Below are 282,563 nucleotides of genomic sequence, written 5' to 3' on the forward strand. Positions count from 1 at the left end.
AAAGCTAAGCCTAGTATTTGCATTTCCAGCATGGCTACGATGGGCAATTCAGCAAGACATTCTGCATATAGTTTCCTACCGGGGTGTCTAAGTTGTGTACGCGTGCACTCCTGAAATGACGGTTTGCACTAACGTTCAACAGCAGGCTGGGATGATGGGCCAGAGCTTGCACCCATGGAGGCAGAGCAATTTTTTTGTTGATCTCAATGCAGCGGCACCGGATCTTTATTTCCTTGACAAGGCTGGAAAATGTTCATTCTGTCTCTTTCCCCTTCACGCACATATTTTCTTTTCTTTATAGAATAAGTCGTTTGTCTTTATCTCACCATTCACCTCTCTCTTTGATTGCAGTTAATGGAATTGTCACCTTTATGTACTCATGTTCCATTTCTCAACCTGTCTGGACTTTGGCCTCCAAAGGTTACCACTGCTAGTGAAGTAATATGATTAAGTGAGTCTTTTCAGACAGATTTATGCAAGATTTCTTCTCCAGCAAGTGTCACATCTAGTCTAGTTCTGCAAAAGAGAATATTTCAAAGATGCCAACTGTCATCTAAAACCACTAAATTGTTCTGCAGTGGTGGTGGGGAGGACTGCAGGCCATCTCAGAGCAACGCTGATTTACACTACCTGAAGCTGTATCCCTACAGCTTGAAATACGAACTTTTGTTAATAATGAAAAAAAAAGAATGTTCCTATCTCACAGAAAGCACATTAAAAATGGAATTTTCATTAGTTACTTTTTAATGAAAAGGCAAAAGGATGTATTTTAAGGGTATCTGTCCAGAATCCTGGAAAAAGAGGGAGATTATTTGAAGCAGTAATATCTGAATCAAAACTACAACAGCCACACTCTGAACAGAAAAAAGTGTTCTTGTGTTCCATTTAAGGTCCATATGTCTACAAGATATTTTCAAGTTCGTAGAAAGATTTTGAAATTATAGAGGATTCACTGCACAATTACCTACTCTTCCTGTATTTGATACAAAGCACAAATTAATCATCATTATTCTGCACTAATATAACACCTCTTAACCCTCAGCTTTCAGAATATTTCAAAGGAGCAATGAATTAAACCTCATGTGGTCTTGGGAATATGTGATAATCTAAACTTTGATTCTTTCATTTAAAAAGAAAGCATTTTCAGGACTTTGATTTTGGAGGCTGGAAATCTTGTAACTGTTCTTGAAAATATCTTCATTTGTCACCCCCTTGGAAAGAAACCATGTGAGAGCTAGAGAAGTCTAATGAAATGGAAAAATATATTAAGGAAAAGTTAATGCATTTGTCTGTACTTACAGACAGCTAACTTTTTTTTTTTTTTTGCTATGTATTGGAGAAAAAAGGCTGGATAAATTAAGGTACTAATGTGATATAGGTGTAAAAAAGGCAAAATTGATCCCTGTCTGTAACAAAAAGGGTGCACAGGGAATTACTATTGCCACTGTACAAGTCACTAGCAAGACACGGGTTTGACCATTACCCATTATATTGGGCTACAATCACTCATGTTCAGAAAAGATAAATTCTGAAACAAGTGCAGAGAAAGCTCATTAGATAACCCAAAACTTGCTGTTAGGAAAGACAATGGAAATGGTTAATGTTTAACTTTTCAAAACAAAAGAAGGGATTTAAATGGCATCTACAAATACACAGTGGTAGGAGAACAAGTATTATTTATATTAAAAGAAAGTGTCGGCAATCTATGAATATACAGAGGACAGAAGTAATGAAATTTGGTTTTAATGAAGAGAGGAAAAGGACTCTGGAACAAAACAGCAAAGAAGGGAGATAGTTGGGAGGGTGAAAAGCAAGAACTCTAAACTGGAGCTCAGCATGTGTGGAAGGGTTTATAGGATTTGATTGTCAGAGGTAGTAGAAGCACACTCGGGTCCATTTCTCTGGGCTTCATTTTACTGCTTTTCAGTTGAACAAAATATTTTGGTATAACCACAGTCACAGTGCTTTGTTTTGGGTCACCGATCTAACATGAAACAGCTTGTTTGTGTCTCTGAACTCTATACTTTCTCTTTGTGGCGCACTTCCTTGGTCAGACTGGTAGTCTTGTGCTACAATTTGTTCCCACGGCCCAGGTACCCGCATGCCCAGACCGGTCTGACTCAGATTGGGATGTACACCTCTCAGAAGAGAGCAATTTGCATCCCACTACAGGAGCTGCAGACCTCCCGGGGAGCAAAGTGGAGCATGAGAGCACACACTCCCACCTTGCAATGAGCTGACCTGGAATCACAGTCAAGAGGGCGGCATTTAAAAAAAAACTCTATCAAAGCAAAACATTTGGACTAACGCAAGAAAATTCCAAATAGTTGTTTGTGTCTAACGTCCTTTCCTACCCCATGTAGGCGCAAAGTATTCCCAACGGCAAATTGCTTTTCACCCAGAAGATTTCAGTTTTGTAGAAGTAGTGTTTTCCATCAGAAAATCACTCCAACGGAAAATTACTAACTGGTTCTAATACAGAGTGACTAGCGAAGCTCTCAGAATGATTCAGTGGCAAAGCTGGAATGAGAACCCACAGCTCTTGACCACAAACCCTGTGCTCTAACCATGAGACAACACTCATCTTTCCCTGAGCAAGGTTGTTCCTGCAGTATTTCTGCCTGGGCCAAAGTGGGAAAACTCTGGAGATGTTGCAAGACGGCTTTTTGCGACAAGATTTCCTGCTGTAGAATATTTGGGGGATAATGGAAAAAATCCCGGCTGGCTCCCTGGGGCCTCTTGAGAAGCGTTGGGACATGGTGGGAGCGTGAGGGTTTCCATCAGTTCCTCCCTCCGTAGGACGTGGAGGGACGTGGTGGGGTCTGGTCCTGCGTGCCGCTGGAGCGTGCAGCTACTGCTGGCCCATCTCTCTGGTTTCAAGGGATGCTTTATAACGATGAGCGGATCCTACTGCCCCTCTCCTCCACTTTAAGCAAACCTTAAATCAACTCAGCGTTTATTCCCCCCGTCAGGAATTTTACAGCTTTGCAGGTAAACCACTGAAATGGAGTAACCCTGTGCAGAAAATCTAACTCATGGCTTGCAGTCCTGTTTTATTTAAGAAGTGATTACGTATTTATGGGTCAAGATGGGGGATGTTTCAGACTGCCCTCGCTCCGGACATACCCTTCTGCTTGTGTCCTTGTATTTAGTCTTCCCCTGGCTCTTGGTGTGGCTTCTTGCACCGCTTAAAAGCTAAATGCTTCTGCAACCCCCCAGTGTTTCTGCAGGCTTGTGGGGCAACAGGCCCGCGGCTGAGAAATACGGCTTAGCAACAACCCCTTTCACAAAAAGAGCCAAACCTCCTCCTTGTTTCTGTTCGATTTGCTTTTAAATAAAGCAGAAATACGATTCCCTTTCCGAGGCAAAAATACTGGTATCAGTTGAATTCCTGACAGGGCACACAGCGCACGCTGGGCTCTCCGGGGCAGTGCAGTTTGACAGCTATGCCTAACACACAGCAGATCCCTCCAACGGCGCTCGGGGCCAGCTCCACACGCGGGCCCCCAAATGCAAACCAGATGCCGGCACCGGCCGGCGAAGCCTTCAAAGGCGAGCGGGGGAGGCTCGGCCTCTCCCGCCTCCCCCTTCCCCGCCCCGACCGGGGGACGGCAGCGCAAGCGCGGCCGGGCCGGGCCGCGGAGGAGGAGGAGGCGGGGTGGGGGGGACGGGGACACGGCGGGCTTCCCGGCAGCGGCCGGCGGTCAGGAAATTGCCCTGTCAGGAAAAGCGCGGTTTTCTGTAGCCCGTTCCCTGCGCAGCTAATATAGTGTTTCAGTTTGTACAAGTAAGTGAACTGGCGCTGGCCAAGCCCCGCTGGCCACTGAGCCGCGGCCGGGCGGGCTCCCCCCTCAGCCAGGCGAGCGCGGGCGCCGCCCCTGAGGCGAGGCCGCTCCCTCAGCCTCCCCCCCGCCCTGCGCGCGCGCGCCGGCGCCGGCCGTTACGGCCGTTACCGGTGGCGGGCCCGGCCCGTCCTGCTCGGCCCGGCCCGGCCCTGCCAGGCCCCTCTCCGGAGCTCCGCGCTGACATGCAGAAAACTCCTTCCCCCGTGCGTGAGGTTGAGAAACCGTATCGGCGTTTGCGGTGGTGGCGTTTAATTAGAAAAGCCTGTGATGCCCGTGTGTAACACCCTTCCTCCCCCCCCGCCGGCTTTGTCCCCAGGGAGCCCCTCTCGCTGCACCACCCCCCACCCCCCCGCCAGGCCTCAGGCAGCTCGTCCAGGCCGTGCGTTGGCTGTGCGATTAAAATTGCTCCGAATCCGTTTCGGAGCCTGGTTTTCGCGTAGCTGCTGGGGCATTATAGGATTTACATTCTCGTCTCCTTGCCTGGCTTCCCCAAGTTTGCTTTTACTGATGTTTCTCAACAGAACAGCCTATATATAACGCTTAAATTTAATGAGAATGGGTCTGCCCTATTTCACGGGCCCTTTGCGTTGACAGGCTCCAGGCAGCACTGGGGGTGCGCAGCAGCGCCTGGGGAGGCCCTGAAGGTTTTGCAAGGCTGGGGTAGGCACATCGCCTCCTCCTGCAGGTGGGGGGGGGGGGGGGGGGGTAGGAGTCACCATTTTCCCTGCAGCCTTTGCCTGAGCTTTAAATGGCAGCGCTCAGGTGACCTGACGTATGCAGATGGGACATGTACATCACTCACATACTTGCTTAATCCTCCAGATCCCTGGGAGATTTCCTTAAGTGTATTTCTTGCTCTTACACAAGTTGGTCGTTTCCAGTCTTGTGTTGCTGGCACTGGAGTCCTCTTGCTGCTTGCTTCCACCTATGCCTCCTTCCTCCTCATGCAGCTCTGCTTTCTCACACCTTTGCAGCACTGTCTCCCTCACATGGCAGTCACTCCTGCATTCTTATAAAGCTTGTAGGCTGGCATGGAGCCCACACCAGTAACCTGGTGGAGTTTACTTGCACTTGGCTCCAGACCTCCCTGTCATGGCCGTGTTCCTCGCTAGTGACGTGCTCTGCACCCGTTAGGAACTGGTGACCTTGCAGATTCTTTCACTGCTGAGGTGCCTGGGACTTGTTAGCTAGTTTAATAAATTTAGCATCAGTGCCTCTTCTCTGGAGAACACTTAAGAAATGTTAGGGAAAGAGAGGAGAGGGCTCTCTCATCTCTGAGGTTCTTAGAAAGTAATAAGCAGATACATTACTGTGAAGGTGGTCTTCTCATTTTTCATGCTTATGTATTCCCTCATCCTGGAAGACTATTTGCTTAATTTATTGAAATTAACTTTTTTCTAAATGTACTTAAATGTAGTACAAAAACATACTGAAATTTTAAAGTGTCTTTAAATGTTAATGGCCCCCATTCCTTCAGGAATATGTACTGGCATACGTTAAAAAAAAAAAAGTAGCTTTTTTTTTTTTTTCTTGGGATAGGAGGGTGAAAGAGGAAAATAGGGGGAATTGGGTTCTTATAGGTACAGCTGTTCCCAGCTGTAAGAATCAGGGCAGAAAGAAATTTATAGTGTCAGGAGAAACTAAATAAGCTAGTACTATGCTGGAAAGTTTTTATGTGTATTCTTAGCCACTTTTGTTACCCTATCCTGTGTTTCTAACAGTCCTACAGCTAAGTTATCATTTGAAACTGTTGGTTCTTTTGAAAAAGTCATCCTCTTTCCAAGTAAGGGCTCTTACACATTTTGTTTCTTGTACTCTGTCAAGAAGTCTGCCTTCTCTCTTTCCATAAGCTGTTCTTTCTTTAACCATTCTTTTGATTCTGTTAGAGGTTGATCTGTTTCCTGAGAACTAGTAGATTTACAGGAGAGGATCAGAATAGCTCTCCTGTGTGTTCCTGTTTTGTATCTCTGGCTTTTCTAATGACTCACATTGAAATTTTTCCCTGGTGCTTGCCACTGGAATATCAAAGAGCCTGGTATGCAAAATGAACAGTAGTGGCATGGCCTTGGCTCATGTGTCTTGGCTCAAGACACCTTCTGGTTGGTGTCTTGAGCTGCCTTCAGTTTCCCCTCTGCATTTCCACACATGAAAGGGAAAGTACTCGGACCAATCATAAAATAAAGTTTGAAAATTTGTGACCTTCAGCTGTCTAAGGCAAGCACGCTTACAAGCTCTTGAATTCTGAGATGTTTTGAGAAAGTCATTGAAGGGAACTTACAGGGAGGTGTTCGCCTGATACCCTTTCAGGCTTGTCTTTGTGGGAGTTTGAAATTACGAGACATAGGATTATTAAGAAGGCAGATTTTGTGTTGATAAAAAGAAAACAAACAAACAAAAACCCCCAGCTGTGTATGTAAGGAGAAGGAAGAGAACTCACTGGGTTCAGATGAGCAGACGTGATTCTTCTTTCACTGAAAAATAAGAAAGGGATGTAGACATGCATGGTCTATCTAGATACCTGATTTTTGTGCAGAATTTGTGTTTCTTTTGACCTAAGCTAATGTGCAACCTCACTTCCTCTTAAGTAGTTGTGACAGGAACTTCAGGGCTAGTGTTTTTGGAATTGCAGCCCAAATAAATGTTTAATTTTAAAATGACAGATTACTTAGGGCTGTCGTTCTTCTCGTGCTCTTACTATGCAAGAGTGAACAAATACTGTATGGTAAACTGTGGATTCGGCTTATAGACATGTTTGCTTCTGGGCTGAGCATCTTGAAAGAAGTGGTTTACAGCATGTCTTTAAAAATTGATTTCACTGTTGCATCTACTACTGGTCTAAGTGTTCCAGTGTCTGCCAGGAGTAATTATAGACAGTTGGTTCAGATGTTGCTTAAATGTGTAAGCCTTGATGGGAAATGCAGTGGATTTCAGCCAGAATGCTAATTTTGATGTTTTGTCATTTCATAAAACTGTGAACTCAGAACAAATTATTTTTATACTGATCTACTGATCCGTAATCACACAGCTAGGGCCAAATTCAACCTTGTAGCACTGGAATCTGCAGATGTGATTAAAGTTAGACTATCAGCACTAACCTAAAGTTGGCTAGTTTGGTATCCGCAGTAGCAAAATGACTTTATTTACCCAGGATTCTGGATAAGCGTATGTACCCTGCACTGAAGCTCATGGTGCTGAGTCTGGTTTGCTCTAGGAATGCAGTTTAAAGGTAGTGCGCGTGTGGTTCCATGAACTGTAATTACGCCTTTTGAATTGCATTCTACTCCAAGTTATATTTTATGATTTAAACAGATATTTTGTAAATTAACATTATTGTGCTGGGGATGTGTTTACTGTATGCTTCTTTGCATGTGTGTGGTTTTTTTTATTATTTGTTTCTCCATTTCTGTTATAACATAGAAGAGAATGAAAAAATACAAAGGTCACACTACGGGAATCTGCCTCTCTTTTACAGGCAGTGAACGGAGATTGCTCTTTCTGTCCAGTATGGGGTAGGCTAAAGTGATAGAGATATAGGAATGAGAAAGATCTTAGCATTAGATTAATAAACTGATGGATCCAACCACTTGGATCCATCAGTCATTTTGGAGCCTGTTGCCTCCTTTCAACTAGTCATGAAGCTGTTACAGCTAGAATTTATGTAATAATCAGATGGCGTTTTTTCCTCTCACAGTCAATGTAAACAAGATAGTGTCTTCTTTCAGAGCTTCAAGCATTCTGCAGTGTCACTTGGGACATGTCTGTCTGCCAGATCATTAGCACAGCCTTTAAGGATGCATGCAGCTGCAGTGTCAGAGGAGGGAATGGATCTAAATAGGTTGGTGTGCATGAATTGTATTGATTGCTGTTTTCAGGGTGTGGAGAAGACAGGTCCTGCTCTACATCCTCTTAATTCCTTGGGTTTTCCTGTGTGAGAATTGTGTCTTGGCATAAAGTGATCAGCATTTCCTCTGTTTGACAAATTGTAGGTTATGGCAAGCATTCAAAATCTTGCAGACATGTGAGTGCACCTGTAATGTTCACAAGCGTCAAGAGTTTAATCCTGAACTACTAACATGGCTGGGAGTTTTGCCACTGATGGATGCAGGATCAGACCCTGCTTTTGAAGTGATGATCCAGTCCAAGCAGGGCCAGGAGAGCCCCAGAGGGATTTGGAGCTGTTGGGTTTCCCCAGTAGCGTGTGCCTTCGCTCCTCATCTCATTTTGTGTGTTCATATGGCTCAGCCTTCCTTTTGCCTGAGAGCTCTGCTCTGCAGCTGTTTCCTGCTGTTCCTGGTGTTAGACGAGCAGTGAAGCAGAGAGAGAGCCAAACTTGGCTTTTTGAGCAGCATAGTTACAGGCTGGGGAACAAAAGGGGCAGCCCGGTTCACCACTGTCGTGTTGATGATCTTACAGTGATATTCCTGGTCTGTCTGTGGTCTCACAGTCTCCGACCGGGCAGCCTGGCTGCTTTGTGAGGCATGCTGCGGCATTGGTCTTCTGCCTGTTGCAATGCAGAGCCTATCAGGACATGCAACAACCACGTGGGTGCCTTGATCTTCCTTCCAAAGAAAACCAGGGTGAGCAGTACCCTTAAGTCTTCTCCAAGCATATAGATGGGAGGAGCTCCTGGATTCCTCTGTTTAGACACACTTTGAGGGCCAATGTAGTGTGAATCGCCTGAAGTTTGAAATCCCTGGCCTTCCGTAGCCACTGCTGTGCTCCAAAGCAGTACCTCTCAGTTGACACCAACATGTTATTTTTCTGCTGTGAGCATCTCTGCAGTCTTTTGGGGGGGGGTGCGGGGGGGAAGCAGTCTTGGAATAGTTACTTGCTGCTTATTAGTACTTACTACTGCACTGTATTATGGTACTTATTATTGCCACATCCATGAACAGTCAGAGAGCAGAAAAATGCCTTTTGATTTACCTGACCATGTTAAGATTGTGAGTTCAGCTCATCACTCAAGGTCTTGTAAATAGCTGAAGCAAGCTTTCTGAGGACAATTCAGAAGGCGATGGAATCATGACTGCAGGAAGAAGGCAAATACGGAGCAATTGCTTAATGTCTCCTCTAGCTCAGGAACTCGGGTGCATCAAAACTAGCAGGTGGCATGCTCAGAACAAATGAAAGGACTTTTTCTTGCATTGTTTACACAGAACTTTATAACTCATTGCCACAGTAGTTTGCAGTTGCAGAAGTTTCCCTGGATTCAAAAAGAACACAAGCAAATTTGGATAGGAAAAAGCCTTCAAGGTCTGCTAATCCTTAAGATAAAATTTCTGGCTCAGGAAGTGCCTCTACTATAGATAGCAGGAGGAAGAAGGTGTCTTGGGGAAGTATCGCTGGATGAAAAGGGCAGACGTATGCTTTTCTCATGGCTTTTGCTGTTTGTGGCAGAATACTGTATTAATTGGACCTTTCATCTGACCCAGTGCAGCCATGCTCTTTAAGCAGGGACCAGGATGCCATTGGTCTTATTTGATCAATTGTACTGTTGGCTGTATCTGCCAGTGTGAGTTCAAGAAAGGAACTTGAAGGCAAGCATCATTTTTCTGTTTTAGTGCAGTCTCTTCTAGAGCAGATTATAAAGAAAAACAACTGTGTTGTACATTTTAGAGCTTGATATTTGTTGACACCGGTCATGCTGACATCTTTCTGCTGCTCATGAGTGAGATATCTCTGTAGGCAGTAGAAGCTGAAAATAAATAAATTTTGGATCTCATTTCTTAGAATAATTTGCTTAGTCACTTTCATTTCTCCTCTTATTAGTTATACCAGGATAAACTGGGATATGTCTTGCTTTATATCAAAGCAGGTAGAAGTAGTTTGGCCTGTAAGTATTTAAAATACAAAAGATAGAATTAAAGGGCAGAAGGCAGTGATGAAGTAATGGTTCTGTCTTGGACACTGAGAGAGGGGGAAAAAATGGTAAGGAGAGACATTACAGAAGACTAGTACATAGTGAATTATTTATAGAGAGAAAAGGACGTGCTAGATAGTAGTAGAATATTTTCAGTCCTCTGGTGGGATTTATGGTGACTACGTTACAATGTTCAGGGGGCAAGTAGGAAGGTTTTGGTGGAACAACGTAGGTATTATGTGGCTGGAAGTTGGGGTCTGATTCTACCGCTAAAATGAGGTCTCTTCCACTATTTGAAGCTGGTTTTCCTTTTCTGAGGGGTGAGAAAGCTCTACAGAATTTACCAGAGAATGGATGAAATAATCTAGAAGTGCTTGGATTTTAGTGAAGAAGCATACTTTCTCCAGTTTGGTTTTTATTTATTCCATTTTTGTTATTGTTAACACAGTCCTCACATTCCTAAGACAGAGATCTCCTGCATGTACGTGTTTTTGTTTTGGGAAGGGAAAAGGGGAGATGAGGTATGCTTTTGTTCCTTACTTTTGTTTTGTTTGCTGTTGGGTAGCTGAAAAATAAATGCTTGTTGATAGTTATAGCATAGTCCCTTGGGCATTTAAGGGTATTATTCTCTATTAGTACTGCCCTTCAACACAACGTTAGAATTCTCCATCTGCTCCCACTCTCCCACACAGACACGTGCCTTCTTTTTCACTTCACATCCTGGAAGAGGAAAGGGAGTTCACTGTCTTCAAGAAGAGATTGCAGCTCTACCACCACCGCTTTTGTTAGTTTTCTGTAACCCTAGAAAGCCAACAAAGTGCAATACAATGTCAAAAATGCTTCTTTTGTTTTATCTCCTTTCTACAATTGAAAAGCAGCTTTTATTTAACATATTTAGATCTTTTCACAGTAAGATTACGAAGCCTAATTTGAGCCTGTTAATCTTTTTCTCCATAATCCACAGAAAAGCACAGCTGCACTACTAAAAACATACTGTTTATCTGTGATCGCTGGGTCTGGGCAACCTGCAGCGTTCCAAAGATCAAAGTTTAAAACAGACGTGCCAGTCCTTCATAATTTCTTCTGTTTCAGCACACGATACATACATACACAATAAATACTTCTGCTGAGCTTTGGCCTGCGTGCATGCGAGTGTGCAGCCTTCCTGTGCTGTAGCTTTATCGGAAAGGTATGTTCTGGCATTTTGATAACCGTGAATTAAGGTAGGACAGGCTGAGTTTAGTAGTTAGTTGTAAATGAAACAATCATCTGGTTACTTAGTTATTCCTTAAATTAAAGTAAACAATGTTAAGGATTTTCTTTTTTTACAGAAATATTTTTGAAAATAACAATTTCACCCCTCCTTTTTTTCATTGCCTATGTGGGAAAACTAGCACATTTGTTTAAGCATAAACTGGGAAGTCTGTGGTTTCCAGCACGCACATTTTGAATAATATTTATACAGACTATTATTTAATGGGCCATATAAATATTTATCATATGCTGTAGCCCTTTGATCATAAATGCTTGTTTGAAAAGCCATTCTGTCCCTGCTGTGATTTGCAAAGAAAGAGGCCATTGCTGTTTTAGTGCTTGGAGGGAATTTTGGCTTCTTGTCCTGTCTTAGCAGTTATAGTCATGGACTAACATGGTCAAGGTGGACATGTCTTTTAATTTTTTTTTTTTCTCTCTCCCTCTCTGTCTGGTTGCAAATTCAAATAATAAGTTGTAAAGATAGGACGCTAATTCTGCAATGGACAGGCAAAGCTGTGCTGAAGTTTTGAAGGCCTTTTTTCTTGGCTGCAAGAAGCCAGGCTTCCTGAGCTAGATACTTCAGTAGTATAGAATGTAGTGGTATTACCACCACTGCTTTCCACCTCTTGGGAAGTCCATAAACATGCATCATCCATGTATCAATTATTTTGTTGTCTTGTTAGGAATATCGGGCTCGAGGAATTGAGCTGCCTGACTGGACCTTTAGGACTTTTTATTTAATTCATTTTTTTGATTCGCTGTTTTCCCCATGATTATATTGACTGCAGAAGCTGTATGCTAAGAATACAGTAGATAGATACAGAATCCAACCTAAAATTTTATTTGCACAACCAACTTTTCCTTGCACAGGGCAATGAATGTTCGTGTCCAGATTCCAAAGCAAGAAGTTTGTGCTGGGACCTTCTTCTACCTCGGAACTTGATTAAAGAGTTTCTTCATTTTTGCTTTGCAGCTTCCTCTTGTACTAAAGGAATCTCTGTAAATAAAACTGAATGGCAACATTCCTCTTTAAATTCTTATTAAAGTACTTTGGCTAAATATTTTCCACCAACCACGGCTGAGTTCTTAGGTTCTCAAGAAATACCTTTAGACAGTCCCTAATTGGTGATACTTATGACCTAGACATGACACTGCTTTTTGTGGATCCAGTTGACAAGTAGGTGGCATACCAAGTGATTGGTATTCCAGAAAACCCCTTGGCACCAAATGATGTTTTTGCAAGCAGATCAGATCCTATTGCAGAGATGCTATACTTTGAACAGCCTCAGTAACTTAGTGCTTGCTGTGCTTGAAAAAAGGATTAATATTTACTTTTAGCCTTTTTTCGTAAGATACTGAAGTATTGCTTTGTAAATCTAGTTGAGCTTTACTCAGAGAAAGACCAGTTAAAATAGATTTGTGGTTCTTGTTTTTGGACTCTGTCACTTAACTCTTTCTTATGTCCACTGATTTACAGACATAAAGTAGTGGATATGCGTAGACTGATACGTACTGCTTGAGCATATAAACAAACTCTGCTTCCTGCACAGTCACTCACACATGCACATTCTGGTCGCTTAGTAAGGAAAAAAGGAAAGTAAACATGCCATGGGCTGATTGGGTTCCAGGTTTCAAATGTTTGTGGGAAGAATCCAATGCAAAGCTGTAATTTTAAGTGCTGAGTAGGAGGTACTGTGAGCTTAATTCTTTAACATCTGTTAAGCTTGTTCTCTAAGTAGCAAAAACACATTAATGAGCTAAAATCAAGGCTGCCATACGTGGAAGAGAAATAAAAAATTAGAGTAATATTGTGTGTGTGTGAGAAGGAGGCAGGATGTAAAATATTCCTTTTGCTATTTGTATTTGGAGAAAAGCAAGTGAGAAAGATTTGCCTATGTTTAAAAAAAAAATCTGCTTTGCAGCTTGTGGCTTATTCTTGTCTTTATGAGTCAGTAGCTAAAGGCAGTGCCGAAATAGGGAAAACCAGGGAAATTTGTGAGATACTATCAGGAACAGTCTTAGGTCATTTCTTTATAGTAAAATTTCTTGCAAGTACTTAGCAGCATCTGCAGCCAGCCTTTTAAGCTTTGAGGAGATGGACTGCAAAATTAAAAAGTGAACATCATCTGTTGAAAAGAACGTCTTAAAACTGCTTTTACAGCCAAGGGCTAAGAGGAAGATGCAGAGTGCTGTAAGTATCCCCAGCTGACAGATGCAGTGTTAATCACTGATATCAGGAGAATTGTCCTCTCTGTGACAGAGGCATTAGCTTTTGTTAATCTGACCAGGTCATACAGCCAGGGCCAAGAAAATAAAGCGAACTTTCTTGCCAATATTCCGAGGTGTTAGACTCATGGCACACCATTATTTTTAGCTGATTGCTCATCGCTTGAACAGATGACCTTGCTTAACAAGATTAGTGTGTATTGCACCTAATCTACTGGGCAGAATCAGTATGCTGAAAGAGAGTAGCTAGTATTTCCATCAGTACTGCAAGATGCTCCATAGCTTTGAGTTTTTTCTACTTTCTGATATTGTTAGAAGCTAATGATCTGTACAGCTTCCTCTAGTGACCTGTCATGGTGCGTATAGAATGCGGTGTGATAACTACTTTTGTATGAGGCTGCTTAGGGGCTGTAGTAGTGGACAGAACTCTCTCATGCTAATGCTGTCCAAGTGAAGAACAAAAAAATGGTCCCTGGCCGCCAGCAGTGGTAGTCTGAGCATGAAGTGACAGATTCAGGCAGTACAAAATGATCATGTGGGACAAGTTGTGATAACAGATCTCCACAGACTAACTGCATTTCCATGAACCATTTAATGGGGTAGGATGAGGGGAAGCTGGGTAGTTTTCTGTAGCCAAGGTGTTGGCTTATGCTGTTTTAAGTGCAAATGAAAATTTGCCTTAATTCAGCTGTTACACTGCTTAATTGTTATCTGGGGTGATGCTTGAATTATGAGTTTTCTGAGATAGCTGACTGTCTTCCCCCTCCTCCCCCCCTCCTTTTTTATCATTATTTCACCTGCTACCTCTAACCCTCAGTGATAATAGATCTGTAATAGCCATCCACAGCAGTGGTTGCAAGCCAACCATAGATGCGAACAGCCGCTTACGTTGGGCCAACACTATGTTTGGACTGAAACCCAAGGATATATCTTGACCTATACTTGAGATGTTTCACGGGGAAAAAAAAAGGCTTGGTTTTCTGTCTTGTAGAAATAGCCCAATTAAAAACCATCATTTCCAAATTGAGTACAATTTACCTGGCTGTAAGATCAGCTGTTATGGTCTGAAGGTAGAAAGAGGACTTTCACCATTTTCTGTTTCACTGCTTTTTCTGTCAGGCTTTTGGTATACTTTGCCACTGAACTCTAGTTATTTCAAAAAAACCCCTAAGGATTAATTTGAAATGTGAATAATCCCATTGTTCTATTCAGCAGTACTTTCCAAATCTTTCCCCCTTTACCCATGTTGCTGCCTCTGAACAACTCATCTTCCATACACAGAAGTAATCCAGGTGACTTCTTTGGGAGAGATGGGCTGTTTTTTAGTAGAATAATTTTGGTGCTCAGTAAATACTGTATATTCATCACATTATAACTGATCCATTCATTTTCTGGAAATCAGAAACTACGCATCAGCTGAGTTTTGTGTGTTTAAGAGGCTTATCAGGAGATTTACACAAGCACTAAACTTGGTACTCGTTTGACATTTCAAATACTTTGTATCAGCTTTTACTTAGCATTCTCCCAGCTTGATTAAAGTGTAAATGTTAACTATCAATTAAGGACAAACTGTGAGAAATTAAGTACAGTGCATTTGTCACTGTATTAAATGTCAAATAGTTAAACGTTATAGTGAAGTAAGCAACTCATTGTGAATAATTAAATTGATTAACTTAACCTCACTTTGTTCTTGTAGGTTATGAGAGAGTAGGGAGAGATTTCCTGGGATGCTTTCATAACTCAACACATTTTCAGCAAATTATTTTCTGAATCTTTAAAATTGTCTGGATGGTGGGTAGCTCTTAAAAACCTAACCCTTTTTTTTAAATTTTTTTTTTTCTTTTTCTTTGGAGGGCTCAAAGATTGGGTAATATGTGCCAGATCGTCACTTAGTTGTTGTAATTATCAGCATCACACCACTTTTTTGGGGAGGGGAAACTGTTTTCAGATTCTGCAGAAATTCAGCCTGACTCACCGTCTCATTCACTCATCAGCTGGTTGGCTCTGTGGCAGGCTGCAGCTCTTGGCTCCTCATTCCTCTTCAGGTCAGGGGTCAGTAGAGCCAGGCACACCACCTCTTTCACTAATTCAGGAGTATAATTTGTTTGAATTGAGGCAATGATGTATCTGTGGTGGTTCTTCTGCCTTGTCCAGAGGTGAATCCAATTAACAGGCATCAGCAGCTTTCCCATCTGCCAGAATTCAAGAAAACCCAGAATTCTCTGGATTGAAACTTCCCTTTTGTGTAAAGCACTAACTCCTGATCGCTGCTGAACTTGGAACCGTACCCTTTCCTTCCCTTCCTATCTCCTTCCCCCTTTTTCCCTTTATGTGGGCATGATACTGTATGGCCACAGCTCAGTTCCGCAATTGTTTGAGTGCATGAACTTGATCTTAGCATGCGTATTCTTCCATGCACATTTACAGTTTGCTTTTCAGGAGCTTCTGTGCTATGAAACTTACACGTTTGAAGAAAAAAAGTACAACTAGTGCAAGAGTTGAAAACTCAAATTAATTAAGAAATGCTAAGTGAAGACTTGCTGCAAAAAAGGCTTATCAAGCAAAGTGCCTGCGCAGCATCTCTCTTGTCCTGTTCAGCACAGCTTTGCATCATCAGTCATTTTATCTGTTTTTAACCCTTTTTTTTTTCCCCCAACAGGTTTTATTAAAAATGCACAGTAAGAAGCAGGCTCCAGTAAAATACTATGTTGGAATTGATGTTGGATCGGCAAGTGTTCGTGCGGCTTTGGTAGACGAGTTTGGGACAGTAGTGGCACATGCAGATCAGCCAATCCAGATTTGGGAACCCCAGCCAGACCACTACGAGCAGTCCTCTGCAGACATATGGGCTGCCTGTTGCTCAGTCACAAAGGTATGCCAAGAAAAGGAAAATGAAGGAGATCTGTCTTGCAGGTAGCTCTTCAAGTTTTGAAAGTTTAAGGTCTTCCAGTCAGTGGCCTTTAACATCCAGTTCTGTGCATGATGTATTTACTGTGTAACTATAACCATCGTTGTGCATTAAAGCACCTTGAGGATATGGCAGATGTAGCCTCACAATGTCTGTTATACCGCTGAGGAGCTGAAGGCCAGAGTGAAAGAAGCTTGTGATACAACTGAAAATAGGATGAAAGCTCTTCCTTTGCGCTATTAGCTCAGAGGGGGGACTTACCCACTGCCTTCAGGATTCACATCTGTGGGTTTTGTTTCGCTGGTGTGTGTTCTAGTGACGAGACAGCTCTTTGAAGAGTCAAGGTTGCTCAGAACGTGCTAATGCATATGTTTAAAGATTCGCATTGTCCTGCACTAGAGTCACAAAGGAGCATTTATTGTAGAGAAGCTGTAATCTGTTTTGTGGCTGTTGTCTAACATAATGTCTGACACCTGTGGTCATCATTAAGATGCCTGTCCATTATTGTAAGACCAAAATAAATTATATATTTTTGTGGATAGTATCAAGCATAAAACCAGATTGAAATAAACCTTACTATAAGGGAAAATTTGTACCCTCTGATCCAACGATCTGCCTGTACATGCTGGTGGTGAAAGTAAATTAGTGACCTTGCTTGGCAGCGCACATGTAGGCCATTTCATCCTTCTTAATAAAGCCCCAGCCTGCTCCATGTTCTAAGGTTGGCTTTTTAAATATTCATGATATGCTTGGTAATTTGCAGATGGACAGTTCACCCATTCTCTTTTTATTGATCAGCCTTTTCAAACATTAATGAGCTTGGCTCTGCAGAAATACCCTGAGATGAAGGAGACAGAGGTGAAGGAGGAAAAGAAGGGAGTGACAGGAGTGATAGGGAAGAACAGCTTGATGTTAGAGCAAGTCTTCTGTTCTGCTTATTTGATTTTTCTTTTTGTGAATTGCTTTGTTCTTGCTCTGGACCTCTTTAAATACAATCTCTGATATGTAAGCAATAAAATATGGTCTCTGAAACTATAGCTTTACAGAGCCAGTAAGAGACTGGCACTGTGGCAAGTCTAGTGAAAGTCTTTTCTTATAGTCCTAATTAAAATAATGATATTTTTATTGTTGCTGAGAAGTGGCAATTTATTACTGTGTTACGTTTTAGGTGTCTTGCAACCTCACTTGGCACTTAATCCATGTGGGTGTTGTGTTTTTTTTTCCAGTGCTGCTGGAAGCCATGAAGTTCAGACCTTTTGGGGTGGTGATTTTTTTTGGAAAATCTTCCAAAAAGTATGCTATGCAAACGCTTGGTAGCAGAGCTTTTGAAAAGATGTGCATTGCAGAGGTATTATCACTGCTACAGGTTTTGGTCAACTTTATTTTTGGGACCCCTCACTATTGCAAGACAAAAAGTGGCACAATATTACCAAAGCAATTCTAGAAGATCGTTGCTTCCACAGGTAGGAACCGAGTGAAGTAACTGATGGAAACACTTAGCCTTAATCCTGTGCCTATTTTTCACACGCAGCTCACGTCCAAGCTTTCAGAAAAGAGAGAAAATTAACATCGCTAGTTTTCTGCTACCTTTATTTTCTGATATTTTTGTGCTTCCTGCTTTCATCCAGAGCTGTGACTAGGAGGATTAAAAAGTTATTAAAGAACTTTTCATGGGCCTTTGAATTCAGTTTTGAAAACCAAAGAATCTTTGGTAATTTGGTGTATTTTTGATTAGAGGTTTTAAAGAATACTGACTCTCAAAAATTTCAGAGGTTGAGCTTGCATTTCTAACTTGTAACTCATTTTCTGTACTCATTAGTTCACATGATACATGTATATATATGGGTATATTTGTATTCATGCGTGTTTCGTATATTTGCAGAAAGTTGTCTGTGGAATAGATGCCAGCCAGATTCGAGGGATTGGTTTTGATGCAACGTGTTCCCTTGTTGTTGTGGATAAACAGTTCCAACCTTTGGCAGTCAACTGTGAAGGTAGGACTCCAGCACAAAAATTGGTGTTACTGTACGTTTTGTCACTGACGTGAGAGAACAAACAGTTTCATCCAAAAGCCAAGTTATGGGGTTTTCTCTTGGAGATATAGATGATAGAAAATCTTTTTTACAAGAGGATTGTTTTCTGGTTTTACTATTTTAATTCAACTGCAAAGTTAAATTTGTGATGAGAATTACTTACTGTTTGGCTAAAAGTTTGGCATCCTAAGATCAAATTCTTTCATCTTGGCTCAGAGAGACTTCTTCTTAGAGAAATCTATGCTCATTTTTCTTTTGTGCATGCTTTCTCCTCCTTCAGACTTTACTAATCCTGACTTTCATAGTGTTTACGAATGCCCATCTACACTGGCTAAAGGAATGCTAAAAATGTAGTGTTAGTATAGTCTTAACTGCTTACTCTGTCGTGAAGCTGCAGGCAAGAGGTTCAGCTTGTGCATTTTATTGCACTGGTCTTCTGTCTTTGCCTAGGACAGTGCTAAACTTCAGAAAAAGTCTGTGACCTTTTTCTAAAAATTCTGATTTTTTTTATTAGCTTTTGAGTAGATGATTCAGAAGACTCAAGAAGTCTGTGATGCACTTTTTTTTCAGTCAGTCCCATTTAAGATTAGGTGTGTGCTAAATCAGTAGTTACAGAGCCATAATCACAATTCTGTTGATGTTCCCTTTCTATTCTCAGATGTATTTGTCATCTCCTCCTAGCCTTCTCAAAAAAACCAGCTTTGCCCCCAAAATGTCCTTTGCTAAATTTAGATGAGATTATTTATTTTTCAGTTTGAGAGTCACTTACAGTCTGTTCAATGCCTAATGATGTCTGGGGCTATTTTGGCCTATTGAGTCAAATCAGTTCTCATTTTTTATTCTCTGTTATCCCCAAGAACTTTGAGTTTACACAGTGTTGTAGTTAAATAAAAAGACAAGAATGCACTGAATACTGTCACATTGGTATGGGCATGCAATAGTGTGGTTTCAGGCAGTCTCACAGATGTAAGTTGTATTTAAATCCATGTTAGAAATATTGGTGTGCCTCATACTTCTGCCTGGTCTTGGAGTATGGTTTCAAGATTATGCATGAGTGGCTGTGCCATGAAGTTGAGTGTGCAGTGTACTTAGCAAGAGCGGAATCTGTGTGTCACCTGGATTACTGTTCTACCGGTCTAGCAGGTCTTCTGTAGGTTAATTTTGATAAAATGTTCTTTGCTTCTTGTTCTCATGTGCTATGCAGACTTGCCAAATGCTTTTTCCTTCCATATCCAAAATAAAAGCATTTCCACAAATTATCCTCCTGAAACTATTTCTGAAAGGAATTAGGTTAGTTCTCCACCTAACAGTAGAAGAGGAGAGAGAATCCCTGTAACTATCTATCTAGTTGACTAGCTGAGTTAATTTCAGTTTGTAACATAATTGCTTGGATTTTATCCCGTTTTTAGTTCTTAGTCACCAAAATGCTGCTTCATATTTTTAAATAAATATGGATACTTTATCAAGAAGTTTAGGTTCTTTGAATGAAATGTAGCTTACAAGAGCATGGTTTATCAAAGTTCTTGGGTGCTTACAAGCCTGATTGGTTTCAGTCAGCATTCTCAGTGCTCAGCATGTCGTAAAGTTGCCTCCACAGGGCTAGAATTTTATCTTTAGATATCTACTGTGGATTATTAAAGCAAATAAAATTTGAATCTTCTATGTAGAAGTGAAAGTGTGAAGCTCAGTAACTTATGGTACTGAGGTGGGGTTAAACCAGACCTAAAATAAACTTTTTTTTTTTTTTTTTTTCCCCAAGGACAAAACTATAGGAATGTTATTATGTGGATGGACCATCGTGCAGTCAGTCAAGTTGAGCACATCAATGCAACACAACACAGGGTTTTGAGCTATGTAGGGGGAGTGATGTCTGTGGAAATGCAGCCACCTAAATTGCTGTGGATAAAGGAAGTGAGTACATCTAAGACTACAAAGCATTTTTATTAATGATTTATACCCTTTGTTTATTCTGGAGACTGAAATTTCTGAAACAAAGGTCTTCAGCTTTAGTGTTGAAACCAAAGGTGTGCAAAATAAGGCCAGCTTTACATTGTGATGAAAATGTTTTGAGATTCTTTTTTTCCTCTCAATTATTAGAAATATCTTTGATTTTATTGAAATTTAGTGTTTCCTGGTTGAAACATTTCATATGCCTTTCGTATCTAATTTTAAGGTTAGATATACATACAAATTTAGTTACAGGTAACGAATGAGTCCTTGAAGTATCCTAGGATTTAGTTATGGAGGTGTATTTCCTGCTGCAACTACTGTAGCTGGACATGCTTACAGGGGTCTGGGGTGGATTTATAGCAATTTAAACAGCACCATCACAACTTTGGTTACCGGGACAGAGGTACTGCCTTTGCAGCATTGCATTCAACAGTGAGGGGATGTCTTTGGCTGCTTGTAGAGAAAACGTTCATTTAGACCTTCAGTTTAGTTCTCCCCCATCTGTAGGAAGTAGACTGTCTGTAGAGGGAAGGTGCTCTGTTTGTAATGTGGAACTCTGCCTCTGTCTCTTTTGTTTAAATTTTGTGTACGAGAGAATGACGTGTGGCCTTCCAATAATAAATGTCAGATAAAAGGAGAAATGCTTGCCACTTGAATTTTTTATAGCCTCCTCCAATCTGGCTTTTACATTTGGTCTCAATGATGCTTGCTGTCATTTTAACAAAGCCCAAATGTAAATTGCTTGCTGCCAGCTTCAAACACAGTCTCCTGTCCTTACAAACATGAAACATCATACAGTAACAGGGTGCAGATTGGGGAAAGTCAAAGGAATTAACTGGTAGAAGCAGGTATTGACAGATTAATGATAATAGAGGATAATGAATGTTGTTTGTAGATGCTATACTGAAATACGAATATCCATCTACTAGTTTTTTTCTTTCTTGAGCTATAAGTATCATATGACAGTCATTTTATAAATAATAAAAAAGTAAGCTGTCAAAACCTTAAATGAATCCATTGTGTTTAAAACATTTTTATATTGCAAGGTCTGGAATATCAGTACCTGATTGATCAGGAAAGACCAAATTATGGGGTCTCCAAATGCGGTCACCCAGAGATGCTACAGCATCAAAGCCCTCTGACATAATTGCTGTAGTATAAAGGGGAGGGCAAGTATTGCAGGGCTTGTTCCCTCTATGAGCAAATGGGTAGGAAATAGAATTCACCTTACCCTCCGTGCCAGCCAGTAGCAGAAATTGCCTGGCAGAAGGGCATTACGGAACAGGGCTTGCTCATATTTCCCCTTTCAGCTCCTGACGTACCAGCTAAAGAGATTATTTTCCTTAAGAGAGGGGTTTTTTACCTCATTATCTGTTTGCTGAGCTGCTCAGTTCCTGCATCCTGAGTGGACTAGAAAAAGACATACTGTTAAACTGCTTAAGCTTACCCTGCTTAACTCCAGCACCTTAAGCGACATCTCCAGTAGCACCTCAGCTAGCTCATGAGAAGGAACGATATCATTTATTACAGTCTTGGTTGTGGCCATGTAGTGTTAAACTTTTTACCTTCAGAGAGGTATACGATCAAGTCTTTGCTTACTGCTTCTATATTTGTTGCAAAGTAGGAGAGTGAAAGGAATCGCACGAAGAGTGTTGCTCATTTTCAGTGCCCATCACAGTAATGCACCTACACATTACGTGGCTTTTAGGGCTAGCAGCAAAGGTTCATGTTAGCCTCTGACAGTTGAAATGCAGCCTCATGTAATGCAAGTGTTCTCACTTTTTGCCAAGGAATGCAAATTTTATAATAACTTGGAATGTCAGGATCTCCAAATGAGAGCTGAAACACCAGTTTAGTTTGCACATATGTTGTTATTCAGTGGAGTGTCTTCAAGTGGTCTACAAATAATAAATTACTTAAGTCTCTTCAGATTCTTTGTTATTAATATTTTATAGATGAATATACTATGACAGGTATTAAAGGCATGGTCAGAAGGCTACTTATAAAATGGTACTTAATGTTTCCTTCATGTTTTTTTGAGTTGTATCATCTTTCTTTTCTGTTTAGTGTATTTCCCCTGCTAATGCAGCACAGTTCCCAGAGGCGTGGCAGAGTGAGATTTTGATCTAGCTCATACACCACAAAGAAAAAATATTCTATTCTGATTACAGGATTATATCTTAAGCTAGTGCTAATGCACAAGCTGGCAAAAAGGAAGTTTGGTTTTCACATGCCTTGGGACAGTCACAAGATTAGCAGGTAGAAAGAAACATTTTATTTTCATTTTATGCTTTTTAACTGAGAATATCTGAAGGCTTTGCAAAGTTGAAACTGGAATTCTCACTGTGCTTCTATTTAATTGGGACAACTGGTATTCAGAAAATAACTGCACTGTACCCAGTTTGCGCAGGCCACACGTTAGGTCAGTTGGCTAGATGGGAACTTCATGGGCATAAAATTAGACTCTTTTTAAAATCACGACCATTGGTGTTGCTGAGGATAGGGCAAAAATGGGATCGTTATGAGCACTGAATGTTAGGGCTGAGATGTGTTGGCAGAACTGCCTGGGGAAGTTTTACACAGTGTCTGCCCCCACTGTGTGCCTGGCTGTGATCATGGCCTTCGGTCTCTCCAGCTTTTCTGACTGCTAAATGTCACCAAATATGCTACCAGCAAGATTTCTGTAAAGTATCGTAGATAGTATCGTAGATCTGAGTAGTTTATTTGTCTTACTTAAGTCCTGCTTATGTTTTCTATATCATATGTGAAATGACTTTTCCTACCAAGGTACTGCTTGCTCCAGTGAGTGCAGTTTCAGGGACTGCTTTAAAATAAGATCCCTCTCAAAGCATCCCAAAAGTCTGTTGCTCTATTGTAAAACACTCTCCCAGAATTTTCTGCCAACCTCTGCAAATGTGTACAGTTGGTTCAGGTTTTATCTGAAAACACTCCCAGTATTTCTACAACTATTTCCCGCCTTCTGACTGCAAGTGGTGCAGCCTGCTGCTTGATGCAAGAACTGTATTGGGTCAGACCAGAAATCCGTTTGACTCATTATTTGTCTGATTAGTAGTGATTAGCTCTATGAATTCAGCTAATCTTTTCTGAACCCACATGCACTTTTTGCACCTACTATGCCCTGTGGTAATGAGTTCCAACTGTACTTTGTGTGAACAGGAATCTTTTTTTTTCTGAAATAAGCTCCTAAAATTTCATTTGCCTTTTAGTTCTGGAAACGTGTGAGTCAGTGAACTATATTCTCCAGTCAACATCTTCATGCCATGGAACATAGGGATTTTTTTTTTTTCCTTTCCCTCCTTATTTCTTTCTTTATACTCCTCCCTAATGTTGTCATATACTTGACAGTATCCCAGGAACTTAAGGCAAACAATGGATTGGGTGCATTCTTCTATGACTGGCCATAATCAAAACTGGCAAAACTGAGGTGTATCTGGAAGCTACTCTGGGCCTTTGTCCCTTTGGTAGGCATCAAGTTTCTTGAAAGTTTTTGATCAGAAAGCTTGATGTGGCTACAAGATATACAACAAATGGATGTTTATAAACAAAACAAAATGAAACAAAACCCACAGCCATACACTTTGTACAGTAATGCTCCAGGCCAGAGGATACACCCTAATATATGAAGATTCACTGTAGACTTTTGCGTTGAATTCACTGGAACTTTTTTTGAACTCCCCAGGAATTTAAAGTTTCTGCTGTTAAATCTTTTTGCTGTTTTCGCACTGTACATCTTTGCCTGGGATTGGTGTTGTGCACATTCCATATCTGCGTGCATTGATTTAGGTTTTGCAGACTGGGTGCAGTGGGGAAAATAACTGCTTTATATCTGAAGTTATGATAAAATAACCTGATACTACTAATAAAGAACAATTTATAAATCTACTGAAGTAACCAGCAGAGTTAACTTTTGTGTCATTAGGAAAATGTTTCATATTTTTCTTTTAATCAAACCTCATGGATTTGTAACAATAAAAAGCATGTAATTAGAAGAACCTTAAAATTAATCCTAATGAAATATGTTCCTTTCAGTGGATCCTCAGTTCTTTGGAACTCTTAATATTGTTCTCTTGAGCTTCAAAGTTTATTTAGGCTGGCATAAAGATAAATGTTTCTTTTTGAGTTTATTGCCTAACTGATAAATATTCAAGATTTCCCTTGACTTTTCCATGTTCCGTATTCCATGGTTTCAGTCATATGAAACTGCAGTCTTGCTAACACAAGATAAGTTGCATAAATGTGACTGTAAACTAAATTAGTTTGTTAAGAGTCATTTAGGAGAGTAATGATTTAGGAGACTAACTAGATGCATTTTTGGAAGTAAGGTGCTTAAGATATTGATATTAAATGACCCTTTGGACTGTTGTTATACCTGTATGTTAATTGTGTGTACGTTGTCATCAAAGCCTCCCTCTCCCTTTCCACAATGCTAACCTGACTGGGAAGGCCACATTAGGAGATCCTGTCTTCTCACTTTTTGCCCTGGGTTCTCCTAACTGTAGTATCTGAAAATGTGACCTCTGTGAGGAGGGGTCTAACATAGGCCAATTCAGCAGTATTGCCAAGTTTCGAGTGATTAGGCTGTCTCTCAAAGAAAGGAATTGAATTTCTATTTTCCTTGAAGAATTTTCATGTAAGCAATTAAATGTATTACAAAAGAATATGACTTCGCAAATTTACTCCGAACTGGTTGGAAGTAATGAAGAGGGAGGAGAAGGGGGAGCGGGCTAAGGTGACCTAACTGTGCTTTTCCATTTCCGTCATCATGTTACTAGAATTGAAGTTGAAGATGACCTCACTCACTGTGAGGAATGAGCTAACATCATTGTGTGAGAAGTGGATACTGGTCCTTATCTCTTGTGCTTTTTTGTTACATTTGACTTGTATTTATTTGCAGAGGGACGTTGCAGTTTTTCTTTGAAATCACAAGTTACTCTCATCTGCTTTTTTTTGACTTTCTTTTCTATATAATGCTTTCTCTTTAACATTTCTTCGCCTTACATTCCCACTGCACACAGAATAGAGATTTGACTAGAGGCTTCAGGGTGTAATCTGTTCTTCCAGCTCTTTATCTCTATTCCATTTTGGTATTGATTTAAGAAACTAAACTATGGAGGCCATAATAGGCCTTTGGAGATCTTTTGTTTGAATTGTATTGGCTTACATTCAGTTTAGTTTGATCGCTGCTGAATCGTTTTACCTTCTGGTGCCTAGTAGTTAGTCTCCATGAAATTAATTGGGTGGTCTTGGTGTTTGTGATCACAGATAGGTGTTCATTTGAGAAAGCCATCACTGCAAGTGGCGTTTGCATGTTGGGGACAGCTGTTTGCAGTAAATGATCAACTGAATGCAGCTACTGTATAGCCTATGGGGCAGTCTTGTTAAAGTGTGCACATCTGTGCTCCGCTTACGAGGAGCATTGTATTTCTCTGCCTGTGTGGACCATGTGTAGTGATAAAGAGAGTCCAGTGTTAAATTTGAAATGTAGAATAAAATGAATATATGATTTTTTAAAAAAGCTAATTTCTGTGGATAGAGTCACATTTGACTTTCGAATGTGGTCAGCTGAATGCAGAATGTCAAATGTAGATGAAGTTGAAATAAAGACTCATTATCCTTTTACAAATATTTAGAAACTAGCCAAAAGATAATTCTGACAAAGTCTTCCTGAAATCAGTAAGATAAGTTTGAGTGTAAACTTCACTGGAAATGAAAGTAGTCCCTGGTCACTGGATCTTTCAAATTAACCAGTTAAATTCACTCCTCCTGCTGTTATTTCCTCAGATTTCTTCATTGTTTAGAATTATCTTGCAACACATTATTGCAATAGTTCTTTACTTCTGTAGTTGCAGGTACATTTTTTTGCAGCTTTGTTAAGCAGGTTGTGCTGTTTTGTTGACTTTGCCTAAACAAATTGGATGTTCACTGCCTGAATGAGTGTGTAGATAGTTCTGGTAGGTAGATGCGTGCATATAAACTGAAAATGTACGTACTCCTTCACTTGGAAATTACTTTGCTGCAAATTTTTGTCAGTACGTGAGTGTACAGATGTCTATGCTCTGGCAAATCAACACCACAGCAGAGCGAGCATAGCTTAAACAGGGCAATGTAACAACTGCAGTGAAGGTTTGTCCAGCTCTAGAATTAGCCTGTTAGTATTTTTTTTCCCAGAGGTAGCAGAAGAAAAACTCTTGTTTACTGATTTCTGGCTGGAAATTTTATTGTCGCTTGTGCCAAAATGAAAAGATGCTTGCTATGTTTTCCTCATAGTAATGACATTACAAATCAGCTATTTCTAAAAAATACTAGTCCCATTAAATCAGAGATGCTGTAGCTTATTCTAAATGGGTGTGGGATGCTGGACTGGGAGTAGGTATTTGCTTGGTAACTGTATCCAAATGAAACACAGGCTTCCCTTACTGTGTTTTCACAACTCTGTTCTGAATATGGTGCAAAGACGAGCATCCCGTTAGCAAAAAATCACTTGAAAGAGTGACTGGCTAGTATATCATTCCTTTGCAGTTAATAACTAAAATCAATAGGTTTTGAATAATTTTCTCTCTTTTTTTTTTTCCTGGCACAGTGGTCAGTGATCTTTCTGTATGTTACAGTTCACATCTTCAGTTACAGCTGCTGTTTTATGCATCATTGTTCTTCTTTCTGTACACCTGTGACTTGCAGCTACTAACAGGGTGATTTGCAGAAACAATGAAAACATCTCATTCCCTGGCTAGGGAGGGAAGAAGAATAGTGGATGTATTGGCATTAGCTTGGCAGAAGCTTCTTCGTTGATGTGTGTCTTCTCCATTGCTTGCTGCCTTTGCAGCTGGCTTTTTGTTCTGTTGAATGTGACTGAATATTTTTCCATTAAAATAAAAAATAAATTCCATGTTAAGTGAGAATGAGTCCAAGCTACTGAGTTTGGAACTGAACTCTTGATTAGAATTGTTTATAAATGCTCTAACAGCTCTGTGTTATCAAAATCCATACATAGTGCAGACATGTATGCATAAGTTGTACTTTGGACTGTTGAATTTGGCTTTTAGTTGCAGTTGTTAATCAAGCAGAAATACCATTAAAAAAAAAAAGAATTAACAGCTGGAAAGTTTGAAGCACCTACACCTCTAAGTATGTCCTACTTAAGTAACCTCTACTAAGAGGTTACTTTCCAAGCCGCCCTTCTCCCCCTCCCCCAGTTCCAGCCTCGGGATGAATCTGATAATCCAGTTAGTTAATTTTTTACCAGTTAGAGTGCAACTGGTAGTTGCAAAATTGATCAGTTGGCAGCCTCGGCACTGGCGAGGATAGAATTTCTTCTCAGAGCTTATTGGGGGTATCTCAGAATAGCTATATCACGTGGCTTGGCATCCAATCTGAAGTGTGGGAGATCCAAGTTGTAAGACCTTGCTTTGTCTGAATTAGGGCATGGGACATCAGTTTTTTATATCCCCATGAGCGTGTGCATTAAGTCTTCAGTTGTTCTCTTTCTTCCTTTCACACAATGTATATTTGTTTTCTGTAATTTAGAAAACGAGAGACTGATACACTACATAGACTACTATTACAGATTGCCTGGGAGATTGAGATTCAAATTTGGGGTTGAATTGGGACAAACAGACGGTTCTTCAGCGAATTAGTATCTTTTCTGATTTTCAGATGACTTAGATTTTGACCTGATGTGGAACTTGAATGCTCACGCCAGCTTTCTTTTTTACGCTAAATGGTAAAACATTTTTTCTGATTCCATCTGCCCCTCCTGGTTTTAATCTAGATTTCTAACACACCAGTTTGGAACGATTTTTGGATTTGTGGTTTTTGGCTCATAAGTAGCCATGAAATTCAGACTGATACCCTGTGCTAAATCAGACATCTTGCTTCTAGCCCATCTTTAGTTAATCCCATGGCCAACAGGGATCTGATACAAAGGCTGTCTATAAAGGCATTTAAGATAATTTTATTCATCTTTAGTCTGTGTTAGCAATAACAAAAGTCAGGACATCTTTCGTGTTTATATACACATTTTACTTCGGGTGGAAAAAAAAATGCCTTTTCATAAACAGTAGATGTCTGAAGATCACTTCATCTTACAAGAAAATTACATAAGTAATCAGTAAGAGTAGATTTCCTGTATAGAAACAGACTACCTCAGCAAACCAGTAAAATACGAATGTGAAAGCTGTGCTGGTTTTGGCTGGGGGTAGAGTTAATTTTCTTCATAGTAGCTAGTATGGGGCTGTGTTTTGGATTTGTGCTGGGAACGGTGTTGATAATTCAGGGATGCTGTAGTTACTGCTGGGCAGTGCTAACACAGAGTCAAGGCCTTTTCTGCTCCTCATCCCACCCCACCAGTGAGTAGGCTGGGGGGGCACGAGGAGCTGGGAGGAGACACGGCTGGGACAGCTGACCCCAACGGACCAAAGGGCTATTCCATACCATGTGATGTGACGCTCAGTATATGGGGGAAGAAGAAGGAAGGGGGGGGATGTTCAGAGTGGTGGCGTTTGTCTTCCCAAGTAACTGTTGTGCGTCATGGAGCGCTGCTTTCCTGGGGATGGCTGAACACCTGCCTGCCCATGGGAAGCAGTGAATGAGTTCTTTGTCTTACTTTGCTTGCGTGTGTAGCTTTTGCTTTACTTATTAAATAGTCTTTATCTCAACCCGTGAGTTCTCTCACTTTTACCCTTCCGATTCTCTCCTCCATCCCACTGGGGTGGAATGAGCGAGTGGCTCTGTGGTGCTTAGTTGCTGGTTGGGGTTAAACCACAACGAAAGCACTTTCAGCTTTCCCAAGGAGAATGTGCCTCCAGGTGTCTCCAAAAAATTGTATCAGATGCTGGAGCTCATGTGAAATTCACCCTGTGTGTGTATTTTCAGTCCAATTAAGAAGTTAAAAACTACATTTAACACAATACAAAATTGTGCAGTTTGGCTTCATGATAATCTTTTGACTTGTCAAGGAGAAAAGGCAATGGAGGCCTTTCATATGCTCTATATCGGTTCCCTGATCCCTTACTCTCCTAAACCCTTCTTGTCTAGGAAGATTAAAAGACATTGTACTTCATAATTTTTAAACTCTTTGCCCCCAAGTATTTGGGATTATCTGTAAGGATCTAAAAAAATAATTGTTTTTGTAATCAATTGTAATTGATAAAAAAACCCAAAATGATCAGAGATAGAGATGAAGAAAGGGGACTCCATAAGTACCCCTGGAAAACAGAGAGATTGAATTAGTTTCTTTACAAGTGAGTTTGGAGTTTGGAGGGTGAGTCGCAGGATATGAATATAGCATTGGGAACGTTCCCGGATCTTTTCCACAATCTTTTTAATGTGGTCACAAATTCCTGACTGTGAGTGAAAATAAATTAGAATTAACTTCAGTGAGTGTCGAAAACATGGAGACTTTTAAATTTGTTTGGAAAAAGCATCAGGGCATGCTATGATTTTTTTGGTCTGTACTAATTAGTGATGACAAAGCATCAAGATGGCAAAGAATGAATCATTTGGATGTTCATGAAACAACATATTTTAGTGTCACTAACATGTGGCTTTTCGGAATTCTTGAAGTAATAGAATAAGGATACAGGGAGTATCTTTGATGAAAATGATTTGTTTGAAGAGGACAGTTATTCTTAATCCAGTTTCTTTTCTGATTAACACTAATAGCCAAACTACTCCTGTTGCTTCTTGAAGACTGTCAGGTATGTTAACAATAAACACATAATAGCTTTTAGTATCAAAATAGTCAGGCTGAATGACCTTTGTACTAAAGGAACATCTTTGCATTCACATATAAAGTTAAATTTGATGTGAGTAGCAGCCCCATAGGTCTAGGAGGTAAGCTAAACCCAAGTGACATCCACAGGTTGTGCATTTTATGTTAAAAAGTTGTAATTGGAGCATTTATTTTTTGAACTCAATAGAAACCCAGTAAGTTTTAGAAGCCTTTGAAGAACTAAAATCAAAGAAGACAGATTCTTTGCATGATCGAAAACTTTTGCTTTTTTTGTACTTACCCCGTTGCACCTTAGCTTCTGGAATTCGTAGATTCCATTTCAGTAACTTAGTGGATTTGTAAGATTTTGTTTGATATCACATAGTCTCTGAACTAAGCTGAATTATCTTTTATTATAATTCAGCATGTACATTCTTGATACTGCATGTAATTAATTTTTGCTCCAGAAAACTGATGGCAGCTTTTAAAATGCAGAAAATTTAAATTGTCGTATTGGCTATTGACAATTTACTGAGTAATTTGGAATAAAACACTTTGAAAAGAAAAGCATAATAACAAAGCTGCTAGAACCTTTGCTAAAATACTTTGGTTGCCTGCTCAACTGGGTGCCACAGGTTCTTACAGGGTTTTTTTTGAGGGAGGAGGGGAGGACTTGGTGTTGCTGTTGCCCAAGCTTATGCTATTGAGAGTCTCCTAGTGTTTAATACTTCTGTAAAAAATCCTCTGCTTCTGGAATCTTGTACAAGAGTCTTGGCCTGAACTTATGGGGAGTAGATGAAAAAGGTGGGACCTGAAAGCTAGAAGACAAGAAGGCAAATAAATCGTCTCTCAGATTTCTTGTGTAGAGATGAAGACCCACGTAGTTTCCCATCTCATGCACTTCTGAAGTATCTTGCCAGCTCTGCCTTAGCCTGCTAGATGCAACTGTAGACCTAACTTGTGTTCTTGCTGAAGCTGTGCCATCTAGCAGGGCTCCATGCCCGAAAGACCCTAGTTAGGATTTGCATTTCTAGTACAATAGCTGCTCTTAAGTGAGAAAACTCTTCAGTGTTTCAATTATTTAAAAAACTGGTGGAGGTTTTTAAAGCAGTCTTATCTTCCTGTGGAAGTCTGATTTGTGAACCTGGTGGTCGGCAGCACTGACTTTTGTTTGGTTTTGATATTCTTTAGTTATTTTAGTGTACCGAGGCCAGAGGTGGCCATGAAATGGTATTGTTGTATTGCAGGACAGCGATGCTCACTCTTTATGTCACGCTGGAATAAAATGTTACTCTTGGGGAAACTTTCTTCCCATTCATCATCATCTGATACCTGTGGCAAGTGTGGAGATTGTTTTCATGGAAAAGTAATTTTAAGAATATGCATTGCTATCATAAGCAGAAATCAGACTGAGCTTTGAAGATAGAAAAAAAGAATAGAGCCTGGCCCAGGTGATTTGATGAGTCTCTTCCAATGGACTTGCTTTCTGGCCCACTAGCTCTCTGCAGAGTGTAGCGTTGGAAGCTCTCTGTAAATGATCTTTCTTGGCAGAAGAGGTTTTTATGAATTTGAAAATGTCGCATGGCTATCAGGAGCTTGCAGGTATTATACTCATAATTGGAGGGTTTCCCTGTAGCTGTCTTCAGTTATTCCCTCAGCTGAAGAAATAACGTCGAACCTCTTTTCAAATGGAAACTTAGGCGTTCATACTGCTTTGTGTGGTGTTATGCATTTCAAGGAAATTTTGCAGAGGGGCAGAGTTTGCAAAGATAAACTTCAGTTAATTGTTCATGTGAATTCATGTGCATGCTGTGATGGCATGTGTAGGGTTGCAGTGTGGATTTAAAGCTGATTGTTACTGGTTGATCCAGGCAGTTGGGAGCTCCTGAATGTCCCAGCTGTGGCAAAAAGCTTCACTGAAAGCCTACACGTTCTTATATGCTTCGATTGTATTTCAGTCATTTTGAAATAGATTTGAAAGCTTTGTTCTTGTGCTCACAGAGCCGTTTGTTTTCTTCCTGTACTTATAATTCAAAAATATTAAATTTTAAAAGGTTAATTAGGCATTCTTCAAGCAAGTATTTTTGAGAAAGTTGTCTATTGACTTTGAGACTGCTCTGCCATTGAGCAGCTGACGGGGAACTAGAGAGCCCACATTATTGATCTGAAACATGTGCCTCCATGAACTCTTCATGGGAAACTCCTTTCTTATGATCAGTCTGTGGTGAGGGAAAGGCTCAGTTCTTCAGGCAGTAAATCACTGTAAAGTGAGTAGGGCAGACTGGATGATCGGAATGTTTAGTTTGGAAAAATTGTAGTTTTTACATAAATGTCAGGTTTTTAAATTGCATTAAAATAAGGACACGATCATGCCTGGTGTCTAATATCTGCATTTCTAAAATTTTTTTTTTTAGAACTTGCGAGAATTGTGCTGGGAGAGGGCAGGCTATTTCTTTGATCTTCCGGATTTCTTATCTTGGAAAGCCACAGGTGTCACTGCAAGGTACGTTAATTATAACAATATGATTTGGTCTTCTTTGTCTATTTTCTTACCTGTATTTCTGCTTTAATTAATTTTGACTGGACATGCTGTTATGTACATCTGTCTGCAATTCAGCCTGCTCCAAAACATCTTGAACCTATCTCCTGCTTCCATTGTGCATTCCTGAACACAGTTGTTCCTGTGAGCAGTGTAATTCACAGATACAGTGTGTTGCTACAACTGTCAGTTAATTTGTCTCGTACTCCATTTTGGAACATAAATGTGATTGCTCTAGTTACTGTGAAATATGCTTCTAATAATTCTTTGAAATCTGTTTTTGTTGACAAATTTATTGATTTTTTTTTTTTTTTTTTGACAATTGGAAGAAAACACTTCTTTGCCATGTGGGAGAGATCTGGTAAAATCTTGTCTAAAATGGTCATTTCACTGTAAAACACAGCAGTTGTATCGCTCCCCAAAAGCACCCTAGAATACTTGCTGAGCAGTTTAACAAAACCCTTTGAGAGAATCCCTTTAAAATCTTGATTAAAATGGCCACTACAAGTGAAGCACGTTTGCAGATAAACAAGTCTTTGTGAAAGGTAAGGTACAGTATTACTAATGTAAAATAAAGTCTTACGGACCATTTCCAAGCCCAGCTCAGTGCTGTTCACAGTTATTTCCATTGTAGTTTGTGGAGCCAAATCTGTGCAAAAATTAGTCTAAAATGAAAACTGGTAACAGGACAGTTTCAGTCTCTCTGGAAATAGAAGATACCTTTGCATCAGTCATGGTTCTTTTTATTTAAGTGCTGTCTTTCTCCCTAGTTAGTCTCTGTGATTGACAGCTATTGTTAAATATCTTGTATTATAGAGCAGGAAAGTGCTAGATGATAATTGAAAGATAGTATCTTCAATCTTCCTTCCTTTGGACTTTTAGCCAGACTCTGCTGTATGCTGTATAGCTATGAACTATGTAACAGGAGAACAACTCACCCCGAAGATCTTGCAGTCTAAGCAGTCCTGTCACCTCACCCAACTCTAACTTCAAGAGGATAAATCCCAGGCTCCCAGAAGATGTGCCATGCAGGTCTCCGTCTTGTGAAGTTACTGAAGACTTTGATTTAGAACTAGGGCCTTTTGGTCAGGGGCCTAGGTGGAGAAGAAAGGTGACCGCATTGTTCCCATAAACTGTATAAGGATGCGACAGATCAAGGGCTCCTCAAGTTTAGGCACAGTCATGTGTGAGAAAAGTAGCCACCTTTCCTGAAGAGAACCTTTTTGAGGTAGTTGGGGAATATGATGACCCAGAACATAAATGTCACAATTGGGTTACAGATCCTTGCAATTTGTTTACTAATGGAATATTTTCATCCGCTTTTAAATGTGGTAGGGGTGTCTTCATTCTATCCATCTCAGTTTGCTAGGGACCTTTTGAGAACTCAGTTCCAAACACAGTTTTGATTTGGCTTTGTGGCCAGATGATGACTAATAGATGGGATACAATGCGTGAGCAAATCATTAAATGGTCACCTTGTGCTAATGGTCACCTTGTGCTAATGGCTGAAGAAGCTGAAATAGAATAAAGCCCAGGTGAGCTTGGAGTCAAATATTATCTGGAGTTTATTTTTAAAGGAAGGGAAGTGGTTTCAGAGAGAGTGGTGATATACGTGGAGGAAAATTCTTACCTTGCTTGAGCAGAGGGATCTTCAGCATTGATAAACAGAGTTCCTGCTCTTCCCAGAGCCCTCCCTGATCCCTAGCATGTTCTGTCTGTCTTGTTCTGTCTGTCTTGTTTTCAATAGTGGCAGCCCTAGTGTATAAAAGAAATCCCTCTCTCTGCCCTTCCCTCTCTCTGTCTCTCTTAACCTCCAACCTAGTGTAGCTTGTGAGAGCAGATGGAAAAGAACAACAGTGCTTTCCTGATTGAAATGTAACTGTTATACGACTAATTCTTTAGCTGTTGGGAAATGAATGATTGTATTGAAGTACAGGAGTTACACGAGCTATGCAGCTATCCAAGTTGCAGATTTAATGGATAGTGGCTAACAACTGATGCTGCAGTAGTGGGGAATCTGGATGGAAATGAAGATAACAGCATGCTTAGTACAGTAAAGCTTTTTATCATCTTCCTTTTATTTGTTCCTGAAAATTCCCATTTTGTTTTTTTCACAGAACTCTTGCTAGAGTTATGCTGTGCCTGATAGTTGCTGTTCCAACATAGTAGTTGTCCATCTGCTTGCTGCTTGTACCTGTCAGTGGTTATAATTTCTGTGAGGTCGTTGGCGAAGGGCACGTGTTTTCTTGGGTGTGTTGTTAGTGCCCAGCACTACAGGGCCATAATTCCTCCTGGGAACTTCTGTTGCAATAATTATCACTAATAACAGTGAAAGAACAAACAGATCTTACGAACTAATGATTGTATTCTCTAAGGCTCCTCTAACCTGTATAGGAGTTCAGTCTGAATTCCTGAGGTAAAAATTTTCAGCCTCCTCTGCAGCCTTTGTATGCAACCAAAATGTATGGCAGGAGGTTTAAAAGGAAGTTAGGAGGGGGTGTACAGGAGCTCAGAGTACGATAACAGAGTTTCTGTCCACTGTCCCTCACGGATGCCTTAATTTAGGGGGCAGTGTTATTTGTGGGTGTGGGGAAGGGAAGAGAAGGATGGGGTAAGAGTAATGCTGTAGACTTAGTGTTGGGGTGTTGTCAGCTGGTGTCCGGCAGTCGTGGCTTGCAGTGGGCTTCAGGACTGTCTAAACTCAGTGAAGCTCAGGTTTTGCTTTGGAAGGAGGTCTGAAAAGGGAAGGTACGGTGGTAATGACAGCTCCTTGTTCCTGCCTGGCTTTGTTCTTAGATGTAACTTTCTGGAGGTGAGGCAGAGAATCTCCTCTTAAAAAATTTAAAAAAAAAAAAAAAAGCTGGAGAAGATTATACTCAAAAGTAGAGCTGACTGAATTTTTACTGGCAAGTTCATTTCCTTAGAAATGACATTTTGATTATTCAAAAACTTTTTGATTATATTGATGGATGTTGTATGGGAGAAAGGAATGTTGGGAAAAGAGTTTCTGGACAAAGTCTTCCCCCAGCCTTTGGTTGAAAATCTTCTGTTTTGGGTAAGATAGTTCCTTGTACAGCCTCCTTTGCTGCCTTAATGTGCTCCCCCAAATTAAGCCCATTGTTTTGGCTCTAGTGGAATGTCTTAGAGAGTAACAAAGGAGGAAGGAAAAGACAGGAAAATAAGGACGAGAAATGTTTTGTTGGAATCAAACCTAATTTTTTTCTTCCTCTGCTCTCTCCCGTGCACACCTGTTTCTTGAAAATTTCCTTCTAGTTTGGTGAAATAAAGTAATTTGTCCTGCATATGCTCATAATACTAGGGAAGCGTGAATTTATCAAGTATAAGATTCTTACCACCTTTCCTCCCTTTGAGCACAAAGGAGCCTATTCACAGGGCAAGGCACAGGGTTAGTCATTGCGAATCATACATAACTTGGCCCTGATAAAAGAAAGATTTAATTTTTAAAATTTGTTTTGGTGATGGGGATTTTACCAAAATAAATTGCAATTCCAATCGCACTTTTGTAGGAAAGACTTCTGCATGCATTGAAACTATTACTTGCTTCTTTAAATTTTTAAGGGGCTCTTTAAAACATTTTGTATGTATTTAACATTTAGGAACTATGTATAGTCTTTTTGGCTTCAGTGAGATTACTCTGCACAAAGTTAAGTAGTGTGTGAGATCAGGATTTGAAGTATTTGAAAAACAGTTCTTGATGTCTGTTTGTGAGTATGAAATTGTTTCACCTTTGATTCTGCTGGCTTGACCTGCCTTGTAGCCAAGTTCTTTCCACTGGATGTATAATAAAACAGTAAATACTTCTTACCTGAAAGGTGGAAGCTCAAACATATTCTGAGTCTGTCTTTAAAATTGCAATATATCTCACCAAGCAGCATCCAGCCATCAATTGCAAAGGCTGACTTCCAAATCATTGATTCCCATTGTTCTTGGAAGATTGTTGCCTTTAATATTATGTATTTAAAATAGTTATTTTTTTATTATTTCTCCTTTGGGTTGATGAAAGACCATTGAATTGTTCTGAATGATTCAGACAGATGACTACTCTGCATTAAAAATGTTACTGACAGCTCTTTCGTTAAGAAATTTAAAGCTTTGGAACTTCCCTTTTCCTGCCCCCTATGGTTGCAACAATGAGTATTGGTTTTGCCACTTGAATACCCAGTTGTCTTATTTCAGAAATGCTGTTGTGGAGAAGAAGAGAGAGCTGTTTTTTTTCACAGACACGTTAGCAATGCTTCTCAGAGGCTCAGCACTTTTACTCATGGTGAGCGTGACTCACTGTTCTCTTCCACCCACCATCTATAACCTCTGATAACTTCTCCTTTATATGGTATTTTGGATAAAGCTATCTTAATAAAATCTAAATGCCTGTCTGGTTTAGTTACAGGTTACTGTATTATGGATGGATAATTCTTATCAGAGGTGCACATCTGCAATTTTACTGTGTTTCTGAAGTCTCGTGAAGGATTACATTGCAGATAAGAATATGGCTGAGCTTTTAAATTGGTAGAATTCACACACAGATTTCTCAAAGTTTGTATGCATTTAGATCCAGGGTTCTGTTTCAGGGCCACTTTCAATTATAAGCTACTCACTGGAAAATTAGCAATTCTCTGCTGGATTTACATGGTTTAAGATGAGCTGTGACCAAAGATTAAACCTGTGGAGGAGGATTTGAAAACATAGGGAAGAATGTCAGGCTGACATTATTGAGATAGAGAGTGTCCAACATCGTGCTGTAAGCCACCTCCCAAAATTACCAAAAAAGAGTTGGAACAAACTGAATATCTGTGCAGAGTATTTTTTTTATATTATTACACTCTAGATATTTTAATAGTTGGGGAAAGCAATGTGTTATCTAGTAGTGACTTCATCTCATATACAAAAGTTGACCCGAATAATTTTCCTGTGGAAATACTTGTCCAATCAGGCTTCAACTGCTAGCCATCATGACGGTGAAAATGGTGTAACGGAGATGTTTCATACACTTTTGGGGGATCTTTTGTAAATGATCTCCTTCCAACGGATCTTGGAATCATGAGTTTCTTCACATAAAATCAGTTTGATAAGAAAGTAAGTCATATTGTTATGGTAATTACAGATAGAAAAGTGAAAGACAAATGTTTGTAGTTCATAAAAAACATTTTGGGGAACCACATAACTAATATTAGTGATATCTTTTTAATATACAGTATATTTTCAACAGGAAAATACCTTGAGATTTTTTTTTTCTTTCATTTATGAGAGCTAGTTCCTTGGCTTGTGCATGTTTAAATAGCTGACTCTTTATATTAAGCAGTGATTAAGTCCTGAAGGTTTATTTGTAACCTGTTTCCCGTTGCTTATCATTAGGGCTAGAGATGGCTCTGTTACACTGATTTAAATCCAGAGAATTCCTCTGAAGTTAGCAGGGTTGATGCAGAGTGCATTGGGAGAAATAGAAGTAGAGTCTGGTCCGTTGCTGAATTGCAGTGGTGGAAGTTTGTAATAAAACATTAATGCTAGGAAGGTGCTTTTGAATCCAAGAATCTGGATTCAAGTCTCTGCTCTGTTATGTCCCCTGTGTGATTTGAAGAAGTGGATTAAATCTACATCTTCAGAGGTGTTTAGACAGCTGAATACCTTTGAGGATTTGATTCTTGTTCATCCCTGTATTTGTTCTTCATCTGTTGAACTGATACATACATACGCTCTTAGGAGGTTGCTTACTTTTACCGCTGTGAGGTATTTCATCACTGTGGTTAGTGGAGTCCTCACCAAATATTTTATCCAGATAGGCTGGAAACTTTGAAAAGAGAGAGAGTTTGGAAGAGGAGCTTATGTTTAGAGTCGCTGTTGAAAAAACAAACTGGTGTGAGTTAAATGATTATCTGAAGGATGCCTGTGTCCTTTTAAAGGATTGGGCAATCCTGGTTAGTGAGATGTGGTAACTGGAGCAGTACAGACACCAGATTCTTGGGGCCAGCTGCCCTTCCCTTCCTTCCTAGCCTTGCCATGACTAATGTATACCTTTTGGCTGGGATTCTGGCGTTTGGCTTCTTCTTGTTTATATTTTGTGCCTACTTCAAAAGGTGCCTGGCCTAAAAATTAGGCCTCTCTCTGTAAAGAAAGGGGCTAGGGAATATTTCAGAAAGCTTTCCTGATTAGCACGGCAGCCCATGTGGCGGTGACAGTATCCTGAATTGCACTCGGGTTTTGTGTCCTGTTTATGAAATGAAACCCAAAACTTCAGACTTGCAGACTTGTTTGGAGAAGTCTCTGGAGAAGGGAGAATTATCTTGAAGGGCTGGTTGGGAAGGGAGGGATGGTGTTTTTGTGGGTTGGACAAACAAAGTACCACGAATTTCTTGTTCCGGAGCCAAAAGCAAGTGTCCCTGTGACAGTATCTTTGCCAAATGAGAGAATTCCACTTCTATCAGGCTTTTAATAAATTCAAAACACGTTCTTTGGAGACTGGTGACACACAGACCGATCCGGTGTGAGGAAATAGGAAATGTATAGCTGTAAAAGTTATCAGGACTCTGAAGGGCAGGTGCAATGTGGGCCATTACCGTTAGATTTTATTTTTTTATCTAAAACTGACATGTCCTTGAGTCAACAGAGTAATCTGAAAGAGTTCTGTGTGCTAAATAAGAAAATTGTTAGCAGGTCTCGTTAACGTTAGCCAGGAAGCACACAGGCAAACAGGAAGCTTTAGCTATTGTTATTGTACAAATGCCCTTTACAAAATATTAGCAAAAGGAGCTTAATGTGTTTTCCACAAGAACAGGAGCCCTTCATAGTGTCTTAACTGTATCTGCACAGGGAAGAAAAACTGCATTGTCCCTTTCCAACTGCTTTGACGTACATCAAGACATTGCATTTCAGAGACTTGCATTCAGATCTTCAAATATTTACTACTTTGATTATTTTTTTTTAAGATGTTAGGATTGGTAATTAGCTGTGACAGTATCTAACCCTTAGTTTTCTATTGTGTTCATTTGCTGCTAAAAAAAAAAAAGTCAGCTAGGTCAGTATAGAAAAGGATTGGGGGCAGGCGCGCGGTAGTAGATGTATTACTGGCACCTTGCCACAGAGACAGTGAACTCTGAGCCAACCATGAAGTCATTTTGAACTCAGGGAGTCTCACTAATCCAAGGCAATGTGTCTTAATTTGACAAAGCAAAGGCTGCTTGATAAGCAACCCCCGCTAGAAATGCTGTTAAACGGGGGTGTTCATAAGTTTAGATTGTGGACGAGAAATGTGGTGATATGAAAGGAATCGTCTTGTTTTCAGGTTCTTACTCCCCCAAGCCCAAAGGCAGGCTTGGCTCTGTTCTCCCCTGCAGTTCGGGCTGTGCAGTGGCTTGATGTGAAATTTGAGAAACATATGTAGTTTTCTATTTCAGGAAAATGATCTCAGGGATTGAATGTGTGTTTTGTTGGCTGTTAAGCTCTGATCTTGCCTAGTGTGGTAGTTTGAGAGTGTGTATATGCAAGTGTGTGTGTGTGTGTCTGTGTGATGGTTAAGACATTCTCCAGTGCTTTAAAAAAATTTAAAAAAATATCAGGGTTCGTATATTCCCTGCTGTAAAAGTTATTATTTCTTCAGTCTCAAAATGCAACATCCTACATCATAAGAAGCCTCTTAAGTAAATATACTATGTACATCAGAAAATGTTTGTGTCTTTTATTTTTCCATAATAGTCATTAACATTCACTTGGGCTGATGAGTGGTACACACACAAAGTTTTCCATCCAAGCAAAGGAACTGTGTTTAAACAACCCTTTCATTGTTGATCCTGTGCAGAAGCAATATATATATGAACACTGCAATTATTAGCTTCTCTGAGGGTCAGATAATAATCTCCCGTAATAAAGTTTGTAAAGAGATGGCTCAGAGTCTTTGAGATCTGGCTTGCTGATGTGTTAACTAATGGTGGGACTGGATAGCTGTGCTGGGGTGGGGGAGGAGGAGTATCGAAGGAGGTTGTGGTGGTGTGGCCTTAAATTCTGAGGAAAGACAAGGCAGAAACCACAGAGGAGCTTGTTGTCTTTCAGTTCTCTTAATCTCATTTTTTTATGGTCGTCTTAGTTCTCTTCAGATATAGGCTGGGTGTTCAGGAGGTGTGTGTTTGTTTTGCATTTGCTTCTGTGAACGCCATCAGGGATCAGACCCTCATGGTACAAGGCATGTTATAAACAATCTGTCTTCTTCTTTGAACTCTTCCTTATGTGAAAAACCATGGAAAGCCCCATGCAAAGCCCTTGTCCCTTGTGAGACTGGGTCTCTCTTCTGCAAGAGCTGTGTAACAATTGCTTTCTTGCATAAATTTGAACCAGATAAGAAAATAGCCAAGTTTATGAACTCCTGGGTCATTTACAGCCCCAGCAGTGTTTCAGTGTGCACTTAATATAATGCATGTATTCACAGTAAATTCTTAAAAACCACCCCCTGAAAACAATAACATTCCAGGAGTGTTCTCATCCAGTGAAGGAAAAGAAAGCTACGTAGCATGAAGTCTGTGCGTTGCATGTGTACATATAGTGCTTAAAAGTATTAAAACTCACTTAAATTTGTTATTGCATAAGGGGCTTGCTCTTTTTTTTTTTTTTTTTTAAACTTTACTCTTCTGTAATCATAGAATGGTTTAGGTTGGAAAGGACCTTGAAGATCATCGAGTTCCAAGCCCCCTGCCCTGGGCAGGGACACCTCCCACTAGACCAGATTGCCCAAGGCCACGTCCAGCCTGGCCTTGAACCCCTCCAGGGATGGGGCCTCAACAACCTCTCTGGGCAACCTGTGCCAGTGCCTCGCCACCCTCACAGTGAAAAACTTCTTCCTAATGTTCAATCTGAACCTGCCCTCTTCCAGTTTGAAGCCATTCCTCCTCATCCTACTGCTACCTGCCCCAGTAAAAAGTCCTTCCCCAGCTCTCCTGTAGGCCCCCTTTAGGTACTGGAAGGCTGCAATAAGATCTCCCCGGAGCCTTCTCTTCTCCAGGCTGAACAGCCCCGACTCTTTCAGCCTCTCCTCATGGGAGAGGTGTGATATCTTGTATATGAACGTCTTAATAAATTCAGCCTTAAAATGCTCTTCTTAAATAAGAAGGTGGCATTGTTATTTTATAGGTGGGAAAATAGCCGTATAATTTGAAGGGTCATATTTTTCTAAGTGTGTAGCTGGGTGTCGAGCTTTCTGTCTAACTTGCAGTGAGAATTAGGTGTCCTATTCCTTAGGCGTTTTCACAGATCACACTATAAATTATTTATTTTGGACTAATTCTTCCTCCAGACTTCCCAAACAAATGCTTTTCACCACTAGAATGTTCCTCCTGTCCTTTTCACTGTGATACATGGTTGTAACAACAGTCCTGGCCTGGAAGGCAGTTTACTTACACATTTGCTTTATTTTTGTTGGCTGGCTATCTAAATCTGTTTAATGTTAGTAACTTTCACTGGAAATTCTCATCGTGCTTTAGGATGACACTGATGGTGTCAGGGTTGATTTACATTATCTCTTTAAAGTAGCATTAGCTTACATAGGACTTTTTCTCTTATTTGTTTTAGCATTTGTATTATCCAGAGAGGAGCCTTTTAACTGTGAAATGTAAATAACCTGCCAACGCAGACTTCAAAAGAAGATGATTCTTTGTCCATGGCAGTGATATCAATTTTGCCAACTCTGTAACCTTTAAGATAGCGTACTTTTATGCTTGACCTGTCATCTGCCTATAAAAATAATCTTAGATCAATGATAGAGTGCTTTCAAGAATGTGTCGAAAGAAAGCAGACACTTCTACATACATGTTCTGTTATTTCTTCATTGTGGTATACCATCTGCTGCTTTAACTATAAGCAAGATTTGGTTATTGATTTGGTGTAAGTGCCTGGCTATGCCTTCTACTTACATTGAGACAGTGAACACTTTTACTGTAGCTTGCAAATTGATGTTGCCAGATAGTGAGCCTGATATATAAATAGATAATATGTTATATGAAATCACCAAGGATTTGTTTTTTTCCTTCCCCTGTTCTTTATTCCAGTGCCATTCCATTAAGCTGCTCATTAGATGAAAGGTTGTAATTCAGTCTTCAGTGGATGAAATGTATATGTACTTACAGAATCAAAGACATTCCAAGAGAGGTTGTTTATTTTCTTACTACCTTCTTTAATTAAATTTTGATGGTAGGATTCTGACTGTCTGACTTGAGAGAAACAGATGAAGCAATAATGAACGCAGTGTGATGCAGCAAAGGTGACTGAAGTTATGCTTATCGGTTGTCAGACCCTACATGCATAGGAAGCTTAATTCTCCTGTGGATAGGATAGTTGAAATTTCAAATTCCACCGTGGCTGTTAGTTTGATTGTAAAGTGAAGAGGAAGTGCTGTATTTTATATTTTACTATTAGCTGGCTTCAGATAATATTTGGATTTTATATATATTTCATTCAGATTGCTCACACTCAGCTTTAAACAGCCCCTGAAGTGGCTAATCTAAGTTAAAACCTGTGCTTGTCCACTTTATTTTAGTTCAAGCGCTGTACCTCACATTTGTCAGCCTGACTAATGAGCTTGCTGGTGTTCTGCAGTATAGATGTATCCTTGGACTCTCCTGAGTGGGGATTTGGAAACAACAAGCATTCCTCAGAGAGCCTGTCCCCATGTTACCCGACGTGCTGCTCTCAGCTCAGAGCCCCAGAGCTGTGGCTCTTCTGCCATCGCTCCCAGGCTGCATGTGCCAGTGTCCGTTAGAGTTGAAGGGAGTCCGTGGAAGGTGGCCTTGCAATTGCCTCTAGTACGCACACACAAGGAATTTTTCTTGAAGTGGGAAAGAAAGTAGGAAAACCCTTCATACTGTAGAAGTTGATGGGGAAAATCTTAGCTGAGCATGTGCAAAGAGCAGTATGCCTGATATATTAAAACCCCTCCCTACCCCCAAAAACCAATTGTGTTCATGCATACGTAGTACACGTTATTAAGGGTGAAGGAAGTAACTCCAACTTTCATTCACTGTAGTTTGAAACTTAGGACTTTGAAAAATACTCTCCTTCCAACGTTATTTTCCAAGGTGAGTTTTTTTTTCTGAAGGATAAGGCTGGATCGGCACAATAAGGTGGTTTTATTTTTAATTAAAAGTTATGAGAGGGTGAGAACATGCCACAAAATACACAATTTTTTTTTTTCCTGTAGTTTCCATCTTCTGAGATTCCCTCCATGAAACTGTACTTGGGAGTTTCTAATGTTGGGTTGTCATTGTATACAAAATACCTAATACGGGCTCTTTTGAGAAAAAGCAACGTTATGTTATAATTTTACTTTCAAGAAAAAAATTGAGTGGGCCTCCTGTCTTAATGGAAAAAGTAGGTGTGATATTGTCCGTAGTTCCCTGAACACAGCATCTGTATGCAAGGTTAGTGCTGCATAGTGCCTTTCATCTCCCTATAAAGATGGGAAAACGGGCAATGTGTAAGAGCATGATACTGTTGACACCTCTTCTTCATGTTTGTCCCATCCCTTGCTGTTCTTGCCCTCCCTGTTTCCATCCCCCAAGCTCCGTGGGCATACATGTGCAGTCTGTGTTTGGAAAGAGCAGTTGATGTAGTCTCCTTCATGAACAGTAACTTTCACATGTTATATTGGGTAATGCGTGCCCATGGTATATATAGTTTGAATGTATAGCTCAAAGCGTTCTTTAGTGTTCACCATACCTCATGCTGATGCCCCAGTAGCACCAGGTATGAATATAACAGAATAGCTCTCTGGAGGGATTCCAGTTTGTTTCGGACTTCCTGTTTTTGTCCTGTAGCAACTCTTCCTTTTTCTGTATAAGGACAGATCATAAACAGATGTTGAATCTCAACACGGTGCCTGAAATTTCCTGCTATTTCTGACCTGCCTGTAGCAACACAGTCAACCCTTATTTACAGGGGTTAGCTCCACTGGTAATCCATCTACAAAAATTTCCGATTAACTCTTTCTTTTTCAGGTTATGTCTCTTTAAATGTGGATCAAAGGAAAGTTATACCTACTAAAAATGTTAAGAGTCAAGAGATTTCTAATTGCGTAACGTATCAAGAGACATATTAAGTAATTACTTAAAGTAGATGCTCATTTGCTTTGGCACAAACAGAATAATAGGGAGAGAAAGAAGGAGGGGGAGTAAAAAGAATGGTGTCCAAAATGACATAGCAGAAATTACCTTGTCACTATGATACCTGCTGCGCTGATGGAAATGACTTCAGACTGATCTCTAAGGCTTCCTCTGCTATCTCGTTTACTTGTTGGTTTATCTGAAAGGTCCTCTGTTTGTGTGTGTGTGTGTGTATGCACACATGTGTGCATAAAATAGGGAATACATTTTTACTTTATTAAATTTAAAACTCTGCTTGGAGGATTATTGCTTAAGAAAACCACATCAGGCCAAGCTTTTGAAAAAGCAGACTGGTTTAGAGAAAGCATTTTAATATATTGAAGCCTCAAGCCATCTACCTTTCTGCTCCTGAGAGCTCTACCTGAAAACTTCCAGGGCTGAATAATTTAAGGTTTGGGGTTTTTTAATCTTTCTGCAAGAAATACTAGTCTGATGTTTTATTTTCTTAAAGTCTGAACTCCACATAACTTTTTTTCAGAACTGTTTATCCTCACTCCAGACATGAACCTTGGAAAGGTGGCAGAAAAAACAAACAGCTGCTGTGTTTTTGGGCAGTCTGCATTCCTTTAGACTCTCTGAGATCAGACTTGTGCTGAGATTTTCAAATTATTTGTCCTAGGGCTTAACCACTTTCACTCCTGCTTAAAAGTCAGTGAGTTTGCCATACCGGTGCTTGTGAGAGCTGTCATGCAGAGCCTTAATGATTCAAGAACTATGAATATATGATGTGTTCTTAGGGCTTTTTATTATTGTTTCATTCCAACTTCACCTACCTCCCTAATCATCTTTCCATTTTTGGACTCCAACCTTTTTTTAACTTCAGCATTTCGCTTAAGATATTCTAGGGAATTTTGTTTTATTTTGCTTTTGGGGTAAATTTGATGCATATAAAAATGTTATTAATGGACCAAGGTGGAGGCAATAAAAAAGACTGTCACATTCCCAAGGCCCAGAGTCGGAAATTATCTTCTCCAAGCTTGGGTTTCTTTCCTTCACAAGTGGGAAGGAAAGCAGGGAAAAAGAGCCATTGGTCCTGTGGCAGTGTTTCGTGGCCTCTTTATAGGGTCTCCGAAATACGTTTTGTGGAGCTTGATGTAAGAGGTGGAAGAGTCAGGACATTGCAGCCTTGTGTGGTGAATTATATTAGCTAATAGTATTTAATAGTTGGGGCCTTCATGTGGGTTTGCCTATCAGGGAGATGTGAAGGTGCTGCTTCTACTCATGCCTCATAAGTAGCCTAAATCCCAAGCACGTCTTGCAGTTCCCTCGCTTTCCTATTTGTGGAACTTCCCTGAGTAAAGAGGTTGGTTGTACCGCTATTTTTGTGATATGGGTTAAATATATTGAGCAAGATGCTGAGAGCAAACATGTGTTTACTAGCAACTAGAGTTAATGGAAAAACAAAGCAGTCAATCCAATTCTGAAGGGCTTTTCAGTTAACCGTGTTCATTCTTTTCTTTGGGCCTTTTTCCAGCAAAGCACTTAGGCACGTGCTTAAAGTTAAAGCATGTGCTTAAGTGCTTTGCTGGTCTGAGTCCTTTATTTGCTCTCCAGGCATGTTGGTATGAACAGGCTGTTGGTTGTATGAATGTTTGGGGAAGTGCTCTTCTTGCACTGTTTGTTTTTCTCCTCTGAACTTTTTGTCCGCTTACGGCCCAGAAAATATACTTTATGATTTCAGTATCGCACAGATAACAATTTGCAAACAGTTTGGTTATTGATTGAGATTAATTGGCACTGATTAGGCAGAAATTGTGTATGTGGAAAAATCGAGGTCAGTCCATGCAGAGTTTTCATCTGATGTCTTGCTCCAGCCGAGTAGTCTGACTGGTAGCACTTGTCATATGACAAGAGCATCTTCAGACAGTTAAGGTACTGTGGATTTAGCCCATGGTATGACATGTTATTCCTTCTTTAGGAATATTCTTTTTAAGTAACTACTGCCTTTTAGGTGGCACTTGCTGTTATTTTTTCATCTGGATGTTGATTTGTTGTTTATTTATTTATTTCTGTTTTTCATTACTGCAGTCTGGAGTTGCGTATTTCTGATTACTGCAGGACAGCAGGTCTTGCGCTGTTCCTCCTCCTCATTCTCATACCATCCATGGCAAGTCCAGACAGAACAACTCAGTTGAATTGAGACCTTAGGATTTCTTTCTGCAGCAGTGAAAGTTGGCCTTTCACCTGTAGACCCATCTTAGAACATCAGTGACTTAATTTTCTCTGTGCTTTTCTTTGTCGAGTTGCTAAACCACTTTATGCTAAGGAAAATGGCTTAATTGTGCAGAATGTACAGCCTGATATTGCTGACTTAATTGCCGGAGTTAGTAAGGACTATCTGTATAGAGTAAGTCAAGCACAATGCTGCAGTTGCATATGCAAACAAGTGACTTACATAAGTGCTTCAGTTGACGTCAAAGACGCTATTTGCTTAGGTCAGGTTACTGACATCTAACTCTTTGTAGGACCAAGCTCATTGATAAATAGTAGTTTGCAAAATTGCATTTTAAAAAAGTTGTTCTTATTTTCTCTTACATAAAAAGGTACAAGGTTTCTATGAAGAGTGATCTTTTTAATTCCATCGCTAAATTTGGTAAAACTCACAAATGTGGAAATTCTTGCTTTTTTTTTCCTTAAAAAAATATAAGGCATTAAAAATATAAAACATTATTTTTTCAGGCAGCAAACATGGGGATTTTAAATTGACTTTCAGTCCATTCTTCTCTGTGCTTGCAGCATTTGCAAGTGGATTTTCTGCAAGTATTGCAGTATAATTCAAGTATCAAGAAAGGGAAAGACAAATAACTGCATGAAAGGGTTCATTAGAGTTTAGAATAGTGGTAAACTCCACCCTTCTGGTTCAACCGTCACCTTTCACAGTGTTTAGTGAAAGGCAAGCTTGGGCATTACCCTGCTTACCTGGGAGGGTTAGCTCTGTCTCTGAGAGAGCTGTGGATGTTCATTCCCAGATGAAGTTGTTTTTAAGATTTAAATTAATGTAAAAACCATTGATGTCCACCTTCCTTCTGTAACAGGCTAAAGCATCTGAAATTAGAAGAGTAACATCTTTCATTTAGCCGCTCTTCCAAGATTCTGTGGGTTGATTTGTTTGATTGTTAAAACAAGTCAAAGTGGGGCTTCATTTTGTCCAGTCCCTTCTTTTTTACAGTGGCAGCAGTACTTCTTTCAGAGGAAAAAAAGGAGGGAGGAATCCTAGAATTGACACCATGTTAACTTCCTTCTGGGGTTAGTTCTTTGAAATCATGCTCAGTTTATGAGAGTTTATGTTCCCTTATATTACTTCTCTCTCTTATTATGAGTGGAAGCAGTCTAGATATCCATGTAATGTAGTAATTTTGGGGTTTTTTTTCTGTTAAGGTTTTGGTCCCAGCAATACCCATACCCTTTTTCAATTGCATAATAATTGTTTGTTTTGTTTGAATAAATGTATTGCCGTATTCTGAGGAATAATGACACCTGATTTATCTGTTCTGTAGCCTTCCTTATTTTCTGTATTGATCTCCCTTTCCTCTTCCTACTGATGTAAATAAGCTGTTTTTTTAATTCTTACTTTATAGAAATTTATGTATGCTTTTACTCGCTTCTGTTATCCATTTCAGAACTCCTTGTGGTTCTACTTGTTGGGGTTTTCTTTGTTTGGTTTGCAGAATCACACACCTATCCAAATAATACCGTTGATCTTTGTGCTTTTTTTGAGATTTGCTCAAAAATTTACCCTCTTTTTGTCATTAATATGATTCCAAAGGACTGTAAACTCAGATTATTATTATTATTATGAAATCTACTCTAGAAATAGGCGCATTGATACTGTAATTTAAAAGCTTGCAATACAGCATATGATGTATGTGGACTGAGCCATCTTGCTTTTCCTTTGATTTAAATGCCTTATCTTAAAATCTAACCATCAAAAATGTTTTTAAAAATTCATACTAATGACTGTAAATTTTGACCAAATATATCTGGTATTTAGGAATGACTTAAGATTTTAAGAGAATACATTGGCTGAACTGATTCTTGTGATGGGAAGTAAAAACACATGTCATTGCCTGTGCAGAAGTCTCGAACGTGCGTCTTTGATTCAGGTGCACGTGGTGGCTGAATCTGCTCATCCAAACTTGGGCAAGACTTGAAGGAGGTTTGCCTGAGTAAAGGAGGGCTCAGTATTGGAGTATAGCATGTGAAATCGGATCAGTCTGCATCAAAATGTAGTTATTAAAACTTTCTTTTATTGCAGTACTCTTGGCAATTTCCCTGCTTCTGTTCTGGTTTCACTTAGGCTTTGTCTGGCCACAAGTGCACGACAGCCTAGGTTCCAGTTCAGCATAGCCTGACTAAGCTGGTAAAAACTCCCATTAAGTCTACTGACATTTCTTCGGGACTTTATACTCGCACATATGCTCCAGTACCATGCTAAATTAGCCTCTCAACAGTTTTGACGTTAGGAATAGATACATTATTTACTCACAAATTAGTAAAATATGTCTTTATAGTGAACTTGAGAAGAGATTTCTGGACTAACAGTTCTCTCTCTCAAAATATCAATGTTAGGGTTGCAAGGGTGTTTTTTTTTCCTCACCACTCTAATTCTACTCAATTCTGTGAAAACAGCATAAACCACATCATGGAGTGTATCATTGCTCATGTGGAGATTTGCTTTACTAGTCAGCGTACAGTGTCAGTGTCCCCATGGCTGCTGGCCAGGCACTGCCCTCAGCGTCAGGCCACGCTTCCCAAACCACTGGAAAAGTCCACAATACTTCCTAAGTTTTTGTGCTGCCTAAACATGGATGTTGGTGGTGTGTGTCCCGTGTTTACTTTTCACACAGTAGAAGGATAAAGTATCACGGAGCTAATAACAGCAATCTTTCTATAGCCTGCTGATGCCAGTCCTGTGGAATAATAAAGTCTATTATAATACAGCTAAGAGATGTGAGGATACGTGTGGCCGTGTGACGGCCAGCGGCTGAAGCACCGACTGGCACTGACAGATGTGTTAGGTGATGCACACGTGGATGTGAGTAGTGGTGTGCTGCCATTATTGCACTGGGAGAAATTTATATTGCTGAAGGAAGCAATCTCACTCTATGAAAAGCCAGATGGTGGTGAGAGAGCTTGCCTGAAACCTGACTTCCTTTTGCTCAGTTACTCGTAGCCTTTGCTTCATCTTTTGACTAACTTCATTGGGTGTTTGGTGTAGCCTTGACCTGTGATGAATTTGCTGAAGCTTAGCCTTCCCGAGCAAAGCTGTCTACTGGCTCTGTGTACCGATACTTTCAGTTTTAATTGTGTAATAGTTGTAACCGCCTGAAGAAGGTAACAGGAGAAGATATGTTCTTTAAATACAAGCTCTTAATTGAAATAGATATTTGACTTCCTATTGCAGAGTGGTTTGCTTGAAATACTGAGCTTGAAAGAGTGTATTTTTCTGAATAAATTGAACTGAAACACTGCTGATGTTGCATAATGGCAGGAGGTCTGTCCAGAGGGCAGGCTGCCGCACTGGAGCGGCTAGATACGTGGGCTTTATTTCCAGTTTTGCTTTTCGTTTGCCTTGCCATTTTTGGATGATTTTTATAATCTCTCCTCTGCTTATTAAGCTTTTAAACCTCTCCTCTGCTTATTAAGCTTTTAAAACTTACAGTGGCAAAGAGCTTCAATCTTATATATATGCACGCTTCTTGTTACACTCATATTTAAAGATTTAGACTGTAGCTGTGCATAGGAGGATATTTCATGTGTTCAGCATCGTAGTATCTGAATGGTGTCTTTCTGCCTGGGTCTCTAAACCGAGTCTCTGGAGTTCAAGATTCAGTTCAGGGGTCTGAATGAGGTTTACTCTTTGACCCTTGGCCAAGTCACTCAATTTCTTTTGCCTCTGTTGGCCATCTTTTAAGGGAATGGATTAATATTTCCAATCCCACATGCTATGTCTGATTTGTCTAGACAATACATTTTTGCGTCTAGGACTGTGTCTCATTATGTGTTTTTCAACAATGCTGAAGACAATGGGCTTGAATCTTGGTTGGGTGTCTGTAATATAACGCAGAATGAAATTAATAAAAAAGCAAGCAGTCTGCTGACTGTTTGCTTCCCCTTGCCTCATGACATGGTGAGGCGTACGTGGGTGGATAAAATATTCTTATTTTGTACTTTATGGTCCAACCCAACATGTTTAGCTAAATGTATCCCTGGTATGAATCCACTGAAATTATTGGATGTACACAAGGGATTAATCTGGCTTGGTATGTTGCACTTGAGATGGGTGTTTCCCTTCAGGTCTGATGACATAACTTCTTCTAGGAATACTGAATTTAAGAGTCTGTCTTTAAATCTTTTGATAGTGTGTTCCTAATGAGAAACACACTTTTTTTTTTTTTTTAAATTGGAGTCTGTTATAAATAGTAAAAGAAACATAATCTCTTTTAGTTAATGTGATTCACCTTTTATTGTATGACTTTTTTGACACTTGCAGTGTTTTTTTGATGCCTTTATTTATATTTTTTAAAGGACAGGCTTAAATATGTTATAGCAAACAGTTACAGATAGTTACATTCTCCCAACCCAAAGTAAATATCTGTATGTGTATAAATATGTGCGTGTGTGTGTATTTATGAAAAAGTAAACCATGCCAGTTTTCTTATAGTACTTATATCTCAAATGCATACTTTCACATCTCTGGCAAGATATGCAAAAGTTACATTTTTAAGGGCCTTATCCAACACAGGATTTTATTTATGTAGGTTAATCCTTAGAGTCTGAGTGTCACAGAAGTGGTTTTCCCAAGAGTCTGTCATTAAGTTTGAGGTATATCTGCATAATACAACATCAGTCTCATACCTCTTCTGGAGTACAGGAAACATCTACGCTTTATATTTCTCAAGAGACTTCTGTGCTTATTGTGGTGGTAACTGGAGGTCACTCTTAACTCTGGTTGGGGTGGGCAGTAGGTTGATACCAGAGTTTAAAGCACTTTGCTGCTTTGAAACCTTGTGCTGCTATGTAGTTTTTGAAAATGATCCTATTGTTCTTTTTTTCTTTCCAAGTGGCACCCGGGGTTTAAATATAACATGGAATCTTGTCAGGGAGTGGCTGTAATCAGAGGAGATTAATTATAGATGTGGGTGTAGAAAATTGCAAATGTAAATTGTATTTTTTTCATACAGTATAATCTATCCCTTTAAGTAAGCAACATATTTGCTTAGAAAATTCTGTAATTTAAAAAGCCAGCGAAAAACCTCCTGAGTGTTAGAGCATGAATACCGAATGCTAGAGAGAGGTTTGAGTTAATTGGGCCTTTTTTCCCTTTACAGAAATGATTTTAACTTTTTGATTTACTATTTGAAAGACTTTACTGCTCAGTGATTGTTGCTGAGGTCACACGTGGTGATATGTGTTCAGAAGAGTCAAGAGTCCTGCTTCTACATGCTGTGTCCTGACAAAAGGCCAAAAAGCCCATGGTAATAAGTCTGCTTTGAAATGCCTCCTTTCATTGAGGTCCTGGAAAAAATCTACAAGGAAACTATGTTATGGTTGTACAAGAAATTGTTTTCTTGTATGTTCTTCCCACATATTGTTGGGAACTTATGTAATACTGAAATGGTGCTGGGCAGCAAGTAGGCATGGAGACAGTATCTGTGAAATGTGCTCAGCCAATGCTTTTCTTCATGTGGTGCAACCTTGGCCAGAGTTGGAGCTCCTGCTTACTGCATGAGAAAACCAGTTGTGGCCATATCTGGCTGTTTTGTCCGCCTCGGGACAGCTGCCCTTTGAGGCAGAGAGACCATTTTTGTGCTTGGTTCTGTAGCATAGGTTTCCCTGAGCTTGGATCTGTAGGCTCAGGTTTCCCTGAGCTTGGATCTGTAGCATAGGTTTTCCAGTGGAAACTGGACAAACCCCATTACCCCTCCCAGCCCCATGCATTTCCTTGTCTGATAAATAAGTTTTGAAGTACTGGTGCAATGCCTGCGTTTGTTGGCCAGAGATTTGGTTGATACCAGTCCCTCAGGGGCCGTGATGCAGCGGCAGTTCCCTAAAAGCCTTCCTCCTACCAGAAGGTAGGAGGTAGCTGCTCTCTCATGGACTGCGCTTTGGCAGAGAGATTTACAGTAGAGGAAAGGAGACCTGTGTTACATTTTAAAATAAAAGCTGTGTCACCAGTCCAGCGAGACTACTGACTTTCCAGATTTGAGGGCAACAGAGCTGCTGAATGCAAGTTCACAGATTTTTAAACCAAAATTTAATCTTGTTGATTGTGAAGGAGTCTTTTAGGACCATACAAGTTCACCGAGTCAGCAACGTTCAGAAAAAAACGGAGAGAACAGTGTATCTTGAAATGCAAACAAATACTTACTTCAAAGACAGATTTTAAAGAAAAACTGTGAAATCTTTAGGCCAAATGTAGTACTTCAATGTAATTTTTTTTGCAACAAAAAAAAATTTGGCTTGAAAGTGTTTGGAAAGGTATTATATAGTCAAATATCAGTATCATTAGATTCAATATATCCAGTTTACAGGGCATCAGCTGTTCACTGTCCTTTGGATTGGTGACTTTGTGGATTGGTATTTTCTACCAAATTCCACACCTGTAGAAAAAAGAAATCTTTTCTACTACATATTTTGAAATTGAAGAGCTCTTTTCTGAGATTCAGTTTTCATCGTGGTGAATTCAATACTGAAGATGTTTAAAACAAAATAATGAAGATTTCCAAACAAAATAAAAAAAAAAAAAAAGAAGAGCCAAATAATTTTTGGAACATTAACTCTTGAATGCTGAGATCTGGACTTTAAACCTATTTCACCTGTGAAAGATGACAAAATTGCCATTGACCTTAATGTTAGCAAATACTGGGTTTTCATTGCATCATGCAGAAGGAAGGAAATTCAGCCTAGAGTTTTATATCTATAATTATATATATTATAGAACTTTCTTCTTCTGTTCAGTTTTAATGAAGCTTTCAAAGCTTTGATTTTGCTGTGATATTTAATTTCTTTTAAAAATCTAAATGGCAGTCAGAGGGGTTTTTATTATTTATGACAAATATAAGTGCTATCCAGAGCATAGGAAGGATGAAGCCAGTAGAATTGCTAACGCCGATTACCATAATTTCCTTGCTACCTTTATTGGCTTGGTTTAAGTCCTCAGACATGCAAAGACTGAAAGTCAAGGCCTCCAACTGCAACTGGTATGTGTCTGCTAGTTGTCCCAAACAGGCTTCCCCACCTGTCTTCTCTGTTTGGCATGTTTAATGTTTTGTTAGAAGAAGAAAACCCTTTTCAGGCAAGAGTCATGTTGCACTGCTGTGCTAAGACAGTGGGTTTGGGCAGGCAAGAATTTCATAGGCTTTGGGTCAAAGGCAATAATAATAAAAAGTGGTGTGCTGTAAATATTAGGAACTTGGGATTTGCACATTGGGTGGATGGAACAGACCCTGACATGTTTTGGTTTGTGTACATGCAATTAAAGAGCTGTTGAATAGGTGAAATGAGTAAAATGCAGACAGCGTATGTGAAATAGAGCACACCCAGACTTACTTGGCCCTGTGGTTTAAAACTAATCTGCCTGAGAGATCTACTGTAGTAACTGAGTGACAACAGGTGCAGCTCTTCTTACACCGCTGTGAACTCAACCCACCGCTCTTTGATTCTTTTTAGCAAACACTCAACATGGGCAGCATCTCATGCATTTTATACATTTCAAAACTAAATGACTAGGTGTCACTTTCTTTTTTTTTTTTTTCTGTTACCTGAGAAGTATTCCCTTAGGACAAATTGCCCTCTTCTTTTCCTGTTTCACCCAAAGCAACTAAATACACCAGGCAGGCGGAGACATTGGCGTGACAGGTATAAATAACATTGGTGTGTGGGGATCTAATAATCTGGTTCTATTTCAAAGGTCATGTATTAATGTATATGGCATTAGCCATAATGGAACAGAGAATAATTACGTGTTTCCTATTGCTCTGTGATAACCTCTGCTGTTTTTCAGGTTTTTGCAGTACCAATGCCCAGTTCTGTTTAATATAAAGTTTGGATGCTGAGAGTGTGTGTGCTGTGTCTTAATTTTTTGTCTGGAACATTTTTGCAAAAACCACAGTCAGATCTGTGACTGTGTTAGAGCGGTGAATTGCTCCTTTTTGTAAAAAGCCTCGAGACTGTAGGGTGCATAATTTGGGAGGACATTGACAGCTTGGTCCAGATGTCGGTATGTGGAGAAGTTCACTTGAGCAAAACCTAAGCCCTGGTTTTCAATTTGAATTCAAAATCTGTTTTAAATTTGAAGTTCGCAGAACAAAAAGAAAAACATGTTTGATGTTGTGACAGTCACACTCCATTGTTTCAGGTCTCCTTCTTGCCTTCAGAACGTCATACAGCTTTCTTAGTTCTTGTTTCTTTGTAGCTTTAAATAAATCTGGGCAACAGACCACAGAAAGTTAATTTATCCTACTTCGTGCTGTTTCTTTTGGGACCTGACTATACCCTATCCTAGCTTCTGTAGGGCTTTGCTTTGGTACAGTCTTCAGCAAGGTGCACTTGGGTTTAGTTCATCACCAGCAAATCACACTCAGTATGACAGCCAGGTTGCAAGGCCATTTTTCATGGAAGCGATCCATTGAACGTGTTTTGTGATTAAACTGTTACGCTGTTAGTGATGCCTGCAAAATTAATTATGTTAATGAGTTTTAATTCATTTCTGAACGGTGAGGATGAATTAAGCAGATCCTTTTCCTTTGGAATCAAGAGCAAAGCTTCCATTCGCTTCAGGATGGTCAAGACAGCATATTCTGCCTTTAAAGCTGGTAGCTGACTCATTTTCCAGGATGACTAGTATTGTACTAACCCCCTTGAATGGAAAGTCATGTATAAATGTCTTATGGAGTTACTTTTTAGGGAAAACCCATTTTTCTTAGTAACCATCCTTGTTAAGAGGACTTTTACATTAAACTATACTCAAAATCAGGCTGACTTCCAGAAGACTACTGCAGTTATAGAATATGCTGCAAACCGTGTTTTGTTGTCAAAGATAGCAAGTATTCTCCCAGACAAGGCAGAATCTCTGCAGAGTTGAGAGTCACGTCCTTGCTTGCTTTATCCCTTTTGGACCCGTTTCTGTGACGTTTCCTTCTGTGACGTTTATCTTTTAGATACATTTTTATGCAGGTAACCAAGACCATACAGTATTTCCCTTTTTTTTTTAGTGAGCGTATATGATTTCCTTCTCTCCAAGAAGTACAACAGAATGAGAGATAATACTCACAATGTGTAGACAAATGTAGACAAGAAGAGCCACATATCAAGCCACTTTAAGCACCAGAGTTGCTTTGGCCATGAGCCTAGTTGCCCTGGATCCTTTTGAAGGTTAGTGGGGGCAAATAGATGCTTCCAGACAACATTTTGGGAATTAATCAAGTATGTGTTCAATGACTACAGACTCCCTGAACCTCATGGTTTTCTTATGAGGACATACTGCTGGGTGGGCTTTTCAGAATGCTGAGATTCTGATCGTGCAGGACTTCAGCACATCCGTAGTCAGTGCTCAGCAAGAGATGTGCAAAAACTCAAGAGCTAAACAGTAATGGAAAGGATTGTGCAATATGCTGTGCCCGGCCAAATCTACTTTGTAATGAATGTGGCAGGGATTTTTTTTCTTGAGGCTGTTGGATGCAAGTAGCATCCTATAGTTCTTTGTAGCCTAAAATTTGTAAGAAACTCTAAACATAATCATGTTCCTGTTGAAAATCTGGTTTAAATAAAATAAAATTTTTCCATGCAAAAGGGTTGTTTGTTTCAGTAGAAGTATTCTGAGTGAAATGTTTTGTTCTGAACAGAGAAAGGAAATCTTTCATTTCATTGTATTGGGAATATGCTTGAGGAAAACAGTCTCCAAATTCATGGTATTTCACCGTAGCTAAATATGGCCTGTGCTACTCAGGGGTTCCGCACCATGCCTTCTCCAGTCCTGCATTAGATTAGGCAGTTGGGAGAGGACTGTTGCCTAGATGATTGCCTATTAACTCAGCACCTTTTGAACCCAGTTGGTCCTGGTAGTGAAGTAAGGGGAACGTTTGCTTCTATCCATCTGGTTCATCCAGCTTCAGCCAGTGCAAGTCTGGTGTTATGGCCAAATAATTGAGGCAATACTGCTAAATAGTTTGGAAAAAGGAATATACCACAGTGAATATCAGTAATGTTTTTGTTTAATGTCTATGCCCTTCATCTCATAAAATTTAGGAGTTGCTGTGAAATACAAAATTTTCTAATAGTTGAGGCTTTCTTTGTAGGTGTAATGATTTGGTTCCTCGGCTTCCTCTTCACCATAATGTCTTTCTGGATACAGTTTTTCCAAGTTATGAGTTGTGCTATCACTTTCTCAGGGTGATGCTCTAGAGGAGAATTTCTGAGAAATTACCCATAAAGCTAATATATGTCTATGCCATGGGTATTCAAAGGTGAAAAACCATGAACAAACTCCTCTCTCTACACATACGTACAACTCTCTAGGATACATAAATTGAGCAGCTGTGTGTAATTATTAGAGTACCTCATCAGGTAAGTCACGGGGATTTGAGTTCAACACATCCAGGTTCTTCTGAAGCATGTAGTGAAGTTAGTTAATCTGTTATGAGCATCTCAAAGAAATCCTTTTTTCTTCAACTATTATCTAAGAGACCAGAATGCCTTTCTGTGGTACAATACTTTCTCTTAGATATTAAGAATTTGTATAAGGCTATGTTGTTCAATTAAACATGTATTTTCTATGTGGCAATTGAGTGGTGGCAAGGATGGAATAAGGAGCTTAAATCCCAGAGAAGTGCATGTGCTCAGGCTGCATTTATAACAAGTGTTTTGATGTTCTTGTGGCCATGAAAATAAAAACTTATCAACATCTCTGAAGAATAGTCATGAGCAGGTTGAAAACCTATGGGTAAGAATAAGAGACCGAGGCAACAAAGGGAATCTTGTGGCTGGTATCTACTACAGGCTGCTTCGTCAAGGGGACCCTATTGACGAAGCCTTCTTACTCCAGCTACAGGAGGCATTGCGCTCGCAGGCTCTTGTCCTGCTGGGAGACTTCAACCACTCCAACATCTGCTGGAAAAGCATCACAGCAAGCTGTAGGCAATCCAGGAGACTCCTGGAGTGTGTCAAAGATAACTTAAGAAAGGTAATAGACAGCCCCACCAGCAGGGATGTGATACTGGACCTGATGGTCACCAATGCAAGTGAGCTAACTGGTGATGCCAAGATTGGAGGCAGCCTGAGCTGCAGGGATCATGCACTGGTGGAGTTTGCAGTCCTGAGGGACACAGGTCAGGGGAAGAGTAAAGTCAGGACCCTGAATTTTAGGAAAGCAAACTTCCAGCTCTTCAAGGAGTTGGTACATAGGACCCCCTGGGAAACTGTCCTCAGGCACAAGGGAGCAGACTTTCCATAGAGCGCAAGAGCTCTCAATCCCCAGGTGCAAGAAATCAGGAAAGGAGGGCAAGAGACTGGCATGGCAAAAGACTGGCATGGCCGAGTCAAGACCTGCTGGTCAAACTAAAAGGCAAGAAAGAGATGCACAGGCATTGGAAGCAAGGACAGGTATCCTGGGAAGACTATAGGGATGCTGCCTGGTTGTGTACGGAAGGCGTCAGGAAGACCAAGGTGCAGCTGGACCTGAACTTAGCAAGGGACACAAAGAATAATAAGGGCTTCTACAGGTATGTCAGCCAGAAAGCCAGAAAAGGGAGGTCCAAGGAAGTGTACTCCTCGGATGAGCAAGACTGGCAAACTGGTAACAACAGACAAAGAGAAGGCTGAGGTGCTCAATAACTTTTTCATCTCAGTCTTCGCTGGCAGCCTCTCTCCCCGCACCTCTCAAGTGGATGGACTGCAAGGCAGGGATTCAGGGAGAAAAGTCCCTCACAGTGTAAGAGAAGATCAGGTTCGTGACCACCTGACGAACCTGAACATAGAGAAATCTATGGGACCTGACAAGATGCATCCCAGAGTCCTGCGGGAACTGGCTGATGTAGTTACCAAGTCACTCTCCGTGACATTTGAAAAGTCATGGCAGTCAGGTGAAGACCCTGCTTACTGGGAAAAGAGAAACATTACACCCATTTTTAAAAACGATAGAAAGGAGGACCCTGGGAACTACTGACCTGTCAGTCTCACCTCTGGGCCTGGGAAGATCACAGAACAGATCCTCCTAGAAGCTATGCTAAGGTACACGGACGACAGGGAGGTGATTTAAAACAGCCAGCATGGCTTCATAAAGGGCAAGTTCTGCTCGACCAACCTAGTGGCCTTCTATGGTGCAGTGACTATATCAGTGGACCAGGGAAGAGCTAAGGATTTCATCTAGCTGGACTTCTGTAAGGCCTTTGACATGGTCCCCCACAACATCCTGCTCTCTCAGTTTGAGAGATATGGATTTGATGGGTGGACTGTTCAGTGGACGTGGAAATGGTTAGATGGTCACATCCAGAGGGTAGTGGTCAATGGCTCAATATTCAGATGGAGATTGGTGACAAGCGGTGTCCCGCAGGGGTCTGTGTTAGGACCAGTACTATTCATGATCTCATCGATGACATAGACAGTGGGATTGAGTGCACCCTCAGCAAGTTTGCAGACGACACCAAGCTGAGTGGTGCAGTTAACACACCTGAGGGACAGGATGCCATCCAGAGGGACCTGGACAGGCTTGAGAAGTGGGCTTGTGTGTACCTCATGAGGTTCAGCAAGGCCAAGTGCAGGGTCCTGTGCCTGGGTCGGGGCACCCCCTGTTATCAATATAGGTGGGGGATGAAGGGATTGAGAGTAGCCCTGCCAAGAAGGACTTGGGGATACTGGTGGATGAAAAGCTGGACATGAGCCAACGATGTGCACTCGCAGCCGAGAAAGCCATCATTATACTGGGCTGCATCAAAAGAAGTGTGGCCAGCAGGTTGAGAAAGGTGATTCTGCCCCTCTACTCTGCTCTGGTGAGACCCCACTTGGAGCACTGCGTCCAGCTCAGGAGTTCTCAGCACAGGAAAGACATGGACCTGTTTGAGCAGGCCCAGAGGAGAGCCACAAAAATGATCAGAGGGACAGAGCACCTCTCGTGTGAGGACAGGCTGTGGGAGCTGGGGCTGTTCAGCCTGGAGAAGAGAAGGCTCTGGGGAGACCTTATTGTGGCATTTCAGCACTTAAAGGGGGCCTACAGGAAAGATGGGGACAAACTTTTTAGTAGGGCCTGTTGCAATAGAACAAGGGCTAATGGCTTTAAACTAAAAGAGGGAAGATTTAGACTAAATGTAAGGAAGAAATTTTTTACAATGAGTGTGGTGAAACACTGGAATAGGTTGTCCAGAGAGGTGGTAGGTGCCCAGTCTCTGGAAACATTCAAATTCAGGTTGGATGGGGCTCTGAGCAACCTGATCTAGTTGAAGGTGTCCCTGCTTATTGCAGGAGAGGCTGGATTAGATGACCTTTAAAGGTCCATTCCAACCCCAACTATTCTATGATTGTGATTCTATGTAAACAGGTTAGTGCTTTAGCTCGGATTTGAGGTTGGTCTTCATATCAGAACCTTCCACTTACAGATGTGCCAGTTAATTAATTTGGGAAGAGGTGTCCTTCCCAGTTCACATTTTCTATATTGTATTAAAAATTCAACCAGGAATCATCTATTTATCCTTCTTCTGTAAACTCTTTGCGTTTTTAAATTTACACAAGTAGGATGAAAATGCTCCCAGCTCCGTTGCTGTTTCATGCTAGGTATGTTTAGTCCAGCCATATCCAGTAAGAGAGCTCCGATGTGCTGGAATTCAGTGGATTGGCAAGGGCCGGTCTGTCCCCGTTCACACTGTTTCAGTGGGCCTGGATATGTAATGTGGTGTTGCTCAGTGAGCTGTATGGAAGAGTTGGCCCCTGTTTAAAACACACTCTTTGGAGCCCAGCAAGGCTGCTCCGCTGTTTGGATAAGCATGGAGACATGGAGACTCAGAGGGTGTTGCTTTGTGATCTTTAAAAGTGAGGAGCCATGACATTTAGATCTCATCCTTAGAGCATTTTTCAGGGTGTGGCAATAGTTCATAGCATTAATCTAGTTAGAAAAATACATGTTCAGTTCTGATGATAATTTGTTATGATTTGGTATTTATCATATTTGGGAAAACCTGATGCATTATTGTTTCCCTCTTTATGTCTAATTTTTTCCTAAAGTGATGAAATGATCTTTATTTCAAATATCCTGTCTTTATTTTTTCTTTTAATGAGAGGTTTGAACTGATTTGGGGAAAATGTTTATTTTTTCTCAGTGTTTTCTTTAGCCTAGAATTTATTTATTCACCCAGTTTTTGTCAAAGGTCCTAATTAGATTTCTGTGTCTGGCTTTTAAATCCTTGGAAATTGGAATTTCTTACATCAACATTGTCATTGCTGTAGTTACAGGTCATGTGCTTTTCTGTTTTCAAACCAGACACTGAATTGTAATTGTCTGATTTATTCTTAAACTGTTAAGAAAAAAAGGGGGGTGTATGTCAAAACTGTTTGAAGACTAACCCTGAAATAGTCTCTACAGTATTTATAAGGATATAAATAGTTATCTCTATTTCTTTTTTCACCCAAATGTGTAATGTTAATCAATTCTCTCATTGCAAAAAGCAAACAATGCACCTTTATAAACAGCGGGATTGGAATGAACATCACCAGTCCTCTGGTTGTAAGAACCTGGTCATTCCAAAAGAACAGAATGAAGTGAAATGTGATGCATTTAAAATACACATTTCTGTCCTGGATGAGAAAATGGGAGTACAGGGAGTCCACATAATCATCTCATCTTCTGCTCGGTGTCCCATAAGAGGATGCACACTGAGAACAGTGCCTTTAGCTGTCCCACCCTGTGAGAATCCTGACCTCAATTGTACATCCTTGGTTCTCGTTGTAAACCCCCAAAACATGGTGAATCTGCGTTCCAGTTAGTTTTCCAGCTGCGTGGAAAGGCTCTTCCTGTTCTTATTTGGCTTTATTATGTGTACAGTATCAGTGTCTAGAAGCCTTTGCTTTGATTTGTAGATAGTAAATAAAAATAGCTTCTCTTGTTCTGTTTGCTGCTTCCTTTGCTAGTTTCTGGTACTGCATTTTAACGGAGGAGAGCCACTCACTGTTGCTTTCTTTGTGGGGTATTTCTATATAAATGAATGGGAAGCTGTGACAAGGATGTTCGTCAAGCTTGAAAGTAGCAGAATCCATTCCCGTAGTAGCCTGTCTTTCAAAAAGACCAGAGCCTTTATTATGTACTGCGTGCCTTTTGCTGCAACTGTACTTTACAGTTGTAAATAGAAGCTCCGCTTTGCCTAGGTAGGAAACGCGCAATGGGCTCTGTACTGGCAGCAAGTATTTTATGTGAAGTTTTGTCTCTCCCTTTGCCCGAATACTTAGAACTTTGAGTATCTAGTTGGGTTTGATTGTGTTTTATAGGTATGGGTTGTAGGTGCTGATACGCGTGACATTCTTTGGGACACCTCACTGTCAGCTGGTTTGCTGCCTTATTTTTAAGTTTCCTGAAGGAAGCAGTCTTCCTTCTTCAGTATTGTAGATGGTGGGGTCGTTGTGCAAAGCTAGTTTTCCTAGGCATTATGGTAATGTAAGTAATATGTAATACAATAATAAGACTTTTAGTTTAATTCTCCTTATTTAGGTCCCTAGGTAGTTCACTTGGATGAAAGGGAGGGTTTACTTTAACTCAAAAAATATTATTTTGTAGACAGTAATTTTGTTTGTATTTTACTTAGGCGAAACTGCAAGAAAAAGTCAAACGCTTCAGTCAAATTCAGTTTGCTTTGAAGATACATGTTCAAATTGTAACATCCTAATCAAAAGAAAATATCTTTGAAAGCACATCTTAGCTAAAAATCAGTCACAAATAAGCTGTCTTGTAAGACATCAAAGAAAATCCATCTTTTAAAGGGGTTTCTCTTTGAGGACAGTTATGATGTGTTTCCCTGAGATGCACCTGAGACGTCTTGCGCTCGATGGTACAGTAGTATTCCCAAGCCTGCAGGCAGCTGAAATTTTCAGTAGTATTTAGCATTTTTTATACCTTCTAGTTTATTGACTTTTCAAGAACAATTAAATACTGATCTTTTGATCTTCTGAGTGTTCAGACAGAAAGCAGTCTGTGTGCTACTAAATGTTCAGTAACGTTGTTTGTATTTTGGGTGGGAATTAGGGGTTGGGGATATGGATTATTTTAGGAGAAAAACATTCTGTGATAGTCTATGATAGACATTGCTGCAAGTTCTCTTGTCTTTTGCCCATATTCTGCTCCTGCACTCTGCCCTTGTGATGCTGTACTGTCACAGTGAAGTTCAGCGTCAGCTAATCAGGAATGAGACTTGAAACAAGAACTTAATATTGCACTCAGCTGCGTTACGGCTAATGCTGTTTCAGCATGTCACTGAATTGTCATCGGCTTCTGCTGAAATACAGACCTAATGATAGTGGTACTTGAACACATGCTGTGCAGAAGCTCTGTTAGTTGGATGCTATTTTGCTTGTACACATTCGCCTGATAAAGACATTTTGTACCTGCAGGTATTAAAGCAGTGCCATTTAACCTCATTACCAGTGCATCCGTAATCTCTTGTAAATTGTAATTCAGCTCGAACATAAGTAATAGAAAGTTTTTCTAAGGATATACTGTGTGCAAAACATTGCTGTTTAGGTAGAGCCTGGAAAAGCAGGAATCTCTCTCTGAGCAGCTCACTAAAGAGCAGTTGTGCTCATGCTATGCTGTCTTCTAGGCATATGCATGGCCTGTTATTTGAGTGATTTATGCAAAGAAGTGGCCAGACCAGGAGTTGTTTCAGCAAAGAATCTTAAACATAAGGTCCTTTTAAGGTATCTCAAGATGTGTGCTCTAAAGAGTAACCATTTTTTTTTCATGTTAGCATTATGCTTGGAATTTTTGACCAGTGAATGAAGAGATCATTTTGCCCCAATTTTTTGTAGTCACAAGTTTAAAACCAAATGTGTTCATTTGCCTGATACCGTGCCTATATTGTCTCTTTTCTAGGTCCCTCTGTACAGTAGTGTGCAAGTGGACGTACACTTCAGATGGAGGTTGGGATGACAGTTTCTGGAAAATGATTGGTTTGGAAGATTTGGTGAAGGATAAGTATGAAAAAATAGGTATATCTGGGGGTTGTTTTGTTTTATACCTATACATTAAAAAGTTATATACATGTATATATAAAAGATTTATACATATATATATAAAAGATCTATACATATAAAAAGATGTTTTGCTGTATTGTTGTGAATGTCAGCAGAATTGTAGCAGGACTTGAAGCTTCAGATAGGTTGATAACAAGGCTGGATGCCTTTCCTAAGTACACTTTTTACTTGGCGTTGTCATCAAAAACTGTTTAAATTTTATGCTTTCTATCTCTGAAACGCGTAGCTAGCCTTTCCGTACGGCTCAGCCTCAGCGATAGAGCGGTGACTGGGAGCCTCAGCTGTTGATTACCTGAAGGAAGCAGCTGATACAAGTGTATTGGATGGCTGGTCACAATGTAATAATTTATACCTGTTACTGATAGCGTGTTTTGCGACCTGTACCAATCTCCCTTAATTTTTTAAAAAAAGTGCTACTTCTGCTTGTTATTATCTTCATACTGTTTTTTTCACTCTCTTAGAGCCTAAGTTTAATTAGAATGGTAGCCTTGCTAATAGCAATTCCTACAGCAGATATTCATTAAAAGTCCATAATGTTAATATACCAGAAAATTTCCAGGATAACTTTATTAGACTTTCCCTGTTAAGTTAATGGACTTTTAATGGATGTCCTAAGCAGACATGTCATTAACAAGAATATTACCAGACATGAATTAAAATATGCTCATTCATCAAAGTTAATTATCTGAAATTTCCTTTGATTTTTTTTTTTTTAATGTCTAGCACTTTGAACAAGTTTGTGCAGCAGTTTAAATGCAGCAGCATGAAATGGAAATGGCATAGGGAGGACTGTAGTGAAATGAAATGTAGTGAAATCTATAAACTTCTCTCATCATCGCAAAATATACTATAAGTCATTTTCATGTTATCAGAAAATTGTACTTGAAAGCTTCGTTGAATAGATTTCAGCTTTTCCCGCTGCAAGTGAAACTGCTTATGCAAAGGTATAAAACCTACTAGGAGTATTAGGCTTTTAGCTTCCTGAGGGTTTAGTTTGAGTACAGTTCTTACAACATCTATCACATGTGGCTTTTAGCAAATCTTCAACAAGTTAAAATAAGACTTGCAATAAATACATGTTTTTACCAGAAAATTGAACATCTCGGCAGCTGGTGGTTTCATGGAAGAGTATTTTAAAAATAAATTATTTATGAAGTGTAAGCTAAGGCTTTAATACAATATTTATGCAATGCACTTCAAGGACAGTGCAAAGCAATTTGCCATTTTAAGTAACTAAACATACATGTTTTAGATGATAAAGTAGCCATTAATAAAAAGAGCCTTTTGTTGTGATGGAAGCCTCATAAAACTAATCTATATATGGCTCAACATTTAGCAAGACAAAAATCATGGATTTCCAATATCAGGCTTGCATTTTTGTTAAAAGACAATGTTTACAAAATAAATCAGCATATTAGCTTCTGTTGATAGGCGTTTCTTGCAAGACAAAAATGTTTTCCTGAGTTACGGGGATAAGTGTCTACTTCCCTGGGCAATTGCGTTGATTTTCAAGAAACGAACCATAGAATACCTGTGTGAGTCTGGGCTGGAATTGGAGAAGCAGAATCTGACCTTCAGAATTGCACCAAGCTGTAAGCTAGAACTTGAATCTTCTGAAGAGCACATACTTATACTCACCTTGAGAAATCCTTTGATTTTCAGATTCTTGGGCTGATTACCTGAGGTGTATCCAAAATATAAGACACTTTTTGTTTTGCATACTAATGCTGAAACCTGGCCTTAGGGAGAATATATGCTTATTTCCATGACCATTTGTCTGACCTTGCTTTTTTAAAAAAGGAAGGTGTTACATGCATTATAATTAGCTGTCTGATAAAATCACAAAAAAAGCAGGACAGTGACCTTCATTCGTGTGCCTATGAAGAGGGAGTAAGGAGCTCTCTATACAAATGTGGAAACAGGTAGCAACTACTCCTTCATTCCTTTGAGTTTATCTCTAAACTACGCCTGTTGGAGTCTCTTGGAAGGGTTTAGCTTCAGAAGGAGACAAAAAGACACCAAAACAAAGCAACTCAGTCCCAGTCCAGAAGCTGCTCAACAATGCTGAGGTCTTTGTTGTGAGCTGTGGATGTGCTTTGCTTTCTGCCACCCCTAATCTTATCAGTGTCCTTTACATGGGAAAATGGGAAACGTTGTTCCAATGAAAGTTTGGGGGGTTTGCTTGTTTTAATGAGTGTTTGGTGTTGTTGAACTTGGGGAGAGCGCTCTGAATAAGCTCAGCTTTACTTTACTGTCCTAAACCATGACATTTACTTAATTTAAATTAATCAGGACAGTGTAGATCCACCTACCGGGAAAATGCCATTCAGTCACTTGAGCATCACTGGTCAAACTGCCGCTGGAGTGGTCTTGTATAGTGGAAGACTCGTTCCTACCAACTCCCAAGGTGTCGGCATTGGTGGTGAGGCACCGTCACTGCGTAGACTTCCTCCCAGGAACCCACAAATGCTACACTGAGCACAGCGAACACAGGATCACACCTTGCACAAACTCAGCTCAGGCTATATTTATAACGTTGCTTCAGGGTGCTGTCCCGTAAGTGAACAGTCTCAGCTGCCGTTAACTTTAGCGCATTATACAAAAGGAAGGCAATTTGTTTAAGTAACTCGTATGGACAAACAGTCAGAGTGTGTGCTTCCAGGAGGCACATCATAGTGTGCTACGGCTGACAGAAAAGAATTTGAAGCAGTAGATTCAGCTGGCTTGCAGATTAAGAAACTCCAAATTGCCAGATAACCTAGGTAGGAGTAGGTTACGGGGAGGTTGTACATGGTCAAAAACTTCTCCTAAAATGAAAACAAAACCAAAACCCTAACAAGTCTGAAGTAATTCTAGTGGAATTTCCTTTTCTTTTCTCAAGCTTGTCCGAGTCCCTGTATGTCTGCTCAAGGTTTGTTTAGCTCAAATACAAGGATGTATTTTAATGCCTGCACTTTCCCCTTATAAAGAGAGATAGCAGTAATTTTCTCACGTATTTCTCCTAAAAGATTAGCAGGCTCTGATTCATCATTTCTTTCTAAAAAAGCAAAATGTCACAAGATAAAATTAGCAACACTTTCTTACTGTAATAAAAGTAAATACATAGTTTACCAGTTTAAAATAGGCAGAAAAGCTCTGTGGGTTTTTTTAATCTCTAGTGAAATCATAATTGTTTCCAATCAGAGGGAACTGTAGATGAATAGTTATGACTAGACTTTTTTTTTGAAATAGCTTTAACTTTCGTGACACTGGAAATATTTATGGAAATTACCTGAGGACAACTTCTTTAATGTATATATTTCTTTATTCTGATAAATACACTTTTAAACATAACTTTTAAAATGTCTTGCCCTTTAAAAATATATTTACTGTCACCAGAGTGGTGCTTGTGGTTCCAGGTAGTACGCTTCTCTTAGTTTCGGTTTAACTTAACATATGACCTTGTTGATAAGGGAGACCCTCACGTCTGACCTTTAGGATCTTCCACAAACCTTTCCCACATCAGGGTGTGGGTTCACTTATGAAAATTCCCAGGCCTTTGACATTTTACATTTCTCAGAGCAGACTAATCTTTCAGGGAATCCACATGATAAGTTGTTTGTGGTCCCTTCTGTACATCATGAATTTACTGATCACGTTTGTGAAGGTAAAAAGTGTTATCTGGAGATACTACAAAATTTATTGATCCCATTAATTTGCCCACCAAGAGAGTAGAAGATGGCTTGTATTCAAAACCACTATGAAAGTGTTGTGTACTACAGGCATTAGCATTTTTCTGCTGTGGTGAAAGCATATGATGAGTATCTCTTTGTGGTATTATAAAACCTAGAAAGACATTAACAATTTCGTTAAAATTTCATGTACTATAGACCTCTTAGGGTACTGAAGCGTATATTCCATTTGGAGGAAAATGCCTGATAAATTTTCACCACAGCTCTCTACTTCAGGGGCTACTTAAGGGACCAAATAATGATTTTTTATTGAATGGTAATATTTTACGCCAGGTCTTTTTTTGGTCGAAGATGGCGCCTTTATCTGAGAGAGCATTGCAGATATTGCAGAATAGGTTTTCTTTTTCTTGTAGATCGTGTGTTGAAGGCTAAAATGTTAGCTTTTGTAAAGGGACATTTTCATCTGTGATAGAGCAGCACATTGATTTTAATGAAGTATTTTTTTGAAAAGCAAGCTTCGTACTTGGAAATACAGCCCTTCGATATGATGAGGATTTCATAAAACCGCTTCCCAGCTTTTCCTGACTAGGAATTTACAGCCACGTCCTCAAAAGAGAATAAATACATAGCTCATGCGTATGGGATCTTTATGAACATCTGAGGCAAAACTGAGAAAAGTATTTGGATTGTTTAAATCTCACAAGTTTTACGGAAATTCAGTGCTTGCCTTAAACTTTGAGTGCTTGAAATTAATATGCTAATGAAAATAACTCTTGCATGGTCAGATTGTGATATCAGCAGATAGGGTTTTGTAGACAACCATCTTCAACAATCCCGTTCAGAAAATGATAAACTCTTTCTTAAAATTGTTTGGATTTTTTTTCCCTTAAACTTTCATATGAGTGGATAATATGGAGATCCGAGTTTTATGCCTGTCTTCAAGCAGCACTTCTCTCTCTGTTTCATAACTCTAAAACTGTAGATTTGCTTAATTTGCTTTAGCATAAGGCTAGTAGAATTCTTTCATGTTTGGTTTTGACTTTGCAGGTGATGGTAGTGTAAGGAAGGAGACCCTCTGGTCCTTAGACATCTCTTTACTTAAATCCCACTCTGGATCTTTTACCCACCTTAAAGAAGAATGCTTCCCATTTTCCACAGATTGCCTCAATCCATCTCCAGTAGGATTTCTTCTGTTTTGTTTTTTTATTAATTTCGTTCTTACATTTTGGCACTGTGTTTTCAGTTATGAAGGATTTGAGTTGACTCTAAAGTGCGTTTATGGTTAGTGGCCTTTACTCCCATATATCAGTACAATAGTGTCACCGTCCTTGTTCCAGCACTCTGTACCCAGTGTACAACCCTAGCACTTTGCAATCTCTTGTTTGTAACTCTTCCCTTCGTTCCAGGACTTTGGAGACTGGAAGCTTGATGTTTTTCTGTACCTTGGCACTTGTGTATGCCATTTTTGACTGCCCTGAAAAGAAGGATCTGTAGAATTTTAAGACTGCATGTTCTTTTCTAATGCTCTTTTATTTGTAGTACTTATTCATAAATTGGTAATAAAGAAAAGTGTATATGATTTGGGACTTTGACAAGATAGCTGTGGCTCTCTTGATGGTACCTGCTGGGTCTCTGGTGTTCCTTTAGGCATCCAAACAAGTGACAAAACAGCAGGCTGTTTGTTCATGAAGATGTTATTATATGAATGGGTATGTTCTTGCATCTGCCGGTGTCTACTTCCACATACAAAACTAATGAAGATAATGGTATTGTGTATCTCCCTTGTTGCACTTAAATAGAGTCTGCTTAGGTTCTGTATTTTGTCAGAAGTAGTCAGTTTTAAGACTTGGAAGTTCTACACATTTATTTACATTTAGGCTGAAAATGGAAGATTCGGTCCAGGGTGGGCGAATACAGTCAATATTAACTTATGCTACAGCAGCTGTGAAGGGAGTGGTCAGTCCATTAGTTCTGCCAGTTTTCTCTCTCTTCCAAGGCCTTTGATGCCAGATGCTCCAGAGTATATGAGGGATTTCCTTGAAGGCTGAGAGAAAGGGATGATTAATTTTTTTTTCAGTTCAGCTTGTCTGCCAGTACTTCATAAAGCTTGATTGTAACAATGAGCTTTAAACACCATACATTGCAAATGGTAGAGAAATATAAATAAAAGGATTCTCTTAAGTATGGGGTCCCTCTATCTGTCTTTTTGGTCTTTTGCTATCCCCAGTAAATTACAAGATATTACAATTTCAAACAAAATTAAAAGGATGAATCAGGGGATATTTACACTTACATGCTGTCAAAATCCATGGAACTTACAATTTGGAGAGTGTTCCAAATATGCTTACATTTTTCTGGCTTCCTGTCATTTCAGTCTGTCCAAAAGCTGTAGCAACTGTAAAGGAGCTGAAACTGGCACAGTGCGAAGAGGTTTTAGGGTGTCTCCTTCCTCAAAGCTTGAGGCATTATTTCATAATAAATGATTCAGCAGTAAGAAGTTAGAAAGAATTTTTCTCAGAAAAGCTACACGTTCCTGTGATTTCTATTTTATTTTATGTTTTTTCCATCTTGCGATCACTGAATCACACGAATGGTTGAGGTTAGGAGGGACCTCTGGAAATTATCTAGTCCAGCTCCCCCCGCTCAAAGCAGGGTCGCCTACAGCAGGTTGCTCAGGGCTGTGTCCAGTTGAGTTTTGAGAATTTCCAAGGATGGAGACTCCAAAATCTGCCTGGGCGACCTGCTGCAGTGTCTTGACCAACTTTCACCTCAATAAAAACATTTTTTCTTTTGTTTAGATGTAATTTCCTGTATTTCAGTTTGTGTGTGTTGCCACATGTACTCTCACTGGGTGCTACCGAGAAAAGTCTTGCTCCGTCATCTTTACTTCCACCCATCAGATATTTATGTGCAAGTTGATAAATGCCCCCTGTTGTCCCCCTAGGCCGTCTCTTTGCTGCTCTTAAAGTCTCGGGTCTCTCAGTCTCTTCTGGTACGACATGCCTCAGTCATCTTTTGTGTTCTTCTCTCAACTTGCTCCAGTATGTCCTGTCCTTCTATACTGGGGAGCCCAGTATAAAATACAACACTCCAGATGTGTTCTCCTGAGCGGGGAGCAAGGCTCACTTCCCTTGGCCTGCTGGTGGCACTCTGCCTAACGCAGCCCAGGAGGCTGTTGGCCATCTGCGCTGCAAGGGCACATCACTGGCTCATGTTCAATGTGGTGTCCACCGGATCTCACGGTCCTTTCCTGCCAAGCTGCTTTCCAGACAGTCGTCCCCCAGCTTGTCCTGGTGCCTGGGGGCCTTCCACCTCATGTGCTTGTCCTGGTGCCTGGGGACCTTCCACCTCATGTGCTTGTCCTGGTGCCTGGGGGCCTTCCACCTCATGTGCAGAACTTTGCTTTTCCCTTTCTTGAATTTCAGGAGTGTCCTGGCGGCCAATTTCTCCAGCCTGAGATATTCCTCCTCTTTCCAGTAACTGTTCTTTAATAGGCTGAGCTAAACTTGGGTAGCTCAGGTTTCTTCACAGTGTTTCCTGGGTGACATTTTCCATTCCTCTTCCACTGTAAGGAAAGGAACCATCATTCACACTGCTTATCATCAGGTTGAATCCTTTTGGCAGATGGTACCTTTCCACTTCTCCCTCCTCTCTGCTGCAAGAAGTGAAGAGTACTGCGTGGCGCTCTTTCATCCTCAGGCTCCATCATAGCTTAGACAACTCATAGCAAGAGCATAGAGCTTTCAAAAAATAATAATAAAAAAATTCCCCACTGTCAACTTCTAGAGTTCTGGTTTCAGGCTCTGTCTGGCTGGGGAATCATATTTTCTTCTACTCTGGCAACGTTGTGGACTTGTGAACTTTCTCTTCCTTTCTAGTATGAAAACTAAGAGCTTTTTCTTTGAATTTATGTTTTTAAAAGTCATAGGAGAAGTTTCAAGCAGACTTTGAGCCAGTTGTGATTGTTTAATATTTAAACTTCTCAAATATTATACTCCTTTCTTATTTTTTATACAGCTCTAAAAAAAGAAAGAAAAGGGAAAAAAAGCATTTCTCAGAATAGTTCTGGTTCATTTCTTCTTTTTACCTGACTCTTCCTCACGCTGAGATAGCTTTCAAAACAGTTATGTCTGCTTTATGAGTCAGGATTCACGAAAACAGAAGGACTATTTCAAACGATTTGCCGACTTCCTCCAAGTCAGAGGCTGTTGGACTCCCTAAAATTAATGTTTAAGTAGTTTAAAGTGTGTCTTAGAACCAATCTGGATTTTATAATTTCCTGTGATGGAGAGCCCACTTCAGACTTAAAGGTTGTTGATTGTTAGTTGCTGTCATTTCTCAAAATTAATGAATTAATTAAAGAACACACTTTATTTTTCATCTGAACTTTAACTTCCTACTCCTGTCGGGCAGACTGTTGCGACGTGCCTGACCTGCACAGACTGAAATTTTCTACATTAAAGGAAAACACTGAGCTGCTTGAGGTTTTCCACCAAAGCTCTTATGTGAACTGTCATACTTCTCGATCCTTGTAATTGCTCTCCTGACTCATTTCTGAACCCTTTATAATGCATCAGTGTCTTCTCAGTACAGGTATTAGAACTGGATACTGTGTGAACGTGGTGGGGAATAAGACTGTGCAGGTATCAGAAGCTTAGCTGAAAGATTCAAAAGCGTCCTTTCAGTAACTGATCAGGTTATTTTTGGTCTGTCATTTCTTTCAGTTTTGAAAACGGGGTAATTATTTCTTCAAAGAGGAGTTGCTATCATGTGAGTTATTAAACAATATCCGGCAATAAAAAACGTTCTGTTAAGTAAGAATCCATAGTTAATACAAACTAAACTGCCTGTACAACCATAGCGATGTCCTGTGCCAACCCAAAGTCTGATTACCTGCAACTCTGAAAGTGCAACAGTAGTCACATCATCTACGTTGATGATCTTTGTATTTAGAGAGACTGTTAGGAATGTTGTACTGTATAGTGCCAGAAATCTAAATTACCAGCCTATTGAAATTATAATTTACAAGCAAAAATGTGAGATCAGGTAGCTGAGTTTGGATGCAAATGCACTGCATCTAGTTCATTAGTGAGACGTCCAAATGTATGTATTGTATACCCCCATGCGTGCCAGCGTAGCGAGTAGTGACCCATGCGTTACAAGAGATTTTCCTTCTGCACTGTTTCACTGAAATCTAGTAATGAAAACTCAGTCACGTCCGACAATGTACATGCCTAATGATCCAATGATGCAGAATGCTTTTTTTCTTTCTCTTTTGACCTTTACCCAGGAAAGCTTATTATTTATACATGAAGTAGCTCTCTCTCATTTGGACAGGAAGGCAGTAGGCTTTGTTGAAGTAGGAACCTATGGGCTGCAGACCAATTCCCTTCTCAGCTTAATGAATCAGGATCTGCCTGCGCATAGGTTGCTTGCTTTTGCCAGTATTTAGCAACCTAATATGTCTGCCTTAAGTAATTACATGTTAGGTAGTTGAGATGTAGTTCAGCCAAAGGCGTAAGCGGTATGGGAGAGTGGGATGGAAAGGACCCAAATTAGATTTGCCTCAAGCTACTGTGGCAGCTCGCATAGACAGAGATGGATTTTGAACTGAAGAAAGCCAAAGTGATTTTGTTTAACCAACTGCTTTTCTCACTTTTAAATAAGCTGGCCTATAATATCACAATTTGTTTTGGTTTTCCTGAATGAAAATCCTGAAGTTTTTAACTGCCAGCTAGGAAATTTTATGGAGGGTATTTCCCTGTTTAGAGAGCCCCGAATCTGACTGTTTCTAACACCCTTCAACCACCATGCATCCAGTCTTAAGAAAAAGTTAATAAGTCCGCATCATTATCCTGCTTCCTTCTGATCTTAGCACTATCTATTTTTGCTAGTGAGCTGGATTAAAAATTGTAGACCAATCAGCCATAAATATCTCAGTTAAATGTGAGTATTGTATGTAATCGAGAGGGATATTTGGTCATGTATTATATGTGTTATAGGGTTGGGACTATGTATGAGAAGAATTATAATATTATTTATTCAGATTACTTGCATATCCTAGATTTTTGCTATTGTGGAGATTATTATAAAACACAGAAACTGGAGATTGCCTACAAGCTTTGTAATGAACAAAGCGTCAGGGGGGAAAATCCCTTCCGTTGCTTATTACGCAATCCATTTGCATGGAAGATGCTTCTTTTTACTCGGGTCCTATTTGTTTGATGGTTATTTAGCACCACTTAGTTTAACTGGATAACTTCTTCAGTTCATGTTATATATCGCTTATTTAACAGGCTCTCTGTTTTGTGTATTGTGTTTCAAATTAAAAAGCATTTAGATTGTCCGGTTTGGGGGAGGCTGTACAACGGAGACGGGTTTGGTCGGGTTTCTTTCTGAGGTTGCTGAGATTGCAACAAGGGATTGATATATCCAAGCTCAAGTTTGCTTGTGTTAAGATAGTGAAGAAAAGGGACATCTCCTTTTGATTTTTTTTTTTTTCCTTTTGTATTTACAGCCTGATATAAGTGCTTATGAAACGCAGCCACGTTCTGCATGATAGATGAAAAGCTGCTCTCAGGGAGTATGTCATAGTTGAGTCAGCTGGGCCCCCTGCTGCGCTCTGCTTTTCTTGTTTTTTACCAAGGTCTACATCCTAAAGTACCTAGTTCTGTTAAATATTAGTAAGCCAGCACAGGGAATTTTGATTACTAAAGTTGACTGAAGATGTATTGTCTGCCTTGTGTGTTGCGTCTGGTAAATAGCTGGTTGCTGTGGTAACCGCTAAAAAGGTAGAGGGTCCTTGGTACCGCGTAAATTCTTTAAACAAAACCTGATCATAGCAGATTCTAACAGTCTTCGAAGAAGGATAAAAGAGGAGGAAGAGATTCAGACAGCTTTTTCCTTTTGTAAACTCGCTGCTTTATAGGGGAAAAAATAGCTAGAAATAGTCTGTCTCGTACAAAATGAAAAGGTTGTGGATGAAGGCATTGCATTAGTGAAACAGCTGTATGAATGTGAAACAGAAAGTTCTCCAGCTTCAGCCATTATGGGTTTGTTTGGTTAGGTCTAATTTTGGAAGTCATTATAGCAAAGGTAAATGACTTGCACAGGAGACTACTGTAAACAAAAGACTCGATACATTTACTTTGGCAGGAGCCTTGAGAAGACTCGCTCCTTTCACTGCCTCTTTTCTGCAGCCTCCTGTGCTACTCTCACTGCCCGCCGCCTCTCTTTCCCTTCCTCCCTCCCTCACACCTTCTTGCCCCTGACAGGTAGGATTTAAGGGGGGGCAGCACCTGCCGCTGAATCGCTGCTGTGGAGCTGTGGAATACCTTTCTTTTTATAGCAGCTGTCCCTTGACTTCTAAGCCACCGTGTTTTGCTCCAGTAAGAATCTCTTCACTCTCTCCTGGTCTAGTACTGGAGTACAGTCTGTTTCAAACGCTTACTTCTTAATCGTGGCCCCTCTTTGGTGGCTTTTTGTGTTTTTTATTTTATCATTTAATAGCTTTATACCTACAGCTTCTAAGCATACTGATGCTTAGCTGAGTTTTCTAGTTTTTCAGTGAAGAGTAAACCATGAGAAGCACAATTCCCTTTCCAGGTCTCTACCCGTGCAGTTCAGTCAAGGCTCTGCCCATTCCACACCTACTTACTCACACTTGTGTGGGTGGGGAGGCAACTTCCATGATGACAGAAGGAGTGCCCATGCAGAGCCTGCTTCTTCCCTTTCACAGAGTTCCTCATGAACATATCCTACGGGCGTAGCAGAGCTTTCATGCATTTCTGAAGGTGGGATGATGAAGTAAAGGGGCAGAGTCAGTATCTTCTCCTTGCTGCCCTCGCTCGCTGGCACCTCTTTTCTGTGCTATCTGACTGTTGGGTGACCTCGGAGACTCCCCTTCACAATCCCTGTCATGGGTGACTTCTGACTGCCGTCACTTCCCAGATTGTGGAATAATTGTCCAGGTTTACCTTGACTCCTAAAACAGATGGAGCATACTCTATTGTTAATTCATGTTTTTAAAATACAAGGTTATTATGCTGCATCTTCAAATCACAGAAAACCCATCCCTGCACGTTCTCACATGCTTTGTGCCCACGGGGGATAGCAATGCTGCTGGTCGTTCTGATACGTAACTAGTACCAAAGGAACCTGTAGGGTCATTTTCTACTCCTGCCATAGAAGAGACGATTATCTTTGTCTCTGAAATTGCTCCCTTAGTACTCATTAACGAGAAATACAGTAATTGAGAAGCTGGTAGGAAAAGATTTTGTCTCATAGTAGCCCTGATCTCTAAAATGGAGTTTAACCACATAATAACTACACACTGAAATGTTTGACCATTATGATTGGCATAAACAAGCCAACCATGGAATTGAGTGCCTGGTAAGAGGTTTTATTTCAGATTAATTTCATCTCATGCTGTATATACAAGATATTTGTATGCTTTCGGGTCAGGCATCTGATTCTGAAGAAAAAGATGCGGTTTTAGCTGCATGAACTCTTTTGAACTTCCTTCCACCTGCAGGGTCTTTGAATGTCAGGAGAAGCAGACAACTTGGTTTTACTGGTATTATTCTCCAATGTCTTAAAAAAAACAGAAAGGTAATACAAAGGGTCTCTTAAAGAAAAACATCCTGTTCTCCAACTTCTCGGGGAAAAAATGCAAAAATGACACCTCTTGAAAAAGCTAGCACAATAGTTTGACTTTACATGAAAAATTAATAAAATACTGACATTTTTTCCTGTGAGAAGATGGTATAATGTCATCGCCTCCTTTGTGTAAGGTAAATGGGGAGGTTTGGTTATTGGCCCCAATATTTGAATGTAAACCCAAAGTCAAGTGCAGAAGTTTTGGCTATACGTACTTGTTTTAAATTTCCAGCGTGAGATTCAGCCTAGCATATCAGAGGCAGCCGTGGGGCTGTCAGTAGAATAGAAACTCTTGGAGCAACAAACACCGAGAAGTTGAGTGTGCTGTCTGATCCCAACGGGCTCCGTTCACTGCGACCGTCAGGAAGCGGGCACCTTCCTTAAAGAGAAGAACCAACATCATTTATGTCAAAGACAAAGATCTAAGTTATATGTATATAAATTGAAGACCCATTTTCCACCTGTGAATTTAATGTCATAACGTTCTTTTCATCTAACAGTAAGGTCGTGTAACTGTATTTCTAAAAGATTATGCTCGTGGGCATTAGTGTATTCCTGATATTGCATGATATGCTACTCCTCTTAATTAATCTCTGTTGTGGAGGATGTTTTACTTCCTTTCTACACATCAGAATGGAGACAAATGCAGACGGGACCTGCCATCGGGCTCCCTGGTGGCAGGACTGAGAAGGAAGGGTTGCATTGCTTGTGGTCGGGGTGACCATAATGTTCATTATACTTCATAAGGCCAATGAAAACCGTATTGTTTAAGCCTGTGAGGAAATACAGCTGCAACAGGAGGAATTTGCTGCTTAAGCCAGTTTCTTTTTCAGAGTTTCTGTTACTATAGCCACCTTATTCCTAGTCGAAACTGCTGGAAAGGATGGAAAAGGAAAAAAAGTGGTCCCTGCGTTGTGCAACAGGTGCAGTTTTCAGTTGCGAGCACGGGCTGAGCTGAATCTGGTTCACGGGCACAGAGTGGGTGCCGGCAGCCTAGTCAGTAACTACCGCGAGAACCTGGGATTTCATATCTCTTGGAAAGATGCCACGCAGAATTTAATTGCTTGTGGTGAAATCTTTCTCTGTGGCTAGATAGGACACGGAATACTTTTGAACTTTTAAATTGCTGTGGGACAGCCTGGTCTGGCATGGTGGTATTTAATATGCAGGCAGATAATGAAAGATACTTCTTAATCAGATAGAGTTCTTTGATGCACTTTTTTGTTTTATATATACACACCACACTAACTTGAGGGAGAGGAAGGGAGTTCTTGTAATAACATAGAGATTTGTTTTTCTGTTTAGTAAATTGACAGGTGTTTGGGTTTTCTTGTGTCTGCCCAGGAAACCACGTCTTGTCTCCTGGAGAGCCCGTTGGAAAAGGTCTAACGCCAGAAGCTGCAAAAGATCTCGGTCTCCCTGAAGGGATTGCAGTAGCAGCATCTCTCATCGATGCACATGCTGGAGGACTAGGTACTCAGTCATATATTTACTATTCTTGAAAACAGAAATGTATTGAATTCATTTTAGAAAGCCATTTTTCTCACAGCCTGTTTTGTATCCAGCAGTTTGCTCTGATGCTATTCTTGTGAAATAGCATAACCCCATCACAGTAACTGCTAATATTGCATTCCTGTTTAGAGAAAGGGTCTATCACCGTTTATTTCTTTTCAGCTGGATTTCCAAATTATGTGTTAACTTCTGCTACTTCCACTTTGAATTCCTGAACTGAAACACCGCTGTGGTGGCGTGCCAGTGTGCTGAGAGTCAGCATCTTCTGTTGCTCAAAACTTCGGGAATGGGCAAGAAAAAAATTATTAATATTCTAAGGGAGAAGACTCATGTTTGAGGCTTGTTTGTAGTTAGCCTTCCTTTGTAGTTTTAGAAGCAATTTATGCTTTAAGTAGTGCAAAAGAGACTTTTTTGCATGCATTTATGCTAGCACAATGTGGGATGTATACCAAACCCCCTCCTTTTGGTCAGGGGGCTTAGAATATGTAAATACTTTGTGTCTAAACTAGCAAACAAGAGTAGAGGAGAAGCTGTCCATTGCACAGTGTTCCCCTTCTGCGACTTTGAACTTTTTATCCGTAACTGGAGTGGGAGGCGTGATGCTTAGGTTTTTTTCTCTTCCAGCACAATATTCTGATGTGCCCACTTTCAACTGTGTTGAAATATATTTGGTGAGGTTCAATGGCTTCGTTTTCTTACTATGCTGTTTGGCCTTATCTAAATACAGTCAATAACAAAGTGATTCAATGTAACATTTTCAGCAGGAAATTGAGGTTTTTTAGTTGGATAGTTTAGAAAAAAAGCCTTGCCTCAGAAAGTTTCAGTGTTACTGAAACAGTACCGTTCAATGGAAATCTATTGCTCATCAGAGTATTTTTCTCTAGATCTAAGTGAAATATGATTAGCTGCTAAAGTACCAGTTTTGTTTCAAATATTTGGTGGTGGTTTATATCTCATTTGTTCTTCTAGAAGTTATGGCAGGGAACTTTTTAAATGTTTAAATCCATTTACTTTGCTTCTAATATCTGTTTCTGATAAGCTTAAGTAATCATGTAGATTGCTTTTCTTATTACCTCAGAAGGATTAGATATAGCTCCAGCTGCAAAAAGGGAGAGTGAGTTTTAGTGTCATAGTTGTAAATGTGCTGTGTCCCTACTATTGTGACTTACTTAAAAATTTGTTTGTGTCAATTAGTGTCCTAATTGCATAAAAATGTCTGTAAAATATGTGGCCTGGCAGTTCTGTGTTCTTGAAAATGATGTAATAATAAGCTGACCTGAAATAATGAACTTGCTGAAAACTGGATTGTCACAGAGCACATGAAAATGGCAACGGAGGGTCCTCGTTTAATTAGTATCATTATGCAAGTACTGGATTCAGAGCACTAAAAGTTTGCCCGGTAAATTTCATGTGCTGAAATCAATGAACTGGATTTAAAGAAGAATAGAAAGCAACTGTCTCATCATTTGCTATAGGCTTCTGTAAAGAAATTCTAACATGAGAAATGTATAGCTACTGGCACCCAGCAGAGTAAAACTTCAGTGGATAGAGACAGTCTGCTTATGCTAGTCCTGTTTGTCAGAATATGTTTTCCCAGATGGCACCACAAACACTAGCAGACTCCTGAAATGACTGCCAGGAGAAAAAAAATGTATAGGTGGTTGTTAGAGAGGGAGAGACGCGTTACAGAGGGAAGAGTCAGTAATGCAATGGGAGAACCTGCATGCTAATCACATGATAACTGAATAGACTCTGGGAGAAGAGGAAGATTTAAGATGGAACTCATCCTTCTTGAATCTGGGAAGGGTAATAAATAGGTGGGGAAAGTAGTAGAAAAATCACAAAAAAGGAAAATATTTGGATAGCAAAAGGGACAGCAGGAGCAAAAGGAGAGCTGGAGAGTGCAAATGTATGTAAAGAGAATTAGTAGTGTGGCTACATCTCAAATACTAAATAGCCCTCCTTCATCCATAGCAGTTCATAACAAGAACCTAAATCTTTTTTGAGTCTAGTTTAGCCTACAGCGTGTAGAATACAGAGCTGAAAATTCTGAAGGAAAAACAGAAAAGCAAAAGGAAAACACAGATAATAGAACTAGGAAGTGAAATTGTGTTCTAATTAAAAGATATTAAGGATGGCAATGCACTAAAAAGCATATTAATCTTTTAATAGAGATAAAAGAGGAACAGGAGAAAAGAAAAAAGGGAAGAGATTTGAAATTGAATTAAAATGTGAAAGTATTGGAAATAATTCTTGTAGTTGATGTAAAACTTTTGTGAAGGTACTGATGTGTGTTTTAGTGCTTACTGTGCTGTGATCTGTATTGAAATATTGAGGTTTACAATTTGTTTGAAGGGTATGACGTGTATATTAGTAAGCATTAGATTAGTTTGTGGGACAAGAACATCCATTGGGTGTCGTTATTCTTATTCTTGAACACATTCTGCTGGTTGTTTTAAAAATAATCTGTAACAGCAGAGTAATGAAAAAGGCTCTTTTGTATCCTGCAGGCTAAACCAAAATGACATGATGGACATCTTGTTTTCAGTGTTAATAACTTTTGACACACTGTTCAGATCTGCTTTTGGCTGGGTATAAAGTGTGTTTTTGCTGGACAGGTTCCTGAAGTTTATGAAGGCTTCAAAGTTTTGAGTAAAATAAGGTAAAGATAATGAATTATGTAATACGTATGTCTGTGGAGGTCATCTATGACTCCTGAATCGGTCCATCTGATACCTATTATGGAAAAAATAAAAATCGAAAAGCCAAGTAATTATGTCTTACGTTTGACCTACTGTACCAATTTTAAAGAGCCTACAGATAAAAATGCGAGTATGGGAGGCCAGTCTTTTGGGACTGGCTTCATAAAAATAATGTTGATGTTGCACCTTTTAAAAAGACATCGGCATTGTTTCAGCAAAAGTAGATAATTTACTATATGGTTTCTGAAATACTTTGTCACTGTGGAAGAGGTCCAAAAGTCTGCATGCTAAGTAAGCCTTGCCTGCTCTTCTGACATCTCTCCTACGGTTTGCGTGGTATACAGAGTTCTTGTTCTCAGTCTCTCTTGAGAATCTTGAAAAGATTTTGGGTCTGCCTCAGAGTATAAAAAATTCCAACTAAGTTAAAGGTGAAAGTGACTTAGTAATTAAATAATTTTTAGTGAATAAAAGATCTAATCTTTCATTGTTATGAGAATGTTCCAGACATTATTTGCTGTCTGACTTCAATTAATCACAAATAGGAAGACTCTAACAACTCTATAAACACTAGGAAAGCCACTGACAAAGTCCCACTGATTTCAAAAAGGCTCAGAATGCGTATTTTGCAGAACGCATGTTTTCTTAGTGATTAAAAAATACCTAAACATAAGGCTCTTCAATTTTGTATTGTTTATGAAAATACATTTGCAACATATGCTGACAGTTCAGTTTAATAGATTTGTTCCCTCTGAAGTGTGAATAGTATTTTTAACTCCTTTAAGAAATTCTAACACAATGTTGCCTGGTACTGGAAATTGCCTTTTAGACAGTCCTATCCAAAATTCTTAATATGAACTCATGCATGTCTGTGTTGGAGCTCTGAAAAATAAGGCATAAGAGGTAGAAGCCGTACTTTCAGCTTTCTGTTGTTCATTACAAATAAACTCTGTGTAAGACAGCTATGCTATTACATAGTGACAAGCCAGCTAGGATAAAAGGACATAAGGACAGATTTTTGAGGACTGTAAAATTTTAGCCCTTAATTTTCTGATTATTTAGGTGACTTCCAACCATGGTAATACCATGGCAATCCCGATAATAGAAACCCCGATAGACCAACTTGGTAACAGAATCTTGCAGTGGTGACCTAAACAAGAAGGTGTTAATGAAACGTAGCATACTAACCAGCAGTAACACTTGGCGTCTTTTACAATGTTCAGCAAATGCTTTCCTGATCCTTCTACAGTGAGGAGAAAGATATTTTTTTTTAGCAGGATTAGCAAACTGGTCACCGGACTCCGCATTGCAGATGCATCTACAATCTGCAGTTTGCCAGTTGAAAAGTAATGCTCAAGAAAAAAAAAAAGACAAACAAAAGGCTATTACTTGTTGGGCTGCTGCATTTTGCTGGGTGCAGCACAACATGATGCAAGAATGCAGCCTAGGAGAGGAGGGGAGAGGGCAGGGTTTCCACTTTCGCCTCCCCTTAAGCGAATTAAGCATGATGTGATGCATGCTGAAGCTTGGCTGTAGGTCTGCCACATTCTCTAAGCCAGCTCCTGGCTCCTCTCTGGCATCTCCTGGGCATATGTTTCTGCTGCAGGCTGAGTGCTTGCTGAGGTTGTCCTCCGTCCTGTCCTGTCCTGCATGCAGAAGCTCCTCCGAGCCAAGCACAGTTCCTCTAAGGGAAGGAGTAATCTTCCTTTAGATGGCTCTGGCTGACATGGACAGAACAGCAGCAGCAGTCAAGACAACAAAACTGGCAGCCTTCCAGTCTTCTGCCAAGTTACCCCTCACTCCAACTCATCCCCTGACAAAACACATCATACAGTGTATGCCTGATAAACTGTGAACAAACAAACATATCTGCAGTCTACCGTACCGCTTTTCACAACAGGGCAGTCTTTTATTCTGTGTGTTAGTGTACTACCTAAGAGAATAAAGGTCAGGTTGTAGTCAACATAACATTTAAACATTATGACCATAAACATGAGCATAGAATAAATCATCTTGTGTCCTCATGTATCAGGGATAAAAGTACATTTTTATCTGACTTGATAAAATAACTTTGTTTATTGACTAAGTAGACTTTTTTAATTTGTGTCAATGGTGTGATATACTCAGCAATTATTTGTGCGTAGAAAAGCTCTGTTTTGTGAGAGTTGGCTTACTCTTCTTTAAAATAGAATTTTAATTTTGTTTTAATAGGAGTAATTGGAGCAGATGTGAAAGGACATAACCTGCCATGTGAGAACCAGCCAATTACATCCCGAGTTGCTATGATCTGTGGAACATCTTCATGCCACATGGGGGTAGGTTGTATGCGTAGTCCTAATTTGTATAGAATATACTAACTGAAGTTTCTGAAGGGAAAAATGACCTTTGTCCTTCTCACCCTTTTCCTTTCCCTTGAATTTTTTCTGGTAACTCTATCTTTACCTTTGGATATTAATTATATATTACCATGCATTTGCTATTAAGCAAGAACTTTAATAGTAGTAGAAATCAATACTGAAAAATGACATGGAAAGTAAAAACCACGATGCTAGAGTGGCTTAAAGAGCAGCCTGAAATCTGAGCCAAAGACTCTGAGCTTGAGTTATCCGTGACGAGCCTGTCACTAATGCGTTACAGAATAGTGTCTTTGGAGAAGGAGAGCATGTCTTCAGTCACAGCCCTTCTCCCCCACCTCGTCACTTAATCATTATAAATCCTTCTACCTCTGAAAGTTGCCATGATGTATAGAATTATGATATGTATCGTGACTAAAAAGAAAGAAAAACCCCAATAAGCAATTTTCACTTTGCTAATTTTTCTTAGTGAATTAATACAAAAGCTTTTTCTGAGATTGCAATTAAAATTTAGTGTCTGCTTTTGAAATTTATACCTTTTTAAAATGTATGAGCCTGAAAGCATTCCATTTAGATAAGTACCCTTTTCTGCCACATTTTTTATTTAAAACTAATTTTGGTCTTAAATTTCGACTGATTATAATTTGGATTTTTCCTGAACAAGCAAATGGCAATGGGAGTGCTAGAGGTTTTTAGAGCAGACTAACATGCTTCATGAAGAGTGATCTCCAGTAGAGTAAAAGAAAGGAAACTGATAATAAAACATCAGGCTTAACAGTAAGTTAAGTTGTCTTCGTAGTAACACCATGAATACATGGTGATCTTGAGCATGAATAAATGGTGATCTTGTCACATGGATTGTAGTTCAGCAAAGCATTTAAGCACATGATTGGATTTAAAGAAGTGAATAATTCCACTATTGTGAAGCAGAGCATTTAACAAAAGCTTAAGTCCTGTAGACCAATTGGAATATTTGTGGATTCCTTCCTAAACAAGAGTTTCAAACCTCAAACTCCACCATTCTTTGCGTACTCTGTCTCTGAAAAATTACATTGGTATCTCTTTGTCTATCACGGTGCAGGTAGGGGGCACCCTGCAAATACCAGCTGTGGGGGAAGAGCCTGCCACTACTTTTATTATTTCCAGTTTTTTGAGGGCGATATCTGCCCTTTCAGAAGAAGCTGTTTGTGTGAACTCTTCCTAACCTGTTTCATTTAGCTGAGTTATTTTAAATCATTAAAATGAGTTGGGTTAATAGAGACATAATACTGGACCGAAATGAGCTGAGGAGCTCTCAGACAGTTTCCCCAAAAGGTCTAAGGGCAACGTCGAACAGCTGGAAACGGGCCAGCTGGCTCTAACTTACTCCTTCAGTAGAACCAGCCCTGTAGGAGGATGTGTGTGTGGTTATTTATTAAGTTTTAATATATGTATATTGGTAAGTTCTAACGTAGACCCAGTTCACAACTCTAGTTTGTTTTGCTTCCCGAACTAGAGCATGGCATATCAGTATAAACACTTTAATGGCACTTTTTGTGTGCATACTCCACGACTGTGAGAGATGTGGCTCCATTAAATATGCTAATGTAACAAAAGTGACATGATAAAGTCCATGTTGACGTTAATCGATGTTCTGTCATTAAAGCAATCCCAAAGCCATACACAGACTGCGCACCGTAGACAAGGTAGAACCTTTTAAGGCTCTTAATCACTTGAGAGCAAACTCAGGAATAGATGCTTGCGCAGTTTTTGGCTAGATTTAAGTAGACTTTTATTTAATGTAACTACTCAGCATTTTATAATCATTTCCTTAACTGCCTTCCTTCACTCATCTGCTCAGAGATACAAAAATCTCTAGCCAGCAGACAATAAGCAAATTCTAAACTTCTCTGGATTTAATCTGTGAAAGGACTTTGTTTTACCGTTCTTTTATCTATTACCTGCATAGAGTGCACGAAGTGAACGTAGGGCACACAGAGCAGTTGTATTTGTGTTTTAATGAGACCTATATGCAGCTGCATTTGGCTGAAATTAGCTGTTCCTTTTTTTAATTAGGGCTATAAAATGAAAGTATATTATACTTGTGTTTTGATAGAAATATATATTTTCTCTCTCCCTGTGCACCAAGGGACCCTCAGGGCTACAGAGATTAATCATCGAGTTTAATTTAATGCAGTGGGAGAGAGACCTGTGTGGTCAGGCGGGCATTAAAAAGTGCCTTTGATCTGCCTCAGGTGCACTGAGCCCCAGTGAGCCAGGAACAATAATACCTTTGTGAGATGATCAGAGAAGAGAGAGGGAGAAAATGGCCTGTGTGGAAACTCAAGGCCGTCCTTTGTTGTGGTTCTGGCAAACGAAAGAGCCAACTGTCAGGAGAAATTCAGAAAACAGAAAGCAGGGTGAAAGTACAGTTGGATTTCTTTCAAGGGATCGTAACAGGAAACTGTTCGAAATCATCTGCTATACCTTTCTTTCTTCCCCCCTTTCCTCCTTTTTTTGGTGGGGGCAGGGGTACTACTGTTGGTGTATGTGCGCTGGTACAGTATTTCCATTCTCTAGACCTAGTCCTCCATGAGTCACAGAAGCAGGTATTGCTTGAACACAGCGTTTACTTCAAGAGAAACTACTGCATGACCCAGTTTTCATTACCTCAAGGACTCTAGAGATCTTGAACAAAAGACTTTGCTAATCATGCCTTTGATATTTTGGAAAGTACAAATGTAGAACCTAATTTTACTCATGGCTATAATAGTTTAATTTGTAGTAGAACTACCATTTTTAAGTGAGGATACGCTTTTGGAATTAACCACTGACAGTTTGGGGTAATCAGACACACACAAAGCATTTTGTGTTTCTGTTGAGACACTTGAGTAGCTCGTGAAAGAAGCAAAAAGCACGTTGTAATTAGCTTACTGATCCAAGTCCAGGTCTGAGTTGGTAGTTGCCGAAAGTCACCGCTACCTCAGGGCTCATCCATTATCCATGAGGAAAAAGAAGAGAAAAGATGGTTTTCTGGATATTTTTGGACAGTTATTCATTTTACATGATTCTCTGCTGCCTCCTTTGCCCTGGCAAAAGTCATTGGCAGAATTTGCATTTGGAGTGGCAAATAAGCTGTCCTTTGACTTGTGAAGGATTGTCCCTTGGTTTAGGGTTGAGATTCATTTGCTGCAGCTTTGATCTGTCTGTGTGGTGCAGGTATTCCTTTCAAGTGACGGATACTCAGTGGCTGACTTTTCCGAGTGGGCTGCTGCATGTCATCGTGCTTTGCAGAAAGGCTCTCTAAGCTCCAGCACCCACGTTTAGTTTTGGAACTTTTAGGAGACTTTCCTTGTGTAGCCATGGCGACTACACAAAATGTGTGAGTAGTTTTTCACAGTAAAATAGCAGCAGGTTTTGAGGCATTGAAATAGGAGCTTACATGTTCCTCCTAACTAGTAGTTTGCATGGGTCTAACAGACATGCCCTAACTTCTGGGAATAAGGTAGTTGGTCCCCCTAAAAGCCTGTCTTCCTGCCAGTGTCTTACGGGTTTTATGGGAGATTTTAAAGGTTTCAAAAATCGTTTGTTTCCTTCTGAAACCTTTGTGTGATCGGGGGAATTTCAGGTACAGGTATCTGTATTATCTGGTCCCAGTCCTGAACACGAGCACATGTGCCCTTTTGCAGATGTTTTGTAAAACCACCAAGAATTGATATAACTCCCGGGGGCCAGTTAGCAAACAGCAAAACAGTAACATGAACAGGCAGTGTTACAGGGTGCTTGTACACAGAAATTTCCTAGTATTCCTTGGAGCAAGTGATCTAGCAGTACTGCTGCTTCTTTCTGGTAGATAAATCTTGCAGTTTCCCATACCTGATATCAGCATAGCACTCTTCTTGTGGGCACTAAATTCACATAATAAAATGTGGCTTTTTCCTCAGAGTCATTAGACTGTAAGCTTTTCATCAAAGGGACTACAGGTTTGAGTAAACTTATGTGACACTTAACAGGCTGGGACCAGACCGGGACTGGTTTTTTGGTAGCCCGAATTGAAACTTTTCACTCCTTGTGAAAGGAATTTGAAGTAATTTAAAAAGGTAAGCAGAAATAAATGGTAGTTCTGGAGTGGGAATATTGGGAGTGCTGAGGGTTATGGAGTCACTAGGGCATAGTGCCGCTTCCCTCAGACCGGGACTTTGATGGAGGACAAGGAGGGTGTGCGTGCAGAGCTACAAGATTCAGAAATATTGAAGCCCATCGCGAGAGAGAGCAGGGATCCTCTGTTGCAACAGCCCGTCTTCTCTTTTGTTGTCTGCAGTATGGGACCCTTACTAATCTTGTATATGTACAGGATATGTGTTATTTATGCATATTGAATAAAGTAGCAGAGATCCACATGAAATAGCCCTGTTCAGAAAATGTGTATAAACTCTCATTTCTGCCTGTTTTGTGGTGAATTAGGCTCACTTAGAGATCAGTGTTCTGCTTTGCACTTGTCCCAGAACAGTTGTTCCATTATGAAAATATTTGTCATTCCTGCACTAACACCTTTTTGGATTCACAGCTGAAGGAAGTAGGCAGAGCAGCTTCTGATGGGAACATTGTCTGGCTTGATTTCAGCTTACAGAGGCGGGGGGGGGGGGGGGGGGGGGGGGGGGGGGCGCAAATTTGCTGGCATTTTGAGTCCCAAGTATACAAGGTTTGTGTTCCTTCCTATCCAGAGTCTCTGATATTTTTTTGTGTCTTCATTTGGTTATGTGGTCTGTGTGCTTCTTCAGTCATTCCTTCTTCTTTATCAGCTCTCTGTACTCAAAACTTCTTTTTTGGGATTGTCAGGGAATCTTTTCAGGTTTAGACGGAGTCTCTTCCTTTGCGTCTGTTTTTGTTACTACTCTGACTCTTGTCATTGGGAACTGACTCACCTGGCTTGGTGCGCAATTCTTTTCCCTGGGTGATAATGTGTATGTGGTTCGAAGCTTATAATTTAGTCATTTTTTAAATTGGAGAGGCACAAGTAATTTATCTTCTATCTTTTCAGATTTACTACATGATCTAAAAGGCAGAGCTTTTTAGAGGAAACAGCACAAACACAAACAGCAAAAAGGGCAGATCGTTTTTCTGTCCCAGTGTTTACTATGGATTATTTCAGGAAGAATATCCCATACTGTCTTTTACCAAGCCTGACTAGTCTTTCACTGTTTTCTGCTAAGGAACTTCAGCCCAATTTGCTTATTCTAAATTTATTCATTTGCTTCTCGTGATGACTGGCAAACACAATAGAGCTTCTTTGCTCCACAATATCCGCCCAAGCTGCCAGCTTTGTTCACACAAATAGAGTGTAAAGCACGTTTCCACCCCCAAAGCATGCACAGTACGTGTCCTTTGCGGTACATCCTGGAGTGGAGACTGCAGAGACATGCTGGCTCAAAGTGTTCTCATAGCCTGATCTCTGTAATCTCGGTGGGAGCCAGACCAGCAAGTGGATTCAGTATATTTTGGCTCTGATACGAGAGTCTCCTCTTCAGAACATGCCACGTTGTTAAAGCGGCAGACTTTTGAGTAATTACTACACAGGGACTCCTCAGCTGCTTGAAATCATCTGTGATGAGGGGAAAACTTGCGGGGACTAAATAGGCTGGTACTTGCGTTGCCGGCTATATTTAATCTAGTGGGATGGCACTGAGCAGTGTGTTTCGGGAGAGCGAGTCGGAGGACTGCGTGCAGCACTTCAGCCTCGCACTCTTCAGTCACTGCTGCACACGCATCCCTGACGCGAAACGTGCAGTCTCCGAGGGGACAGGGCCAGAAGCCCAGGGCAACGCGTCTGAGTGCCAACTGGCCCTGACCCAGGGTTTTGCAAAGGCAGCAGTTTGTCCTTCTCCTGACCAGGGGACAGGGGCTGGGTTTGGGAGGGTCAGGCGAGCGGGGAGAAGGGGGAGGAATGCTGTAGGAAAAAAAAAAAAACCAAAACCAAAAGCAAACCTATTGAAGCTAGGGCGGCCCGGACAAGTTCTTGAAATGATCCGTGCAAGCTTTGTGAAATTGATAAGCGCCTGCCCTCTCGGTTTTTTAATATTCTTCTCTTCTGTAAGGCCTGTTCTGCACATGAGTCACAGAGTTAGTGTCTTTCAAATGGGAGAAATAAATTAGCGTCGCAGGATCCTCTCCCTTGCTCTGTCCTCATTCAGTTCAGTTCTGCTGGCTTATATATTGCATTTGGCAGCAGTCGCAGTGCTGACTTCCCAACTAATGAAGATGTTTTACATTCAGAGAGGGCTGCACGAAATGAAAACCACGTTTACTTCGCGGCTGTTGTTACAGGTTGCCTGTCCTTAGTGCGCACACATTTAGCCTGCTGAGGGAAAGGTCGCGGAGTCTATTTAGGTGCTTTTTCAGCCTGTGGCCTTAGAAGGGTTATATATCCATAAAATTGCCGCCTTCTTCTACTTGTCCCTCAAAGAAGCCCTCCACACCCTTTTTTAATGAGACTGTCTCGTTCTGTGTTCTAGCATCCTTAGTTTGAAAAAGAAACAAACAAAACTGTAATATCCCCTTTGCTGGCATTAATTTGACATTGTATGCTTTGGTCGCTTTGTTTTGTTTTGAAAAGGCGAGAAGTAAAATATTTCTGCTAGCAGGGTATATAAAAGATTGTTGCTTTTCTGACCTCCTTATTATATTAATAAAAGCTAGGAAGACTTCAGTAGTGGTGGGAGATCATGTGCAGGCAGCCTCCAAAACCCAAAGCACTTACTTGCAGAACTGGTAAACCACAAAGCTTAAGATCTTGAAATGTAAATAGGAAGTTGGAGAGTTTACTTTAGAGCCAGCAGTGGTGAGTCTGTATAATGTTTATTTCTTGCTTGCCTCCCAGCCTTTCCTAAAGCTTGGCAGAGATGAAAGGGAGGCTTTCTCAGTAAATGAGTTATTAAAAGTTGTTCTTATGAGCAAGATTCCTTTGTTCCTGGCCTGACATAATTCAAAGCTCAGGTATGCCTCGGTGACTGGAAGAATGGAACGTTCCTATTTAGTCTGTGCCTGTCACAGACATCCAAGTTTTGCACCCCATCGCTTTTGCTGTAATCAACCTGTTCAGGGGAATGTAGCTGAAAGCAATACAAACTCTGCTGTACACAAACTGGATCATGCTTAGTAACATGTCCGGAAAACTCTGCAGCCAACTCTCCTTCCCTTTTGTGAACAGATCATTTGAGTTCAAAGACCCAAAGAGTAGATGTGGACAGAACAAATGCTTTGAAAAATATTCTGCTTGGAGACTACGTGAAGGCTGATGTTCTAGAGACGTCTCACTGAAATCAGTGAAAACGCTTGCTTTCAAAATTCCAACGGGCACGGGGGTTTCCATACTGCGGTTAACTGCAAACTGCCCTGTGTGACGCAGAGCCATGTAGTGGGGTGTCAGATTTCTAATACTAAGCCTTTCTGCAGTGTCTTCTCTTCGGTGGTCTTGGGGTTCTTTGCAACAGTGAATGAATGGGGTGAGAGGGTAGGAACTGTTATTCCAGTTTTATTAGGTGGGAGACTGGGGCACTTCATAGTTTAGTAGGTTTTTAATTGTTACGTCTTTACTTTTACAAACTGCACCTATGCAGTGCTTGGGGAGCGTATGACATCCGAGTCGGAAATTTTGCCTTGTATGTTGCAAAGTTCTTCTGTGTTCTGAAATACCAGCATTTACACCCTACAGACACTAATGTATTGCACTGTATGATAAACAATATGTAAACCAGAGATCTGGTTTCTTCCTTCCTTGGACTTTTTATTCTTTTTGATGTGAGCACAATGGATATAAAGGCTTATGTTGGGCTTCCTCCAGGTCTGAGTGCTAATTGGGCTCCTCTCCTGTTCCTTGCTCCTTTTCCCACGTTTTGCCATAGAAAGAGTAAGCAAGAGAGACTGAGCTTCTTGCGTACTTATGTTGACACTTGTAAGATTTATCTGGTCTGGCTGATGGAAATATTGGGCTGCCTAATTTGGGCCTCTCTACTTAAAGCGGTGTGGGATGGAAGGTTACCTGTTAGGAGATCTAGCTCTAAGAGCTAACACCTTGCACCTTTATTTCCTAACTATAACAGGTGCATATTTTAATAAGTTTTTGGGGATTTTGTTTCTTCTGTTGTAGGAAGGAGATTGTATTCTGGATTCTTTAGCTAGGAAAGTTACAAAATTGTCCTGCTTCACTGATGTTCGGATAGCATAGCATCACTGCATTGTAGGGGACAGGATAAAGCAACTTCATTTTGATTCGATCTTTATCATTATTCTTCGTTTTTTTCACCAAAGTCCAGCAGCAGCATTCCATTATAACAGAAGATTTTTGGTTTTCCTTTTCCATATTCTTCAAAGTGATGATACCAGATTTGGCAGGTACAACACTCTCATCAACACTGCAAGCTAACCAATTCTGATTGCTCCTCTCTAGACCCGGAATGTATTAGCCTGAAGCCCCCAGTCTTGAGCAAACCTGAGTGTCTTCCTGGAGCGTTCTCTTGCGAGGAGAGCTGGATAGGGGATTTCTCTCAGATCACAAGCATATTTATGTATAATGAACGGCCTTTCCAGATCCCTTGTTTATCTTGTTTTTGTGAATAGGTATGGATTTATTAAACCACCTGCTTATTCTGTGTGTCTAGATCTCATAGTGAACAAAAACGACTCTTTTCATGCTCATTTTCTTACCAGAATTGAACTGAAATGTAAAAGAATAACAAACATGCAGATTAAATTAAATACGATATGGGATGTCCTTGGTCATCAGTTAGGTTGTCTCTGAGCCCTGAAACAATTAAATAGAATTTTCAAGGGGATACAATAATTGTATGAAAAACAACTTAATAGTTTTCTGTTAGTTTTAAAATTTTGGAATTAGCCATATTTGCAATGAGTAGCATGGAAATTGGAGTCAAAATCTCAGATTTTGTTTAGCGTTGCTGGTTTGCGGTATGATTGTCAGATGGGTGCCTTTCCTTAGTTTACCCACTTGCAACATGAGCATGAAACTGAAGCTGTGCAGACAGAGATCTTTGTAATGAAAGGTGTGATACGTGAGTGCTGGGTGTTAAGGGCTACATGGTCCAAGGAGGTCTAGATGCAATTGTATTTCTAAATATCTTTTTACTTTTCTAACAGCAACAAATCCCCCAGTAAAGCAAACTTCATCAGTATTTAGGCATTAGGCCTCTTCCTAAGGCTTTTTTTCTCCATTTCCAATTGTATTCAGCCTCTCATCAATGAATAGTTCTTCATCTAAGTTTCCTGTTGCTTCTCCAGCGGTGGGTGGGGGAAGATCTGAGATGGGGCAAGTTTTATTAGGGAGAAAGTAAATCTCTTCTCATATAATCATTGTGGAAGCAAAATGAGGAGAAGCGTTAGCTGCTGCTTTTCTCCCAGTGTCAGATGGGAATCACAGTTTATGCCGAGTTCATTGTTTATAACTGTGGGTGAAGGCCTGAGGTCCTCTCTCGGTGTTTACTCTGTCCTTGGGAGTTTGCCTCAGTAAGTAAGGGCTGAATAAACACCAAGTGAGGTTCTCAGGATTTACCCATTTAGTTATTCAAACGTTTAAAAATATGTTTAAAGTAGTGTGTGATGGCATATCCCATATAATGTAAATCTGCTTCCAGTAACTCAGGGGTATTGCAGAAGATTTATTTTACCTTTAAGTATGATACTATTGTTGGTAGTGGGCTCCACTAATATAGAAGGAGTACTTACCTAATGTTGAAATAGGAAAATAAATCTCTAAAATGAACTGTATTATGCAATAAATAAGTAAGAAAGACCTTAAGGGATGGGGGAAAGGCATCCAGAGTAGATAAATACACCAGAACTTGCTTGAAAAGATTTTGCTTTTCTTTGATATCTCCTACTGACTGCAGTAAGAACTACAGGTTTTGAAGAATAATTCTCCCCCCATAAATAACAAGCTTAGGAATAATACCTGCATGCAAACCCCCCTTGAGTTTCCTGTTTAAATGCCACATCAGAGATTTCCTTCCCACCCTTGCCTTGAATTTCTGTCACATCAGCTACTAAGCTCCAGGTTCTTCAGGATTGTCAACTTCTGATCTGATGAACTGACTGGATTGGGGTTATCAAGACTTGGACTACTTAGCATGCATGTTAGAGAGAACTATGAAAATACTTTTTGAGAGAAGACAAGGATCTTGCAATGCAGCCTCCAGGAAAGGGTATGAGACAGGATAGCTCATATCTTCCTACACTTGACAATTCTGCCATCAGCTCTTTGGGCAAAAGTCAGTGCTAGAAACCTCATATGGAGATCCTTTTTTCTTGTGCTGGCCCAGCATGTCACATTGCTGTTTTCTAGCCACAGTGACAGGGACTGGGAACGCCTTGGAATACACGAAGAGTTTGACTGGGAGGCTTGGTGGGGTTTTCTTAAGTATCAATTGGAGATGGAGTTGTTTTTGTATCCAGTAAGTGCGGTATAGCATCCACCAGTATTTGTGACGGAGCTGTTCCGATGCACGGTTCCAAATCTTTCAGGTTGGGATGAGGTTTTACTAGTCTCGTAAAATCAGATGGTGCTGCAAGTGGTATCCGAGGCATGTTTGTTTAAGAACCAGAACTGAAGCTAAAAGGCTGTGAGCTGAAGGAATAATTCTGAGACAGTTAAAAATCTCTAATATTCTTGTGAAAGACTTCTACTGATCTCCAGGTCAGCATTATAGTAAATTTCTTTTCTAATGCACAAATGGAGCTTTTTATTGAGAGATTGCTAATGTTCATGAAAAATGTGTTTTGTTTGCAATGTCAGACAGTCAATTTTGAAGACTTCATCTCTTGCGTTGATTGGAAGCAAGAACAGAAATTTGCTTGAACCTCAGCTCACTGTTGGCTGGGAGGACATTCTGGGAAAGAATTACTGCATGTTTACCCTGTTCCTATGCTCTTCCCCAAGCGATCTGTTACTGGCTACTGTTAACAACAGGTTAGCGGGCTGTAAGGTTCTTTGGTTTGGCTTTTTGATTCTGTTTTTTTTTTTTAAACATTGAGAAGAGATAGTTCATATTGTGATGAGCTTTCAGGAATTTAATTTACCATAGCAGCAAATTGTAGTGTTATAAAGTGCATATTTAAAACGGCCTGCAGTTAGTTGTCGGTGCTGGAAGATTTATAATCTTCCCATAAACTGGCATTTTGTGACAGTGAGTATTTATCATTGGAAGAGAAGTAAAAATAAATGGGTGGTATAAATTGTTTTAGCTCATTTGAGGCCCTGTATCCCCAGTGAGCTATTGTTATGAGAGGCACAGAAGTAACTGCTGTGAGTCATTGGAGCAGCATTGCTTTAGAAGGGTACATAATAGCATTTAAGCCGAGGACACAAGTAGAAGCTATGGTGTAACCAGACAACCTTTCAGTCCATTTATCAAAACACTTGTAGTTCCCATTTCAAGGAAGGCGACACAGAGCAAAAAAAAAAAAAAAAAAAAAAAAAGGGTTAATCTCTGTATCTGTATCCAGACATTTCACTAAATAAAACAATAAAATAAATCAATGCAGAACTGCTGGTGCTTAAGTGCTTAGCAAAAAGCTTCTGAATCCATCACGAATGTGGGCTTCTTTTTTTTTTCTATTTTGGATCTTGAAAACAATTTAACAGATTAAAGGTCTTTTTTTGCTAATTTATGTAAGAAACCTTAACCTTTGGAGACCTTTGGGAATACAAAGAAAAGGACAATATGCTACTGTGTGTCTGTTGTATACTTCCCCAAGCCAAAACATAAAATGTGCTTAGTGTTAATTGATACCGATAAAAGGCAGATGTAAATGTATGCGAACATTCAAGCTTGGAACAGTAAAAATTCATCTAGTTTAAAGGGTTTGTTTCAAAGCTGAGCATTCGATCAGGGTCCCTGATAAGACATTTGAAGTTCTTGCATCTCTGATTTAGGCAGATGAAACGGTGAACATTGAATGAGTCTGGAATGATTACCCATGAATTCATTCTTTAACTTCTAGAGCTGAAACTCTCAAGTTGTCCCAGGCTTAGTTCCAAGTTTGCTTCCTGGAATAAATACAGGAGGTTAACCTCACACCCAAGGAATAAAAACTTACAGAGGTGCAAATTTTCTGTTGAGGACACCGCTATTGTTTTTCTGTGTCTGGGGAGAGCAAACCCAGGGACAGTTGTAGAGGCAGGTGCTGTGCTTAGACTTCTCACTGCTCCCATTCTGATCTCCTGGAGACCTATCTCATCTATGACTGTGAATCTGAAACTACTCTCTAGACCCTCCTGGCCTCTCCTTGTACTGATATAGAAGCTGTTTGATCCACTTGCTCCAGCCCCTCTCTGGGGACAGTTCTCAGTTCTTGGGTCCAGTGTCTCAGCCATCTGACAGTTCCTCATAAAACTCTTCTTTCTAGAAAGAAAACAACATCATTCTCCTACAAAGAAAACAAATACATCTACCCCTCTAACACCTCTTAGTTTATAATATCTTTTATAAAAGATCATCTGTTGGGTCACAAGCAGCCTCCCCAGCCCATCGGTCTCAGAAGTACTTTTCTACCATCTTTGTATTTTTCTCTGTTGCTCAATTCGAAGGATAGATCTTATTGCTCGGATTTTCTGGTCATTGGTTTCAGTTTTACCTGAACAGTGTTCGGGTCTTGCTTCTTTGTAACAGGACTCTCAGGATCCAACTTCCAAGATAGTAGAGCTACCTAAGCCCAAGCTGCCATTCTCTTCCACCACATACGAGGTTAGTGACCCTGATTCATATATATGAGTCAGAGATTTTAGTGCTTCATGGGCAGATTACCCACATGAATGCAAACATGAGAGTCTGTTGCTCACAGCATATCAATAAAGTCACCACTCAATGGTCAGGAGATCACTGGCAGAGATCTGCCAGCTCTCTGTAGATTTCATAGAAAGTTGAGGAGTTTGTGTCTATTCCAGAAGATATTGATTTTTATATTTCCCCTCTCTAATTGTTTGCCTCACAAAGTGGCTACAGGTAACATGGTCAGGTGATTACTTAATGTGCCTGATACCAATACCAGTAAGCCGTGCTCCTCTTCTAGCTTGTGCTTTTAAGTGGCCAACTTCAAACACTCATGTGCTATTACAGCTCCTATCTTTTGCAAACAACAGGAAAATTTCAGCAAACAATTGAAACATGACTTGGAGAACACGTTGTTCAGATGTGGCGCGCTCAGCTTCTGTGGCCGGAGTGCTCCTGGCTAAAGATAAGATGAGGTGGCTGAGATGCCTCACATCTAACACTGCCTTGCACTTTTTTTCCATGGAGCATCATCTGAGTGGGTCATGGATCATGTGTTTGTGATGTCTCTAATCCTCCTCACAACTCCTTTTTTATGGCACACAGAGAGATAATAAGAGTATAGGTTGTAGGCTGTCTCATGCTTTTATCAAAAAAGTACGTGGAGGGACAGGCACTATATGTACAGCTAGGACAAGATTTGTTTGAATGGGAAGGAGCTATAAGGGCATTGCTGGAAGCCTTGTGAGAGTTCGGTGGCTAAGTATCATCCATTGTTTGGATTTCAGTACCATGTATGAACTGGGGCACCCACTCTGGTTTTGTTCTGTCCTTGCAAGGAGAAAGTTAATTGGGAAGATTTAATGCAGCCCTGAATGCAGTGAGCCAAACTTAACTTTCTTTCAAGTTGAGTTTCCTTGCCCCGATGACGTAGGCAATATATAGTGAAAATAAAATATATACTCACCCTATTTGATTTAATCATGCTTGAAATTTTCTTCTCTGTCTCTCATTTTACTAACATTTTCTCCTGGCTGAAAAGGAGATTTATAAAAATACATTTTTTTGGCAGAGAAGTGATATTTTATTAAAATTTCATCATTTAAAAATAGGTAATAGTAAGGTAAACAAAATGAAGAGCATTTTGCTTCCAATAATTTTCATCTTTTCCTATTTTTATATTCTGCTTTTGAATTTGGAGTTTTGAGGGCAAAGAGAGAAAGTCAAAACTTGACAGTAGGAGAAGTAAGTACTGTATTTTCCCCTCAGGAAAATGGCAGAATTTCATAATATTATTCTTTTTAAAACAAATCTCAGTTGTCTGTCTTTGCTGGTTAATATTTGAAGGCTGCTACCATTGCAAGCTTATTTCATAAGGTTAGTATTAAAAAAAAAGAGAGAGAATTTTTAAATCCTCTTGTCTGATCAAGTAATAAGAAATTAACTGAGTAATCTATAGCGTGTATTTGCGCGATGTCAGCGACTCTGCAGTAGCACTCCTGGCCCTGGTTTCCTGTGGAATGTGCGAGGTCCCTGGGATCTGTCACACGATACACCACAGAAAGATGATGAGTAGAGGTGGTTTTGCCGGGCAGCTGACCTCCTTGTTTTGCCCATAATAATTTATTCATGCGGCTGTACCCTAAGACCTATTAATACCATACATACCATTGGCTGAAAACTGATGCAGCATGTTGAAAACCAGCATCAAATACCCACAGTCAGCTCGGCTGAAGAGGCTGGACCTGGCTGCCATCTGAAAATGGGCCACCGTGTAGAGGGGTCTGTTGCTCTGTTAGGGGGTACAGTGAGTTAGTTATGCCCCACAGCATCCATTGTCAGAAGGTTTTCTCAGCAATGCAACTTCAGGCTGGCTTCTGGTGGCAGACCTCCAGAAAAGCTGCTTATACAAGTGCAGTCTGTGACCTCTTGCATTCCCTGCTCTTGGCAAGGGCCTGATCTATTGCAATTTAAAAGGTAAAATAAAACACAGCTGAGTAAAACGGGGGTTTTTGCTAAATTCGATTTTTTTGCTGTTGTCGTCAGTTTTAAGCAACATTTTAATCGATGTGTTTAACTGTTTTTAGAACCGAGAGCCTCCGGTTGAGGGGGCAAACCCTCAAACCCTGACTTACAGTTTTTGCTGGTTGCTTAGTTTTAAAGCAGTAAACGTGTGAGTGTGTGGTCATCCCCCTTGAGTGAGGGGCATGCCTGGTAAAGTCCTGTCCAGTTCTCAGTTTTTGAAGCGTGCTTAAGGAGCTCATGTGAAGTTCTCAGAGACAAAGTGCTGACTGCAGGAGCTGTCTTCAAGAACTCTCTTGTTCCCTGCTTTTAGGAAATGAAGAACATGAACATGCTGAAGCAGGCATATTCCTTTCTTCTTCTTCTGTATCTAAGTATCTGCTATCCCTCATTTGAAGAGGTGTCTCTCACCTGTATGGACATTTGCTGGCATTCTTAATTATAGACACTAAAAAACTAGGGCCAACGTACTTCCTAAGGACAGGAGCCCAAGTCCACGTTTGGATACCTGAAGACCTGGCTTCGCGTTCTAAGTTCCTGAGCCAGAAATCAATGGGAAATGGGTGTATTTGGCTTTTTTGAAAATCAGAGTACTTATTTAAGTGTCTAAATACAAGCGTTAGCCTAGGTCTTCAGACAGTAAAAATCAACATATCTCCATGGAATTGGGTGGTTAATATGCTGGTTTGTACAAGTTGAGCCTTTGGCTCCCAAGGCTGGAAGCACTGGTCCAGATTAATTCCTCTTTATACCCTTAAATATCAATTAAGTACAAGTTGAATAACTAAAATTATTCTTCCATTAAAAATCATGAGATTTAAAAAATTTGCAAATACCTTTCCTTACTTAGCCTGGAATAAAACATCTAACAGTGGAAATGTTTAATAATTTCAGTCCAGTTTTCATCTAATTAGTTCTTGTTAGATATAAAGCCAGGTTGTGCAGTATGTAGTCCCATCACATAACTCATGTGAAATATTTTCAGAGATGAGGCAATCAAGTTGCCCTAGTAGTGTGGTTTCTTTACTGGGCATTAATCATGCGCCTTGTTTGGTCTGTAGTTTATAGACCAGTTAATGTTTTATGGAAAATTTAGAAAATTAGAAATAGTTCTGCATGTGTGTCATTCACCCTTCTCATAAGGGTTACTATTTGGAATAATAGCTAACAGTAGTCCCTAACAATTCATCTGTTTCTCCTGCTTTTAGGTCATACTGAAAATTTTGTCTGGAAAATAACTAAAGCAGGGATTGAACTGGAATGCTAGCTCCAAATCGTCATCAGAAATTCCAGATTCCAGTCTGCATTTTGATGCATATTCTCTCTATGTTTCTAATTCTGGTAATTATTACCTAAGGGTGTTATTGTGGTTGTGAATGATTTGATTTTTATCACACAAGTTTGTGATATTACCAAGTGCAGAATAAGCAGCAAAACCAAGAAGGTCTTTAACATTGTCATAGATGTCCTCTGTGGGTCTCCTGCACTTGGAACCTTCTGAGCTGCTGGACTGAAGTACGCTGGACCTGCGTTCTTAATGTTAGCGTGGTGTGTGAATAAGCAATATCATTGTCTTCACCCTCGGCCTCTCAATTATATTTTCTGGGTGTAAACTCTCCTCTGAGACCCCTCAGGCCGATTGCCTCCAGCCCTGCGAGCTAAATAGGCACATATGCCTCTGCCGGTGCTCCAGTCCTGTGAGCAGTCGCCCTTTACACTTACCTCCCGTGAGACTAAAGGCAGTGAGGGGACACAAATGACATAAAAACGTGTCTTTACTACAGCCAACACAAAAGAAACCTACTTGGGCAAAAAAATAATACTGAATACACGTGTCTGTTTCAACTTCCCCACTACAGGCCACTCTTTGGCCAGAAGTTTATGCTCTGGGCAGTGCCCAGAACCCTTTGATTCTCTTGTATGGGTTTTTCTGGTTTGGATGATATCTACCTTTCTGTCTGTCTCTTTCAACCTTGCCTGGCTCCAGAGAAATCTTATCTAGCAGTATCTTATACTGCAAAAATACTGACTGATGGCTTAGAATAATTTTCTTTTTTGGTTTGCACAAGCTAGACAGACGTAGTTGGAAAATTTTGTTTTGCTTTGATTCATTCTGTTGCCGTTCTCATAACTAAATGGGAGTCTCTAAGGTTTAGTCACTTTCCGGGTCTTTGGGTTTGGTAAACCTGTGACATGGCCTTGGCAACAAATGATGGAGCGTATGTTCAGCATGGCATTTCTGAAAGTGGTTTCATCACGTAAGCCAGAATTCTTCAACTGCATGCAAACACATTACCTAAATCATCTGTGGACGGATGCGTTCAGGCAGAATCCTGACAGCCACTTTCTGTATCTATGTTGTTGTCGTCACTCAAGTAACTTCCATGCTTCCAGTGGGATGAAGTTAGCTCTGTGCAGAAATTTTTGTGGCCTAGTCTTAATATCATTGCAGAGCAACTCTGGATGGCCCAAGGGATGCCAACCTGTCACATGGAAGAGTGCTATGTGACTTGCCACCACAAGCTATGCAGCTACATAGCAAACCGATGATGGCCAGAGGACATAAGCCTAAAATATAATCAAATAAATTACCAGTGGTATATGACCTATAGGAATTGGAATATTAATAAATTTTAATTTCCTTTGTGTTCTGAAGTACATTTCTTGGGTTCCAAGACCTTATTTTCTTAAATATATTTTACATCAGGCTAAAGCTTGAATGTTTTTATGTGTTTAATATTTAATTACTGCTAATTATAAATATATTTTAAGAAGTTGACTGACCTCACCATAGTTTTAACCTAGAGAATGCCTCCAGAGTTACAAGGAAGCTTAGTTTTAAACCCATTTAGTGCTTGAGAAATAATGCCAGGATGGCAATTTTAGGGTAGGCATCAGTTCACTGCAAATCCAATTGTATGCCCCAACTCCACCCAGTTAATATATATGCCACCAGAAAGTGCTGTTATTAAATCACACGTTCAGTAGCTTTTACCATGACCTAAGTTTGAACCAGAAACCTAGAAATGAAACATTCTTGGGTTTCCCTTTGAGTTCTCTCCTTTTTTTATGAATCTCTTTCATTCTTTGTCAGAGAGTTGTGGTTGAATAGCTATATAAGACCCATCTGTCAGCAGAAGCAAAATGATACAGTTTTCTTAATACAGGATTTTATGCATCGATGTAAAACCCCTGAGTTGAATGAATGTCAGTATTCTCAATCCACAGTCAGTCAGAAAGTTTGAAAGTTGAAAGTCAGCAGAGAAGTTAATGAAAGTATTTGACTTGTCAATGATCAAAGTCCAGAACTGTAAAGAGCATTTATTAGTTGGTGACTGATACAGTGCTTTTCCTTGTTTCTTTCCCTGCTCTCCATTAATATCTTAGATCTTTTTTCATACCTGCCCTTAGCCTAACAAAAGCAGCTGTTAGTCTGAATTTCTGGCTATAGAAGCTGATAAATGAGGTGATTTCTCAAACAAATTTTCTGACCTAGCTTCTCATTAGCAAATGATTGCTCTAAAAAAGTTGTGACGGTAGAATAAAGGCTTAATTTTGCTTTCACGTAAGTGAGCGTAAGTCAAGAATAGTTGCACAGAAATTTGATTTTCTCTTTCTATGGCACACTGCAAGTCAATAGAGACTCTGATAGTGATACTAGCATTCTGCCAGCTATCAGAGGCCCAATAGTAGGAAGCAGAAATGAAAATGAAAGAAGATGAATATATAGCAGTATACCCTGATAACATAAAGATTTGCTTTTCAGGTAATAGTCAAATTCTCCAATAGTGTTATTGTAAGGAATTTGTGTAAGCCTCCACCAGCAACAGATGGTGTCAACTAAGGAAGAAAATTCTGCTGAAACTCACGCGTCCATAAAACTGTGCTCAGCGGTGTGGCCTGTTTTATTTTATCTTGTCTCCGATTACCGTAACATTTACATAAAACCGAGGAGGAAACACAAGCATGTGCCTGATCATTACGGCTAGTCTAGCAAAACAAAGTTAAGTAAAATAAATCTCGCATTGCGACTCGCTCATTTTATGGGCTGGCTGTATGCCTAGGTGATTCTCGTCTGGGAAGGTCTGTGTTCTGTTCTGCTCCTTGTACCAAACGACAGTCCTGAAAGCTGAATTTAACTTGGATTAAAGGCACTGACTCCTTTGATTCGCTTACATGAGCTGTAAGTTAGCCTAATAGGGGAACGTAGTGCTGTTTTCCACATAGACTTTTACCATAGAGGTGGATTTTTTTTGCCTGTTTGTGTTTTAGAGGGAGAGGCAAGTGGGAAGGGCTAAACTAAATTAAATACTTCACAGATCTCATATTAGTCCCATTTAAGCAGGTCCTTTAATAATTCAGCTTAGTTCTATATAGCATTATATATTTTAAAGACATTTTTCATTTCTGTGGGCTGCCAGATGTGCTGCTGATACCTTCTGATCTTAGATAGTTTGACATTGATTTTCCTAGCACACGCCAGGCTTGAAATCTGGTCTGTAACTCATCCAAATGATCTATTCATAACAAAAAGTGCCTTCTGGCAGTTGCACCACAGCTGAATATTGTTAAACTGAATTCATAATTTCATTTGTTTCTGATTGCTCTATAATGTTTACATATCTTACATATTAGTATGATATTTTACAAAGCACACACTGAGGCTAAATCCTCCCAGATAGAACTTTTTTCTCCTTTTTCTCCCTTTGAGAAGGTGTCGAACTCTTTTTCCCTTCAAATGAGCAGGAATCATGGAACTGCTTAATGCTCATCTCGTCTGAAATGATGGGCTGAGCACCTAGGAGTGCATGTGTTGGGGAGATGTGGAAAGGTGACATTTTCCTGCGCAAAAGAATTCTTTCCCATCCAAAGACAGAATTACTGTGAGGTGGAATTGCTTGTCTGAGTATAATACTTCTCTAAGTAAGCATCATCACGGATGAGGGCAAGTCTCTGTGTGAATATGTTCAACTGAAATATTTGTAGATGCTGCTTATGACGCAAAGTGTGAATAGGTTCAGATTCTTCTCATCTCCCATCTTCCAATTCCTGCTGCAACAATTGTTGTGCAGAGATCATTCTAACATCTAGCAGAGGATGTCCTCTATGTGTTTCAGTTTCACTACATGTGAAAAATAATAAACGTCAATATGCCTCACAATAGGAGTGTGTCACAGGATGAATTTAAGTTAAATAGAGGGCAGAAAATCCGAGGCTGCCTTTGGATATGTATTTTAACTTTCAAAGAAGGATGACATGTCTTATTTGTTTTAAAAATAAAAATCAATTGCCCATAAATATAAAACAGATGTTGTTTTTCTACTAAAAAGATTAAGGATTTTCTTAAGCTCATTAAAGGAAAAAAAATATTGACACCACGTTGATCCTCCTATGTCATGGTAAGAATGTCTGAAGGCAGTAGAAAGCTATGAAAAGGACATGTGCAAATTGTGCTTATCTCCTGGGTTCTGCAGCAAACTTCGCACTATTTCTCCAAACTTACGCTTACGTCTAGTCATGTGTTTTAGTGGGATTGGGTGGTATGTATACTCAAACAGAATTTGGACTTTTTATTATGAAAATACAAATGCCAGCTGCTGCATGGCTTGAAAAACTTAAGCTTCATCCAGATTATTTCAAGGACGGGAAATGGAAACCATTTGTTCTTTCTTAGGCATATATCTATGGAAAAATGTTCCCCCTGTTGCTTCTCAAAGACTGTGTGTCTATTTGGGGGAGTATGTTATTTCCCAATTTTCTTACTTTCCACGTGCATCAAGATCTGTAGTCTGTAAAATGTGAATTAAACTCTTTGAGTGGAAGGAGGAAACAGAAAATCTGATGCTGCGGTACCAATACAGCCCAGTGTGATAGCCAGCATTCTTTATTCCAGTTAAAAGTTCCCACATCAGAAAAAAAATGATAAGCTAGTACCCCACTGGCTATATGAATCAGTGTGGCGATACGCAACTCCCTCGTTTGCTCTGTTTATGTGTTGAAAGTTTGCTGGAATGTGTACAAACGGGACTTCAGTAGTAAGATGATAGGAAAGTCTCAGTGTAATTTGAGAAGAGCCAGCGCGGAAATATCCTGTCCTGGCAAATTCCTGTGGGTGTGCAAAATACTAGGCCAGAAGTACTGGCTCCGGGGAGAGTTTGGTCTTTTAATCAATCTAAGTCTTGTAGTGTTATCGGACCTGTAGGACAATTGAGGACTTATGACAGAAGAAAGATTGTTTTTTAAATTTCTTTTTTTTAATTTTATTGTCATTTTTTATATTTAGAACTTCCCATGATTTCACAAAGCATCTTTGTCTTTAATATCTTTGTGCCTTTAATATCCTTAGACTATTTGGTTTCAAGGGGGTGATTGGTAGCAGCTGACATGGCTTCACCAAGGGCGAGTCACGCCTGACAAATTTGGTAGCCTTCTACCAGGGAGTTACAGGGGTAGTGAACAGGGTAAGAGCAACTGATGTCATCTACCTGGACTTGTGCAAAGCGTTTTACACTGTCCCACATGATATACTGGTCTCAAAATGGGAGACACATGATTCAACAGATGGACCACTCAGTGGGTAAAGAACTGGTTGGAGGGTCACATGCAAAGAGTTGTGGTCAATGGCTCAGTGTCCAAGTGGAGACCAGTTACGAGTGGTGTTCCTCAGGAGTTGGTACTGGGACACGTGCTGTTGAACATCTTTGTTGGAGACATAGACAGTGGGGTCAAGTGCACCCTCAGCAAGTTTGCCAATGATACCAAGCTGTGTGGCGAGGTAGACACGCTGGAGGGGAGGGATGCCATCCGGGGGGACCTGGACAGGATGGAGAGGTGGGCCCAAGCCAACCTCATGCAGTTCAACAAGGCCAAGTGCAAGGTCCTACATCTGGGTTGGGGCAATCCCAAGCACAAATATAGACTCGGCAGGGAATGGCTGGAGAGCAGCCCTGAGGAGAAGGACCTGGGAGTGCTGATTGACAAGAAACTCAACATGAGCTGGCAATGTGCAGTCGCAGCCCAGAAGACCAACCATATCCTTGGCTGCATCAGAAGTGTGGCCAGCAGGTCAAGGGAGGTGATTCTGCCCCTCTACTCCACTATCGTGAGACCCCACCTGGAGTACTGCATCCAGCTCTGGAGTCCCCAACATAGGAAAGCCATGGACCTGTTGGAGCGGGTCCAGAGGAGGGCTGTAAAGATGATCTGAGGGCTGGAGCACCTCTCCCATGAGGACAGGCTGAGAGAGTTGGGGTTGTTCAGCCTGGAGAAGAGAAGGCTCCGGGGAGATCTTACTGCGGCCTTCCAGTACCTAAAGGGGGCCTACAGGAAAGATGGGGAGGGACTTTTTACAAGGGCATGTAGTGATAGGATGAAGGGGAATGGCTTCAAACTGGAAGAAGGGAGATTTAGATTAGATGTCAGGAAGAAATTTTTCACTCTGAGGGTGGCAAAGCACTGGCACAGGTTGCCCAGAGAAGTTGTGGAAGCTCCATCCCTGGAGGTGTTCAAGGCCAGGCTGGACAGGGCTTTGAGCAAGCTGGTCTAGTGGGAGGTGTCCCTGCCCATGGCAGGGGGGTTGGAACTCAATGATCTTGAAAGTTCCTTCCAACCTAAACCATTCTATGATTCCTCAGACTACATAGGTGTTGGATTTTAAGCTTGATACATGTGGTGTAGCTAGATGCTTCCTTCAGAAATAACAGTAGAGTGCAGAATACTGCAAAGTTTGCTGCGTTAAAAATATTTTGAGATGAGACTTAAAAAATCCAGGCCCCTTCTGCCCCAAATGTTCCTTCCCCCCTGTAGAGACACATGGTGTGTCCACAGCTATGGGATGGGAATGAGACAAGACGTTTGGGTTCTCAGCACGCTTTCTTCGCTAGTTCACAGCAGATACTAACTGGGAATTTAGACCTTATGCTGTGTTCTCAGTCAGGTCAGTGATGTGAAGTTGGTCTAAAAATCAGGTTATTTTAGGATTTGCTTTCTGTCGCACTTCATTTTGTTATTGAAATTGTAAAAGAAGTCTTGCCCCATAGAGGTGTTGAAAACTCAAAGCTGTATTAATTTGTAGTTTTAAGAGAAAACAAAACAAAACCAAATGTCTTTGCAATGTTTTTGACGTAGCTTCGTCCACTTGGAGTCATAAATGCCTTTTTAAATTCAGTGCAGCTATTCTTGCTCTCTAATGGGTGTAGTCAGCCAAAATCTTATGCAGACACACAGGCACATGTGCACGCACACATCTTTAGTGAAAGTTAAGTCAGCGCGTTAGAGCAAAAAGGGGAGAACCAAGCAAGATTCTCGTATTTGTTAGATGTGTTCCTAAGAGAAATCAGGATTGCTTGAAACGGTGGTACTGTATTTTGAGAAACCAGTTTTTGTTGTTTTGTTTTCCTACTTAACTTCATGACAAGAATCAGCTGTGAGTTTATGGCTTGAGCAGACTATTGTTTGTGCAGCAACCTCCCTGCTGGTGTATTTACTAAACATGTGTGATGCACAAATGCCAGTAAACTGCATCTTGGAGCATATTCCCTAGTCGCTAGCAAAAACTGTCTTTAAAGTTTGGCCTGTTTAAATATAGGGAGAATGTGCATCGAGTTTAACAGGAACACGCCTCAATTTTTAATTACTCCTCCTCAAAACTATTTTGACGTGAAATCCAGGCCTTATTGAAGTCAATGGCAAACCTCAAGCATCCTTTAATGGGTCTAGAATTTTGCTAATGAAGAGCAACTTCTAAATACAAAAAAAACATTGTCCCATTGACTAAGACCTTTCTTTTTTGCTGTTCCAGTATTGCAAACATACAGACTTATTTTGTTAGGGAATTCTCTTGTTTCCTCCTCTTGGAGAACTTCCCACCTTCTAGAGAACAACGGTTGCAGATTTGCCTTCCCACTAACATGGACTAGTGGGAAGTGTATTCACACATCATGTGATGGTGTAGGACTGCACTGCCGTCCTCTTTTCCCAGTGAAATTTGTATACCTCGAATGTATATACCTCTGTTGGTCCTGGAAGAGAAAACGTGAATCATGCTTCCAAGAGAAGACAGGTAGCCTGCCAGGGGATGGATGACATGTCTTCTCCAGCCCCCACTGTAAGATTTATTGATGTGTTCAACCAGTGCAGAATACATAACTAGTCTTTGTAGCAAGTACTAGGACCCAAGTTCCACTGCCTCATTCCCCATCGTGTGCTGTTCCTTACTTGCTACACTCAGTAGCATACCTCCTTACGCTTTGTTTCTGGACCAGAAAGGAAGTCGAGAAAGTCTATCTAGTCTTTTGAAAGGGGAACAGCTTTATAAAAGGAAGGAAAATGCCCTCCACCCTTAAAAACTGGTAATTTGCATCTTCTGAAGCAGAGAAAGGAAATGAACCAGTGTTTCCCACATCCTGAGTGGTCTAACCACAAAAATATTGCATAGGAGCTGGATATCACTGTATATGTGGGTGTTATATTTGTATGCAAGCCGTAGAATACAGTCCTGTTCAGTTTTTGGATGGTAGTGCTTAGATACCTGCTTTGATGAAAGGGTTCACAGGTGTGAAGGAAGGAGTGGTTTGGGTAAAGCTAACTAACCTAAGTAAGGGGCAGAATCTAATGTTTACCCAGGCAAATGTTTCCTGTCGGCTAACCCAAGCCCAAGCTTGCAGCTTCTACCCAAGGCGCCTAACTCTCCTGACAGCGCTGTAGAGCACTGGAGCTTGGGATTCCACTGCAAGCCTTGGCAGTCGGTGGCAGATCTCGGGGGACCTTGCCGTCCTCTGTCAGCAGGATTCCCCCTCGATTCTCAACTCTGAAGCCATACAGGATGAGTGCTCTGTAAACACCTGTTGCTGATTACATCGGTTGTATTTTCCAATGACAGTCAGGCAGAGTGTTGTATCCAACTGTTCGTTCTAAGTAAGGCGTTTTTCTGGAGAAACGGGGTAGTTTCTCTCTGTAAAATACAGCTCCTGTGCCTGAAATTTCTTACTTTCTTCATGGCCAGACCCAGTTGTTCTGTAAACGGGAGTGAGTGGGGGCAGTTGCGCGATCAGTGGTTGCAGCTATGTCATCTCACCTAAAACTGATACAGATGGGCGACACATTTCTCCACATTCTCTTTAGAGTAAATCCCTGCCTATGCATCTCCACACATGTTGGTAACTCCAGTGGAGGAGCAGGAATCATTTCAGTATTGGACTCTGATAGCTGCCAAATCATTTTGACAGGTGGTTAGATTCATTAGAGCTTTCTCTTGCTTTTCCAGGTCAGTGAAACACCCATTTTTGTGCCTGGTGTTTGGGGACCTTATTTCTCTGCAATGGTACCTGGATTGTGGTTGAATGAAGGAGGTCAAAGTGCTACAGGAAAACTGGTAAGTGTTTGGAGACACAAACAGCCTCCAAGATGGGAGTTGTGCCCCAACTGCTGTCATTCGGGATAGCTTCGCTGTCCGTTCAGCCAGAGCTCTGCCTGAAACACCTCCGTAAGATCATAGGAGAAGCCATGCTGCTGAAGGCAATGAACAATTAGTTCTTACAAACCACTCATTTGCATTCTGATAGGGGATTATATATGGGGCAGAGCACTAAGGGCATGTCTTCCTTTTATGATGGTGGTGATGATTATTGTTATTTCACAGGCAGATAGGCATTCATTCTTTACTTTAGCAGGAGGCTGCATTAGACTTTGAGATAAAGAAAATTATAGATATTGTGTTATATAGAACAATTGTGCTCATTGATGGGCATAAACGAAAGATGTAGTATATGGACAGAATAGTAATACATTAACATGATATCCTGTCTAGATAGGTACTGCATATATTGTCACCTCAATTCTCTCCTTGAGTGCAAAGAGTCTTAACTATACTAGGTTAATTTAGTTTATCCATAAAATTTAAAACCAGACTGGATTCTCAAAAAATGAATTTTCTTAGTTACGGGGAGGCAGTCAGAACTAAAACACCGATGGCAAATTTAAAGAAAGGCTAGATGTGTGAAACAATATCTAGGCTTGAGTCCAAAAGTGTCAGCGAGACCTTAGGGGCTGCTTAACCCTGGAAGCTTCTAAAGCTCCCTGTGTGTCTCCCTGCTCAGCCTGTAGAAATACTGACTGCCCTTAGGGGTGAGGTGCCAAGTTCCTCTTGAGAAACCACAGGAGGTGGGCCCAGTCCTGTGGGTAGTGTCCTCTGTAAGCTCACCAAACATACAGGTGGCTTTGGTCTTTCACAAATTGCAGGCGTAAGTGCTCCCTTACTCAGAGCTAGCAGCACCCGCCTTTTTAAAAGCGTAGTGATCAGAGCACGTGTCCAGGAAGGAGTAGATTGGGCATCACTGCATTTATACATACCACACGGAACAGTCACTGAATGAGAAACAGAAATAATCCTGGATCGGGAAGCCCAGACACACCCTGAGCGCTGAGCTGTGAATTGGTGTTCCCTCCCGTGCTCTCTCCTTGGCCACGTGAATCTGACATTCCTCTCTACAGTGTCACAGCTTCAGTGGGAGAGTCATCCCTCTTCCTCTCCTGCAGCCTCCGCTTCCCATCCCATCTCCAACCCATCCTTAGCCTCATGGCTAAAGCGCTCTCTCAGCAGGTGGGATGTGTGTACTTTAAATTTTTTGGGTCAAGATGGGGCTAGAACCAAAATGTCCCATTTTATAGGTAACTGCTACAACCAGAAGTAAAATTTAATTATTGCTTGTGACAACGGCACAAATGAAAATGGCAAATCTTGTGCATTTTTTTGTAAGAACACTTTTGAGAGGAGAAGTCTCTATGTACTTAATCCAAAGTAGGGAAAGACACTGAACTCTAGAGAGGATACAGCAAGTCAGTGTTTTTTCTTGGCTGGCCGAGAGTGGTACCATGAGAATAAGGGCATTTCAGAAAGATGATTTAAAAATTCCTTTTCATTCTGGTACCAGAGAACAAGATGTTCCTGAGTCATTAAAGCAATTGCTGGAAAAAATGTATGGTCTTATTACGACCCATAGCAAAAGTCAGCTCTAAGTACTGTTAGGTATATTAGGGAAGCTGTCTTATTTAAACATTCTGAGAATATCTCATGGTTTTCTTGAGGTTGTGTGTACAGAAAACACATAGGGAGCCATAGGAGGAAACAGTGTATGTGCACTGTGTGGAGGATAAATTGCACTCATTGTCTTTGTAATTTTAAAGCTGTGGTCTTTTTAAGATCCTACTTTCTCATACTTCAAGTTTTCTGAAAACAAAACAAAACAAAAAAGGACATGTTTTGGGATTCTTTTCATTGCTTGATCTATGCCCAAAGGTGAATTCTTTTCATGAAATTTGAACAGTCTCTTGAACTTCTTAAAAGTAAAAGTGATACACTTCCCTTTAAAAATCTCTGATTAATTTTTTTGACACAGCTGTGAAAAAAGTCTGTCGGATTTTGAAACCTGGTTCAGATACAGTCCAAATGAAGAATTAAGAACTCTACTTGTTTCGAGAAAGCTTGTTTGTTTCTGTATTAGATGGGCTTTTGCACTGGATTTTCAGAACTTATAGGAACAAAGATATTGCACAACAGAGACAAAGGATGGCATGACATCGTTACAAACTGTAAAATAAAGAATTGCAGAAAAGGGTTTCTAGATGCAACCCTCGTGTGGCCATGTCTTGAATTAAGGGCACTTAAATGTCTAACTTCATAACTTCTGTAACATTTTGGTGTAAAGTGTTTTCATAGCATACACGTATATGTGATATTTATTTATAGATTTATTTCTGAATTTATGAGCTACTCTTGTGTTCTAAAGAGATTATGCAAGATTGCGAAATTCAGGCCTGAGCTTTGTCCCTAATGCCTGCACGTGTTTGAGTTTTGTCTTTGATGCAAATCTCGGAAAGAATAGGCATGTGTTACTTTTATTGCTATGTTCCGATGTGTGCGCTTCATTGTATGTTTTGCAACACTGGTTAAGGACTAGACTCATGCTGTTAAAAATTAAATACCTAATGTGGTTTGCTGCCAATAGGTATTGCCAAATAGACTCAGTGCTCTTGAGTAGCTCTAGTTTTGCCTCTTTAGCTTTTACTGTCACCTCTGATGGGATATTATCAAGGGGCCACAAAACCTGCTGAATTATTGTCTTAAAAGCCTGTGTGATTCTACCTGATGCTTTTTTTTTTGTGAATAATGGTAACTACTGTGAAGTGAAAGGACCAAATGATTTATAAATTTAGTATAGACAGAGCCTATATTGATCTTTTTTTATAGCAATAATTGCTTGTCAGGTTATACATATTGTTTCCTGCAATGAACATATGGAGCATCTATCAGGATGACAACACACCTTGTATTTTATTTTAACAGTGTGATATAGAAAGAAGTAGGGATGGGGGCCAAGAAGATGCTCCTGGTAGAATTCCGATGAGGGCAGTCATGCAAGAGAATGGGAGAGATTAGAGGACATGCTCTCAGACAGTGTTGGACAGGAAAAAAGTCATCCTTCAGCTTGTTCTTCTGACTGAGGAGCTGCACGCTTAGCATTTTCCCTCATTTTGGTGCAGCATTGGTTGTTTTTTTCTTACTGTTTTAAAGCCAAATCCTGAGTCCAGTAATGTCGGTGGGAGTTTTGCCATTGGCTTCTCTAGGACTTAACACCTCATGAGTAATTTAGGAGCTCTCTTGCCTTTTTAAAGTTATGACGCTGCGTTACCCTTTTCCGAGGCCGAATGTTTTAAGATGTAATCATTCCAAAAATGTTGCTTTTCTCTTTTTCAGATAGATCATGTGGTCCGAGGCCATGTCGCCTTCCCGGAATTACAGTCAAAAGCTGCAGCCAGGTCACTGTTCTTATTTCTTTATCCCATACCTGCCTTACAAATTGATGATACACTGTATTCCCAGCAGCATAGAATTGCACTGATGTATCCTTATTCTGAAACAGGGGAATTAACATTCTGATAGTGGGTTGGAAGTATTTACAAAGGTTTGCCAGGTGATTGCTCAAAGATGAAAGCTTTAAACTCCCCTTAGATACCTTTGGCGTACCTAAGCGGTGATATTAACTTTCTGCTTTTCAACTTCTTTTATATGCAGCTCAGGGTATTTCTTGATACCACAGCATCAGCCCTGTTCAACAGACCTTTATGCCTTGGGCTAATGATGTGTCTTTATTTGTAGGTGACACCGTTAAGCTCCAAGGATGAGATATAGCTTAATTAGGAATCTATTGTTGCATGTTTTTGGAACAGTCATCTAAAGGAAGGTATAGCCACTGCATGCAAAACTCCCGTGTGGCAGCACGAATAGAACAGAGAAACCCAGGATGAAGTTTCAGATGAAACTTAAGATGTAGGAGTGAATTGGGGGTAGCTCCAGCATTCCTTGAGCAGGAGGCTGTGTGTGATGTGGAATTTTAGTTTGGTCTGCTTTAGAAGTGGATGAAGACAGTCCAGACGCTTCTGTCAGATCTGGACTTTCTCAAGCTGTTTTGGCTTGGATTCCTTTTAAGATGGTTCATGTCACTCCCAGAGAGATCCTAGCTGAACAGTTAGGCACATTGGATGAAAATTTGATTCTCTTTTAATTTATTTTTCCTCCTTAGATTAAAGAAAAAAACAGCAAACTTGGCATTTTATCTCCAGTTTATCACCCTGGTCTAAAAGGCAAGGGTCAGTCCTGAGAGATAAATTAAGCGCATGCAGTTATCTAGTTATTTTAAGTCCTCCCTGGAGAGGGAAAGCTACCTGGTTTCTCTGGATGACCCTTCCATGCTTTGTAGTGCCCAATGCCTTACTTCTTTGTCAAGAACTTCACCGGGATTCCCAGAAATGTATTGGACTTCATACAATATGAAACAGATTCGTGCTTCCTACAATTCTCTTTGTCGTTCTTTAAAAAAGGAAATCAGGAAATAAATGCATCTGTGTATGTTTGGAATAAGGATTGATCTTTTGGCTTCCAGGACATTTTTCCAGTGCCCACATATGAAGCACAAGCATAAGACAAACAATTAATTTAGTCTGTTATACCAGGATAAGCCATATTTTTGTTGTTGGAAAAATTATATATAGAGTAGCCTGCTAGTCTGTACCAGGTCTGATACTGAACTGACCGACCACAACTAATTTCATAGTGCAAAAAGCTTGGATTGTGGTGTGAATAGGACACTAAATACAGAATATCAAGAATAGAATTCCATGTTATCTGAGTGTATGGTGTCATAACTTTGGGTTTGAGTCTCCTGCAGTTAGTAAAACTGTGGAGGATAGCATCGATAAAAAGGGTTATGATATTTTATAAAAAGGATGATAACATTTTATACAGCTAATTTGCTCGATGGTATTTTTATAATGCTTTCCAGATATTACTCTCCTAATGAAATGTTTGGATAGGTATACATTTAGTAAACAAGTTTCTTATTAATTCCCCCTATGCTCTTTCCCCCTGTCCTTCTCAAATATTCATTACATTTAAAAAATTTAATTTGAACAAACAAAAATCAGGAACTTTGCAACTTGAACTGAATTTTTCTCTTTATTTCTTCATTTCTTTCTACACATGGAGCATGAGCTTCAGCCTTATTATAGAGCCTAGTAGCAGTAGCTATGCAAGTGCAAGGCATTTTTTTAGTGAACAGTGTTGGTCCAAGCTTTGGATTATGTGTTTACATAAATTAAGTCATATACGGAATAAGAACATAGTGTCTTGTTTTGGGGGATTACTGGTGATGATGATAAATTACTTGCTGGAAATCTCAGCAGAATATTTCAGAGAATCTGGTTTATTATATTTACTATATACTCTGTGTGGGTGTAGGAATTTATATCTGTTCAGCCATTGCAAATTGTCATTGAAGGAAAACAGAATGAGAATTCCACACTTATGTGTGCAGTTGCATATTACCTTTACTCCCCATGCTAGGTGCAACACCGTGAAGAGTTAGGCTGGTTTTGTAGAGGCAAAAAGCCTATGTATGTCTGGATCATTAAAAAACAGCATCTGAGGTCACAAATCTCTGTCTCTTACTTGCTGCTGCCTATCACCTATTTCTCCCTTCTTACGCCTGTCTTTCCTTTCTCCCAGGCTCCCAACACTGCTAATAAGTAGGTCCAGCAATGGCAATCTGCCTGTGGAGCAGCTGATCTCAGAAGCTTCGCTGGGCAGGCTTCTGCACCTTTGCCTAGACCAGGGGCAGAGTTTGCCAGCTGCATTTATCACCGTTTCAGTAATTTGTGGTAACTTGTTAGGGCGCGAGTGGCTTAGACAGACTTGCCAGAAACTAGCTCCCACTGACCACTTGTGCTGAAGACCAGTCTTGTGCAACCCTCCCAGTACTATTCCGATGTTCTCCTTTCCCTGCTTTTACTGGAAGAAGAGAGGGTTGAATTACACAAGGATTTTCTGGACAGCTGTAAATTTCTTACTTGGTCTAACTAATTGGCATACTCTGTGAGCAACAAAACTTGAGGGTTTTCATGCAATTCAGTGAGCTGCAGAAGTTACTGTGGATGTAGCACTTTTGCTCTCCAGTCTCTATATTGTGCAGGTCTGACATCTAACCATCACTAATACATTAATTGCTGTATAGGTAAGCTAGAGTAGGAAATAAAAGTAATAATAAAAAAGAAATACTGTGATCATTTGTGCTTTAAAGTTTAAATACTTCTGTTTAAATACTTCTGTTTCCTAGAATCACAGTTCCTAACCTTCTGGAGGAAAAACGTATCTAACTGTTTGACAGTGAAGATTATATGCCCTTTGGCACTTAGTGAAGCGCTTTGTTTTGGGACAGAATTTTCTTTTCCTGCACTTCTTGATGCCATTTCCCCATCTAATGAGATGTCTCCTGAAAAAGAAGTTACAGGCATGGTATCTATCAGCGATTCTGGGTTCTTTCAAACAGAATATAGTAATCATATTTAGCAATGCTCTGTACATCTGGATGTTTTAGAACCTTTTTTTTTTAGATTTAGAAATCTAAAATTTATAATTCTTTTTCCTGAAAGGTACGTGCTGGCATCTTCCAGGATTCCTGAACAGAATCCTGCTTTCTGAAGTTATGTCCCAAATATGAATATAACCCTGAGCAAACTTGCATTGGTTTCTTATTCTCCACTTTCAACATAGTTCCTTTTTAATAGCAACGGCTTGTGCTCAACTCTGCAAGTCAGATCCAGCTGCTACTGATACCTTCTCACAGAACTGAATAGAAAAAGCTCCAGAGAGCTGATGGTGTAACACATACATGGCAGAAGCTGGAACTGGCAAGTGTTTGAAGGATTTTGCCAGTCACTCTGCCCAAATGTAGTGCCTTGAACCCATATCTATACGTAGAAAAAAAAAGTAAAAGGTGGGAAAAAACCCCGTAATTCCCAGGTTATGTGGGTCTTAAATATATTTGGCCGAACTTCAGCCTCTTTTGTACAGTCCTTGTGTTCTGTCAGAGCTGCACGAATGGCTAATCCTTGCGAGGGTAATCGAGCAGGATGGAGATCAGATAGAAGCTGGGGTGTCTGGTAGGTCTGTGGTTGAGTGAAGCTTTCCTTTCTTTTCCTTCCCAACAGTCAAGCTATGATTTAGACTGGAAATAAAATGACTTTGTCCTTAGCATGTACTGCTTATACTGCAGTCTTTAGGGATGTAGAAAACAGGGCCACTTTTACAACAAGGGGGAAAAAATGATTGTGACCTCAAAATTATCATAATTCAGGTCCAGGAAGACACATAAAGTACATTTTAAAGTACGTGAATAATGATGTGAATTAGTTATTTTAATGTCTTCCAAGTGTACTTCATTTTGAATGATATCCTCTGATAGCATACACATGGTAAGGTATAATTGAAAAAACATGCAGCTGAACGGTTGAATGCAAAGTATAAATATACAGCTGCTAGCAGGTCAGAAGTCAAACTAGTAAAGCATATGCCAAATTCCCTTAGGGATCTCATTAGGGCATGATTGAATATACATGTAGAGGCTAAATGAATATCACTGTTCGGGTCTACAGTGGATGAGACAATGACTAATCAATTGTAATTAGGGTTAGATGCTATTATTGACCCACATGTCTAGAATTAAATGCCCTACTTGGAGATTTCCGAGGAGCTGAAAAATATATATGAATCTGTTTATGATAGTATGCGCGTTTGAAAAAATATTCCGAGCATAATTGCAACATTTTTTAAATGGAATGTCACTAGAGTCACTGCAAGCCAAAGCACTGAAGAATTCACCATTAGTTCTAAGATTACTCTTGGTCCAGGAAAAAGTCTGTTGGATATTGTGGAGTTGGGTGTAGTATCTGAACTTAGATACAATCATATTTAGGCCCGTGTTCGGCTCCTCCCTAAAATAGCAGCCACTTGCTTTCTCTCCTCCACCCTTAGTGCCGTATTTTAATCATAACACACACTGAAACAATTATGGTTTAAAAAAGGAAAGCTGTAAGTCCAATGCTATTGATTAATCAGAGAAATTTTTAAACATTTGTAAAGGAATTCGATTTTCATTTCTGTCTGGAGTCCTCCTTATTCCTCTCTCTCAGCTTTCTTTTCTCTAGCTTTCTCTTTCGCAGTGTCAGCACCTTTGTGTTGGAGAGAAGCAGCATCAGCCCCCCAAATATCGACCACCTCTGGCTCGTCTAGGGACCTGTAAGAGGCAATGTACAAACTCGAGATCACAAACTGCCAGTACCTCCCCTCATCCCGTGAAACCGAGGAATTCAGATGGGCCGTTGAACGGCGGTGCAGATGGCCATCCCCACTGCCCGCAGCCTGCGATGCCATGGGCTTGGCGAGCACGCGCTTTTGCCTTTCGCCCCCTTTGTTTTCAATTTGGGATTTGGCGTTCTTCGATGGGTTTTCTGCGTTTGATGGTAGTAGAAATGTTTTATGTTTGATGAATAACCTCCCCCCCTCTTTTTCCAACTTGTTTTTCTTCTAGTGCTCACAGTATATATACATACTTGAACAGTCACCTGGACCTGATTAAGAAATCTTTGCCTGTGGGTTTCCTCACTGTTGATTTACATGTTTGGCCAGATTTCCATGGTAACAGATCTCCCTTAACAGATCTGACACTAAAGGGCATGGTAAGAAACAGCCTGTCTTTGCAAAAAGGTCAATACAGGGTAAAAAGAAAAAAACAAAAAAAGGCTTGGAAGGAGCTTTTTTTCAATTTTGAGCATACTCGTCTTTAGCTGTTTAAACTATCCCATAGGATTTGGGTTTCTTGCTGCATTTCGAAGTGTGCCAATGTTTCAGTAGAAAACCGGAGATCGTTGTAGTTGTGATATCACTACAGTCACATTTATTGTCTAAACATATGAGGAGTGTTGTGTGTGTCTCAGTACCTTTCCTAAAAATCACATTTCAGAGCACTGACTAGCAGCGCTTGCTGTTGTTAACTCACCTGTCTGCTGAAGTTTGCATTTCTTTTGCAATGAATTCCAACACAAATTTGGGTATGCCAATCTGGGAATGGAATGAAATATTCTGAGGAGCGGTTGCGTGATTTAAACATTGAGTAAATGTGCTGTGCTAGAGTTAGAAGATAGTAAATTTCAACAGAAACTGAAAAGCTCCCCTGCTTATGGTTAAAAATGGGCATAGATGCGCTCCTGATTGGAAATATCCAACCATGGTGCTTCATACATCGTGGTTCAAAGGTAAACCTGATCTGATTGTGGCTTGTGGTTTTAAAATTGCTACTTTTGGAACTTAAAGGGATTGAAATATTATGTTCTGTACAAAGACATTTTGGGAGCATTGCAGTCTGGGAGCAGAAAAAGCAGCATTTGGAAGATCACCAGAGGACCTCTGCTGGGGCGATTTTCAGCCCATCTTTAAATGTTTGGATGTGTCTCTTCAGTGAACTTGATGGTGGTAGATTGGCGAGGTCCCAAGACAGGATGTTACTGTGCAGAACTGTAACAGGAGAATATCATAAGGGTATAATTTGATGATATCAAAATACCTGGTGTTTAATGCAAAAATATACTTCAAAATGGCATATTGTCCTTGAAGTGAGCATCTCAAGCTACTCACCAGCACCAAAATCTGCTGTATTTGAGGCTGAGATAGGAAAGGGTAGGCATAAGCACTGCAACATGTTTTAAGCCACAACTGAGGGAAACATTAAAAAAAAATAGATGGCTCGTACATTTTGGGGCCCTAATAATGCCTGTATTATTTTATGAAAGAATTATATGCTGCAGCAGAATCAGAATTTCCTTGGTATGATGGCTGTATGCAAAGACTGGTAATAGCAACACATTTTTTGTGCCGCAGTTATGGCTGCATTCAGGTCTTGCCTATGCTGATATGAATCGAGAGTAACTACAGTGCAGTATTGATTTATGGGAGAGTAAAGGAGGTTAAGATATAGCCTTTAATTATTCATTGTGTTTCAGTGTTAGGGTGCTTGGAGGGGAGGGGGAGAAATGCTTTTAAAAAGTTATTTTTATGTAATAGCATTTTCATATTATTACATTAAATACATTCACGAGCAATATCTGAGTCATAACATAAAACTGTCAGAGTTAATCTATCTCTAATCCCATACAATATGCTGTTTGTTCTTTATTTCTTTGCAAGGGCAAGAACAATTTATGTGGTTCTTCCTCAGATCAGGAATAACATGTTTAACATAACATTATGTGTACAGCTCACAAAAGTAGGGCTTAGAATTAGCACTTAAAACTTGTTACAACAAGAAACCGTAGAAAATAATAGCATTTTACTTTGGCTGGATTTGTATGTTTTCTTTTTGATCTTTGCACAGGTTGTTGGACTAACATTGTCTCGGGGTCTGGATGAACTTGCCCTTATCTACTTGGCTACGATTCAAGCCATTGCTGTAAGCCATTTTAAGTGCATAAAAGAATAAATGAATTGTCTCGTGTTCTGGGGCAGACTGATCATTCCCTTCTGCTAAGCAGATATCTAATAATAGATGAATTCACTTAATGGACTTCTTAAAGGAACAAGATACTGTTTATCCACATTGGTGACTACTCCCTACTGTAAGATAATCAACAGGCTGCGGAGAAAATGTTCCCCTGAAAAGTTTTCTCATGGCAGTTCTGTAAATGGAGCTTTTGCCTCTACAGCAGATGTGAGGAAAGAGGCTGATACTATATGGGGCAGCGTTAACATCATGGGCTGTCAGAGGGAAGCTGAGAGAGTGGAAAAAAAAAAAAAAGCTTTGGCAATTGTGTGAAGGAACTTGCGCTCCCCTAAAATGTCTCAGCTTCAGATTGTTCCTAAATCCATGGATTTCCCCCGCTTGCCTGTTAGATGAGTCAGAACTCTGTACCACAGCGAGTTGGAGTGGGTCTGTGATTCAGTTCGTAACGCTACAGACCGACCAGACCAGATCTCGTTCCTCCCTTGCTTTCCCTGCTGCAAGGCGAGCCGCTGCCTCGTGCGTCGCCTTTCCAACCCGTGGCTATGTTTCTGTAAAAGCAGACAGAGGGACCGTCTTTATGAAAACGTCCTTGATGTTTGCTGACGTGCAGAGATGGGTAATCTTACTGGAATACTGATTTTCTGTTTCTGCCCTGATTTTCTCTGGAACCCAGGATTTCCAGTGCACCAGAAGTACTATTTTGAAGTGAAAACCCGGGTCAAATAAGTTGTTTTGAAACCCTGGTGCAGGGTATTTTCAATGGGGCGTGCTATCCCCAGGCATTTGGTGACTGAAATCGGCATTCCTTTGACATCCTTTTTGTGATTTTTTTTTTTTCTTTTTTTCAAAAAGTTTGTTGAACTTGAGGTGTTTTTGCAAAACATTAACAGTTTGATGAATTGGGGAGTTTTCCTGACTTCAGTTGGAAAACTTCCAAACTCCTCTACTGGTTAAACAACAACTTTGCTAGGCTGGGTCAGCCATCTGGGATATAGAGGGTGGGCGGCTGCTGTAAATTTACTGCGAATTGTACATCATATTTGTTAACCCTCCCTCTTCAGCAAATAACGAGAACTTAACCCCAGCCTGGAATTCATTGTTGTGAGTTTTGATCCTTTTTAAGCTGAATGTAGCTTGGTTCTACCTGACGCTTCAGTATAATCCGTCCATTTAAATGGGAATGTCTAGGAGAGTTTAAACAATGCCAGCCACTGATATTGCCCCCTGAAAGAAACTTTCCACTATTGAACAGGTGCTCCGTTATTATATCGTGCTAACGAAGTGGAAACGTTCTCCGCTGGAAATCCTGGGAAAGTCACCTATTATCTCATTATATGATACAACTCAAATTTTATCGTAAGACACAAATACTGTGTTGAACACTAAGTTCAGCATCTGCGTATCTTTTTGGTAGCTAATGGCGCTGATAGTGAGATTTTATATAAAAAGGCCATAGAGTAATTTTCATTGTAAGTTAACAGAAATTCATTTTTCTTAAAACACTGTCGAAACAGTAACTTATAAGTAGACAGAGTAGACTTGGTTTTGACTCGATATATTTACTGACTGCGAATGGGATACCTAGGAAATTTAATTTTCCTCCCATACTCCGTCACTCCCAATTTTAGCTTCACTTTTGTTAAAGGAAACAGTTCTTGTTCAGGACAGCCCCAGTCCTGTACCATTCGCTGTCTTCAATGGGTGCAAGATAGACTTCAAACCTAAGTAAAAATCCGGTAGAAAGTGTAGGCCTGCTCACAGAATGTTAATCTCTAGTTTTCTTTTCAGCAGGAGACGCTTTTTTCTTTTTATATAAAATTTGCATTTGAAGACCCTCAATTTGCATTTTCTCCAATCCAGGATTAAATTAGTTCCCCCCCACCCACAGTGAAATGGGTCTGGCTTTAATTTAAATTGCTGTGTGAATACAATTTTCCAGGCAGGTAAACACAAAATAATTTTCACAGCACGTTCTTTCTCAGGGTCTTTGACGTGTGTATGTTGCGAGAGAAGTTGTTAATAAATTTGAATTTCAGAAGTAGCGAAAGAGAATTTCCTTTTAACTATTCATTGCAAAACTGCGATGCAACGGTTAGGCGGATGAGAACACGATCAGAGATATAATTGTGGCCGTCAAGCCCGTTCTGAGGAGACAGACTCTTTTTAGAGCAGTTTATTTTTCCATAATTAAAATTGTGGCTGTGTGATTTGGAAATTAGCCCTCTGTGTCAATAGGGAAGCGATGGATTTAGTCAGCTGGGGTTGCGGCTGCTAAAGTTCCTCGTAACCGCTTGCCTGAAAAACCCAAATTCGTTGGAAGGCCTGTCCAGCGCGGTGCCAGTCATTCATAGCGAACGTCTCCGGTCTGATGACGCTCTGCTAGCTTCAATTTTCGGTAGCTTTTATTTGCAGAGGGGTTTACTGCAGGCTACAGACCTCTTAATGAACTTGCAGCGTAGCATAAATAAAACTTAAACGACAGTTCGTGAAAGCTTTGACTGGATTGAATTTTGTGGGGGATCTACCTACAAAGCGCAAAATTTTGGCATGAATTTGGCGGTTTGTCAAGTCCGAGCTTCAAAATTAACTTCCGAGGTATTATAAAGAGCTGGGAATTACTTTTGGACAAATATTTTGTCAAAGAAATGGAAAATGTTCTTGCAAGAGGAAAGAGGGAGAAGGTTGACTTCAGTGAGTAGTGGGAGGCAAGCAAAGCAAACAAAAAGAGAAAAGATTTTTTTTTTAGAATGGCAACGCGAAGCAGAACAGCGAGCTGTTCTAGTTTGAGTTTCTCAGAATGGAGACTGTAACCGAAAAGTTTAAAAATATGCCTACATTTTAGATGTTTCAATTAATCCGGGCGCAAAATGGAACATTTTATTTTGCGTAGGGCAAAGGCCAAGAGAAATAGTTAAGCCAATACAAAATTCTTCAGGTTTTCCTTTTTGCTGAAAAGACAGAAAATACAGGTCTTTATTTGCTCCTTTTTTTTGTTCTGTTTTGCTATTTGGCTTCAGAAGGGAAATCTCTTTACTGAGAGTGATTTTCAGATGCTGTTATACAAAGTAAATAGAAGGTTTTGGTGGGGATGGCTTTGCCATGTAGGTTTTAGTTCTGGATCTGGAAATGTTTTCCGTTCTCTGCTGCGCTTGGTCACAAACAGCTGCTTATCACTGCCGGCAATTTTTCCTGGTGTCCATTTCTGTGTCTTCTCGTAATCCCCATCTTCACCCTTGTCGGCACTTCCCTGTTTCCCCCTTTTATTGTATACTGGTACGTTTTCACTTCTTCGGCCAGCCCCAGGATGTTTATTGCAATACGCTGTGCCCGTGTATTTCCCAATTTTTTGTGCCATCTGTTTGATTTTTGTAGTTCTTAATTACAATGCCTGTTCCTGGCTGGAAGTTCAGCAGGTCTGTTCCCAGCCCTCAGGGTACCGGTAGGGGCAGTTAGTATCATTCTTTTTAGCAGTAGCATTCGTTTTAGCAAATTGTGCTTTAAGATCTGTTCCTGTGGCTGCTCTCCTGTGCTCATCTGGGTTGTTCTTTTTGTTTATTTGTTTTGCTTCCCCCCCCCCCTTCCTTTTTGAAGTTAGGAACAAGGCATATTTTGGAAACTATGCAGGCTGCAGGGCATCATATCAACACGCTGTTTCTGTGCGGTGGGCTGAGCAAGAACCCTCTCTTTGTGCAGATGCACGCTGACATTACTGGTAAGTTAGAGGAAGTGCGGGGAAAGGAGTGTAAACTACTTTATTTTAGGTGGCTAAATACTTTGTCTTTGGAAAAACAAATACTTTCTTTATATAGAACTGTATTTTGCTGGTTGGCCAAAAAGTGTGTAATGAAATGTTACTTCCTGCAAGACTGGATTTCCTGAAATTTAAAGGCATTTTGAATACCGCAGAGATGCGGTGCAAACAAAGCTCCATATGTCGTATTGTTAGAAAACAGACTTCTGGAGAAACCTCCGGTGTGATTTCTAATCTGTGGATCTTAGACTTGCAGATAGAATAAATATAAAAACTTTGTATGGAATTTGTTAAAACCAACATGTATAAATTGCATGTCAGAGATGTTTCTCACTCTCAGATTTTAAAACATTTTTGGAAACATTCTATAGAAATGATTCCCTTCAGTCAGATTACAAGAAGTTCGTTAGGCAAGGATAATGCCCAGTACATTTTGTGACCGTTTGCAGAAGATGTGTTTTACTAAAACCTCTGTTAGCTTCATCCTATTTGAATCGGACTTCTCCTGACACATCCTGCTCATGCTGGGCATCGGATCCATGATATACAGCAATTCTTTTCTGAATTGTTTCCATGTCTGTATCATTAATATGGTTTAGGGGACAATTTCTGGATTCTTGCTTCTGCATGGTGTTGCAGTTCGTTTTGTACAATTCCTGCTGGGTGGAAGGTCCTGGATATGTAGTTGATTACAAGAGGAGGTCCCAGGCTTGCACGGTGTTTTTGCTCTCCCTTAAGCCTGTGTGCTTTGGACATCTCGGCACACCTGTCAGTCAGTTGAATGTACTTTAAAAAATGTGGAAAAAATAACAAAATTTAGTGTAAAGGACTTCAGAGACACTTTGAATGATGTGTGTTTTGGGTGTATTTCAAATTAAGACCAGTTGAGCTGTCATGAATAAAGTTTAAGGCTCAGATTTGGGGCATTTGGTCTGGAGGTCTGACTTGCCCTAACATCACACCACACTTCATAACCTTGATGCAGGAGGGAAGACGAAAATATGCTTGATGTACTTACCTGAGGTGAAAACAAAGACGGAGAAGCAAAAAGCATAATGCCTATTGACCTTAAAATTCACTAAATACATTGTAGTCAAAGTGACGCTTTCCGTTTGTGACAAATGATGTCAAGTCCGTGCCTTTCCTTGTAGAATTCAAATGATTTAGGTGAATTTCAGCTACACGTAGAGTTGGGATGCTGGTTCATGATGTGTAAAAGAAAAGATCTGTGAAAAGGTATTCTGATTAAAATGTAATCAGAAGTTCTTTGACTGTAACTAATGGCCAAGTACAATTCAGTACAAAAAGGCCTTTTTGCAGTCTGGAGTTCTCCCCCATTTGTAAAATCAGTGACTGACAAGAGATGTCAGAGTTCATCTCACTGAAATGCTCTTGGTTATGTTGAACTCATTAGAGCCTATCAGATAAAATAACTAACATTCCAGGATCAATCCCCCATTCTTTCCCGAAAAGAAAAAAATCTGAATATATTATTGTTAGCTGCAAATGCCCATGACTCAGCCATGCAGACATCCAACAGATAATTTTGCAGGCCACTTACAAAGTATCTTGATCTTTTTGTTTGCCTGGTAAGAATTCTGTATTCATTCAGACAATGCAAGAAGCGCGCAGTAAATTTTAGAACACGCTGAAAATTGCTTACTGCTTCAACGCCTGGCAAACGGCCGTGTAGCTGTAAGCTGGATTTTTAGATTTTCTATTCCAAGTCCACCCCAGTCCTGAGCTGTGGTCCGTCTGAGCTGGAGCAATGCTCAGGTGACTGATCCTACGCTAATGTTTTTAAGGTGGGTTTGTTTGGTCGGAGAAATTTAAGGGACGCTGTAATTACACTAGTTCGCTGTTAGTAGTCATTCCAGCAGTCAAACAACAAGGTCGCAGTGTATCCCTGTCGCTCTGCCTGTGCCAACTGTAGGAAGAAATGGCATAAAGACCACTGCGGCACCTTTCTGTCACTCACTGAAAGACGGTTGTAAGGAGCTTTGCGCTGATGGAACAGAGCAAAGTTAGCGTAATGTAACTGGATGCCTGGGGTGCGAGGTGAATTTGCTTTGTATCAATAATTGTTTCATATAGAGATAATTTTATTTCTCATTTTGGAAAGTGTTTATTTGTCTTTTCCTCCGTAGGGCTTGTTCATGGCTCACTTTAGATTTTCCTCCAAATTTCACCCCCTTCTAATCTGTTGGCTGTCAGGAGCAGCACTTTTTGGGGCATAATATCATTGAGGTTATTCACAGAAGGAAGCCCTCCTCCCACCACTGTGTTTGCATCATCATTCATTGAATGAAATTATCTCAGTAATGGAAATTTAGACACATGCCTAATACTGTAGGAATATTAATTTTTTTTTTTTTTTTGGCTTAGTGAGGATAAGCATCTAAAGTGCAGCTAGAAAAGTATTCAGACTTACGCTATTGTTTTGGATTTTTAAGGAGAACTGAGAAAGGCTGATTTTTATTTATATATTAGTCTTTTTCTTGCTGTTTCTACACTAGCAGTACATGTCTTAGAAAACTGTGTGAACCGAGGGAAGGTATGTTCATGATAATACCCATGGGTGATGAAACAGTAATTTTTAATTCTACTTCAGAGTTTGTTTGTTTGTTTTTCCAGTGTTTTAATACTGGTTTTGAGTATCTTGCACAATTTGGAAGACAAGATTTCTCTTATTATTTCATACATAGCTTGTGAAAGTTTACTAGTCATATTTTCATGTCTTCCAGCAAAACCAGACTGGCTTTGTTGGCTATATATTTAAAAACAAACACAAACAATCTCTTTTTTTGTTCATTGCAAAAAAAACGAAAGGGTACCACCCTGTTTTCCCCTCGAGGTCAACTTTTAATAGGCACGTGGGTTTGGAGGGTGTGAGTAACAGGTCTATACCAAGCCCTTCGAGATAAATAGGCAGTGTCAAAGATCTGGGGGTTTGTTCTTTGTATGCTTTATGCATTAATATTTCACTGAAATAATTTTATTTAAATTCTGCATTTTTCTTGGAGCCTGGAAGAGCAGAGCAGAGAGATTTACATTAATCTACAGTAGACTGTAGTGCTGAATAGAGTGGTGAATATGGTTTTCAAGTCCTTTTTGATTCCTTTTTTTTCTGTTTGTTTTCTGCTTTAATTATTTATTGTGCCGCTAGTGCGGTACTGCTGTATTCTTCCTAACAGAGGCATGGCTTTTTCTTGTATAGGCAAGCCTGTTGTCCTGTCCAAAGAAGTGGAGTCTGTTTTAGTGGGTGCTGCTATTCTTGGAGCTTGTGCTTCTGGGGATTTTGCATCTATACAGGTATGCAGTTCCTGGGTTTGGGGTTGGGGTTTTTTTTCAGTTTTAGTGCATCTTACACTTTGACATTTGGCACCATGTACGTGACTTTAATTCAAGTGGAAAAGTTTGTACATTCTGCAGAGCCGGACAAGAGCCAGTGTTGCTTTCTCTCCACCCTCTTTTCAACTCCCTATGTTATTTAGCTGTATTGAAGATTCAGTTGTCTTTTGAGTGTAGGGACGTGCAGGTAGAAGCTGCTGCCTATGAAGTTAGGCCATGTAATTTTGCAGACAAAAAAGGGAATTTGGCGAGGCTCTGATCCTGCAAGAAGGTCATACTTTCATCTCAGTTATATTTGTCCTGCTTTCCTTCCTTTGTATTGAGGAATGTTAAACAGAAGAAACAACATACCACTATTTATGCAGTAAAAAATAACACACCTACACCTCTTGTCTTGCCCACAATGAATGCGGAGTTAATAATGAGGAGGGAACTTCATGTGTATTCATGTTATTTCAATCCACTGACAGTTGTAAAAGTAGCCAGTTAGGCTTTTATGTTCAGTGCATCAGGCAAAGCATGACTTAGCTGCATTTATATAAACAACAGCACTATAAAAGAAACCTGAAGAAGGGTCTCTGTGCCCAAAATCCTGTTTTCCCATCTGGCAATTCCACCAGTATAAGACATGTTCTCTCATCATGCTGCATCCAGTTGGACAGAATTATTTGTCAAGATGGTCCCTAGATTGATTTTTCTTTAGAACATCAGGCACATCAGATATTTGTAGTTGAAATTTTGCACAAAAATGTATCTAAATGTGCTTTATGAATAGGGAGGTCAGCTTCTCAACCTAGTTAAACGGTAAAGTTCCGCTGGAATCGATAAACAGCTCAACATAAGCTGAGGAACTGGGCCGTGTTTGGCATTTTTCAAAATGTGAAATTTCCAGTTGTGAATATTCTACAGTGTGGTATAGGTTAGCAGGAAGAACTTTTTCCTTTAATAAGAATTTTCCCATTAAAATTAATCCCACTGCAACAAATATATAGTACAATATACACCTCTATTTAATAACTCCAGTGCTTGTAAAGAGAACTTGTTTTAATAAATGTAATTTCAATAGCAGCTTTTGGTGACAGGACTTCATATTTAATTCCCACTTTCCTGCTAACGTGCCTTCAAATACACAGATATTTCATTCCAAGTTTAAGATGTTTTGCACTATTATGCGTTAACTGAACATCTCAAAACTGATTTCATTAAGTATGTCTTCATAAGCATTAGTAAAAACTACTGCTGTAAAGTTTTCAGTAATGTATTTTTTATATAATCTTAGTGTATTCATTTATCTTTAGTTTTTATCCCTGCCCTTATGTATCAAAATATTTCAAAAACATATCCAGTAATGTCAGAACAGATATGTGTATTTTATACGTACATACATACATGTCAGTCTGCATAACCTGCTCCTTCAGTGAAACTAGATCCTTTGAACCAGTCATGTCACAGACTCTTTAATTTAAAGCGTTTGCTCTTTGACTGTTACGATATGTCAGGATGTACCTGCCTCTTTGGTTATGGGAATGGTTTTTGCTTATCATAACCACAGTGCAGGTTCTGTGGGTCTCCCTGGAGTAAATTTTTCCTAAGGGCTTACTGAGACTGTCGGGAGCCGGACTTCACGGCTCCTTGTGCTCCCTTCCCATTTCTGCTTGAATCAAGGAAGTTAATGCCCATACGGGAAGAGAAATAATAAATACAAATTGCTGTCCAGTGCCTCAGCACCGCGCAAGGAGTCTGGTTTCCCAAACGCGACCTCTGCCTTTTTCAGTGCTTCAGCATCTCTTTGTGTAAGGTTTGGTTCCAAGGGTTCTGCTGGTCAGCGGGAGAGTTTCCTTTGGTTCCACTGAGTTACCGGTCAAGCCCATGGGCTTCCCTGGGATATCTCTGAAATGGAAAAGGGGAAAATCGTTTGGAAGCTACTGCTATTATACATCCCACTGGGCTTTCGTAGGAAGTTTCGTTCCCTCTTACTGCCTGTGGTGGTCAGTGGGAGCCGGGTGAGGCCCTGAATCCTATCCAGGGTGCCACAAAATCACTGCAGTGTGAGGAAACCACCCACTAAGTGTTTTGGCTTAGCGTGTGTTCAGATTGTCGTTTAAGAGGTACCACCTATGGCAATATCAGTTGTATCATGCAGCAAATATGTTAGATTTTGTAAAAATATTTTAAAAAGAATTCAGCTACATGGGATCAAGAAACAAGAAACTGAATAAATGTCTTTTGGGGGGCAGGGAGGTGTAAGTGCATATAGATTTGTCTTGCGTTTATTTCTCTAGCGCATCTTCCAAAACAAACTTTTCTTAGAGGTGCTGCTGCAAACATTTAGCACGGTTGCAGTCTTTGCAAATAATAGAGGTTATTACCTGTCCTCTAATAGATGGTTTATGCTTAATTGTGCTTTCCAAAGCTCTTTGTTTGCTCAGTCTAATAGTAAAGGAGAAAATTGTGGGTTTTTTACCAATAACCTCTTTCCTTATGTCTATGGTTGGTTGAAGGGGAATTTTTACTGTATTTGTCCCAGTGACTGGTCACATTTCTCAGAATTACTTTTGGCCATTTCCACTCAGTGTGAAAACCAAAACACTTAAAAGCTATCAGGTTTTCGTAGGTTGGCTGTTCTCCATTTTCTAAAACTCAAGCATCTTGAGGACAGCTTGGAAATAGCACCCAAAGCCAGGATCCCTCAAAATCACTCCTGATAATCTTAGTCTGGTTTTACCATGCTCTGCTAACAAAAGGACCGGCTGCTGAACAGACCCGTAAAACCCACTAGCGCTAAGCAACAGCGGTAGCGCTGCCAGGCTTCTGCCAGGGAATATCACATGGAAGTACGTGTGTGTGCGCTGTACAGTACATGCACAGCGAGCGATGCTTCGGGGAGCTGGTGAGCCTACGGAGCAGGGCTGTTCTTGTGTCTGCAGGTTCAATCCTGATGCTTTGGGGGTGTAACGTGCCTTAGGGGTTCGAGCTGACCTGCTCACACATTCTGTCAATGTAGGGGTTTGGGGCATGGGGCAGCCAGGTCAGAGCACTGCTCCGGCGTGATTTCACTCAGAAAATCCGGACACACAGAAGATCCTCAAAGTCTCCCAGGGCATCACTTTTCAATAGAGGAAGGAAAACATGGGTCATCTAGGGAAGACCCAACTCTATGGTAACCTTATATAGTAATTAGAGTTAGGCTTTATTTAGCTTAACCGTTGAGCTAAATTCCAACCATTGGAATTGGATGGTATTTTCTTAGGGGTAAAATATGTGGCTGTGGTGGTTGCTGTTATTCTCATGCTTCTGTACTATCCTGATGCTTAGTCTCATGGCATTCTGTCCCTGGGATTTGGAAATGGGAAATTATCTGCTTCAGAGGAGGATGGTTTTTCCAAGGACAGGCAGCTTGCTTACCTACGTATTGCTGTATGGTGAACCCAGTCAGAAGTGTACATGAGACAACAGGATTCTTACCCTTCGCTTTCTTGGGCAGTTGGTCATAGTGGCCAGAACACTAAAGAGCTTTTCCTCTATCCATTGGTATCCCTAAATAAGTTTCTTCTCACAAAGAAACAAGCACGAACGCACCTCCTGCCTCCTTTTCCTCTCTATACTACAGCAGGATAATTTGCAGGATGCAGTATTTTATTCTAATTCTTGATTTTCATATCTTTTTATTCATATTTTGAGTAATTTGTGGAGTAAAGTTTTTCATGCTTTCTATTGACCACATCTGTATTAATACCAAAACCTCCTCATTATGCTGAGCCTTTACAAAGAAGCATTGGAAATGAAGGTTATTGCAAAATTTGTAACCATACAGGTTAATTTGCTAGATGCTAGTGTGGTTTTAAAAGCTCAAGCCCCTTGAAGCTGCAATTTCATCTTTAGGTAATTCTATCAAGGAAAGATTTATAACCTCCATCTCTCATGCCTGGTCACCATATGTTGTTGCTTCAAAGAATGTTGACTTCCCTATTTTCCTCTTCATTTACTCTCTCTGTGTTTTTCTCCTCTGTGGTAAAACTGAATTAAAACAATTGGTCTATCCAAAAAGAAAACACAGAACATGCAGTGTGGTGAGTTCTTCCCCATTTCATCTTTTGGTTATTTAGTCTCTAGAATCTCTGGAAAGGGGAGAAAATCTGAATTTCTTCTCTCAATTTGGGTTATCTTTTCATTTGCCCCTACAAACGCTACACCTTTTTTCTTTTAGTGGTTTTCTGGTGTCTCGATTGTTGTGCCTGTGAACCGTAACACCGCCTGGCTGGGTCACGGAAGACAGTGCTGTGTAAAATAGGATGACATAAAGATTTTTGAAATACACGCTGTATTTTTGGGTTTGGGATTTTTGAAATATGTGCTGCATTGAATGAAATAACCTTAACATTGCTGGCTTAGATGGGTCAATTTATTGGTTCTAGCCATTCCTTTCATGCTGAGCAGCAGGACTGTGGTTTTCTATGTGATTGTTTCTGTAGTAAAAATATAGTTTCCGGTTTAGCAAGCCAGCAATTCCTTCTCAGTAAAAATGTTCAATAAATAAATGTCAAAGTTTCCAGTATATCCTCGTTACTCTGCCTCACTTGTATGTAATTGAAAATGGGAAGAAGGTGCTGTTTGATTTGGCAGTCATCCAGCTCTTTTTTTTTTTCAGATAACCTACTCTTTGGGACAAAGCTGTACACCAGGGAACAGGATTATTGCCTTATAAAATCCTGCAGCCCACTGCCTATTCCTTAATTGCATATTAAAGCAATTAATAAAATTACCTGTTTGAAACCAGATTACCAGATTTATTTTGGATTTGCTATCTTAACGTGGGTCATTCTCACTGGTTGATATGGAAGAAAAGAAACTTCATATGGTTTACTATAATACCTTTTACTGGTAACTTTGTAATCGGCTTTCTGTAATCATTATCGGTGTGAAACAATGAGCTAGAAATCAGAGTCTACATGACTACAAGATTTTTTAGGTATAAAATTGACTTTTAAGAGAGGTGCAGTCTTTTCTTTGTTAGTTTTGGTTGTTATGCAAGTTGGTGGTATATCCTGCAAAAAGATAGGGAAAAGTTTTTTCGTTGTTTTTATAACGCGGATTGGTGATATATAAAAATAAGCTGGATTCTATAGAAAGAGGTGTTAGGTAATTACCTAATGTAGATTAGTTGAATTATTTAGCAGCAGTAGCAGCTGAGCAAGTGAAGTACCCCTTAGGTACAATTTGCAGCCCTGGAAGCAGCCCTGGAAGCTATGTGGATCAAGATCACCTGGCTCACCTTCAAGAGAACAGACATAGAAGCCGTACTATGAGGGGGGTATACACTGCAGACAGGGCTTTGAAGTTACGATGGTGCAGGGGAAATGATTCACTTACAACCCTGTACTAAAGGAAGTCGAAAGAGTTTTGTTTGTGCACTGCTTGATTATGCTTAATTTAATGGACATATCCTCTCAGTTGTCTAAGGAAGTTATTGGGTGGTATAGCATAGAGGATAAAATCAAATCACAAAACCCACTGATAACACAGGGTTTGTAAAGATCAGCCAGGAAGAACGTGCGATATTCAGTGTATTTGCCACCTAACAGTGAAAATGTCACAGATTATCATGACAGTAAAGGAGTTCTTCAGTGCAACAGTTAGTCCACAACCTCAGTAATGGACCAACTGGCAAGTGTGAGTAGACAACATTTCATAAGAACACCCATAAGTAGTACTGGGACATAGTCAACATTTCTGCTGACAGAACTGGAGGGGATGAGCCCATTTCCATTTCTGGATCAGGCAGTCTCTGGTGTAATTTTGTTCCGTTTATTTCAATGGATGTGCTTTGGTTGATGATCTGATCCTCTATTCCTCTTCCAAAGCATTACCTGTCAAGTCATGGATTGAAATTAATGCAAGCGTCTTGTTGATTTCCATATTTTCAAAAGCAAGAACCGAGTGAAAGATCAGGGAGGGGATAGGTTTTTCCTTAGAAATGGTAATAACTTGGGAAATCAAAAGAGGAAACAAAATGACTTCTCCCTGTTGAGTTCGGGAATGTTGCCTTCCCTCATCTCATTAAAAATTTAAAGCACTCTTGTTTGTGAGCCGGGTGAATTAGTAATTAAGTGCTATAATCAACTTGTGTAAACATAATATTGAAGGAGAGCGGCAAATTAATCATTTCGTTGGCTTGCCTTACCCAATTAATGCACCTTTTAGTAAAGGCCTTCCTGCCGTGTTTGGATGGTTTTTTTTCTCCTGTTCCCTTAATCGGAGGATTTTGGAAAGGCAGAGGAAGGAGATGGTTGTTGTTAGCCACCATACTGTACATAAGGGGTGTGTTAAGGTGCTGTGGTCTTACCTTCCTTTTCTTCAAAAGTTCCAAATTTGTACATGTACAGTTTGAGCCCAGGCTTTAGTGGAGACCATCCTTGGGCAAGGCTAGGTGACAGCTCTTGCTTTTCGGAGTAGTGTATTGGCTGGGTATGGCCTCTTCATCAAAGGGATTTTTTTTTAAATTCCTTCCTGAATTGTATATGATCAGTCTCAATTGACAGGACGTACTCCATAAAAAAAAAGGCTTTAAATTTCAGCGTATAGCTTACATCTCTACTGTTAGAGACAGTATTCTAACGGTGAAAAGAGCTGAATCTTCACAGTCCATTCATTTGTTGTTCTCTGACTTCTGACTGGCAGCAAGGTTATCAAGGGATGTCATGGACAGTTCATGATCTGGACCCGGCTGCTTGCTGAGGACCAAACTGTTTTCCTTGTAAGCAGCTAAGATGTTCGATGGCTGCGGAGCGTATTTGCAGCTAACCAGTCGTGGACTCAAAGCAGTGACTCGGCAGTAGAACTCTATCCCTTTACCTCTTTCCTTGGTGTTTTGACACTGAAATACATCTTTGCCTAATTGAAAGGTTTTTTTTTTCTCTTGTGTAATAAAGTTAGATTCAATATGGCATGCATGAAACCACCAAGATACTGGCAATGCCTCTGGCTTTTGTATAGAGTCAGCTGCCTTCTTACCAGAAATCTTTAGAGAAATATAGATGAGAGAGAAAAATTAAAAGGCAGTGATTTGATGGCCACTGTCCAGTTCCTTGTGGCCTAGTGTTTATGGTACAAAGAGTGCCTTTTTAGTTAGCATATTTTGGCCTTACTGTCAGAAGACTTTGCAGTAAGGGTAAAAAGCGGATGAATCACAACTACTCTTTTGCCCTGAAGATGATCCTTCTGTATTAAAGCTGCGAAATATAAATGCTCGTCTGTCTCTGCCAGGCACAGAATGAGCTTTCAATCAGTTTGAGAGTGTGATTTTTTTTTCGCTTTTCAAGCCGCAGTAAATACACAGAAGCATTTCTACTTTCTTTCAGCTGACTTCAGTGGACAGTATTTCCATATGGTTGGAAATCCTCTCTTGGTGGGAGTTAAATCACACATACAAGCACCACCACTTAGGGAGTCAAACAGCTGAGATGTGGCTGTAGCTGATAGCATGATGCTTTCACAAAAGTGCTAAGAAAAGTACCCTCTGTCTTGTTGCTGTTTACTGACATGTGATACTGGTTGACATCTGTTGCCCTTCTCATTTGAGGACTGTTTGCTTTACTAACTTTAACATTTCCACATTGCTATGCCGTTGAAGTGCAGATACACAAATCTCCTTGAAGTCCCCAAGGTCCTTTTATGAGAAGCAGAGCTGCCATCATTTGATATCATCCTGCTGGCTGCCTTTTATATTGGAGTTGAGAGAAATAACTCTGTTGCTGTTAAATGTTCTTGGTGGAGTGCAATGTCTAATGCTATATGTTGTCATACATTTGATGTATTATCAGATCAGTACATGCTGTACAGTAGTGTTTGGTTCATTGTGACATTAGGTGATTTGTAGTCATTTTATATCACTTGAAATTATTACAGGTAAAAACTTGTCTAAGAAAATGTCAAAGTTTGTTGTAGCAGGTCATATAGCTACTGAAATGACAGATGATCTTAGTCCATATTCATAATGCAAAAAATGCAAAATTCTCAGTTAATGTAAATCAGTATTGCTCCAGGATTTCAGAGGAGTGACACCAGTTTACTCCAGTGCCCTGATCCAATCAAGCACTTAGGTACATCATCTAACTTTCAAGTAGGCAAGAAGCTCAGCTGAAGATAAGCAGGACTGCCTGTGTGCTGAAATGCTTTACTGGATCAGAGCCCAAACAGGAATCACTGGTGGATGACACATCTTGAAATGATAAAGGCTATTACAGCTCTTGCAATCGCTTCACATTATTTCCCGTTCAGAAACAAGCTATGGATGCTATAGGTAATAGGATACAAAGGCAGTGTCTTTTGTTAAGTGCTGTCCTTTTGTGGAAACTTAGCATGCTCCATTTTAAATGTCATCCAGTACGCAAATGTTCAGATTCGGAATTTCTCAGTAACTCTTCAATGACAAGGAAAGGCAGCTGCAGTAAGTCAGGGTAATATATTGGCTATAACAGAACTACCCATTTACATTAGCCAAGTATGTGGCACAAGTACTAAAGTTGGAAGCAACAATCTCAGAAATCCAACACTTAAAGATCTGGCCGTATTATTTTTCTAAAAGTAGGTGGTTTAATGAAATACCGCACTAATGAAATGAAACGAAACATGGCCTTTTATTTGGGCATCGGTTGAAGGAGATGGGGCACTGTGTGTTGGGATATCAATGTGACTTACTTGCTTATTAGTTCTGTCTGAGAGTGGTGATAAAGATTTTATTACTGATTTTTTTACATTTATGAGGATGGACTGAAAAGGACATAAAGACCTCTTAGATGCTCAAATGACCAAAGAAATCTATTTAGTCCTCTGTCTTTGTGCTGAAGGAGCAGTCGGCTTTGCGCATTGGCATGGCTCCATTGACTTCACCTGAGTTCTGTATCGTGCATGCACATACCCGATTACCATATTAGAAGCAACCATAGGTATGCACATACAGTCTTTTCTGTCTGTAGGCTCAATGTGTAGATTGTCGTGCCTTTTAGCTTTTAATAAACTCACATCAGCTGATGTTGGCAATGAATAAGATTTAGTGTTTTGTTAATCTGCAGAAGTTGAGACTCTTACTAAACCAATGGTATTCTTCTCATCTGTCAGAAGCCCAGAACCTGGCAAGCAGGAGGAAATATGCTGCCTAGAATAGTTCAGGTTCTGCTGCTGCATATTTTTCTAACAAACCATGAAATGACCATGGTGGAGTTTGTCTAAGGAAGATATACAATTAGTTGATTTTTTTCAAGCAGACTGAGACTAAGATAAGCTTGTAGAAGTTTAATAAAATCACAACCTCGCAGTTTTTCTAGCTTCCTGGCCCTGTCTTTTCTTGAGGAAAACCATAAATATGAGGAAACCATAAATGTGTCTTTATAGCAGATAGATATTTTTTTAAATGTACTGTGATCCATCTCCTTTCTATTTTAAGGACAGATTTTACCCACATATTCAGAGACATAGCTGAAGTCATTTGGACCTTGGAGTTGCCTTCTGCCCAGGCCATTTAAGCAGGGAAATGTGTGATAGCAATATTTTATCGAAAGGATGAGTACAAAGGAGGATACCATGGTCTTTTGTAACTGTCAGTAGCCAGTAAGGTCCTTTTCAGAGTGTGTCTTGCTTAAATGATGTTTGGGATGTCAAACAAGCTAAAGTCTCTCTGCCCTCACCTCTTCAATAGCTGAGCAGAACAACCTTCAAGTTATGCACTGGAGAATTGGAAACTCAATCTGGCTACATTGTGAGATTAATTTTCCATCTGGGATTTGCACTCTTGCTATGTCAGCACAGGGGATCAGACTGTTCTGTGGCAAAGCACAAGCATGTAGAGTCACAGCACTAGCTGTCTGAAATGCTTGAGGGTTTTTCCCAATAAATTTTTTGAAGGACATTATGATCTCTTAGTCATGGGATTTGATGCCAGTAGTTCATACCACCAGGACATACATTTGCCACCCTATATTTGAGGAAGTTTTACAACTTACATGTACTTTGTTGTCCTTTCTCCTGAAGATGTCTAGAAGGGTTTGTTTCTCAAAATTTGCCCTAGCTGTATCGTTTAACAAGACAGTTTACTGTCTAGGCATTTCCAACGCATTTCATTTTATTGCGGGTAACAGTAAAGACATTTTTCTTTGTTCCCTTTCATATACTAATGGATCTGAAATGGTAAAGGAGAGATCCTGTAACCTGTATTAGTTTTATTAGCATACTGGCTTTCCTCATCCTCAGAATTGAAATCCAATTCTCCTTCTCCTTTCTTTGTTCAGCTCAGTCATAGGTTCTTGTTTCCTTCGTTCCTTAGATATAGCCGTGTAAAACCATTCCCACCCCTTGCTTGCTTTCTTGTTTTGAAGCAACTTTTCACATCCGCTGTGCTTAGCCATTTCTGAGGCACAGTTTGATACTAGAAATTGGACAGTGACATATAGAGAGAATCCATATGAAATTGCTTCATGGCTCCGTTTTGGTTTTGTTGGGACAAGTGTTCACGTAATGATTAGCAAGACCATAATTGTCACTCTTGAGGGAAATCTAGGCAGAAAGGCTAACCACCAAGTGGGTACAGAAAAGCATAAGTTGCAGATTTTTGCACAAAGATACACTTCCAAATGAGGGTTGAAAAACACTAGAAGGACACCACTAAGGAGAACTGCTGTGCCCATACCTTGCTGTGCCTTATAAGCATGTTTAAGCAGCAAAAGTGAGTTGGATTGTCAACTTTCACAAGTGGGATTTTCAGCTAAGGATGATTTCTAGGGGATGTACTCAATGCGTAATACTCCTCGGGGCTGCATTCACCACAGCGTTACTAACCTTCAGTACATAGATACATTTTGACCCATGTAGGGCCTGTTTATGTGAGCACCTGCTATAAGTTTTTCTTTTCTGCACAGCTTCCAGATAGTCCTTTACCAGGTAGAAATTTTAGGGAGGTGTGTGAGCGTGGAAGCTCTGATGGGAACACATTGTTTTGCCCAGGAACAGTGTAAAGTGATGTGGCAACACACTCCTCGCTAAGCAGAGTGAGGACTGATTAGATCTCACCGTGTCACTTCTTTTGGAGCTCTGGAAGCACAGGGGACCCTCCAAGGGTAAACACTCTGGAAAATAAAGCAGTTTGTAATCAGTATTTTCTCCTGTGAAGAATCTCTCCACAAGAAGAGTGTGTGGAGGGCTGTACCGTAACCAACCTCTCCCTCCCAGAACGTGGGGTGGAGGATGATAATGTGTTGCTTTTGAAAGGTCCCTTCATTGTCCAGCCCTGTAGCTCAGCACTGAGTTAAACACCTTGCATATAGTCAGCAAAATATTGCTGAGTTTAGCAGCCTTGTGTCAGACTCTTTCTGCTTTCAAAATGGCTGGTTCGACTTGATTTTTGCCTAATTTTCCCAGATCACTGTCTTCCTATCTGTTGTTGTGAAATTACTCATTTCTGTTAACTTTAAGTAGTTTAGGTATTGAATCCTGTATCTTTAGACTAGGCAGAGGGAAGCAGTGCTCAAGTGTCTTGCAGCAGCTAAATTGGATACGTGTTAGCCCCTGGGTTGGAAGCTGGCACTTAGCTTAGGTGAAAGAGATGAGTAATGGCCCTAAAGATGCTAAGCTGTTTGAAGCTCTTCTGATAAATGGGGTCTTTTTGTGATGAGCTATCCTCGCTTTCTTTGACTGGTTGGTGTAAAAGCTTTGTATATACAAGCACATTACTCATTATTTACTGGTCGTGGTTGTAAGGTTGTTTAATTTTGCAATAGTCCCATCTAAGGGATGATTCTTGCATTGCATGAAAGAGAGACTAAGCAAGCTTTGCTTGTAATTTGCTTTGTATATCTTTGCCCCTGTGGAAACACTGGATAGCCAGCACATTTGCTACAAGACACAAAATGCCAAACTTGTGGCTTTCTGGATGTGGAAGTTCTACTCATCCCAGAGGAGAACCAGGCATGGAAAGAGAAAAAAAAAAACATGAGAAAGAAGACAGGTGTGGCAGAGAATGGGGCTTTTCTTTTTTGGCACTGAATCCCTGATATCCCTACCATCTCCCTCTCCTACTCCCACTCTGATGTTGTTTATTTTTTCCTATTGTATTCTTGCCGCCTTCTTGTTCGTGCCTCTCTTGTGTTTAATTTTTTTCACTTTTTCTTTTTTTGTCATCTGTTGGTTCACCTTCTCCTCTCCTCTCCTCTCCTCTCCTCTCCTCTCCTCTCCTCTCCTCTCCTCTCCTCTCCTCTCCTCTCCTCTCCTCTCCTCTCCTCATTTTATTCCTCTTCTTTTGTTCTCTCTCTCTCTTTCCCTGCTCTTTCCATATCAGTCCCTTACCCGTGTCCTCACGTGATAAAAGGCATTCAGTGCTGATTCTTTAGGTCCACTCCTGAGGCTTGTAGGACTTCAGTAAAGCGTTGTGGTGTATCCTCTGTTTTATGGGTACAGCATAGCCACACAGCACTGATTGGGCTGTGCCAGTGTTCTTGGACTGGAAGAGGGAAGATTTATGATGGTATTGATCACACTGCTAAAGTAAACTGCCCTCCCCCAGCCAAAGGAATATGAGTTTGTAAATACCAACTTTTTATAAACAAAATGAAGGACACTGGCTAAGGAAGGCAGCTGCCTAGGTTAGCTGTTCAAGGTCTGAAAATGGCAAGTCTTTAAAAGCAAAGAGCCAGAAGAAGTCATTTATATTAAAACAAACTCTGTCATGAGTCATTTGACTTCTTTTTCTCTTACACACATAGTTTATGTCTCAGGCCTTCTAAGGCCTGAGTAACATCTGATACTCTTTAGGCTGAGCCGGCTCTAATAGGAGTAGGATCCTGCTTCCAGTTACAGTGTACCACTTAGAAGTCTATTTAATTTGAGTCTTGTGTTTAAAGGCTGTAACTATTACTTATTTGTCATTTTTATGGTAATAGAAAAGTTTGTTTGTCTGTGATTCAGTCCCAGCCATGCTGTTGAATCGGTCTGTGCCCTCAGCAACAGCAGAGAAAAAGTGGCCTGAGAGGGGCTTTGACTTCTTGTGTTATTCATGTTCCTCATGCGGCTTCAGTCGTGCAGGTCAGCAGGCACGGGGCGGGATGGAGGTCGCTTGCCATCCCTCCCAACCACTGTCTCATTCTAACGTCAGCAAAGCCTTGCTGCACGTTTCTCACACAGTTTGCATAAGAGCTGCATGTGACTTTTCATCCCTTCTACTTTAAAAGAGCCCCCACCAAAGCGTACACTGTCTGAGAATACAGCTTTGCCTTTTTTGCTGTTTTTCTTTTTTTGGTCTTCTCCCTTTCCTTCGTCTCCTCCCTCCTGCTCCCAGGTTTTTCTTTCAGTATTTTTGCTTCAGGTGCAAAAATAGTTGATTGCCGCTAGAAGATATGAAAGGTGTATGAATACTTCGAGTCTTGGTAACTGCTTGTGCCAAGGTCTATACAGGCCTGAAAGGGGAAAGTGAAACACAGACAAAGGTCAGAAAAACTTTGTCCCACTCCAAAGCTTACAGGGCAAGCATTCAGATGCCCCAGCCAGCTTCCCTGGGCAAGGATAAACCTCAGGGCCCGCTGCTAGAAGTGACTGCACCTTAATTAAGCAGCATGACTCTTGTTCCCCCTAGTGGCTAATTACACAAGATCTTTTTCACGCGAGCGTTTCATTTAGCTGCCTTTGAACTTCCCTGGCTAATTTTCCTCCCACCCACATTTTTTGCTGTGTTTTTTAGCTTTCTCAGTTTCTCTGAATGATGGCATTTGCCATTCTTCCTGAAGTTAGGCAGGAAAACGTGCTACGGGTAGACAATACCTTAGATCTGCAACAGAGCAGTAGGGTTTAGGGTCGGAGAGGTTTTTGCACCTCTTCCACCCGTGCACACTGGATTTTTTTCTGCAGCGTTAGCAGTAAGGGTTAAGGAAGAAGGGCTTTTCTTTGTTTATCAGTATCCCTGTTTGTATTGTAACTCCTTAAGTATGAACAGATACCAGTGTCCAGAAATGTTAGACACCTCAAATCAGCAGGCTTGTTTAATGTCCTTGAGATTAGAACTGAATTGCCTGGCTTTAGGGATCAAACAAAGACCACGTAAAATGTAGTGTAGTATTTCTTAGTGACGGGGGGGGGGGGGGGGGGGGGAAGCTGTATTTGCCAATGTAGTTCTTATTCGCTGTCTGATAATGGGAGATACTGCATATATTGGGTGAAACTCATCAGCTGTACTAGTTCAAAACTAACGTAAACCGCCGTAATATCAAGTTCTTCTGAGTTTACCTCAGTATAAATAAAAGCAGAATTTTGCAATGAGGAAACAGCGTACGTTACCTAACTTGAGCGTCTGGGTTCCATGGGTTTTATTCCCAGCTTTGCCACTGACTCTGTCTGTGACTGTGGGCAAGTTGTTTAACTTTGTTCTTCATCCAACTGATTTGTGAAGCAGATCTAGTGCTGTTTAAGTTCCTCATGGGCTGGTTTTATAATTATATTAAAGGTGTTAGTATGAAAAGTGCACAGAAAACCTATGGTGATGCTAATGGTGTTACGCCAGTGGATTAAAATAAGTAAGAACAGAAAGGCCGGTAGACTGACAACTCAGTTGCACATAATTGGAACTTCTTTTCACTTCTGAACGGGAAAACAGAATCTTACTTTAGAAACACAAGCCGTTTATTATGCATGGTAATTTTCATTGCTATATATATAACATGAAAGGTGGCCTATGTAGTATGACGTGAATACGACCCTGAAGTTTATAGCAATTTTTAATACCTATAGCATTCGTGACTTTTAAAAGTTTTGTTATACATTTACAATAAAATGCACTCCTTATGCAGAATTCTTGTTTTTAGAAAATATTTGGGCAGGAATGGGACACCACATCCTTTAAAGCACAAATTCACTCCTGGGTTCTATTGGCAATTCCTTAGGAACAACAAAGGCTGATTCAAGGTCAGCATTTTCCTTCACAGGCTTGTAGCTTTAGACATCCAGTGCTGTATCTAACATGTAACTGAGAGACTGGCTGCTCTTTTTGCTCAAGTATGGAGCCTTCTAAACTGCAGGTGAAGATATTTGCTGCAGACTTTCGACTGCAGTGGGATCAGGATTAGCAGAAACAACAGATGCATCTTGCATTGCTGAGCATTTTTCGATTTGCATCTGAAACTCGTTTGTGACAGGTCAGTAACCCAATGAATGTAATGTAAAACATACAGCGGGATAAGACCTCCTTGTTATAACTGTATCCTTTTTCTTGCATGTCTGGGTTGTATTTTTTTTAATTAAGTTACTGACTTGTAGAATGGCCCACATTCCTTCTTGTCCTGTAAAAATGAAATGACTGACAGCTTTTCAGTTGCATGTGCTCCTACCATTTGTTGGAAGAGGAGGGGGCAGGATGGGATCCTACTAAATTTTTGATGTATTATATATAGAGAAAAGATTGTTGAGCATGAGAAAATCGCTTCTTATTGAGCGGTTTAGGTAGACCTGTTACTGATCCAGTCTGATTTTATATAGATCTTCACAAATTATTCTCATACCAATAACCAAGCCAGAGCAGAACAATGGGTAAGTGTGTTTAGAAAAGTTGTACAGTAAAATTAAGACTTTCGTCAGATAAAAGTAATTTAATTTCCATCCCCTCAATCTAGACTTGTCACAGCCAAAGAAATACCTTTGAACAAAAACTAGCTTTTTTTAAAAAAAATGCCGTATTAAGCAATTTCCAAAGTACAAAATTGCTGCTAATGGAAAAGCGACACAAATCTGGGATTTTGAGCAAGTGGAGTATTCGTGCAAGTAATTAGCCTGTACAAAAGGAGCATTCATCTTGAAATGACAGATAAGCGCTAAGGACAGGATTGAAAACTGTAAATATGTTAGCACTTTAAGCAAGAGCACAGCTTCAGCACTTGTTAGACTCATCAGCTGCTGTAAACAATATGGATCTTTGAAACGATCTCTGCTGAGATCTCGGCACATTAGATAATGATATAGTTGTTCATTTTTGCTTCTTCTGTTTTGTTTTTTCTTTCAGAAAGTACTTTCCGCAAAGAATAGGCTTGTGCTGCTGCCAGCACACACACTTATCTTTCTCCATGAGCAGACCCAGCAAAGGCTGTAGAGTCGCTGTGGGGAGCAGAGAACAAGCCTGCAGAGCTGGGCTCTGCCTTTCCTGATTTGTACACGAGTGAGGAACAGTATGTGCAGCTGCAGTACAGCTTTCCTCTCATGGCTGTGCCTCTACCCAAGGCTAGGGAAGGCTCTTTGAGGTCATCCAGGCTCAGTTCACAGTTAGGATGCTTCTTCAAGTACGATTTTAAAAGGCAGACTGTTCAGGTGGTGGTGGTAGCAGTTTCTCTTTTGTAGCTTTGCAAGGGGTTAACAGTGACTGAGCTGGAACAATGGAGGGTCTCATGTTGTGAAAACCGCATACAATAGAAATTAATTTGAAACCAATAAATCCACTTTGCAAAGGACGCTATAAAAAGCTCGCATACCACGATAACTCACAAACACTCACTGACCTCGCTGAGGTTCTGATCGGTGACCTACAAGTGAAAAGCTCCATGAGCCATTTGAGTCTCTGCTATTCATGTGTTCTCTCCGCTTGCTGTCTTTAAATAAAAGCACAGATCCTCAGCAGCAGGAATTGGCTCAATTCTTAGGATCAGCTGAATCGTGGAGCACAAAGTGGTTTTTCTTCAGTTGTGCCCCACACTGGCTAGATTGCCCTCTAAGTGTTTGATATTAATCTAGTGGTGCTATTGACTCCCATAGAATATAAGAGAAACTGAGGTGCAGGAGGATTGCGTGACTTGTCCAAGATTAAATTTCAGGAGCCCATGTATCCGACTGCCCTCCTTACAGTCACAGAAGTTGTGCTGAGAAGAGTTTTCCCCCATAAGCGCTTCAGGAGCAGTGGTTTAGAAATTTCTCCTTAAAGTAAACAAAGGGGCAAGGTTTGCTTGGAAATGGGAGCCACAAGGTGCCACTCACTGGGGCCTTCTTAGAAAATGGGAAATAGGATAGGACAGCAAAGTAAAAGTAGAAATGGTGACCGGCTGGGTGTTGTAAGGTGAGAACATCCCTCTGGAGGGATTCGATGCTCTTCACCTTCCCTTGCGATAAGAAGGACAGCTTATAAACAAGCTCACCAACCCTCCCACCCAGCCAGAATTTGGAGGTGGGAAGGTGGAGACTGTCGAGTGTGCTCTTCTCTGCAAGAAATAAATTTTAAAGATAATCCCTGGGGCAGGACGGTGCTATATTAGATCTCGGGCTGTGAGCCAGCCAAACTCTGCTACCACTTCATGACTCACTCACATGCTAACAGCGCTTTTAATTCTAACTGGTGTGTTTTCAGACAGAACCAGCTATTGTTTTGGGCACAGTCAATTATAAAATGTGCTCTTTTTCTATTTGCCAAATGAATACAAATGCTTTCTTAGAAGGGCTCCTAACAAAAAAGATGCTTTAGATACCTTTAAAAATTCCTGCTGGCAATGCTGGGTGGCAGGTTTAGATTTGCTCATTAAAAGAGGTTATGTAATATTACTCTAATAAAAGGCTCTTTTATGGCTCTGGGGCAGGTGGGGATTAATAGCCCTTGGTTTTGGTTTTGTACAGAAAAATGTCAGGCCTGACAGATAGCTAGAGTAGTGATGAGGGTAACTTTTGACATTTACCAACAAGAATAGTTTCTTCCCAATGAATTTGTGTAAATTGGTGCCTACATGTTTTTCTATGCACTACACGGAGAGCTTGTGCCTATAAAGAGGTTCCTACTTAGAGAGAAGTTTTAATACTAAAGAAAACTGTATTTACTATTTCCCAATGGTCTCCAAGAGATATGAGCCAAATTTTTTAGGAGCAAGGGGAGCAGAACACCTATTATGATGTGACTATAACAAGTTTCCTCATATAAATCTCTCTGAATTCTATGTCCACAGGAATCCCGCAGTTCAGATTGGGATTCTCCCTTGCTGCTGTTAGAGCACATTTGGCAACAGACTGGCTGTCCCATCCATCAGACCAGGCTTCCCAGGTTGTTAAGGAATTGTGAGCTTTCTAAAATTTCGTAGCGATAAGTGTCCAGCATTTAAAGTGCTTTTTAGGAACGGCACTCTTCTTAAAGGACAGTTTTAATGGCAGAAGAGCAAATGAGAGCAGTAGCTTCTCATCCTTGGCTGACGCTGATTTTCAGACCTAGAGAAGAGAGGGTGCCCTGTTTTAAACAAAATGGGACAGTATCATCAGCTGATCAGTGAGCCGTGCTTCAGCTCCCACTCAGTTTAGTCCCTTGTAGTCTCTAATTTGGGAAAGAAAAAGACTTTCTGGAAGAGTGTGCTAGAAAAGGTTGCTAACTCCTTGTCTGTAGCAATCATGGCAAGGAAGCTAAATGCCCTCTGCCATAGACAGCTATCTTCTCTGTACTGTGCTTCCCAAGGAGAAATGGCTGTGCCGTCCGGTTTTTAAACTCTTAACAGATTTCTCATTCCTTCTAGGTTTTACTCTCTGCCTGCTGCACATTTGATATCTATAAAACATCGGTTTTCTCTTAAGTGATTTTTAAATTTTTGTTGGAGATAGGATGTCTGTAAAATTACCAGAAAGGCTCTCTTCATAGTTTAATGCAGTTTTACTCTCTGTTTTAACATCTCAAACTTCTACTGGTTTACAGTAGTGAAATACTTTTTTTTTTTTTAAAGGTCTCGTGTTTTTATGAGCCCCTGTCCAGGGTAATTTCCCAAATGCAGTCCAGATTGGGTAAAATGTAAGCATATTTCTGATGTATAGTTTTTTTTATAGTAAACCACACATCAGATTAACTAGATAAAAAATAATCCCAAATCAAAACTCACAGCAGGGATTTCCCTCATTAACCTCAGGTAGACACTGGAGCATGGCAAAGAATATATTTGAAAGATGAGGGGAAACGGCAAGTCTCCATAGTCAGTGTTGGAAATAGGGAAAGAATAATTAGGTGGAGAAGAGTGAAATGTTGCAAATAATATAATTTTCTTGCTGGAGTAACCCTAAAGGAAAGTGTAGGCAGAAGCTGCTTTTATGACAAAATCCCAGCTAGATACCCCCAAAATGCTAAAACCCACCGAGTGAGGAAGTGAACGGAGAGACGTGTGCAGATTAATTAGATTGAAAAAATGTTTTGACAGCATAAGTGAACATATGGAAAGAATTGAGAGAACCCGATCCAGTTCCCCATGTGTAAATGATGCCTTAGCCATAGCTCATAAAGCAAATACAGATGCAAAAAAAAGGGGAAAAAAGCCCCCTTTCCTATCCCCTCCCCCCCAGTAAACCCCAGTCCATTGCCAGATGGCAAATAAAAGTTTGAACTCAATGACTAAATGCAAGGAAAGCTGTATGTTCAGCGTGGATGTGAAAAGAAATCAGCTGAATAAATCTGAATTTTGCACTTAAAGGAAGTGGTGTGGTTCAACTAAATGTGTCAAGTACACAGCTGAGTGTCAGGATATCCTGTGCGGATGCAACTTCTCTGTTTTACCCTCCCCTGTCCAAATGACTCCTTCTGCTTTCTGTCCAGCTCATTTCTTTTGTTGTGCACAAGTTAGTGTGGAAGAACACACCTGCCCTGCCTGCCCCGAAGGTTTTGCCATCTAAAATTGAGGGTACATTAGGACAGATACTGCAAGCAAAGGGTGCGAAAGGAGCCAGAGAAGTGAAGTAACCTGGTCCGGGTTGTGCAGAAGAGCAGCACTCCCAAACTTAGTTTACTCCATCGCCAGCAGCGATGAGTATGGAGAAGGCTGCTTTAGCTTATAGCTATAGTGCAGTGCTCTGCATTGGGACGTGATGTAGGAATCTGCTCTCTTGACTCCCAGGTGAGCTTGCTTTCTGTTAAACACAGCTGCCTGTCAGCATGTTTCCAAGCCTAAAAAGTGGGTTAAATTAATCTATTTTAATGTGGTTTATACGGACAAACCTTCTTAGTCTATTGTAACAGCGATGCTGTGTGTGGTTAAGAAATTTATTCCACCTCAGAAGGGGGTAAAGGAAATGTACCATCCGTCCCAGTTGGGGGTGTAGTCAGGGAGGTGTAGCTCCCCTTTGGTAACGAAGCTGCCATCCATGGCATTGCCACCCGCAGTGGGGGACCAGTGAGGAGGCAGAGTGGCCCCAGGTTGTGGAAAGCAGCCTGGTGGGCGGGCTGGGCAGACCTCTGGGCTGCTATGATTGCATCTTATCAGTATTTGTGCTAGCCGTATTTCAAACTATCCTGAATCTTCATACACAGACTTTGTGAAGTGGACATACGCTTCATGAATAATCTATACAAACTCATGTCAGGGTAAGTGCGGCTAAACCATGCCCCAGCTCCTGTGCAGACTGCTTAGATGTTGCCCACAGACTGTTGATTCATGGCACCCAGTGCCAGCAATCTGTGAAACTGAAACAGGAGCTAAACACTTGGGCTCTTTCCATTGCCCGGGTAAGCTGAAACCCCTGCTAAGCTGTCAAGTTTGCATCCAGGCAGCTTTGGGCACTAAGAGGTGCCAGCAGTAGAGCCTTCACAAAGCAAACTGCTTAATTATTTGATAGTCAAAGGCAACTCGGGGGAGTACAGAGTCAAATCAACAACAAAACAACCTATATTTAGTAGCAGTGTGGCTGGAGCTTAGACCCAAACATAGTTTCCAGCTGATAGATGATGTGGCAATCAGAGCTGACCCTCATCCCATTCTAAATTTGGTCTGCGGAATAAGTAATTAATATCACCGCTAGCACGACAAGCCACCCTTTACAGCAGCTGCATTGCCACTGCTGCTCCTGTTATGGCTTTGGCTGTCAGCTGGCCAGCTTGGCTGAAGCTCAAGCTGTGCGCGACACTGAGCCGTGGTGGCCACAGCCTGTCTTGACACTCAGTGTAGTCACTGAAGCAGAGTAAAAGTAGGGGCTCTGGAAGTAGAAGTGGTACTGTGGCCTTATCTACACTTGTCTCTACTGTTACGTGATCTCTTTTCCATTTGTTCTTGTCTCTGATGCTAAGAAGTGAAAGCTACGGTACAGGACAGGTCGAGTGAGACGTACTTTAATGAGGCGTGAAGGGCTGCAGTAGGACTGGGAGCTTCGTGTACCACCCACAGTACAAAATTAGGGACAAACCTAGAGTTTACGAACTCTGTGTACAAGCCAAACCCAACCTGGGGGAAAACAATGGGTGCAGCCTAGTTCAGAGAGAGGTAACTGAAAATTAAAAGAGTAAATTACATGTCCCGGGTAACTCGGGGAATCTGTTGCAAACTTTCTGCATCCTGATTCAGTGCCTGAACCAGCAAACTACCTTGTCACAGTACTGAGGTGTCCATGGCCCATCCAGTTGGCCTTGTCAACTGAAGTTGGATGGGTTAGAGGTAGAATAATGTTGGGCTGCTTCTAAGCTGCCCGCCTGATTCCCCTCCACCGCAGTAACAGTCTTCAACAAATACATAAAATATTCCCTGAGGAGGGGCCAGTGCTGTTGTCGAACGTATGAACAGTGAGATTCAAAAGGCCAGTAACTTCTCCTTGAACTCAAGTCCTAAGCTGGTGTCCTGCTTGCTGGACCTCCGTCCCTCCATTCTCTTCTTCTCCCTCCTTCTCTGTAGTCTCACTCACAGGCACAGACAGACAGAAACACTCTCTCTCTGAGGTTTGATATGAACACAGAAATCGTATGTTGGAACAGAGCAAAAGGAAAATACAAGCTTGTGTGAAATTTTCCACCTTTTCACTAAATGAATGAAAGCCAAATTTTCACACTTTGGTCTTAGGTGTGAAATTTTTGCTCAGCTCTAATATTTATCCATAATGTGTTTTAAAACTTGGCTCATTCCATTCAGAATACCACAGAGAATTGAGTTACAGATTTTGGGCTTTGTGCATGCTGCCAAGATCTGCCCCTATAACTCAAACAAATTTAAGGGGGGGAAAAAAAACACTAGAAAAATATTGTATATGGTCCATCACATGCTTTCTTCATGCAGTCATATACCACTAAAAAGTAATGTTCTGCTAGGGCTCTGTTACATAAATACATTTGTGTAACTCCTATAAGCATAGATAAGATGAGTTTTGCATCTCCAGGCTATTGAGTAAGCAATCCCTAAATAAAAGCCTATAAGAAAATAGCAGCCTTGCTTACAATTCTTAGAAAAGTTAAAAAAAAGTATTTATTGAACATCAGCATTTCAAGAAATCTATTTATTCCCCTCAAATCCAAATATATCCATGACTGGACTTCTTAAAATGATGTTAGTTAGCATCTGTTAGTCTCAGCTTATGCGTGTGGAATAGTGATGAGTGAGAGAGAGGTTCTTCATGGTTGAAGAACAGTAAAAATTATTACATATAACATTATTTACTGTATTTGTTACAAGGACTTAGAAGCATAAAGAAAGCCAGTCTGCTAGTTTGAAGGTACTTACACCTGCTGAATTCTGCAAATCAAAGTAAATCTGTTGGAGAAGAATATTCCTATATTTCGGTCTATTGTAAATGGGGCAACTTATTTTCCTGTGATGCTGATCTATGACAGTAGAGCTGTACGAAAACACCATACGAAAACACTCTGGGTAATGGTTTCAGGGTAACGAACGTGAAATTCTTCTGTGTGGCTCAGAAGTTGAGACTAACCTTCCATGCAATGCCCTTGTGTCATGCAAAGAAGAGTGTTTGCTGGGACAGATTTCTCACCACGTTTGGCTGTAAGGATGGCCGCGTTTGATCACTTGGCTTGTATTGCCACAATAAAAAAGAATATATTTTTCTCCTTCTGCATAAGTACTAAGAAGAGGTGGATTAACAGCCGGCTTGGGAAGAAGAAGAGCAAGCCATGCCTCTCATTGCAGCTTGTTCTGAGATTCCTGAATTAGTTATGTTATCATTTATGAGTTCAAAGTGGTTTACAGCAGAGTTATTTTTCATCCTTCCCATCCTTCATAGGCCAGTCATTCTTGGTGCAACAGAACCATGGCTGTCACTGTTCCATAGAGAAAACTTGCTTAATTTATATTGGAGTATCCCTCTTGGTTTTCATATTGTGTGAGGATCCTTCCTCCAAGTGGCAGGCACACTGGTGCTGTAACTGGAGTGTGGTAGACCCACACAATCTGGTGAGCTTTGCTCTATGCTTTTGTATGTGCAAGCCAAATGCTTCCAGCCACCGATACCGTACAGTAAAACTTTAGATGATAGATGGTTGTTTTCCCTGTGAAGTTAATCACTATGCTAGGTAAAAGTCCAATCGTTTCTTGGAATTATCAAAATGAGTAAGTGGGGAGAACACAGCTGGGAAATTGTATTTGTGCTCGAATGCCTCATCTCTTTAACTTTGCATACACTTTTTAAAGTACCCGAAGAAAGTAAAAGCCCAAATTGTTAAGGTGACTGATGTTCCCAGCGCATTAGTTTCAATGGGATTTTGTTACTTGACTTCCTTACCTAAGGCTGATGTCCCTAAATTTGATTTCTCATTTGATGACAGGGCCTACATCCCATTCATTTTCTGTCACATTCAGACACGTAAGTCCTTGAGTCACTATTCAAAATCAGACTCGGGGACTATTCACAAGTGGACTAATCTTCCTTGGCTCCCTCTGTAGTCCCAGGGGCGATGGGCTGCTCTTGTGGGATGGGCAGAATCATGCCGGGTGCTCTGAGACAGCCCTTGCCAGGAGCCCATTGACTAGAGGATCAGAGAAGATCAGTCTCCCAATCTGAAGCTAACCCCTGGTAGCGCCTCCCGGGAGCTCCTGGTGCCAGGCTGCCGTGCTTTTCCTGGTGCCTCCTGGCGTGACAGACTAACTTGCTGCACTGCGGCTGCCACGCAGCATTAAAAGCCTTTTCCTTCCTATTATTGAAGGGAGAACAGTTGAAATTTCCAGCTTTTATATTCTATGTCAAAATAGGGTTTCCCTAGGAGATTCAGTTTTCCCTGGATTCCAAATAGGGTTCCCCTGGGAGATCCGCTGCCTGTTGAGGCTACCCTGGGGTCTTAAACCGATCCCCTGCCCCAGGTCGTGCTGGAGAGCAGAATTTAGCCGCCAGTACCGAATGAATCTGAATGACTGCTGACCTCCCCAGCTGGGTCACCCTTCCAGCAGCAAAATGGCACCTTGTTCTGAAATCTTGGTGGGCCTCGGAGAATTTGGTTCTCTGGGCCTGTGCCTTCTGTCCGGGGCAGAGTAACCCCGCTCGCCTAACTCTCTCCATGGTAAGCAGAGTGTTTACTGGCTTGTATCTGTCTCCGCTTTGACACTCTTAACAAAAGGTTAGGAATCATGAATGCATCCCTTTATTTCTGCTCCACAGTGCCTCTCTTTTTTTTCTGCGTAAACCCTTCACTTGCCTCTTGCCCAGCCTTTAGAAATGATGATCAAATGCGAACTTTCAGGGTTTATTTATAGCATAGCTTTTATGGAAAGAGAGAAAAGAAATGATTAAATAGCAATTTTACAAAATATTTTGTTTTAAGAGAGAATTCATTGTGTTTAAATCACTGTATTCATTGTACTGTCTAGACTGGCAAACAAAGAAGATAGAGCGTCATTCAAATTAAGATTGTGAAATTCTTGGTGACTGGAATTATGGATTTGGATGTCAACCCTCAAACAAACTATTTCTGAACAGCGGTATTATCACTTTGCTATATTTAAGGCTTTGTTGGAGACAGAACAGTGCACAAGGTTGATCTGATTCAGTAATGCGATTCTAATGTTCCTTTGTTTCCGATTTCATTATAAATTCATATTTTCAATGTTCTGTTCCTCTTTGTCCCCAGAAAATTGTTGAAAAGACTCTCCTCTGGGAGTAAAGTTTTTGTTCAAACTAACAATGACCAAACTGACTTTAAAAAACAAAAAAACACACAACTGAAATGCAAATTAAGAGAGGGAGTTCATTTAGGATATTTTGAGCAACCTAGAATGAGTGAGTTGTTGAAAATTGCTGGCTGTGTATTTTTTTAACGTGTTTTTCCACATTACCATGGTAGTTGCTGTGAGACCTTAATGCTGTGGATTCTCAAAGATCTAGGTATTGTCAGTAGATTTAAAAATGCAAAAGTATAGTACCTGGTAAGCTGGAAAGACATCTTTCTCCTTAGCTAAAGGTGGATAGATGGGTGAACCAGCAGAAGATAAGTGACAGACGGGCCCTGTTCCCTAGTTCAGATCAGGGCTTGAAGGACCCATTTTCCTTTTGGGACCTCTCTAGCCTGTCCTGCTGCCAGCCCTGTCATAGAATCATACAATCATTTAGGGTGGAAAAGACCCTTGAGATCATCAAGTCCAACCATAAACCGGGAGCAGTGGCTCGTTCCCCAGCTGCCTGTCAGAGGACAGGACCTCTGTGCCAGGGGTTTTGGGTTTGAGGAGGCCTCACCGGGAGCATAGGAGGCTTTCCTCAGCCCTGTGGAGACTCGATTTCACCCTCTGAAGACCAATGTGTCTGAAAGGTGGAGTGTCACAGATGCCCCGTGTGGTGTTGGGCCCCAACAGGGTGGCACAGGCGGAGAGTGAGGGGACGTGGGGGAGGGAGCCCGTGTTGGGGCCAGGACCGCAGCGGCCGGCAGGACAGCTGTGCCCAGGAAGGCTGCCCACACACCTTCCACGCCTGGTGGAGTCAGCGCTGGAGTCTGTTCTCTCTTGAACCAGCCTGAGGAGACCTGGAGTTAGATGAGTAACAACCTAAAATAAAACCTGTCTGAAGATATGTTTATCTCAAAAGGTTGGCTTGTTTCCCAAAGAAGCAGGAATGCATTTTTCAGCACTGGAAGTTAAGAGGCCCCGGAGTAAAGCAGAACAGGAGCGTGTAGAGCATGGCAGAAGTGGAACATGTCCTGGGAATGGCGCTGTCTGTGTCTTGGTCTCTTAATGCTGCCCAGAATGGGGCAGCAGCAGGCAGACCCTGCGTGTGCACGGAGGGATGGATGACAAAGTTTGGGCCTCCCTTTCATTTTTGTTACATGTGAGAAAAAAGTGGATTTGTCTGAGACATTTAGACCCTTTAGGTGCCTTGGGTTTATCTTCATGCAGTATCTCCAAGGCAATTCAAAAAGAGTTGTAAAGCAGGGAGCAGAAAGCAAGGCGACTCTTCCCATTAGTGAGTGCTTCGAGGGGCTTTGCCTCACGTTTTCTGTAAGACACGAAACTATCTGGAAAAGCAGTACTGATTGTAACAGAGGGAATTGGCTTTTACTTTGAGGGTTTTTTTTCTGTGTGTTCATTCTTTTTTTTTTTGGGTAGTCTCTAAATCCAGCTGGCTGCGTAAGGGAGTTGTAAAGGATAGACTATTGTAAACAGGAACAATGCTTAAGCAAGTATCACCTGTTAAAGAACAGGGAATAAATGCCCGTGTCTCTTACTGGGAAAGACACCAACCTTTCCATGCCAGTATTTTAATCTGGCTGGTGTGCAGAGACTCTGTGCCAGCAGGCTCACATGGCCCAGAGAAAAGAACACACTATCTCACTGGAAGTGTTATTTCAAGGGTGTTTCTTGGGGAATCAAAGTCCAATCAACTTCTGCACGTATGGAAGAGCATTGACTGATGAGTGCACAGAAATACTCTGTGCTGTTTTATCAGAAGCACTGACTGCACCATCACTGGCAGTGCTTTTTGCTTTGGTAGAGCCATGATTTCATCCAGTATTAACCGCCTGAAGTTGATAAGTGTGGAAAGTAGGTGTTCCACATTCCAGTGGCACTCTTGGACTGGCAGTATTAAAGGACGTGTTGGATGAAGCAAACGCTCACAGAACATGGCAGGTAATACTGCAGGTTCAGCCAGGCAGGGCTGGGGACCGCTTGCTGCTCTGGCACACGGGTGGCATCCCTGGCACTTTGTGCCTAGGTGAGCAAACACTGCTGTGCGTGGGATAAAGACTATCTGTTGCCTTCACGGGCAGCCCACTTACCTCCTGGCATTCAGGTCATGATTGTATTTCTTTAACACAGGGGAAATGGGAAACCAGAAGATGTGAGCTCTGTCGGTCATCTTGCTTATCCTCAGAGCCTCCCTGCCTGTCCTGGGCCGTGAAGCTGTGCTTACCTTCCTCATCTACATTGTGAAGTTCTAGGAGATCCTCAGTTGTAAAACGCTGGATTAGTGGGAAGCAAGGATTTTACTACAGCAGATATTACCGCCTACCACCTCTTTCAAAAATGCAGCCGTAGTAGTGGACTAGGTGGCTTCCAGCCACAGCACAGGCTGACTGTTCTCCAGGGGTCATTCTGATACTCTGACAGTGCTGTGCTTCAGGCACTAACATTAGAACAGGTTTAGGGTCCTGCTTAGAACCCGTGAACGCTGATAGAGATTTAGTCAGACGCTGATTCTTGAATACCGATCTTTTATGTTTAACACTGTTCCATCTGAAAGCTATTGCTTTAATGCTCCTTGTGAAATACCTTCCACTGAAAGTAGCCTGTGCCTGCTGCCTCCACCCTTGCCTGAGAGCTTGATCTTCTATGGACATTGGTGATTGGTGTGGTTGCTCAGGAGAATCCACAGAAAATCAGAATCTCACAGACATCAGGAAAGGAACCAAATTATTCCGTCCTCTCCCTTCCACACAGGACTCTGTCCCAGGGACTCCTTCTGCAGGGAATTCTGTGAGTCTCTTCGGTTGACTTGGCTTTGGCCAAAAGCAGAGTAGGATCAAAGTCTGTCTCTTACACCTCTATACTGGGAGGGCAGCTCTGGGCTCCGTAACAGAACTCAGCAAGTTACCTTTAGCTGCTGGAGCGTGCTCGAGTCCTCCTTTGCTGCAGGGAATTGACACTAAGGGATCTCATGTAAAGTATCATTTTATTTGAGAAATCTCCCCTCTGGGGATGCAGTGTTTAACATTTCCTTTGGTTAGTGTAAATAATAAAAGATAAGTCTGTTCTGCCTCGGACTCCCAGTAAGAAAGAGGAACAGATTTTGGTTTACAGAGGGGTCTGCAGTACTTTGTTCTCATGACTACTATATAATGGGATTGAACATATTTTATGCCATCTGGCTTGTTCAGCCGAAACAAAATACATCAGTAATGTTCTGATTGGTTTTGAAACATCTTGTTCTTGTCAAAAAGTATTTTAAATCAAAACAGGCTTTTCCAGTTTGTGTTTGTCTTTTGCTAGGAAGCCATGGCAAAAATGGGGAAAATTGGGAGAGTCGTGCAGCCGAACCACGAGCATAAAAGGTAATCCTGATTTACCACAGACTCCCAGACTGGTGGGGGTTGGAAGGGCCCTCTGGAGCTCCCCCAGTGCCACCCCCCGCCGGAGCAGGGGCACCTCCAGCAGTGGCACAGGACACCTCCAGGCGGGTTTGGAATGGCTCCAGAGGGGGAGACTCCCCCCCTCTCTGGGCAGCTGTGCCAGTGCTCTGCCGCCCGCACAGCAAAGAAGTCCCTCCTTAGGGTTAGATGGAACTTCCTATGGTCAAGTTTGTGCCCGATCCCTCTTGTCCCGTCACTGGGCACCACAGAAACAAGACTGTTCCCATCCCCCGGTGCCCTCCCTTTAAGGATTGATAAGCATTGATAAGATCCCCCCTCAGTCTTCTTTTCTACACAGACCCAATTCCCTCAGCCTTTTGTGTGGTCATCCGTGTACTGAAGATGAAGTTATGGTCTGTCTCTCTATAGCTCTGCTTGAAAGGGTGACATTTCCCACCCAGATTCTGTGCGGATGATACCCATCCCCTCAGCCCGGCTGACGGCGGCGGTTGGCGGGCAGCGGCCTGGGAGCAGCGCCGCCCGTGCCGCGGCCTCCCTTGCCGAGCCGCCAGGGACGCGGCGAACGGTTCCGACGCTGCCGGGAGTTCACGGCGACCCGAGCCGCCGTCCCGGAGAGCGACCGCGGTTCCCGACTCGCTCCGACCTTTGCGCCGTTCCGCCTCTCGGCCGCCACCGCCCACGCGCCGCCTCAGTCGGGCAGCACCGGGCGGGGCCCGCGGGCGCGCGGCGGGGCGAGGGCGCCCCCTGGCGGCAGTGTCGGCGGGGGCCCGGGGGAGCCGTGGGCTCTGTCGCACGTCTGTTGCAGGGGATTTAGGTCTTGAAACCTCAGGCTTTGCTGAAATTAAGTTTCTCATACAGATTTTATGACAAGAAATACGAAGTGTTTTTGAAACTCGTGGAACACCAGAGAGAGTATCGCTCCATCATGAACAGCTCCTAACGCAGCGGCCCGGCAGCGGGGAACGGCGGGATAACGCGGTTCTGGATAACTGTGATGAGGGTAATTTCTTCTCACTGGACTGTCCGTGGTAAAAATATATTTTCATCATGTAAAGTGTACATTTTAATTTTTAATGAGCAATAAAATGCATTCATTTCACTGTGAAGCACTGGGTATTTTTGGTCAATAATCCCTGTTCCCCATGGACAAGGAATAACCATTTTCTCCAGTCAGAGAAGACAAGGAGACCAGCTGCGGGTACCCCAGTGCCGGTATCCAGACTGGCCACACGCAGGAGCAGCACAAGAAGCAATGTCCCTCACCCCGGGGGACACGAAGTGCTGCCCTTTGCCGTGTTTCTCACCGGTAACTACCCGCGGCATCACACATGGGCCTGGTAGTATCAGTGTCTGCTACAGCTCAGACCTAAACACGAGTTCCACTGGAAAGGTCTGTTTGTTTTTGGTTTTTTTTTTTTTTTAACTCTGATTGTAGTGCTTTTTTGGTGGCTGATATTTCAGAATCACTTTGGCAGCTATGCAGTCTTTTCCTCTCTGTTTTCTCCTATTTCGTGCCCCCAGTGCACATCAATCACCGTGCAGATATGAAACGACCCGCTGTTGACACCGAAAGACCAGGCTGAGCAGACACAATTGCTGCAAATATGTTCATAATGCAGGTGTGTTCCGTCTGCCCTGCCAGCTGCCTCGCGGGGAGTCAGCCCTGAAACAGCCCAGCTCTGTCCGTTCTCATCACGCCGCTTCAGCCAGACCCAGCTCAGAGCGTGTGTGAATCCGCAGCCCGCCAGCACAGGTACAGGGAATGCAGAGGGGAGGAGAGAGAGAGAGAGAGGGCTTTCCTTCCTTTGACTTGCATTTGTCACGGCTCAGAAACCTTCCTGGCTGCCTAGTGGCCAAATCCAGTCAACAAAAGGCTTTCATTTGTTCCCAGGTGGTTTTTGGAGACTGGCCTGGATAGTTTGTCCTACAAGGTACAGCCAGGCTCACGCTGACAGGTCTAGGCATAACGACTGTGGAAGGAGAGAGTTTGGACACTCTGGTTGTATACAGCAAAGAAGTTTCACCTCTGACCATACAAATTGTTTTGATCTCGCAAGATCCAGACACTGCCAGTGCCTTCGGTGAAATTCTCTCAGAAATCATTTCTTTCTCTGCCATTGGTCTGTTACTTCTTAATAAAAGATACTATTCTGTTTAAAAAGCAAAACCAGGGTCCCCAGCTGAAGGAGAGGATTAAGAAGTGAGGGGCGACAGAACAGAAGAGCATATTCAGATCAGCTATAACTCTGTTATAGGGCGCTCATGAGGACCTTTCTTTTCTCCAAACCGAAAACTGCCACTCTCTTGGTGAGTCTGAGCAAGAGAAACAACCTACAGTCCTCTCCACAGAGTCCGTATGGAGATAAATGGACTCCATCTTTATACACTTAGCCTGATAGAAATTCCATTCTATAGTACTGGCATAGGCTGTAATTCCCAGTTAAATGCAAACAGAAGTTACACAATAACAAAATTACACTTAGAGAACTTGGAAAATAATCATTTCTGGGTTTTTTTATGTTAGTAGTCAGCACTCAAAAACATCTGGTTATTTTTTTAAAGAAACAATACACTTCCTGCCTTGTAGTTCATGGAAAAGCAATTGTTGCCATTTCCAAAGTACCCATTGTTAAGAGAAACAGCTTTACAAGTTCAGGGACATAATTAAAGACAATGAAAGTTGATGGGAATAAAATGAAGAAACATCATAACAAAAAGAGTATAACAAGCAAGAAAACAACTGCAACATGATGCTGTATCATAGCTTACAATTCAAGGGCACAGTAAAATATGTCAACTGAAAATACACAGAAGGGAAAAACAGTTGGAGACCACTGTATTGTGAACAATAAATATTCATAAATTTTAATACATCTGTTTTAATATACAATTCATCTGTAAAAATGAAGTCCACTGACTCCAAATACATAGCAAATGTACAGATTACACAGGGACAGGCGTGGAGGGTTGTCCTTTTTAGCACTTTTAACTCTTTGCAGCTCAGCACAAACAGACATGCACAAACACACTCCAACTTTGGGAAACTTTCTGTAAACTTCCTGCTATTTATATCATCATCCTAAACTTGGCCTTGATCTCTCCAGCTGAACTGGTACCAAGATTTACAAGGAAATCACAAGGAGTGTATGAAGTCTAGAAAGGAAACAACAGTTGTGCTAACTTTGTTAAAGCTCAGATGCACTGAGTTCAAGAAAGCTGTGTACCTTGCACATAGGCTTACACGGAATAGTTACGCAGATTTGTTCACATTTCTTACACGATCTTTTAATGCTTTTCTCCCCTTGTAATACTCTACTTTATCGTTATATTTTTGTTCCAAGCCAGTGTTACTACCAGTCTCATATTATCCATTTTTAAATCAGGACTGTACTCATTGCAGAGCTGTAAAAAATCTGTTTTCCAGCAGATGTGTAATCAGCTGTAATAACACAAAGCACTGATACAAGATTTTGTAGTGATACTATCTAACATTCCTTGTGTTAGACAAGATTTAGCAAATTGTCCCGTTTGCTAAGTTCTCAAATTAAAATTTTACTGAAATTGAGCCGAGATGTAAAATGTTAAAGCTCAAGAGTTCTAAAATTCTTCAACTGCAAGTTGTCTGGCATTGTAATTTTAGGCACTTTTCATAGCTTTAGGCATTTTCAATTTGGGCCCTTTGTATGAAGAGGAGTTACAGAAAAGTGCAGAGTGAAAGAGTCGAGCAAACGTACGGTGGGGTGTACAACCAGCCGCCGGAGGGCTCGCGCACCGAATCATTTGGCCGTGCCGAGTATTGCTGAGCCCTGCTTCAGCCTTTGTCAGCAGCAGAATGACAAATCCATCACACGCTGCCCCGAATCAAAGAGAAGCCTGTCATCGCTTGATGAAGTTTGACCAAGGAATCCAAGTTTGAGTCAGTCAGGACTCTGACAGCATGCTCTGAGCTGCAGACCTTGCCATATTTACCCCATTAGATGCAATTTGCTGACAAATGTTTATCATGCAAATTAGAAGAAGGGAAACAACCACCATGTCATCAGCTGTTCCAAGCGTCCTACAGAGAGGCCCGGGCTTCGTGTCAAATGGAGAAGACAAGCATATGATTGTTCCAAAGGAGCAAACAGCAACTCTGAGGAAAAAAATCCATACGAGACCACCCCAGGTGAAGATTCCTCGCAAGGCAAGAGTCAGGAATAACGGCATGTCATAAAGGTAATCTGCAAACTAAATATTCAGATAAGTTAGGTTATTTTGCGTTATGCTGCATGTAGTTCATTCAGTTCAATGTGTCTCGAGCACTTTTAGATTCAGATCTCTTGAATGCAGAAACTTTCTGTGCTGTGCAAATCCACCTACACTGTTCAATTATTTTGCAGTACCTGGAGGCACACTTCTAAAAGGAATCCCTGCTCCCCCAGCACTTCGAAAAGAAAGTGTTATGCTTGACATTGAATCCTTTGGGAAACTGCAATGAGTATATGTCTGTCTTTAAAATCTGTCAGGAAGTGTGGACTGTGAATTCTTGAAGATGAGGCCTCAAGTGGACAGGAAACATAGGACTGAGTGATTATTCCTCTTCGTTAATGCTAGTTTGTTGGGTTAAAAAGTAATATTCAGTGCTTAGTTTAGTCCGTAGATTGAAACAGACTCCACAGTCCTTTCAGGCCCCCTACCAGGATGTGACAGGAGAGGAAGATTTGCTTTGGTGATATTCTACACCCTGTCAAGAATGGGCCTCACTTGTGCCTTCAGCCCTCATCTTTCGCATCGTTTCCGCTGCCTGTCACGTCTCTGTACCAGCTGGGATTCCAGCTTTAAGACAGTGCAGAGCCAGTGTGGGCTGTTTGAATTTGGCAATACCTGGGGAAAAAAGCAACTGCTTTCTCAGCTGGAATCTGATTTGAAATTTTAGAGGCAAGTTAAAATCCTGGAGTTAAAATCTGAGTTCATATTTGAAAGTTCCAGCCTGACCACCTCTAGTTGTGCTTTGCTTCCTGTATTTCATCCCACACCGCTTTCTCCTTCCCACCAGGACGACTCCTCTGAGTGAGGAACTCTGAGCAGCACCTTTACTAGAAGGTGCTGGGCCCAGCAGTGGATGGTAACGCTTCCACTATGATATTGCCCATGAGTGTGTGGAAAGGTAATTCACATCATGATACAAACTAGTTTTCACTGCTGGGTCTCTTTCCATCCTCTATGTGTTATGCACTACTAAGTAAGTAAATGTAGATTTATAAATACTTACAGGTCGAGGTTGCCCTGAGAAACGCCTGTTGTAATCTCTAATATCGTGTACAATTTGTTTACTTGGCTGATCTTGTTGCTTTTCACAAGAGACATTATCCAGAAGAATCACCTTAATGAGAAACGATTGGCATTAGTGTGGTGTATTTTAGTCTCCAGTATAAAGGAGACGTTCTGTTGTACGTGTCTCTCCGTAGTCTCTCTCTTGCAACTGGAGCTTTGTCCAGCTCCAGCAGTTCCACAATAGCAAGAAAATTTTCCTTTTATAACCTGCATCCAACCTTCCACTACAACAGGCAGCCTCTGACTGGGGTCAGATGAGATTAGGAACTTCCATATTGCTTTTATGGAATGTTATCCCAGAGATTCAATAAACTATACAAAAGTAAAATGCTGGAGGGCTGTTTAATATTTCACAGAGTTGCCTGATATGACATGTGTCAAATGATAAATGCAAATGGCTGCAGGGTCATTCAAGTCTAAGTGGGTTTTGAAATGCTACGGAAAATTAGAGGATAAATAAAGCTGATCCCAAGAGCTCAAGCTTGTCATTTTGTATGTCTCGTAATGCACATGTGTACAAGGGAGGAAAGTCTTACCTTTTGTCTGCAGAGAGGGCAGGTTATCGCTGCTAACCAGGGACTATGTTTCCAGTATGTGATCAGACAGGAACCTACCAGAAACAAAAAGAAATATAAATTAAGATACAGGAAATATATTTAAGGATATTTAATGTTTACAAGGAAGTTATCAGAATTAATAAATCCTCTTTCTACCACTGACTGTAAAAAGGAATATAATTCTGTAATTCTTTGCTTTCATTTTAATAAGCTCTTCTACACTGGTATACCCACAGATACATGGACCTCCTAAGAGACACTTTCATCCAGTTTGTTTTCCTGTGGATAGCATCATTCCTGAAGCTCCCCTGACTGTGGTTGAAGCACTCAGGAATACAGGTACCCTTCAGAGACAGTGTTGGCTGCTGTGGACAGAAGCAGTGCAGCTGCATAAAGGTGGAGTTCCTCCAGCGCTAGTATGGCTTTAAAGGGTTACGAGGGCCAGTTATCCCAAATAAACTAACGCGCACAGCCAAGGGACAGCCTGGTGATTCAGGCTTCTGGTGGCACAACACACATCTTGCTGATATAGTATCATACATTGGGCTATTTTGTCTGCTTTTTTTTCTTTCTCTTACTATATTTCAACTCTGTTACCCTCCTGGAACTGCACAGCTCTAGAAGAGCGCGTTGCTGCATTCTTTTTGGCTCTTCTTACCCAGACAACTGCTGGTTTCCAAATATACCGTCGTCTCTTCTTATGCTAAGGTCTCAGGTGTGAAAGAGGGCTGAGTCTGAGGACAATAAGATGAGACTGCACGTATAACTGACAGCACTGGTTGACATACATCAATGTCCGTGCTGGCACGAACAGCAAAAACAGCAAAGCATAAATAGCATCTAATCAGAAGCAGCACAGCTTGACTCTCAGCTCCCAGGCGCAGTGTGCAGTGTGACAGGTCAGGGAAAAAAAAATCTCTCAACATTTAAACGGATCAGATTTGACAAGGACCCCAGTGAAAACAGAAGCAGAATGCAGTGTTGCCATTTTGATGGAATTGTTCTATTGAATTGAACAATGCTCTTTATTCTCAAGAACAACCAGCAAGTAGTTTCTTGTAAGCACTATTATAACAAGAAGTCTTCAGGAGCCCTCAGTGCAGTGTGCTTGAAAACAAGTATAAAGATGTTCATGATGCTGTCAGTTATATCCTGTATAGTAGGGATGTTAAATTTGGCCCAAAGATGCTTTTTATGAACTTTGCTCTGATTTGTGCTTTTTACTTTTGTTTTCATTTGAGTGCAGGGCTTTTCTTTATGACTCTTCTATTTTGTGTGTGTGTACAGACCAGTTGGCTGGGCACATGGTTGTGTTTATACCTAAATCCCCGTGCGGTAGGTATAAACTCAGTCTGGCAGCCAGCTTCCAGCTTTCACTCGAACTTCGGCATTTGTCTCGCATCATGCCTGACCTCAGGAACTGCATTGACCCTCTGGGTCCAGATCCTGTATCGTGATCCACACGGCTGTATTGCTCATTGTCAGTGATGGCAATGGGGCACTGATGGATCTCACAGTTCAAGGGCTTTCAAAAAAGAACCCTGTGGAAATTAAAATTTGCTGCATGCAGAAGCCTTTGTTTAGTAAAACAGGAAAGGAAGGATTCCTCTGAAGTTGACCTACTTGTGCTTCGGTGCATTTTTCATAAAATAGACAAAATCCTGGTTTAATCCAGCCTGCTACAGAACCTTCTGAGGGAGTCCGTAAGTTTCTCTAAAATACCTCTGTGGTTATTGTTAATTAGAAAAAAATAATACTGCTCAAGGATCGCTTTTCAGTTGAACTTCCTGAACATATGGTTCAAACTGAAGCTGAAAAGGAAAACTTCAGGACAAACTGTATGAATTACTACTAATAATAAAATCAGACATTTTTTATAAGTCCACATTAATCTTCTTTAAAAGCTCTGGGTTGACCACATTTTTTAAATAAAACTTTAACCAGAGTGGAATTTATTAAGAGAGCTCAGCGTTGCCTTAGCTCTGTTCCACAGGGCATCAAGAGAAGTTTTATTACTGATTTCAGTCACAACAGACTTAGATCTGCGCAGAATGGTTTTGATAAGCCCAATGTAAAGTTTTATTGGTTTAAGACATGAAAAACAGACACGTTACAGAGGCCGCTTCTACTATATAAACATAGTCATAACATATATAATGCATTGCACTGGAATCAATGCCTCAGAGTGTAAACGATGATGTACTTGAGGAAAGTAAAGCCTAGCTAAATATATACAGTGAACGATAACAATATATACCAAGTTTGTGTATGGTACTTCTCCTCTGCAGATCTCAAAATAAAATAAAAACAAAGTCCGTATCATTATGTCATATTCACAGATGGAAAAGGGAAAATTAACCAGGCCAGAGAAAGAGGAAAGCTGATGATCTGTGTTGTTATGTCTATGTTTGTACTTGAAACTGTAACTTCTGTGACATTATTTGAAACATGTTTTGAGGCCATATGCTTACTGTTTGTCCTGGTGTGAGTTATATTCAAAGCATCCTTTTCCTGTATGTTATAAAACAACGCTATAAAAACATGAAACAACCTAAAGTATTAAGTGGTGTTACTTGTGAGGTAGATGAGCCCTACAAAGCATCCCTCCCTGTTGGCGATCCACTGATTTGTTGTGGTTTCAGAGGATGGAGATAGTGGCAGTGGTGATGAGGAGTTGTGCTGTGTGAGCATCGTTTCAATCTAGAGAAAAATGACACTTCCTAAAGATAAAATTGTGCTTTTATTGCACCAGCATTAACAACACAGTCCCTTGTTCTCATTTATAACACTCTGACATGGTGAAAAAAAGTGTAAATAGGTTGTAAATATAACTTGCAGTTGCTTTAAGGTCTCTGTAAAATGCCAGAGCAGTAGAAAGGAGCTTTATGGTTCTGACCAGTGTCTTCTGATGAGTCTTGCTGCTGCAGTATCAGATATTACCGCCTCCGGCCGCCTGCCTGCCCCTCTGCCAGAGATTACTGATCTCATGCTGCACAGGAGCACTGCAGTACCTTCATGGGCAGTTTCAGCCTCATCAGCCTCTTCTGCCAGCTCTGCTGTGGGGATGACAGCAGGGAACCTGATAAGCAGCTGGGGCAGTGAGGCTGTAAACCTCACCTGTAAATTCACTGGACGATGTATCTCAGAGGTCTGAGAGAAATAATGTTCAGTCCGAGTATGCTGGTGGCCTTATCCTGCTGCCTTTCAAAGCAGGTGCAAAGCTCACACTGGCTCTAGGGTACATAATGTGGGATTTAAATATCCTGAAATTCCCTTTTATAAAGGCAATTATGAACATACTCCCTCCACTGTTCTGTGCTTCATCCTTGTATTCCCTTTGAAAAATTATTTAAATCTTGTAATCCTAACCACATGGTTTAGCAGCCTCAAAGAAGGCATTTAGCAGACACATTTATCTACAGAGTTATGTTTTTACTTAGATTATCCAGTGACTATAAGTGCACTGGGTGAGGACAGAAGAACACACCAGGGGCAGCCTCAACAGAAGGAGCCTCTAAATCTGGATCTGTCCCTTTCCTGTTAAGACAGATCCTGGGCTGGAATAAACAGTTACTGAGCATCCATTGTGATGAGATGTCTTTGAACACTTTTTCCCTAAATGACCATATGGATTTACTTAAAAAAAGATAAACAGATTAAAAGAAGACTAGAAACTAACTTTTTTGAATTAATATGTATCTTCGACTAATCTTTTTTGTTTAGAAAGTTTTTGCAGGACTACAAGGTAGTTACGCCTTCTTCCTCTAGATCCCTTCTGCTTTATTTTAGGCAATTGTTTCACATGGGAAGCAAGTCTGTGGAACTGAATCAGACCTGAAACCATGGTGGTTTACTCCTAATTTTCACCAATATAAATACAATCAGAATCAATGTTATGGGATGGCTGGATTTTTATGCTGTTGAGTATTGACATATAAAAAGACAAGCTGTCTACCCAGAAGTGAGTTCAGGCTTGAAGATAAGACTTTTACAGTTACGAACTGTATGATTATTAGACTGTTGATTTTTGTAAGTTTTTTTCTGCATAGTTGAATACAAATTGTGTGGTTTTCTGCACATTGTGCCCATTCCATGAGTTTCTGTTTTAACTTAACAGTATCCTGCAAAATGACCTGTTACCTCTTGTTGTCTTAAGACTTTTGGTGGGGGGATATGAAGATGGGATTTCTCCTGCTTGTAGTGAGAGAATTTACATTAGGGGCTTGGTCCTGGTCCTTTCACAGGACTGTAGATCTCTGTAAGAAGTGTGCTGCATTTAGTAGCCTGTAAAAGCACTGCACTGCCAATACAGAAAACTTACCACAGAATAAATGTCCGCAGTTGGTTTCCACTGGGAAGGTAGCTGTCTGGAGACAGATGGGGCAGCTGAAGTCACTGTGATTACTAGGTTGCCCAATTTGGAGTGATTCCTGGAAGAGAAGTAGTAGAGAGTCTTCAATAACTTAGTATTGTGATTGACATATTTAGTTAATTAATAGTAATTTCCTATGATTAGCAGAGAGTCACAGAAACTAAGTATAGATGTCCCACATGACTAATTGTTACCTTAGCAGATAATGAAAGTTAGGCACGCAGGAATGAAGTGCTTTGTGTAATCCTACGGAAAGGACCAGTGTCAGAGGTCGGATCACGATGCCATGTTTCTGCTTCTAGTGATACAGCCACACACCACTGGATAAGATTTATGTTTTGAAAGCCAGTTGAGTTTGAACAACTGGCTTCTCTAGCTGTCATTATTAGTCAAACAGCACCTGAAGTCTGCCTCAGTAGCTTTTGGATCTTTTTCCTCCTCCTTTGTAGTCATGTCTATCACTTAAATGTACTGAAATAAAATCTGGTGCTTTCACTGCTGTCCTTGGGTGGCAGAATGATATCCTTAGTGTGTACCGTAGGCCACGTAGCAAAGACTCCTTTATTTAAGCAAATAAATTGCTTCCAAACAATCCTTCCCTTTGCTTAGCAAAGTCTACAATTAAGAATAATATTGACCTTTGTTTTTAGAGTAGGAAGATCAGAATTTTGTAAGCCTCTGAAATGCTAAAGATGCATTTTGAAGCACATTTGTATTATAATATTTCTGTAGGGGAAAGGCTGAAGGATGTATGTTGGTCTTCCAGTCTTTGCTCATGATTCATTGCCTGAAAGCAGTAAAAATCAATTTGGCAGTATATTAATCTGTGCCAAGATTGTTTGATAGAGTGGGAGATAAAAAAACATAATGCTAACTTGATATTGATTCCTTACCACATTGAAAGTTTCTGCTACCTTTATTATAATGTGTTAGATAATCTGTGATGGATGATGGACCTGCCTACTTCATCTTAGCTCACCATGGAGAAAGGGACACCTGCCCGTTTGTTTGATTGCCATAACCACAATGAGATCAGTCTTTGAAGAAAATGTAAAAATAATGTGATTAGCATCCTTTCTTTATCAAGATAAAGTTATTTCAATGTTTCTATCAGTCCCAGGAACAGAGGAGCGCTTCTGAAATGGGGAGGGAGCTTCCAAGGAAGTTCCTCCACTTTAAGGCAGAGTATTGAAGGTTATTGACTCTCCTCCACTGCCTACACGTGTTTAGCGAGGTTCAACAGGATATGACATCAATTACAGCCAATTACAGTCTTTTGATCAAAAAATGATGAACTTCACATGTTTCTTAATGACCACAGAGGTCCAGCTTTATATGGAATGGGCATTCCTGAAGTAAGGCATTCAGCTGAGATGATGGTATACTTTGGGATTACCGTATCACTGTATGCTTGCTGTCCCTTGGTGCCCAATTTGAGTTGCTTATTTGTTTTTCAAATACCTGATTGGCTCCTGTCTACATGATGGATCAATGAATACACTTCCAAGTATTTGACTTATTTATAGAAGTTTTGATAAAGAGAAAATTGAATAGCTTCTATATTTTGCATGTCAAATACTGGCAGATCCTGAGTGATTGTGAAGATTCAAGCTCATTTGACAACAGACAAATATTTTTATTTAAGTAATTGATTTTTCTAATGTAATAATTCAAAGAAAGAAGGGAGAGGTCATCAGATAGGTCTGCCAAAGGAATGAGCAGAAAACCAGGTCTCTTGCTAGAGCCATGGCTAAAATTAAGAGTTCACCAAATTAGTAATATTAAATCAGCACCTTTAATACTAGTCTTTCCTTCCTATAATGAGGATCTGTAAATAAGAACCGGAGGTTTTTGGAACAACGTGCCGTAGCTGCTGGAAAAAGTCTTTCTCCTTTACGGTTTGTAAAGTTATAGATATATTTGTTTCTGATTCTCAACAGAAAAAAAAAAAAAAAGATGCCGAAGGTGTTTACATTGTTTTCAGGTTTTCCTCTCTTACGTACTGATAAGATTATCTCCTGCTGAGACAACCCCCGTACAATAGCCCATCAAAGCTGGGATGCCTGGATATGAACAACCAAAACACAACAGTGATCACATTCAAGTCCACTGTCACACTGACAGGTGAACTCCAGGCAAGCAGGTTTTAACACAATTCTACCTAAGATCCATATGGCCCATCACTTTCCTATATTTTGACTTTCCCTGCAATACCGATGGGGAATTTGCAGATTCAGAAGAACATTATTTCAACTGATAGAAGCTGTAATCATTTTTGTCAGCTGAGAAACTGCCCCAGAGCAGTTGTGTTTATAAACACTGCATACATTACCAAAGCTGATTAGGTATCTACTCTTTATTTTTGCAAAGTAGTAACACACACATTTCTTCAGCTTTGTCTCATACAACAAAGGGAACCAAATGTGTTTCTGATTATGCAATAGATACTGAGTCAAGGGAAACCCAGCATTCCCAGACCATAACCCATGGAAATTTTGAAAAGCTCTCTTGCCCTCTGCAACCTCAGCAAGTTGAAACTTCTCATGTATTTTGTATTAGAATGTGTTGTACAATAATTAACTTACTATATGACTCCTAGGGGACAAATGATTATAGTTTTTTTTTCCAGGTGACTCATCTTCTGCTGGCTTAATGAGCGAGTCTGCAGAAATAGAGTTTGTGCAGTTCAGAAACTGGGAAAATTGAATGTTGCTGTGTTGTCGTATGATACCGGTCCTGGCTGCTGAGGTAAGCTACCACACGAAGGGGCTGGAAACTCGCCAGCTGAGGGCAAGTTGCTGATGACACCTTGAAAATGCTCTCAGAGTATTTGAGTTAGAGTTAGGACTCTATGAATTAAAGCAAAGAGCCAGGCAATGATCCTATACTAATGACATGAGGTGAAGAATACCTGCACGTATACGATGAAGAAAAATTATTCATACTCGGTACCATGAAACAGCATTTTTTATCTTCTTGTAACCTCTGTCTTACTGCATGAAGCAAGGTGGGAAATTCGACCAGCTCTGGCAGTATGACTAACAGGTGGCAAATTCTGAGGAAAAATAATAGGCAGTTCTTTACATTTACAATGAAGCAGGGGCCGGTCTTGTTATGGATGCAAGAAATTTCTGAGTTCAACAGGTACTGGGCATCAAGTACTATTAAATGCAAAGGTGGTACCTTGACTGAGGAAGTTCCTGAACCATAAATTGCTACAGAATGAGAGAGTATTCTGGGGAAGCATCATTAATGTTTCTTTTTTCTTCTGTAGGCATCTGTTGCCACGGAAAGGGCAAGATGGCCCTGGTTTGACCTGGTATATCCATCAATAGAGCATTTTGGGGGAAAAAGAGACTGGGAGTCACCTTGAGCAAAGTTATCAGTGGCTTAGTCTTGTCCTGAGTAGACAGGCTAGGAAAAGCATGCCAAATCTTTCATTTATTTTTAATAGATTATGTGCCCATAATCAAATTTCTGATTTATTTAGTCCAAGCACTCAAAATGGTGTTCGAGTCGGCTTTATCCTAGTTACAAGGGGACCGCCCAGCTGGATCTGATAGAAAGAGACGACAGATGATATCTGACATAGCTATAAGTCTGCCAGAATTAATTTACCCCTTCCAAAATCTTGAGCCAGCCTTTGAACATTTGAACTAGCAGATTGAATTAGAGATTGAAGTAGCGATTATGGCAGTTAGTATTTTGTGTCATGAGGCTGTGCATTTTTGATGGCATTAAATCATCTTAACAAAATAAAATATTTAGCGTGACTTTCCCTGTAACGGCAGATTTTTAGGCAGCTTCCTCTCATACAATAGTTTTACATGTAATTACAAACAGTAATTAAAATTGTCATTCCTGTTAACATTTTAGGCTGGAAACTTTGAGAGTGCCCATAAAAGCTACTATTTCATGGTATTGTGTTTGGATCTTGGTGCCTATCTCACCTTTGAAAATCCCAGGCCTGGACAATGCCATACTTATACTGTAAAGCAGCTTTGATGAATAAAAAGGGGACTATGAAAGTAGTTTTCTATGTAGCATATGGAAATTATGCCCCTGTGCCAGGAACATCTCTGCTTTGGGGGAAGTGGGGCAAACTTGCACCATTTGTCACCAGAAGCATCACGTTCTAGTAACCTGATTAGCTGCAATCAAATTAGGGAGCGCCACAAAGTCTAGCACAGAAAACCAAGTTTGGAAGTTATTTCAGGATTCATACTGCTCACCCTGGTGAGGTCTGAAGTCAGACTGTTCCCAAGTCTAAGAGACAGAGACAGCTGTCAAAGACAGCTCAAGAATTCCTCCTCCTTTACAACGACAGTGCTCCCAGTATGTTATATGAACGATGAAACCCAAGTCAAGATTTTCTGTACAATTTTCTTAGTACTATTTGGAACACCTAATGTTAGCTTTTGTTTAAAATTCATCTTTAAAAGCCCTAAAATATTGGTGGTTTAGCCCATATGTTCTTGGCAATCACACTACAGCCAGAATGGGAAGGTTAAATGTATTGTCCATGAGAAGTCAACTCACTTCATTTGGAAGAAATGGGAAAAAAAAAGAAACAAACCATGCAAGCAAATTATTCTGAAAAACAAACATAGAATCCAAAGATCCAGAGAAAGCCTTAACTCTGCCACCTCAAATTTTAACTGCCACAATACCTATCTTTTGTGTATCTCCCCCACTATAAGTTCCCTAGTCCAGAGTTAGACTCCCGAGCACCTTATACAGCACAAAGAGAGAGTGAGACATGTAAGATTACACCCAAATCACCCAGGCCAAGCACTGGAGATGCCCACCACTAGCCAACAGTAATACTAAACACGTAGGTTATGTCTAAACGCTCACCATTTGCAAGGAAAACCCCATCACGTTGTGAAGCCTGGGGACCCAGCAGCCTCTCAAGTGCGCAGGAGTATCCTTTGAAAGAATGGGGCAGGGCTCAGCATTTTCCAGGAGCAGCACTGGTCACCTTTTAAGTAATTTTCAGTGGTGAAAGCTTTCACCCACGTAGGGCACACTGGCATCGTGCTTTCACAGACCAAAGACATTCAATCCCCATATCCAGTGAGAAAACCCTCATCACCAAACCAATGGAGAACATCAGCAGTTTTCACCAGACCCAAGTGCCTGAACTAGCGAATGACAAAAAGTGATGGCCTATATAAAAATAGGGAAAATGACCCCCCCACTTTCACGAACTAGCAAGAAGATAGTAAGTTGAATGTCCTGTGACATACACGCTCATATATGGCACAAATGGCTTTTGAAGACTTACATTAAAATTACAGTGGTTGCAATGGATGATGATGTAGAGTCAAATGTTAAATTTGCTTGCTGGTGAAGACCATGGGAAGTTTACATGTTTATTTTTAAACACAATTTTAAGCTTTTCTAAAATCAGGTCCTTATGATAACATTACTTTCTCAGTGAGCGCCCCAGGTGTTAATTGCTTTCAGGGTCAGATTTGCAAAAGAATTCTCCATGTCAGTACCTCATCAGGGGCCAGGCTCTGAAACTGTTCCAACCCAGAAGTTCCCTATGTGACAGTCAGATTTTTGAGAAAAAGGAGATCTTTTCAAATCCCGACACATCTTTTGGCTTAAGATGAAAGCTGAGCATTTCAGAAAATAGTTCTAGAAGAACTCTGCAAAATCAAGCCTGCTGTACTAAAGCACAGCCACTAGATTTTATACATTTTTAATACTTGCATGCAAAAGAAAGGCGTGATGTAGTGATCAGATTGTTGATTATGCATCCAGAAGCTCCTGGGTATAAACGTTTATCTCTGTGACACAGCTCAGCTCACAACATCTTTCAGTTTTACCACAAGGAAATTTAGTTTTAAAGCATCAGTGATGAGTCCATTCTCATCAGCAGGTTTGAAGAGAAGGAATTAAAGTTTAAAGACCACTTAGCAGATTCGAGTGCTAACAAACTTTTGCCATTATTTAGAAGTAAAATAGACCTTGCTTTGAGTTTGAAACTTGTTAGGAAGGCATGATACTCTGTGACCTCTTGGTCAGATTCCTTTGACAGGGGAGCAGCTGCTCTGTGTCTCAATTATGAGGCCAATGGAGATGATCAGGGAGTATACACTGGACAGCTCATTATTTGATGGTACATATTTAACCTAATCACAAGCAAATTTAAAATATGGCATATTTTAAAAGGAAGAACTGATTCATGCAAATTTTCCACAAGTAATCTAATATTAAAAGTATAAATAAATACTTCAATTATTTATTCATAATCATTCTAATGAACACTTCCTACCGTGGTTCAGAAGACCTATGTAAAGTTGGGCTTACCATTCCTCTTTCCAGAAATGTTTGAGAGGAGCTGAGTAAGTTACACCCGCTGACAGTGTTGGTGTGGAATCGTTCATTAAGGCCAGCTATGCATCTTTGTGAATTATTAACTAAATTGCCCAATGGCAAGGGTCTGTCAGGTTTTCTAAATTATGGTTATGAAAGAAATGTGGTGGGTTTTTTCCCCCCTCAAATAAAGCAAATCTGCTAAAAAACCCAGGACAAAACAAGAAAAACCCAGCCCTCCCTTTCTAAAACATCTAAATAAATCTTCTCCCCACCCAAAGATGTTTAACATTATTTAAGATAACTGAATCTAATAAAAAAAAATGCATTGCTATTTTTAAATATTAACTTGATCAAGGGCACACTACAGGTATTTTGATCATCTGATAGAGTAGCAGCTTATCGGTACCGTTGTGAAACAGGCTTAAAACTTGCCAGACACTTGTGATACTCTGTAATTGCATAACTGCAGAATTGGATTGTGTAACACAATATTGTCCAATTAATCAAGTAAAGTTTAGAATTTATCAGAAAGTCTAAGACACTAAAATCATTTTAATTGATAGGCACATATACTTCGTAAGGTATTTATTCTTTGTCATGCTCTGTGGTCCTTAAGGAAGGCTTGATTTCTGTAAAGATTGTTCTCCCTTTCAGTGCAGCAAAATTAAAGAGGAAACCTGTTAATGGCTTGGGTTTGTGCAGTGTTAACCATCCTGATCCTGATTCAACAAGGCATTGAAGCACATGCCTGGTTTTCAGCCCTCAGGTAACACATAACCTCTTACAGAGGAGTGGAGTGGGAGTCGGTAATATTGGAATAAAAACACACTTAGGACAAAAATAATGCCCTTGGCATTCCTGCTGAAGCACTGATAAGCTAAACAAAGCACTTTTCAAAGACTAATAACCGGATGGGATTTGTAGCATAAACAATGCTCCTTGTTAGTCACCAGTCCCCAGGGCATCTTCCTCACTTTGTTACAGATAAATTGGCAACAAATGAAATAGTGTATGCGATTTCCTGCCCTGGGTATGCAGGCGTGCTCGCATGCCAGTGTGATAGCTGTCACTTATTATTTATCCAAGTATGTATACAAATCTACAGTGTCATTTAATTACTTATTAAAGGTGCCAGACTGACAGATGCAGAAGCTGGAGCTGTTTCGTCATCCAGAGAACTGACACGGTGTAAGCCATGGCATCCTCTCCAGGCTCTTCTAGTATAGTGGACTCCCCAACTATCTGAGGACAGCTCTTTCTCTCCAACCTTTCCCCAACTACTCTGCTCAACACGTTAAATTCATAAAGGCTGCTAACAAGGATGTCAGTTATTCCTGTGATTTTTAGACAGGAATGTTTATACACTGGAAAATCGTTTTGAACACATTATATCTATTTTAGCTACGCCGCTCCAGCATTTGGTTAGCACTAATTCAAAAAAAAGATCCGAATGGTTTTAATACAGAGGTGAAACATCCTCTAACTAAATAGCAGCAAAAAGATTACAGACATTTTGTAAAGGTGAAATAAGCCCAGAAGAATTTCCTTTTACTTGCTAGGGGCTGTATGCATAGTGCTATAGCTCTTTTGCAGGCATTTATGCCCTTGCCAAACAGCCATACTGGCCTTGGAAACTGGATGCTAAATTCTGCATAAGCAGGATTTTGGTTCCATTTTTATATGTCACTCTAAACCTATTATTGCTCAGTTACCATTACAGTTGAAAGCACTTCTCCCCACCCGGGGGCACAGCTAGATGCAGGACAGCAAGGAATCTGCACTCTTCTCACACTTTCACTCAGCGCCCAGTCTTTAGCAGAGAAACAGAGATTTTATTAGGCTTGACTCATTGAATTTGACCATACTTGTTTGCCAGAGAAAGGCTGTTAAATAATAGCAAGGTTGCCCTCACATAGCTCCAGAACATTTTGAGAAAGATAATGGACACAAGAAAATCTCTTAAACCTCTACGAATCTATACATTAAATCAGAAAAAAACTGATTGCCCATGGCCAGCCATTCCAATTATTTTGCGAACATTTTTGATCCCAGTACATGCCTCAAAGTTGCAATCCTGGACCCATTTTGTCTAATTGTAGGTTGGGCTTTTTTGGTCCTAGATCTTTGGTGGAGGCCTTAAAGCACAACTACAGTGCAAGTTATTACTGTTTACTGATCATAAGCTTGTCATTTCGGCTTTGGAGTTTGAGCTGTCAAACACTTATGTGCCCGAGTTATTTTGCATAGTAGAATAGCATCGTTGAAGCCAATAGGTCTGTTCATGCCATCCACGCATATTATTGCATTATTAATTCCCAATTTTGCAAATAAAGTTTCTTATTCTACCCCACAAAAGCCTACCTAACCAAAAATTGGGACTCAGAAGTACAAAGATGGGACTGAGAAGTATAAAGATGTGAAATAACGCTTCCTGGCAGTGTTTTGGAGCCGTGCCTACGTAATGGCATTTGACACAAAACAGGGCGGGTTCAGCTGAGATGGAGTTTTGCATTAGGAAGACTCAGTGTGTCCCAGCTGTGGCCAAATTCCATCCTGGGATGTAAGAGTGGTGGCTGCTGGCTGCTGGCGATGTAGGCAGGCTTTACAGTGTTCTCCTAAAATGAGGAGCTAAGCTATCAGAACCACTGTGAACCTGGTTCCTGCACAAGAGCAAAATGTGTCAGACCAGCTGTCGGCCTGAGCATCAGGAAAGCGGGAGAAAAATCTCTTTAAATGGAAACATCGGTGAACAGCTAGTAGAATCAGACAATTGTAGCTTTTAGCTAAAAAAAATATGCAAGTGCAAAATGCAATTCTCTCAGAGATGCCAATAAAAATAACTGTAACCTCCTTGGCACTGCTTAGAGTGAGCAATCTGTTAAAAAGAGGCTCGACCCCCCTGCTGTAGGAGTTGGCTTCCACTCTTTGGAATATGCTGTATCAAGAAAACCTTAAAATATGAAAGAAAATGCACTCAAAATTTTTAGGCAAATCGAAGCTTATTTTCAAAGGAAAAAAAAAAAGAAAAATAACTGATATAAAAATGATGGGAAATCTAATCTCAGTTTTGGCAAGTGCATGCTACATGGCTAATTCTATATATAAATGTTGCAGTATCAGAACAATTAATCTTACGCTTTACATACTACAGCTCTCCTACTCTGTTTAACTATGGCTGGGGTTTAGACATTTCTGTATTATTTAATAGCAAGTGATAGCTTACAACATTTTCACCTAGCGTTCCTCATTTTGAACACAGGCTTTTCTTCTTCAACTAGAGAATATTATTTGAATACTCAAAAACATGTATTTTAGTAATTTTTCACACCAACTTACAGATGTTGAGAAAGGGCTAATCTTTCATAACTTAGTTGTTAATTTTCAACTTACAAATAATGGAAATGAACAAGTTATTAACATTTTATTCAGTGAACTTTGTATACCGATGATAATGTTTCTGAATAAAATGATAATGGTATATAATAGGTACAATGGAACATACAGTTTTGAAAATTATTTTGTGGTTAGAGAGATTAGAGATATTGCTATAATTAGTTTTTCTGTACAAGACTATATACCAGTACCCTGGCATAGAATCAATCTAAAGGGATTACTTCTTTTTGGAAATTAAGTTTGTGATTACCCTGATCCCGAAAAGAACATGCTCGTGAGCTTACTCATGGAGTAGCCTGTGGTGAAAACTGGAAGTATTTGGTGCACAATAGTAAATTAGTGCAAGGATCTTCTCCGGATCAGAATCTACAAAATGGTCTTGTTGGGACACAAAGCCACTTACCAAACCTGTGCCTTAGTTAAACGAAGTCACGACATTACACTGCCATTTCAATGCACCTGTGGAAACAGGATTTGAAAGTGTGAATGTGGATTTGTTTGTGACACATACGTCTCTGTCATAGTTCATATCCCAGTACTGAATTTTTTGTTACTTACACCAACTGAAATTGTATTGGAGATATTTATTACAGGTGAACTTGTAAAAGAGCTGGTACCATGACAGTGCAAACAGTTCCACAATGTCAATTAATGTCGGCTAGCTAATACTGGTATTGCCAAAGCTCACTTTCACTTGTGACCTTGCTCACTGAAAAAAAGATAGGAGTACTAAAATAGAAGTGCAGATATCTGTGAGAAAGTAAACAAAATGCCATAAATAGAAAAGCATAGATACGAGATTGACAAATGTTAGAGAAACAACCGAGGCAGCGAGAGAGCACGTTAGGAGGGAAGGTTACAGTGACAAGTGAGGTCTTGGTGAGGCAAAATGATGCCATAGAGGTGTAAATCTTTTATCCTGTTCGAGTTACTGTTCATAAAATTTTCCAATTCTGAGATGCTTCCCTGAAATAATTGAGGTAGAGCATTCCTCAAAGATGTTAACCATTTATTCTCCTGCTGTATGAAGCCAAAAGGTACAATTACACAGATCTGGTCCCAATCTTTTTTGTAAATAGATTCCCACTTTGCAATTTAACATTCTCTGCATTAAAATGTGATCTGTATAGCTTATGTTAGCAATATTATTAAAGTAACATCTGTTGCAGTTTATCAATGCCTACTTCACTGACATATGATAAACCTTAATTAATATTTTTATAAGTACTTCCTATTTTTTCCTGAAACTACTATAATAAACTAAATATACTAAAATAATAACACAGAAATTGTGTTATTATTATTCTGTGTAACAGGTGTAGATACATTTGTACTTTATTATATACACACTCCCTGATCACATGGGCTAAGATAACTATACCTGAAAGTTTGTAACCAAGAACCCCAGAACTACTCCAGTAAAACCAAAATTCATTGTAAGACAGATTAGCAATGCCAGTCTAAGCCTTCATGGCTTTAATGAGATGACTATTTCTTACCACCATTAAGTCTGTGAGGATCAAAGAAAATGTTCATTGAGTTAAGATGTGCTAAGAAAAGTGTACAGAAGAGCATAAATGGCTCAGGAATTCCAGGAATCCCACTGGCTTAAACAGTCTTTTATTAAAAGCAAGTGTTCTCATAGTTGAATGACTTCCAAGAAGGGCCTCAAGTGATGAAAGTATTTCCATCTAATGTGAAAATACTTGAAAGATGCTTATTCCATGTGAAAATATTTCCACCTTTCACAAAAGCCTGAATACAAGACTCCTTTGATGAATATACCCTTGTACAAGGTATTAATTTTCTGAATTTTATACAAAATATCCCAAATTCCTACTCTTTTGATAATGAACAGATTATAATGACTTTCACCTCCTATAACAGCCAGACAAAATATTTCAGAGTATTTTACAAAATAGATGCATCAGCTACACAGAGAAAAATTTTACATTCATCATCATGACATTGCTCCCATTTCCCTCAGGGCGTAGTTGACCTGGAAAGCACGGTAGAACATCTTCAGAGAAAAAGCAATGGGATCACCTTCAAACACATGAGACACATTGATACAGCACAGTAGTCAGTTGTGGCGGCTAACTGTGCCATATGGACATACTCTATATATCCTATATCATCCTACGACCTCCCCCCTGCCTTACCTAAAACCCCAATAACAGTACCTCCTGCCCTCACCAAAAATCATACGAAGGCATAGACCTGAAAACGTGTGGTCAGCTACCACAGTAGTATTTCAGCCATCAGGACTGTCTCTTCTTACTGTTTCGGTTTTTATCCTTTTTTTTTTTCATCTCCTTAAGCTGTTTTTATAAGATAGAAGGAAGGAGGTAAGCCAGTATCTTGTGCCCAAACAGCTCCTTTTCAGATCATGGTAAGGTCTTCCCTGTACATCAACCACTCCCTGTTCTGGGAGTTGCTACTCTTGTACAATGCAATTTATGGTAAGATTGGAAAGCACTAATGAAATAAACCATCCCCTGTCCCCACTCTGCCCTGTTCTTACACCAGAATGGAGTAAGCAAGACCATGAGTGCTGACTGCCAGTGACTGGCAGTTTTTTGGAAGCCTGTTCCGCCCCTTGTGCAATCAGGTAACACAAACCGGTATGAGACCGCAAAATACTGATAATCTTAAGCAGTCAAATAACGTGAGTTCCTGTTAGAATCATGATGTGTTTTTTTTCCCTTCATATTTTATGATCTGTAGGTGTTCAGTTATGCTGAATAATCTTTATTTGATTATAATAACTTCTAAATTGGCCACAAATGGAGAATAAACAGGTAGCCAATGCCTTTTTCATGAAAATATAACAACTTTCAATCCATATAGAGCTTGATTCAAAAGGAAGCAGGACTGTGTATGCCAGGAAGATGGAAGAGATTATGACAGGACGTGAAGGGACGTGTGGCCTGGGGAATACAGCAGGTACCAAATCAGTTTGTATTGTGTAATAATTAACTGCACACCTTTTCGCAATTGGTTAGTTTCTAGTTTCTGCGTCTGAAAAATTCAAATATGCCTCAGCGCCACAGAACATCATGAGACTTATTTGATGCTTCTACAGCTTTTTAAAGATGCTTGGGAAGTGCAGACTTCCATAAATCACATCAGTCAAGCTACTAAATATGAATGAAAAGCTGAGGATCATTTTTCATCTCATGTCTTCTAATGGTGAGAAATGTGCAAGTTACGTAACTAACCACCGAGTGTCACTGTTCTGTATTTTTACATCCTGACATCTTTGCTCCCAAGTGCTTAGAAAATCCCTCTTAGATGCAGTCCTGTAAACCAGGATTTTCCAACAAGAATAAGAATATTTTTAAACTACAAGAGACGTGCATATCAGCCACACAAGGTATGGGAAAACTCAAGCATCTGGATATGTGGCTTTCGTGAGCAAGCCACCAAGTAATTTCTGAGCTAAATATTGTTCATTTTACTGGCTATAATAATGTAAGTCCCATTGAAAAAAAAAATAGGAATTTGATTTTATTTTTAAACCTAGGAATTTAAATTATTGTAGCAAATGCCATTCTTTTTTTTTTTCTTTGTTAAGATAGACACCCCTTACTGAGAGATTGTTAGATGTTTTGTCAAGAAGGTAAGGGATGCACTATCAAAAAGAGGGAGCACATTTTAAAAAAGTTCTTATTGTGAGAAGTAATTTAACCTGACTTTAAAATGTAGTACGAGTGGACATTAGACATCAGGAGATTGAACTGCAGTCCTGGTATGAGGTGCCAAGCTAGTCCTCCCTGTTTCTAGAATGTTAATATAGGTCATATACTTTGATCGGCACAAACCCAGAATTTGCTGACAGTCATGTGAGCTGCAGCTCAGGAAGAGATTTCCAACATGGTTCAAAAAATAAAAACAAACCACCTTACTCTACATAACTTACATAGCTTCCCTTTACTACCACTTCTGCTCCCCAGCTGAACCCTAAGCACAGCTTGCTGGTGCTGTGGTGTTCCTGACATGCTCCTGTGTAGCTGCAACTTGAAAGATGTGAAATAACTGCACGGCTTTCCATATGTATTTGTACCACAGTTCTCTGTAGAATGTGGTACATCACTAAATGTGACATTCCATAGAAAGATCCTTGCTGTGTGCTAATACCGGTTTATCTGGGTGAGCCCTCAATCAGTTGGAGTCAGCCGTCTGCTGTGGATGCAACAGCCAGGAGTGCATGAGTGAGCCAGTCTCTTCTAACATAATCCCAGATTACCAAACCTGTGCAGCCTGCCTTTTATTTCAGACAAGTGTCTCTCCCACAGCTCTCAGCCAGCCTCCCTGCACTGTCCACAGTCTGTAACACCTTTCCAGCACAGGCATCCCTTATGAATAATTACTTCTGGATGCTTTTGAACGATGAGCAACCCTGAAACAGAGGTATTAGGCCTTGGCTGAATGCGATGACGCTGCGCCCTTCCCTCCTGTCTGCATTTTTTAGCCCTCTGGTGGAAAACTGTTCTCTGCAGTAGTTTTTGCATGTATGGAAGATGATCCCACTGAAATAGAGTATGTTGTCAGGGCCCTGAGTGCACTAGTAGGCCTTCATGGCCTCACCTGCTGCCTCCATCCACACCCTCTGCCCATGGGCCACTCTGTTTCTCAGCCTCGGCCTTCAGCAGAGTCACAGTTGTGCCTGTGCCTGGCCGTGGATCCACTGCTCTCGACTGTGACCTCTGGACTGAATTCCCAGCTTGACCTCAGAACTGCCCAGTGATCACGGGACTGTCCTGACTCTGGTTAACCTCACTGGGCCTGACCCTGACCAGCAGGTTGTCTTCTGGGCTTTACCTTGTACTTGCCTCATCACCATGAACTCGCCTGGACTCACGGTTGAACATCCCTGAACCTGCCCTGCTCACCTGGCTTGGGTACTGTGGGATGGGACCCTGGTGAAGCCGCTGCCCTGCTGGCTGCGTTCTCGCTCTTGGCTCCGTGCTCCCTGGAAAGGAGCTGGCTTTAGCTTATGTAGCATAAATGCAGGAACAAAGGAGTTGCCTGTAGAAACTGTATAAAGAAAGCAAGCGTGTGAGAGGTTGAATCCTGCAGAGAAAGAGCATATGAAATCAAGAAGTTGAAATGCAGCATTCTATGTTTCTGTGAAATGGGTCGGAGGAAACTGGGTAAAGGGTGGTAGGAAATGAGAGATGCTAGGATGCGATGCTTCCTGAGAAGGAAAAGGACGTAAAATAACAGAAAAGAAAAACTGTGAGGAAATGAAAAGTGGTAAAGGAAAAAATAACAAAAGCTAATAGAAATTATAAAAGAGCAAAAATATTAAACTAAATGGAGCATGCTCAACAGTACAAATCCTAGCACAGAACTCGGTGGGATTTTACTGTAAAAACCGTTTATCCCTTATTCTATTTTTAATAAGGATTTCCCATAATCTTCCATGGCAACCAAATCTCTTTAAGAACTTTTGGTGAAGGAAACAGTCAAAGCTTTCCAGAAATCCAAGCCCACTCTCAAGGCTTTATCAATTCTGGACAGCACTATGAGGGGAAATAGTCATGTAAATACTGCCGCTTCCTCTAACACAGTTTTAATCTCTGTGAGTCAAAATAGAATCAGTAACAGAAAATTAAACCATGTATCTTAAAGCAAAATAGCTAAAAAAAGAAGAGTATACGATGCCTATAACAGCTATTATTCAAGTTATTTAGTCCACTCTTAGGCTGACCTAACACCAGTGTGTTTAATGCTATTCTGCATATTCCAGTAACAACAGGCAATGCAAGAACTGCCATAAAACAAACAAAAAAACCTGTTCAAATCAATTGGAAGAAGCTGTTGGAGAGAAGTTACTGAAGTTCTTGTGCTGAAACAGCAGAGGGACAGAGTAATCACATCTTCTTAGTGTAAGGCACTTAGGCTTTTCTCTGGAGTGTCTGAGGCAGAGTATTATGGAAGACAAGATCTGATCAAATAAGGTAAGTCTTTGCTATGAAGCAAATATAGTAGAGGAAAGCAAGTATAAGACTTTTGGTGGTGGGTTGTTGTTTTTTTTTTTCTGAAACAAAAAAAGATCAAACAAAGAAGTACTCCTACAAAGAAGTACTCCTACCAGGCTGACATCACCCGATCTTCAAAAAAGGCAAGAAGGAGGACCCAGGGAACTACAGACCGGTTAGTCTCACCTCTGTCCCTGGGAAGGTAACAGAGCAACTCATTCTGGATGTCATCTCCAAACATGTTGAGGAACAGGAAGTGATTGGAAGTGGTCAACATGGATTTACCAAGGGTAAATCATGCTTGACCAATCTGATAGCTTTCTACGATGCTATAACTGGTTGGCTGGATGAGGGGAGAGTCGTAGATGTCATCTACCTTGACTTTAGCAAGGCTTTTGACACTGTCTCCCATAACATCCTCATTAGGAAGCTGAGGAAGTATGGGCTAGATGAGGCTACAGCAAGGTGGATTGAGAGTTGGCTGCAGGACAGAACTCAGAGGGTTGTGGTCAGTGGCACAGAGTCTAGTTGGAGGCCTGTAACCAGTGGTGTCCCCCAGGGGTCAATACTTGGTCCAATTTTGTTTAATATATTCATTAATGACCTGGATGAGGGCACAGAGTGTATCCTCAGCAAGTTTGCTGATGATACCAAACTGGGTGGGATGGCTGACACCCCAGAGGGCCGTGCCGCCATCCAGCGTGACCTGGACAGGCTGGAGAGCTGGGCAGAGAAGAACCTAATGAGGTTCAACAAAAGCAAGTGCAAGGTCCTGCACCTGGGGAGGAAGAACGTAAAGCACCAGTATAGGTTAGGGGCGGACCTGCTGGGAAGTAGCTCGGAGGAGAAGGATCTGGGGGTCATGGTAGACAGTAAATTACCCATGACCCAGCAATGTGCCCTTGTTGCCAAAAAGGCCAATGGAATCCTGGGCTACATAGGGAAGAGTGTGGCCAGTAGGTTGAAGGAGGTCATTCTCCCCCTCTACTCTGCACTGGTGAGGCCACAACTGGAATACTGTGTCCAGTTTTGGGCTCCCCAGTTCAAGAGGGACAGGGAACTGCTGGAGCGAGTCCAGCGAAGGGCAACTAAGATGATTAAGGGCTTGGAGCATCTGCCTTATGAGGAAAGGCTGAGAGAGCTGGGACTCTTTAGCCTGGAGAAGAGAAGGCTGAGGGGAGACCTTATTATGGCGTACAAGTATCTAAAGGGTGGGTTGAAGGAGGATGGAGCCAGGCTCTTTTCAATGGTTCCTAGTAACAGGATGAGGGGCAATGGGCACAAGTTAGAACAGAGGAAGTTCCGTTCAAATACACGGAAACACTTCTTTACGGTTCGGGTGACAGAGCACTGGCACAGGCTGCCCAGGGAGGTTGTGGAGTCCCCTTCTCTGGAGATTTTCAAGACCCGCCTGGATGCAGTCCTGAGTAATGTGCTCTGGGCAATCCTGCTTTAGCAGGGGAGTTGGGCTAGATGATCTCTAGAGGTCCCTTCCAACTCTGAAAACTCTGTGATTCCGTGATTTTAGATACCATGTAGTAAAACACGTAGTGTGAAAAGAATGCACTGTGTGCCTGTCCGGTGGCTTTTGACGGGCTGTGCAAGGCAGTCATTACAGGGCCACCTGCGGAGACTGAATGGTGGATGACAGCCTGGCTGCGGAGGGGAAGTCCCACAGTGCCCCACCGGCTGTCGGGTCCCCTTCACCCCTCTCTGGTGGGGTGAAGACTGCCACCCGGGAGACACTGGAGCTCGCTGGGTTTTGGGTAGTACTAACAACGGCCTCTGAGGCAGAGGGGAGGAAAAAAATAACGACAATATAAATTAAAGAGAGGTAAAACGGCCGTAGCCCTTCACAGTCCCACCTGTGCTGTCAGATGGGGGCATGTTGCCCCACCTCATGGAGAGGGGGTAAACAGTTGCTCATCAGCCTCATACTTAAGTGCTTTCCACCCTTTGCCTCCCCCCAAAAAAGGAATGGGTATTTTGGCCTCATGTAACACCACCATTTTTTTAAGCAATTCCGTACCCTGCTCTGAAAGCAACATTTGTGGCTGGGACAGGTACGCTGACCTAGCTACATCTTAGGCACAGGCAAGTCTGAACCGTGCCAGCAGCCCTTCACCCGGTCACCTCCACGGCCCGTCTGTCCCCGGCCTGCGGCGGCGGCTGCCACAGCCATGAGGCAGGAGGAGGCGGCCGCCATGTTGGGACGGAGCTGTGCCGCCTGTGCCGGGTTCGCGGCCGCCGAGGGAGGGTAGGGGCTGTACCCGGTGACTCCCCGGCCCACGCTTCATCCCGGGGGTAGGTGACAGGTCCCCGCTTGGCCCACACCCCCAGTTCCGGGAGCTGAGGGGAGCGGCCGCTGAGGGGAGCCGCCACTGACAGGCGTGACCCCCTCCCCAACGAGTGCCCCCCTCCGTGATTGGTGCGAACAGCTCCACCTCCTCCCCGTGATTGGCCACACCCGCTGCCATTCTCGGCGTTTGAAGGCATGGGCGGGCGCTGACGTATACGCCCTGACAGCACCTCCGCCCCCGCCCCGCGCGGAGGTGGGCGCCGCTCGGAAGGGCGCGGGTGGGGGTGGGCTGCCCGGTCACGTAACGTCAGGTCGCGTCAGCCTCACGTTGTTCCCGGCGTAAGCGCGCTCGGCGCATCGGGCGCTTACGCAGCCTCCCGGAGCGGGGGCGGCCGGCGGGGGGAAGAGGCTGCCGCCATGGAGGCGAAACCGGCGGACCTCCTGCTGTGTGACAGCCTCATTCTCTGGGTGAGTGGGCCGGGGGGAAGCCCCCCGCGGCCCGGCCTCGCTGCCCCCGAGCGGCCTCCTGAGGAGGGGGCGGCGGGGGGGACGTCCGGCGGCATTCCCCGGCGGAGGGGGGCTCTGCCGGGGATGGGGGGCCCACCGGGGCGGGCGGGCGGGCGAGCAGCCCGCCGGCCGGGGCTCCTGTCAGGCGGGAGAGCGGCCCGGGCGGCGAGTGAGGGGAAGGTGGAGGCTGTCGGGGCCCGGGCATGGCTGCGGTCACGGGGCCTGCGTGAGGAACAGGTGTTCTTGCAAACAGCAAAGAACGTTCTTGCGAACACCCATAAGGTGCCGATGTGGTCTTTGGAATATCCTGTAGGCCCAAGTAGTGGTTCTCCAGCAGTGGCTTCCGTGTGGAAGCTGCTCAGTAATTAGCAATAGCAATAAATATGTGCAATTAATTTGAATGGAGTTGACAGGAGCAGAAACCTCAGAATGTTTCATACCAGCTTTCAGTTGGTTAAAGCGTTAATTAGTCAGTCGCAACACGCCTAAATGTGTGGTGGTGCCTGTGCAAGAAGCGTGTATTTGTTTAGTTCATCAGTCAAGTTTGCTTTCTTTTTACCCTTGTTCTTTCCCAGTTTCTTCTGCTTCCCTGTCTGGACTTCTGCTCTGGCAGATGCAATATTTTTTGGTGCGAGTGAGCTCTACTAAATAGAACTTTTGTATGAAAGCTTGGCGGAGAAGGCCACAATGACCTGGCTTGAAGGGTTTCTCTCGAAATAGCAGGTGCTTTTTGCCTATGTGAAGTGTAAATCAGGGAGGGAAGGCAGTGTTTTAGAAGCATTGTGGAGATCCAGGAATGAAACTGGCAAACGTGATAGGAAAAGCCACCCGAGTAGGTGTTCCTCTTTCTTTGTATGTGACAGTACAGAAGTTTTAATAAGCCTGTAATAAATCACTGAAAACTAATTTCCTCCTTTCTTTTCCTTCCTCCATTTTTCTTTCAGTGACCTTATATGCTTTCAATGTTTTGCTGATCTTTAGAACTTCAGTTGTCTTATGCTTACCTCTCTGGAGTTGGATATCTTTCGTTGTTTAACCAATGCAGCCTTTTCTTTCTCATTTTTTGTCTATTTAACTTTTTTTTTTCCTCTTGGTAGTCAGATAAGAATAACTTCCATCATGATTCAGTTGCAGAATAAATAAATGCATTTCTGAACTCTGTCTCATAATTCTGTCAGCAGTGCTGAACTCCTTAATAATTCTTACAATTCCTGCTTAAAGTATTTTAAGCCTAATTCTCATTTTTAGTATCGCCACAGTGCATAGCTCTAATTACACTGTGAGTCGTAAAGGGAATGGTAATGGAACTTTAACTAGCCTTAAATTGGAAGAGCTTTGTGTAGTATCACTGATATAAATGAACATTCAACTCTGTGTGTTCAGGATTTGTACACAATGCTCAGCAGGTGCATTGCCAGATGCATGCTTTAGATCTAACACCCTATTTCTTGGACCTTGTTTACAACTTGGTAGAAACCATTTGTTAACGCTAAGATGTTTCAAACATCCTTTCAACTTGAACTTCAGACTGAATAGTAGATAAAAAAATTATCTTTGGAAGATGAGCATATTTGGGAAGGGGGGAAAGAAGTGCTCTATATCTGAAGAGAAGAGGGTTGTTTAGCCCTCTGTCGTTCTAAAGGTTTCTCAGATTTTTTACTCATTAATATAGTGAAGAGATGCTTGTGATTTTCTGTGTTCTGCTGCCAGATCTTGTTTGCATGTTTTGGGGGGATTTCTTTGGTTGGTTGGTTTGTTGTGTTGTTTTTTTTTTTTTTTTGGCAAACTCTGTATTAGAAAACATGCATTATCCAGAGAAGAATAAAAAATGTTATCTGTTGGTTCTGCAACCCAGGTGTCATTGAACTTCAAGTTTTGAGGATGGTACAGGAGAAACATAATGGAGTTAGATTAAATTATAGGGGAAATGTGTAAGAGTTTCCAAGAAAAATTGACTTAAGTAGTATCTGTTGAGATTGAATTTACAAGTTTGTTGCAGAAACAATTTTCTAAGTTGGAATGACAAACTTTGGTTTGTATATGTGAAGTGAACCTTAATATTTTCCATCTCTGGGTAGGAGTGGAGTGATAATGGTAGCAGCAGTAGGCCTAGTGATGCAGTATGATCTTCAATGTTTAGGTGCCATTACGATAGGTGTTTTCTTTACTGTAATAGAGCAAAAGTTTCTTGAGTGTCTTTAGTGCTGTACCACTCTGAGGCTGCCTCAGTCTTTGTCTCCAAACTAGAGACTACATGCATGGTAACATCTTAAACAGAAAGCTTTTTCCACAATAGATGTACCCCTGTTTGGTGCTGGGAGCACTGGTTGTGTTAACTTTGTCAATGGCTGAGTTATTCTATTAATATTCTGGGATTAAGAATGGGAATGTTTATTGTTACTTTAAAATATCTTTGACTAACTCTATAAAACTTCTGTCCCTAGTATGTGTAATCTGGGTATAAAATATAGAACCTCAGCTCTACATTGTCTGAATAAAAATGAGGGCGTACCTTCCCAAGACTTAGATTGATTTCTGCTGGGTAATGCGAACAGCCTTGTTTAATCTACAGCTGTTTGCTGGTAGAGCCTTCAGCAGATCCAGAGAAAAGGCATTAAGTGTTAACGTGATGTAGAATTAAATTTTCAAATGTGTATTGTGAGCGTAGTAGCTGTAGGTCTGGGAGAAAAATACGTGCTCTTCTTAGAGCAGCGAGTGGCAGGGTGCATTTAAGCTAGATTCATGAAACGTTCTTCAGCATGAATAGCAGCATGTCCTTGAACCTATATTTAGTAAAACTAATCAAATTTGAAAAAACGAGTACTACATAGTCCCTGAAGTCTATGGCTGCTTCTACCAATCTTGTCCTCCTGCCCATTATCTTTATTGTTTTTGTACGTACAGTAAAAATTGGTTGTGAGGAGATGATTGGGCTGGCATGGAGTTTGGAGAACCCATAATTAATACTACTCTCATATTATTCCTAGGTGTTTATGTAACTTTTAAATATATGGAGAAACTAAGACTCTCAGTCCTGCTTTTTGCTTAATTTTAATTAGGTGTTTCTATTCTGGGAGATACTGGCATACATAAAGCAGCGTTGCATGTCACAAGGTTTTCTACGGCTTTGTTCACCTGTTTTAAGAGGCTTGGGTGAAATGGTGGTACCTGTATGTAGCAATTTCTATGGTTCACAATACTGTGCCATAAAACACGATTCTGGCGTGCTCAGTCTTGACTCATAAGCTTGCGTGCCTGTTCTTGCGTTGGCATTAAGGCTGCTGTAGTATTAGAAACCAGTGCTGTCAATCACAGCTGCTTCAGTGTGTGGTGTTCTGCTTAATCTTTTATGTAACCTACCAGGGATTACTGACTTCTCACTTGCTGTAACACACGATTTAAGAAATACTTTTTTAATTGAAAAATAAATTTAAAAAAAAAAAAGCTTGCTCTGCATATTTTTCTCTTCTTGGCTTGATTACACTCTTTCTGAAGCAAGCAAACAAATGTTCAGAGTATATGATCACTCTATGATCCATAGAATGGATGACAACTGCCTCAGATTCTCACAGCTGGGAACTGTGCTTTTCCACCACTCTGGTCTAAGTAGCTCCATTTGCCAAACACACTTGAAAAGGTCACTCAGCAGTGACCTCTGAAGAAGCTTACATTTCACAGCATGTTTGGGAAGGCCCTCTCACAGATGGACAGGTAATTCAGGACATTGTAAACATTGTGAGTTTAAGAAGGCAATTTTTGCAGTACACAGAGATTATAAGGATCTGTTCTTGCTTCCATTCTATTCCACATATACATCTTTTAATAGTGTTAACAGCAAACTTTCCCCTTTCTGTTTTATTTATTGTCGTAAAGAAGGCTAAGCTTAACAGAATTGCTGATGAGCTTTTATTTTCCTGAGTAACCATGTGATGAACTGACACATGTGGAAACGATGCGCTCACCGAGAATAGTTAGCTCTGAGCTGATTGTATTTTTGGGAATAAAATATTGCAATTGTAATAGATAATTCTGTCAAAATGTTACATATAAGCTTGGGGATAGTTTTTTTTAAAAAAAATACACAATATCCAAAACGGAGAAACATTTTTAACATTGAGCACAATAGCTGCCTATGGATGTATAATAAACTGCTATTATACATCAGGTTGATGATGGGGTTCTTGGTTATTGTGTATAGAGCTGTCTGCTGGGTAAGTGTTTATTGCAGTGCTCTGTAAGGATGCAGACATGTTGAAGGTATTCATGTCATTTGAGTTGCTTTTGGAGAAGCTAGCTGCAAAACACTTGAGCTATCAAATTTTATTCTTTAGAATGGGAGTTGCATCTTGTTTGTGTACCCCTGCTACAAAGGGACTTTCATTGTACTTGTGCCTGGATGCACCAGTTGGGATACAAAGATTGCATTTAACAATTCACACAGAATAGATCAGGCAATTTATTATAAAATAGTACCATCTATAATCTGGTTTTGTAATAGAAGACAAGAGTGAAAACTGAGGCTTTGTTGCTTAATCTTTAGAAAGAAATAAGTAGATGGGGTAAAACTGCATCCAGCCTGTGTTTAAACACTAGGTACTGTGATGCTTCGAAAATAACAGGAAATATGTATGTATATTAAATATAAATACCAGGAAGAATATATGAATGAAATATGTTTACCAGGAAAAGATGTATAACTTCAGGTTATAGTAAAGTTTCTTTGGTTTATAGCAGTGTTTTGAAGTTGCGTATTTAAATAGGAACATCTTTAGAGTAACTTTGGAATTCCTGAATTGCAAGGAAATATGTTGCCAGCTCACAGGACTTGAAATGGTTCAGTCTCTTTCAGTTGTCTTCATATCCCTAATGTGTGCAGTAACTCTGACATCTGTTTTTTCCACTGTTTTTGCATAATTTTCTACCTCTGATTCTTAGCCCTCATAATTTTAGGGGTCTCTGATGATGTCATGACTTCTGTTACTAAATGCTTACAGTAAAAGATTAGATTTTTTTTTTTTCCCCTCAACTTTCACCCCCTCTTCCGATACTGTGATTTGTTTAGATACTTATGTGTCCAGAACTAAGCACTCCAACATAATTTGAGGGATGGATAAATATGACTTTATTTTCCCAAGTTAGTATTGTGTAATCTGATTTACAGTAGAAGGACTAGCATAGAATCATAGAATGGTTTAGGTTGGAAAAGACCTTGAAGATCATTGAGCTCCAAACCCCCCTGTCATAGGCAGGGACACCTCCCACTAGACCAGGTTGCCCAAGGCCACATCCAGCCTGGCCTTGAACCCCTCCAGGGATGGGGCCTCAACAACCTCTCTGGGCAACCTGTTCCAGTGCCTCAGCACCCTCACAGGGAAAAGCTTCTTCCTAATATTTAATCTGAACCTGCCCTCTTCCAGTTCAAAGCCATTCCCCCTCGTCCTATCGCTACATGCCACAGTAAAAAGTCCCTCCCCAGCTCTCCTGTAGGCCCCCTTTAGGTACTGGAAGGCTGCAGTAAGATCTCCCCGGAGCCTTCTCTTCTCCAGGCTGAACAGCCCCAACTCTCTCAGACTCTCCTCATAGGAGAGGTGCTCCAGCCCTCGGATCATCCTTGTGGCTTTCCTCTGTACACGCTCCAGCAGGTCCATCTGCTTCTTCTGTTGGGGACTCCAGAGCTGGATGCAGTACTCCTGGTGGGGTCTCACCAGAGTGGAGTAGAGGGGCAGAACCCCCTCCTTTGACCTGCTGGCCATACTTCTTTTGATGCAGCCCAGGATACGGTTGGCCTTCTGGGCTGCGATCGCACACTGCTGGCTCATGTTGAGCTTCTCATCAATCGGCACCCCCAGGTCTTTCTCCTCAGGGCTGCTCTCCAGCCATTCCCCGCCGAGCCTGTATTTGTGCTTGGGATTGCCCCAACCCAGATGTAGGACCTTGCACTTGGCCTTGTTGAACTGCATGAGGTTGGCTTGGGCCCACCTCTCCAGCCTGTCCAGGTCCCTCTGGATGGCATCCCTCCCCTCCAGCTTGTCTACCTTGCCAAACAGCTTGGTATCATCGGCAAACTTGCTGGGGGTGCACTCGACCCCACTGTCCATGTAGCCGACCAAGATGTTGAACAGTACAGGCTCCAGTACCGACCTCTGAGGAATGCCACTTGTCACTGGTCTCCACTTGGACATCGAGCCGTTGACCGCAACTCTTTGAGTGCGACTGTCCAGCCAGTTCTTTATCCACCGAGTGGTCCATTTGTTGAATCCACGTCTCCTCAACTTGGAGACGAGGATATTGTCTGGGACAGTGTCAAACACTGCACAAATTTGAGTAGATGACATCAGTTGGTCTTCCCTTGTCCACTGCCACTGTAACCCCTTTGTAGAAGGCCGCCAAATTTGTCAGGCATGACTTGCCCTTGGTGAAGCCATGCTGGCTGTCACCAGTCACCTCCTTGTTTTCTACGTGCCTCAGCAGAGTTTCCAGGAGGATCTGCGTGATGATCTTGCCAGGCACAGAGGTGAGACTGACTGGCCTGTAGTTCCCTGGGTCTTCCTTGTTTCCCTTTTTGAAAATAGGGGTTATGTTTCCCCTTTTCCAGTCAGCAGGAACCTCTCCAGACTGCCACGACTTCTCAAATATGATGGCTAGTGGCTTAGCGACCTCATCTGCTAGCTCCCTCAGGACCCGCGGATGTATCTCATCAGGTCCCATGGACTTGCACACCTTCAGATTCCTTAGGTGGTCTCGCACTTGATCTTCATCTACAGTGGGCAGTTCTCCATTTTCCCAATCCTCGTCTTTGCATTCTGCGTCAAGGGTAGTGTGGCTGCATCTTTTGTCCTTGCCAGTGAAGACTGAGGCAAAAAAGTCATTGAGTACCTCAGCTCTGTCTCTGTCCTGCCTAACCAGTTCTTACATTTCCTTCCGGAGAGGGCCCACAGTTTCCCTAGTGTTTCTTTTGTCGCTGACATACTTAAAGAAGGATTTTTTGTTTGTCTTGATGTCCCTGGCCAGATTTAGTTCTGTCTGGGCTTTAGCTTGTCTAGCCCGATCCCTGGCTGCTCGAACTACTCCTCTGTGTGCCTCCTACGCTACCCGCCCCTCTTTCCACTCCCTATAGACCTCCTTTTTCCTTTTGGTATGATAAAGCAAAGCATGGTAATACTAACTTTCTAAGCTACTAGTCATAATCAACAGTCACAAGTATTGAGATAATTGGGTTGGCTTAAAAACTAAATAATTCAAAAACGATTTCAGCTGCCTCAAGTAGAAAGACATCTTTTTAAATGCTTGTGCCTTAAAAAAGAAAAGGAAAATGGTAACTAATTTCTTGTACCTGTCTACTGAGTGAGAAACAATGTTTTTCCCTCTTTTAGTTGCAGACGTTCAATACTGCAGCACCTTGCAGAGATGTTCAGGACTTGACTAATGGGGTTGCCATGGCGCAGGTACTTCACCAAATGTAAGTTGATACCTAGGCTCAAATAAGAGGTATTTAATTTCTTGAGGTTTTTGTGTTTGACATGCATAGTTGCTTTCTCCCACCCAAAGGGTTTTTGTATAGTTAAAATAGACAGAAACTTAAGGTAGACAGTTTGTAGCAGAGGATAAAATGTACCTTCATATTGTTGTTTGGGGGATGATAAACAGTAGTTAAACAATAACATGATAGAATGGAGAAGGTGATGAGATATTCTAATACTGCAGTATTAAATTCATACTTAAGGATAATTGGGCAAGAATGATACGATCTCTTTCACTTTTCCCATCAATGCTATTTCCATGGATATCCATGCTTCAGGCAATATGTTCCTCTTTGGAATGATAAACTAAAAGTTCCAAAAGCATGTCTTTGTGCTTTATTGGGATTGCTCAATTGATTTAGATTTAAGTTCTCGGATTTAAATCATAACTTGCCCATCATGTGGAAAAAAGAATTGTGCAACTTCAGTGGCCATTTTATTATTAAAAAATAATAGTGGGCTAATCAAAAGCAAAACCATTCCGATTTTATTGGTGCGATGACAAATGGTGCTGGGTCGAGTGACACACTAATTCTGAAATTTGCAGTTACTTCAGAGGGTCGTAATATGAATCTTGTATTGAAAGAGTGTCATGCTACAAGTCATCACTGCAATTTTATTGTTGTTGTTGGCTCAAATAATAAATGAGAAGTCTGCATTACCATCTCCTGCTCAAACTATAATTTTGATTACAATGAAATTACTTAAAACAAACACTCCCCACCCCCAGGAAAAAAAAAGCAAACCCAGAAACTCCCATCTGCTTGAAAAGATTTTAAGTGTGCTGTGTGAATACAGAGCTCACCCTTTTCCTGGGGCATGGCGAAAATTGATTTCGGTTTGCTTAGTGAAGATTTGCTGAGGGTCTCTTCCCATGTGTTTGTGGTACTAGGCTGTCACAGGCTTTGGGCAGACTTCTTTAAAACCAAGTTGGTTGATATGCAAGTGGGCATAATAATTGTCTATTATTAGGTGTTTTGAGACCAATGAATAAACAGTGTAGTGTAAAAGTTAAGTTATTGTTAGATATGCTCTGATTGCACTGCTTGGTTGTCCAGTGTGTGTAAACAACTCCCTCAGCAACTCATCCTTATTTATGCTGGCTAACTGAATAGACTTCTACCCAGGAGACCAAAGACAAAAAAAAAAAAACAACCAACCAACCAAAAAAAAACCACCACCACCACCCCCCGAAATACCAGTAGTTTAATTTTTTTTTTTTCTTGATAAGTGCCTTTGAATTGTAGCAAATATTGGAATATCCAAATGTAGGAGACTAGGTACCAAACATAATGTCAGCACTATTCAAAAGAGGATGTTTCTTTACAGCATTATGAACACTTTGTCAGGTATAAAAATTCAGCATGACAAAGGCCTTCAAATCCTTGTGTTCCTAGCTGTAGCTCGCTCAAGCATGTACAGAAATTCTTCCTGCCCTGGAAGGTGGTGCCTTATTCAGCCAGCAGGATGGAAATTTCCTGCGACACGGGTATAACTTGCAATCTCCAGGAATTTATGCCTTATTAGATGCTGTAGTCAAACATCTGATGATTTAATGCTGGGAATCTGGCATTGTATTTATTTAACTGCATACTTATTGATGTTTAATAATTTAATTTTGTTTCAGAGATGTTGCTTGGTTTGATGCATCCTGGCTAAATCGCATTAAAGAGGATGTTGGTGACAACTGGAGGATAAAGGTATTCAAAACTGAAGTTAGTGGAATTTTGTGGGGTTGTATATTGTTTCTGTCCTTCAGGTATCTAGCAGTCCAAAACCTACAGAATTAATCTCAGACTTTTTTAGGTTATTTTAAATGAACTTCAACTGTCTGTTGATAGCTTAAGTGCCTTCCAGTGTTGTTGAATGGTGATTTTCTGTTGTGATATTTCTCTTCCCCTGTCATAATAGGGTCCTCTCATAGACCTGCTATGTTAACATTTTATTATAGATTATTACTTGTTTTCAGCAAAATTAAGAATTTTAATAAAAGCCTGTAACCTTATCTTTCATGTACAACAACTAGTCCAGTAATCTGAAGAAGGTACTACAAGGAATTATGGACTACTATCATGAGGTATGGAAAAAGCAGCAATTTTTTTGTTGTTCTAATTATTAAACATTATGAATATTGTCCTCCTTCAGCTAGCTCTTTGTTTCTTGGCAAAGTAATTTATTTTAAGGACTTTTATTGGCAGAAAGTACATGATAATTATCTGGTTAAGTGGGAGGTCTGAGTGAATATAAAATTAATTTGAGCAGGTGTATTCTAGAAAAGACTGTTGGAGTATAAACTGGAAACCTCGTCTCAGTCATTGCCCAGATGAATGTCATGAGGACTGAACTGCAGAATCCTGTTGACTTTTGTGCGTGGATTTGTATTTGCTGTTGTCTAGTGAACTGTTAATCCTTTTCTACACAACAGAACAGATTCTGCAACTCCAGTCTAGGTTTTATGATATTCACTTGGAAGCTGGGAGATAAGTTACAAATCCTCCTGGACGTCGTAAGGATTATAGTTTGTCCTCTCTCATGCAGGATGAGTGTGGTAGCCATAAAAGGGTGCTGTAAAAAAATATAATTGCTGAATTTTGTATGGAGCTTGATTACAGTTACGTGATGGGTATGGTCTAGAAAAACTTGCCAGATCATCTTATGGCTTCCTGGTCTCACCTGGGCTTAGCTGTGACACTGAGTGCCAACCTTCCATATTGCCGGGACTCGGGGTCTCTGGCAAGCCCAGAAGAAGAACTTCTTTAGGTTTATGAGGAATTTCCTGAAGGATTAAGGAGCAACTGAATTTGGTAGTGTCTTTAATTCCTTTTTTTATTATGTTGGTAGAATAAATTAATTCCCTCTTATTTGAGGTCTAGCCCAAGAACTTTTAACTTAGTACTGTCACTTTTTCTTGTAGAAGTGGTCAGTTAACTAAACCCCAAGTTAATAGACTTTCAAAACTTGTGGTTTTGCCAGAACAATTTTATAGAACTCCTACTAAAGCACATAACTTCATTGGTCTAAATAATTGCGAGGTGTTCTGCATATAGTTTTTAATGCTGTCTACTTTAGACTAAATTTAGGCCTATTCAGAAAAATATCTGAGGTGCCAAGTATGGTAAAGGTCACTGGCTAGCAGGGGATTGAGTACCCCTTTTCCCAAACACACATCCACGCTGCGGGGCAGAGACAGATGTTTGGAATGGTCTTTGCTGGCCTAAGAGAAGTACAGTGTCTGACAGCTGGGTTTCATGTAAGAAGTGTTCTAACAAGTGAGTTAAGAACATCTGCTTTGTCTAGGTCTCTTCAGATCTCCTCATCTGATACTGCTATCCGTTTACTCTCTCAGAAGCCAATATTTTTAGTGTGTATCTCCATGTTTAATGTTTAAAATCTTTTCCTTCCATAAGTTTTATGGTGACAAACTTTATTAATAGACCATTTTCTCTGGATGGCTTACTGAGTCCAGATTTCTTACATGATACTCAGTTTCCATGTTGTACAAAAGTGGGAGTCCACTTTCTCTCTTGGTGTTTTTTTTTTTTTCTTTTTTTTTCTAGTTCTTGGGTCAGCAGATTTCCGAAGAGCTTATTCCGGACTTAAACCAGATATCTGAGAACTCGAATCCCACTGAGCTGGGCAGGCTTCTGCAGCTTATTTTAGGATGTGCAGTCAACTGTGAAAGGAAACAAGGTACATGTTACCTTAATCTGGTCAACAAACAGCAGGTGGCCTTAGGTGATCATTAAGGTGTAAGAGATGCAGAAACTTTCCTTTCTTATGTATCAAAAAATCTCAGTTGTTAATATGTTGCATGCTTATTCTGAATCTTGAGTTTACTTAAAGGCAGAAAATATCTGGGAAACCTCTGTGAATAAATGTCAGGCTTTGCTCAGGGTAGGTTTAAAAAAATAGTCTGAAGTCTGTGTGGACTATTCATACTTGGTAAAATACATACCAAGACCTAGGACTTCCTATTCAAATGTAAATCAAGCAAATTAAATTTAAAACTTGTATTAGAAACTGACTTTTGTTTATCTGCAGGGGCTCCAGACTGAATTAGTTGAGTTTTCTCCCCCCTTACCAAATCTAATGCTCAGTGCTGTGATGGCTAAGAGATCCTGAGCGTGGTTCTGTTAGTAGAATAGATGTGATTCCTAGGTAGTCTGAAATGACTGCGTCAAAGATTGTTTGGGAAATAAGCCGTCAGGCTGCATTGGAAATGAAGATGGCTAGCAATTACTTTTTTTTGTTAGGTTTTATTTATTAACTCATTTGCAAACTTGTTGACTCTTTGCAAGAGCTTATGCATATACATATGTAAGTGTATGTATGAAAAAGAACCCTGGAAATACGGATGTCATAAAATCTCCTTGCTCTATTATGCATAGTATCAATTTATTCACTTAAGCATAACAGACTATAAAATCTTACCTATCATATTACTGTATAATACTGTTGTTGGTTAACAGTAGTGGTCTGTATAAAAAGAGCACTACCTGTTTTGAAGAAGCTTTATAGAGAATAGTTTATTCTGGATCTTTCTGCAAACTGTATGTCATGTTATCTGAGCTGTTAAGATGAACATTGTCACAGGTCACTGCAAATTCTTTTTCACAGAACACATACAGAATATCATGACCCTGGAAGAGTCTGTTCAGCATGTTGTCATGACTGCCATTCAAGAGGTGAGTAATAATTCATAGCCTAATGCTGTCATTTGAGAAGCCTGAATATCCATTTGTTCATCTTTGTGAATTCTTTCATCCAAGCAAAGGTCAGGGAAGAGTGTACTTCCCTAAATTATCTGGGAGGATCAGGACCAAGCAGGTCCCAGACCCCAACAAAGAGGTTTTGATTTTAGTCTTGTATGCCCAAACAAAGAACTTGTGGAGACAATAAATGCTTAACATTTTTCCTGTTTCACACAAGATCTTATCTAGTTCCCAACTGCCGATTAGACTGGAGTCCGGTTCTGAAATTTCTGTTCCAGTGTTGCAGTCTTGGACACAAAGTTAAATTGATCATAACTGTGAGACTACGTTGTTCTGACAGACCATTCCAGCATCTGATTTACAAACTCCCAGCTGCATCTCCTTTATACTTGTGTGTGGGAAAAAAAAAAGTAATCTTATTCTAGATTTGTTTAAATCCTTTAGTAATCATGAAGTGGTTTTATTATTAATCTGTTTTCATATATTGAAGGGATGCAAGGACATGGTGGAAAATACAATTGATGCTCAGTAGACAGAGAATGTACAGGTACTTAACCTCTAATTTAACCTTGTTTTCCTGTGTCCTATTTCTGTAGCTCATGAGCAAGGAAATAACGGGTCCTTCCACAAGTGATGCGTCAAGTGAAATGGAACAGCAGGTAACTGCCTGATATTTGTTGCCCTTGTAGTTCAACCCTGATCGATAAGTTGGTATCTTGCCATCCCTTAAATAAAGAGGAGGGCTATTCTTCCTCTCTAGTCATAAAAGTTAAAATTAAAGAACAATAAATGGCACTCTTCTGTCTTCTCTGCACAAACCGCTTGGTCTGTTTTCCACTCAGGGTTGATCTGATTAAACCATACAGGTTCACAAAGGGCAGAGCAACATACTGACACAGGCAGAGAATATACAATAAAGTAATGCTATTTTCCAGTGCTAATTAAGTAAGCTATGTGTTATTTTATACCTTCTTTAAAAAAAAAAAATATGCAGTGACTGCTATGTCATCTTCCTGGACGAAGTAACACTGGCCAGCGCAAACCATGTCAGGCTAAACACTTCAGCTTATTTTTAAGGGGTCTTGAAAATTCTTGATAACCTCAATGCTACGAGGTGTTGCACATAAAATGCAGTTGTCTTTTAAAGTAGCTGCCCATAAAGGAACACCAGTATTTCTATTCTGAGATGTAGGGCATTTGATTTAACAGGCAGGGATTTTGAAATTGTGACAGCACGGATGTTCCTGTGTTGGGTTTTGTTATGCTTTTAGCCGAAGTTGTTGTGTTGAATCTGGATGTCACTCTGAGTTTCAATAATTTACATATTGCATGTGGTAGCTATTTAAAGTACAGGTGAAAGGAACAGAGATCTGGATCTAACAGTGTACATATAGGTTTCTGTGTCAATGTGTGCACTTGACATCCTTCTTAAACCATTGGTATAAGCAATTGAGACATTTTGGAAGCTAGACCTGTGAGTACTTTTGATATGGGCCAGAATGATTGACTATCTTTTTTTTTTTTTTTTAAAGCTTAAAAAAGCTTTGGAAGATCTTCAGGAAGCACTAGCAGAAAAAGAAGAGTTGGCGCAAAGATGTCAAGAGCTAGATTTACAGGTAAGAAACAAGTTGCTTATTTCTGTAATATGTAGTGGTGGTGCTGTTAAGATGCAGAAATTCTGAAAGGCAAAGTGAATTGTGCATTCATTTAAGTTTCTGTGAGAATTCTTAGGTGTTTATGTGGGAAAAGCAATCATTCTGTACTCCAAAATGCAATTACCGGAAATAATTTTCCGATTGAAGTGTAAGCTGAGGTCCTGTGCCAACTGTTAACTCAAAGGTGCTTTGGTCTGCTAGCTTTGTGTTTAGCCCTAGTAGCAGGTAGCCACCAAAACAATGCTTTCATGGCTTTAAAAATTGCCCATTTCATTTTTAGTCGCTGCTTCCTCTAGTCTTTTGCAGTCTGTCCAAACAATCCAGTTAGTGTAATAATCAGTCATTAGATTTAATCATGGGAAAATCATGCTGTTTTCAATAGGAGTTGATGAAAGACTAAAATTTGAAATTTATCTGAAATACTCTCTTGTGTGCAGTTGCAATATGGAGGATATTTCGGGAAATAAAAATAATGGAAACTAATAGATCCTTGATGACATTTTCAAACCACACTAATAATAGGCCTACTTTTGTTTTTAATTGATATAGAAGTTAATCAAGTCTCTTTTTAGAAAAAGGAGGGAGGACTTCATAACAATAAAGAGGAACTTGCTTTTCAATCAACTTTTTAAAGAAAAAAGAAAGCAAAAAAATTCCGTATGTTAGCCCTAAGTCTGATTCCACTTTTATGGCACTATAATCGGAGAATAGATATAGATTTATCTGGTAAGGCAGTTCATCTTGGATTTGATTTTGTACAAAGAGAACATTTGGGGGCATCTCTAGAGTACTATACTAGCCATATGAGCCCCTGCAAAAAAAACCAAACAAACAAACAAAAAAACCCCAAAACAAACAAACCAGAAGCCAATTTTACGTTTTTTTTTAAAGGTAATGACGACTAAAAATTATATAAGTAGCTCATAGCTAATTGCCATGCCCAGGAAGCTGCTGTTAGAATTGAATTGATATTTCATTTCATTTTTTCTTGAGGCAGTAGTAAGATTTCCTAGTGAAATCAGAGATCTAAAAGTGCTGTGAGCAGGATCTGCAGGAGGAAATGATTTCTTTTAAATGGGCAAGAAGATAGATTTGAGAGCTGAACTCGCAGATTACAGTTGTTAAACTTCAAAAAATGTGTTCACTGTCCAAAAGCTCTTGCTTCTAGAGGTGCTGGGACAACAACTTAGTTACACTTTCTGCTTCCATTAGGTGACTTAGTATGTCTCACTAGAGAAGTCCCTGGCTTTCTCCTCTCTCACGAACTTCTCTTTTGAGATTTCTCTATTAATTAACGATCACATACACTAAGCCAGATGCTCGTAACATAGTGTGGGCCAGGTGAAGGCATGAAAAGTGTTAGAGGGAAAGATACTGCTGAGCATAATCAGATGAGTTAATGACACCATAGCTCTTTAATACTGGGACGTGTTTTTAAAATATCTCTTCATAATTTCTGTTGACTTTGACACCACTTCTGTTATGTTGAAATAATAGAAAGGAAAAAAAAACTATTAGAAAGGAACTGAGAAGAGATGAAAAGCTTTCTCTGAGTTGTGTGAAAGTTGTTTGTTCTTTTTTAAAGTCTGAGATGGGTGTTTTTTTAATGTGATTCTAAAAGTGTGAATGTTGTGCATGTGTAAGGAGTGGCTGAACCTTGAACAGGAAGTATTATGCTGAGCAAGGCTCAGGTGTGCTCTCGACTCAGATGTTTGTGTGCATGTCTATAGTAAAGTGTCATCCAGTATGTAAAAAGGAGTGAACCAGAAAGCTAGCATCTAATGAAGTGGTAGATTAATAACTGTTTTTCTTACGTCTGTTTGACTGATAGACTTTTAAATTATGATCGCAAACAAACTGTTTTTTAATACTGCATACTTTAGGTTATATCTGATGTTTTATCTAATAATGTCACCGTGATATGTTGGGGTTTTTTTTTAATTTTATTTATTTGAAGCCATAATATTGACTGACGCTTCTCATTTAAACTAATTCTTAATAAATTCACTTGTAAGGTCTCAGTCTTCCTTGATATTTTCCAAGAGTATAAGAAAGGTAGGTTTTCTTTATGATTCAGGAAAACATAACCCAAAAAGCATATTGTCCCTGTTTAAATGCCAGTTAACTAACACATGCTACATGCTCTTATGTTTGACAGGATGTTAAAATTAACACAACAGCTTTCACTAGAAAAACTTTAAAGGTTCTATCCTCTTAATCCTTCCCCATTTTTATGGCTGTTAATATACTTACTGTTTCAATAAAGTGTTGTATTCTCATTTGCTTAGCTGTGAACACTTTCAATATCAAACTTGTTTGATTGTTGCAAAAAATGCATGCTCTATATGAAGCTGTCTAGGTTTTTTCTTTTGCGTGTGTGCTTATTAGCTTATGGTGCCTGGAACCGCTTCTTGCGCAACCATTCACTGCTGAGCGCACGGCAGTACTGTGTTAGTGTGCTAGCCAGTGCCATCCTGCTTTTTATTGTTGAGTACAAGCAAGATGGAGGGTACCTTTACACCAATCCTTGAAAGTTTTTTTCGTATGGCATCCATGGTATCTTTTTTTAATGAAAGTACCAGTTCCTCCATGTCACATCGTCTGCCTTTACCGTGGTTTCAGCTCCAAAAAATTTGTCTTTTTTTAGAGGGACTTTTCCTTTAGTGCTTCATAACTGTCATACACTAAAGCATCTGTATGCTCAAGTATGCTATGTAAATTACATTCTAAAATTTCTAAATGCTCAACCTTTTTCATAAACTAATTTGGTGATGAACTGCTGTCTTGCTGTAGTTCTTTCCAGTTGGACAGGTCTTACAATGTTGATGTTGTTTTATCTAAACTAGGTGGCTGCCCTCCAGGATGAAAAAAACAGCTTGATGTCAGAAAATGAGATTATGAATGACAGGCTAGATCAATTAGACGACTCTCTTGATGATCCAAATACTGTGGTTGCAAAAAAGTATTTTCATGCACAGTTGCAGCTGGAGCAACTGCAAGAAGAAAACTTCAGGTATAAAATGATTTCTCTCAAAAATCCCTTGCTGGTCATGTCAAATATATCCTGAGAATTTCTGGTACTCTTTTAGGGTTTTCCATCTCAATTTATTTTTCTATAAAAGGTTTCTGGTACTGTAAAAACCCTATTTTAAAGACAGTCCTTACCTTTAAAAAGTAAAAGAAACGGTTAATTGTAGAAAATGTTATTTTATAATTGCCATATTGTAGCCATTTGACAGTTCAAAAAAGCTGATGGAAAGCAGAAAATGAGTGCCGAAGTGATTTGTGTGTAAACAAAACCGTAAACCTCCCCAAAACCACTGTATCACTTTACTGATCCCTATGGGGAAAAAGTCACTCTTCATTTGATCCCTTGATATCAATATGGTAAATTTGCAGTATGCATTGTGATTTAACAGGCAGGATAATAAAATGTTCCATGCTTACAGTATTATTTTTCTGGCTACTTTAATCAATAGGTTTCCTTTGTCTTATTTTTAATAGCTCTAGCACTAAATGAAAAATGTGTAATAACGGTGAGTTCTTAAGAGTTCTTGTTTTTGATCTGGTAGGCTTGAAGCTGCAAAAGATGATTATCGTGTCCATTGTGAAGACCTAGAAAAACAATTGATTGAACTGCAACATAGAAACAATGAACTAACCTCTTTGGCAGAAGAATCTAGAGCCTTGAAAGATGAAAATGATATTCTTAGGTACGTAATAGAGAGAACTCCCCGCACACGCGTTAGGAGGATTTAGTGACTAAATCCAAGGCTTTGTATTGAACAAGATCTTTTTCTGAGGAATTATTTCTGCATATTGGTCTTATCTGGAAGAGATATAAAATACATGTTGGAAAAGTGCCCTTTGACAGAGCAGAGGAGTGCAAGCTTTCAGGCATAGCTTCTATTTTTTGCATAAGAGTAGTAACATGGAACTTTTCTGTGAAACAGGATTACTCAATACAGAAATTATTCTTCTTCATATGGTATGGAAGGTGAAGTTCTGCAAGAATTAAGAAATTTTTAGGGGGGGAGGTGTGCCTTCTTCTTAAGGGGACACTTGTGTTGACAAGAGGCTGCCTCTTCTGATGTAGAAAAGCATATATGCAGCTATAACTTCGACATAACTTTTGGTGTCAGCATTCTAGGCTAGATTTACATTAGTAACATGATTAACAAAATGCAGATGAAATACACAATAACCTTGAAGAGAATAAAATTCCAGTTTGGATAAACCATAATAAATACCAGACCACCCAAGAAATATCCAAAGCAAATCAGACTGCAAAAGCAGGTCTGCTGTTCATAAAACAGTGTGAATAAATCATGGAAAGAAAAGTGGTTTCAGGTGTTTAACTTATAATAGTTCTTAAATAACATCTGAAAAACTATAGACTTCTGCCATAATTTTCTGGTACCAGCTTGTAGTGATACGAGATGGCAGATACTAAACAGATATTAAAACTAATTTATGTATTTATGATCCAAATATTTTCTTACCACGTAGATTTTTGTTAATGATCAGCTGGTAATTCTTGGTCATATCTACTAATGATCACTTTCATAGTACGAATATGTTCTAATTATCTGTAATTATGTATAACCCTGCAATGAGAATGTCTGTGTGTTTTTCCTTACCAGGTACAAGTACTTTGAGATGACTGTCTAGCACAGGATGTTGTGGTGCATTTACATTGCACCCCACAGAATTCCCTAGAGATGTTTGACATACTGGCCCTTCCTTGTACTTCTGGTGTACAAATGTCAGTCTTACTCCCACTTAAACCCTGTGGTGATTTCAGTTTTCATAAGCAATCTTTGCATAATGCAAGTTTGCGTTGATTATGCATTTAAAAATAAAGCACCAAGATTTAACTCTGCTGTTCAGCACATTGCGTCTCCCTTTGAAAATAGCTTGAATGTGCATGAAAGCATAATTTGATTTCTTTTTTTTTTTAATCTTTTGAAGAAACATACTCTTTCTTATAATTCCTATTTGTACTTTAAGGACTACTGCAGACAAGGCAAGTAAGCTGGAATCAACTGTTGAAGTGTATCGTAAAAAGCTGCAGGATCTGAATGACTTCCGCAGACAAGTCAAATCTCTGCAAGAAACAAACATGATGTATATGCACAATACAGTCAGTCTGGAGGATGAACTGAAGAAAGCCAATGCAGCACGTGCCCAACTGGAAACATACAAAAGACAGGTAAGGCTGCATCTGTACTTAAGGTGTTACTTTTTCCTCAGTTGTCTTACCCAAATAATTTTATTTTAATTATGTTTCAGTGAAAAAAAAAAAAAAAAAAAAAAAATGAACAGCCCATGGACCTAACCTGTGTTGTCCCTGTAGAATTTCTTATTCATGAAAACTCGTTTGTACTCTGCTGTTCACTTTCTGGTTTTCCCTGTTTATTGAACTGGCCAGCTTGACTGTAGTTGCCCTCTCAACTGATTGGTTGCCCATGCTTTGTGGGCTTTTCTTCCTTACTATGACTGAGGTAAATTGTGTGCCTGGGAGAGGTTGTTCAGTTATTACTGAGATCAGTTGTATGTAATATTCTTAACCTTTTTCACAGAAATCTATTTTAAACTGTAGAAGTTTTTTTATTTCAGTTTCACTTATTTCAGTAGTAATTAAATGATGCAGGAGTTTAATATTACCCACCCCCCCCCCCCCCCCCAAAAAAAAAAAACCAAACCAAACAAACCAAAAAACCCCCAAACAAAAAACCCTACACCAACAAAAACCAAAACCAAACAAAAAGAAAACAACAAAAAACCCCAAGCACACACCACCCCCCTATCCCATCTGCCATTCCCCAAGCTTGGAGGACTAACTGTTTGTTTTGGCTGAACTGGACAGGAGGAAAGGTTTTAACATAACTTTTAAAGGTAGCATCTTGCAACATTCGTGTGCTGAATATAAGCTTTTTATAAAAAGGTCCAGGAGCTTCATAACAAACTGTCTGAAGAATCAAAAAGAGCTGATAAGCTAGCATTTGAAATGAAGCGACTTGAAGAAAAACATGAAGCTTTAATCAAAGAAAAAGAGGTAAGTCTCTTGAATGAGAGTTTATTTGAACACCTAATAAATTGCTCAAATGCTCTGCTTGAGGAAAACCTTCCCAGAATTACTGCTGCCATAAAAATGAAGGTTAGCACCTCGTATGTGTGTGTATGTATACATATATAAAACATAAAATATGTCTTAAAGATGTGTGTCAGTACTGTTCTTGATTAATGTTATTTGGTCTTAAAGTGATGCCGTATGACTTAATTCCACCTCAAATATATCTTCTTAGAGACTGATAATACAGTGTGATGCATTAAAAGAGACAAATGAAGAGCTCCGTTATTCACAGATGCAGCAGGATCACCTGAGTCAAACAGGTATTGCTTCATCTTCAGATTATTTTTTTTTTTCAGTATATTTAGTGATTTCTTTAAGTTTGTTAAATCAAAATTCTCATGCAATTTCAGGTGCATCTCGTGTTAAAAGTCATGAGAATCTTGCTGCTGAAATTCTGCCAGTGGAATATCGGTAAGGTGTATATATAGGTATATTTTTGGCAACGTGACTCCATATCCCACTTGTCTGGACCCCCATGTAGCTGTCAATAATTATTTCCCTTTATTATAATTACTTTGCATTCTTTCTAAAGTGTATCAGATTGCTATATATAAGGTTTGGCTTGAAAAATCCTCTTTAAGGAGCGTAACAATTCTTAGCTTGCCACTGGCAGACAGAATAAATAAATAATACACAGCAACTGAGAAAGAACTGCTAAAGGCTAGCCAATATTACTTTTAAAGTATGGCAGAGTGAAACATAAAGGCACAAGAAAGTCTGGGTTTGGAGTGACTTAATTTAAAAGTTTGCTCAGGTCTCTTTAACTACTGTGGTGTTTAAAAATTGTAAGTTACCTTTTAACAACAAATTGCATTGTTAATTCCAACTATATCCTTAAGCAGAACTTGTTTCCTTCACTGGAAGGTTGGGGGAGTGAACAGGAATATTACTCTTGCTCTTAGTCACCTTTTTCTTAATTAACAGTGACTTTTGCTCTTTTTGATTCAGAGAAATGTTTATTCGTCTGCAGCATGAAAATAAGATGCTTCTATTGCAACAAGAAGGATCAGAAAATGAACGTATTGCAGAGCTCCAGGAACAGCTGGAGCAAAAGCATCGGACAGTGAACGAACTAGAAACTGAGAAAAGGTGATGGGTGAAACATCTTAAAATATAGCAAAAAGGGGTCAACTAGCCTTACTACCCCCCCTTCCCCCCTGGTGTAATCATGAACAAAGGATTATGAAGAAGCAAGAAGGAAAGTAGCTTAAATGTGGTTTCATAAAATGCAGTAGATCTGTGTGTAGTGTACTCTGAAGAAAGCGTTGCTTATAGGACACTCTTCTTAGCTCTGAATGATTCTTGGTAGACCAAGAGCGGATGTAAACTCTATTTCTAGAACTTCAGATTAATCATGTTGTAACACTGGGATATGATCTGAATTGCTCTATCAATTAAGGAATACTGAAAGCAGTTTACTAGGATATGAGATTTTAGGGTGGTTAAGTTTGCTCAAAACTTAAAATTATTCTAGGTCTTTCATTATAAAATGTTTAATAAAGCTGCCATGTGTTTTGTTTCAGCAGAAGTTCAAGTCAAACTAAAAGCATTTGAAATTGGTTTCTTTGTGGCTTAAATCCTTTGCGGCTGGGTAAACCCTTAGAAAAATTATCATCCAGGCATGAAACAGAAAAACCTAATTGTCTGTTGTGCTCTATCTAGATGGTTAATAACTGTCTTTTCTTCCTAAAAGGCTAAATGAAGAGCGTATTGGAGAGTTACAACAGCAGATTGAAGATCTTCAAAAGACTTTACAGGAGCAGGGATCCAAGACTGAAGGAGTAAGTGAAAGTTAAGGCTTCTTGACCTTGAAGACATTTGTCAGTTTTGTTTAAAATCCTTCAGCATAACATCAAGTTGTTTGTTTAGATGTGCCTCTTCTTATGCAGCATATCTAGTGCTGATAACTACTAAGAAGGCAGGATCATGGTTTGGTGCGCGCTTTTTTGTTTTGGTTTGGGTTTTGTGTTTTTTTTTTTAATTAGTTTGAAATGCACTAATTCATGCAGTAGTAAGAGTAAGCAAGCTCTGAAGCCCCTTTGAGTCACTCACCCCACCCCCTAACCTGAACAAACATCTTTCAAAAGACCTTACAAACAAAGATCTTAACAACTGAGGCTGTTCAATGTGTTCTAAAAACTCCTTCCTGCCTGAAAACAGCTCCCTCGGTTTACGTAACACAGACTTGGCTCCACTGTATTCAGAGCAGATGAGTTTAGTGTGTACAGTATGAGAGTCCACGAGACCCCTGCACCAACTGCCTTTCCATTGTAAAGCTCATGTTTTATGTGATTCCTTCCCTCTGCCTTTTTTCAGGAACTCTATAACTCTAATACCTTCTACTTAACTTTTAAAAATTTCTATTTTTATCATTAAATGGTTGTATAGTGAGAAGGATAGCTTTAAAGAAAAAACATGGTGGAATTGGTATCTGCGATGCAAAAAAATATGAATGCCGTTACAGAAATGCCTGAAAAAATTCAGTCTTCTAAGGATTTGCTTGGTTTGATTGGTTTAGGTGTGCTGAGTATTCTTGGCTGATTTGTAAGAGCACTTTAACATTGCGTGGTATGAAATACTGAAATATAACTGAATTTTAACTCTTTCCTTTCATAGTCTAGCAACCTGAAGCAGAAGTTGGCAGCACATATGTAAGTAAGGCACATGCATCCACTATAGCTTATTTATCCTAAATAACTAGACTGTTGTAGCATAGAAACTGCCTAAGCCTTTGTAGGGATATCTTGTTTTCCTAAGCCACTGATTTGAGAATCATGCATGTAGTGAGTTAAGCATTAGTGTTCTAGTTCTGTCTACTCTGATCACAATAATCTTGTAATACTAGTATCCACCTCACTGTCTCTTCATCACTGATAGCATTTTAACTGCGCTGATTCTGCAACAGACTAAAACAATCACTCTTGCTGGACTCCAAACATATTTCATTTTTCTGAAATACTTCCATCCTTTCAGCAGGCATAGTTCCTGCTAAGGAGATGCTGGAGGGTTTATTTTGTTAATTTTCTTTTTTGTTCCTAGTTTCAGGTAATGAGACTCAACTCATGAATCACAACTTTTGTGGTTCTTCAAAAATACATACTAATGTTTCTATTTAAACTCAAAGGAATTGCCAGAGTTTAAAATAGTTGTTTAAACGCTTCTACCATCAAGTTTTGGCTTTCAGCTCATAAAACTGTGTATGGAATTATTTGTGAGCTTAAATCTTATCCCAGCCTTTCATTCACAGGGAAAAGTTGAATGAAGTTCATGATGAGTTACAGAAGAAAGAGGCTGATCTTGCAGAGCTCCAGCCTGATGTTAGTCAGAACCGTAAGTTGTTTTGAGTGGCTTGGTTTGTTTGTTGTTTTTTTTTTTTTTTTTTTTTAATGAGACTGTGTTAAGTTTCTTCTGAAATTATTCCCATAGTCAGTGGACTATAGGATACTTGTCTGCCTAAGGCTTTCTACTACAGTTTAGCTTTAAACCTGAAAGTGGGGTGGACATGGTGGGCAGGGAGAGGTTCATGGGGGCTTAGTTTTGTTGACCAGTACTCTGCAAAATGGGAATTCAGGATCAGGTGGGACCTTATGCTACAACTGAAACAAAAATGAGAACTGAGAAGATTGTGTAGTAGCTAGACAGTTTATTTGGGAAGTGGTTAAATCAAGAGAATGCAGAAGCCTTGAAAGTACCATGTCTTATTTTTATTGTGTATGTCTTTGATTTCTGTAAATAGCCCAGAAGATTGGGGAGCTGGAAGCAGCTTTGCGAAAAAAAGATGAGGATATGAAAGCAATGGAAGAAAGATATAAAATGTACCTTGAGAAAGCAAGAAACGTGAGTGACACATTTCTGAACGTATACATTCCTCCCTCAAATTGTTAAACAGATTGATTTGAGTCCCCTCTTCCACGTCCCAATTAAAATTGGTAGCTACATGTTGCATTTTTAGTCAAGTTGGTTGACTGCAGTCAGATATGTGTATGAGAGAATGGTGTTTAGGCTAAAGCATGAGATGCATTGATGATTCTTTAGCAGGGACTATTGGGGGAGTGTAGTGATAAGACGAGGAATAATGGTTTTAAACTGAAAGGGGGTAGATTTAGATTAGATATTAGGAAGAAATTCTTTACTCTGAGGGTAGTGAGGCACTGGAACAGGTTGCCCAGCGAAGTAGCGGGTGCCCCGTCCCTGGAGGTGTTGAAGGCCAGGTTGGATGGGGCTTGGAGCAACCTGGTCTAGTGGAAGGTGTCCCTGCTCATGGCAGGGGGGTTCGAAATAGGTGATCTTTAAGGTTTTCCAATTCTAACCATTCTATGATTCCTTTGTACCCTTTGATACCTTCTGTTGTACAGTGAAACACCCTAATTTTCATCATAATTGCCTGGCTAGTGCTTAGTCTGTTTTCGTATTTCTCCTGTAAGTGAATGAGATGCAGAGCTGTTGAGTATCAAACCTGTCTTTGTAATGCTTGTGTTTTGCCTTGTACAGGTGATAAAAACCTTAGACCCCAAGCTAAATCCGGCATCAGCAGAAATTATGTTACTCAGAAAACAGATAATGGAGAAAGACAAAAAAATTGAAGCACTAGAGGTAAAAATTTGCATATATTTAATAATGTGTTCTGCTGTCTCTGATATTACATACTCGTTACTGTTTCCTGATGATCCAGTACCCTTCAATGCTGCATTCAGTTAGAAACTGCACAGACCATTAAACTTAGAGATTTTTAGTTTGGCTTAATTAACCTTGTATCCTGGCTGTCAGAGCAGTTTACATTTCAACAGTGTTTTTCAATGTACAACTGAATCTCTAATTTGGATTCATTCTAAACTCTCTGAAAAGCTACAAGCGAAATACTTTGTAAGAGTAATAGTTTTGCCATGTTACAATAACTTGTACAGAGCTGCAGAGTCCGACCTTTTTCAGTAGTAGCGTAACTTAGTTGGTATGAGGGACTAGGTATTTGAGCAGTGACTTGTTTAATTTACTAGACCACTTATATCGGTGGTTTCAAGTACTGGAGTTCTTGAAACTATATAGAAGAGCAAAACCTGTTAATTCAGTAAATTCTGCTTGGCTGAAATCCCGAAAGGGTTGTTAACAGTAGTCCAAGGACCAAAAAAACCCTATGGGAAACACTACATTGAGTTTTAGAGCGATATTGATGGGACTGGTTAGAATAGTTACCTGAGCAAATATAAAGTTCCTCAAGGTGAGTTAGTAAGCTGAACAGTTTGACTTTATAAATGCTGTGGCCTCAGATTTCTTCTATGTGTATGTACTAGGTGAGCGTACTGTATAGTAGCAGTTCAGTAACATGATAAGAATATTCAGCCACTAGAGGTATATTCTTGTCTTTGACTTTTCAAGTACAAGAATTACTAAATTATTTATAGACTTTCTGATACACCCTAGACTTTCATGCATTTCCCCTCCACACACCCTCAAAGTATGTTTCTAAGTTGAAGTGCAACTTGTGTAAAGTTTAATCTCTCCTTGAAGTAGTCTATAACTTCTCTTAGAGTCATCTATGGAAGTACCTTTGTTTACATTTCTAAGCCTTCTATTTATTTTGCATATTTCCACACTTCTGCTGCGTGTGGTTATTTCGCTCACTGGAGCATAAGTTTATGTAGATTATTTTTGTGTTTTAATTGGGATTGTCTTCTCTATTGTCTGCTTGCAGGCTGAATTCAAACTTGCTAAGTTACGCGATTATGAGGAAAAGCTAATTGTAACTGCATGGTATAACAAGGTGGGTCAAAAGTTCATTTGATGGTATCTCAGTAGTCAGAAAAACACATTTTGCTGAATGAGACAGTTAAATCTTACATTGCCATTTCTTTCTTTTTAGATTCACTATAAACTGGTGCTTAGGAGAGAAAGCTAATAGTTTAGCTACTTGCGGCAGAAAAATCAACCTTGTGGATCAGCATGGCCTCATGTCTAAAATCAGGGAACTAAGGAAAGGAACAAAACCTGAGAGTTCCAGTTTAAAATGAGATCACTCTCCCACTTGCTAATTCTGACTTCAAGCCAGAATGCAAACTTGAGTGAGTTCTAGCTGGAATTTCCAATCCTATTGAGATAATACTGAGACTGGTATTGCCCAAGTTTTTGATAGCAGCTTAAAGGGAAAATACTTTAACAATCAACTATTTTATAAAATGATTTTGTTGTGTGTTTTCTGCTTGTCTTCTGTGCTTTGGAACAGGAGAGTTATAATTTTGGCGTATGCCGTGACTTCCATGTTAGTAGTCTACTATTTGCTGCCACAAGCATCCATCTGGATTTAGTAGGCTAAATTCCTGAATGTTCAATAGCATTTGTTAAAGTTTTGGGGCTTGGGACAAAGGGAGGCCATGGTTCAAAAGGTTTCCAGACTCCTGCTTTAAGGTGTTTGGTGTTTTTAGCACAGTACTCGTGAAATAAAGTTAGAGACATCTTCTCATCCTGCAGCAGTGTTGCAAAGGCTGATAGAACATTTGATGTTAGATTGCTGTGAAAAGGACTGGAGAAAGTTGTTCATCTTCATACGAAGCAATGTTTAAATAGAGTTTCACAAAGAAAGGCTGGAATGGGAAATCAAAAAAGGAAAGTAAAGAAGTGGCTTACTTAATAAAGGAACAACTTTACAATAAGCTAAAATAAACTCATTCTGTAAGAATGTGAATAAATCATATTTTCTTCAGCCTTGGTTCATACTTTTTATGGCAGCAAGAGGGTATATAAGAAGTACAGTAAAAGAAATTCTATGTGCGTACTAAGTAAGCATGAGTTTTGTGTATGAAAGGTGGCCAACGTTTTTCTGTTTTTGCTATAGTGTAAATGTTGTTTAATTTATTTGCAGAGCCTAACTCTTCAAAAGCTGGGTATGGAAGCAAGACTAGTTGGCAGTAGTGGTGCCTGCAGAGACGGTCCTGGACGCTCATTCCTAGCTCAACAACGTCACGTCACCAATACCAGAAGGAATCTCACTGTTAAAGTACAGGGTGCGACATCCGATTAAACCACAAGGACCATGAGGAAAACTTATATGCTAAAGTGGCCTTAAATGTTTTATAGCTTCCACTTTAACAACTTGATGAAAGAGGAGGTTAACATGGTGGGCAACTGCGAATTCAACATCAGTTGATCAGTGGTGTGTCTAGAAGGTAGCACATAGTTTTCCAAGTAGAATTAGATTTAATAACTGCAGTATGCATTTACAAGCACAACTTAAATGATTTATATTTGCCTTCAGAATATATTGTAAATATAAAAATTGGCACTATATATGTAAAACTATTTAATGGGTTTGAGCTAGAAAGTTGACTTTTGTAATGGGAAGAAGTTATGCAAAAATGTACTTCAGGAAACTGGCAATATTGGGCATTTTTGCTGGGCTCTTCTAAAAATAAATTTAAAAGATTGGTACCATCTTTTAAAAAATACTTTTTTTTAAAAAAATACCAAGTACAATTTTAAAAGCAGGAAAATACTTGCATTTATAGAAAAAGGATGTAGTACCAGTTGACTTGTTATATAACAGAAGACAGGATTTGTTTTGTCATCTCAAGTGAGAAGCAGAATTACTTGATTTATTTAAACAAGAAAAGATTACGTTTCTGCATACATACATTAAGGAAAACCTGTCTCTAAGGTGTTGAATTCACTTAAAGCCAAATAAGCTGTCTTTTCCTGTGTAAGAAAAAAAGCTATTACAATAATTCAAAAGTCTGGGCTATGTTTTAAAAGTCTGGCGTATTGGTATACAGCATTTATTTGCAGAAAGGGGGTTAGGTCGGAAGGAACCCCATTTATTTCCAACTATTTATACAACCCTGTGCATAGAAATTATTTTTCCTCTTTTTTAATTGTAGTTTCCCTTCAGTTATTCTGAACTAACTGTGCTAGGCAGATGAATGAAAGATAGCTTTGCTGGTTGTTGACAGCAAACATTGTTTGTTGGCGGGGAGCAAAGTGCATTAACTATACTAGTTTTGCAGTATCTCGATTGAAGAAGACGAAATGGGGATTGATATCTGAAATTTGTGTGCGGGAAGTTGCTATCTTTCACAAAACTTGTGTTGCTCTACCAAATGGCTTATTTCTGTTGTGAACTGTATTTCTAGGAAACCTATTAATCTCCATTCTTTGCAAACTGTCTAGAACAAATTAATTATACCCATAGTAAAATAAAATAAAATTACAGCAGCCCTTAAAATACAATGAATACACTTCTAAAAAGTATTTGAGGGTGCTGTACCAGTCCATGATCTAATATAAAACTCAGCCATATGTGTGAATGAAAGCTTATGTCTGTCTTCACCAAAAAGACCACGTTTGCATTGAGAGTGGGGTTTGGCTTTGCAGAATTTAAGTTCTGAATTGTGAAACTGAGTAGTCTTCCATTTTGCATGCCCCTCGGTATGGCTTGTTCTTTGATTTCTTCCTTCCCCAGCATCTGAAATTCTTTACTGGGCATTGCATGCAATGCTAGAGAAAAGGGAAGTGTTCATTTTTAACACTTAGTTAATGTTGCTTCTTAGTTGTGGTGGTAGTTTGAGAGTACTACGCATTTAGGCATTCAACAGAGACTTCCTCTCTCAACATTTCTGTCTACACAAGGCATTGCTTAAAAGCCAATCTCATGCTAAATGTGGCATGAGCAGAGAATATGCCAGATAAACTACTGTTGGACGGTTTTGTCCATCAGATTGTATTCTTCAGGTCTCAATGCTTCTTTGGACTACCTCTTTGGGTTTTGAGGTCTTTTATTGCTGCAGTGGTATTATTGGGGTTTGTATTTTTAAGATATAATTGCTTGTTTAATCTGCAAGTGGTGTGGGAGATGGTGGTGAGCAGTGGAACGGGAGTCTTAAGTCTTAGCAAGGTGCTTACATTTCTAAAGCCTGGTACTTTGGTGTGGTCTAGTGAAATGTGAAACTGTCACTGATGGTGTTGAATGGGTCTCTCGACCCTCGTTCTTTACAGCATGGAAACTTTCATGGACGTCTTTCAAGTACTCATCTAGTTAGTAGGCTTGATGCATTTGTTTTACTTCTCACAGTAGTAGAGCTGTGTCAGTAGTCATATCAGGTGCTGAACAGTGAAAAACTTGGAGCAGATGTCTTTGATGTGCACTTCTCAAAACTGCAGACCCTGGGACCAAAAATGACCAAGAACCTCCATATCATTTAATTGGAAGCTTGTCGTCTTCTGACTAGTGACGGAAGAATTCAAATACAGAACTGCAGACGGGGATCAGCCTTTTTTGGGGCAGGGTTAGCCCCACAGTCTTATTGGGGTTGCCAAAAATGAATTGGGTTTTCAGGATGAAATTTTACTGATTTGGGACTTTTCCAAATTGTTAAAAGTTAAGCCCGTGAATATAACTTCAGTGTTTCTTTGGGATTGAGAACCTGTTTAAGAGTGGCTGTTTTATAACTGGTTAAACTTGGGTTACATCCTACGAATGAGGAACTGATCTGTAGAAATAAATATTTAATTATAAACTGTGGTGTTGTATTCACTCCGGCTCATCTGGCTGTGCAGAAAGGATCATTACAATAAGTATCAGTTTAATGTTAACTTCATTCATGTCAAAAAAAAAAAAAAGCTACTAATAGCGTTGCTGTGTTACAGCTGAGTTGTATGCAACATGTAGCAGTGGAACAATGTCAAGACGATGTTCTTTGATGCAATGTGTACCACAGCTGAGACAGGACGATGAAAGAGGTGACCTGTCTGTGCTGCAAGATGAATTCGTGTCATGCCCAGACAGTGCAGTAAGGAACAAAATCAAATTATGAGATGAAATCATTCAATATTGCTGAATTTAATCAGCATTGTTAGTAACTTTAGCCAGTTTCCAGTAAAACGGGTAATAGAGATCCAAAGAAACAAAAATATGTTCTGATTGACATATCATTTGTTAATACTTTTTTTTTATGTAAGATTAAGAATAACCACTATGAAGAAAAGCATTTTGTAGCAATAATACAAATTTTAGACTAGTAGGTTCTCTTACTCAAGGTGGATCAGGCAGCAGTTTTGAGAAGATTCTTTTGCAACAACTGTATTATAGTGGATTAAGAAATGTTCACTGAAAATACATTTTCAGCTAACTGATCTTTTTGTTCATTAAATATATATATATATGGGTATTCTATTTTCGACAATATACACTTACTTGGAAATAAGTAATATAAGCAATACTGATGTTTTATTTAGGTAGCCATAAATAGTTTAGGAATTATAAAATGAAAACAATTGTTTAAGAGTTGGTAATGTCTAGTAAAGTAATTTCCCTAACTTCTTTGCTTTGCCCCCCCCTCCCCCCCTCAAGTCAATCTAGAGTTAAGGTTTTCAGTGTATCGGTGTCTACATCTTCTGTTTAAAACAAATGTAAACACTGTGTTGCATAGAACTTGAAAAATTGCACTACTTTTAAACTTTTGGTTTTATTTTTCTTTGCAAAGAATTCTTTTATATTCACATAAAGATTAAAAAAATCAATTCTTTGGTGTCTTTATTCCAAGCAATGTATTTAATGGTCCCTAGCTGCCGTAAGCATTCGTATTTCTGGGCAACATATGAACTGGGTCCACATGTTGATACAATTACACCATCTAAAATGTCATGTTACAGGCTGCGTAACGTGTCTGTATAATGTGTGTATGTATGTTGTGCTGTAACAACAACAAATCAGAGTTGTGCTGCCTTCCCCTCCTCTTTGCATTTCATTCCTGCTTACAGTTCTGCTACCGCCTCTGCTCAGTCTGCTGACAGTCGTCTGAGAGCTGGGCAAGTGACCTTGTGAAGTGAAAAGACTAAAACAAATTTGCTGTCGAGTGACTTCAGTAATGGCTTATTGCTTCTGAAATAAGTTAGGATCTCTGCCTGCTCTCCTCAGCCCCACCTAAGAGGACACAGAGGACAGGTACATGCTTGTAAATCACTGTGTGTGTTTATTATTTGGAAGAGAAAACTGACTGCCCTCCTCAGTCTGCTTTGCAGCGTATTATGTGCTCAGTTCTTAGTCTCGTTGACAGCTTTCCAGTTCCCTGAGCAGAAACCTCAACCCAGAAGTAAGGTTGGGAATGAGAACAGGCAGCTGGTCAGCTGTCCAGAGTGAAGATCAGCAGGGAGAAGGTGTCACAAGTTTCCTTCAGGGGCCCTGTTTCAGACTTGGTTTTACTGCAGTTTTTCCCTTTCAGTAATCTTTGTCCTGACTATCCTGACATTGGTAAGTAATGATTTTTGTCTTGGGCTGCTGTCCCTCTGCGGATGGGGAGCTGCATGATACCTCAATGTGGAGGGGCCTTTCTGCTGGCAGAGGAGTCCCAGTGAGCATGAAGGGAATGAGAAGATGTGGAAGAACCATTTCTCCTTTCTGAGGCTGGACATAAAAGCGTTTTCCGACACTGAGGAACAAAACCAGCAGGTGTGTGTTGGAGGGAGAAGGGAAGGGAAGAGGCTGTTGGCTGTGCAGGAAGCTCAAGCCAAGCTGCGGGATGTTTTCAGCTCTGTCACAGGACACGCGCCAGCAGCCACTGCTGCCTTCCTGAGCGCAGGAGGAGCAAGCGAGGGGCGGTGTGGGCAGGAGGGGCTGTGTTTCCAAGTGCTTGGTCATGAGAAGCTACATTCAAATGCTGACTGCCTGTGTGGGGCCAGGTCTGTGACCCTGTTACGGCTTTTCTGGTAGCTCCTTGAGAGCCGAGCACTGCACCAGCAGGTTTGTGTTTAGGCAAGGGGTGTCCCTGGCAGAGAGGTGCCAGGAGTACAGCCCCAAGGACAAAGAAATAGAGGTCGAGAGATGGTTTTGGTGGAGGGGATAAAATATGTAAGGAGCCCTTGTGTACAAAATGGTCCTGTGAAATGTGCTCTGCTCTGAGTACAACTAACCCAGCGGAGTCCCGGGGAGGAGGAAGCTTTTGGATATAGCAGCAGCCTGGGAAAGGAAAAGGGACTTGGCTAAGGAGTGGGGGGAAAAATAAAATTAAAAAAAGTCAGATGACACCTGCAAACTGGAAAAGCTTTGGGAGTCATGCTGCACACAACAGAAACTCATCACTGCTCCCCTCTCCCGTTGATTCCAGGCACACAGCCCACTTCCATCCTTCCCCTTCTGCTCCTCCCAAGGAAGGAAAAGAAGGAACATAAAGTCCAGAAAGTCAAATGAACTTCCTTGTTTCTGCTGTGAAAGAAGGATGTGGGAGCCTCTTGTCAGGAGCAGATCGGGAGGGCAGCTGGCATGGGGAGATGAGGGGTGGTGAGCTGGGGTTAGGGATGTCTCATCCCACTTCTAGTGAGAAGCTGGTCAAGTCTCCTGCACTTTATAAATGGGTTGGTTTGGTTTCCACCATGCGTTCTCACGTCTCCACCTTATGGGTCTGCGAAGCAGGAGCCTCAAGTGCCAGAAACAGCATCTTAGTCCAATCTCTTGTTTCTGCCTGGCTGTGCCTGGCGCAGAAAACCAGAGGAGGGGGCAGAGCCTCCCCACCAAGCCCTGTTCTTGAAGGAACCTTGCTAGGAGGTGCGTTCACCTGCTGTAAATTTTGCCTCATGTTTTATGGCTGTGCTTGGCCCTGGTGTGCAGCTGTAGGGCCACAGGGGATTTTGCTCTTTTCTGGGCAGGTCTGCTTCCTCCCCTTTGTGCTCAGAGGAGACGAAAATGCAGGTTAAAATAAAAGGATTCAAAACGCACCTATGCATTAATGCTTGTGAAGAAAAGGTGCTTTTAGTTCCTTCAGATGATGTAATTCTTGGAAAAGACACTGGGAAAAACTTGCTTCCTTTAGGAACATGCAAAAAGTACTCCGGGAAAAACTGAAAATGAACAGGACAAGATTGCTTTCTCCTTGCTTCCTCATCAGGTGAGCCCGAGCTGGAGGTGTGTGTTACCGGCGCTGTGCTGTGGCATGTCTTCCTGGTAGGCAGCCCCCATCCTGATCCCGGGACCTGCAGCTTCTCACGTGTGGGAGCTTTGCCGGGGTCCCACGGTGCAACTGTTACTGAGTTGATGCATGAAAAGGTGTTAATCATCAATTGCCAACCTGGGAACTGTTTCACCTTGCATGTGATGGTTTAAAATCATAGCAATGTGTTGCTGGTATTTTCCAAGGGACACTTGGATTCATTAGACTGTTGAGTGCAGCCCGCTCAGCCGTCCATCCCATGTTGCTGGAAATCACCCCTCTGCCAGTCAGTGATGCTGGGCAGGTAAATGGGGAGGATTTAACATATTCTAGGAGGCAGGACCCACAACTTCTATAGCTACAAGTACAGATGTTTTATAGAGAGATCTATCAGAGTGGAGAGCATTCCCAGTGCTCCGTGTGGGTGTTACACTCTTAATTGCTGTGGCATGCCAGGACCCGGCCACGGGCTTTGATGGTTTCCCTGTTAGTTTACTTGTACTGTCGGGGTCATTTATTTTCATCAGTTCTCTAGGAATTGCCTTTGCTGCTGCAATGCTGACCTCTCTGCTAAAGGAGAGCGATGCCACAGTGATGTGGGTTGGTTGCTGTGTGGCTGCCTCTGCCCAGGCGGGCTTGCAGCCCCCTCCTCCCCCCTGCCCCGAAACACAGGGCACAGCTGAAGGTTACAGCCGGTGCTGGGAATCGTGTGTGTTGGTCTTCATTTTGCAGAATGCTTCAAGACAAAAACATTTCCGTAAGGATTTATTGATGCACGAGAAAGAGATGTTAAAGAGTAACTTCTTTTTTAATGGATTATGTGTCAAGGATAACAAAATCAAAAAAATGTTAGCCATTAATACCTCTGTTAGTGTTATAAAACAAGGGCTGGTACTGCTCTTCCACACTACGTAGCCACAGCCTGAACGTGGCCATCGCTAAAATGTTGCTCGTTCTCCTGCCACCACGGCCATCCGTCATTAAACTAGGAAAACCCCACACCCCTCATTCATTTACAGTGCTGTATCGCAAGCCTAGAAGTCCCCTGGCACATCCCAGGTTGATCAACTTTCTCACGTGACACAGAGTGTGAAGTCCGCTTGTAAAAAGAAATAAATGATTTTACAATGGCTTTAAAAGAAACAAACAAACTGCCCCACCTCTCCCTGGAGCCAGGCACTTGTTTTCCCTCGGAGCTGCCCAGGGCTCGTTTTCAGCATCCTTGCCAAAGGATTTTTTTCCCTGCAAGGACGGTGGCCAAGGCTTCCCTACCGAGGCACGGCGCAGATCTTGTAGGGCTGTGGGCCCACCGCGATGCCCAGCCTGAACTGGAGGCTGAGCGTGGTGTTCGGGGGTGCCTGGAAGGTGAATTTCTGGAGCAGAGATGTGAAGAAGAGGAAGAGCTCGGAGCGGGCCAACACCTCACCCAGGCAGGCGCGCTTCCCTGTGGAGACAGTCACATATGGCACCCTCCAACTGGGCTGGCTGCCCAGCTGCTTTCACTGCCAAAAAAGCCCTTGCCTTCCCTTAGGACCGTGGTCCAGCTGTGTTACCCCCTTGCAGCCCAAACTGAGCTCCCCAGTAGTGGCATTGAGGTTTCAGCATGGGCTGCCCCCCAAATTGCATGGGTTTGTGAGAGCACATGTGTGTAACTGTACGTGCAGGCCTTGGATCCTTCCCTGGACCCCCCTTGGATCTGCTGTGCCAACAGACACAGTCTGGACGTGCCCATGCTGGGAGAGGTGGTTTGTTTGAGCTACACTAAGGAGAACTACTAGAGAAGGTGTGTGATGCTGGTGTGGGAAACAGGGGTGCTAAAACCAGTTCTCCCTGGGGAAGCTGTTGGCTGGGGTACCCTGTGGTGGCAACAGTGAAGCCCATAGTGACCTCAGCCATGTGGCAACAGGAGCACAGAGCGCTGCTCTTGTCTTGGTGAAGGTGTTTCTAGGGTCGCTGACGTTGTTATGGTTTTTTGTTCATCCTCATCTCTCTTCTGTGCATGTGAAGAGAGATGAGAAAGGGCTTGAAGCGTGGTTGCCGTGCTTTGGGGTGGCCACATGAGCACTGCTTGAGTGGCACCTTCCAGAGTGCAGCCAACCTCTACCCTTTCCATGGCTATTTTCCTGTGTCTCCACCATGCAGTTGGAAACCCCATCACAGCGCCTCAGCACAGAAGCACCAAAATCCAGCAAACCTTACCTATGGAAAATGGCATAAAAGACTCCCTTTTCCTGAACTGACCATCCTTCAGGAAATGCTCGGGGTTAAAAGCGTCGGGCGTTTCCCATTCATTCTTGTCAAACATCAGGAAGCTTAAATTTGTGAGCAAGATAGTGCCCTAAGAGGGGGAAAAGAAAAAAAAAAAATCGTGTTTTCTCTGCCACTGGCAGCAGGAGGAGCAATTTTATCTTCCAGTCTCCTCCCCATGAAGAACATCCACAGTCAAATTCTGCTGCAATTATTTGCCCAGTCCTCCTCCATAGGGCCAGTTTTTTCCTACTTCTTGTATGTTTGGAGGTGCAATGAGTATATACTCATGTTTTTCCCTCATCAGCATCATTTTTATTTGCTCTAATCTTGGGCCAAAGTTCCTGTAAAAGCTGTGAGTTGGGATCTGTGCTTTGATGGAGTGCACGGGGGCGTGTGTTGCCCTGCAGCGCTCTGCACCATTCCACGTGCTGGAGAACATTGTTTGGATGGCCAAAATACATGTTCACTAGGAGTGAACTCTGGACAGGGCAGAGACGCTGTGGCTCTGCCCCTCCTATCACAGAATTGTTGAGGTTGGAAGGGACCTTTAAGATCATGAAGTCCAACCATTAACCTGCCCTGACAAAACCACTTCTAAACCATGTCCCCAGGTACCACATCTACCCTGTTTTTAAACACCTCCAGGGATCGCGAATACACCACTGCCCTGGGCAGCCTATTCCAATGTTTGATAACCTTTTCAGTGAACATTTTTTTCCCAATATCCAATCTAAACCTCGTCTGATCTAACTTGAACCCATTTTCTCTCATCTTATCACTTGTCACCAGGGAGAAGAGGTCAGCCCCCACCTCTCTACAACCTCCTTTCAGGTACTTGTGGAGAGTGATAAGGTCTCCCCTCAGCCTCCTCCCGGCTAAACGACCCCAGTTCTGTCAGTCGTTCCTCCTAAGACTTGTCCTCCAGACCCCTCACCAGCTTTGTAGCCCTTCTCTGGACACACTCCAACACCTCAATGTCCTTCTTGTAGTGAGGGGCACAAAACTGAACACAGTACTTGAGGTGGGGCCTCACCAGTGCCGAGTAAAGGGGGATGATCACTGCCCACACTATTCCTGATACAGGCCAGGATGCTGTTGGCCTTCTTGGCCACCTGGGCACACGGCCAGCTCATACTCAGCTGGCTGTCCACCAACACCCCGAGGTCCTTTTCTGCCAAGCAGAAAGCTCGAGTCACTCCGCCCCAATCCTGTAGCACTGCATGGGGTTGGTGTGACCCAAGTGCAGGACCCGGCACTTGGCCTTGTTGAACCTCATACCATTGGCCTCGGCCCATCGGTCCAGCCTGTCCACATCCCTCTGCAGAGCCAACCCACCCTCAAGCAGATCAACACACCCGCATAGCTTAGTGTCATCTGCGAACTTACTGAGGGTGCACTCGATCCCCTCATCCAGATCATTGATAAAGATATTAAAGAGAACTGGCCCCAGCACTGAGCCCTGGCGGACACCACTTGTGACCAGACACCAACTGGATTTAACTCCATTCACCACCACTCTCTGGGCACGGCCATCCAGCCAGATTTTTACCCAGCGAAGAGTACACCTGTCTGCACAGGAGGGACCTTGCCTGGTGAATCGTGCCTGGGAAACTGGGATTCTCTTGCTAAAGTCTCAGCACTCAGGACTAGGGTTACCTTTGGTATGTGGAAGCCATCCAAGACCGTGTCCTTCACCGTCAGTCTTGGTGCATTGAAAGGGATGATGTTGCCTTTCCTCTGCACTTCATGGATGACAGCGTTGGTGTAGGGCATGTTGTCCCTGTCCTCCAGGGCTGGCTGCCGCACCTGCCCGATGACAGCGTCGATCTCGGCTTGCACGCGTGCTGGTGGGAAAGAGCAGGGATCAGCCAAGGTCCAAGAAAAAAAAACCTTGAAACAACATGGGGTGGTTGCTGTAAAGGTCCCCCAAGGACCGACCTGGGACACCTGCTACTGTTTGCACCTCTTTTCTGTGAGTGCAGGGAGATTCCCAATTTTTATCTCTCAAAAAAAAAAAAAAAAAAAAAGACTGTCTCACAAAGCTGTGAGGCCTAAAAGCAAGGAAAAGCACTCATCTTTTGCTAATTGTACCTTGAATTTCTGGATGTATGGCCATATACAGCAAAGCCCAGCGGATGGTTGTGGAAGTGGTCTCGGTCCCGGCGAACAGCAGGTCGAGCACACACGCCACAAGGTTTTCCTCCTGGAAGCTGCCGCTGCCGTTGTCCTTCACAAAAAGGTGCATTAGTGCCACACAAACAGTGAGGGCTGCCCTGACACCAGGCTAGACCAAGTCAATCCCAAGGATTTTGGCAGAAGCTGCTGGTCCCTTGCACCTCCATCCTCTTGATGGGTGCCCTGAACCTGATGTCCATCCTAAGCTCATAAATGGCCACAGAGGCAGCTCAGATGGAGAATTTGGGCTCCAAAAGGGAGGGAACTGGGGTTGTTTAGCCTGGAGAAAAGGAGGCTCAGGGGAGACCTTGTTGCTCTCTACAACTATCAGAAAGGAAGTTGCAGACAGGTGGGAGTCAACCTGTTCTGTCAAGTAACAGGTGATAGAACAAGAGGAAATGGCTTCAAGTTGCACCAAGGGAAGTGTAGATTGGATATTAGGAAGAATTTCTTTACTGAAAGGGTCCTCGGGCATTGGAATGCGTTACCCAGGGCAGTGGTGGAGTCCCCATCCTTGAAGGTATTTAAGGATCGTGTAGATATAGTGCTCAGGGACATGGTTTAGTGGTGGGCTTGGCAGTGTTAGGTTAACGATTGGACTAGATGATCTTACAGGTCTTTTTTAATCTAGGAGATTCTGTGATTTCTTGAGCCTCCTGATTTCTAAGCCCCACTGTGGAAGGATTTACTCTACGTTGCTGACCTTGGCTATCTCCTGCAGGTAGCTGTCAATGAAGTCCCGGCTCTCTGAGGGGTTCCAGTCCTCCTTGTGTTTGTCAATCTTCTCTTTCATGAAACTTTTCAACAACCTCCCGTTTTTAAAAATGGTTTGGTGGGATCCAGGGAGGAACTTTACTATAGACGGGAAAGAGTTGTACAGCTTTGGACACAAAAGGAGAAAGGTAAATTGAATAAAGGACTGAAAAAACCTTTCTGTTATCAAACCTTGAGGAGCCTGCGATGCCACGCTTACTAAGTTGCTGGAGCTGGTGGAAATAGCTCAGCTCCAGAAGACCAGTACAAAGGATTGGTATTACTATTACGGAGTGACTCATGCCGTACCCGGTCTTAGAGCAGGCAGGTGGCAGTCAGCGGGCAGGAAAGGTGATGTTGGGTGGGGGAGAGCAACATGAGCATTACACAGCTTGAAAATAAGGCAGAGAGAAATTATTGGCAAATCTACCCTGTGTAAAGGAATAGGGAATGACAACGAAGTTTGGTGATGAAAACGCTACGAGTTTCAAGGTTGACCCCCGAGAAGATGCTATGGCACTGCAAAACTGCACACCATCCATGTTGGTGGCAGGAGGCCTGTACCTGGGCCATGGTGGTCCCGTGGAGGCTAGCTGTCTCATCCATCAGCTTCAGCAATTTTTGGAACTCCTCATCTTGGTAGTCAAACCGGTTGCCAAAGACGACGGAGCAGATGATGTTTGAAACGGCATTATTGATTTTAAAGTGAGGGTTGAAAGGATTCCCTGGAGAAGGAAAAGGGAACGGTCAATTCTCTTCCAGCCTTCACAGAAAAGAGGAAAACGCAGTTGGCAGAAGTAAACTATTCAACAAATACTAGTAAAATGAGTGGCCCCTGGTGGGCACCCTTCCACATCATGGCTCTCCCGGAATGCCTCACCCCACCACGAGCTGGCCAAGCTTGGCTGGGCAGCCCTAGTGTGGAGCAAACATCTCACCCTCGGTCCCAGTTCAATGAGATTATGGAGATGTTTGTTTAGTTTGGAAAGCAGGGTCTGCATGAGAGTGGACATTGTTTGAATTTATTGGAAACATCGGTTCTTACGCACACACAGGTTTTTCCAGAGATCTCCAAGAGAGCAGCAAGTTGAAGGTGGGTTGTGAATACTACGTTGGGTGTTACCTAGCTGCATTCACCTGTCAGTTTGAGGGCAAAACACCTGTAAGAGGGAACTGGGATGGTGGCAAGGTGCTAGTATCGCTTGCAAGGTGAGGTATTTTTCAGCATGCAGTGAATCATGGGTGAAATGATAATGGCCCATACTGGTTCCTGCTTTCAGCACAGCTTATGAGGGCTGTGGCACTCACCCTGCTCGTCACCAAACGCATCCACGAGGTATCGGCACTCCTCCTGGATGCGTTCCTCCAGGCCCCTCTTCCCCAAGCCGAAGTTTCGGAGGGTGGTCAAGGTGAACCTTCTCTGCTGCTTCCACAAGTGCCCGTTGGAGGAGACCAGTCCTGGCAGAAACACACCACCATGACCCAAGGCAGATCCCTCCACCAAGGGGAAAAATCTCCAGAGCTCTGCCTTATCTCCAGCCATCTTGGACCTCAGCAGGGTCAATGCTTTGACCTTACAGCTGAGATACGTGTCCTGAGAGAGATAACTCACCCACGTTGCTGAAGAAGTCCTTGTCGATAGGCATGTCAGGGCGATCCAGGAAGTTTTCCCCTTGGTTTACAAGAGCTTCCTTAATCATCTGCAGCCCACTTACAAGCACAAACGTTGTGCTGCCCAGTCGCATGCTGAAGATGTCCCCGTATTTTTCAGTAAGCTGGGGGTTGGGGGGGCGGGGGTGTGGTGGAAATAAATAAAAGGGTTTCATTTGCAATTAATGTGTCTGTTGGGACAGGGACAGGCCTGTCAGGGGACCTGGGTGAAAATAAGGGAAGCTGAGAGCGGGAGAAGAGATGGGGTGTTTGCACAACTGCCTGCTTGTCCGCATGCAGTCTTTTTTGTTTCCTCTTTTCCCGAATCGCTGATCAGAAGTTGGTGTTAATTCACCATAAATCAAGTCAAACTCTCCAGGTTTGATTTTTTTCAGTCCTGTGTTTTTCCAGCTTTTGTTTCACTCCCTTCCCTTCCCAAATGCCCTTCCAGTCCCTGGTCAGACCTATGGGGCTTCTACAGCTGTGACTTCACCCGTGGTGTCATGCTGTACCCTTTGCCCAAAGGATCACTCCACACTTGTCCCCCTCCTTGTACCCGGGCAAACTTCATCCACATTGCTGCTGACTGAGAGCAAACCTCCTGCCTACCCTTAGGGTGAGCTCCTCTGAGTCCTCATGGGCCAGGGGGTTTGGGTTAACCCTCTCCCCGCGCTGCAAAGGTTGTGTAGTTGCAATCCCCTCCATCCCCTTCCCCGTGCCCACCACGCCTGTACCTTCTGCACCGCGAGGTGGGGATTGCTGAAGTTCATCAGGTGGATATGCCCCAGGAAGGGGAGGGAGAAGGGGCTGGGAGGGAAGTTCTTTGGCTTTCTGTTCTTCATGTAGTCGGCAATGAGCAGAAAGACGATGAGGAAGACGAGGATCGTCTGTAAGGAGACGCTGTCCCAGATGAAGCGCAGCATGGCTGGATGGTGAGGCTCTGCAGGGATGTGTCTCGTGGCAGATCAGGGCAAGTCAAGCTCACGGTGCACCACCGAAACCCCCAGGGACAGGGGGAGAGGGGCAACGTGCTGGCACAGCTGTGGGTGCAAACACAAGACAGCATGGAGTAGCTTTTGCTGACCTGCCCTGGAGGCTATGCTCTGATTCCTGCTTTCCCAGGTTTCAGCAAGGAACCATTTGATGAAACCCCTTCCTGATTAAGCTTGTGCATTTCCTCTGATCTCACTGAAAAAACAAAACAAAACAAAACACAAAACAAAACACCCCCAGTTCCCCCTTTCCCCTCCCACCTCCCACCACTGCTTTACAAAACCCAAGTGATCCGCATCCTTGGCTAAAGGATGAAAACCTTCCGGCAGCCTCGCCGTGCCGTTCCCAGGAGCCCCTGGCTCCGCGTGAGCCCTGCTCTCCCCTCCCCGTGGTGCCCTCACCGTGCCGCGTCCCAGCGTCAGCTTCTCGGTGTCGGGGAGGCTCCAGCCTCTCTGTGTGCCTCGCGCTTTCCTCGTTTGCAGAAGCTCGTTCAACAGTACAAAGAGTCCCGGACCCCGCCTCGGGTCAGCGGGGACATCCGAGATAAGGTTACATAAACCTGTCACAAACCATCTGACTCGTGGGTTGAGGTTTCAGTGCGTCAGAGAGACGCGGGCTGGAAGCAAACAGCCGCCTGCAGGATCTGCGGCGCTTTCTGAACGTTGTCATTTCCTGATCACCGCCAGACGAGCGCCGAGCAGAGCATCCCGCTCTGGCCACGGGGTTGGTCCTGCCTCCAACCCTCCAGCCATCCCTTCCCACCTTTGAGCCCGTAGCCCACGCCGAAGCCGTGCCCAACGCCTGACAAAGCTAAGGCGGGTGCTGAAAAGCCCGAGCAGATGCCCAGCTCTGCAGGCTGTGGCCCTTCGGTGGTAGCTGGTAACAACCTGTGACAAATTTTCCCATCTAAGAGTGGACATACGCCACATTTAATTTTGACCTATGCGTTGAGTTTTGTTGTGAAAGAAGCAGAGGCGTTCGCAGCAGCAGTTCGACACTGCCCCGTGCGGCTCCGCATGGCCGTTGGCGGTTGTCAGCTCCCACCTCATGCTCCAGGGCACAGTTTGGGTTCGTTTGCTCTCTTTTGGGGACATCAGTTGCAGCCGTTGGCATTGTCCAGTGCCAAAGACGAGGCACAGAGACGCAGCAGTGCTGCTGGAGCAATGCCATACACGTGAGAGTGAAGCTGCTGCATAACTGTCACACTTGAAAAACTTGAAAAAGTTAAATCACTGAACTTGAAAAAGTTAAATCACTGCTTTATTGTGGAACTTAAAGGGGAAAAAACTGTTCTCGAGGAGAATCTCTCTTTTTGTCTATGGCTTTTAAGCACACTTAAGCGTGAGCTTGTGGAGATGAACATGTTCACCTTCACTCGCATGAGATGTTTCACTCAAAAATTAAATAATAAATTAATCCCTCTTTCCTTTATGGTATGGGATCATGACATTTAAAAAGGGCGTGGAGGTGGTTCACAACTGACTAAAAAAAAAAACAACGAAGAAAAAGAAGGTGATTTTAATCATTTATTCTCTCCATGACTAGGGAAAGAAACACTAAAGTAACAGGGAAAGGCAAGTTTGAAATGGAAGAGAGTAGAGATCAACATTTGTTTGCTAAGCCAGTGCAAATAATACAGGCTGTAGCCGCATACCAGGGGTCAGTCCTACACCAGAGCGAATAAAAAAAATGGAGAGAAACCAGCGTTTAGTCCTGAGTGGCTTTAAAATCTTCAGAGGTGAAAAAAAGCCCACAGACCTTTCACGTTTTCTCTTTTAGAAAGCAAAAAAAAACCAAAACCAAAACACAAACAACGCGGGAGCTTATATTTGCGCAACATTAATTAAAAATGCAGTAGGATTAAAATGATCGGTTAGAAGGACGGCTCATTGAGAAAATCCCTGTGTGCCCGGCGTGGCAGGGATGTGATGTGCAAAGGACTCTCCCATGTGGCATAAATCCGCCACTGCACAGCGATTGCTTTGTAACGCAGCAAGGGCTGTTGTTGCTGGGGATGGAGGCTACAGACGGTGGAAATGAAACTTGATTTAATCCTGTTTTCCTGTTAACTGTTCAGTATCCTACAGGCGTGCACACAGAAAAGTCACTTATGAAAGGTGAGAATTAAAAAGAAAAAAAAAAAAAACAACTTTGCTGTGACTATATTCCAAACAAAAGCACGCAGGAAACAGCATTTCTAAGCATTAAGGTTTGGTCACATAAATGGAAAAATTCTCTACAAGTTTCATATTTAATTAACTCTTTTCCAAAGAGACACCGGTATGGGCAGGAGCAGTGTCTCCACCACAGGCAGTGCCGTGACCCTCACCCACCTCCTCGGCCCCACGCCATGGACATGCCCACCGTGCACGGCCACAGATCGTTGCCAGAAGTGGAAGGGAAGCAGGCGAGCTCATGACTTCCCACGACAAAGCCTCCGCGTCACCGTTTCATTCCTGGCGGCCAGCAGTGAGACGCCGCAGGCACGACCCTTCCGACACTCTCTGCTGCTCCACTTTCTGTTGGGCTTCAGCTAAACTACTCATGAGCAACCGCATGCTATTATTTTTTTTGCAGCTTTTCTCTTCTGTTGTGTTTTTTGGATAAACCTTTCCTACTCATACAATTGCAATACTGCATTTTTATAGGTATGGCATGGCTCCTCATGCTATCCCACTTGCGTTGGCCTCTGGTAGAACCTGCTTCTACCATCTCCTAACTAAAACTTTCATATAATGGTTTTAAACTAAAGATTTTGGAAGATTTAGACTAGGAAGAAATTTTTTTTTACAATGAGGGTGGTGAAACGTTGGCACAGGTTGTCCAGAGAGGTGGTAGACGGCCCATCCCTGAAAACATTTCAGGTCAGGTTGGACAGGGCACTGAGCAACCTCATCTAGCTGAAGATGGCCCTGCTTATTGGAGGGTGGTTGGACTAGGTGACCTTTAAAGGTCCCTTCCAACCCAAACTATTCTATGATTCTATACGTGTATGAGAGACTAATAAAATGCATGCTCCTGCTGCAAGGATCTCTGCTTCCATTGCAAAGCAACAACATGGTGGTGTGGGAAGCTCATACCAAACCAAGGCTGAGGCCACCTAAGCCTTGGAGCCAGCCACGGCCACCTGGAAGTCCAAACTGGCACTGAGGCATGAACCCAGAGCTTGTGCATACAAAGCCAGCTGCCGCCACTGACCAGGGAGACCTCAGAAAATACCCTCCACAGCCATTTAGAGTGCTTCAGCATTGGGATTTAGGGGTTGCTAAATGGTCTCTAGGTGCTGGACATATTCCCTGTGGAAAAGCCACCATGGACCTGACGGTGCCCATGGTTTTGCAGCTGGCAGACACCTTCCTGTGAGGTGTTAATGGTGGAAATTAAGTAATAAGGCTTCGAAATTCATGCACTTTGTCAAACTGATAGAGGGGAGGAGGCAGGAGATGAAGGGAAGAGCCCCAAGGGTTGTCCTTGTTGCAGTGTGCAGGATGTGGCCCTCCTGCCCTTTCCACTTCCACCTACAGTTGGTGGGTGCTAGATGCCCATGACCCAGCATTCTAGCCCCAAATCTACAGGGCGTATGGGAGTAGGGACACTTTCTGGCTTGCGGAGGGCTGAAGTCGAGGGGGGGGAGAGGAGGAGAGGGGCGGGCACGGTGTGGTCCTCCACCACCCTCAGTTGCGAGGCAGCGCGCAGATCTGGAAGGGCTTGGGGCAGCGCGTGAGGCTGAGCGTGAAGGCGAAGGTCAGCGTGGTGGCCACTGGCGCCCGGAAGGTGAACTTCTGCAGGAGGGTGGTGAAGAAGATGAAGAGCTCGGTCCTGGCGAGCTGCTCCCCAGGACAAGCCCGCTTGCCTGGAAAAGGAGCAAAAACAACCCCACCGAGTCCCGAGCGAGCTTCAACCACCTCTCAGGCTCCTCTCGCACACGCCGCATTGCACAGGCTGCGGGAGCTTTTCTTCCTCGAAAGGTTAGGTGGCAATGTTCACCCACACATTTTGCAGAAACCTTCCCCAGAAGTTTACTGCTGAGCAAACTGTTCGGATAGCCGAAGAGGGGAAACTCAGGAAAACAACCCCACCATTTACGCAGCTTGCGCAAGAGGAAAGAGCCTTCTTTTTTTTTCATCCTACAATAACAAATTGATTTCCCTCCTGCTCCCAGCAGTCAGCATTAACTGTTACTGGGATTTTCACCGTGGGGATGGGCTGAAAGCTGGACAAGGAGCAGTACCCCCTACTCTGGAGGGGGTGTCTTGGCTGGGGGGGGGAAAGCATTGCGAAAAGAAAAACCATCTCCCCATCCATCATTCTACCTGCAGAGAAGGGCAGAAAAGCCTCCCGCCTCCTGTACTGGCCGTTTTCCAGGAAATGTTCAGGATTAAAGGTGTCTGGAGTCTCCCACACGTTTTTGTCAAACATTATCGAAGTCAGGCTGGTCATCAGGGTGGTGCCCTGCAAGAGGTGGAGAAAACGGGTGATTATGTGATGGAGAAGAGCTGAAGTGTTGTCAGACTAATTTATTATTAGCTCTATTCCACACACAACGTAAAGTACATTTTTTTTTTTTAAGGGCAAAATATTTTTTTCCTAAGCTATGTAATGAAATGAAGGTGAAAACCTACAGGATTGTTCACTTCTGTGCTCCTCTATATATCACCATAGTGTTGATCCGTACCTTGTGCTGCTGTCACTGGTGATGTGAATATAAACCGTCTTTAAATTGATAACGTTGTGTTCCCATAGGAATTTGAAGCAATATAACCAAATAATTTTCAATCCGTCTACTTTATTGTGCTTTTTTTTATAAAACCTGATCTGGCTTATCTCCACATCCTCCATCAGAAAAAGGAAAATATTTTAATCAGTGTGGAGCAAACTACCCAGGTTTTTTTATTTTTAATTTTCCCTAATCATATACATGGAAGAGACTAGGTATATCTAAATCTCATATTTGCTTTCAGAATGCTAGGACAGCGTGTACGCATCAGTACCTATTACCTGTTTTTTTTTTTTTTGTTTGTTTGTTTGTTTTTTTTTTTTTTTTTTTTTTTTTTAATCAAGTGCTACTTTTAATAGATGAGTTTTAACACCCAAACTGTTTGCTTTCCTGCGTTTCTTGGCCTTCTATTCCCATAATGCCTGAAGGACGTCTTGTATAAAATTTAAGGGATAAACCTTGTGAAACTGAAAATTATGACCAACACTGTAGGATTTCACAATTCTCCTCCATAAGAAGGTGAGACCCATAAGAGCCCTACAGCATCCATCAGGAAGGCTTGTATTTCCTACAGAACTGTGATACATCCATAAGGCCCTGCTGGTTGGTTCCCCTGCAGGTGAGATTTGGGACTTTGCCCCACCAGAGTAAGGTCTTCATGGCCAATGGGAGGGCTGGTGGTCTCCACATACTTTGGGCAGGTGGAAGCCTGCCAGGGTGGTGTCACTGGTGGACATCCTGGGCACTCCCAGTGGCACGACGTTGCCCATCCGCAGGACCTCACTCAGCACCGCGCTGGTATATGGCATGTTCTCCTTGTCAGCCATGGTGGGCTGGCGGGACTGGCCGATCACCGTGTCGATTTCGAGCTGCACTTTCTCTATGGAAAGCCAAAAAAAAAAATAAAAATCAAAAAAATCAAAGCCTGTGCTCAGGAGGTTCCCAATAAGAAACTTGTGGCATAGGCATATCCAATACATGGCAAAGATGGAAATAGCTCCATTTTCTGAGTTTCACTTATCTGGTTTCGGGCTAAACAAAGGACTCATCAGTGGCCCCACCTTGAATGTGGGGGTACATGGCCATGTAGAGCAGTGCCCAGCGGATGGCGGTTGCCGTCGTCTCAGTCCCAGTTAAGAAGAGGTCCAGGGTGGAGCACAGGAGGTTTTCCTCATGGAAATATGAGCCGGTGTCACCCTTAAGCTTGGGGAAAAGCACGGCAATGAAAACTCTTATTAGGCAGGTGATGCTTTCAAGAACCCAATCTAAAACCTTACATAAATCAAGTCCTGCTGCCATTTTATTATCCATCATCCCCGGACTTGGAAATTTCTACCCCTCACTTTCATTGAATTTCAGGCCCTGCGGACTGCTTTGAAAGACACCCTATTTGCTGTAGAGTGACTTCTGAAAGCAGGGAGCGTTTTCAAATGTGAAGTTTCACAATGGCAAACACAGGCCTGCGAGCTCTCATAGAAACGCAAACACGTTCCCTGAGAGTCATCCTACACCGCGTGACAGAATGAAAAATGGAAGGAGACAAAGTGTAAATACTTTCAAATGTAAAAAAAAATTAATAAATAAAAAAAAAAAATATATAAAAATCTGTGTGTTTTCAAAGTGATCAGGCTCCTGCTGTTGCTAAGATGTTTGACGTGGAAGAGGTAGGGAGGAGAAGGCAACGTGTGAGGCACGGGCTCCCATGACAAAACAGCTTTGAGTCCCGTCTGCTAATTTCTTGGGTTATGCTTTAGGTATTTCTCTCTTACTTTTGGTATTTCCTGCAGGTAACAGGCAATATAATCTCCTGCCTCGGACTGGTCCAAATCCTCCTTGTGCTTTGCGATCACTCCCTTCACAAAATATCGAAGTTTCTCCTGGTGCCTGAAGATTTTCCTAAAGGGTCCCGGTAGCCATCTCATGACCAAAGGAAAAGCATTATACAGCTGGTGAGAAATCAAACAGAGCAAAAGAGCATTTCTTGAGTTGAAAAAAAAGCAGGTTTCAGAGTTCAGGTGACAGTACAGTTTATTAGCTCTGCTTGCTACCAGGAAAAAAATCAGTTTTGCTGCAAAGGTCAATTTAGTTACACAGAAGTAAACAAGTACAAACAAGATAAGAATTGGCCAGATGTTTTCTGCTTATAAATTTCACTGATATCAGGTGGCCAAAGCTGTCACCTAATGTAAGATGGCCACCAGAGTCATAAATCAGTGTGGAGGCAGGGGAGCCCCTTAGTGCTGGGATCCGTGGAGGGGACAGAGGTCAGAGCTGGTCCATGGTGTGCAGCCATGTGCAGTCTGTCCCCAAATCTACCTACTTGGGTCATAAACCTGGACTCTCAGATAGTTTTGTCCTAAATAAGCTATTTGAGAAACCTGTTGGGAAAGGGGTAAGGGAAAAGAAGGGAATTTTCACTGAGAGTGCTACTAATTGACTCTTCTTTTTGTAGAAGCATATATATTTTTAAGGTTTTTCCACTGCTCTTCAGTTATGTCAGGCACAAGATTTGTTTTACCATCCTGCAGTGTTTTTTCTCCACGACCCTCAATGATTTCAACTTGCATCCTTGCTTTCCTGAAGGATTTTGTGCATAAACCCAGTCTAATGTAAAACAATACTCCTGGTCATTTCCCTTATAACAAGACTCTTTTTCTACAGGGAAAAGCAGATTACATCAGTGCCTTAGAAACTCCAGTTTCTGAGCTCTTACATGCAGCTGAAGCTAGAAAATCGTCTGGCCGGCTTTACCTGGCCCCAGAAACTTCCGATGAGCAGCAGCATTTCAGCCAGTGAGTGCAGTAATTCCTGGAAACAGTTGTCATGGTAGTCAAAGCGGTTCCCAAAAGTTATGGAACAGATGATGTTTGAAACAGCGCTATTAATTTTGTAATGAGGGTCAAACGGTTGTCCTGGAGGAAGCAAAATTAAAGAAGACAACTGACTTTCCCCCCTCCCCCCCCTTTAAAGTCTCAGTCAAAACCACATTCTCTACCAGATCAACAGTTACGAAGTTGGGGTGAGACCTCATGTACTTTTCAGCCATGGTGATGCTAAAGCTTCATCCCGTGTCCTGGGGGCCTCACTACCCCCATCACCTCCAGCATCCCATTGGAGGTTGGACATTGTGCGCCACGACATCCTTTCTCTGAGGACATCCCCTCCCATCTCCAGCTCAGGCTACTGGCATACACCAGCGTTGTTAGCTCAGAGCTGCCGAAGCAGGATTTGAACTGTTTTCCAGGGAAAACAACCAGTGGGTTGCCACGCTATGGCTGCCGGGTTTGCATGCTCCAACATGTTTTTGGTGCCAATTTTAAACGCCGAGAGGGGGTCCCTCAAAGCTTAGCCTGGGGCAGGGAGCCCCGGACTAACCACGCTGCAGAAAGGCCATTGCGCTGGCCTTTGACTGTCCACAACAAAGAAATCAAGTGGGATGGGAGAGAGGGGAGAGGGCGAGGATTGCAAGTCTTCGCAGCTGCCTATAAAACCCAGCGATAGCTCATATGGGCCATGGACGTGATGCACATAGCTCCTAAAATCTCCAAGTGTAGCGCGACGTTCGTCACATCTGCCTTCCTTGGAGGTCTCTGCTCGATAGTTCTCCCATCTCCTAGGACACATTTAGGCAGCCTGGAGAGCTGCTTGCCATGACATGGGAGACGAATACCAGTGACTTAATCCAGTCCAGCCCTGAGCTGCTGTCTCTACGCTGGGGAGCATCGCTATGAAACGCGGTGCACTCCGCACGGGGCTGCTGATCTCTCCACTCTTCAAGAAAGTAATTAAACCGGGCTGGTGCTCAGATATTAGAGTGATGGACATGATCACTGTTTGTCATTACTAATGGGAAGAAAGGCCCAAACCAGCAGCTTAATTAGTTTATTGATTAGGACTATAAAGAGCTATAATCAATTGGCAACATTAAGTATTTGGCCTGTTCAGTGCAACAGCAATTAAAATGGAGCAAGTTCAGTATATAATTTCACAATTCCTATTTAGATCTTTCTTGTTTACTATATATAGCTCCATAGAATTAGCTAAACCCCATCTGCTTCTATTTAAAGCTGAAGTGCAACATCACCCATGTACCAACATACAAATTATTCTTACTAATATCCCTCTGGCAGTTCTTAAAAGCCGGACTATAAAAGAGCAAGGCACACGCTTCATCTGTGCATGATACAAAAGGAAAGCCTGACTAAACAAGTTCTAAAATACTTTGCGAAACCAAGGACAAGCAGAGGTTAACTAAGCCTTTGAGCATACGTCCCTGATAGCGGGAGGGCTGCATTTATTCCTTCGCAGAATACAGGAGAGACTTTCTTAGCTACAGAAACACGTGCGTTTTAACAGACACCTAGTATGTATTTGCTTAATATTAATGAGGAAGAACTAAAATAGTAGGCTTGAGGACTGAACGAAGTGCTAAAAGGTGGAGTCGGGAAGTGTAAAATAGAGATTAGGGCTAATGAAGCAACGTTTTGCATGTTAGGAGCTGCGTCGGAGTAAGTTTTACTTCTCATCGTTCATTTAGCTGGAAGCTTTGGGCACGGTGCTGTACCTTAACTGCCCACCTTTCTCCTCCTCGATCGTCTCCAGAAGGTACCGGCTCTCCTCTTGCACTTTTTCTTCAAAACTCCGAGCAATGCTTTTCAGTGTTGCCAAAGCAAACTTTCTCTGCTGCCTCCATATTTGCCCATTTGATGATATGAGCCCTGTAAGTGGAAAAACAGGTGAACAAACCTCCCTCTGGGTCACATATGAGCGACTGGATTCAGAAACGGGCATTTGTCTTGAACAAAAACCCCAAACCGAAGCAAACAAACACTGTAGACATTGAAAAACTGTAGCTTTGCCTGGGAATTAAAATTCAAGAATAATTGGCTTATGCTAAAGATCTAGCTTTATGGATTTGCTTTAATCTGCTACTTTGTCACTTTGCGTGGGAAAAAAAGGTGTAAGCCAAAATACTATAAGTATTATCACGCTGTTGGCAGAGCTGCAGGCAGGAGCACCATACCCCATCTCTGGAGCTATGTGCATCCACAGGAGAAAAAGTAAAGAAGAAATTAAAACCAAGGGGAAAACTCTTCAAGCGTATCGATCACTGGGCAGCTTGTGTTTATTTCTTCTCTTTCATCAAGACCTGACTTTGACGCCATCATCATCCCAAAATCCCAGAGAGATTAAAATGTACACCTGTGAGATTATTAGACTGAATTCTGTTCTTGCCTTCCTCTCTGCAAGCTTTTATGGGTGCAGTTTCCAAGGGCTGAATTCAGCCTGTTTCTTTCACTCTAATTGTTATATCATTGCAAATAGTTGAAAAAATTGTACCAAAATCTTAGTAGCTGTGCTTACCAAAGCCTCTAAATATTTCTTGGAGAAGTGGAATATTTGGCCGATCTGTAAATATTTCAGCCTTGTGGACAAGAGCTTCTCTCACCATTTGGTACCCGTTGACTACCACAAAAGTCAGACTTCCAAACTGCACGCTGAAGATGTTCCCGTACCGACCAGTAAGCTGAAAGAGAGTTCATCGCCCTCTGAGAGCAAGAAGGTAAAGATTTTCAAAACTCACCCAGACAAGACCTTGAGAAATGGCATATAGCTTTGAATTTAGTCCTGCTTGGAGCAAGGGAACTTGAGAAAAAACCAAACCCAAGTCTGCAGGTCCCATCCAACCTAAACTATTCCATGAAGGCTGGAGATGGCATAAAAAATGCTAGAGAGGTATGGCGTGGGAGAGACTGTTTGCTTGTATTTCTCAGTGGGTATGACCTGGGTTTCACTAGGGGGTTGCATCTGTTTAACTTGTAACCAGGACATTACTTGCTGTGTAACTGATGAGCATCTGCTCCATCTCATTTTGTTACACGAAGGGTACAAGACCTGAAGACACCCCCTGGGTCACCATGCCCAGGCTCTTGCCACTGAGGGCAGAGCACAGCAAATAATCCTTTTCATCAACTTTGTGTCTAAAGTAGTGTGGTTTCTTTCTCCAGCTATCCCATTTAGAAAGCGACTCCAACTGCTGATTGGCTAGAAGTCTAGTTCTAATTTTAAGCCTGAATGCTTTTATGCCTAAATTATAGCCATTTTCCTTACATGGACTTTGCTGGCATTATTGTCTCCTGTACAGCATTCAACTCACTGATGTATAAGCGCAAAGGGCGATCATATCATCTCTCAGTCCCCGCTCTGCCAAGGAGCTCAGGCCATCCTCTTAGTATGAGTCTACATGATAGGACACACGTGATCACCCTCAACTGCCGCGGTGACTCAAAAAAACAGTTTAGAGCCAAATGGGTGTCTCAGTCATTGTGTGCATGTAAAAGAATGCCACTGATTTTATTAATAATGACTGTGTGTATTGAGCGTGCTGCCTCAGCCTTCCCCTAGGGTTACCCTACAGGACTCCCACGCTTGTGGCCTGTGAAAACCCAGAGTAGATAGGCTGGCGTCAGCCTGCTAAGTAAAAGCAAGGGATAAACAGTAACCCGAAAGGATATTTGCAACTAGAAGGTCAGAGTTACTTTTTCAGAGAAGCATACTCAACATGTATATCTCTCTTTTGTTGGCTTTAGTGGGAGTCAAAGCTCTGGAGACCTTTCCAGAGCAATCACTGCCTCTTTCTGTGACACAGAAGAAGCCACAGGGGTGGTTAACGCAGGGTCTTAGATGTTTCCTTCAGATGTAATGGGGCAAGTCATTGGCCTCTGAGCAAAGACAATGACAACAATTTCCAGAGGTGATGTTCACAGTCCAAACAGTTCATTTCTCACACAGCACTTGCCATCCCTCCCCCAGCCTTGCCCAGCCCGGCCCAGCCCCTCCAAACACTTCCTGGGCTCCAGCAGAAAGTGGTTATGGTCAATGGGAAGAAAGAGGAGGAACATGTAGGTCTTCCACCATTAGAGGTTTCTTTCCCATTGGACCTTCCTACTCCCATGGAAGAGGAGGTGATAATAAGAGAGAAAAACAGAAGGGCCATCTCTCATACATGGTTATTATATAGGTAGTTCTTCAGATGCTGCCCTTGCTTCACAGGTTTGGTGACAAAAGTCACTGAAGAGGTAAAATATTGTTAATATGAGAAATGTCCATGGAGCTCTTACCTTTTGCAGTTCAAGATGGAGGGGCTGCTTCAGGTCCACATAGGTTCCCACGACAGGAAAGAGCTGTGGCCCTGGAGGGAAATTCCTGGGACGTCTCTTTTTTGCGAGGTCAATAATCAAAAGAAATGTGACCAGAACCACCAAGAGTGTCCGCCCATTCATCTTTTCCAAGAGAGAAACCAAATCAGGCCAAAACTGAAGCTCCATCTTGGCTGATGAACTCACAGATTTTCATCCCAGGAAGGTACTTGATGTTGGTGTTACATCTGCTGAAACAGGAGTAAGAAAGGACTGGAAAAAAACCCAAAACAAGCTAATATGCTGATAGCTCACGGGGGACAGGACTTGCTATGGGTGAGCTGCTTTCTCAGGTACAGCTAGTGCCAGACCACCTGCTGAATAACTAAGTTTAACCACCGGGATCTCCAAAAACAACCCTGAAACCTCAAACCTTTGGCCAAAGAAAAGCAATCTTGCAATCCATTAGCTTTGCGTCTCTGTGAACTCCCTAATTTTCTGTCGTGGTTTGGCCTCAGCCAGCAGCAAAGAACTACACAGCCACTCGCTCGACTCCGACAGCCATGGGAAAAATCGGCAGAAAAAGGCGAAACTCGTGGGTTGAAATAGTGCAATTTAACAGAACAGCCAAAGGGAAGAAGAAAGAAAAACGATAACAGCGATAAAGGAGTATAAGAACGCGATTACAGTACCACCAAGCAGCGCAGCGACCGGACCGGCAGCCCGTCCCCGACTGGCGACTGCCCCCCCCCCCACCGGCTAGCTCCTCTTAAAGCTGGGCAGGGGTCACGTGGGACGGATACCTGCCTCCCCTGCAGCTCCTTGGTGAAATTAACCCCATCCTCGCTGGAACCAGGACATTATGGCCCCACAACGGACTGTCGTGGTTTGGCCTCAGCCAGCAACAAAGAACCACGCAGCCACTCGCTCGACTCCCACAGCCGTGGGAAAAAGCGGCAGAAAAAGGCAAAACTCGTGGGTTGAAAGAGTGTAATTTAACAGAACAGCCAAAGGAGAGAAGAACGCGATTACGGTCCCGCCGCGCAGCGACCGGACCCGCACCGCCGCAGCCCACCCCCAAGTGGCGACTGGCCTCCTCGCCCCGGCTAGCGCCTCTTATAGCCCGGGCGTGGGTCACGTGGGATGGAATACCTGCCTCCCCTGCCGGCTCTTTGGGGAAATTAACCCCATCCTCGCTGGAACCAGGACATTTTCTTACGGAAGAATATTCCTCCCTTCTGCCCTTACCAAGGAGCATCTTTATACAGACCCCTAGCTGGGATTATAAGCATTACAAACATTCGAGGTTAGGTGAAAGCAGCTTACTTGGCTAATTACATATGGTGGGCGTTGCATAATTTAAAAAACGTTAAGGCATCCGAGGTGATGGACACCATACAAGTCATTAAGGGGCTGATCCTGTTAAGTGCTAAGCACCGTCTGCAAAGGGCTGGATGCCTTCAGTGCCCACCAAAGCCTGCCCGGCTTTGCCAGAGCCATCAGGTGAAGTTCAGGCAAGGGAAGCGCTGCGACTGCCCGGCCACTTAAGTGAGGGTTAAAGGAGCTTAATTTTGAGAGCGAGAACGTAGGCTCACACGCTTGCCAGCTAACGGAGACATTGGAACTTATGCATTTAAATCTCCTGGGTTTTCCGAAAATCTCCTTTGAATAAAGCCTCATGCTGTCCCGGTGAAAGGCTGCAGTGGACTGACAGTGCCCTCTGTGACCATGGATCAACCTCGCATTTCTTGCCAATATCTTGGCTACAACTTTTTCCCAGCTTTTTTTTTTTTTTTTTTTTTAAGGGATTTACTTTGCAAACAATCTGAATTTATATTAAAGAAAAACTGCCAATAATGATTTTTCAGATTATTTATTGAAGTTATGGTGGGAAGTTCAGAAGAATGGTAACTTTTAATTGTCTTCAACATTTTTCAGAAAGCTTTAATTTTTCAGGAAAAAAATTTTCACAGGAAATAATAATTGGGAAAACATTTTGGTATTCTCTAGTCGTTCACCACTTCTAAAGGCTTTGCTGTCCGTGTCTTTCATTACCTTGGTGACTGCATTGCCAGCAGGAGCACACACAGGCTGTATGACAGACCTGCACCTTAGTTATTGCAGGAGTCCTTCTTAAGGACTTAACACCTTTCTGCAACCCAACACTTACTTGGTTTGAAATATGATTTACAGGTTTCTGGATGTTGTTAGGCACCAAATGGGGAGCAGTAATGGGAGAAACATCTCACATCACTGGTCTATAAAGGATATTTTACATGTCACCATAGCACAGCTGTGAGCAGCAGTGGTTGGACGTGCTTTGCTTGTCCCCATGCTGGTGCACCGGTGATGCTCCTGTACCCATCAATGCACCAATTCCACCCTTCCCGGTATGGCAAGCCAAGCCTCGCTTACCAGAGGCTAAATCAGGATAGCGGGCTCGTGCTCTTCATCCTGGCATCGGGGAGATGACTCGGTTGGTGGAGGTGTCAGCCTACAGCATGCTCAAAGGGACTGTGATGATAAGGCGTCAACTTCTGCTAGCCCAGTTTCACTCCTCTGTTCTTCGCTATGCCATATGATTTGTCAGCATGCACACAGAGTGCAGATCCCTCTACCACTTGTGGCTGCTGTGAATCGGGCTACGTGCAAAGCCAAGGTGTTAATGTGTTCTTCTGGGTGGTGTTGTGGGGGTGGATGCATCGTGGTTGACAGGAGAAATGTTATTTTTAGCAGGAGAAGCACATTTTGCATGTACTCACATGTGTCTTGTCAGTCAGAAACCTCAAGCCTATTACTCTGCCTTGAAGCTTCACATGTCCAAACGCATCTCTTCACAAAGTCCTTAACACGCCAGATTTACTAAAAATTAGGGAAGAGCATTCCAGTATTACCAGGGCTCTCGTAACCTCGGTAGACAATAACACCAGCATGTTACCGAACTGTATTGCGATGATGCTATTTTGGGTCCCAGGCTTTAATCAAATCAGTTCCCAGCACGTGGTGATGCGCAAATCCCCAAAGCACTGAGGAAGTCATATCGCTGCGGCGCATGGGCAGTACAACTGTTGGACAATTCCTATTTTTGCAGTCTCGACAAGTCCCTTAACTGTAAGATCCTGGTCTCCTGGAAAACAAACCTGTGCCTCAAGCCAGCACCACAAACACAGGAACATCGGCATTCTGTGGTCCAAATAGCCAAAATGTGAATTAAAATGAAATTAGGATGTACACCCACACGTCTAATAGGGACTGGGATGTAACCCCACCTCCCCCAATTCCTCCTTGAATACCTCTTCTGACCACAGTGCACAACTTTTTCATCACCTCACCTGAGTGCGCGGATACTGGGTAGATAAATTGTGCCATATTGCATGGACACACACACATCACTGCTTGAATATTAAGGCATCTTGAACAGCCAACAGACAGAAATTGGCCCATATGCTTTGTACCTTCTTCCCTGGCTAGATGTCTAACTGTGTGCAGAAGGTTTTGAAACACAAAGAGAAACATTCTGTTAAAAACGCAATTACCATTTGTTTTTCAAGATATAGTATCCCATTATTTTTTCCAGAGAAGTGAAATTCAATAAGGTTACAACAGAATGTAGCCCAACAGTTACCGTGCTTTCAGAGCATTATTTAAGCTACAGAATTTCTTAATGATTAGAAACATATGTAGGAAAAATCACATGCAAAATGAGAATGACTGGAGACAATTTTCCCCCAAACACTTTTTTTTCAGACAAGTAACGGCTCACCCACCACTGTGGTTCCATCCACCGCATTGGAGGTGTGAGACCCCCACCCACCTAGGAAGCTGTGTGCTCAGGGCACGCCAACCAACAGGGTCCAGCAAGGTCCAAGGACCCATCCTGATTTACATCAAGGAATATTTTGCTGCTTCTTTCCTCCTTATGTCAGACCCAAACGAGTGATGCCATTTTCACCACCAGCAAGCTGGTGAACAGCAGATACAACCCCGATGTGCCATGTCCCAGAGAGCTTTCATACATGTGCAGTTTCTGTGTCATGATCCAGCCCAGGTGAGTCATCATAGGATCATAGAATAGTTTGGGTTGGAAGGGATCTTTAAAGGCCATCTAGTCCAATCCCAACGGACCTGGAGGCAATGGCAGCTTTGGTCACTCATTTCCTTTTAGGATTTGCTTTACTGGATCAAATGAAATTTGCAGGAGATTTGTCATTGCAGAGGGCAAGGAACAGAGAGTGCTGGGGCACCTGTACCTCCTGGAGCAAGCTCACGAAAGACGTGGTTGAAGCCAGTTCTTGAGCTTCAGTTCCTTGCTTGGGCTGATTTTACCGGCACATAAGTGGTCTCATGGGAGGTCAGGGCTCAAATATCTCTGGGAGTCTGACTCCAAGCCCCGAAACCAGGGAGCCGAGTCCATATTTACTGCTGTGCATGCATGGCAAATACAAAAGTGCCTCCAATTTGGCATCTTCTCTCTCTCCTACCTAAGACTAGATGCAAATATTCTCCAGGTCTTCCCGGGACTCCCACAGATCTCTCAACTATAGCCCCCTGGCCACAACAACATTTCCAGCACTATTTAAAGCTATAAGGCAGGCAACTGTCACCATGACTGGGTAAACTGAGGCATTATGAGCTGCAGGGAGTGCTCCTCGTGCCTTCAGACCTTGGATCACCCCTGACTTTTTGGTCTTTGGGCCAAGACTTTATTCCCTTCGCAGCTCGGAGCCGCATCGCCTTTGCCAGCCCCGCGCCACCCCTCATGGCAGACCCCGTACGGAGGTATCAAATCAGATTTCGGGGGTGCCGGGTGCTTTCCCCCCGAGGGGGCCGTGCTTGCAACGCTGCCGGCGGCAGCCACCCACGATCCCCCCCGGCAAGACTCTGCCGCCGTCTGCCGCAACCTGGCGGAGCCGGGGCTGCAACCCCGGCTGTTCGCACGGGGCGGCTTCCCGCATCCGAGCTCTTCCTCCGACTCCCCGTAAACCTCTAAAATACTCTCCTTTCTAAGATGCACCTTTTCAGTATTCACAGAGAAGAGTACAGTCACATATTCCTCTCAAAGCCACAAGGACTTGACTAGAGCTAAAATGTCATTTATGTACATATCACAAGCGTTTTTCTAGGCACAGATGTCTTTCTGGTGCCAATATGCTGTTTATGTACTTATCTGTCACAAGCACATGTCTACATACATATGCCCTGCTGGCAGAGGCACAGAGCATTTTGAAACTCTTATTAGACTGCTAATGAATAATACGCATACAAAGGAGAAAACAGAAGGTGGATCTATCAGGAACAGCCTCTTTCTTAACTACCTTTTAATTGTAGGAGAGGAAGAAAAGAGATGAATTTTGATATGTTGGCATCTGTGAAGGCCTGCTTAGCAGCATCGAACGCCATCATTTTAAAAGCGGATTTTTCACAGGTTTGGGTATTTGGAGGGGGGGGGGAAGATTTTTTTTTTCTTCTTCTTCAAAAAAAAAAACCCACAAAATTTTGACACTGAGAGTATTGCAAATCCTGGTGCCAATGATGTACGATAGTGTGATTGTCACCATGGAATGCTGAAAAGCCCGAGCAGCTGTTTGGCATATTGACAGTGTGAATTCGGAGCGTTTTAAATGCAAATGACAGTATTCAATTGATCGCACGAAAACAATGGGTCATAGCCTTACCTTTCCTTGGCTACGCTCTGAATAATCAGTCTGCAAATCCATGCACAATAGGGATATTGTACACGTTCTGGGGATTTTGTTCCCCATGTACACAGGGCTCGATATGATGCTTCTTTTGGGCAGAGCTGAAAAAGAGGTGCTGCTGAGCTGTCCTGCGCACCAGGCTGGGGTGAGGTGGAGAAAGGGGCATAATTTGCTCCAAATCCACCACATCCTTAAGTGTCAGGCTGTTTTTCTTCACTTCTATCCTTTCCTGCTTGCTCTTTAATCATTCCCAAGGGTGGCTGGCTTTCTGCCTGACTTGTCTCCATTATACCCTGCTGCAATCAATATGGCAAGCAGAAATCAGCAGGAGAAGGCATGTTCTGCTCCCAGTGAGAGCCGGTGGGAGGGAAGGAGATCAGGCCAGCCAGCTGCAACCCCGGCCCGGCAGGCAAACCTAAATCCAGCCGAAAAAGCCTCCACCAGGCGCCTGTGTCTTGTTTCCTTTGTGGTGCCCCCTGCCCGACAGCGAACAGCAGGTAAAGGTCTTCCTCCCCCTCCCAGCCCAGGGAGGGCAGGCAGGAAAACCTAACCGTGGTAAAATTTCCACGGAAAGCAGGGTTTTTCTTTGCTGTGGTGGAAGGAAGGAGAAGAGTCCTTCCAAAGCAGAAAACTCCAGGAATGGAGAACCCAAACTTTCACCCTGTGCAGGACCGTTACATATGGACAGAGCTGAGAGCTTGATAGTACTCACACTGGTTCAGGTCTCCAAGGTTGGCCATGGTAAATTAAAGGCAGCCACTGGCACTCCTGAATATCTTTAGCCATAGCTTTTTGTTTTCAAGATACACATTTCTTTAAAAACAAGTTCAAAAACATACAGGAGTTCCATGGGTGAGGACATCACCCAGACAGCGCTATCTGCCCGTGGCTTTACCTTGCAGCATACACATATGACATCTCCCTTCAAGAATTTTAACTTGACAAATTTCTTCCCTTTCCTTAGTTTGTAAACCTGAAAGAGCTTTTCAGGGTTCCCATTCCTGCAATCCCCTGACTACAGCTTAATTGTACCAGCGAGCAGTGCTTTTCTGTCTCCTGTGCTTCCATCCACCCTTCTGGCATTTCAGTCATAAGCATTTTGGGTCAAGCACTGTTATTTTCATCTCCTTGATCCATGGGTTGTGAGCTTTGAGACGGCGCTGAGTGCTTCTGCAATACAACCAATGCACAAACAGCATCACAGTTGCCAGAGCAGTTGCTGAGATGCCTGCGAGGTGCCCATGCTCAGATTTTTATCTGGGATCATAAGGTTGAGTTGAACATCACAAATGGCTGATGTTCTTGAGCTGTCTGAATGTGGGGTCTACATGGTGGGCTCCTTCCACCAGAAATTGGCTTCTCCAGAGAGTTTGCCAATTAGGAAACGTTCCATTTTAAATGGGGAAGTTCATGAGGAGTTGGAGGCTGAAGACAACATGGCTAATGTCATCCATTTATGGACTCCTGTTAGGAGGCTCCACTTGTTTTTTCAGGATTTCCCAATCTTTTCCAGCAATCCTGCCTGGGTACGAAAATCAAGTGACTTCTCAGTACAGCTAAATTACACCTAATACAGTGTTCAGCCTTTCAGTCTCTGAAGGAAGGCAATGAATAAACCCCAGCATCATTATTACCTTTGCCTTCCTAAGATAAATCTGTTTACCTGCAAAAGCATACATATTAAAAAACAATCCGCCAATAGAAATAATTAGTTAACACATAGGCATGTGATTTGCCCAGCCTCTGGAACAGGATAGTGTCTTGCTTAGCTTGAACTCATTACTGATGGATGCTTGGTGAAAGATCTTGGAGACTCTGTACTCAGCTAAACGCTGGGGAGACAGAAAACGATTACTTCAGAGAGACATAGCTCAAGTCAGCTCTGCAAGAATTTCATCACCAACAGCACTGGCACCACACATGAGCAGCAGTGTATGGAAACTGAAGTGTAAAAAGTAACAAAATAAGTGAACTAAGGGAATATCGCATACCATGAGCATGGGGGAACGCATCATTACCCAAAGGGAGAAACGTTCTTATTTAGTGGGCTTTTCTTTAGTTAAAGGAAACACTTGTATAGGAGGATTTAGCTGCGAACAGAGGGCCTTTGTTTTCTGGGAACAAAGAGAACCAAACCAAGGTTGGTAATGGAAAAACTTTTAACCAAAATATGCTGAGCTGGAAGGTAAAGCCTTGACCTTGCTATCAAACATGCAGGACTGGCCTCTTGTACCTAAAATCCCATGGCCCGAACAGTTGTCTTTGGAAGTAATTTTATTCTACTTAGCTGCAGGTGGCCAGAAGACCACCCTAAAATAAGGCCACCACCAAGACCAGGAAGAGGTGCTGCTGCAAAAGGCTGCTCTTCCCCCTCATCATGCACATGTCTTAGCAAGATTCTCTTGTTAAGTATAAACCTTTAAAAGAAGTAGATGTTGCATTTAGTCTGGAAGGCCAGTGCTTGGTATGACTCCTTCTAGGGATGTCCTGCTGCATGGAAACCAGGAATTGGGGGTCTCCTTTGAGCCCTTTTACCTGCAAGGTGGAGCACAGCAGTCTTCAAAGGCTCACGAACGTGCAATGAAGTGTTTGACTTCATGTTGAATATGACAAAAGCCCTCATCGTTTACAAATAGCTTAGCACATCTGGAACAAAAAAGAAGATGCCTTGTCATTCTCTAAATGGAGTGGCTGATCTCATTCTACCAGAAGGAGAAGGATAACAATAAAAGCAATCCACAATTGTCCTTTGTGATGACAGGACCAGTGGAAATTTTCCCAATCTTCCTCCTGCTGGCAAACAGTAGAAGGCAAAAGTCTTGCAGAGACAGAAGGAATAAACCCAAAATGTCTTGCAGAAGGCTAGAAAACTTTCCCAAAGTATTTTTCTTTAAACTTAACCACATGATTTACAAGCTTATTATTAGTTCCCCCCCCCCCCCCCTTACATAAAAAGAGAAATTTAAAAAGTGTAGATTAACACATTTTTGGATATCTTCCAAGCTCTCGATTCCTCTGCATAAAGGATTATTTTGTCAAATCAAAGATCATTTTTTGGGTGGCCTGGAGAGACGCAAATTTGTGCTCTCTTTGTAGCAGAAATGATAGCTCCTCAAAGAGCTCTTACTTTTATCTCTCAACAATTACAGCGAGATTAATCAAGTCCCGTTTCTGATCTAGGTGTAATAAAATATTGGCCGGCGATGCCTAAGAATGTGTTCCAGGTTGGTCAAACTTGGGCTGGGGACTGCCTTGGCTGCCTTAATCTCTATCTAATAACTACTCAGAAGCTACTAGAGGTTCTTCAGTGAATGGAACCCTTGGGAGGTGCTGCAAGACCGTCTTCAGTGGAGGCCTGTACCGAGAACAGACAGTTTATTTGGTGGTAGTTTATTCTTCATTTTAAATCTATCTGCTTCTTATCACAAGCCGCTTGTGTTTCTGGATTGCCTGACAACTTTTAAAAGATGTCTGGTCATTGAACAACACCTGGATCATACTAGATGAGTGCAGAAAATGCCCCTGACCAGGTGACTGAACGATATCACGGTGGAGAGCACGTATCATGACAGAACAGTTGGGCTGTCTACTACCTTCTTCTGGTAGCAATGAGTCCTGTTTTGGTGTAGCAAAAAACCAACGTGCCTAAATTGACTCACCCCGTTGACCGAAAGCAGCACTACTGGAAATGTCCTGGTGTCACCCACCGTTGTGGTATCCAGGTGGGCACCATAATGCCATCCACGGGCCATACTTGGTTTCTCACCAGGATCTAGCTGCATGTCACAGTCTAGCCCTGCCACAGTGACTGCCATGCATTGGACAAGAACTCTTTGTGGCCTTAAAGGATCTGGTCATATCGATGGACTAAAGCGTGTATTGGAAAGGTAAATGGGTCTGCAGAAAAAGTGCCCCGAGTAGTTCAGAGAGGCGATTTAAGAACAAATCAAACCACTGTGGAAGAAACAATTGTTTTGGAATGGAAAAAATACATATATATTCACTTAAAGGCAATCTTTGTAAACAGGTTGAACAAGACTATGAGGCTGGAGGAACAGATGGGAAAATGGAACAAACAGATGGAAAAACTCTATTTCTGAAAAAAAAAAAAATCTATTTGTAAAGCTATAGCTACTTTGAATGAATGCTTCAATGTTAGGGAGCTGAGGCACCAGAAAATTCATAACAAGGCCATAAATCCATACATCTGAGATCAATAGGCTGGCAGGTCTTTTAGTCAGGTGAATAAGGTGCTTCTCAAACAGCCGTGTACATTATTCATCCATACTTATTGCCTCCATCCACATGGATACTTTGTTGTCTGTGTAGGCTATATCTTACTCACTTTACAGTTAAAAAATATCTTTCAGCTTTTCATTAGCCATCACTGGCTAATATATTAAAAGAAAAGGAGTATGTTCACTTTGCTTTCTGTCATCTTATCACAGGAAAGAAATGGGTCTGATCTCACCAACACTGGTAGAAAAGTCCTACAGACAATAAGGGGAGAAGTGAGCCCCGCGGCTCAGTCCACCAACTTCACAGGGAGCTAAAGCCATCTCTCTTAAATATGTCCTATCCACCCAGCTGTCCTTGGTCAGCTCTCTGTGTGGTTACAGTGGGAAAAAACAAGAGAAAAAGAGGGAGGAAAGGTCTGGCGCTACTCCAACTTCAGGAGGAAACCTCACTTGCAGCAGCCAAGCTGCCATGCACGAGATGAGACACAACCTTGCATGAAAATGTGGGTCTTGTGTTTTAGTCAAAGAACCACCACCTGGCAGAAATAAATCTATCCCACGCTTCTCACGGTACTCCTAGGTGAAGATGGGTAAGATACTTACGGCAAAAATTTCGGGCCATGGACCAGGTATCCAGAAACTCCCTGGAGTAAATGACTTCAACGACCTCCGAGCAGTGACTTGCATTAGCACTAACAGCGATGCATTACACAAAATGCTAACTTACTCCAAGGACTCAGGAGATGGGTGGTTTGAGCTGGGTAGGCAGTGTTAATGGGTACTGGTTTATGATCTTGGCTTCAGTCCCTCTGAATCGCAGCTTCGCAGCTGCGAGAAGGGACAGTAGAAGTGCTCCAGCTCACTGGGGAGATGCGAAGATTGAATTTTTAACTGAGCGCATTCAGCAGCATGGGGCAAAAAAAGGACGTCTGCTTTCAGCACGGGGACCGGGATGGGGATACAGCAGCAGGGACCCACCCGCCAACTGTGTTTAGCTGTTTTCCTTATTTCAGGTCATTTCTTTTAAGTCGGCGCAGGGCTCTTAAGGACTGCGTCCTATATCTAGGTCTTAGCAGATTTACCCTCATGTTTTCCTGTGCATGTTTCTGGGACTCATAAAAGCGTCTTTAGTGCTCAAGTAAGTTTCCCTTCGAGGAGGGACTGTCAAAGACGGGCGCTAATGTCATTAGCGGGTTACAAGGGGGAAACAGGACAGAATTTGCTACAGATCCTCATTTCCATAATCTTGCCTTGACATCCTCGTTTGTCAGTTCTTAACCTCAATTCCTTAACCTCCAAATCTGTGGAGTCGTTGACCTTGGGGATTTGTCTTCAAACTGATTTCAAGTTTTAGGCAATCTAAATTAGGCTCCCGGTGACAGAAGACAAAACTTGGTCTTTGCACCCAAATGTGAAAGACAGGCCCAGAGTGCAAGTGAAATCTTGCAATCGTTTTTTCAAACCATCTGCCCATCTGCAGTCCCAGAACAATATCAGTTCGGTGCTGGCTTCCCTCTCTCTCTCACAGGAATAAGGAAATTACCATAAACAAAGCAGATCAAGGGTCTATTTAAGCCAAATGCAGCCAAGACACATTGCTTCAGAAGGGAGCAGGAGAGAAAAAAGAGCTACAGGGGAAGTTTCTTCCTACATCCCATTAACTCCAGTTTGGCCAGTGACACCGGACACGACAGTGTAATTTGGAGTGGATGGCGCTGTGTCCCTCTCCATGGGCACTCCGTTTCCAGGGTATTTCTGCGGCAAACAAAAGTGATCACCACAAAGCATTCTGGCCAAAAAGAAAAGAAGAACAACAACAAAAAAAAAAAAAAGAGAGAAAAAAGACTGCAGGGCTGCTCCCTAGCTGTGCAGAGGAGGGACAATACAAGAAAACAGGGAAATTAGGCTGGACACAAAGAGCCTTTTGGTCTCTCAGACCATTTCTGCATTGCACGTGGCAGTCAAACCAATGCCTGAATCGTGCTATTTATTTCAGGGTGTAAAGCCATTGTGAAAAGATGCATTATTTCCAAGAGTGTGCTCTGAGTTAGAGAGTCAGCAGTGAACTGGCAGGGCAGCTTGGCAGCGGGATTTTCTGGAGCAGCAGGTAGAGATGAACAACGGGAGCTGATGGGGAAACAGGGGAGGCAGAGAGATTAAATAATTCAGTGTCTAGGTTGATGTGATGCACGGAAAAATACTGCCAGAAGTCATGAAGCAAAATGCTCGGGTACCTCTTCAACGGAGCAGAGAGCAGCTTTTTTGGGGTAAAGAGAGGGAAACGGGCGCATCCGTGTTGGGGAGCAGCTTGCGCAGCTGCGGTGCAAGCGGTGGCGTGCGGGGCCGTGCGCGCTGCAGAGAGGCTGCCCCTGAGGTGCCGAGAGGGGGAAGGAGATCTGCGGGAGCCTCAGCCTCATTATTTTTATGTTCAGCTGCCTAATTACAACGTGTCAGCTGTCTGTTGGAAGGAACGATGTACTGCAGCCTCTCGTTTGGGAATTTATAGTGATTAATGGGCCTGGAGGGAATGACTAACGAGGAAATGTTAGAATTAGTAAATATGCATCACCGTGCAATGAGTAAACCAGGGGACGTGACAAATGAGCCCAAGTGTGCGAAAGATGTAAATGTTGCAGAGGGACAGCCTTCGGGAGGCCTTGGGGACCCACAGAGACCAAGAGGAACAGGAGGACGGGAGCAACAGAGGTGTGATCCCATGAGTTGACAACAAACCAAGTAAGAAGGATCCTCCAAAGCCTTTCAGACAGTCCTAGACAGACCTGGAAGAGCAAACTCACCCTGACACGACACTGCAATAGGACTGCAACCCTGTTTCTCATTCACACTGTTGTGTCCAATGGAGCACAGCAACGAGCACCAGTGTAACAGCCCTGTGTTGGGCGATCCCGGCAATCAGTCCTATATCAGGACCTCGGTCTTTGAAGATACTTAGGTACTGCAAGACCTAAACCACTTAGTTTAGCCATTGCATGTGCAGAAATCGCTTTCAGTTTGACAGTTTCAGAAGTATTGGTCTACTAGATAACAGCTTTGCTGCATGACGGAGACCTATCCCTGGTCCAACACCCATGCGCAGTAACGCCTGCAGGTTCAGGCTTATGGGCAAGGACAACACAAGACAGCATCATGGAGGGCCCTGGATTTTGGGGCTACTTTCCTGTATATTCCTATATACAAGAGATGTATAACCCCTCTGGACAAATTCTATCAATTTCAGTAAATTCTATTAGGACCTGTAAAATTATTCAAATGAACAGAGTTAAGGAAGAAAAGCAGCTCTGTTACTTTCTTGATCTAAAAATCTCATTGAGATCATCTGGCAATCACTGATCTGCTACATCTGTCCATCATCATCCTCTTCTGGTGAGACCACTCTCTGAGTTGCCTACTGCAAACCTGTATGTCAATGCTGCTGTCTTTATGAGAAGAAACTAGAACCCCAGATTCAAATGTTCTTGAGTTTTGGGTCATAGAAAATCTAGAATTATATCTTCCACAGAATTCTGAGATATGGTCTCATTTGCACCTACCAGATCAAACCCCTCACTCCACGTGGCTTTCCCATTTTATTTCAAGCACCGCAACATTATTCAAATTTTGTCCAATTGAAAGATGCAGCTGTTTCTATTTTTGGTGCAGCCCTGTTAGAGAATGGGAAACAAGCAACAATTCTGCACTGTTTGGTGATCAGCAATATTCTGTATGTAGGATATTTTTCACTCATTCAAAACAGAAGTCAGGGGAGCAATAGCTTAGGTGCTTCTGCCCTTTAAATGCTGCAGAACAGCTGTAATGGTATGTTTTCTCTACAATAGATGCTTCCGAAAGCTGAGGCGATTTTCAGAGGACATAACTCGATCATAGCTAAGGCTACAGTTATGGAATAGATAATTTTCCTTTTCCAGCATATTCAGATGCAAAAAGAAAATTATTTATAGGAAAAAAACCCAACAAAACAAACACCTCCCTCCCCCAAACCAATCAACTGATCTCCTTTGTGAAAATTAAATAATGTAAGTAACTCTTGCCTTGGTTAGTGTACAGTGTCTAAATCCCATAAAATGGAGGGTGAGGAAGGAGTGAAATAATCTCTGGTACTATATTATCATTCAGTCTGTGTATTAGCACATACTTAGCATGCACTCTGACTTGCCAAAAAAACAAGATGTAGCAAACAAGGAGAGTCTCACAATCCCAGAAGAGAGCTCAGATCCCATGGTTTTAGGAGCTGTGTGTACACCCAGCTTCATAAAACTGGTCTAACTAGATCCAAACAGAGTCATCATGCAGGGCATGAGCTTCAACATACACACCTTGGTTGGCGCAGGTTAGCTCCTCACTAGCTGGTCTGGAGGACTATGAAGCCAGATGAAAGACTAAGATGGGTTAAAGGAGGAATGAATGCACAAACACAGTAAGTAGAGATGAAGTCACTTGTCCACGGCCATGCAGTAAAATCGCCATGGACCTCGGAGGAGAACCCATATTTCTCGACTTTCAGGATTATGCTTTACACACAGAACTATTAACCTTCAAAGAACCTCTCCAGTGAAGTTCATAGGGTGTTTTGTCTTGGAAAATGCAACTGTGGTAAAAAATGGTTTTAAAACTGTTTACTTTCATAGAATATACCTAATTCCCAAACCCTACATCTTATAAGCAGACCCCTGAGTATAGCCTGTCTGTTACTTGTATTTTAATAGTCTTCACTCCAACTTCCTGACTTGGTGTCTCCTGGTGTCCCACTCATCGTTCTGAATAAAGTACAGAGTTACTTCACTTTCATTCCCTCCTGGCCACATCATTTTGCACTTGGAGCCTTGCGAGCAGGGATCTTCCACTCTCCTGGGCTGCTGCAAAGGACATGATTGAGAAGTACAACAGAAAGGATAAAACACTGACCATTTCTAGGGAGATGAGGACAGGAGAACCGATCAGAGGATGACTGAATTCCTACAGGCAGCAACAGGATCGTTCTGTGTTTAAAAGCACTTTACGGCTTTGGAAGCAAAGCAAAACCACCAGTGCTGTCCACCTCTAGTTGCTGACTGGATAGCAATGATTTCTGTAACTATTTTTTTAAAGAACAAGTACATGTCTCCCTTGTCTGAGTACATGTCCCTTGTCTGTAGAGATCAATATAAATTGAGGCCAGCCCCATACCGACAAATTTCTTCATTGGCTGCTTGACTTCATCCCTTTCACTGATGCTGCCTGATTGGCACCAAAGTCACTGCAGAGTCCTTCTTTGGTCTTTCCTAAAGCAGAAACAACAACAGAAAAGCCCTTCCAACCACTTCCCTGCATAAAAACATTCACAAAGGCAAGTTTGGCAAACTGAAGACCTTCTCCAGTGCTCCCTGCAGGTAATGGGAAGTAACTCATGGACCCAAACATACCGTCAGGAGCAGCCCAGCACAGCCCCTTTCTCTGGGAGCAAAGACATAAAACATTAAATCCCAGTCTTGAAATTGGGACTTTCCCCAGGATTTTCCCCTTTTCCGTAGGTCTATAGACTCAGTAAATACCACTTCCCATCACTCGTAATAGTGTGATGACCACTGCGCACCACGTGAAGCGTGAGGTCATCTCCCATAAGAAGGTACAGGACTGAATCATGGCTGTCATGTTCCCTGGTTTCACCACTGGCAAAAGCAGTTCAACGCTTTGTTGAAAGGATGAAAAATAAAACATTTAGCTGAAACTTTATATATACTCTAATTACAATCAATCCGTCCCCAAGCGAAATATTTCACTTCAATTTTCCCAATGATGGCTTTATTTGGGGTCTGTACACACAGCGGAAAAGGATTTCTATTTTTCCACAGCAAAATTTGATGTTTTTAAATGTACTTTTTCTGTTGGAAAATGACAGGATGGAAAATCCACAGCTATCTCTACTTGTAACACATCATGGTTAGGTGTGTGTGCATAGCGCTTAACACAGCATAAAACATAACATAGCACATAACACATCCAGGTGGGTGTGCATATGGCATGGGCGCAAAAAGTAAGTTTTAGAGACAAAGTTTGAGGACACAGAAACTATTGGAAGAGGAGGGTTAAATAGCATTTGGATCAGATGGTACAAAGAAAACTGGATTTCCTTGATCTGAGGGAAGGTTAAAATACAAAAGCCAGTTTACAGGTGACACTGAAAACACTCGGAGATCTCTTCATTTATTATTGGGTATAAGGAGATCTAATGCAAGAAAAAAAAATAAAATGCAAAGTCATTTGTGCCAGGGAAACAATATCCAGCCCTCAGCAGAGATAAAGTCAAAACCCAGCTGATGTTTCTGAGTTGGAAGCCAGTGCAAGTGGTCAAACATGCCACACACTTTCCCCCCCTCCATCTGAAAATAACACGTCTTCAAAATTTTCTGGGAGCATGAAGATTTCAACAACAACAACAACAGCACCAACAGAGTTCCCCATATGCTGCGTTGTTTACTTTTCGAGGGAAATTGTTGACTGATTTTCATTTTGCCACATGTGAGATAAAACACTCTACTATCTTTTTATTCAATAAAATCTTTTAATATTCCAAGTTTCTCGTGTGATTCAGAAGGGAACCGTTTCTAAATGCCAACTTCTCCTTTGCGGGGGGAGGGTGAGGGGGGGCGGGGGCAGTGGTCGAAAATGCCTGTTTCTGGCTTGGTGCAGCAGCAGGCTGGCGGCAGATTGGCCTTTCCAAAGCAAGGTGCCTTGGGCAGTGACAGAAAGAGGTGCCCAACCCTCGGTCAAAACAGACCTAAATATCACCCAGAATCAGGGGAGGAAATCTTTTAATAGCTCACCAAAAAAAGGCAAAATTATTTGCCAAATGTTCCAGCAATATCACAGTTAATGCTGACATTTCTCGCGATAAACACGCGGAATCGCCTGAAGAGGGTCATTTATTGTCCTGGGAACCACTGGCCAAGTCTGACCTCTCCACCTAGCACCTGGATGTAATTTCCAGCAGCTCAGCCGCTGTTTCCAGTGAAATCAAAGCCGATACAGCCATTGACTTCTAAGATCTCTGATGGGGAGATCTCAGCTGTGGTTACCAGCTGGGCTCTGCAAGTGTCATTTTCCAAAAAACCCATCTGCCACATTGAGGCTCCAGTAGCCAAGAATCTGCTACTTACTACCACAGAACTGCTCCAGATTTTCACAGGGGTAACTACTAGCATTTACATTTTGGGAGGGACAGAGAAGGTGGATTTTAGAAACTGTTACTTTCAGTGTTGAAAGGAAATTTTCATCTTCCTGCGCTGGTCCAACCCTGCCTTTTCCTCTGCTGTTCTCTTGTTGTGCTACCTTGTTTAGATAGGTGCCCTTAGCTTCCCAGGACTATGGGCCATCTCATAACTTCGATCTTTCTCGACATTTTGCATCTGTTTTTTGTCTCTAACCGCTGCCTTTGCCTTCAGCCTGGTTTCCCTTTTCTCATATTCAAGCCTAGAGGCAGAGACAACCCAGCTGACTCACATCTCTGTGGATGTTAGATGTCTCCAGGGTTGATATCTACATTGGAGCTAGCGGTCTAGATTCCCTTTAGCATCAATGGAGAGAAATGAATGGCTAAAGCATGATTTATCTGACCTACTTGAGGCATCTGAACTTAAGCAGGGGATAATTCCTGCATCACAAACGTCTCTTTTCCTCAATTAGAAAGCGATGGAGAAGTCGATGTCAGGGGAGATGACTCCTACCCTGTATCACTGAAATCAGTTTTAAAAATGCTCCGAATGTGCCTTTGCTTTGAGAGGATCCTGTCCCTTCACTGGTGCCTTTCTATACCCCTTGGCTCAAATGATTTACAGGCACCTGCCTTCCCAGGTGATGCCACCAAGGTGCATGTGCCTGGTGGTGGATTTCTGCAAGGTCTGGCAAATCTACCCACCGTTATTGCCAGGGTGTCTGGTGTGAGCTTTCTCCAAGAGGCCACGTGAAACCTAAACAACCATCAACTACTCTATTTGAAGAGCATGGTCATTTACACGCAGGGAGGTAAGCTGCAGAATGAAGGTTTGTTGGTAGAAGAGGGGATTTATCATGACGGACGAAGAGCATTTTTAGCTTGGGAGGCAGCTGGTTTCCCTGTAGCCAGATGGCCACAGGTTCCAGGCCAAACTTTGCATCTTGACTGTGCTCCAGTGTGATGATTACGACTGACTGAACTCAGAGTTTGGCCACTGTGAGAATATTAAACACCCCAGAACGATTTCTAAAGATTATTAGATTAGTGTAGCACCCAGCTCGACATCTCACCACTGAGCTTGGAAAAATGGGAAACAGAAATCAATACCTTTAGAACAAAGGCACTGATAAAAAGCTCTAAGAACGAAACACTGAGCCGTTCAAACTGGATGAGAATGGGGATGCCGGAGACCACCTGACATATATGGAACTTTTAAAATGTACCAAATCTGAGCTCAGATCTGGATCCTGATTTTGCAAATGTGCGTTTTATCAATAAAAGTATTTTATCAAAAACATCTGAAGACCTTCAGGTTCTCCAAATTTGGCCTGGTACTGAAATTCTGATGTTTGAGCCACCTCTATTAATTAATTATAGAGATGGCATACGATTATCCAGAATGACATCCAAAACCACCACCATAAAATTCAACTTGAGTTCCCCTTGAGGTAAACATCTCCAAAACAGACGTGTGAAAACCTGTTAGCAGTAGTAATCTTTAGGTTACTTTGGTAGGACAGCTGAGTGTTGGTGGCATCTTAGGTACTTGCTGCCAAGTAAATCCTTGCTTTGGGGTGGGCCAGGAGGAAGGAAGGAACCAGGTCTACCTGAAGGGGCAGGATGAAGGTCTGGTACCTATCTGCTCTGGTCGTCTGGAGTTAATCTGCAGCCAGGTGTCTGTCAAAGCTCCCCAAATCCTTGGGTATCCTAGAGGCAGACGACAGAGATCGTGCACGAAAAGGAAGTCAGCTCTGAAAACTGATCCTGTGCACGCAATACAGCCTGAGCACCCAACAACCACGGCAACAGAAACCGCTCGCTTTCCTGCCAAAAGGCAGGCCTCACGCCCATGTCTAATGTGCATTTTCAGAACTAAACACAGGGACCTGATGAACCACGCTAGCACAGAAAAGAAGGAGAAAATAGGAAGATAAACACGAGCAAAACCCAGCTGAATTAATTGTGCCGACATGGCAAGCTATGAGGGTGACCGAGGGATATAAAACCTCTTAGGAAAGAGTAGTCCTACTAACAGCCGGTGCAGCTGGTCTGGCCCGTCGTGCCTGCAACCGGCTGCTGCGAATTGCACGACGCGGCTCGTGGATGCGTCCTGGGCCAGGGTTCATCCGTGGAGAGAGGCTCTTCCTCAATGCATCTGCACTTCGTTAGTAGTTCGTAGACTGCTAAATGAGCAACAGACCCCAGCATGAATGCGCATTGTCTGAGCTCGGCTGATCACACTGTGTGATAAAAGGGAGTGTTAGAAAAAACTGCTGTTCTTCAGTAAACATTGGAAAAGAAGACTGAAGATTAATTCAAACAGCTTGGATAAGTGAAACAAGAGAAACGAGCTGAATATTTCCAAATATGGGCTACCTTACTCCAGTATCAAGCCAGCAGAACCTTGGGGCATGCAAGCCAACCGAGCTGCAACTCCCTGGATAACAAGGCCTTAATTAAAAGCTAAATTGCACATACCTTAAAAAAACCACAGGGCTCACTTCAGCCACAGAGGTCATGAAATCACAGGCAATCATATGACAAACATTAACCCAAAAGGGTCCAGGGAACAACTGCTCTGCACACACTCACTCAACACAAGCCACAAAAACACTTCGGAAAAATGCCATAACGAGCTTAAGGCTTTTAGTACAAATAAATAAAGCCACAAATAGTAACACCAAAGGAAGAGAGAAAAGGAACCAACCAGGGCTCTGGTCTTCTCTAGCGGGGATTTGTTCAGTGAAAATGCCAAATTAATGCTAAGAGAGAGATTATATCCAGTGCCCCACCCCCCAACGCCTCGCTTGCCCGTTTCACTCCCCCAACAGCTCCTGCTAATCTGATCTGGAGGAAAAAGTCTTCCCCACTCCAAATCTGGCACTCATTTTACCCTCACATATAATCAAAACACGCCAACCAGCACATGAGATGTTTTTCTTTAATACCATTAGGAGCAATAACACACCATGTTCAACATCCCATCTCCAGCTGCTTTGGAGGAAAGCAAAAAACCCCAACTCAGACACCAAACTATGCACGGGGAGCGCAGGGAGAGGAATAATTAGCTGATTTATGTAATTCCCACATTCAGCTCTGGGTTTTATTTCCAGAGGCGCAGAGTGCCGACCAGCACCCTGCGTTGGATGGTCCGGACTCTGAGCACCTCGAGCCCTCATTCTGCCTGGTGAAGGGAGCAGCAGATCTCCCCGTGTGCGCCGTGGCACCGAGGATGAGCACAGATGGTCCCACGTTGCCGTTGGATCCAGGAGGTCAGTGCAGGGTGATTTATCTTTCGGAGCACAGCAGACTCTGGGGCTCAGCTGGTGTAATTTGGGGGCAACCCAGCTACTGCCATGGACGTCTGCTGAGGATCTGCTCCTCTGTTTCTGCGCTACTTTTGCTGTTAAAGACCAGCAGCGTGCAAGAACAGCAGCAAGAAAACCTATAAAAGACAGAACATTTATATGGGGCGCACCAGGTGCGTTGTCCTCGTTGGTGTGCGCTGCCTTTTGATGAGTTGAAGTGACAATCTTGCTTTGGCAGTGCTGACCTACCGACGGCATGTTATGATGTACAACCTGCCCTCACTGCCTCTGGACTGCTAATTTTGACTCAAGAACACCATTTAATGAACTTTCTTTGCCTGTTCATTTCAGCTGGAGACTCGCAAGACCTTTCATTTGGAAGAAACGCCAACCCAAAGCTCAGCGTGGTGCTTGGAGATGGGGGGGTTACCCATAGCAGGCCTCCTCTTAGCAGAAGGCTCCCTGTGCCTCTGGGTCTTCAGCCCAAGTTAGATACAGCCTTCCCAGATGGCCCATTGCATCTCCCAGCTGTGACATGGAGTGACAAGCTCTTACCCCAAGGGACAGGCAACTGAGGAGTTACACGGAAACGAGTGGTCCCGAGCAACTACACGTACAACTTCTGTCTGCAGGAGGGAACATGCCAGGATTACACACACAAGAAAAAAAAATAAAATCAGATTTTGCCAAAAATTCCTGAGCTTCTCTGGGTGGAAGGCCAGAGCCTTGCCGAGAGCAGGAAACGAGCGTGTGGATGTACTCTTGAAATAAACAATGTCCTCTCGAATAGTCCACAAAACAATACAATTAAACACAGTCTGCCAGCAGAAATACACTTGGGACAACGCTTCCCAAGCCTCCCCTCTTCACCCACCACCACGTACATGTTGTGGATGTGGGTTTTTTGGTCTGGTTACTGAGATAGGAAGAAAGCAGCCCCAGCAGCATCACTGTTAGGGCCGGATCTGGAGGCAGCACTGAGAAATGCAGCTGGATTTTCCTCCGAGGGTCCAACTGGTGGGGATGTGGTCACACAGCTGTAAGTGAAGAAGCTGTAGCTATAAATGAGTGTTGTTCTCCATCTCCTGACGTCAAGGGAAGCTTTGCTGTCGAGCCCTGCCAACCGCCGAGCTCTGGAGAAGCTCTCCCACCCCACGCAGCCCCCACGCACCCAACGTGAGATCGCAGCCGTCTCCTTCCCAGCCGGGTGCTGGCACACCTCCGCCTCCCTGCCCCGAGCTGCTGTGGGCAGGGGATGCTGCCAAAAGCAGCTTGTCCAAAAAGCCATTTCCCATCAGCAGGACCTCGTGCTGGACCCCAAATAGATGGAGGGGGTGGTGTGTGTCCAGGGGACACCAGGGCAGCGGTGTAGCCAGTGTCCCCAACGCGCAGCAGAGTGATGGAGAGAAGCTATCATCTCACCACCACCTTTACCCTCTAACTAATCAGAACCTGGTTTTGAGTTGCTGCTGCTCTTTATTACTGATAGGGGATATGACACTGCATCACTCCCTTTCACAGGGAGGGAGAAGAGATCTTTGTGCCTGTTCCAGAAAAAAAAATTAAAAATGTTACAGGTATTTCCTTCTGCATATAGTCAGGACTGAGCAGGAGAAGAGGTGATGCCAGGAGAAGCAGGTAACCCTGCTGCAGCTGAGATGCAAGATGAAAAAATACTGTTCCTAGCGTATCCTTAAACAAACCCATGGGAGAAGCCAAAGCCACCCCAAACTTTCCCCTTCAGCCTGTAATTTTCAGACAACAAACTGATCCTTTCACTTTTCCAAAGGAGAGAAGAGAAAGACAGAGAACTGGAAAAACCCTTTATAGAAATATCAGCTGTTCCTCCTCATTCCCACCCCCAGTTCTGTTTTTTGACAAGTTAAACTGAGGCCATAACTTATTCTGCTTTGTTCGACAGGGCTAATCACACGTGACTCTAATCACTCATGATGTTTTATTGATTTTAAGCACATTTAATCAGAAATTGGCTCTGAGTTAGATTTCTGCTAATTACTGAGAAGCAGCATTTTGAATGACTTCACAATTGGACTGCAGATTAGAATGGACAATATGTACTAAAATAATGATTCATGCATTCAGCTCCCTGGATTTATTTTGTTTATATTGGATTTTTTAATCTTTAAAGACATAATTCTGCATATGGGCAAGCAGCATTTAAAACCCTTAACAAAATGGGCTTAATTTAACAGGCTAGGCTTTAGCCAGAGATGGGATATGTGGGGAACAGTTTATCCCCTGCAAACGTAATTCTTTCTCTGAAGGTCACTGGAGGTGCCTCGCCCATGGTGACACCACGCACGGGTGGTCGTGGCACCGCCGGGAGGTGGGAGGCCGCTGCATGGGGCCCCTTTGGCATCCCCACTCTGCAGGTGGCTGATGTTCCTGGGTGAGAGTACCAACGGGCAGGTGGGTGTGCTGCACTTTGCAGGATCGGGCCCTTAGACTGAATCCAGCAGTTCTTCTGCCCTGAAGTCGGGGAGAGTTCTTCTGATGCACTGTCTCTATTCCCAGCCCCAAACTCTCCTGGAAATGCAAATGGTTCGTTAAGGCAAGGGGACCCCAGCTCCGAGACGTTCCCACAGTGCAAAACCGCCCCAGCTGAACTCAGCCGCCACCAGCCACACACCACCACTCCTGAACAAATCTTTCAACAACAGGGGGTTAAAGCGTTTATATTTCCATATTTCTCAACCCAAAAAAGACTTTCTCATTAAAATCAGATTATTACTGATCACACCCCGGTAACTGATTTGTATTTTTCAGTAGCCACAAGTGTCTCCTCTCCATCAGTGCCGTGGCAAAGTGACTGCAAACACTCCAGTGACATTTTCCATGCTCAGAAGCAGCTGTGGCCAAGCACGGATCGTTTCTCAGCGCTGCAAAGCTCCCACTGCTTCCTGGAAAACACCGATCCACGAACAACAGGGAAGCCGGAGGCCAGCAGACAGGCCAGGCTAGAGGCTACCAGCTATCTGAACTGGTAGGAAACTTTCCTTCTAAATGAAAACAGAAACTTTCCATTTCCATCTATGCTATTTTATTTTTGTTAGGAAACAGGAAGCCACATCAGGGAAGGCTCCTGCAGTTTTCAGCTAAAATTTTCAAGTTTTGAGTTATAAAGTCAAAATTTTCCATGAAAAAAAAAAAAAAGGAATCTTTTCTCCAACACAGCTCTACCAGGAATACTTACAGCAATCTTGCCAGCCAATTGCTTTGATACAAAAACAAGCCCAAATTCAGAATGATGCACAAAATACTCTGCAATAACCAGAGTCTAAAAAGCAACAGCTCTGAAGTCTCCCTTTCTGCTCCCACTCCTTTCCGCAGGTCCATGACACTACAATTCAGTGGGTGGAACATGCTCACGAATGATGTGAAACCTCATTTTCACAGAAAGCTGGGAAATTCACCCCAGAATCACCACTGGCCTCCCAAGGAACCAGCCTGCGACTCTGTGCTAATTCATCTATCATTGAGAAGTGGTGGAGATTTTTAGTCTTTAAGGACTGTTGCACTCCTTGGGTACAATATAGCAAGACTCTACCCTTCATGTAGGAGTCAAATAATAGTAAATCCGCTGTGTAATTCTGACTCCTTCACGCTTCTCCACATCCACACGACCCTCCCCATTCCCCACTGTGGCATTTTATCACTGCAGAATGGGATTTAGAGGCAAAGGGAACTCTCACTTTGGTATAACTTCACAGGTTATAAAAAGGAAAGACCTCTTTGAGTTGGGCCCCTTTAATCTTTTTTCTTCCCTTCTTCTTTTCGTTTGTTCGTTCATTCTTTTGTTCCTTTTTTTTGTTCTTTCAGTTTTCATAGATTTCAGATATGTTCTGCAAAAGCAAGAGTGTCTGCCTTACCCACATTACTTGACATGTCATTGTCTGCAGCGGCACCGTTGGTATGTGTGGTGATGTGCTCCTGTCCGTGCAACTTTGTACGTCTCAAAACTAAGCGAAGACCTGAGGAATATGCTACCTCTTTCTGAGAAGTCAAGGTCAGCTTTTTTATTTGCAGTTCCTCCCTCTATCCCTTCAAAATTGACTTCAAGGTCTTTACCAGGTCTTCAGAAGACAAAGACCTAGAAATGTATAGTGTAGGTGGCACTGGTTCACCTTACATTGAGAAGAGCTGCAGAGAGGAAGCCGTTGGGTCCCAGGGTGCACCATCTCAACATACCAGTTTCAGAGGCCCAGTGGAGGTCCCTGGCCTGAGCCCTGGCTTGCCTGTACTGACATTGCCCCCATGCATAATGTAGTGTTGCCCAGGCAGCAGGACACCGATAACAGGAGGAAAGACCCCCGCTGGTCTGATGTTCTGTGGATCATGACTCAGAAGGACAATGATGTTGTGGTGCACTGCGATGGCAAAACACCCATCCAGACCGGGCAGGTTAAGATCTGAGCACACACTGAGGGCACCCACCTTCCTCCACCAACTATAGAGACAGCACTTGGAAACAGCCTCTCCGAGCTTCAGTCAGTCAATAGGACTATCCCTAAGAGAACTCCAACAGAGCCATGACCTCTCAAGCCCTCTCTGGTGTACAGTCTGCATACCCCTAGGGAAGTGTCCTGGGTTGAGGTAAAACAGAACCAGTAGCGGAAAGCCCTGGAGTAGGAGCCAGCTCTGGTGTTGCTGCGTGGAAGTACACATCTGACCTCACCATGCCAGGACAAACCTTCTCCCCGATGTGAGCTCAGGCTTGCAAAGGAACGTCACCTACCAGTACATCTAGAAGACAAACGAGGAACAGAGGACTGATTCTCTGAAATATTTTTCCTTATGAAAGCTATGCAAAGGGGATCCTTCATTAACTATAAAACTCACCGTGTCCAGCGTCACCAGGTGTAGGTGTTCACAGCCCAGAGATGTGTTGCTTTAGTAGTTTTCTGAATGGACATGAGTGACACAAAAGCAAATCTGTGTTCTCCTCACTAGTTGACTCCAACTTCAGTGTCTTCAGTGAAAAGTACAGGCTTGAAATTATTCTGAAGTTACGGCACCTACAAGACTTTTACCAGATGGAAACCTGAAAAAAGATTACTTCTCAGATGCATTGCTCATTTGTTCAGAGTAATTAGTAGATGTAAAACCAAAAATAGACCCTTTTCCTTTGATCCTCTCCAGTTGGATTCTGTGCGTGACGACCCAGAGCACATGTCTCCATATTCTGCACTGAAACTGCTGCAGTTTTCATTCAAAACCCAACCAGCGCTTCACATCTCACCTACGAAAATGCAAATGAAGATAAGCCTCGTCAAAGGACACCAGTGAGCATCAACTTGTCCCAACCCCTCACATTTCGCATTCTCCTGGGGGAAAGAAATCACAGTTGGGCTCACTTACAAAATTTTAAGTGTCTCAATCATGAGTCTGTACTGTTCTCCTTTGGTTATTTAATAACCTATTAAAAAGCCACCCCGAAGTGAGCAGCTAAGGTCCTTGCAGTCTCGTGAAGTCAATGGCAGCCCTTTCTTTGACACCACTAGCTTTGGGATTAGCTCTTTATATATAGCCTAGGGCAAAGGGTGAGGAAGAAGAGTGGTTTCCAGGAGATGCGGATGAAGAGCGGAGCAGATGGCCAGGGCAGAACTTGGCAGCAGGCGCCTGCGTGTGTGTGAGCGCCGAGGGGAGAGCTGGCAGCAGGAGCTCAGGGGGTGCCGGGGATGGGCTATGTCGGGAATACTCAATGCTACCAAAACAACCCGAGAGACACAGGCTCCCGCGTCTCAGTTGATTGCCGGGAAAGACTTGTCCTCCTCGGGTGGCTTTGCTGCCCTTCGATGGGTGACGTGGTACCAAGAGCTGGACCGGCTACACGGCCAGGAGCAAAACAGAGAATGGGAAAGCCATGACTCACACTGCTGTACAACTCTCTTGGTTTGTAGCAAAGCTTCAGAGCGAAAATACAGTCCCAAAGACAACCAGCAGTAAATATTTCATCTACCCAAGCAGCGAGCGTGCTGAGGCCGGTCAGCAGACAGCAGAGCTGCTTGTACCGAACTGGTGGGGGCACGGTCGTGTTTCCGGCTGTACATTTAACAAGACTCGTTCTTTATGCTGAGCATTAGCAGTGATATCCTGCATTAGAGATTAGGGTAATACTGTACATTATTTCCAGCAAGGGATTAATTAAATCTTAACATTTCTGGGGGGCAACTGGTATAAAGGAAGCCATTCATTTTGGCGAGATCCAAGTTAACACGTTTCTCATTTGTTTCTAAACTTGCTCCACGGTGGAGTGAAACGTAAGCTGGGAACTGCCTCTTGCAAATGCTTTATAATGCCTCATAATAATACAGATTAGCTACCTCCAGAGGTGCTATGTGCCGAATGCTACTCCTTCCTCTCCAGGTCCTGCTGTAGGCTGTCCTCCCCGCACCCACAGATCCCTGCCCTTACCAAAACAGTCTCTGCTCTGCCCTAAAAGCAGGTCCCAAAGGTGACACCAACTTCCCACTCAGCAGCCTGCCCAAATGACCTCTGTAGTGCTTTGCTCCTGACATTCCTTGGGCTGGAGGGAAGCAGTTGCAAAGCCCATGGGACTTGCCAGGAGAGAAGGAAAGCCCTGTTTGAGGCTTAGCAGAGTGAGGGGAGACAAGGGGCAGAGAGGACCATGTGCGTTGCTCCAACTAGCTGCAAATGGGGGTGTGGAGGAGACCCCGTAGGGATGGGGATGAGTCAGCAGAGCTGATGTGCCTTGCAGATGTGAAGTGCGAGGCCACCAGCCAATGTCTTCAGGGGCATTTTTCCCAGGAAAATGTGACGGCTATCATCAGAAAGCTCCAAAGCTGAGCAAACCACCAGCTTCACTAGGACTCTTGACTGGTAAAATTGCTCACTGATTTATGCGTTGTCCTTCCTTGTCCATAGTGCTCATGGTTGTATGTACGTGGCTACAGAGAGACCTGAGGATCTCTGTGCCATTCACCACGACACGGCATTTTCTGTGGTTTCTTGGCTTTTTCTGGGACAGCACAAAGAGCTGAGGCTGCCCGTAACTGCTCATTTCGCTTTCTCAAAATCTGCTGTTTCTTGTTTGGGCTTGTTTAAACTCGCTTTCTTCCTGTTCACTTTTATTCTGCTTTTCGTCATCAAAGTCCTGATTGGGCCGATGAGGGCTTTTGAGACCTGGAGGGTTTCCACGGGTCTGGCTTGTATTAGAGGGGGGCAATTTCCCAACCGCCAGCTGAGTTTCAACATTCCTGCTCTCCTTGCCTTGCTGAGGAAAACCAGGGGCACACATGCAGCCCCCTGCAAAGACTTTCTCCCTTTCCAATGGGATGAAAGCGAGGTGAGGAAATTTTGACCAGAGCAATGGAGCGGGTTGGACCGGAGAACTGCAGCTGACATGCTTGGAGTCGAGACTTTTCAGCCCGTTGATTATTTCTGCTGCCCATCCTCTGTAGTGAGATGGAGTGTTTCACTCCCACCCCATGCTGCTTCCCCAGCCAGAAAAGATGCTGCGACTGCGAGAGAGGGGTTGTTGTGGGTCCCTCTGACCTGGGGCAGCTCACGCAGCCCCCCAGGGAGCCTGGCCCTGGACTGGGAGGACCAGTTGGTGGGATGCAGAGAGAACCCAGTGCAGTTGGGGAGCTCTGTGCTTGCCAGCTTGCGACCATCTCTCCTTGCAATCACAACCTCATGTGTGCAGCCTCAAAACCATCCCTCCTTGCAATCACAGCCCCATGCATGGAACCTTGCCACCATTCCTCCTTGCAACCACAACTCCATGCATGGAACCTTGCCACCATCCCTTCTTGCAATCACAACCCCATGCTCACCATCTCACAACCATCCCTCCTTGCAACTACAGCCCGGTGCTCCTCTCCTTGCACAGCCGGGCTTTTGCACAGCTCTGCCTCGCTGAGCTGACTAAAGGCCTGGAAGTTTTTTAACCCGGGAATGAAGACTGCTGGGACATGTTAAAATGAATTGGAGGGCACAGTTTTTGACAGACTTTTATAAACTGTAGGTGCAAGGCATGTCCACGGGACTAAATATCAATGTAGGCTTCATTAAAACTGCACCTTTGTGTTACTAGAAACAGCAGTGTAGGTCAAAGTCAGTGACCATTCCCAAACCAGTACCAGTGCCACGATAATAATGTAATAAGCACCATAAATCCGGGTTTTGCCCTTCACGGTTTCTGTGCAGCTCAAACTAATCAAAGAAGTAAAATGATGTGAAAACCAATCAAATTTACAAAAAAGCAATTGTATAGACATAAGCCTGCCTTATGTCTCGCCCTAAACAACAGCCACGATGGCTTTCATCATTTAGAGGAGAGTTTACTCCTGGTCCTTCCCAGGGATCAGGATCCAGCCCATCCCCACCTTTGCATTTGCAAAAGTGAAACCCATCGGGTGACGATCTCCAGTGTCTGTGTAAGGCAGGAGGGTGAGCAACGGTGCCATGGACGAGGGCCGACACGTACAGCAATGAGAAAGGCAGCGCTGAGCCCTTCCAATGCACAAATCTTAATTGAACTCCCTCCATCACTCCCTCCCCAGCTTCACTGTTAACTGGTCCAGCTATGCAATACCACTTGCAATTACCCATGTACATCATGTCCATGTTATGTTTTAATAGATGTCATCGTGCATTGAGGCACCGGCGGCGTGAGGAAGGCGTTCTGCAGTGCCAGCAATTTTTGCAAAAAACCACGAGATGGCGATGCAATAAGAAATTTCCACCAAGAGCAAAAGCACTTTGGGGTTACAGAGGACGGCCCAAACCCGCCGGCTGCTGAGCCCACCACCAGAAAGCACAAAGCGTGTCCATAGGAGTGGAAGTTTTGCATTATTTTCCTTCTTTTTGGGGGGGCATGCATATGCTTGTTCTGCATTTATCGTGTACTTTTAAAGATCCGAAGCACAGTGCCGTTTGCATTTTTATTTTAATATTATTAACTGCCTCGAAATCTCCTGTTGGAGCAGCAGCTTGACCCTGCCGTGACCAAGCAAGTCTGCGCAAATGGGCGGTAAGCTGCAGCCCTTCCCAGTGTGCTGCGTAATGGTCATTTAACGAAAGGATCTTTCCTTTCTGTAGCAAACTGCCCCATTTCCCAAGAGATACGTCCATCATTGATGGTCGCGCTGAAAGGAATTTTGACACAAAGTGAAAAATTAATTAAGGTTTTTAATTAAAATACAGGGAGGCATGGAAAATGGCGAGCTGGCTGATGCAGTGCGTGTAGTAGCAATCCCTTTACCCTCTGAGTTCACCCCTTCCCCCAGGACGGTGTGACTGGGTTGTCTAAGGTGGGATGAATAAGTGTGACTTGAATGTACAAGTTGGATGTCAGGGGAGATCTGAATATTGCTACTTTAAAAAAGCCTATTTATCACCTTATTTTTGCTTATAGTCTTTCCACCTTACTGGAAACATACATCCATGGGCAGAGGTGCAGTCCTCTTTCATTTAATAAATGGATATTGAATGTTGCTATGGGCAGGCTTCAGGGTTTGGGATTTTACATGGCACGTCCCACCCTGAGGGACTCGATAGGGTCGTACCTGCTCCCTTGCAACTCCAAATTGAGTCACGTATGACCTAGCTCTGCTGGCAGCGATGGGGTCTCAAAGAGCAGCACACAGGACAGGGGCTTGGAAACCTCCTTCCCACCCGTCCCCTGGTGCGATGAGGCCCCGTGGTCATTCTTGGGATTATTCTCAGCACCGAGGAGTGATGTCAACAGTTTTATACAAGGGGAGTTAAACCAGCAAATACTGAGCTATTTTCAAATGTTTGCGAGACAGAAGACACACGTTCAACACCTCCATCCTCTCTCTAAAAACCCTCGGCAGGCAAATACTCAAACCCTAAAGCCATCAACCGACGCTGGATTTTTTTTTCCTGTGACTTTTAGCACGATCCCACAAAAACAAACAAACAAAAAAAAAGCCTGCCTCTTCTCTGGGTCTCTGCTCCCCCCCCGGCTCCTGCAGTGCGGGGCACAGCTCCGACCGATGCTACTATGAAGGTGGAGGGCATGCGCTGCCAGCCAGACCTTCCAATTTACCCTGTTTGCCCTCAAAAGCAACATTTACCTGCTCATGGAGCAACAGCCGCTTCCCACCAAACCCTTCAGCACTGCGCAGGGACAGGGCGGCAACTTTCACCTTCTTTCTCCAGAGGAGCAGTATTTCTACTGCCAACCCTAAATTTGGGGACGGGTGGCTATGCAGGGCTGTTTCTCTCTGGTTTATGGCACCCGCTGAGCTGAATGAGGATAAAGCACCAAATTTTGAGCCCACAATTCAATTAGGATTTGCACAAGTGCAGCTTCAAAATGCCCTCCTGAAAATTTGCCCTGCAAATTAAAACTCCCCTTTGCAAATCTGCCCTTTAGGATCCTGCTTGAAAAGGGGATGGGAGACAGTTTGCGGAGATTCATTTTTCCTCTAGTTTATATATAACTTGCTAAGCTTTTTATTTTTTAAATGAGCTTACTATGTCCAATTTAAGTCAAAATTTAATGATCCCTGCAGTAATTCATTTAAGGATACAGCTTCAATAAACGCTATGGCATAAGTCAGGGAATAACTGTCCTTGTCCACAGCACAATGATTAATCAACTTTATTAAAATTAGGATTGGCTGAGGAGATTTGCATAATATAAGAAGAGTCGGAGCCTTCTCCAGGACTAAAATGGGCCGGAGACCAAACTTTGGGGCTTTCCTCCCCACTTTCCCAGGCCCCCTGGCCCCACGTATCTTGGAAGCACCCAAGTCCGGAGCAGCTGGTTTGTCTCATGCCTGGAGGTGGATGGTATGACAGCGGTCCTAAAAAGAGTTAAAAAAGACCAATAGTCCCTAGCACAGACAAACAGGTTGCAATGGACTTTGGGTAGGAAGGAGATGTGGGAAACATCCTCTATTTCTGGCAATTTAAGGAGTGTTTCTCAATGCTTTGGTGTAGGGATGCTTTCTGGATGAAGCATTAATGGGAGTAAACACACAGAGTTATTTTATGTTATTTTATGTCCTCATCTCCCCCTCGAGTTGGGCAGGGCCCTGGATGCCCACTCTGCTTAGTGAGCGACCCGTGCCACGCCACAGCCGATGCTCAGAGCAGCTTAGCCCCCGCGGCAGGTCAAGGAAAGCAAAAGCACCCCAAGCTGCTCGGGGCAGCTCGGCACCCCCGGCTCCGCAGAGCAGCACCCCGGCACAGCCCGGGCCACGCTGCCGGCACAGCCCCCTGCCACCGGGCTGCCAAGTCGAGCAGACCAAGCCCCCGTGGAGCCCACATTACCGCTGCGATGACCCTATATGTAACACCGGCCAACCATGAGGGACCAATTAGATTTCTGGATCCAATTAGCAGCAGCTGTGATTTGTGTGCATCCCTCTGTACATATGGCTACGCTGAACTTTCCCTCAGTTTCAAATGTCCCCGTATAGCGCAGGCGAAATGAGAGGAAGGACCATTTGTCTCAGTTTTTTCAAGAGCCTTTATTATGATGGACGAGGAACCTTTTACATCATTCACCAACTTGCAAACAAATTAGCTACCTTCATCACCTTCCCCTGATAGCAGAGCTGGCAAGCGATGGCCCGATGAGCTGTCGGGGAGCGGGTAACGGGTGCGGGGAGGGGGTGGTGTACAAGTGTTTCATTGGACATGATCAACTAAGTTTGCTGGAAATAAAATATAAGTGAAGTCAGATGCTGAGGGCTTAAGTGTCCATGCATTAACCAAGATGGTTTCCATCTCGTGGAGCAATTTGGGCTCTGGCCATTTAGGGTGGGACAGGAATTGTTACTCATTTTAATGGATGCTGGGCATCCAAATCCCTTCGGTAGGATTGAAAAATCTCACCCCTAATTTCAACGTGCCTCAGTCCCTCACATGCAGCCAACTTTTGCAGAGCGCTCTGGGAAGCCAGATAAAAGCGTTACTGGTATTACCCGTAACGAACTTCGATTTCCTTGAAGAGATCGGAGTAGGAAGAAGAGAAAGAAAGGTCCAAGGCCTGTTGACAAAATGACAGGCAGATGGATAGAGCTGTCTCCTTCTTCCCCATCAGTGGTTTCAGCCCAGAAATAGAAGATGTCATCAACTGCAGCCCAGAAGTCCCATGCTCAGGACCGTGGATGCAACGAGACCGCAGCACTGATGGCTGCAGAAGGGGGTGACGCAGATTAGTGCAGGTCCTGCCGCTAACGGTGCTGGTAAGGGCAGTGATGCTGCGAGCACCGGGGAGCACGGCTGAGATAAATGACTGGGAGTTAATGGCGAGGCATCCTGCAGCATTGCCCACGGGGTCAGCCCCCTTTCTCCTCCATCTGCAGAGCTTTTTACAGCAGGCCGCCGTTCTTGGCAGGAGGCGTCAATAATGGAGAGGATCCCCAGCTCCAGCGCAAAGGGAGAAGATAAAACCCTTTTACAGGGTGCTTTAAAACAGCAGTCGTCTTAGCTGGAAAGTATCTGTTAAAAAATAAGGCAGTGTTGGAGGAGAGAGCCCTGTACACACGCATAGCCTTGACAAAACTGCACTAGAAATGAGGCACGGGATCATTTCATTGCACAGTAAACAATTGGGTATCTCTGTCGCCTGCAAGGTTTGGAAATGAGCCCTTTTACACAGCAGCCAGCCAGCTCCGGCTCCTGGGGATGAGCACGGGGAGGGGTTGTGCGTAAATTAGGACAGGAGGAAAGGGGCTGAAGGTTGCATGACATCACATCCACCGTCTCTGATAAAAAAAAAAAAAAAAAAAACCAACAAAATTTGTCCCTGTTTGGCTGAAAAGCAAAGAAGACAGACCTGGTGGAGACAGTTCCCCATCCCTCCTCTTACAGCCGGTTGAACCCGCGTTTTCTTGGTGGGGAGCAGGTAAAGCTGGGCAACATTGTACAGGGGAAGGATAAACTGAGTGATGTTTTCCATGGAAATGGAAAATTCAGGGTAGCTGAACTTGATCCTTGGAAGAAGATAAACATGTTTGAAAACCCAGCCCAAATGCTGAAGTTACAGTAGCTGATCCACAGAGAGGAAGAATGGTTTTGTGGTTAAGGCGCTTCGCTGCGATGTGAAAAATCTGGGTTTAATTCCATCAGCCACAACCTCCCTGCCTGCTCTTGGACAAATCACTTCGCATCTTTCTGCCCACCTCACTATACAAAATGAGGGCGATAGCTCTTCCTTTTCAAACAGACAGTCCTTACCATGAAGAGTTTGCAGTCGCGGCGAAGTCTACACATTGCGGATTGAAGCAACAAGTTTCAGGAGCGCATCGCCTTAATAATGATGGCAACGTTTTACTCTCCTTTGCGGAAGGAGCTGAATTGCCCGCTTGAAAGCAGAATATTATATCCGCAATCCACTCCTCTTTGTGGGTCAGGATTTGAAACCAATTTTTGTCTTAAAAAAAAATAAAAATGAATCGCAGCACAAAAATGGCTTAATTAGCTTTGTAGACAGCCAGTGTGAGTACAGAATACCCCGAGCGAGGGTCCTCTCCAGCCAAATACCGTCCTTTAGGGAACTTGGCATTCCTTCCAGGCTGTGTGTCAAGGAGACTGAGCAACTTTACATCAACACAACATGGATTTTCCTTCTACCAAACTACTCTGCAATCTGTAATTTTTAACCTCACAAGTTTGAGATTGTACCTTAACATTTGCAGGAAGCAGATGGCTTCTGCATACTGCCAACCTGTTGTTACAAAAGCATCTTCCAAGAATTGTTTTCTACCCACAGTCGCTAACCATAATTAACCTTTCATATGATTTAATAAACAGGAAAAAATATTTGCCATCTCATATTAATAAAGAGAGCTCTTCAGGACATTTCCTCCCCCCCCCCCCCCCCCCTTCTAGAGCATAGAAGCTGCGGTAAATTTTTTGTGCGCTTATTTTATTGCCTTTCAAACTATTTAGGGATGCAGCTTACCTATGCAGATTAAAGCTGCGAAGGACAGCATAATAGTGGATGTGCAGAGCGCCTTCTGGCACGGCAAAAAAATGACCTCTTATTTGAGGAAAAAAAAAAAAGCAAGACAGAGTGAGAAGAGCGACTGCTAAGCCCGGGGCAGAGATGGAGGGCAGAGCTGGAGAGCAGAGCTCACCGACAGCCCCAGCGATATCAAGGGAACCAGCTACGTTTTACACTTTCCCACTCTCATAATTTTAACGCCTCGCAAAGTTTTAAGTGATAATAATAGAGTCCTGTAGTGCTTCGACCTTTTTAATATTCGGAAACTTTACTGACTGGTCATTTTTGGACGGAGCGCTCTCTATATATAGACACCGCAGGGACAGACACCTCCAAAGTGCCGAGGAGAGAGCTAAGTGCAAAATGGTATTATTACCATGATTTCACTAATGAACAAAAATGAAGATGTTGGCTAAGACTTTCCCCCATGTTATGGGGGAAATTAAATGACAGACGTAAGTAAAAAGCTGGCATGGGGGACCAAAGTACGTCGCTCGGTTCCTGATGGGTAGTTGCTTTGGCTTAGGACATCAAAGGCTTTCCGAAGAGCTGAAACTATAAAGGAAATATTCTCTTGGCTTAACCAATTTCCATAATGGGGATTAGGGAACACTCTCCCTGCTAGGACAGGAGAACTTCTTTTTTAATTAATGTTTCTTGTAACTGTTGAGTGGTCATCATCCATTAGTATGATAACGCACCCTTGAAGTTACAAATACAATTATGATGATAACTGCTTGGCTATAAAAAATAAAATACAATCATATACATGCAAAGGCTGTGCTGCATCCCAGGAACCGATTCCAGGAGACGACCCCAGCTTTTCTGGTTTGTCTCTGGTTTCACTGGTACGTTGGAGCTCGCCGAATGGCGTTTCGCTCCCGTTTGCTGTCGATATGCTGCCAAGATTGAAATGGATCAACCTGAATTAAGATGGATGCACATCAAATTAATGCAAGCCTAAGGAGACTGACTTTGTAACTGAAAACAAAAAATGGAATAATTAAAAAAAAAAGAAAAGGTTTTGTTTTCTGAGGCTAGGAATTAAACAAGCAAAACCAACTATCTCAAAGAGGCAAGTCTTGTTTTTCACTAAGGATAAAAACTCTGTATTTATATATATATATATATATATATATATATATATATATAAAATATGCCCCTGGAAACCACCAAGCAGTTGCAGTGTTTTCTCTGCATCCTATTACTATCTCAGACACTGATACATTTGCTTGCCCAGAATACAGCAGAAAACCACCATTCTGTTAAAACTGCCATTTCTATCATTATTTCAGTAATTAATTCTTCAGTTATATCAGACTGTGGCTACACTCCTTACTTGCTTCCTTTTGTGATGATTTTGTCCTAGTCTTGTTTTTTTTTTAGTGTTCTCAGATTTTCTCTAGATTAGAACAGCTTTTTAAAAAATTATTCCCATTAAAATATCGTTATTTTCCTCCTGAGGTTGTGATCACAAAACATGCATCAGGATAGCACTAAAAGTTTAAAAAAATACAAATATGGCTTTTATTTTTGCATATCTCGGTAATATACAAGGTAGAAGAAAAACAGGATCAGTGATATTTCAGATGACACGTTATCTTTTTGCATGGTACCTTAAACTCATTTCAGCTCAAGGTGCCCTCGCCGAGTTTGACGATTCAGAAGTTTGGTGCTGTTGTCCTTGGAGGGCACTGTCCTTTTTTAAGCAGCAAGCCCAGTTTACGAGGTCTGACCAATTGAATCTAATTTTCTTTTCTTTCCAATTCAGTTTAAGATTCAGGCTGAGGTTTAGCCTTTGACCGTCTGAATTTCCTTTTTCCCAGCCACTGTCTCAATACTATAATTATTTTAATATAAAGGGGTTTTCTTGCTGTTGTTTCTTGTTTTCCTTTTTTGTTTGTTGAGCTCTTTTTTTTTTTTTTTTTTTTTCTTTTCCCTGCAGGACGGGTTAAACATTTGTTCCGAGCACTTTTTGGATTCATTGGAACCAGCCCAAATCCACAGGAGAAACATTTTGCTGCCCCAAGAGCCCCGAGGATCTGTAATCTGCGGCTCCTTTCACTACCCTGGCAGCCGTTTCAAGTCAGGGTGCGTTTGATGGGTTTTTTTGGAAGAACGCGTTTTCATTCAAGAGATGTTGCAGCAAAATTTGAGCAAGGTCTGCGGTGGTCTGTGTCCGAAGGCAACAAAGCCAGCTTTCCCTGCTGGTTTGGGTTTCTTTTCAACACTTACCAACTTTGTCTCGCAACAGCCTTGAGAAGGCAAATACGCTTTTTGTTCCTTTATTTACAGGCGAAGGAACTGGGACATTAAAATCCCAGTTTTGCAGCGGGAGGCAGCCCTGGGGGGACGCTCCGCGGGGTGAAGGGGGGTTGTGGGTGGGATGCCCTGGGCACCCCCCAGCCCCTGCTCACCTTACCCACCCTATCCTCCTCTCACAAATTTGAGCCACGAAGCCTTGGGAGCGCTGCTTGGGCGGGAAGGCAGAGGATTTATCTGCCGTTAACATCTTTGGGGAATTACTTTTTGTTCCTCTCCAGCCTGCGCATGGCCCTGCCATCGCTGCCGCCCCCTCGCCAGTTTTAAGGCATTTATTTCTACGGATCCCCGTGGAGTAAACAGACTCTTTTGATCCCGTATTGCAGACAGCAGCTACAAGACAGGAAGATTTATGTCACTTGCCCAAGTTTGCCCTGGAAGTCTTTGGCAGAGATTTGCATCCCGGTCTCCAACCTCACGCTACAATTAGTGACCGTCGCTCCTGTCTGCCCCTGGCTCTGCTTCAGCCTCCCTTCTCTCAAAGCAGGGATGAGGGCCGTTGCCATCTTTCGCCATTTTATCATGGATGTCACGATATTTTATTAATTTTTTTTTTTAAAATCTCTCTCTTTGAAGTGGTTTGAGGGTATGGGAAACTCCAATTGCATTAAAAGGAAAATTAAGTTACAGACAAAAGGCTGAAGCAGAAAGACTAGAAACTGTAATGCCAACAGAAACAATTCAACATTTTTAAAAAAGATCTGCTGCTCTGAGGGTCATCCCGTGACTTACATGGAGTGACTCATGATTTTCCAGCACAGTTGCTGGGCAGACCTTAAAGATCGCCGCCTATGTGGGAATACTAATTTTAAAAAGCATTCAGCTCCTCATCAGATGTTGAGGAGTGCGGCGCGTTTTCATTTTTCCTGCACATTAGCCAAATTAAATCAAAATAAATACCAATGAAAATATTGCACAGGACATAAAACCCCATCCATTTGCGCTCTATCCATATGCTGCTTTACGAGACGCTGGGTTTCACTCCTGCTCCGGCTCTCCGCTGCCAGCCCAGAGAGCGCGGCAAGGCGTGGAGTCCCCGATGTGCTTTAGGCATTCATCCCTCAAATACCGCACCCCGGGGCCTGCCTGTGTTTTTGTTCTCACCACACATCTTCACCAGGCTTATTTCTGCCCGCGGGCAGCAGCCGTGGCCGGGCTAATGCCAGCCAGCCTGGCTCCAGCCCCCGCCGCGGGCTCGGGCCGCGGGATCAGCCGTAAGGTGCATTTCTGCCAGCAAAAAGTACAGTTGCTAAAAGGTGCTTCGTTCACTAATTATCTTAGGGTGGTTTGGACAAAGCAAGGATTTACATGCCCGGGAAGTTGTTTCTGAGGGGTGCTGGCGTGTTGGCACCAGGGTCCCTCGCTGTACATCTGCAGCGGAGATGCCGCCGCTCCCGGCGCGCGTGCAACCTGCCTGCGACAGCGAAACACGAAACACCCGCTAAAGAAATTATAAAACAGAACTCAGGGTTGAAAACTGCAGCCAATTTGCCTCGGCTCGGGAGCAAGAATAGTGATTTCTGCTTCTAAAACCGGTGCGGTTTAGGGTAATGTGATTAGAGATTCAACATTTTCCCCTCTCATTATTATTTAGCTCCTTCATTTGAATGCTCAGGTTTGAGGGAAGGGGGATTGCTTGGAAATTACACACGCAGCCAAATTTCTTCCTTCCCCTTTGACAGGGCAGCGCTGATGGTTATTGTTCTTTTCTAGCTGCATTACGCTGTCCTTGATTTTTGTTTCAAGCAGTCTAATGGCATGATGTCAAATCCTGCTAATTGGTTTAGGATTAAAATGCAGGGCCACATCACTCTCTTGATTAACCAGCAGCAAAACTGCTTTTGTCTAACGATCGTTTCAGAGGAGAAAGAAAATAAAGCATATAAAGGAAGCTTCAGGCTTTTGTCAGTAAAAATACATAGGAAACTGCTTTTTTTTTTAAGAGGGGGGAAAAAAATTGCCACTGCTAGGCCCACTAAGTTTTGACTTGTAGCAGTTAAAAAGCAGCCCTGCGGGGAAAGATCGCTTCCTAAGGAGCAGAGACTGTGCTTTTATCCGCCATCCACTCCCTCGCTGCGCCGCACCAGAGCATCCATGGCTGGACCTTCTCCTATTTAATAAACCGGCAGCAAAAAAAATCAATGGGAATGTCTCAGCCCCGTTTCTGGCCTCCCGGACGCCCAAAGGGCTCCAGCCCCAGCCGAGTTTGCACCGGGACGAATAACCCGGCACTGAACAAAGGCTGCGGTGGCCGGTGCAGCCCCCGGGAGACACCGGGAGCTGCGGGCGCTGGTGGGGATTTGTGCGGGATACGGGATGCCCAGGGCTGTGGGGAGGGGGTTTGCACCCCCACCATCCCCTTTTGCTCACCCCACGGCCACAGAAATGAATTCTGCAGCCCGAGACGGGGCTGTGCTTGCCGGGGCCGAGCTCACCTGTTGGGTGATTAGCACACAGCAGGGACAAGCAGGTTTTCCCCCATGGCAGCGAGGATGGAGGATTATTGGGAGGGGAAGGGAGGGATGCATGGTTCAAATTAAAACAGGGAGGGAAGCAACACTAAACCGCTACTTTGTTACCCCTCTGCTAAAAAATACAACCCAACAAACTCACAAGAACAGCCCCCCCCCTCCCCATCAACCCCCAAAGATTCTCCCTGCTGCACTGTTTAATCTCTTTGGCTCCTGTTTTCCCTGACCAGCTGAGGGATTTAATTTCCAGGGAATTAGACGTCCGATTCAGGGCATTGTTTTGGGAGCTGTGCACACGATTTGCCACACACAGTCCTGAAAGTCACCGGCAGACCCAGCGCTCCCAGCACGCTCCTGGCCCGGCCCCGCTCCGCCGGGAAGTGAAAGGGACTTTATTGGGAAGGTTTTGATGCATTTGGCATGTCTTTGAACCTGGCTCCCCCAAAGGGAGAGAATGAACTCAGGCGGAGAAAGAAAAAGGAAATAAAAGGGCTCTTCCCATCTGCCCGGTTGCATTCAATGAGGAGCTTTTTAAAAGGTATAATAGAGGTTTGTGTGTTCCTGCTGAGATTTGTTCTGGTCAACTTCTCCGGGGTGCTCAGACAGGGCGGTGTGGTGCGCCCACCCTCCCCCAGTGCCCTCAGAAAGAAATTATGGTCGGAGGTTTTTTTTTTTAATTATTTTTTTTCTGCCACAAGAAGTGCGCGCCCTGCACACACGTTGCTCCTGCACAAAAGCGACTCGAGCCAGCCCCGCCGGAAACAAAAGTGGGTTTTTCTCGGGGTTTTTACCAGCAGTCCAGTTAAGCCCAGTGTTCCCAAGCATGGCGTTGAGGCAGCCAAACCCCAAACATCCCCGCAGGATCCAGCCCAGGTTTTCGTAGAGAGCATCTCTGGGACGGTGGGAATGGGGAGCATCTTAGAGCTCAGTCCAGTTTTACAGCATCCCGTCGTGGAGATAAATCACCAGCAACAGTGGCTGTACTCCAGAAGTTGTACTGCTCTTTACCGTGCTCTGCAACTTGTTGGTGCAATTAATAAAAGCCAGGTCAGACGCAAAGCTGATTTTTTTTCACGTGGTCCTGGCCCCAGCACAGACGAGATGACATTTAACAACGGGAAACACTCAAGAAGGGGCCCTGTGTCAGCACCCAACAGGTACAAAAAAGCCTGAGAAGTTCTTGGCTGTCGTGAACGGCTTTCTGCTTTGCAAACTATGATAGAAAGAGTGGAAATATGTTTTGTCTGCTTTTCCCTGACTCCAGGACTCCAAAGCAGGAAGATGAGAACATCCTGCACACATGTTAATTAGTCATTCCTTAAAACCAAATGTCACAGCGCTCATATTTAATTCTAAGAACAGACTGATGAATATGTACGTATAGTTATATTTCATTTACATACTCTGGGATTTGTTAAGGGACGCCTAATAAAACCATCTAAAATGAATTAGGTCTTCTCCTACTAACATTTATTTTGAATACACATATATCAGAGGAACATTCCCAATACTGTAATAGGAGATTTTTGCAAAAACAAAATACATATATTACATTTCATAAAGTCAGATAGTGAGTTAAAGCAGCCACCCTCTAAATGGGATTTGATTCTTGATGTAGCAAGCACACAAAAAAGGGCTTGGGAGGCAGGGGGGAGGCAGCGATCGGGTCTATAGGAGTCCAAAGAGGCTGAAGCTCAGCACCCAGAAGGCTGTAAGAAAGTGTCCACGTAAGGGAGATGTTAAAGGGACTGAATTATTTCCTCAAAACCAGAAGGAAAAAAAAAAAAATCCCTTTCAGACTTTTGCATCCTCCTATTTTCAATTTCCCAGTTTGGCACCTAACGCCACTTTTTAAAAAATATATTTTATCTTTTGCTAAGAGCACCCACCCCTGGAGCAGGGTGTCATCCAGGTAGCGGCACTCTAAAAACCCTTCCAGCCCCAGAAGCTTCCCATTTTGTTTGTTTGTTTGTTTGTTTGTTTTTCTTTTTTTTTTTTTCTTTTCAAAACAATACGGTTTATAGAAAAACACCGTGGGTTTGGTTTTCTATTCCCCCCCCCCAACTGCCCTGTACCCCGCGAGCTCTCGGGGGGCATGAGAGCGTGGCTGCTCATCCTGGTGGGCACATCAGCCCTTCGACAGGTCCTGCCGCAGGAATTCAGCTCACACTCCCGCTGATGTGTGAGTCTGGAACAAATCTGGCTCACTCGCCCCGTGTTGGCTGGCCTCTGTAGGGCTAAGAGGAGTGGAAAGCAGTAAAATCTCCTTTCAGTCTATAAAAATCTGCAGAGATATTTGGAATGTGCAGAGGGAGCAGATCTCCTGAGTAAACCAGAGCAATGATTAAAATAGTCACTTTTCTGACCATAACCGCAATTTAAATACTGCGGCTTTTGTTTGCAGAATAGCTATGGTTTATATTCTAGTGACAGTCACACAACTCCAGGGGTTGTTTTCGGAGTTAGTGGCAAAAACATGTGGTTTGAATTTAAAGTCTTAAAGTTAGAGGATCAGCGTTACTCCAGCAAAGATATTGCCCGTGTCTCCGCGAGTCATAATTTTAAATCATCAGGAACCTGAACACTCCTCATTAAATGATTAAAGGGAACAGTAATGAAAAAGATAAAAGAAAGGCTAAATATACAGCCATATAAGCAGGAACATCTATTTTCAAAGCAGAAAAAAATATTGCCATCCTGACAATGGGCAATAAACATACCCAACTAACTCACTTCATTTTTTTTCGGCCGAGAATGTAATCTTAATAAAGCAATAAATTTTAGATGGCAGGGTAAGATTACAGCTCTTCTAGACTAGGACTAGATTTTTCCCATAAACAGGTTATTGCTACTGGTTCCGGTCACAATTAACTCTGTATTTATGTCCCACTTCCTGAGAATAAAATGATCCCTGAAACACGGTGAAGTTTTCCGTTGGGGTAGCAATCCCCGTTTCCTGACTGTGAGCTCCGTGTTTGCATTTCCCCCAGTAACAACGGCCTCAACTCAGCCCTCCCAGACCTGAGCCTGTTCCCTTCTTCCCTCCCAAAACAGACGGCGGGACACACAGATCGCAGCTGGGCTGGGTTTTGCAGAGCATCATCAGTACGCGAGGGAGAGGAGCAAAGATACCTCCCTTCCCAGCCCTGGCTGCATTGCTTTTGTCACTCCTTTGCCCTCTCTCGGTGCGAGAACATACCTCAGCTGAGCTGCTTTTCCTTCCTCTAAGTCAAACAGGTCACGGGCTGCCCAGTACTCCAAAGCCATTTTGGCCAGTTTCAGTAAGTCCTGAAATGGGAAAGATCACGGTTACCAAAGACGTTGCCAGTCAAACCCTTGGTATGTCATGTTTACAGGAGTTGCATTGGGTGGGTTGCAGTGTTGGTCTTTCAGCGCCTGTTTGGGAGAAAAAATGTGAAAAAAAAAAATCAAAATAAATAAGATATTAAAAAATGGGTATGTAATGACTGAGGCATTACAGAGTATATATAAATATAAATACATGAGGCTTGCTGCAGGGGGGAGAGGCTGACTGTATCGATATGTTGGCAAGAATGCAAGGGTTATATTTGAAATGTGGAAAATAATCCGGTGAGTCATCTTCCACACGCTTTGGCTTGCGATCCTCTCCCATTTTCGCTTTGACCCAGGAGGGCAGAGCACAGAGCCTCCAAACAGGCAGCGGGATGACGTGGCGTGACCGCACCGCTCTGCTCCTTGCAGGGAAGGGCACCCGTCCCATCAGCAGGCGCTCAGGAGGGATGCTCCAAACACGCCTGAAAAAAGCTGCTATCCCAGGCGTTGTCATGCTTTTCTTTAAACCATATTCCACCACCTAACAGAAATAAGCAAATGAGAAAAATACCTCTCGAAAGAAGTGATAACAATAATAATAAAAAGACCGATGGCACATAAAAACGCAACACCCAAAGTCACTGCGTTTCTAGTGCACGGGTAAAGCAGCTGTGTGTTACCTCGGATTACGCACCGAATCAAGAATGAAATTAGAACAAGGAACTGGAGGCACATGCATTAAATGAAAACGAAATTTTGCATTATAACATTTGCAAATGTAAAATATGATGTTCAGCCTCAGGCTCAGTTACAGATGACCCATCCATGGCATCTTGTGCAAACTGAATCCGTTACTTACCTCCCAAAAAAGTCTCTTTTCCAGCAGACTTTCAGGGCCAGGCCATTTCTTCTGAAACAAGGTTGCTGTGGTCTGTCCTGAAAGTGTCTTAATGCAAACAGCCAAGGTGGGAACCCAAAGACAGAGAGGTGGACGCAACACCTGAGTCACCACCCTCTCTTCCAGAAGACTTTCCAGGGCTCTGCTGTCCCAGATGCATTAAGAAGATGCATTTGGGGAGGGGGAGGATAAGAGTGCCCACAGCATCCTGTAGTCACCGAGAGGTGTGACAGGTGACGCCCTGCTCCCCAAAATTGGGTCCTGGCCACTTAACTCCTCTGCAGTGACCCTGTGCAACTCAGCTGGAGACACCCTCCACTCCCCGAAGTCCCTAAATATGAAATGCAATCCCCAGGAGAGAGCCTGTGCTCGTGGTTCCATATTAATCTATCTATCTGGAGACGGAGTCTGACAGTCCTGATTCACACTGTTCCGCTGCTCCACTATTGAGCAACAAATCCCTGCATCTCACCAGCACGGGCAGCTGTTGGTCAGGTTAAAGGAAATTTGAACTTATATATATATATGTACACATGTGCATATACACACACATATATATGTACATGTAGATACACAAGATTGTAAGCAAAAGTTATCTAAACCTCTATGATACTAAAAAGCAATTCCTTATCAATATTTCACATCTAAGCACCCAAGGCATGACCTAGATAGAGGATTTTAATGAGCACAGCACCTGGGCTACAAAAGGGTAATTTTCTCTTCATCCCACCAGTCTCCTGTCCTGGAGACTCAAGCTTGACTACATCAGACAAGCCATAGGGCCCTTTGTGAACTACCAACACACTATGTTCATACTGAGGGTAACAATTATAATTTTTATGCAGCTTATGATCCCCGGTGTGTTACCAGTCCTAAAGCATCCACATGTGGGGCATTAATAACACAGCTGGCTGGCGGGGGTATGTTTGCAAGAGCAAGCTTTCTCGCCCAGCCACCCTGCCATCTCTCATCTTGCCAGCTTTCATTTTACTTCATAGGCTTTTCCATCAGAAGGAACAAGCATCTTTTTGAAAAAATTGATTGAAGTCTTAAGACCTATATATTAAGATACTTTTTTTTTTTTTTTTTTGCTTTTGCACATTGGAACGAGTTATCTCAGAGATGCGTCAAATCTGGTTGCTTCTTAATTTATCATCTCAGTCCAACAGCCGGTTGGAATCACTCATGGGCCACCATGACTGGAGGGCTTGGTCTCAGCCTCAGTTTTACGTAGAAGAACGCTCCCTTTCTACTCTGCATCCATACGCACGTGAATTATACGCACAATATAGACACCTTTTAAACAGTAGCAAGGGCTCCAACACATTCACTAAAGAGGTTGTTTATTAATAATTCCTCCATGCATGAGAAAGTAACCAAGGGCTCAGTCCAGAAGTATCCCCAGTGCCAATTTGGTTTTATTCTGCCTTGTCCTTGGTATCTCGGTGCTTTGCGAGTGATAGCCCTGGTAAGAGGGATGCTTATGCGGCAGCGTAAATGCCTTCCCTTGGACAATTTGTATCACAGAGAAGCTACAAGCAGGCAATATATTTGGAATGGTTGATTAGAGGAATATTGCTCGTATAGGCAAAACATAACATTTTTAATCCCATCCTCATTTCATTTTTAAGAAAAATAAATGATCTCTGTATCTTGGCATATGCATCATGTTGAAATGGAGCCATTACTCTGGACAGCTTTTTCACAACGGCTCACATAATATGGTATGAAAATCAGGTACAGCTCCTGCGTTTGTATCTCAGAAGGAAAATAAAAGGCAGCTAAATTATAATGCAAGAACTAAGCTATGAATGGGTGTTGCGTTCAAGGAGTCTAATGTTTAAGAAGGGGAAATAACAAGATTTTTTTTTTTTGCCGTTCTAGATATTTTATCCTCGCAAGAAGCTCAACCGTCAAATGTTTTGAGAGAGGTCAAAACTAGTCTATCTGTCTTTTTTATGCGAGTTTGTGAAAGGAATCTCTCCTTGTGGAGTTGTACAGGAATTGACACGATAAACCTAAATGGCTCCTTTACAACTGTTAGGGTTTTCTGTAAACACATGCTGTCCTGCCAGCCAACCAGCTTCAAAGCCGGGTGCTGAGCGCAGCAGATGGTCTATCCTGCCGATACACACGCTACTAATTCATATTTCAATACGCAGCTTTGCTGCCTAAATGAAGCCACTGCATCTTACAAAGTTTTAAAACTTCCAATAACTGCTAATATTTTTTTTTTTTGGGGGGGGGGGGGGAGAGGGTTAAATGTGATGGGACAGGAAGGCTGCAAAGAGAAGGCGACCAGCTCGTGTAGGAATGGACATTTTGGAGGTGGTTGTTGCACCCTGATGTGTTGTAAACATGAGTCCTGCCATGCAGTGCCTCCTGCCAAATGGAAACCATGGCACGGCTGCACTGTATTAATAGAGGAATAAATAAAAACAGGGAAACCAGCCCTGCACCACCCACAAACAAGGCGGGCAGAACAGAAAAGGTAAGTGGAGATGAAAAAAAAAGGATACTTGCAGTAGTTGTGGTCCTAACATCTTACCATCAGCATGGCTATGTCAGATGATAAGGACTTTCATGGGGATGTAGGTTTTCAGGAGGGATGCAGGATAATGCAGTATCTCAAACAGCTGCCTCGACCCTTCCTTGCACCAGCTCTCCTGCTGCTGCTGTGTGCAGGAATACATTTTGGCATCAACACTTCATTATGAACCCCCTTCTCCCTTAGCTAAATTGGATCCCGTCCTTCTCATCTCCTGCAGCGTTCAGTTATCGCCTAACAGGTTTGGGTAAGACAGTGCAATACAAGAGCATCGTCTTTCCACTGGGCTGCCAGGGCAGGACATGAGGGGAAAATTGTTACTACACCTTGAAAAAGAAAGGATCGGGGAAAAAATCAGGTTCTTGGTTGTTTTTTTTTCTGACTTTATGAACCAGGGAACGCAGGGTAGCAGGTTTATGATGCTGAAGGTACCACAAACATCACGGTGTACAGACCCCTGGGCCTCATGGCTCCGCTTTGCCAAACCTGCCTGGAGCCAGCCGCGGTGTCACCATGTCCTGTGGCTGGGGGCACTTCGGTGTCACCAGCTGGTGGCTCCAAGGGTGAAGCCAGGAGCAGTCACTGGTCAGCCCTGGGGTCCCTCCGCTGCTCCTGCTGGAGGAGGACACGGAGACAGGTGGCTGGCATCGTAAACACTTCCGCAAATCCCTCAAGACCGAGATATATCATGTGTTTGGCCCAAAGTCCCCACATCACTGTATTAATGTCTCTCCTCCTCCATCGCTGACAACTGCTTACACCAGAAAGACAAAAAAAAGAGAACTAAAGAACGGAAGGAGCAGTGAACCTCTGCATTAGTAACCCCCCTCCTTATGAGGGGATTGCTTCTTGAATTTCTCTTGTTATGGTTTTATCAAATGTTGCGCTTCCTCCACTGAGCCGTGATAAGTTGGGCAACTTCATCAAATTCAACACTAAGTAGGAGCAGAACCTCCTTCTTAAATTCATTAAATCTTTCTCCCAAAGGAGAAATGCAAATTAATATTCACTTTCTCTTTTTATTTCGATTTACTTAGTTTCTCTTCCAGAGACTAAGCTACAGAGATATTTCCGAATCCACAGTTTATTTCTCTGGCCATAATAGAGAGTGAACAGTTCTGATAAATTTGTTAGAGGGGAAAGCAGTACCAAAATGGCCCTAAAAAAGAGAGAGCAGCCATTGTTTTTGTATACCATTTTGGCTTTCCTTGCTTAAAGAGTCTCAGATGCGTAGTTGGGTTTACTCTTTTAAAAAAAACCCAAAAATCTGAAGGTCTTGTGTATTATTAAAGGACAGAAAACTAAAATCAGGAATTGCTGCAGAAGTCAATCACACTGTAGCCAAAAAGAACATAAATCAACAGAGAGACTTGTAACAGAGTCTTACAACTTAATCACTAATTAAAAAATACTAGTGTGTAATTAAGGAGTGTCCTTTGATAAGCTTGCTGTAGTACATGAATTAGCTCTTTGCAGACACATACACTACAATAATGTAGTATTTTTATATCCTAGGCATAAATGCATGGCATGTGTGTGTGTATATTATATTGATGGAAGGTAATGCACAGGACTCCGTGTGTTGCCATTTCAAATGAAAAATCTACTTACT

At 42.0% G+C, this 282,563-nt stretch overlaps 5 protein-coding genes across 7 annotated transcripts; 2 read left to right on the forward strand and 3 right to left on the reverse strand.

The window, feature by feature from the left end:
- Nucleotides 1-3,942: 3,942 nt before the first annotated feature.
- FGGY (FGGY carbohydrate kinase domain containing) lies at nt 3,943-154,722 on the forward strand. 3 transcript variants are annotated; one of them, XM_082484122.1, is made up of 16 exons: nt 3,943-4,048; nt 15,845-16,057; nt 17,976-18,087; nt 19,886-20,037; nt 32,221-32,309; nt 63,567-63,682; nt 77,401-77,529; nt 82,479-82,582; nt 107,666-107,773; nt 111,155-111,216; nt 116,322-116,469; nt 118,161-118,235; nt 121,878-121,998; nt 125,255-125,349; nt 153,528-153,589; nt 154,487-154,722. In XM_082484122.1, exons 1-16 carry the CDS (start codon nt 4,028-4,030, stop codon nt 154,566-154,568), a joined length of 1,689 nt encoding a protein of 562 aa, XP_082340248.1. In that variant the 5' UTR covers nt 3,943-4,027; the 3' UTR covers nt 154,569-154,722. The 3 variants fall into 3 exon arrangements, with proteins under 3 accessions (XP_082340248.1, XP_082340249.1, XP_082340250.1); XM_082484123.1 differs by lacking the exons at nt 153,528-153,589; nt 154,487-154,722 and adding an exon at nt 130,037-130,103; XM_082484124.1 differs by lacking the exons at nt 121,878-121,998; nt 125,255-125,349 and having other exon boundaries at nt 153,532-153,589.
- Nucleotides 154,723-157,549: 2,827 nt separating this feature from the next.
- LOC309672545 (E3 ubiquitin-protein ligase RNF170-like) lies at nt 157,550-181,467 on the reverse strand (the record flags this gene model as incomplete). Its single annotated transcript, XM_082484073.1, has 7 exons — nt 157,550-157,855; nt 158,880-158,990; nt 159,478-159,551; nt 163,820-163,928; nt 170,192-170,285; nt 178,489-178,669; nt 181,446-181,467. The coding sequence occupies 7 exons, from the start codon at nt 181,465-181,467 to the stop codon at nt 157,550-157,552; spliced, it is 897 nt and encodes a 298-aa protein (XP_082340199.1).
- An 829-nt stretch (nt 181,468-182,296) lies between these two features.
- Nucleotides 182,297-210,613, forward strand: HOOK1 (hook microtubule tethering protein 1; the record flags this gene model as incomplete). The annotated part of the gene is made up of 21 exons (XM_082484074.1): nt 182,297-182,695; nt 189,760-189,845; nt 191,534-191,606; nt 193,464-193,596; nt 194,524-194,591; nt 195,215-195,277; nt 196,151-196,234; nt 199,120-199,286; nt 199,846-199,986; nt 201,284-201,485; nt 202,221-202,331; nt 202,582-202,669; nt 202,760-202,820; nt 203,358-203,498; nt 204,103-204,190; nt 205,026-205,060; nt 205,657-205,739; nt 206,146-206,246; nt 206,901-207,002; nt 208,099-208,167; nt 209,263-210,613. The coding sequence occupies 21 exons, from the start codon at nt 182,297-182,299 to the stop codon at nt 209,419-209,421; spliced, it is 2,454 nt and encodes an 817-aa protein (XP_082340200.1). The 3' UTR covers nt 209,422-210,613.
- A 5,496-nt stretch (nt 210,614-216,109) lies between these two features.
- On the reverse strand, nt 216,110-223,577 carry LOC309672391 (cytochrome P450 2J2-like). Its single transcript, XM_082483896.1, has 10 exons — nt 223,537-223,577; nt 222,877-223,182; nt 222,105-222,267; nt 221,801-221,950; nt 221,057-221,217; nt 220,443-220,619; nt 219,656-219,791; nt 219,221-219,408; nt 217,514-217,652; nt 216,110-216,758 (listed from the first exon to the last, which is right to left on the reverse strand). The coding sequence occupies exons 2-10, from the start codon at nt 223,063-223,065 to the stop codon at nt 216,583-216,585; spliced, it is 1,479 nt and encodes a 492-aa protein (XP_082340022.1). The 5' UTR covers nt 223,066-223,182; nt 223,537-223,577; the 3' UTR covers nt 216,110-216,582.
- A 3,232-nt stretch (nt 223,578-226,809) lies between these two features.
- Nucleotides 226,810-235,180, reverse strand: LOC309672547 (cytochrome P450 2J2-like; the record flags this gene model as incomplete). Its single annotated transcript, XM_082484075.1, has 9 exons — nt 226,810-226,988; nt 227,449-227,587; nt 228,545-228,732; nt 228,914-229,055; nt 229,622-229,798; nt 230,604-230,764; nt 232,430-232,570; nt 233,217-233,379; nt 234,974-235,180. 9 exons carry the CDS (start codon nt 235,178-235,180, stop codon nt 226,810-226,812), a joined length of 1,497 nt encoding a protein of 498 aa, XP_082340201.1.
- Between the last annotated feature and the right edge of the window lie 47,383 nt (nt 235,181-282,563).

Source organism: Vanellus vanellus (genome assembly GCF_965231255.1).
Source record: "Vanellus vanellus genome assembly, chromosome: 5".
Taxonomy (NCBI): Eukaryota; Metazoa; Chordata; class Aves; order Charadriiformes; family Charadriidae; genus Vanellus; species Vanellus vanellus.

Excerpts from the sequence above, each read along its gene's own strand:
- FGGY (XM_082484122.1), top strand. The coding sequence starts at position 4,028 with ATGCAGAAAACTCCTTCCCCC. Across the intron at positions 77,530-82,478 it reads TGCACATGCTGGAGGACTAG|GAGTAATTGGAGCAGATGTG; the intron begins GTACTCAGTCAT and ends TTGTTTTAATAG. Across the intron at positions 118,236-121,877 it reads CTACGATTCAAGCCATTGCT|TTAGGAACAAGGCATATTTT; the intron begins GTAAGCCATTTT and ends TCCTTTTTGAAG.
- LOC309672391 (XM_082483896.1), bottom strand. The coding sequence starts at position 223,065 with ATGCTGCGCTTCATCTGGGACAGCGTCTCCTTACAGACGATCCTCGTC. Across the intron at positions 217,653-219,220 it reads ATGGCTTCCACATACCAAAG|GGCACTATCTTGCTCACAAA; the intron begins GTAACCCTAGTC and ends TCCCCCTCTTAG. Across the intron at positions 216,759-217,513 it reads TTTTATGCCATTTTCCATAG|GGAAGCGCGCCTGCCTGGGT; the intron begins GTAAGGTTTGCT and ends CTGTCTCCACAG.